The 288,358-nt window shown below is 40.0% G+C and overlaps 2 protein-coding genes and 2 pseudogenes across 10 annotated transcripts; all 4 read right to left on the reverse strand.

Annotated features, from left to right (window-relative positions):
• Positions 1–11,711: 11,711 nt before the first annotated feature.
• LST8-1 (Transducin/WD40 repeat-like superfamily protein) lies at positions 11,712–215,879 on the reverse strand. Of its 9 annotated transcripts, XM_089426436.1 has the most exons (15): positions 215,125–215,878; positions 195,937–196,036; positions 195,372–195,400; positions 195,195–195,281; positions 166,509–166,698; positions 160,851–160,972; positions 131,096–131,197; positions 130,848–130,960; positions 46,594–46,663; positions 45,310–45,387; positions 45,006–45,119; positions 44,651–44,745; positions 12,545–12,624; positions 12,311–12,370; positions 11,712–12,192 (listed from the first exon to the last, which is right to left on the reverse strand). In XM_089426436.1, the coding sequence occupies exons 6-15, from the start codon at positions 160,956–160,958 to the stop codon at positions 12,065–12,067; spliced, it is 948 nt and encodes a 315-aa protein (XP_089282562.1). In that variant the 5' UTR covers positions 160,959–160,972; positions 166,509–166,698; positions 195,195–195,281; positions 195,372–195,400; positions 195,937–196,036; positions 215,125–215,878; the 3' UTR covers positions 11,712–12,064. The 9 variants fall into 9 exon arrangements, with proteins under 9 accessions (XP_089282562.1, XP_089282570.1, XP_089282558.1 ...); XM_089426444.1 differs by lacking the exon at positions 166,509–166,698 and having other exon boundaries at positions 160,851–160,967; positions 215,125–215,879; XM_089426432.1 differs by lacking the exon at positions 195,372–195,400.
• On the reverse strand, positions 88,625–89,308 carry LOC149263514 (glutathione S-transferase TCHQD pseudogene; annotated as a pseudogene).
• On the reverse strand, positions 204,903–206,438 carry LOC149263515 (uncharacterized). The gene is made up of 2 exons (XM_089388747.1): positions 206,300–206,438; positions 204,903–205,660 (listed from the first exon to the last, which is right to left on the reverse strand). The coding sequence occupies exons 1-2, from the start codon at positions 206,436–206,438 to the stop codon at positions 204,903–204,905; spliced, it is 897 nt and encodes a 298-aa protein (XP_089244873.1).
• A 25,411-nt stretch (positions 215,880–241,290) lies between the features above and the next one.
• On the reverse strand, positions 241,291–265,417 carry LOC149263516 (caffeic acid 3-O-methyltransferase-like; annotated as a pseudogene).
• Between the last annotated feature and the right edge of the window lie 22,941 nt (positions 265,418–288,358).

The following is a 288,358-nucleotide window of genomic DNA, read 5'->3' on the forward strand; positions in this document are numbered from 1 at the left end:
ATTCCAGGATATATTAAATGCACCTAACCTCAAAAAGAACCTGGTGTCCATCTTGGCAATGGAAGACAAAGGCTACAAGGTAACCTTTAGCGATTGCAAGGTACGTATATGGAAAAATAATGTTAAAGATGCCTTTACTCTTGGGTTTAGTGTTGATTCATTATATCAGGTCGATGGAAGTCTGCTAGGTGTCATGTCTTATGACACATCTCTTAAGTCTGAACTTTGACATCGGATTGCCCACCTTCATTACAAAGCTCTACCTGATGTAAGACATATGGTAACAGGGATGCCCGAATTCCAAGTAGAGAAAGAAGGTGTATGTCCGGGATGTGCCGAAGGAAAGCTCAAAAGGGGACCATTCCCCTCCAGCCAAAGCAAGACCTCCGATATATTACAGTTGGTTCACTCAGGCATACCTAAGGTTGGCATTAAGAGGGAGACTACTACACCACATACTCCTGAGCAGAATGGTGTGGCAGGAAGGAAGAACTACACGATTGTGGAAGCTGTCCGGGCCATGCTATATGATCAAAGACTTCCGAAGTTTCTATGGGCTGAAACTACAAACACCACCGTATATGTACAAAATCGATGCCCTCATCAAGCATTGGGTTCCGAGACTCCTGAAGAAATGTTCACCGCCAGTCAAAGGGAAGTCGTGATTAGTCATGATGTCACCTTTGACGAAGATATGGCTCTCAGCAAGGTGAAAAAATTTCTGACTTTGAGGAGCTCTCTAGAAGCCGACACCAGGGAACCGAAAGAAAACGATGATGAATCAATTCCTGATGTAGATGAACCCATGGATCTGATTGATCCTCCTCCACATGAGCCTTCATCTTCTAGGAAGAGGCCTTTATGGCTTAGGGGGATACTTGATGATGTTGAAGGACATGCTGCACCTTGAGGAACCTTCCGTCAAAGTAAGAAACCTAACAGGTATCAGGGATACCTGACCATCATGAGCACGATCATACATAATGAGCCTTCATCATTCTCAGATGCCGTCAAGCATTAAGTATGGAAGGATGCTATGACCATAGAATATGAGTCTATTATGGAGAATGATGTCTGGGAAGTAGTTCCCAGACCTCGGACAAGACAATTGTTACTTTAAAATGTCTTTACAAGATAAAGCATGCAGCAGATGGAAGTACGGAAGAGTATAAGGATCGTTTTGTTGCTCGTGGTTTCTCTCAGAAGGAAGGTATAGACTATGATGTGATATTTGCACCTATTGCCAGGTATACGACCATCTGCTCGATCATAGCCTTTGCCGCTTCACAAGGATGGAACCTACATCAGATGGATGTCAAGACTGCGTTCTTACACGGCTCGATCAAAGAAAAGGTCTACGTGGAGCAACCCAAAGGATTTGAGATTTATGATCGAAAATCTCATGTATGTAGGTTGAAGAAGGCTCTCTATGGGCTGAAGCAAGCACCCCGAGCATGGTATGAGAGGATCGACAGCTACTTGATGAAGCTGGGATTCACTAGGAGTGAAGCTGATTCTAACCTTTACTTTAAGGTTGAAGATGACAAGCCTCTCATACTGGTGTTGTATGTGGATGACCTCTTTCTAACAGGTGCAGACCCTCTCATTCACAAATGTAAGAGGGAGGTGGCATCTGAATTTGAAATGAAGGACCAAGGACTTGAAGTGTGGCAGAAGCCAAGGGAAATTTTCTTATCTCAAGAAAAATATGTGGTAAAGATATTGGAAAGATTCGGTATGATGGACTGCAAGCCTGTGACTACCTCGAGGATCTTAACTTTTAGAAGTTATATGGTAGTGATGTCGGATCAGATTTGGGAAATGCCTCTGAGTTTCATAAACTCATTCGCATTGATGTTCTTGGTGAACCTCCATCCAAACATATGTTTTGCAGTTAACATTGTGAGCTCATATTTGGTTGAGCCTCACTGCATTGACGCCAAGAATCTTCTGAGATATCTTCGTGGTACAATGGGTTAAGATACACTGCCGGAGATGTAAGACTACTTGGATATACTGATGCTGATTGGGCAGGCAGTGTGGTGGACCATAAGAGCACTTCCAGGTGCTGTTTCACATTGGGATTTGCTTCGATATCCTGGATGAGAAGGAAGCAGAAGTCAGTGGCTTTGAGCACCGCCGAAGCAGAATATATTGCTGCTAGCATGACCTCGTGTGAGGCAGTCTGGTTGCGAAAGCTCTTCAGTGCGCTGTTTGGATTTACATTGGATACCACTGTGATTCTCTGTAACAACCAGAGGTGGGATTTGATTATTGAGGAATCCCGTATTCTTAGATTGCTCCAGCAGATAAACATCATCTGGGATATGGCAAGTCAATGAGCAAGAAGGTTCCATCGCATTAAGATGATGTACAGGTCGATACACCTTGTCAAAGCCCCGAGGAAAGATCTAATCTGTGATTTTCCCAAACGACTTGGAGTCATCAAGAAATCCTTGTACAAGGGTCCTGCATGTTGCATACATTGAGCTCTAGGAGCTCTGAGGGCTTGCGGTTCCTACTGGAGCAACATATGACCACAGGGTGACTTACCCTCCCCTGGTGGTGCACACTGGGACAAGATGATTCGCTCTCTTGTGGAACAGGATGATTCGCTCTCCTGTGTAGCAGGATGATTAGTTCTCCTATGAGGCCTGGATTGATGTGTTCTCCATGGCAGCCTGGATTGATGTGTTCTCCACGACGATTGTAGCAGGATTGATGTGTTCTCCTGTGAGGACAGGATTGATTAGTTCTCCTGTCGAGGCATCCTACCCATGCAGTTTGGGACTCATGGGAAGTACCTCTCATCTGATCAATGAGCAGGGAAATGAAGTTAGGGACCATAGTAGTACCGATGGACGCATCGTTGTATCTACCATACTCCCTACGCTAGGATGACCTCCATTGATCTTGGATCAATGATACAGGTCTGGGACCAGTGGTAGGAGTTGTACCATACTATGACGCTGACTTCGGGTCGGTTGAGACTGGTCTGGGACCAGTGGTACATACTTCGAGACTGACTTCGTGCCAGTGCAGTAATGGTCTGGGACCAGTGGGAGTGGTACATACTATGACATTGACTTCGGGTCAGTTGAGACTGGTATGGGACCAGTGGTACACTCTCTTAGACTGCCATACTGGTCTGGGACCAGTGGTAGGAGTTGTACCATACTATGACGCTAACTTCGGGTCGGTTGAGACTAGTCTGGGACCAGTGGTACATACTCCGAGACTGACTTCGTGTCAGTGCAGTACTGGTCTGGGACCAGTGAGAGTGGTACATACTATGACGTTGACTTCGGGTCGGTTGAGACTGGTCTGGGACCAGTGGTACACTCTCTGAGACTGCAATACTGGTCTGGGACCAGTGGTAGGAGTGGTACTTACTATGAAGCTGACTTCGGGTCGGCTGACACTGGTCTGGGACTAGTGGTACGCACTCTGAGACTGACTTTGAGTCAGTGGAGGATGTGGAGTTGTACTCACTATGACGCTGACTTCGGGTTGGTTGAGACTAGTCTGGGACCAGTGGTACATACTCTGAGACTGACTTTGAGTCAGTATGATACATCCTCGATCATTTCTTCTTCTTCATAATTCGGACAAAACCAGAGCAGAACAGAACAATGCAAGAGCAGCGCAGAACAGAGCAAAACAGTACAGATCAGTGCAGGGCAGAACAAGACAAAGCAGAACAGGCAGAGTAGAGCAAAGTAGGGCAAGGGTCAGGTTGTACAGGGCAGTGCATTTGATGGATGAATAGTAACGACCGATAGACAGATTGCAAATGAAGTTCTCCATGGTTGAGAGGGAGTGTTAAAATTGGCAACCAGGGCAAAACTTCATGTGGGTCATCTTATTCATGGCTGATAATATTTTTATTAGATTCCTCTTGTCGAGAGGTGTAGGATTGATATAAAAATCATCCGATTCCGATAAGTATTCATGGAGATATGAATTTATTTTGATTATGGAATTATTATCAAGCCGACCTACAACTCATGTAGGCTAAGAAGCCCAACAGTCGCATCTATTCACCCACCAACATTGTGTATAAATATAAGAATTTTCCTCATTTGGACTCACTCATCTCATCACATCTCTCTCTCTCTCTACTACGCAAAAATGAGTCTCTTCTCTACTGCGCTGAAATGGGTCTCTCTCACACATGTGAAGCCGGAAGCTGTTGAATTTGAAGCTGCAACTGCAGAAATAAAGATTGACTTGCATGGCCTAAAAGATCTCCTCTTTGGAACTGCGTTGTAGGTTCATCTGAACCTCCTCTGAAAGACGCAACTTTTGGTGGTGGAATGAAGTCAATCCGATGAACGGTTTGCAAGATATCGACTGCCCTAGTTTGAAGCCGGAAACTGCTGAAACTGACGCTGCAACTGCAGAAGTAAAGATTGACTTGCGTGGCCTAAAATATCTCCTCTTTGGAACTGTGTTGTAGGTTCATCTGAACCTCCTCTGAAAGCCGCAACTTTTGGTGGTGGAATGAAGTCAATCCGACGAACAGTTTGCAAGAAATCGTCTGCCCTAGTTTGATAATGAAGCCTCTAATGCTGATGCTATTGATCTAGGGTTTGCTACTGCTAATATGAATCAGATTTATTGTACTATTTCTCTCTGCTGAATTATTGAAGATAAAAGAAGATTTGATCAAATGGTTTCCCCACACATTGTAGGGTTTGTCCCTAGCTAGCCGCCACATCTTGTGTCTCTTGTCTTGGCTTGTTTTCTGTCAATCGTTTAATGTTCTATCTGCACTTTACTTTATGTACATGTGATTGCTAATCTTTGGAATATAATAAGGAAAAAAGTAAACTGTTATAAGCATAGAACATACCATAACTTAACAGGCATTAACAAACTTGCAACGACCCTTTGAAGTGGAGAAAAATGTGCGTGGGTATGCTATGGGAGATGTCTTGATGCGGGGAGGAAGGCTTGTATGCTATCATTCTGAAGTATTTCATGGGGCAGTGCTTAACAACCTTACCTACGACAAGGAGATCTATGTCATGGTGTAAGCTGTGAAGAAGTGGAAGCACTATCTAATGGAAAAGGAAACAATAATCCACACAGATCACCAGCAATTATAGTTCTTGCAGGCCCAGAGTAAGCTACAATAGACCAGGCATTACAAGTGGATTGGGTTACAACAGTTTCATTTAGTGATCAAGTAAAAGAAGAGAAGCACAAACAAGTTGGCCGACATGCTTTCAAGGTCGCCCACATCAAAGATTACAACTTTGGGGGCTCTCATGCACATGGAAACATTCACCCATGACGAATACATAGAGACATAATCCGAGGATGAGGACTTCAAGGTGTATCAACAGTTGTAGAGTTAGAGTCATGTGCACGATGGCGACAACATTGTTGAATACCATCTCCAGGAAATGCTACTCTACAGTTGGATAGGCTATGTGTTCCTAAAGGTGAACGATTGTCGCTGATTAGAGAGGCTCACACCTCCAAGGTTGCAGGGCACTTCGGTGTAGGGAAGATCCAGGATGCAAGAGCAAGTAGCTAGGTTCATAAGGTGATGCATGCTCTGTTGTACCAACAAGCCTAGCAACAGGAAACATGGTCTATATCATCTTTTACCAGTAGCTACTCGTCCTTGGGAAAGCATTTCCATGGACTTAGTGGGAGGTTTACCAATAACCAAGAAGGGACATGACTATCTTTTCGTGGTAGTAGACAGGTTCAGCAAGATGTGTGTTCTGATGCCCTGTAAAAAGACCATCGGCGGGCAATAAGCAACAAACTTGTTCTTTGGATAGGTCTAGGTGCACTTTGGGATACCAAGGAGCATCATTTCAAACATGGATACAAGATTTCTTAATGCATTCTAGACTACATTATGGGAGAAGATGGACACAAAGTTGAAGAGATCTACAACGTTCCATCCACAGACAAATGGACAGACAAAAGTAGTCAACAAGACTTTGGTGTAGCTTTTGAGTGGATACAACCAAAAGCATCCAAATACCTGGGATGAAATATGGGATTTATACAACATTCTTATAACAGAGCATTGCACACTTCTACAGGAAAGTCCCCATTTAAAGTTTGCTTTGGATATTTGCCACCTTCACCTTTGGATATTACATATGGGCAGCAAGGAGGAGTGACGGAAGATATTATAGGAGATGCTTTAAGGGCTGCAAAATTTATAGAGAAGATTAGGCAGATCCATCTATAGGTACAAGAAACTCTACTGAAGTCACATGATAAGTACAACGCTAGACATGATCAACATAGAATAAAGAAGTCAGTCAATGTGGGAGACAGAGTATGGTTACAATTGAACAAGGAGAGGTTGCAGGGACTTGGTAAGACAATCAAGGCTCTGAGGTATGGTCCCTTTGAGATACTGGAAAAGGTGGGTGATAATGCTTATCGACTCAATTTACCGCCACATATGCGCATTTATTCAGTTGTGAATGTAGAGAATTTGAAACTCTATGAGCCTTCCATGCTAGACCAAGAAGAGGGACATGTCCTACCTTCTGTGGAGGATTTGGCACCAGATGCTCAGGCAGAGTTGACAGAAGATACAATTTTGCAATTGAGGTCCAGAACTACAAGACAGGGTCAACATGACCTTTGGCAAATTGGGTTGAATAGACAACTTCTAGGCAAAGCTAAATGGTACACTAGAGAGAAAGTGGAGGAAAAATTTCCTCACTTCATTCATTAGAAGCTTTTGGGGACCAAAATCCTCCCAAAATGGGGAGGTGTGATCCAGATTAGATCATTATATTGTTTGTCATCCATCTCGATGCATTTGGAATAAGGTGGAGGAATCATCTCATGGGACCATTTTTATCGGCAGGACCCGGTTTGGAAAAACAAGGTCTAAAACCTTCTGGAAACATTTTGACGCATCAAATGATGTTTTTTTGGGGGTAAAACTGTCGCTTTAGTGATGCACCATTTCATGTTATTCTACACAGATATTTCCAACGACGCAAGAAGAGAGTCAATCAAAGTCCGTATGCAAAAGTTATGCCACTCAGAGGTTGACCTACTTGTCTTCACACCTATAGTTTGAGAGGATGTCACGTCAGCCTTCATTATTCATGGAAAAGGGGCTAGCCATGTGATTAAGATGTAAAAGACTCTAGAAGAGTCTATATTATAACTCTAGTTAAGAGGATGTAGTCAAAATTAACTGCTAGTACGCTATTGGGTTGTGTTATAACCAGGCCACTAGGAGGAAGATGCATTCCATTCTTTCAAGAGCATTTTGTTCCATAGTTGAGCGAAGATAAGCAGGAGAGATAGGAGGTAGAAGACACAGAGAGGAATTGTGCACTGTAGAAGCCCACAAGCCACAGGTATTACTTCTTTGTACCTGCAGCGATATTTCCAAACAGAGAGAAAGCGAAGTAACCTCACCTTCTAGCTGGGTTTTCTCTCGAAAGGGTTTTCTAGAGAGCATATCCTGTGTCTTATGTGTGTGTGTGAGCTTATTTTGTCATTCTCTACTTTTCTACATAATTTCCATTCACATGCATCACTAATTACAATTAAATCTACAGATCTAGAATTTTAATAAAGCTGTAATAGTGTAAAATTTCAATATTTTAGTATATTATTATTAGATTTGTTGTGACGAACTGTCCAGTGGAATATCCACAACAGTTTACAAATCATCCAAAATAATAATACATGCTACTTTAATATCTACTTAATAAAAGAAAGACAAAAATTTATAAAGAACCTGACAAAGATGAGACTTTCTTCAATTGTAAAGATCCTTGGGATCTTCTACTTTCGACTTCTTCTCAGGTTCTCCTCTTTCCTCAACTATGTGAGCTTCACTTCTTTCCTTTTCTTGTTTACTTTATTGTTTGGCCAATCCCTTTTAAAGTTTCCATACTAGTTGCATCCAAAGCATTGAATCTTGGACATGTCTATGTTCTTCTTGGACTTTCCAAACTTCCCTTTCCTCAACTTCTTGATTATTGTAATGAAAGCTTGGGATCTTTCATTTGATTTACTTTCATCCTTTGCCCTGATCCTAGATTCTTCTAAGATACATTGAGCCCACAATTCATCAAAAGGTGTAGAGTCTTTCTTTGAGTAGATTCTTGTCGCAAAACTACTCCAATTAGGTCGCAAAAAATTTAATACAAATAGTCATCTCAAACTTTGTTACAATCTCCCCAAGCGCTTGCAAATGATCTCTTATTTGTGATATCTTCATTATATATAGGTGGCCATGTCTTCATCATTTGATTTCCTTATTCTAATTAGTTGATTCCTCAAGGAAATATTTTGACCTTGTGTATTATGGAGTACACCTTTACCAACTTATCATGCATAGCCTTTGATGTCTTTACATCAACAACAAAGGGAACAAGATGATCTTTGATGGACTCAACAATGATCCTTTGTGCCCTTCTCCCGTTTTGTACTTTGCTGACTCTTGAGTCTTTTCTTTGTTTAGTACAACTACTTCTCCATGCACATACTCAATCACATCATTCTCTGTGGGTGCCAAGTCAATCCTTTTCTTCCATGCTAGGAAGTTTGCTGACCCAACTAGCTTGTTGCTTTCATTTAGCCATGTTATCTGTAGATTGAGACAGAATACAATATACTGCTTACTTTGTTAACCAAGAGTCCTCCTTGATGATGTCTCCAACTACCTTGAAGTTTTCAAGACCTCCAAGGAGACATCAAAGATGCCCTAGATTGATATCTTTTAGGATGCCTTCAACAATGCTATCTTTAATAACTTCAAAAAGTGAATGATGATCCCAAAACTCCTTGCCGCTTCTTTCTTTTTCAAGATGAAGTATACTAGAGAACTTTCAATGAGAACTTTATTCTTTCTTCAATGAGAGCTTGATGATGGGGTCTTTTACAAAGTAGCATCCATCCTTTTAGGTCAATAGGCATTCTTCTTCTTTCCTTATGTCCTCCTTGCAAATGATTCCCCTTGACAAGAAACCTTTTCTTTGTATCTTTTCAATTTCCTTCTCTTGTTCACCTTAAACTCTGATACCACGTTGGAGAATGCAATAGGGCAATTATTAATTCAATTTCTCCTTAATATTAATAACTGTTTATGAACTTTATTTATCTTCTTGCGTTTTTTAATTGGATCTTTTTCATCAAACATTTATCAAGTGAAAAAATAGCAAGGACAATGGACACAAAAATTAAGCTCCAAGCTAGGGAAAAACCCCTCCAAGGGGAAAACCTAAAAAAACTTCCTAAAAAAAACTCTCCTTATAGAATCTGCTTCAAATGAGAAAACCAAGACCCAAACCTCAAGACCAAAGCCTCCTCCAAGAAGCTTTGGTTAGCGCTCCAAGAAGCCCTTCCAATTAGGTCAAAGTCCAACCAAGTCAACAACAGTCAAACCCTTCTAGCATTGCACCAAATTCAAAATTTCGCCCCCCAGCTTCAGGACTTCAGACCTACATTAGGTCTGCAACTTCAAACCCTACAACAACTCAATATCTTCACACGTGTGAGAGAGTTAGGGCAAAACCTTGATCAAAAACTTAATTTTCTTTCCTTCTTTCAATTTCTCCTCCTTGTCTTCCTGCTTGGATTTCACACCCTAGATCAAACTTCTTGATTGCAAATCGAACTTGTTGCCGAATGAGGTCGAATAACTTTTATTTATACTCATCTGTGGAGGTCGAATAGCCCTCTTTGGGTTGAATTGTACTAGGAGGCTTATTTTGGTTGTCTCGACTCAAAATAAATTATTTTTCATTGTACAACTTGCCCAAATGAGTCTTATATACATGACATTGTCCCTCTTGACTCATGACAATAAATCTTATAACATAGCAAACCCTAGAAGCATGAAGAACATGCTTTACCAAGAAGACCAATCAAAAGAAGCATGAAACCCATGCTTTAAAATAATAATTTTCTTTCTTCTTTTGCTTATTACATAAGATATACATATTGACACGAGTACAATTACAATTATGAAGACCGGAACTAGTTACATTTTCCAACACATCACAGTATCAAGTAACAACCACTTTTAACTCATCATCAATGTCTTTTATTACCCATCAGTTTTGCCAAAATTTCACCTTTTTATTGGTGTGAGTGATGCCATAAATAAGATACTATGAATCGTTCCGAGCTATACTCAGCGGTTCTATTCTGTGTACTATTTGTGCCCGGGGGCTGCTTCAGATGAAGAGGGCATGGGATTACTATTGGAACATGAAGAATTTTTCCAAATTTGGCACTATCAATGAGAACACCACCACATCTTGAAACAAGAAAAGTTGACTTATCACCAATAATCACTTCCTCACCATTATGCTAACATCAATAATCAAAGAAAATGCTTTGGTGTTTTGTCATATGTCAGAGCTACAAAGTTGTTAATCCATTCCTATGAAGTGGAGGACCAATATGCACGTTGATAGACAAATATGCATTGTACAATGGATATAATAGGTGCCATAAGACCTTTATAATATTCTAAAAAAAAAAAATAGGGTTTTTACTTATAGAACCACTACAAAAAAACCTTAGCCAAGAAAGCCCCATTTTTGCATCATAAGATATGATGCCACTAGCCAATAGTTTTCAAATCAGCCAAGAGAATTGAGACAATGAGGTTCACACCACCACTAATACCATGTTGAGATTCTCAAATGAATGTCACCACTAATACCATGTTGAGATTCTCAAATGAATATATGGTATTATATGGAAGCAAAACAAACCCAAAATTTTTAGTAAATCACTAGTGTGATAGAGGGAGATAACCTCAGTGTGCTAGAGAGAGAGAAATATGCCTAAGTATAAATCTGCTGAACAAGAAATGCCCTAGTACAAAAAAGAAGAAATGACAAGCACAAGAGAAGACCAAAGATATAGGTGCCCTTAAAAATAAAACACTTTATAAGAGCAATCAATAAGATCACAAGAGGAGATTATACAAATGAGAGATTGAAAAAGTGAGGTATCACTTCAAGAAGGAAGGTGTCCATTCCAGTGGGGGTTTTCGGTTGACAATGTAAGGGCATACACCCAAAGATATAGGTGCCCTTAAGCATAAAACACTTTATAAGAGCAATCAATAAGATCACAAGAGAAGATTATACAAATGAGAGATTGAAAAAGTGAGGTATCACTTCAAGAAGGAAGGTGTCCATTCCAGTGGGGGTTTTCGGTTGACAATGTAAGGGCATACACCCTAAGAGGATTATTGAGCCTACATATCAAATTTGACTAGGTTGACCTTCACCATACCTAGTAATACAATAAACTAATAAAGAATACAACTGTAACAATAATCACAAGTAATAATAATGCATGAGTTGTGGCCATATGTACAGAATGCATTAAAAGTTCCAACACAATTGCATAAAGAAGAGCATCAATCTGAGCATACTCAAATCCATTTCAACGAGAAATGATGATCATTTACTTCAAGAACACCAAAAAAAACCTCATTTGTTGCTCATTTATTTGATTTATTCAGTTATTATTTGCTGAAATGAAGCTTCTTGCTTTAGTTTTTTGTTATATGTATCTTCTTGTCTTCACTTGAAATATCATTTCCACCCATTTTAACCAGAATTAATCTCGTGATCATTTATACATATCCTATGACAAGATTGCAGACACTTGCCATTGTAGCTCTTCTTTCTTAAGTTAGCTGCCAATTGTCAACTAACAAACATTAAGCATCAATCTCCCTGAAAACGTTATTTCCTACGCAAATTCACTCAGATATTTACAACGTAGAAAATGCAAGATAGGCAGTGTTGCAACAAATGAGTTAATTTCCACTGGAAAAGTAGCCCCATGGCATAAGATTTCTCTCCTAATGTCCATCATAGCTAGCGTACAATCTTTCATATTAATTTCATATTAATCTAATGACACTTAAATAATAAGTGAAAAACAACTCTATGACCTGAAGTACAACTTGCTCTAACAATTCTGTACAAGGTGCGGGGCATGCTACATTGGACAATTGACATGGGTGTGAAGAATAGTGTCCCAAGTAAATAGGTTATAATCTATTGGACATACAAACAAGGCATCAGCATGAAGCACCATCTGCGCCATCATGCAGAGCACAGCATACAGTCGCCTTATGATGCCCTTGATATGTTCTGATGGCTTCTCCAGTTGATAGGTCCCACAGTCTTGCAGTTGAATCTGAGGAAGCTGCAGATAAACAAAGTTTAGATAACCAAGTTACAGCCCATGATTCAAACAATGAAATTTCAGTACTGTTACAATATAAAGAAAAGAGTAAATTTTCCTAATAGAGGAAATTACAAACCAGTAACAAGGAAAGCTCCATCAACAGAAAATACGCAATCCCAAACCCAACGTTGATGTCCTGCATCACATGACAAGTGCGTAAAGCCTACATATATGTGCCAGAAAATTTTACATTGCAAAAATGAATGCCAGGAGATGACACAGGTATTTCTCTTTCTAAGAAAATAGTGCTGCAAATCCAACTCCAAGATATTGAGTATTGAGAAGCATCAAAGTTTACAGTAATAACAACCTGTTAGTGTACGCTCCAGAGTGAAGCCATCAACATTCCAGATCTTTACAGTTTGGTCAGATGATGTTGTTGCCAAATACCTGTAACACAGCATCTTTATAGACTAACCTGTTGAATCTTAAACATATGCAAATATGTAAAATACCTCCAAATATTGCAGCTAGCATCTTGATTTGGTCAAGACAGCTGGCATTGAGCATATAGCAATTACAATTCTTTCTGTCAGAGTATATACAAGAAAAACAAAAGGATGGCAAATGCTAAACAAAACTGCTGTTTTTCAAGTTGGGACTTGTGACAAATTAGCATTATTAGCTTACCCACGCCAATGTCACAATCAAGATTATCATAAATATTTCCATGATTAGAATGGAGCTTTGTCATACATTATGGAACATGTTCCTATCTCATTAATTAATAAAATTTGATTTTGACTTCATCGAACAAAAGACAAATGGGCACAATTCCTGCAGGAGATATAAATGTGGTATTCATGAAGGGAAAATGGTGCAAATCAAGAATTTTGGTAGTGGGAAAGCAAAGTTGAGTAGATGTGAGATTGGCTGCTTGACTTGACAGTGGATGCCCTTTTACCGAGCTAGGTTAATGATAATGTACATAGAGTCCTGGTAGGTGACCAGCAAAAGGCATAATAGACATGGGAAATTTGATTCTGTGGTCAGACATGTGAAGTTGTGAACTAAGCATGGTGACCAGAGAAATATTCTGCTGGTACCTTAGGATGTTTGTCCTATGTGTAGAAATTTCTGTCTCTGTAGAATTTTGCTCCTAGTCACATCTCTAACAAAAGTTTGATAAGAATAATTGGATGTGAAAGGACTCTCTCCTTACTCTATACAAAGGCCAACAATACATATGTGGGTCTTTACCCTTACAAGCATCCTACAAAGACACGTGTAGGCTCACACCTACGGACTGCTACACTCCAAGGATGCACATGTCAAGATCCAAGGTGAGGTTGTCCACAAGCAAGACTCAAATGAAAGGATGCTCCATTAGATGTGTCCAATGTTCCTCTTGCAAGTCTCCAATGACTCTAATGAACCTTCTAAGCCATGTAACCCACTAGGTCCCTGTAATTTCCCTTTCTAGAATAAAGCAAACCAACTTGCAATACATTTAAAACCTTGTTTGCAGCATTTTACAAAACAGTTTACATAACAGCCTTTTTATAAACACTTAGCATGCGAAATCAATAACAATTTACAGAAGGATATTTCTTTTAAACACTTAGCAGGCAACTTGAACAAAAACCCTTATACAGCAAGGAACTCAAATCAGTGTTGTGAAAATCGCGATCTAATGAAAAAATCGTGATTTTTTCCTTCTGCCGATCAAATCGCGATTTTTATACGAAAAAATCGCCGGTATTTTTTTTTGCCGATTTTTACTGAAAAAATCGCAATTTTATGAAAAAATCGCAATAAAAATGAAAAAATCACGATAAAAACTTTAAAAAATCGTCGGGGGTCGCAACAGCATAGTTTTATAACTTTTTTTTGGGTTTTTTCATGCAATTTCTTTTGAAAGAAACAAATAATTTTTGAGTGGGGCAGCTTAATGATCAAGTCTAGGCCCTAGTATGGATATGCTATTCATGGTAATGTTAAATTTTTAACATTACCATGAAATGACTCAGGATCTTTGAGAGTGGTTCCAGCCTCATTGGATTTCATATGGAGAAAGTAGAATTTTAGATTTCATTTAAAATTCAGCAGACTTATCAGTTTTTCAAGATTTCAGGATTGGGAGATTGTAATGTTTCCAGGTGACACCACCTGCCCGGGCTACCCCTGCCACCAGTAGAGGACGTGGTCTACCTCCTATAGCTCCTACTTCTAGTTCTTCAGCTTCTAGAGCACATCAGATTCCACTGCCATCTCCACCAGCACAGGCACCAGCGTCTACATCTAGAGGGAAAGGGAAAGTTGTGACATTTTCTCGCAAGAGGGGCAGAGGAAATCAATAGGATTAGACTTTCATTTTATTGTATATGACATTATGACATGATGAGATACATTATCATATTTTTTGTTGATATTTTGAGGCTGAGTTGGGACTCAGGAGTCAGGACTTACTATTCAGGACATGATTCAATGTTATGTGCCACATGCTTCCTTGACCCATCAAGAAAATGCTCCAATTTCTCAATTAAGGATATCGATGTTAAGGATGTCTTTGCCCTTTCTTCATGCAAAGGTTTCAACTTAGGCTCATGTTTTGTGGGTAGTTCAACATATTTTTGTACAGAGTTTGTATTCCCCAACCCCAAGGAATGTTGTAACTCTAAAAAAGATAGTCTTCAAAGCTCCCGGAACTTTCCCAAGCTCCCATTGCAGCTCCCTCTGAAAAGGGAACGTTCCCATACAGTTCCAAAGCTCTCGGGAGGGCGGGAACCTTTGGAATGGGTTTTCCAATTCTTGGGAACAGTTCCCGTATAACAGAGATGTCAACAAAAGCATTTAGAATGATGAATTAGATGAATAGAGCATAAAAACATGGATTAAACCATATAACATCAATCATCTAGAAGTTATAATCTTCATCAACCAATGTCCACAAGTTATGAGACCTCATTTGTATAGCATGTATGGGTGCACATAACCAAAATAACATCGATTGGAATCCATCTCTGAACCAAAACTACATCAACAAATAGGCTCTAGATGGCCTATAAAATCCAAAAAAATCATGCTACAACAAATACCTATATATCATCAAAATCATTGCCTATCTTTGGATCAATATCACCCTCTAAGCATTAACATAAGATAGAAAAAACGTAGCATGTCAAGTTAAGTTTTTGTTTGAGTGATGGGTACATTTTTAGTAGGATCATGATAGAGGAGTTCGACAACCAACATCACTAACATCAAGGTACATAGAGGGCTTGGTGCTCTTGATTAAATACGAGTTCCATACCCTAGTACATGGTGAAATCCAATGGAAACATTGCAATCCCTAAAATCCTGAAAAACTGATAAGTCTACTGGATTTTGAGTGAGATCTAAAATTCTACTTTCTCCATATGAAATCCAACGAGGTCAAAACCACTCTCAAACATCTTGAGTCATTTCATGGTAATGTTAAAAATTTAAGTAAAAGGATGAAAATGAAAGATAAAGGGTCATAGGCTTGAATATAGGTTGCACCACTCAAAAACTATTGTTTCTTTGAAAAAATTTGCGTTTGGAACATCTTTGTCAAAAAAGTTTTACGAAAAAACCAACGAGAAATTTTTTTCAGGAGCGCACTCCAGGGTCACTCCTAATTTGCTCCCGCTCGAGGAGTCCTTTGGGAGCAGATTCAAGGGTGGGGGAGTTGCTCCCCCATAGCGCTGGGCTAGAAGCCCTAGACAGATGTTGGGCTTTGTAAGAAATCTAACTCGGAGTTGCCTATGAAGAAATTGAGGCAAAAGACAGAGAGAAAGAAGAGGCAGCTGCAAACAAGGTCGAACGTGTAGGGAGATATTTAGGGCTATCTGCTTCTGAGACTAAGACTAATGTTATTGGGAGGTCATCATTTTTTGTTCCATGAACCAGATGTGGACCACAACCTTCAATAAAGTCAATGATTAACAAAAAAGGAGAAGGAAGAAAAAGACAAACTTATGGGGAGGGGTCTTTACTAGAGTGACTTACCTCTCAACATCAACAAAAAAAATCCATTTTGTCAGACAATGTGTGATGCTATTGTTTTTGTGGACCTACGGTACAAAAGTGCTACATATGAGGAGTTGCAGGGGCCAATCCTTTAAGCAGAAAAGGACATCAACTCTAGATTGGCGGAGTTGAAGCAGTCATGGGAGGTCACTGGATATGCAATGATGCTTGAAGGCTGGATAGATAGGAAGGGTAGAACCCTTCTAAATTTCTTGGTACATTGTTGTTAAAATTGGCAACTAGAGCCAAACTCCATGTGGATCACCTTATTTATGGCTTCTGATATTTTTCTTAGATTCCTCTCATCAAGAGGTGTCGGATTGATCTAAAGATCATCCGATTCCGATAACTATTTATGGAGATATGAATTTATTGTGATTATGGACAAATTGCCAAGGTCGACCAGCAAACTTATGTAGGCTCAGAAGCCCAACAGTCATGTCTATTCAACCTCAACGTTTGCATATAAATACAAGGAGCATTCTCCTCATTTGGACAATTCAATTCACTCATCTTCTCTCTCTCTACCCTACGCATAAAAGGAGCCTCTCTCTCTCACACGTGTGGTTGAAAGGAAGACGTCCTAGGGCAAGGAAGACGCAGAAAGGACGCTAGGGCAGCAAGTCATCTCTTTGACCAATGTTGACCAAGCGTTGACCTTCCAGAGGTGCGGATTGGGTGTGGTTGCCTCTCCTAGGCAAGGCGCAATTTTTGGCACAAAAATCGAGGTGATCTAACCTCTGGTTTGAACGGTATTCACTGCCCTAATTTAGGGCTGCAGTTGACTTCAGAAATCTACATATTCACTGAACTTTTGGGGTTGTTCGAGGACAAGTTGACCAGAAATTGACCAAGCATTTTAGAGGTCAATTTCATCTAGTTTGACCAAGTTTGACTTTGCTGATCTAGGGTTTGCTGCTGCCGATATAAAATTACAGAATTCAGATTTTGTACTATTTCTCTCTGCTGAACTATTGAAGATAAAAGAAGATTTGATCAAAGAGTTTCCCCGCATTGGGCTTTGTCCCTGGCTAGCCACTACATCTTGTGTCTCTTGTCTTGGCTTGTTTCATGTTGATCATTTAATGTTCTATTTGCACTTTACTTGATGTACATGTGATTGCTAATCTATGGCTAATAAGAAGAAAAATAAGTAAACTGCTCTGAGCATAGAACATACTATAATTTAACATGGTATCAGAGCTGAGGTGAAGACAAAGCCCGGGCAAGAACAAGAGCAATCACCAAAGAGAAGGTTGGCAAGGCTATCTGAAATAAATCATGGTGTTCTCAACACACTTCCCTATTGAAGACAAACTCCGTGACAAGTCTGACTATCACGGACTGAAGATGTCTCTCGATCTAACATTAAAAGAACATGAAGTGTTGGACCATGTGAGAGGCAAAATTGTTGAGCCTCCATCAAATGCATCCGCTATTGCTAGGAACAAATGGACCAAGGAAAAGTCAAAGCAAGGAAGATCACCCGAGACTCTATCGACAAGCACTTGTTGGCCTATGTTTCCAAGCTGAACACCTCCAAGGAAATCTGCGATAGACTAGTGAGTTTATTTAAAGTTAATGATGCAAATCAAGTCTTGTTTCTTAGAAATAAGCTGAAGGAAATTAAGAAGGGCAAAGATGAGAGGATTCAAGCATATTTCTTAAGGATCACTGAGATCAAGAACAATCTCCTATCTATTGGGGAAGTAATTCCTAACAGGGAAATCGCACTCGCAACTCTTGGAGGACTACCATCTGAATGGTATATATTCAGGACTACTCTTCTCAACAATAACGTAATTCCTGGATTTGAGGAATTAATGGCCAGATGCATTCAAGAAGAAACAAGGATGGAAGAGCAAGAAATGCTCATACATAAAGGTCATCCCTCTGCTTTTTCTTCTCATACTAAAAGAAGAAACAATTCCGAGGCTAAATTCAAAGGAAAGGCTGGACCTAAGGGTGGAAGAAAAGGACAATGTTACAATTGCAATAAAACAGGTCACTATGCAAGGGAATGCCCTAATAAAAGGGACTCACACCAAGACGATGATCAAAATCCCTCTCAAGGTAATCAAAGGAATGGCAGGTCAAATGGCAGAGGTAAAAGAAGTGTCGGAAATCAAGGAAGAGGACAACCATTCAAGAAGGCAAGAAATACCAGGTATGAATCTAACACTGTTAATGTTAAGTTATGGTATGTTCTATGCTTATAACAGTTTACTTCTTTTTCTTATTATATTCCACCGATTAGCAATCACATGTACATAAAGTAAAGTGCAGATAGAACATTAAACGATCGACAGAAAACAAGCCAAGACAAGAGACACAAGATGTGGCGGCTAGCTAGGGACAAACCCCACAATGTGTGGGGAAACCCTTTGATCAAATCTTCTTTTATCTTCAATAATTCAGCAGAGAGAAATAGTACAATAAATCTGATTCATATCAGCAGTAGCAAACCCTAGATCAGTAGCATCAGCATTAGCGGCTTCATTATCAAACTAGGGCAGACCATATCTCACAAACCGACAGTCGGATTGACTTCATTCCACCACCAAAAGTTTCGGCTTTCAAAGGAGGTTCAGATGAACCTACAGCGCAGTTCCAAAGAGGAGATCTTCTAGGCCACGCAAGTCAATCTTTACTTCTGCAGTTGCAGCTTCAGTTTCAGCAGTTTCCAGCTTCAAACTAGGGCAGTCGATATCTTGCAAACCGTTCGTCGGATTGACTTCATTCCACCACCAAAAGTTGCGGCTTTCAAAGGAGGTTCAGATGAACCTACAGCGCAGTTCCAAAGAGGAGATATTCTAGGCCACGCAAGTCAATCTTTACTTCTGCAGTTGCAGCTTCAGTTTCAGCAGTTTCTGGCTTCAAACTAGGGCAGTCGATATCTTGCAAACCGTTCGTCGGATTGATTTCATTCCACCACCAAAAGTTGCGGCTTTCAAAGGAGGTTCAGATGAACCTACAACGTAGTTCCAAAGAGGAGATCTTCTAGGCCACGTAAGTCAATCTTTACTTTTGCAGTTGCAGCTTCAAATTCAACAGCTTCCGGCTTCACATGTGAGAGAGAGAGAGACCCATTTCAGCGCAGTAGAGAAGAGACTCATATCTACGCAGTAGAGAGAGAGATGTGATGAGATGAGTGAGTCTAAATGAGGAAAAGTCCTCTTATATTTATACACAACGTTGGTGGGTGAATAGATGCGACTGTTGGGCTTCTGAGCCTACATGAGTTGTAGGTCGGCTTGATAATAATTCCATAATCAAAATAAATTCATATCTCCATGAATACTTATCGGAATCGGATGATCTTTATATCAATCCTACACCTCTCGACGAGAGGAATCTAATAAAAATATTATCAGCCATGAATAAGATGACCCACATGAAGTTTTGCCCTGGTTGCCAATTTTAACACTCCCTCTCAACCATGGAGAACTTCATCTGCAATCTGTCTATCGATCGTTACTATTCATCCATCAAATGCACTGCCTTGTACAGCCTGACCCTTGCCCTGCTTTGCTCTATTTTTCCTGTTCTGCTTTGTCTTGTTCTGCCCTGCACTGATCTGTATTGTTTTGTTCTGTTCTGCTCTGCTCTTGCATTGTTCAGTTCTACTCTGCTTTTGTCTGAATTATGAAGAAGAACAAATGATAGAGGATGTATCATACTGACTCAAAGTCAGTCTCAGAGTATGTACTACTGGTCCCAGACCAGTCTCAACCAACCCAAAGTCAGCGTCATAGTGAGTACAACTCCAATGGTCCCAGACCAATATCATCCTCCACTGTCTCAAAGTCAGTCTCAGAGTATGTACCACTGATCCCAGACCAGTCTCAACCGACCCGAAGTCAGCGTCATAGTATGGTACAACTCCTACCACTGGTCCCAGACCAGTATCATTGATCCCAGATCAATGGAGGTCATCCTAGCGTAGGGAGTACGGTAGTTACAACGATGCATCCATCGGTACTACTATGGTCCCTAACTTCATTTCCCTGCTCATTGATCAGATGAGAGGTACTTCCCATGAGTCCCAGACTGCATGGGTAAGATGCCTCGACAGGAGAACTAATCAATCATGTCCTCACAGGAGAACACATCAATCCTGCTACAATTGCCATGGAGAACACATCAATCCAAGCCGCCATGGAGAACACATCAATCCAGGCCTCACAGGAGAACACATCAATCCTGCTACAATCGCCATGGAGAGCACATCAATCCAGGCCTCACAGGAGAACTAATCATCCTGCTACACAGGAGAGCGAATCATCCTGTTCCACAAGAGAGCGAATCATCTTGTCCCACAAGAGAGCGAATCATCTTGTTCCACAAGAGAGCGAATCATCTTGTCCCACAAGAGAGCGAATCATCTTGTTCCACAAGAGGATGAGTCACCCTGTGGTCGTATGTTGCTCCAGTAAGAACCACAAGCCCTCAGAGCTCCCAGAGCTCAATGTATGCAACATGCAGGACCCTTGTACAAGGGTTTCTTGATGACTCCAAGTCGTTTGGGAAAATCACAAATTAGATCTTTCCTCAGGGCTTTGACAAGGTGTATCAACCTGTACATCATCTTAATGCGATGGAGCCTCCTTGCTCATCAACTTACCATATCCCAGATGATGTCTATCTGCTGGAGCAATCGACGAATACGGGATTCCTCAATAATCGAATCCCACCTCTGGTTGTTATAGAGAATCACAGTGGTATCCAATGTAAATCCAAACAGCTTACTGAAGAGCTTTCGCAACCAGACTACCTCACATGAGGTTATGCTAGCAACAATATATCCTGCTTCGGCGGTGCTCAAAGCCACTGACTTCTGCTTCCTGTTTATCCAGGATATCGAAGCAGATCCCAAGGTGAAACAGCACCCGGAAGTGCTCTTACGGTCCACCACACTGCCTGCCCAATCAACATCAGTATATCCAAGTAGTCTCACATCTCCGGCAGTGTATCTTAATCCATGAGAGATTGTGTCCTGAAGACATCTCAGAAGATTCCTGGCATCAATCCAGTGAGGCTCAACCAAATATGAGCTCACAATGTTAACTGCAAAACATATGTTCGGACGGAGGTTCACCAAGAACATCAATGCGAATGAGTTTTTGAAACTCAGAGGCATTTCCCAAGTCTGGTCCGACATCACTACCATATAACTTCTAAAAGTTAAGATCCTTGAGGTAGTCACAAGCTTGCAGTCCATCATACCGAATCTTTCCAATATATTTACCACATATTTTCCTTGAGATAGGAAAATTTCCCTTGGCTTTTGCCACACTTCAAGTCCTTGGTCCTTCATTTCAAATTCAGAGGCCAGCTCCCTCTTACATTTGTGAATGAGAGGGTCTGCACCTGTTAGAAAGAGGTCATCCACATACAATACCGATATGAGAGGCTTGTCATCTTCAACCTTAAAGTAAAGGTTAGGATCGGCTTCACTCCTAGTGAATCCCAGCTTCATCAAGTAGCTAACGATCCTCTCATACCATGCTCGGGGTGCTTGCTTCAGCCCATAGAGAGCTTTCTTCAACCTGCATACATGAGATTTTCGATCATAAATCTCAAATCCTTCGGGTTGCTCCACGTAGACCTCTTCTTTGATCGAGTCATGCAAGAACGCAGTCTTGACATCCATCTGATGTAGGATCCATCCTTGTGAAGCGGCAAGGGCTATGATCGAGCGGATGGTCGTATATCGTTGATACCTATGGGTTTCTTACTTTCACGAAAGGTTCCTCGGGGTGCAGCATGTCCTTCAGCATCATCAAGTAACCCCTTAAGCCATGAAGGCCTCTTCCTAGAAGAGGAAGGCTCATATGGAGGAGGATCAATCGGATCCATGGGTACTTCTACATCAGGCATTGCTTCATCATCCTTTTCTTTCGGTTTCCTGGTGTCGGCTTCTTGAGAGCTCCTCAAAGTCGGAAGATTGATCACCTTGCTGAGAGCCATATCTTCGTCAAAGGTGACATCATGACTAATTATGACTTCCCTTTGACCGGCTACATAGATTCTATAGCCTTTAGTATTTTCACCATAGCCCACGAAAATTCCCTTCTTTCCAGATGCTCCCAATTTATTTCTTTTCTCTTTCGGCACATGAAAGTATACAGGGCTTCCAAAAATTTTAAAATGAGAAACATCAGGTTTCTTACCGGTGAATTTTTCTTCAGGAGTCTTGGAACCCAATGCTTGATGAGGGCATCGATTTTGTACATATACGGCAGTGTTTGTAGCTTCAGCCCATAGAAACTTTGGAAGTCTTTGATCATGTAGCATGGCCCGGACAGCTTCCATCATCGTGTGGTTCTTCCTTCCCACCACACCATTCTGCTCAGGAGTATGTGGTGTAGTAGTCTCCCTCTTAATGCTAGCCTCAGATGTGCCTAAGTGAACCAACTGTAATATATCAGAGGTCTTGCTTTGGCTTGAGGGGAATGGTCCCCTTTTGAGCTTTCCTTCAGCACATCCCGGACATACACCTTCTTTCTCTACTTGGAATTCGGGCATCCCTGTTACCATTTGTCTTACATCGAGTATAGCTTTATAATGAAGGTGGGCAAACCTCTGATGCCAAAGTTCGGACTGAAGAGTTGTGTCACAAGACATGACACCTAGCGGACTTCCATCGACCTATATAATGAATTAACACTAAACCCAAGAGTAAAGGCATCTTTAACATTATTTTTCCATATACATACCTTGCCATCGCTGAAGGTTACCTTGTAGCCTTTGTCTTCCGTTCCTGAGATGGACACTAGGTTCTTTTTGAGGTCAGGTGCATTTAATACATCTTGGAATTTCTGGCCTTCTTGAATGCATGTCCTCTTCCTTGATTCCCAGCTCTCCTCTTACCTTTGCTGTTGAATTTGTCATTCCTATGATTGCCATCAGAGGGATTTTGATCATCGTCCTAGAGTGAGTCCTTTCTATCATGGCACTCCCTTGCATAGTGACTTGCTTTATCGCAAATGTAACATCGTCATTTTCTTCTAGCCTTAGGTCCAGCTTTTCCTTTTGATTTAGTCCCGAAATTATTTCTTTTATGAAAAGAAAAGGCAGCAGGAGGAGCTTTAGGCATGGGCATTTCTTACACTTCTTCCCTTGTTTCTTCTTGAATGCATCTAGCCATTAATTCCTCGAAACCAGGAATTACATTATAGTTCAAAAGAGTAGTCCTGAACACATACCATTCAGATGGTAATCCTTCAAGAGTTGTGAGTGCCATTTCTCTGTCAGTAATAGTTTCCCCAATAGATAGGAGATCGTTCTTGATCTTTGTGATTCTTAAGAAGTATGCTTGCATACTTTCATCTTTACCTTTCTTGATTTCTCTTAAGCTTATTTCTAAGAAACAAAACTTGATTTGCATCATTAACTTTAAATAAACTCACCAGTCTGTCGTAGATTTCCTTGGAGGTGTCTAGATTAGAGATGTAGGCCACCAAGCGCTTGTCGATAGAGTCCCGGATGATCTTCTTTGTTTTGACTTCTCCATTTTTCCATCTGTTCCAGGCAGCAGCAGATGCATTTGATGAAGGCTCAACAATATTGCCTCTTACATGGTCCACCACTCCTTGATCTTCAAGGGTTAGATCGATAGACATCTTCCATCCGTGATAGTCAGCTTTCTCACGGAGCTTGTCTTCGACAGGAAAGAGTGTTGAGGACCCCATAGTTCTTTTAGGATAGCCTTGCCAATCTTCTCTTCAATGATTGCTCTTGCTCTTGCTCGGGCTTTGTCTTCACCTCAGCTCTGATACCATGTAAAGTTATGGTATGTTCTATGCTTATAACAGTTTACTTATTTTTCTTATTATATTCCACTGATTAGCAATCACATGTACATAAAGTAAAGTGCAGATAGAACATTAAACGATCGACAGAAAACAAGCCAAGACAAGAGACACAAGATGTGGCGGCTAGCTAGGGACAAACCCCACAATGTGTGGGGAAACCCTTTGATCAAATCTTCTTTTATCTTCAATAATTTAGCAGAGAGAAATAGTACAATAAATCTGATTCATATCAGCAGTAGCAAACCCTAGATCAGTAGCATCAGCATTAGCGGCTTCATTATCAAACTAGGGCAGACCATATCTCACAAACCGACAGTCGGATTGACTTCATTCCACCACCAAAAGTTTCGACTTTCAAAGGAGGTTCAGATGAACCTACAGCGCAGTTCCAAAGAGGAGATCTTCTAGGCCACGCAAGTCAATCTTTACTTCTGCAGTTGCAGCTTCAGTTTCAGCAGTTTCCAGCTTCAAACTAGGGCAGTCGATATCTTGCAAACCGTTCGTCGGATTGACTTCATTCCACCACCAAAAGTTGCGGCTTTCAAAGGAGGTTCAGATGAACCTACAGCGCAGTTCCAAAGAGGAGATATTCTAGGCCACGCAAGTCAATCTTTACTTCTGCAGTTGCAGCTTCAGTTTCAGCAGTTTCTGGCTTCAAACTAGGGCAGTCGATATCTTGCAAACCGTTCGTCGGATTGATTTCATTCCACCACCAAAAGTTGCGGCTTTCAAAGGAGGTTCAGATGAACCTACAACGTAGTTCCAAAGAGGAGATCTTCTAGGCCACGTAAGTCAATCTTTACTTTTGCAGTTGCAGCTTCAAATTCAACAGCTTCCGGCTTCACATGTGAGAGAGAGAGAGACCCATTTCAGCGCAGTAGAGAAGAGACTCATATCTACGCAGTAGAGAGAGAGATGTGATGAGATGAGTGAGTCTAAATGAGGAAAAGTCCTCTTATATTTATACACAACGTTGGTGGGTGAATAGATGCGACTGTTGGGCTTCTGAGCCTACATGAGTTGTAGGTCGGCTTGATAATAATTCCATAATCAAAATAAATTCATATCTCCATGAATACTTATCGGAATCGGATGATCTTTATATCAATCCTACACCTCTCGACGAGAGGAATCTAATAAAAATATTATCAGCCATGAATAAGATGACCCACATGAAGTTTTGCCCTGGTTGCCAATTTTAACAGTTAACAATAAGCAAGATGAATATTATCTACTAGCTGCTCTATCTACTATTGCCCCCCTGAACTCACTGGGAAATTGACTTATTTATAGTGGTGCCTCAAGGCACTTCATTAGTTACAAAGAAGCTCTCTATAATCTGATAGAAAAGGAAACCAACCTGGAAATTGTTCTTGGAGATAATTCAAAATATCCCGTGAAAGGCGTAGGAAACGTCACTCTTCAATTGAATCAGGGTAATACCATTCACTTACAAGATGTATTATATGTACCTGATCTCAAAAAGAACCTGGTGTCCATTTCGGTAATAGAAGACAAAGGCTACAAGGTGGCTTTCAGTGATGGCAAGGTACGTGTATGGAAAAAGAACTTTAAAGATGTTTTTACTCTTGGGTTTCGAGTTGATTCATTATATCAGGTCGGAGGAAGTCCGTTGGGTGTCATGTCTTGTGACACATCTCTTCAGTCCAAACTATGGCACCAGAGGTTTGCTCACCTTCATTATAAAGCTCTACCCGATGTAAGAAAAATGGTGATTGGGATGCCCGAGTTCAGATTGGAGCAAGAAGGTGTATGTCCAGGATGTGTCGAAGGAAAGCTCAAAAGGGGACCATTCCCCTCAAGCCAAAGCAAGACCTCCGATATATTGCAGTTGGTTCACTTAGACATATCCAGTATGATGCCTGTGAACTCCTTGGGAGGATATTTATATTACCTCACTTTTACAGATGATTATTCTTGCAAGACTTGGATATACTTCTTGAAAAAGAAGGATGAAGTGTTATCCTGGTTTCGACACTTCAAAGCCTTGATCGAGAATACAACCAAAAAGAAGATCAAGACCTTAAATACTGATAATGGGACTGAATATGAATCCAATGAGTTTCATGACTTTTGTAAAGAGGCTAGCATTAAGAGGGAGACTACTACACCATATACTCCTGAGCAGAATGGTGTGGCGAAAAGGAAGAATCGTATAATTGTGGAAGTTGTACGTGCTATGCTCCATGATCAAAGACTTCCAAAGTTTCTATGGGCTGAAGCTGCAAATACCGCCATATATGTACAAAACCGATACCCTCATCAAGCATTAAGTTCCAAGACTTCCGAAAAAATGTTCACTGGTAAGAAACTTGACGTATCTCATTTTAGAATTTTTGGAAGCCTTGTATATTTTCATGTGCTGAAAGAGAAAAGGAATAAATTGGGTGCATCTGGAAAGAAAGGAATCTTCGTGGGCTTTAGCGAAAATACTAAAGGTTATAGAATCTATGTAGTTGGTCAAAGGGAAGTCGAGATAAGTCATGATGTCACCTTTGACAAAGATATGGCTCTTAGCAAAGTAGACAATCGTCCTACCTTAAGGGGATCTAAAGAAGCTAACACCGGGAAATCGAAGGAAAAGGAAGATGAGATGATGCCCGTTGTGGAAGAACCTATGGATCCTATTGATCCTCCTCCGCAAGAGTCTTCCTCTTCTAGGAAGAGGCGTTCATGGCTTTGGGGGACACTTGATGCTGAAGGACACATTGCACCCCGAGGAACCTTCCGTGAAAGTAAGAAGTCGAACATGTATCAGGGATACCTGACCATCATGAGCACGATCATCCAAAATGAGCCTTCGTCATTCACAGATGCCATCAAACATCAAGTATGGAAGGATGCTATGACCGAGGAATATGAGTACATTATGAAAAACGATGTTTGGGATGTGGTCCCCAGACCCTAGGACAAAGCAGTTGTCACTTCAAAATGGCTATACAAGATAAAGCATGCAGTTGATGGAAGTGCGGAAAAGTATAAGGCTCGTTTTGTCGCTCGTGGCTTTTCCCAGAAGGAAGGTATAGACTATGACGAGATATTTGCACCTGTGGCCCAATATACCACCATCTGCTCGATCATAGCCTTGTTGCATCGCAAGGATGGAACCTACATCAGATGGATGTCAAGACTGCGTTCTTACATGGTTCGATCAAAGAGGAGGCCTATGTGGAGCAACCCGAAGGATTTGAGATTTATGATCGAGAATCTCATGTGTGCAGGTTGAAGAAGGCCCTCTATGGGCTAAAGCAAGCACCCTAAGCATGGTATGAGAGGATCGCTAGCTACGTGATTAAGTTGGGATTCACTAGGAGTGAAGCCGACCCTAACCTTTACTTTAAGGTTATAGATGACAAGCCTTTCATACTGGTGCTATATGTTGACGACCTCTTTCTAACAGGTGCAAACCCTCTCATTCATGAATCTAAGAGGGAGTTGGCTTTTGAGTTCGAGATGAAAGACCTAGAACTTATGCACTATTTCCTAGGACCGGAAGTCTAGCAGAAACCAGGGGAGATTTTCCTATCTCAAGGAAAATATGTGGTAAAGATATTGGAGAGATTCGACATGGTGGACTACCCCGTAACTACCTCGATGGAGCTTGACTTCAAGAAGTTAAGCGATAGTGCTGTCGGACATGTTTTACGAAATGCTACCGAGTATCGTCAACTCGTCGAAGCGTTAATGTTCTTGGCGAACTCTCGTCCGAATATATGCTTTGCAGTCAACACATTGAGTCAACATATGGTTGAGCCTCACCACTCACATTGGATTGGTGCCAAGAATTTGTTGAGATATCTCCATGGCACAATCACTCATGGGTTGAGATACACTGCCGGAGATGTGAGACTACTTGGGTATACTGATGTTGATTGGGCAGGCAGTGTGGTGGAACAAAAAGCACTTCTGGGTGTTGTTTCTCTTTGGGATCTGCCTCGATATCCTGGATGAGCAGGAAGCAGAAGTCAGTGGCTTTGAGCACCGTCGAGGCAAAGTACATTGCTACTAGCATGACCTCCTGTGAGGCAGTCTGGTTGCGAAAACTTTTCAATGAGCTGTTTAGATTTGCATTGGATACCACCGTGATCCTGTGTGACAACCAGAGCGGGATCTGTTTATCAGAGAATCCCGTATTTCATGATCGCTCCAAGCATATCAATATCAGGTACCATTATATTCGAGATATGGTGCAGCGAGGAGCAATAAGGCTCCAACATATCAGTACAGATGAACAGGTCGCCGACATCTTGACAAAGCCCCTAGGAAAGGTCAAATTCCTGACTTTCTGAGAATGACTTGGTGTCATTCAGAGACCCTCTTATGAGGGTCATGTATGATGTATTGAGCTCTAGGATCTCCAAGGGGGCGTGGGGTACTTCTTGGAGCGACATGAGACCACAGGGCGACTCACCATCCCCTGGTGGTGCACTATGTACAGGGTAAAGGTTCAACTTTCCCCTGTGACACCCCGTGGCGACTGTGGAACAGGATGATTAGTTCTCCTGTGGGCCAGAATGATTCATTCTCCGTGGCGATTGTGGAACAAGATGATTCTCCTGTAGGCTAGAATGATTAGTTCTCCGTGGTATCCACTGGACAGGATGATTCGTTCTCCTGTGGGCAGGATGATTAGTTCTCCTATCAAGGCATCCTACCCATGCAATCTGGGACTCATGGGAAGTACCCCTCATCTGATCAATGAGCAGGGAAATGAGGATAGGGACCATAGTAGTACTATCAATGGACGCATCATTGTATCTACCATACTCCCTATGCTAGGATAACCTCCATTGGTCTGGGATCAGTGAGAGTGGTTCACACTCTGATACTGACTTCAAGTCAGTGGAGGATGGTATGATACATCCTCGATCATTTCTTCTTCTCCATAGTTTGAGTAGAGCAGAGCAGAGCAGAGTGGGGTCAAGTTGTACAGGACAGTGCATTTGATGGATGGATAGCAACGACGGTCTGGCAGATTGCAGATGAAGTTCTCCCTAGTTGAGAGGGAGCGTTAAATTTGGCAACTAGGTCCAAATTCCATGTGGATCACCTTATTTATGGCTTCTGATTTTTTTCCTAGATTCCTCTCATCGAGAGGTGTAGGATTGATCTAAAGATCATCCGATTCCAATAAGTATTTATGGAGATATGATTTTATTTGGATTATGGACAAATTGTCAAGGTCGGCCAGCAAACTTATGTAGGCTCAGAAGCCCAACAGTCATGTCTATTCAACCTCAACGTTTGCATATTAATACAAGGAGCATTCTCCTCATTTGGACAATTCAATTCACTCATCTTCTCTCTCTCTCCTACGCATAAAAGGAGCCTCTCTCTCTCTCTCTCTCACGTGTGGCTGAAAGGAGGACGTCCTAGGGCAAGCAAGACGCAAAAAGGATGCTAGGGCAGCATGTCATCTCTTTGACCAGCATTGACCTCCCAGAAGTGCGGATTGGGTGTGGTTGCCTCTCCTAGGCAGGGCGCAATTTTTGGCTCGAAAATCGAGGTGATCTGACCTCTAGTTTGACAGGTATTCACTGCCCTAGTTTAGGGCTGCAGTTGACTTCAGAAATCTGCATATTCATTGAAATTTTGGGGCTATTCAAGGGCTATTTCTTCAGGTTGTTCGAGGACAAGTTGACCGAAAATTGACCAAGCATTTTAGAGGTCAATTTCAGCTAGTTTGACCAACTTTGACTTTGCTGATCTAGGGTTTGTTGCTGCTGATATAAAATTACAGAATTCAAATTTTGTACTATTTCTCTCTGCTGAACTATTGAAGATAAAAGAACATTTGATCAAAGGGTTTCCCCGCGTTGGAGTTTGTCCCTGGCTAGCCGCCACATCTTGTGTCTCTTGTCTTGGTTTGTTTCTTGTTGATCATTTAGTGTTTTATCTGCACTTTACTTAATGTATATGTGATTGCTAATCTGTGGCTAATAAGAAGAAAAATAAGTACACTGCTCTGAGCATAGAACATACCATAATTTAACAATTGTGCTAAAGGTAACATGTTTATTAAATCAGTGGATGCATCAACACATATAATGTTTTTTTTCCACGATACTAGAGTCTAGATTACAATCTTACAATAACTGACACTACCAATCTAAGTATCAAAACAAATTACTTTGCATAAGGGAACAATAAATAGAAGTAAATCAACACGTGCACAAATATAAACAACTTTTTACACTTTTTAACTGCCCAAATTCGTTATATTAACAAACTGATAATACAACTGTCTAGGGCTCCCGTACCAGGGATAATGGCCTTCATACATCCACTGATACAAAGATATACAACGAGGGTTTGGTCTCAGTCCTTCGACAACCAATCTACCCTAAAAAAGATACAACCTGACCTACTTGTTGATGGTGGCCACACACAGCCCTTTCAGTCCACATACCCTGAACACATCTACCCGGTGCTTTGGCTCTGATCTGCAACAACTCCAACCTGCCTCTATCAATGAACCAACTCCATTAGGTCATTGAACACGGCTCCAATTGCTCTCTAGTTGATCGTTAGTCCTTCAACGCATCAACACATCAAGACTCCTGTCGAGTTGTTCACAACTCCGTTTGTGAACAACTTAAACTGCCCACTGCTACTCCTCAACTCCTTTGGGACTTCTTGCCGACTAGATGCTCCTTAGTCCTTTAAGGACGCAACTCTTTGAGACTTCTTGCCGACTAGCTGCTCCTTACTCCTTCAAGGACACAACTCTTCGGGACTTCTCCCCACTAGTGCCTTCCTATGCCACTCGATGAGGACACACTTAGGGCATGGAGGGCTACCACCTATCACTGTCAAAAGTCCTTCGATAATGAACTTGGGTTGATGTAATCTACTCCCTTGACCTCCTTCCTTCGTCTTTCAAGGATTAGTCCTGAGCTTACAAGTCTTCACCCTTCTTGTAGCTGCCAAAGTCCTTGTCGATTGACCTAGGGCTACTAAGACCATCCACTTGGTATCATCCTTACAGCCTTAGGATGACCTTCCAATTTTGTCCTCTTTTAGGACCTCATCCACTAAGCAAGGAACAATTGAGATGCAACTCTGCTTTGTGCCTTCCATACACCAAATCTTTGCGTCGTCAAAACTTCAACCAAAATGACTAAGTGCGTGAACAATCGAAAGATGCATAGGTGATCATATGAACACACACTCACATAACTTGACGACGAAATGACCCAAACCATCTTAACACACGTGTTCAACATGACTGACCGACGATGCAAGTGACAAGCGCGACACTCGCAATTGATCGTTCATGATGGAGACGACGCTTGCGCGACAGTGAAAGTGACTTCGTGTGTGAGTGCGACAGATGATTTCATAGCGAACACAACAAGCACATACCAAGCGAAGACTTTGAACATAACAAGGACAAGGTCGCAAGCATGACTTAGACATCAACATGCAGAGACTTGAATGCAATGAACAAGCAAGGCGGATGTAGAGACTCACACGAACTCACGGAGTGAACCCGAGTGTGTCCAATCATCAAGTGAAACTCTTCAAGGGAGGCTATAAAATTGGTGCAGGCTGAAATTTTGGAGGGTGGTTGTAGCCACTACAACACTTGGCGACACACTGGTAGAACTCTAGCTTCTTTGTTTTGGTTCATTTCTAGCACAAGGCCTTGGTCTTTCAGGGAGTATTGAATCCATGTGCGGGTTACTCCAGTCTCCCCATTTACCCCATGGTCATACATTGTTCACCCTCTCCCAACTCAATCAAACACAATAAAAAATTCAGCTTAGATCTCAGTGTTTTGAATCCAGGAAGGGTAGTTTAGCTCGCGAGTTGAAGATTTTCAGAGTATAAGTTTTCATCTCTAGTGTTGTTCTGCTACCAACAGGCCTGGATAGTACCCTGACAGAGTCACACAGGAAAACACACATTGCTCCACAGCCAGCGAGCTTGGTCAATACCCCAGTGGAGTTGCATGCTTCACCTCTCTGCGCAGGAAGCCTTTCTCTTCTTTCGCCTTTGTATTTTTCAAGAGGACTGTGCATAGGCACTTATTTATTTTTGGGGCGGAAGAAGGATCCCGACTTATTGAGAGCAGAAGAGGTTGTTCTTTCAGAGACGTATGTAAGACCTCTGACATGGGTTTGCTCGTTTAGGTTTTCCCCTTCTCTGTTTCTACTAATTGGATGAGCTTAACACACATGGTAAAAGGCTTAGTATAGGCATGGGGTTTCCCAGTGTGGACACAGGTTCATGGTTGGACCAAAATTTCCCTTGCAGTTAGTTCGTATTCTTCGTCAGGACTTCATCGGCCAAAGGTTACAACCAAGCACAGAGAAGGCGAACACAAGACTGGTCAAGTGCTGCAATATCATGAGTATCCTCAAATTTCAGCCACATACTCTATCCAGAAGCCAGAACGTAGTATTTGGCCGCAATTATTTCCGGAAACAAAAATAGTAATATATCAAACAAACCAAAACGAACGTGAACAAAAATAGTAAGCAAAACCAAATAAATCAAAACAAAGATAATAAGCAAAGCAAACATGATGAAAACAACAAGCAACAAACAGATTATGTACACGGCACGAACACGACCCGACCTACTGAAAATCATGTTTCAGATGTCGGCCGCTAGCAGGAATGTTGTCAATCCTCCTGCTTAGTGATGGCAAATGATACGTGTGTGGGCCAAGTTTCGCGTGGACCAGTGCAAGTCTACCGAGTTCCGTTTCCGAAATCTGGTGGCATTCCAAAAGACCTTCTAGTGAAGACAACACCACTATCTCAGGGAATGTGTGCAACATGGGCTTAGATGATGGCACGGGATAGTTGTTTTTATTCCAGGATAGGTTTAGACTTCTGAAGTCAATGCGTAAGCAGATTTTCCCAGATTTCGCTTTGCAAGTAGTCCAATCACTTAACATATTAGTCAATATTTTTTGTAAGAGGAGTGAAACCAACATGCATGTGTTACCTTGTTTTTGCTACCATCGCTTGTCTACTCCTTTACCTAGAAACTCATGTTGGATTGCTTGCATGTAGTGTGTACTCAAGTCATCATCTACCCGTGCAAATCGACCTCGTTATTGTTTAGTCAAGTAGTCGATGATCCGTCGTCGCTGCATAGTGTAGCTTGCACCGAGATTGGCCATCTTCGGGTCATGATAGCTTCCCAATATGCTTTGTTCATTTGTAGTGGTGGTTCTTCGCGCGTTCAACACGATAGCTTCATACTCAGCGTCATTGTTTGTGCATTCGAACTTCAAAAAGCTTGGCATCATGCATTGTCCATTGTTTCAGATAACTGAGATACACTTGGTCCTTCGGCTATCCTCTGTTCCTGATCTATTAAGACTCATGGCCCACAATTCTACTGTACTTGAACCGTTTAGCGTGCTGGTACTACTGCTACTACTCTTGTTGCTACTACTGCTACTATCAGAAAAACAAATTGTACAAGCTTCATTATCATCAGTTGGGCAAGGAAGGAGTCTTGATTCCCAACTGCTTGTCTGATGAGGTTAAAGTTGGTCACGCAGGATAACACTCCAATGTTGTTGTTTCCAAGAGGCAGTTGCCAAACACGAGTTCTGCGAAGGCCATTGGTTCGTTTTTGTCGTTCAGGTGAGTGACATTGTGTTTCATGTACCTCTCGGATAACACCCGGATTTGGTTGCATTTACCCTTGTACGGAAGCCACATGTGAGACGAATCTGTAGCAAAATATCCATTTAGCTTGCTGGACCAGTCTCTGCTGAGTAGCAAGCCATATGCTTCCGGTATGTCCACAACAACTATGTTGATGCATTGGTGGACTCGACTGTTGTGTGATAATCGGATGATCACGTCTCGTAGTTCACCAATGGCTGGTACTGATGTTCTATCAAGTTGGATGATTCTTGTGGATGTTTCACTCCATCGTGCATTGATCTTCTTAGCAATGGAGAGCGGCATGAACCAAGCAGTTGTGAACATTGTGGTTGAAGACTTCAAATGAAAGCAAAAATGGGGGGCAACCTGAGTTTACTTCTTCCATCTGAAGTGTATTGAGCACAGTGGAAAGTGATCCAGAAGGTGTGCCTGCTCCCTTGCTGGTAGAGGTTGCACGTTCTGGTGCTGTTTGTCCCAACGCACGCAGCAGGATGTCTTGTTGGCTCTGGATTTTGGCCAACTCGAACAAACTGATGTTGGCTCAAGTTTTCTTCATGTCATCAAACTATGTTTAGTCCAGAGGTGGTAGACTCACCGAGGTGTCTGGGGTGGGACAGATGTTCATGTTGTTTGACGGAGCGTTTTGCAACTTGCTATTCATGGACGTGCTCTTATTCGCCGCTATCTTCCCAGACTTGTTTTGTGCTTGTTGTTTTGAGGCAACCGGTGGATCGACCTTCTTAATCAACTGCCTCACCTTCTCTTGCATTTCCCCAAGTGTAGGGGGGCCCCTTCACTCCTAAGATTGTAACGATCATTTTGCTTTGGGGGCTGCTTCTCGGTGTTCGTCTTCGAGATTATTTGCGAGCACTGATATGCGTTCACCACATGGCCAGAACTTAGTGCTTCATCAGGTGAAACCTCTTCAGTATCATTAGTCTTCCGGCTGCTCCTGTGTCTCACCTTCAGCATCGAGTGTACGACTGCAGACAGAGGTAACAACTCGCTTCCAATCTGAACAAGAGTTCTCGGGATGAAACTCTTCGTGGAAGGAACAATATTTAGGATCTGCGCGCAATGATCGAGTTGGAACACAGGTTTTTGTGAAAATTTGGAACCGAACCGGTTGTTGCGAGATGACCCAGTTGATGAATTGCTTCCCTGTCTCTGTCTGGGTGGATGACTGCTTGCGAACATGTTCATCTTCCATTGCTTGAGTTCGAACATTTCGATGGTCAAGTTCTTGGCAAGGCGAGTGAGGGTCTCAATATCAGTTGTTTCCTTGCCTCTACCCTTGATCGTCGTTGCCTGGGGCTTTCTACTCGCATCCTTGGAGTCTTTAGTTGATTCGTCATTCTTAACGACTCCGATTGTGTGCAAGTCTTTTTCAACAGCAATATCCTCTTCACAGCTTTCTAAAAGTGTTGGCTTCGCAACTCGCTTGACGAACTGCGCAATGGTGGTCGACAGTACGGACGTGTAATAGTCAACAGTGATGGAATCAGGAGGTTTGGTGTATGTTGGAAACTTGTTCAAAATACGCGTAAACCTCTTATTCAAGTCTTTCACTTCCTGTTTTCCCTCCACCTTGAGGCTTCCCAATTCGTTGAGCAACATGGCTAGGGTCTTGTAATCAACAAACTTTTCAAGAAACATACGCTTGAAAGCACCCCAGTTTTGTATGGAGTTGGGTGGAAGGTTGTGATACCAAGCAGCTGCGTGGCCGTCCAAGGTACATGGGAACAATCTACATGCTACATCATCATGACATACCTGAAGGGTCTGCAGTTGTAGGTAGAAGTTGTCTAAGTGGTCTTCTGCCTTCACCACGCTGTCAGGGTTGAACTTGATGTTCACTCTCTTCGTCTGCTTCAGCATCCTGTGCAGAATGGTTGGGAGGGCCAATGGTCCCTGAGTCATCCATTCAAGATTTGGGTCAGCCATCTCTTCGTCTTCTTCATCCTCTTCCTCTACTTCTGAGTCTGATGGTTCTGGATTTGAGTCTATTGGTTCGTCTCTGCTTCCTCCTCCTCCGCTGCCTTCCCCTCTGCCTCCTCTATTGAAATCTGATCCCAAGACTACAAGAGTGCCTTGTTCATCTTCAGGGAAGATGGGAGGTTCCTCCCCGTCTTCAATAGCTTCCTCTAGACCTTCAAGTGTGGCAAAGACTGCTTCTTCCACCAATGATACAACAACTCTTGTGGGAGTGGTCTTTGGCTTCCTTGATGTGTGTAGAAGATGTTGTATGCCTAGGATCAGTCTGATTGCTTTCACGAACTGGCGAGTGATGGGATGGACGAAGTGAAGGTGTTGATATGAAATCTCGTGTTCATTGATGGAGGTGCGGAGTAACCAACTGTTGAATCGTGTGAAAGGGAGTTTGAGTTGTTGCCTTAACCAGATGATTGATGAGTGAGTGTGAGGGGAATTTCAGCCATGTACAACTGGCTGCCCTCCTTCTAGCACCAGAAATGTTGACGGTCTTGGACCCGCCAACATTCAGGGGATCACCGCAGTATGAAGTCCCAACTAGACCTCACACCGTTTGGTGTGGGAGTCCCATTCGGTATGATGGCTCGGTTGCCATTGTCTTAAGGATTTGCCTCAACTCTTGCTTGCAAGCATAGGAGAGTGGTCTACTTAGTCTTCAAGGAAGTAAGGTTTGCGTGCCTAGTGAGTGTAAGTGTACTTGTGTCAATGGTTCCATCACTGTAAAGGGAGAGGGTGATAGTGAGTTCTAGGTTAGATGGGAACAGTCCCAACGCAGCTAGGAAAACACAACACAACAGGACATGCACAGCTTTCGGCGAAGCAGTCCACTCGGATGTGACAGTCACAACATACAAGGTAAGATAACACATACAGCACTCACAGATCAATCCAAACGAGTGCAACAGTTGTTAGAGCAATCTTCATGTGAAGGGTCTGTCCGATGTCCCGCGGAGCAGTGGACACAGACGGGACAACGTTAACAACATATACAACACATTTCCATTAATAGATTATGCATTACAAAAAATGAAACAGTTCAAATGTAGAACACAGGCTAAAGCAACATGCATCACAAGTGTTAAAGATCAATCTTACAACAAATACAATACATGCGTGAAAATGTGTCGGCCTGTTGACAAGCTTCTGAATTACGTGAAAGTTCCAAGACAAATCGTTACATTATACATCACTAACCCCGAGTGCGGGGTGTTGGAGCCACTGCTTACTCAAAGAAAAGATTACAGGCTCTCTTGGCTATGTGGGAGGAGCTGAGGTGAAAAGTCCATTCTATGTACAAATGAGGGGTTATTTATAGCCAAGGGTGAAACTGACCCTTGTGGTTGTTCAACTACCCTGATGATTATTCGACCTCCATGACTTTTCAACTTACATGACTCTTTGTTCGCAAGTGGGTCTCTTGGACTTCCACGTTACATCACATTGATTTACAACATAGCCCATAGTGGAGATGTGGGCAACATGACTCGACATGACTTGACATGACAGTGTTGGTACATTGCTACTGGAGTGCATGTCGAGCTACAGTGTTGCTAGGTGATGAATGCCTTCATGATGTATCACAACTTCACCTTCGCATGGCGAAGTGTATGGAGTCTTCGATGGTCCTTGGTTCGCTTGATGAAGCTCTAGCATGTTGTTCCTTGCTCGCATGTTGGAAGGCTTGACAGGCTCATCTGTTCGTGAAGGTGCATGTTCGTCGCATTCGTCCACTTTGCATGCTTCATTCATTCATCCATTGGTGAACCTATCCTTCTGCGTGTGATCCCTTCGTTCATCTCGTTCGTCGTCTTGTCATGTTTGTTGGTGTACATGTACCTACAGTCACTCATGACGAGACGACAACGAATCCAAAAACCTCCTAGTCTACCATGACGCATGATCGTTTCGGATGCAGGTGACCAAGAGAGGCAGCAAGGTTGAGAAGCGGGATGATGGCTCCGAGCATTGCTAATGAAAACCGCGCAAGATTCACTGGGAGATGGAGCCGGGCGATCTGAGTCAACAGTGACTGTCTGTGAGGTCTGGCTCGACTGGGAGGCAAAATTGTGCAAATCTTGGGAGGGACAGTCCGAGCTGCAGGAAGGCAAGGCAGGCATGTTTTGCGCACTTTTCGAAAGGAACAGTCAGCGAGGGCTGGACAGCCAGATTTGTGCAATTTTCCAAAGGAACGGGTCACGCTGCATGCTTGGTCACTTCGTAGGGATTGCATAGTTTTCTTGGGGAACTTCCCGAGAAACTGGCAGGCAGAACTGCGCAATTCCTAGAGGGAACTGCTAGTCTGTTGTTAGGTCAGTGGCAGGCAGAACTACGCAATTCCCAGAGTGAACTATCAATATATTGTTGGGGTCACTGGCAGCCAGAACTGCTAGTTGGTTGCTCAGTCATTGGCAGTAGAAACTGCGCAATTCCCAGAGGGAACTGGCAGCCTGCTGCTAGGAGCTGCTGGCAGGGAAATGCACAGAGGCAGGGAGGTCGGCTTGCTGATCATCTTTGCACAATTTCTGAGTTGAGCTGATCGATGGGCAGTGGAAGGCCTTCTCATGAATACTGCGCAATTTCCGAGATGAACAACCGATCGATTGTCTGGATGACTGACTGGGAAAACTGCACAATTTCCTCAAGGAGACAAGGACTGGCACTTGGTGTCTGTTCGGCTTGTCTGTGCAATTTCCTCAGTCAGTTGAGCGAGTGAGGTCAATGGCCTCTACGCAAATTTTGAAGGGAGTCAGTCCAGGGTGACCACTGGATCCGACTATCCAGATGGCCAGCATGAGAGTTGATAGCATTGCTTGCAGACAGCACAGCATGAACAAGCTAACTTGGTGCTCATGTGCTGTTCTGGTTGACAGTCAATCGAATCGATGGCGGGGTGATCGTCCGCGTGACAGAGTGGAGTTTGGTTGTCAAAACTTCAGCAAAAATGACTAAGTGTGTGAACAATCAAAAGATGCATAGGTGATCATACGAACACACACTCACATGACTTGACGACAAAACGACCCAAACCACCTTGACACACATGTTCAACATGACTGACCAACGGTGCAAGCAACAAGTGCAACACTCGTGATTGATTGTTCATGATCGAGACGACGCTTGCGCGACAGTGAAAGTGACTCTGTGTGTGAGCGCGACAGATGATTTCATAGCGAACACAACAAGCACATACGAAGCGACGACTTTGAACATAACCAGAACAAGGTCACAAGCATGACTTAGACATCAACATGTAGAGACTTGAATGCAAGGAACAAGCAAGGCGGATGTAGAGACTCACACTAACTCACGGAGTGAACCCGAGTGTGTGAAATCATCAAGTGAAACTCTTCAAGGGAGGCTCCGAAATTGGTGCAGGCCGAAATTTTGGAGGGTGGTTGTAGCCGCTACAACAGGTCTCCACTTCAGAACGAAATTCCTTCAACTTTTCAAATACTTCATCCTTTGTTTTGAGGAGATAGAGCCAAGTCTTTCTAGAGTGATCATCAATGAAGGTCACATAATAAAGATGACCTCCAAGTGATTTGTCAGACATAGGCCCACACACATCTGAATGAAGGGCTTCCTTGTATTCTTTCCCAAATCACATCCCTTGCATATTCCTTCACGATTTTCTTTGTTATTAGGGATGCCATTTACCATTTGATTAAGAGAGGGGATGACCTTATAATGTATATGTCCATATCTTCTATGTCATAGCTCAATGGGATTAATCTCCATGTGAACTAGGGCTTGAGGAGATGGCGTTAAGACTCTATAAAACTTCCTTCATGTATTCTAATCAGTGCTCTAAAAACTGGCTGGCTTGAACCAGAAACTGGTCAAACCAGGCAATTCATTAGCCGACCAGGTCAAACTGGTAGAAAAATCAGGTTTAAGCCACCTCCTTGCCCAAAAATCACATAACTGGTCCTAATCAACCGGTTTAGGACGGAACCGGCCCGTTTATGGTCAAACCAACTGTTCACTGCCAAGGCCGCGGCGGACCCACATAGTGCAGTTTAGGAAGGTTCCAAGGTGTTTTGGAGGGAAAATAAGGGTTGTTTCCCTCCAAAAACACCCTCTCCAAGCCTTTAAAAGGAGCTTACCCCTCTCATTTGTCTCACACATCTCATTTGGAGTTTTTGTGAGTTTGATTGGGAGCTTGGAGAGTGTTGAGTTTTTGCTGGAGTAGTCATCTTGGAGGCTTGGAGTTGGAGTTGGAGCTATTTTGGAGATAGTTTGGAGCTGTCAGTGGAGTTGGCATCTTCAAGAGGAGGCTAAGGAAGCTAGTTTGCATTTCCAGGTAAGGATTTTCACTTGAAAAATTCCTCATTTCATTGTTGTCCATGTATTAATTTTTTTTATGTGTTCTATGCTATCAAATTTTGTAGGTTACATGTGCATTTTTTTCCTAAATTTAGCTTTGGTTTTCCATTTTCCTTAGCTGCAATTTTTTTTAAATGGCAGATTTCTTTGAAATTTTAGTTATTTCAAGCCAACATGGCTCCAAAAGCCAAGGACAATGCATGGACTCATTGTGATTTAATTGATGGAAAAATGATATGCAAATTTTGCAATAAATCTATTGGAGGTGGGGGTATTTTCAGATTGAAAGAACACTTCGCTAGGATAAGAGGCCAAGTAAAGCTATGTGAAGCACCAAATGAAGTGTTAGGTCCTGTTAGGGCAGAATACCTTTCCAAGTTTGAAAAGTTTAAGGAGAATAAGGCTAGGGATAAGGCCATCCAAGATGAAATTGCAAGGAAGAGGGAATTATTAGAAGCCATGAAAGAGAGTGGCTATGATGATTATGATATTCAAGACTTCTCTTCTATCCCTTCCACCAATGACACCTTTCACTATGTTCCTCCTCCTCTTGGCCAACAATCAAAAGGAACAAATAGAGCAAACATTCAGAGTTATTTCTCATCCTCTACCACCATTGCCTCTTCTAATCCCACTTCCTCCCAGCGAAGTCGTCAACCCACTTTGGATCAACATTGGTAAAAACAATGCAAAAAACTTCTTATCACTACATTGCTAGATGGTGGTATGATGCAGATATCTCATTTAATGTTGCTCGCTCACCTTATTACCAAGCTATGTGGGACTTTGTTATAGCTGCAGGAAAGGGCTTCAAAGGCTCTAGTATGCATGACTTGAGGGGAGCTCTTTTGCAAAAAGAGATTTCTTCCATTGATGAGTATTTGACTTTGTATAGAGATTCATGGCTCAAAATAGGTTGTTCCATCATGTTAGATGGATGGACCGATGGAAATAACTGCACTATCATTAATTTCCTTGTTTCTTGCCCTCAAGGAACCATGTTTTTGAGATCAGTTGATGCATCTAATAAGGTGAAGGATGCAACCCTTCACCTTGAGCTTTTGGATGACATTATTCAGGAAGTGGGGGAGAAGAATGTTGTGCAGGTCATCACAGATAATGCCTCAAACTATGTTCTTGTTGGAAAGTCGCTTAAGTCCAAATATAGGACCATATTTTGGACTCCATGTGTTGCTCACTGCATAGACCTCATGTTCGAGGACAAAGGCAAAGTGGAGTGGGTAAAAAACATTGTAGAGCATGCCAAGTGCATTACAAAATGCATTTACAACCACTAAAGGTATTGAGCCTAATGAGGAAAAACATTGGGGGCAAAGAACTTGTTAGCCTGCAATTACAATATTTGCAACTCACTTCCTCACGTTACAATTTCTCAATGCTCAACAGAAAAACCTGCAGAAAATGTTTTCTTTCGATGATTGGACTGAATCTCGGTGGGATCGTAGACAAGATGGCAAAGACACCAAAAAGAAAGTGTTTGACAATTATTTTTGGAAAAGGTCTGCAAAGCTTGTGAAAATTATTGAGCCCCTTGTTAAGGTGCCAAGGATGGTGGATGGGGAAAAATTGGCCATGGGCTACATTTATGAGATATGGATCAGGCAAAGGAGAAAATACAGCAGCTTACAAGGATAGGTTAGCTAAATATGGTCGTATATGGGAGATCATTGATAACAAATGGAACAATCAACTCCATCGTCCTATACATGCAGCTGAGTATTTTCTGAACCCAAAGTCTCATTATAAAGCTCAGCTAGGAGATCTGCAGGATGGGGAGGTCAGAGCTGGATTAATTGATTGCTTAGAGCACATGGTCCCTATCCATGCAGACCAGTTGGAAATAAATAGACAACTTACTCTTTTCAATATGGCAACTGGTACCTTTTGGCAAAAACTTGGCAAAGATGGCAAGAGATCTGGATCAACCAAGTAAGCAATTCCAATTTCCAATTTATTTTTCTTTTCAAGTTAAATTTTTTACAAATTTACAATTCAAATTATCTATAAATACTTTTAATTTGTAAATAAGTAATGAAATGAACTAAGTTACTAATTAGTGTCTTTTTATTTCCAGCCATTGGTGGGAGTCATTTGGCGGCCAAGGTCCTCAATTGTAAAAGTTTGCAATTAGAGTCCTCAGCCAAACTTCTAGTGCTTCAGGTTGTGAGCGCAATTGGTCTGATTTTGAGCGCATACACACGAAGAAGAGAAATCGTTTGGAACAAAAACAGTTAAATGATCTTATCTTCGTGCAATACAAACTTCAACTAAGGAAAAACCAAATGATGAACAAAACACCTGATCTTAATCCCATTGTGTCGGACGATATTGACCCAACATCAGAATGGGTGGAGACTGAAGATCCTGTGTTTGATGTTGATTTGGATATTGACATGGCAATAATGGGGATGAAGCAGATTTGGTGGTGCCATCAAAACTAGGATTAGTAGTCGCATCAAGGAAAGGCAAACAACCAACTCATGCTTCCATTAGGTCCACTTCTATTGTTATTGGTGGCAGTGCTATTGAGGTTGTAGATGAGGCCGAGGCATCCTCAGACTTTGAACCAAATGATGTCTATGTAGCTCCTAATGATGATCATGTGTCTAGTAGTGGTGATGAATTTGATGATTGATCATGTGTAGAGTCTAGACTTGTAGTGATGTAGTAGGCCAATGGCCTCATAGCTTGTAGCATTGCTTTTGGACTTTATAGGCCATTTAGAGCCTCATTGCTTATGTATTTTGTCGATGAAATGTACTGCACTCGCCATTTTGATGTATCCACATTTACATGGTATATAAATGAGCAAACTTTGCATAATTTGTCTCTATTGGCTTGGAATCATGGTTTTAAATCTTAAAAATAGGTTTTTTTCATTAAAAATTAATTATTTAATGTATTTTTTAAAAAACTGGTTCATTGAGATCTGACTAGTCTTGGTTTGACCAATTCCGGTTTGAAACCTAGTTTATTAGGTGGACCAATCCGGTCGTCGGTTCCAATTTTAAAACTATGATTCCAATAACCCTTCCCTTATTAATGCTTGAACCTTTTCCTCAAACCAGAACTTTACCATCTACAAAAACAATTCTATAACCTTTGTCTTCTAAACAAGAAATTGAAAGTAAATTCTTTTTCAAACTTGGAACATAGAATATATTTTTGACATGTAGCTTTGCTCCATTTTCCAGCTTCAATGAAGTTGATCCCAGGCCCTTGACTACAAAATTGTTGTTGTCTCCCAACTCCACTGCATGAGAAGATGGTTCCTTTGATAGAATGTGAATTTGTTTACTTTCTCCTGTCATGTGTCTTGATGCTCCACTATCAATGATCCATGCATTGTCATCATTAAGTGAACCTGTGAGTACAACCAAGAACCCTTTGCTTTTGTCCTTATTAGATAAGTTGTAGATGATTCTTTTAATCCAGCTTCTTGCAATATTGAATCCCATTTTCAAGTATCTTATCATAGAGGGAGTAACCTTTCTTTTCAAGCGAACAAAGTGATCTCCAATCTTCCTTGACCTTAGCTTTGATACCATGTTGAGAAATCAATGCTAGCAAAATTAGGGTTTGATTCCTCTTTCTTGATAATTACTTGTGAATTATGTTGGCCTCTTTTACTTCTTTATTAGATTATCTTTCATCAAGCAATTACCAAATTATGTGCACAGCCAAGGCAAAACCCCAATGAGACAAGACAAGATAATCCAAGACTCCTTCACCTAGACACAGACTTCCTCCAATCACTAAGTCAACCCTTCCTTCCTCTTCAGATGATAACCTTCCAACAACAACTTCAACCTAGAACTTTGATCCAGTAGCAGCAAAATTTCGACCTCCTGCAACAGAATTTCAACTTGCAATGGATCTCAGATTTTCGACCCCTACAATTGCCTAGTAACTTCACACGTGTGAGAGATAGATGGCCCAAAAACTTTGATCTTTGTCTCACCCTGCAATTATCCTCCTGCAATTTCACACTTTTCTGCTTCTTCTTGTGTATCGAACTTGATCGATTGATGCTCCAAATGAATCGAACTGCACTTTTATATATAGCCTCTTCTATGGGTCGAATTGCCCTAACATAGACTGACTTCATCAAGTAAGGATCGACTTGGTGTGGAGGTGACAAATGACTTATTTGACTCAATAATAATTCTTTTTACATGATACAAAAGCCCAAGAAAGGTCTAATAAAATGGACAATGACTCTAATGACTCTAGATAAAACCTAAAAGTCCTCAATGGGGACTTTGACCTAGAAAATAATGACCCAAGCATGAAACCCATGCTTTAATAAGTCATTTTAATAATAATAAAATTTCTTTTGAAAATTATAAATTTATGAAGACCGAACCTAGTTACATTCTTCAACAATAGTATCATACATAAAAGAATAAATAAAATCATCTCAGCCATAATTACAAGTACACAATGATACATGTGAATGGGTCATAACCATATGTACAAAGTACCCCAATAATTCCAATTTCCAACACCCCCCCTTGAGATGAACAAGGGGCCACGAAGTAGATAAATGCTCTCAAAAGTCTTCCAATAAATGTTCTTAGAAGTGGAAGATAATGCAAAACATTAACTTACCGATGATGTTCACAGAACTCGGGTGAAAGAAGACATTTCAGAATGTATGAATTATGTGCTTGAAGCTTATGCAACGGCTCGAAGTTCGTCATTGTCTGTAGCATATTACAGAAACTGTATCACCTAAGTGTGAATGTTAAAGACAATTACTTGTATAAAATACATTGCCAAAATAAAAAGAGCTAAATATAGTCACTTAGCATAGAACACAAACACACATTCACAGTCTCTTCAAGTTTGTCTAATTTATCTCTCACTATAACTGAATCTATTAACTACTATAATTAACGGTTTTGTAACCATGTTGTTTTCTAGTTATCCCATAAGAAAAAGCAAATGGCAAATGCAATGGGACCTGTGTTCCACGCATCAACCTCCAAACATAGCATGTTCCATGATTATTTGCAGCTACAACCAGACTTCCATCCCACATAACTGTCAATGATCTTACAGCTGTATCCTCTGGAACCTGCATCAGAAAGACAGGATATTCAGCTCAAACACTACAGGATAGTTTGGTCTGTCCTGTGATAGTTTCAAAAGGGATAGAAACTTGATATAGGATTAACTCACCCTACTGACCTAAACAAATTCAACAGAACTTTCATATGGTCACTGTAAGCAGCAAAAAAAATACTTTTGCATGAGTTATGCCTCACCAGTTCACAACTGCAAGAATTTGCATTGAGATCCCACACACGAATATTTCCATTTTGGTCTCCTGATATCAATTCTGTCTGAAAATTTGAAAGCGGGATCCAAACAAAATGGATGAATTCCTATCAGTATTGATATTTTCCCAATTTGAATGTAAATAGTCAAAGATCAAAGATCAAAACAAAAGGATCATATATGTATATGAATGTCTCTTTCAATAATTATACAAAACAAATATCTGCTTCACTCAGACCTATAAATTCTAACTGCAGATAGAATATAGACCTTTTTGGACATTAAATTGCAATAGAAACTTGCAAAATCTTTAAAGCATGTTATCAGGGTCTTTTGAACAATAAAAGAATGTTAGTCAATTTAAGATTATTTTATCTTATGAAAAATGCTTGAGAGCATATTAACATATATCTTAATTCTACAAATGGTGGGAGTGGCAATGATTAAATTTTGTCCATAAACTTTAAACGTTTTCTTTCTTTCTTTTTTCTTCTTTGTTGTTCATTTGACCAATTTGGACCATCACATATTTATCTCTTCTATTCCAGCCACACATGCGAAGTCAAAGGAGAAGATTCTTGGAGGTGTGACTGAGCTAGTTCTTGACTATTTGACCGAGTTTGACCTTCTGTTCGACCGCGATTTCTCGCCAATCTTGACCGCAGAAGAGGACAAGTTGGCCACAGGTTTGACCACAGGAGATAAGTTGACCAGGCCAGAAATTTGACCACATTTGACAATTTGAGTGATTTGACAGCGTTGACTGGCTAGAATTTTGGCCAGGTTTGACTGGTGTTTGAACTTGGATTTTGGCACAGATTTCTGGACAATTTTTGTAATTGTAAACCTTGCTGAAGATTCAAGAATAATTCTCCTAGAAGAAAATTTGTTGGGTTTTCTTCCAAGTTTGGATTTCCCAGGGTAGGTTTGTTCTCTCTATTGTGCATGGCTGTCTCTTTGTGATCTTTTTCCTGTATCTAGAGGAATCAGCGACTGGGCTGGTCTCGTACTCATGTGACACGGGGTCAATTCCAACCACTGCCACTATTATCTTTAGGTGTCTATGTATGCCCCTTCTGCAGGCACAGGTCAATCAGGGTGATTTGAACTTCAAACCTCCTCACACATAACACTTCATTTTCACAGCCATCGCCAATTGAGCTGCTGCCCCGGGGGCTTCATAAATCCTAAACTTTTCTCAAAATTGGTTATTGAATTCTTATAACACTTTCTCGAGGAAGTACTTTTAAGGGGCCAATCCTGCAACACACCTGATTTGGATGCAAGACAACAGTATTAACAGCAGCCCGACTTTCATACTCCCTCTGGAAACCTGGAGCTCTGAAAATGAAAGGAAAACAGATCAGAAAGTGAAGGTAAGAAAAAGAATAAGATCTATAAACAGAACTGTAATACAGACAATTTCACTATCAAAATAGGGGAACCCAGTAGTAGTAAGATACACCAGCAATTATGGACATAAAGCTAAAACATTTACAACCAGTTACAACTTACCACCTAAGAATGCATGGTCCATTTTTCATTTTCGGAGGCACTCTTTTAAGCAGCACAGCACCAGGAAACATGAACTTTGGGAGTTTGGTACAATTCATGAGAGTGTATCGGAAATCTGGTTCAACCATAATCTTTTTTATCATGCATACGAGAGAGTGATGGAGATTGATGTGGTATCTTCGTTTCACATGTTGGAGAATGTTTACATGTTTGGAGATGTGTTTTGTTATTGGGTTTTGCACATCCAGCAGCAGTTCACTGTTTCGGGCACTTATCTTTAGGCATATTTCACCTTCAGGGCACTTTGCTACATATTTTGATGCACATTTCTCCATTAAGGATATCTTTCATATTGTCCAAGGCAAATCTACAATTTTTGGGGGCACAACTCACCACTGAGGGTTGTTGTTGAACTTTGCACTCTTCACAAGGTAAAATGCATACTTACGGGAAAGTGCCTTGCACAGGAAATTGACAACCTGCTTATGTGCATGTTTTGAGGAGGAATCTAAGGCATAGTTTGGACTTTGGAGGAGTGTCCCCACATTCTAAGGCATCCAAGGGTTATTTTATGGATAGAAGGGGTCAAAGTAGTTGAATGAAGAAGTGCCTTAAATTGGAGGGTATCATTTGGCATAAAAAGAGGATTTGAACCACAAGACTGTCAAAGAGGAATGCTCTTCAACGAAAGAACACACTTGGCATGTTGGAGAATAACTGAACCCTAATGAAGCTACTAGAGTAGTGCCGCCATTCCTAGGGTTTCTATATGCCTATAAACAATATATTAATGATTAGGGATAGACATGGAACGATATATCATATAACAGAAGATTGAAGATCATTTGCAAAACATAAAGAACAAGGAAAACCCCTTCCCTAGCTCCCAAGAGGCCAAGAACATTGTTTATTTGCAAGTATATGGGAACTAGGAACAATTAACAAGCTGGATAGCAAGCTGGATAGCAACTTTGATTGCTTGTTAAGTTGTTTCTATGAGTCTCTTTTGTTATGTTAACTGCTAATACATCTTTGCTGCTGTTTCATGGCTGTTTATTCATCTTGAAGGATAGTTTTGAGTTTAAGGAGAAGGTTAGGGTTGTGGTCTTTGACCCTCCTTACCCGGTGATGTAAATCTGAAATTAAATCAAGGAAAATGCTGCATGCTATTCTAATTCCTGAAGTCTGCTTGCTATCCTCTTTGTAATATTCCTAATAGGAAAATACAAGAAATAACAGAGGCTATGAACTAAGTACAAATTGCAATCTCAAAAACATGCAAGCACGTGAACTAAATACCAAAAATATGAACTAAGCTCTGAGCCATTTTAATAATATGAGCAGAATGGGTACAATAGATGGTAATAGTAGAACCCGGGCTTGCTACAAGCAAGCAAGGCAAAACTCAGGTGATAATAATGAATCCCAAGTGTTGTAGAAGCTCCTCCCCAATTTCTGCGCTGACCCAATAAATTTCTGTTGTTGCTGCCAGATAGGAAATGGAAAATCTGCCCTCAGAAGTGCTCAGAAAATTCTGAGAAATTAGCTGGTGCACTTTCTCAACAAGGCCAACAAAACCTAGAAAGGGATTGGCCCCAAACCAACTCTCCAAGAAACCCACAAAGTGGTGCAAATTGTCAGTTGACTAGTAAAACACACTGCTGAAAGAAAGTGGATTTCTGGCCTGAATATTGCCCGGATCACGCTGAAAATGCAGCCACAGACTCCTCTCCAAATACCCACAAAAACCCAGAAAAGGTTTGGGCTGATTCTGAGTGACGAGAGAGCCCACCAAATAGTGAGTGACCCTCTGACTGACAACACGCACTGCTGAGAAATAATGCTCTAGAAACTCCCAAATCCTCCGTTGTAATGCTACTAAAATTCCAGACAAAATCTCCTCTGGAATCTATCTTCTCCTCCAGCCAATCTCCTTCAGAAATTAGTATCCCTCTTCCCCTGTGCAAAGCTTTCTCTAGTGAGCTTTGTGCACTACCAAAATGGAGAAATTTGGCCCACCAAATGGCCAAGACTTCTGCCCTGCAAAACACTACCAAAATTTTGGTCTCAAGGTAGAAAATCTCTCTACAAATTTTCGGATCTCCCGACTCACTCTAGCTAAAGAAATTTTTGCTCCACAAACTGCCTCTACGCCTAGGAAGTGAATAGAACTGGGTGAACACCTGCAATAAAGCTCTGTGGAAATCCTGAATTGGCCTGCCCAAATTTACTCACTAGGGAGACACTTGAAGTTCTTCGAAATGAGGGTGGAATTCCACTTGGAACTCCTATGCTAAATAACACTTATCTTCTTGTGCTAAACAACTCCAAGAGAAGATGAAATGTGAAGTGTAATAGTTAAAAGATGATTAGCAAATGAGTCCACCCTCCTTTTATAATTTCTCCCCGTGCAAGTAAAGTCCTTTTTTAATTATTATTTTATTGGTGGAGGCCATTTTCCACTTAGTGACTTTTGCCTCCATTTTAATAAAATAATAGCCAATCTCCAATAAAATAATACTTGCCACCTTTCTCCAAAATAATATTTACCCCTTTACTTAATATCACCAAAATTTCCAAGCTCACAAAATTGGGATATTACAGTCCTCCCCGCCAAAAATTGCTTGTCCTCAACCAATGTCGGAACAAGCGCCCCCTCTAGTTGTTAATCACCATTATCACCACCAGTAATACCAGGGCCCAAATGTGCCACTAATTTAGCCCTGATCTCTGCACTGTTTGATCATGAAGGAATCTCTCAATACTAGGTTCCCAAGGCATCCTGATCAATGTAAAGCACCCCTTGCTCCACTCACCATCCAACTAGGTATAAGCTCTAGAAGCCCTCTACATACTATCAATAAGTAGAGCATCATGATAACGTAGGACTTTGTCCAACTCTCCATGAAGCCACCCTACCAAGTAGTCCACCTCATGCACACCAAGAGTAAACTACTGAAGATATAACCTAAAACTTGTGGAGACAAAGTCTCTTTCGCATGACCTCCTCCTGATATACTCCTGTTGACTAACTTGCCATGCTGATGAAGTCCCCACGCCATCAGCGAGTCACCGAAGCCCAATGGAAAATCTGAGCGATCACCCCCTATAGCAACTGACTCATCCCTAAAGGTCGTTGAGTTGTCTAGTACTGCGATGCCCGAGTCCCATGCTCGTCTCATAAAAGTGCCACCATGTTATCGCTACGCTACTCTGACTCGAATAGGCTGCCAATCATGTGCACACTGCAACCTCCTCCCCTGAAACCCAAAGGCGAAATATCGATGAAGGCCAAGCTCATCCTGCCCAGGTGTCTCTATGATGTCAATATCTACCCACCCATTATTAATCTCAATCCTGAGATGCAACTGAAGAAGCCTGCCTCGCCAAACAATGGAGGCCTCAGTGATCCCTTATGTGTCAACCCCAAAGTGAGCTAGATCACCCTCTGCTATGGTCCTACTCCTCACGAGATGGAGTGGCTTCTAAACCAACTGAATCCCTAGATCCCCTAGCCAGACCTTTTATAACATAGCTCTAACAACTACTAGAATCCATCTGTGCCTCGTCCCTAGTCCTTGCATGCAACTAACATTTAGGCCCCATATATCATGAATAAATCTGATGCATGCTAAACTGCCCTGTGCCTGCCACTACGTAATACCGATGACTGTTGGAAGCCACATGTGCCAAATAACTACCCCCTGAAGGCAACCAATAGAGGGGTATCTGATACTCGCAATCGACTCAGTGTATGCAAATCCGTCCTGCTCCTGCCAACGATCACCATAGATTCTGCCATCTGCCTTCTCGATAATGTGCCAATACAATGTCTGGAGCTCAGACACATACTAGAAAATTGCCTCAGTCGTACATAGTATCCTTTGTTCATGCATGGTCCTGACATGCAATGTGGAAAGAGTGACACATGTCCCCCTTATGACCAGCTCCCCCCACCTCGGCATATGATCACATCATCCCCCAACTTGTGGTTGTCAACTCACACATCAACCCAATGTGACCGCTGAGAGAGCTCATGTCATCCCCCAACTTGTGGTTGTCATCTCCCTTAGTGCGTTTAGTGTCATCCCAATATCTCGAGAGAGCTCCATGTGCCTCGTTGTTCACGCCCAGAGTGTCAAAGGACAACAGCCAAATCGTTTGTGCCTGTAAGTGATGTAGAAGAGGGACAGGTGTGTGAGTCCTTATGGATACCATAGAGTATCGCTCATCTGCATCCCCATCGATCTTGGGTGAACAACACCCAAAGGTTTGCTGGAAGTCTTCGTTCATAAGTCTCCCTGGAGGCAACCTTCCAAGACCCTGTTGTGCAGTACCATATGCCCCTGCATCCCACTGAGTATCCCTATACTCCTCGACCTCCCACTACACCCTACGGCCTATCCCTGTACACCACTAGATACCTCATGCTATTGTTGTACAATCATGTACTGTCTCATATCCTTCTTGTGTCACTGTACCTGCCACTCTCCATGTGTACTTGATGCAACGTGAGTCACTCATTGCAAACCAACATCCTACATCATACAACAATGCATCTCCATGCTTCTTTGCAGGCCACTACTCATCACTGCATACCTCTATACAACACTGGATGCTAGGCTCTAAAATTGTGTTTGTATGCATCAGGTCGCATCCCTCTACATAACACTGGACTATGTGGCATATCTCTGTGCACCCTTTGGGAAAAATCGATGACCCAATTCCTACTACAGCAAACTGATGATATTTCTCCTAATTGTTAAATTACTTTGAACAAATGACTTGCAGTTTTCTACGGCAAATATCGAAATACATACACTGCAGCCTACACAAAATAAAATACTGCGGAAAATAAATATTGCACTAGAGAGAAATAAACACACACACACAGTTACACAGTTGTTTTTGGACAAACGTCCCCAGAAAAACCCAACATGGGAAAACCGGTGCAGCAACTGAGGGTTATATTATTATGCAATAGTAATCTGAGTACAAATCATTAGAAGCCCGAACTGGCAATCTGATACAGAGAATAAACTAGCGAAGAGGTAGTGACAAAAATCTCACATTATCACTGGTGATCCGAATCTAATCCAGGCTCTGGATAGCTAGTCCCATGTTGCCTCTACGCAAACTCTGCGTCAGCCTACGCAGATCTTCGTCACAACCTCTAAGCTCTGCATCACCCTTCTTGTTGGTCGATTTGCCTCTGGAACTTCAACTCTCCAACTCTTGGTCTCACACACCGGCTTCTAGCACTAGTTCTCAACTCCCTAGCAAATTGACAGACTCCCTCAGAAGCTCTGTGTTGCCTCTCTAAACCTCTTTATGCCTTCTCTGCCTTGCACTCTTCGGATCTGGAAAAACTCTCCTCCGGTCTACTATCCCTGCCCCTCTCTCACTGCTTCGACTTTATTGAATCACTTCCGACAACTCAAAGTTGCTACTCAAGAAATCGACTTCCCAGCAAAATCGAACTGCACAAGTGTGTTCTCTAAGTGCCCCCATTGAACTCCTTATAATCTCTCGTTCGAGCACCAACAACCAAGATTAAAACATAATCAACGGCTAAGATAAACTGGCACTTGATCCTCGTCTTCTTCTAGAAGATTCGCACCAGATTTAATTAATACCCTTTAATTAACCAGATTTCCTAAGTTTAGACTTAGGGAACCATTTTAAAATGTTAATTATTTTAATTAAATCATCTCTAGGTGGAATTTTCCCAAACAATTTATGGGTATTGGAGAATGCATGTGTCTTAGCCTCTCTGCAAAATCTCAAGGCTAGAGCACATCCGATGCTACAGAAATCAACACTCCCTCTTAGCGAGGAATGTGCTCTAGTGCTACAACCCACTAAAGCATCACTCTGTCTCTGCACCATCTCCTGCTGATCTCCTGCTGATGTCTGGCTGTTGCTGCACACCAACCATTGCGTAACTCTGATTTCTGCATCCATGCTATTGTTGGCCCTACTGAACTGCTGCCAACATTGCATCTGCACAGCAACCTTCTCCATCTGTTGTTGCTGCAACTTCAACAACTGCAATGGAAACGCATCCAAAACACTGAACCAACTGTGGTCAGTATGATGCATCCGTCGTCCAAGTTCTGATTGCCACTAGATTCTAGGCTGTCACTTAAGCCTCTACGCTGCTACTGACTCTACACTGTGCCAATTGCACTGCTGCCAACTCTGCTCTGCGTTGCTCAGTCTTTGACCTACTACTCGCTACTGCATCTGTCACTTTGGCACCTGACTGCACCAACTGCCACTGGTCCATCTTCCTACTACTGACTATGGGCTGTCGTACCAAGGTATTGATTCATGAGGTGGACCTCCTCAAGAATCCTACCCATCCTGTAGCTCTCTGGGTCTACAACTACAGATCATCCCACCTCACCCCTGGAGGTAACTCGACGATCATGGCAAACTCTTCTTCCAGTCTCAAGGACAACCTATCGATCTCAGTGGATGTAGCCTATTGATGTTGCTTCTCCTCTTTGTCCTTCTTTCTGAGAGGACACTGAGTGTTATAGTGTCTCAACTCATCACACCTGAAGCACTTGATCTTCAAAATGTCCTTTCTTCTGCATTGCTCCTGTTGCCCCTTTGATGCAAGGGCCATGTCCTCCTCTTCCTTCACTTGCTTCGTCCCATTGTTGTTGCTACCACTGATGGTGGCCTTCACCAGATCATGCCTCATTTCCTCCTGCTGCAGATCAACCCACACACGTTCCCAATCTGGCAGTTTTTCTCTGCCCAAGATACTTTGGATGAAAACTTGCCAATCTTCAAAAACGTTGTTCAGCGCTAATCGTACAAACTCTGTAGGTTGGGGCACTGATCCTACTAAAGCCAACTGATCCCGGACATCCTGAAGTCTAGTAAGGAAGGGGTCTACACGCTCCCCTTTCTACATCCTCGTGCATCTCAGCTTCTCCTCAAGATACATCTTCCGTTGCTCAGAAGATCCTTCATACAGCGTAGCTAATGCCTCCCACATCTGTCGGGCAGTATCTTTGCCAACTATGTGAGATACCACATGATCTCGAACCCCATCAAGAATAAATCTCTTAGCTCTCGCCATCTCCTTCTTGTACTTCTTGCGCGGATCTACATCTGTAGGTACAACAACCACACTATCGACATAAGTTTTGAGATCATGCTCATCTATAAGGCAAGAAATCCTAGCCTTCCAAATCACATAGTTGGAAGCCTCGTCCAACCGATCTTGATCTCTCAACCCAGTTGATGCCATCTCTACTGAAGAAAAAAAAACGAACTACTTCCTCTTCTCCTCTGTGTAGCTGCTGCCCAAGTATTCGCACTCCCTTCTAGAGTGAGAAATCCCGCACACAACTACTGCTGCTCCTCTAGGAAAATTCGAACTTCTTGGCTAGAAGTCCTCTGGGAAAGGAATTCCCTCAATGTGTGCTCTTCTCTCCTAATGCTATTCTGCCAGCAATTGCTGCAAAATCACTGCATCCCAGCTGAAGATCTGCTCTGCAAGGAAAAATGTGTTGCTTCCTTCTGCCTCTGGAAAGCTTTAATATGGAAAATCGAATTTCTTTGTCGACTCACTCAGAGAAATCGATCTTTCCTCAAAACTTGACCTCGTTGGCCCAAGGACTGCACTGCCTCTGGGATTTCGAACTGCTGCCAAGGCAGAAATTCGAACCTTCTTCATTTTCGCTCTGAGCTCTCCGGCTTACGATCTTTACTCTGATACCATGTGAAAAATCAATGACCCGATTGAAACAAATTGATGATATTTCTCCTAATGGTTGAAAAGCTTCAAACAAATTACTTGCAGTTTTCTACAACAAATATCAAATACATACACTACAACCTACACAAAATAAAATATTGCGGAAACTAAATATTGCATTGGAGAGAAATAAACACACACACAATTACACAATTGTTTTTGGACAAACGTCCCCAGAAAAACCCAATGTGAGAAAATTGTTGTAACAGCTGAGGATTTTATTATTATGCAGTAGTAATCTAAGTACAAATCATTAGATGCCCAAACTGGAAATTTGACACAAAGAATAAATTGGCAAAAAGGTAGTAACAAAAATATCACACTATCACTGGCGATCCAAATCTGATCCAGGCTCTGGATGGCTAGCCCCACACTGCCTCTACGTCAACCTATGCAGATTTGTGTCACAACCTCTAGGGTCTGTGTCACTCTTCTTGTTGGTCGATTTGCCTTTGGAACTTCGACTCTCTGGCCCTCTAGTCTCACTCCCCAGCTTCTGGCACTAGATCTCGACTCTCCAACAAATTTACAAACCGAAGCTCTGGGCTGCCTCTCTGAACCTCTCTATGCCTTCTCTGCATTGCACTCTCTAGATCTAGAAAAACTCTCCTCCGATCTACTATCCCTGCCCCTCTCTCACTGCTTCGACTTTACTTAATCACTTCCGGCAACTCACAGCTGCTACTCGGGAAATCAACTTCCCAGCAAAATAGAACTACACAAGTGTGTTCTCCAAGTGCCCATCGAACTCCTTAATCTCTCATTGGAGCACCAACGGCCAAGATTAAAACATAATCAACGGGTAAGATTTGTTGGAAATAATACTGAGAGGGGGGGTGAATCAGTATTATCAGAAAAACCTTTTCATTTTATGCTCAGAAACATATACGCTACTTCAGTTAAGTGAAACAGCGTGTACACGCTACTGTGTCTAAAGAAACCAGCGTATAACAAGAAAACTTATGATTCAGTAGCTTATCTTCAGTAAATGCATCAGGACATTATTAACCATGATAGTAAAACAGGTGCAGTATAACAGAACAGATCATCACACAGAAAACACACACATGAACACCATGATATAAGGTGGAAACCCAATGTGGGTGAAAACCACCTGCTGCAAGTCGTCTCTATCTTTCTTTAATATGAAACTTTAGTTTACAATCTTTTGTACTGGTGCAGCCTTATACCAGTACGCAGGCTACAACCTGCTGAAAGCTTCAACCTTCTCTCGTTCTCCAAACTTCCTTGGAAGGGAGCTCCAACCCCCTTTGCTCTTGTACTAGCTAAGATACTAGTACGTAGGTGCTGGCCTACAATCTTCTTTCCTTCAGGTACCACCTTTCATACATTTTCAGACTGGATATTCCTGAAGCACAACATTACAATCTGAAGACCACAATTCATTCAACTTTCATAACAGATCATTGAAGCACAAAACAACCAATACTAGCATCATCAATCTTTGAATCACTGAACCACTGAAACCCTGTCAACACCAGTCACCAGAACACAGAGCAGACTACAGAACTCTGCAATAGCAGTCAGACTCAACTGCAACCCCAAAAATCAAACTTCAAAAAGATATACGCTACTTCAATGAGAGAAACCCGCGTATACACGCGCTTTTACCAAAGACAACCTGCGTACAGATCTAAAAATAAATTCTCTTAACTTGCAGCTGTACCAGACATCAGTTAGACCCAGAACATAACATTGCGTCAGTATGCAGATCTAGGCATAATCAACCATATCATAATAGTGCATTTCAAACCATTAGATCCCGATCTGTCCTTAGATCTAGTCTTCCATCAACCGGTGTGATCTCTCCTTAGCTTAGATCAAGCAACCCAGAACCTGCATACTAGATCTCTTTCTTTTTTCAGATATTCAAGACTTTTCAATTGTCTTTGCCTAATGATCTTCTTCTCCTTATATAGCCTTAGGCCTTGCTCAATACCAAGGGCCAAAACCATAGAAATCCAATACCATCAACTTCAAAACTAGGGATCAACACGTCCGTCGAGACACCATGGTCCAAAACCATAGGCACAACTTCCAAGGAATAACCGCCACGGACCAAAGATAAGTTTTCCACATACACGCTCTTTTACTGAAGCCAACCTACGTGTACATGCAACTTGGTATATAGCGAACCTGCGTATACGCGACTTGGTATATAGTGAACCTGCTTGTATACGCGACTTGGTATATAGTGAACCAGCGTGTATATATTTTCTCTTCATACTTGTAGTCTGATCATCAATTCCTTGCTGCTATCCTTCTGCACTATGATTTGTCATCAGTGTGATTTGCCATCAAGGCCAACACTTGTCTCATAATGCCAACAAGATTAATTGGGAGTTGACCTTCATATGCTTCTAGAAGACTCGCACCAGATTTAATTAATACCCTTTAATTAACCAGATTTCCTAATTTTAGACTTAGGGAACCATTTTAAAAAGTTAATTATTTTAATTAAATCATCTCTAGGTGGAATTTTCCCAAACGATTTTTGGGTATTGGAGAATGCATGTGTCTTAGCCTCTTTGCAAAATCTCAAGGCTACAGAAAACAACACCCCTAAGTACCACTGCCTACTGTCATACCACCATGTATCATATGCCATCCCGCATGTGCCGACGCATCCACCACTCTACTAGTAAGCCCTCCACAATGTGAGTTATATCTCCTCATCTCCCCAGATAGACCTGAATTGCCTAACTCCTCACATGCTAATGTGAATGACACTACTAATCCTATCCTCAGTAGCTCATGTGTCCAATATACCAGTGCGAGAGCATGGTCTCCATACAATACCCTATCTGGTGGCTTGTCGATGCCACCTCCTCCTACCAACTCTACCCAGAGTAGGCTAATCATCTTACAACCCCATGTATGCCCAACATGCCATGACAACTCATGAACTCTGCCTCTTCCCCTGTCAATCCATCCTGTCACTAGTGCTTTCAGGAACTCTGAAGGGGATATGAAAAGGTGTGTGCACCCAACCACCGAGTACATCATGCAGCGAATACCATCACCTACTGACTCCATGATGTGATGGAGAATCCCACCCAGATCCCAACAACAGTTTGGCCCTCGAGCCACTTTGGTAATCCATAGCCTCTACCGATCTATGGCCCTGGATGCATCTAACCTCATAGCTAGCTCCACCAGATACCAACTCAACATCTCTCGCCATCCAACCCTGAGAGAGAAATCAAATGCACGAACAACCATACACAGAACAAGACGTCCATCCTACGAATGTTGCACCCTACGCAAGTCATGTCACCTCATCTCGCTAGTCTAGCCAATCCATGTAATTTGTCTAGGTAACACGGCCTCTCTCTCACCATCACAAGGAGGCGGCCCAATAATGCTGCAAGCCCCATCGATGTATGCCTGAAAGGGACTGCCCTCCAAAAGCATGACAACTCTACTAGCTACCGATGCACCTAACTTCTCCTCATCAATGGTTGAGTCCAAGGATGGTTGCCCATCCTCCTCCACCATGGGCTCAACATGAGCCACTAACTACCCCTCCACAGATACTTCATCATGCATAACATCCTCAACAATCAGCGATAGGTAGCTACCGTTTGGAAACTCTGTCACAGATCTGGATACCTCTGTACCTATTGTCTCCTCATCAAAGGTGGATATGTCTCCAGGCACTCATCAATCTGATGTGCACTGCTATCACCTAAAACTCGGACAAAACCCCAAACACCTCATCAATGGACACCTCAACAACGGATGGCACCTCCTCCACGGTGGACACCTTTGTTCCTGGTACCTCGTCAATGGATAGACCTATGGGTGTGTGCTCTACTTTCTCCCACAAGGTGTCAGTCGGAGTTATCAAAGGAATCTCCAACAAGAGTGACTCCTACATCACATTGGACACATCGACATGCTCCTCACACTCATGTCTGCCCACAACCTCATGCTCAACCTCCTCATTGGGTTCCTGATATCTAAAGCCAGGTCTCCACTAGCAAAATCACCCCCTGGTCTTACCCTTTAACTATCATTGTCCTGTCTGCTCCTTTTGAGAAAATACGGTGCCCTGATTTTGTTGACTTTCCCCACACAGTGTAGATGGATGCACCCCCACAGCCTACGCAGACACCTTCCTCAACTAGGCCAATCTGTCATCGTTCCAACAGATTCCATCCCAGAATTCTTGCATACTAGATCTTCCTTGAGCCATGGGTTGTCTATGGGTTGTCTATTCATCCCAGAATTCTTGCATACTAGATCTTCCTTGAGCCAAGATCTTTGCTATTGTTTCATTGTTGTTTATTCATCTTGAAGGATAGTTTTGAGTTTAAGGAGAAGGTTAGGGTTGTGGTCTTTGACCCTCCTTACCCGGTGATGTAAATATGAAATTATATCAAGGAAAATGATGCATGCTATTCTAATTCCTGAAGTCTGCTTGCTATCCTCTTTGTAATGTTCATAATAGGAAAATACAAGAAATAGCAAAGGCTATGAACTAACTACAAATTGCAATCTCAAAAACATGCAAGCACATGAATTAAACACTAGAAATATGAACCAAGCTCTGAGTCATTTCATTAATATGAGCAGAATGGGTACAATAGATGGTAATAGTAGAACCTGGGCTTGCTACAAGCAAGCAAGGCAAAACTCAGGTGATAATAATGAAGCTCCAGTGTTGTAGAAGCTCCTCCCCAATTTCTGGGCTGACCCAATAAATTTTTGTTGCTGCTACCAGGTAGGAAATGCAAAATCTGACCTCATAAATGCTTAGAAAATTCTGAGAAATTAGTTGGTGCACTTTCTCAACAAGGCCAACAAAACCCAGAAAGGGATTATCCCCAAACCAAATCTCCAAGAAACCCACAAAGTGGTGTAAAGTGTCAGTTCACTAGTACAACACACTGCTCAAAGAAAGTGGAATTTTGGCCTAAATATCATTGGGATCACGCTGAAAATGCAACCACAGAGTCCTCTCAGAATACCCAAAAAAACCCAGAAAAGGTTTGGGTTGATTCTAAGTCACGATAGAGCCCACCAAATAATGCGAGTGGCCCTCTAACTGGCTACACGCACTGCTGAGAAATAATGCTCAAAAACTCCCAAATCCTTCGTTCTAATACCACTAAAATTCCAAACAAAATCCCCTCCAGAATCTACCTTCTCCTCCAACCAATCTCCTCCGGAAATTAGTTTCCCTCCTCCCCTATGCAAGCTTTCTTTAGTGAGCTTTGCACACTGCCAGAATGGACAAATCTGGCCCACCAAATGGCCAAGACTTCTGCCCTACAAAACACTACCAAAATTCTAGTCTCAAGGTCAGAAATCTCTCTGCAAATCACTGGATCTCCCGACTTGTTCTACCTAAAGAAATTTGTGCTGCACAAACTGCCTCTACGCCTAGGGAGTGCATAGAACTAGGTGAACACCTGCAATAAACCTCTGTTGAAATCCTGAATTGGACTTCCCAAATTTCCTCACTAGGGAGACACCCAAAGTTCTCTAAAATGAGGGTGGAATTCCACTTGGAACTCCTGTGCGAAACAACATTTCTCTTCTTCTGCTAAACAACTCCAAGAGAAGACGAAATGTGAAGTGTAATAGTCAAAAGATAATTAGCAAATGAGTCCATCCTCCTTTTATAATTTCTCCCCATGCTTCTAAACTCTCTTTTTAATTATTATTTTATTGGTGGGGGTCATTTTAATCTAAGTGACTTTTGCCTTCATTTTAATAAAATAATAATTTGATGTCAATCTCCAATAAAATAATACTTGCCACTTTTCTCCAAAATAATATTTGCCCATTTACTTAATATCACCAAAATTGGGAAAAATTCCCATGCTCACAAAATTGGAGATATTACACTCTTTAATTGATGGTTATATTGTGAATTGGTTGAGATCTATTTGATTGTGGAATAATATATTTTAAGAGCATCTCATTTCAGTTGAATATGTTAATGGGATTCATTTGAATTAGTAGAAGTATATCTTTAATAGCCCTGTTGATTTTCTTTTATTCTTTTCAAACCCTCTTGTTTAATGGCAAAACCAAAATTAAATTTCTAAATTCTACCAAAAATTACCAGCTACAATTTAAACAGCGATTTATCAATTCATTTCACATATGCATACATGGTTTCCCTATTTGAAGTCGATCCCGAGCTATTGTAGCACCAAATTTGCTCCTGTTACCAAAATGACCAAAACCTCCTTGCCAAACTAGGCACAATCTCAGTACCCAACTCCAAAGTACTTCAAAATTGAAGTACTCTGGCCTCCATGCCCAAAGCTCCAAGAACAACAACTCCAGTTTCCAAATTGTGGTTCTCTCAATATTCCTCCCTCCGTCTTCTTAGTATTCCTTCCTTCGCCTTCACTTCTCTCTTGCTCATTATTTCCACAATGCCACCCCTCATTATATCCTAAACTTTTACCGCCCTCCCAAATTAAAATATGGTTTTATTCATCTGTAGTCGGTCACCTGGCATCTCGAATAGTTTGGAACAGCGGTCAACTTTTAATTGTGTCGTATGGAATAGTTGTAAGTTTAGTTTATTTATGAGGTAACTAGGTCTTAAGTCTTTCATTATATTTATTATTATTTTTTATTCAATATAAAACAACTTTACTTTAATTCTATTTTATTGACTTGTAATCTTATTAAAGTTTGTTACTCTATTCCTTGTAAATTTATTTTATATATCTCTTTTTTTAAAACAATTAAATTATTAAACATATTTCCATACATCCTATGAACATACTTGTTTAATCCCCTTTTAAGTTGATATAATATATATCATATTTCTTTTTAGTTAATATATAAATATAATAAATATTTCTCCTAGTTAATATATATATATATATATATATATATATATATATATACTCTGTTTTATTTGCATAAGCCATTGTATTTACTTTTCTTTGAACAATACACTAGTTATATTATGATGGCGGTATATATGACAAGTACCTCACACTATATTCATTGTATTTTGGTGAGTTAGGTATTTATTTAGTTCTTCAATAACTAATTCATTACTTTATACTTGGACATTTCATAATTAGTTAGTACGTATACTAGCACAGTACATGTGATACATGCATATGTAGCTATCATATGCATGCTAATAATCATATTCTATGTGTAATTCAAAATGGGTCATTACATCTTGCCATTATTGCTTTGACTCCATATAGCCCAAAGAACAAGGCAGTCGCCTTCAATAATGAACAATAGTTCAATAACTAAAGATACAAATTAAGGACATGGTTTGAAATCCATATAAGATAATGTTGATTTTTGGTAGCTTGGGATGTACTCCAAGCCCTACGGTTCAGGGTATGGAGGTTGGAGCACCACAATAGGGAACTGTGGGCTTGTAACCCAAGGTGTGGGCTTTGCACCCAAGCATGTGGGTGTAAGTCCATGAGGCCTACTAGACATGTGATGGATGGAGATCATAGAGGATGATGAGACGAATCCAACACATTGAGAATCATCGAATTCTGAGTTCTCTATGTGGAGATATGAATTTTTGAATGTAGAGTGTGGGCTTGTAGCATGATATTCATGTAGGCTTGAGTTGGACAAGCCACATGACAGATTGGCAACACACATTAGAGGCATTCGATGGAGCCCTTCTATTGTGTATAAATAGAAGGTGAGGTGAGATCATTCAACACATCGATTTTTTGCAACACAAGGGCAAGCAAAGGAGCGGAGAAAGGGACTAGTTGGAGAGACAAAGCATCTCTAGTTTGGGTCGCAGGTTAGTGCTACTTCAACGAAGGAAGGAGGGACGTTAGCACCTCTCCCAAGATTGTTTTGGTGTGCTAGATAACCAATAACAAGGTCACATAGTAGAGAAACTGTTTTGGGTTGTTTGGTGTCTGGTATATGGCGAATTGTCCCTTGGATTGAGGCCGCAGGTCTGTACAAAGGTTTGAACAGGGGTTGAGCTCTGTTTCAAAGGTTGTGAAGGATCTATAAGGGTGAATAAGGACTGGAGTTTAGCCCTACAACAAGCGTACTACAACAGAAAGTCAAGGGAACAAGCTCGCAAGTGTTTGAAGTCTTTAGCAACTAATTGGTGAGGCTAACAATGAGTTGTTAGATGCCCTAACCAGGCAGCCAAAGTGACAGAAATTTATACCAATCCTAGAGCAGCTAAAGGTATGTCAATTTCTCCATGTTTGCTAGCTGTTGGATCCTAATATTTGGATCATTTTGGATGGGATTTTTTTGCAGCTTGTAGAAGCCAAGTGGAAGGGCTAACTTGGGTGGTTAGAAGCCCTAACTACAAGCAGATTCTACAGTGGGTTGTTAGTGTTTCGTATTGGGCACTTGGTGGTTGGTCGAGGGCAACAAGTGTTGAGGAAAGTGTAACTAGGTTCAGTATTTACCAATGTAATTTTGATCTTTGTACTTGTCAAGAAAAAGAAATATTATTTTGTAAATTATAAGAATGAGTTTCTTGCTCATTTCATAGGTCTAGGAAAGTCAAAGAGTCAAAGAGCTCTTCTTGAGCATATATGTTATCTATATGAGTCTACCTAGTGACTAGATTAGCCCTCCAAGACAAGCACAATCCTGAAGAAGAAGACAGCAGGCAAAACAATGAAGAGAACATGTAATGTTCCAAACTAGGAAAAATAATGTTTATGCAAAGCAAACAATTAAAACAACACCATAAAATTGAAACATTCAGTGTACACCCATAAGAAGTCCAAGAATAACCAAACGCTGAGCCATTTTATTATAATATGGGAGGAAAGTACAATAATGCAGAAGTGGTGCACCTGGGCTTGCCTCAATGGCAAGCTAAAAGCACCACGTGATGAATACCAGAAAGTCCAACGACTACCATAACCAACTCCTCCAAGAAATTGTGTTGTTGCTCCAAAACTGCACTGCTACCTGACTTCACCCCCTTATTTGCCCACTCTAGAATGCCCAGAAAATTCTATAAGATTAGGAGCGTACTCCCTGCCAAAAACCCAGAAAAAACCCAAAAAGGGTTTCCCTTGGTTCCAACCTTCAAAAATTGACCCTTCACAGCGTGGCCCTCTTCCACATACGAATTTTATTGATGTGATTGCTCCTGTCAATCTTTGCACTCCCAACTCCACCAACCCTCCTCAAATGGCCCTCCAAATGATCTCCCAGCTCCCCAGCTCCAAAATTCCAAGGATAATGTTGCCCCAATGAATTTCACTCCAATGATTGTGCAGCCTCTACTCTGTTGTTACTCCCCCTGTTCTACGCTACTGTTACTCTCCCTATTCTGCGTTGCTGTTACTCTCCCTGCTGTTGGAACTCAACCTCATTGTTGTTACTCATTCTCCTATTGTTGTACTCGACCCTCCTGCTTATATTTTCTTGTTGTTGTAACTCGACACTTCTGCTGCTCCCTTCCCTGCGACTGTAACTCGGACTCCTAGTTGTTACTTCCATTTGCTATTGTAACTCAACTTGCTGTTGTTGCAACTCGACTCACTCCGATTGGTACAATTTGGAACAAATTAGAACTCCCTCCTAGGGCTAGCACTCTAAGTCCACCAAAGCAAGGGTTGAGATCTTTGCTCGGAGACACTCTTGTGTTAAACAACACAGTAACCCAGCTAAACAGCTCGAGCAACTAAGATTGGGTTCAATATGTCAAAATCTAAGATATCCAAATGAGGAGAGTTGCCTTCCTTATATAGATTTCATGGAGCACTTGTCCCTGCATCGTGGTTCCCTCACCTAACCATCGATTTCCCCTCCATGCAAATCGAACTAGGGAATGTTTAAACTTTATTCCCCTAGTATGGGTGGCTCCCACGTATACTTAACCACATTGAAATAACTTCTACTAAGTCTAGCCTCCTAATAAAATCGAATGGGCCCCCATCACCTCCAAAATTGGCCCCAAAATGTAGAAATTAATACTGCTCCAAAATAATTTAATAAGGGACATGACAGTCCTCCCCTCTCAAATGTTGCTTGTCCCCAAGCAACTTCAACGCTAGATGCTCAAGTATGTGCTCGCCCTCCCAGTAGCATTCTCAATCGGTAAGCTCCTCCAATGCACCAAAAGTCGCTTGTCCTCAAGCAATGCCTGAATGAGCATCCTCTCTCGCTGTTGCTCCCAACTGTCACTACAACATGTGCCAGGGTCCCACATGTGCCACTAAATCATCCCTCACCTCAGCACTCTCCTGATATGAAAGAATCCTTAATTACTAGAATCCCAGGCCATCCTGTCCAACATAAGCTCCCCTCACTCCACTCACTATCCTGCCTAGTGCAAGTACTAGAAGTCCCCTACTCCATCAGTGACTCGTTAAAGCCCAATAGAAGATCTGTATGATCTCCCCCTGCAGTAGTCGATGCATCCCTAAAGGTTATTGAGTTGTGAAGAGTTGTAATGCCCCAATTCCCTGTACTCCCAGAGTGGTGCCACCATGTTGATGTTGTGCTACTCTAACTATGTCATACCCCCATTGTGTGCATACAGTATCCTCCTCTCCTGGAACTCGATGGTGGAATACTGAAAGGGACAAGACACATCCTGCCTAGACATCTCCATGGCGCCAAGGCCTACCCATCCAAATCTAACTCTGAACCTCTGCAGCAACAAAGAATCTTTTCCACCCCATATGATGAAACCTTTGTGAACCCCCATGTGTCATCCCAAAAGCGAACTATATCACTCTCTACCACGACTCCGGTCAACACGAGTGATCTATTGATCAACTAAATCCCTACATCCCATAGCCAGACCTACTACGACATAGCCCTAACAACAGATGGAATCCCTCTGGCCCTCATCTCTAGTCCTTGCATGCCACCCATATATCGGCTCCATACATCATGAACTAATCTGAGGCATGCTAAATTGTCTTTTTCTTGCCACTGTGCAGTATTGATGACCACTGCAAACCACGTGTGCCAAAAAGATACCCCCTAAATGCAACCAATAGATGGGTATCTGATACGCACAATCAACTCAGTGTATGCAAATCCATCCTACTCCTCCCAACCATCGCCACTAGTTCGGCTACCCGCCCCCTAGAGAATGTGCCAATATAATGTCAAGAACTCGGATACATACTGGACAACTATCTCAACCTTACACGATATCCTCTACCCATGCATGGTCCAAACATGCCCTGTGGAAAGAGTGACACGTCTCCCTTGTGACTAGCTCCCTAGGCATAGGATCAGTGATGAATGATATGCCATCCTTGTTAGTGATCACTTCATCCCTCGACTTGTGGTTGTCAACTCGCGAACAGACTCGATGCCCTCATTAAGAAGTCTCCCCTCTATTGCACCAAGTGTCATCCAAATATCTTGGGTGAGCTCCTCGTCCCTGCTGCTCGTGCCCAAAGTGTCAAAGGACAACAACCAGATCGCCCATTCCTGTAAAGATGTAGAAGAGGGTGAGGCATGTGAGCCCCCGCAAATACCATCAAGTATCGCTCATCTGTGTCCCCATCGATCCTGGGTGAACTACACCCAAAGGTATGCCCAGTATCTTCGTCCATGGGTGTCCTTGGAGGCAACAATCCAAGACCTCGTTGTGCAGCACCATACGCTTCTGCATACCACCGATCATCCCAGTACTCCTGGACATGCCACTCTACACCGCGACCTACCCCAATACACTGTTGAATACCCTCTGCTACAGTTATGCCATCCCGTACTGTCCTGCTTCCCGCCTGTGTCACTACACCTGTCACTCCCCACATGTACTCAATGCGATGTGAGACACTCCCACTCCACAACGCAGTCCAACATACTACAACACACCACCATGCATCTCCATGCCCACCTGTAGACCACTACTCAACGCTAGATGCTCCCACACATCCCTAGATGTGATGGCCTAGAGCTATGTCTTTACATGTCAGTCCACACTCGATCAATATCATCACCTCCACCATCGCATCACTATACCTGCCAATGGATGAATCTTCCCTCCCAATCCCCCTTGAGGGATCCAAGAAGTGACTCTCCTTATGTATCAACAGTGATGCCACCCCTGCTCCACTCCTTTGCGTCCTCTGTGCCCCAAACAAAAGTGAAGAGTTCCCAGCTCCATACAAGGCACCGTCTGGTGGCCTACCAATGCCACCTCCTCCGAAAAAATCCTGCCAAACTATGTTGATCACCCAGTGATCCCGTGTACAAATGCCATACCAAGAAAGCCAAAACAATCTTTTCATAAACTAGTTGGCCACTAGTGCTAACCAAGACTCCCCTAGTGAATGTGCACGCTCATTTGCTATGTCAATTGCACCATTCCAGTTGTAGTCAACCAATATACCTGGGAAATGATAGGTGGTCCCACTCGGGACCCAGTGCCAGTATGCGCTGCTGGTATCCCAAGTGCGTGAAAGCTCCTACTGAGCTACACCCATGTCCACCACCATCTCCATAGCCCACTCCATAGGGTGCCAACTCAAAATCTCTCGCCGTCCAACCCCAAGAGAGGGATTGCATGCACAAACTTCTGCACATAGAACAACCCTTGCATGCAAGTATTGCACCCTATGTAACTCAGGTCATCTCATCTCGCTACCCTGTTCAACACGTGAAATCTGACTAGGTCACTTTGTCTCTCTCTGTCCAATGGGTAATGGTAACCTCACAGTGCTGCCAACCCCATCTATGTATGCTCGAAGAGGGCTACTCTCACGCCCCAACGTGCACTCTAGCTGCACCAATAGGGAATCCAACCGCTCCCCAATGTGAGTCAATTTGGCCTTGGACTCGGCACAAACCGCTCTCATGCCCTCCAGCTCCTCGTTCTGTTGCAGAATAGCCTCTCATACTGATATTGCCTTCCTTTTCAATGCTAGGAGGTCGACCTGAAACTGATGAAACTGTTATGGGCATCTACCACCTGTAAACTCGATCACAACTCCAGATACCCCAGCAACTATCGACATCTCAACCATGGGTGGCACCTCCTCAACAAACGACTCTATGAGTGTAGGGTCTATCCTTTCCACTAAGGTGTCGATTGGCGCTATCAAAGAGGTCTTTAATAAAGGTGGCTCCTGCGCCACACCAGGTATATCAATGTGCTCCTCACCATCCTGTGGGCTCTCAACATCATGCTCGACCTACTTGTCATGTTCCTATTTTGCGATGTTGTTACTCTCCCTATTCTAGGTTGCTACTACTCTCCCTACTGCTGGAACTCAACCTCCTTGTTGTTACTCAGTCTTCTTCTATTGTACTCGGCCCTCTGCTTATACTTTCCTGTTGATGTAACTCGGCCCTTCTATTGCACCTCTTTCATTGCTGTTGTAACTCGGCCTCCTAGTTGTTGCTGCCCCTTGCTGTTGTAACTCGACTTCTTGTTGTTGCAACTCAACTCATTGTGGATGGTATGATTTGGAACAAAGTAGAACTCCCTCCTAGGGCTGGCACTCGAAGTCCACCGAAGCAAGGGTTGAGATCTCCGCTCGGAGACACTCATGTCATAAACAGCGCAGTAACCCAGCTAAACAGCACGAGCAACTATGATTGGGTTCAATTTGTCAAAAGCTAAGATATCCAAATGAGGAGAGTTGTCTTCCTTATAAAGATTTCGTGGAGCACTTTTCCCTCCATCGTGGGTCCCTCGCCTAACCATCGATTTCCCCTCCTTGCAAATCGAACTAGGGAATGTGTATTCCCCTAGTATGGGTGGCCCCCGTGTATACTTAACCACATTGAAATAACTTCTACTAAGTCTAGCCTCCTAATAAAATCGAATGGGCCCCCATCACCTCCAAAATTGGCCCCAAAGTGTAGAAATTAATACTACTTCAAAATAATTTAGGAAGGGACATGACAAAACAATCATGTCGGCCTCAAAATATATATATATATATATATATATATATATATATATATATATATAAATGTCATGTCGGCTCATATAAGAGACACAACGATTCGCTAGGTCAAGTCGGCTCAAAATGGAGACATAACCACTATATATACCCAGCTAGGGTCACCACAAAAGAGCAGAATAGAAACTCGCATTTCATTGAGATAATTCGGTTAGGTACAGGTCTGCAATCCGCATTACAGGAGGGCACAAATTTTGGACATAACTCTGCAACTTTGCATGGCACAGTAAGTGCAGGAATCTCGAACAAGATACAATGGTACAGAATCTCGGGCAAGCACAAGAGTATAGACACTTCGCATTCTCTCGGATGGGTACAGGGATCTAATCCGCATTACAGGTGGACACTGTCTTGTGGAAAACTTCAGTGAGTAGATTACAGTCTTGGTCTAACTATGATGAGAATCTCAATGCAAGAATGTCTCGGCACAACTGTGATACACTCTCAGCATACTAACTACAGTCATGACCTTAATAGAGAAGATCACTCTCTCGGTGAATCTAAGTGCAGCTCTCCTATATATATATATATATATATCAGATCTCTTTGTTGTAAAGATCTCGGTGAGGATACAACAGTGATGAAGATCTCTGTGATAGTGCAGCAATGTGCAATAATGATGTAACAATAAGGGTGGTAGAAATGATCTCAGTATGCAGCAATGATCTAAAGATGGAACAATGATGAAACAGCAGTGATGATGATCTCAGCAGTGACAAAGAAGAGGATTGTTGCCTTGGTCTTGGAGTGGCATGATAAGTCAAGGGTCATGGTCTTGGTATTCGTCAATTGGAATCTCTATAAGAAGAATTTTGTGCGGGTTTTCCTCTCCAAGAGGGAGAGGTTTTTTGCCCTGGCAGAAAGCCAACATCGTGTGTTTGTCTCTTTGATTTTAGTAGCTATTTGATGAACTAAGAAGACACACTCTAATAATAATAGCAGCAGGTGAAGATTGTGCTAAGAAGTAGAGTTAAATAACTCACAAATAGTTATCATCCAAGAAGCATCTCATTGACTCTAACTGCCCTAGATTCTTCAACATGGTATCAGATCTAAGGTGCTCAAGTCAAAGGAAGGGCACCAAAAGAGACATACAAGGATCAGTCTCCCAGAAGGGCATCAAAGCAAAGTTGAAAAGCTTTGTCAAAATTGAAAGATCAGCCTTCAACAAGCAGTAAACAACAGCAAGACAATTCAAGATCAAGTAATCTCAGTTAAAGTGAAGTCCCAATGCTAGTGCTCAGAATTCAGATCACAGTCAAAAGAAGGAAAACACAGTACCTCTCACAGTTTCAATGCTAGCCCCAAATTGGATATCATTACAATCTATACCACAGAAATCTCAATGACTTAAGTCTGAAGCAGTTTTGATGCTTGGTATTGAACAATGCTCGAAGGCCTCAAAGATCTTTGCTCATGCTAGTCAACTCAAGCAAGGTTCTACTCCAAGCAAGGAGCACTACAACAAGGTTACAAGGATATACAATCACATCATACAGTACAGCAATATCACTACAGCAGGAGAACACAATGCCACATCTCGGATGGGCATCATGACAGTACTCTCAAATTCTTGATTTTGATTTCATACCCTCACAAGGAATCAAGTAATCTCAACATATTATAAAAGCAGTAGTGCTTGGTGCTGAACAAGGCAAGGAAGTCTCAAGAAAAGTCTTGGAACTCAATTGTACCAGGCAGCTCAAGCAAGAATCTCATTGAAGGAGATCATTCAAGAAAGCATCAAGGTGAAGATTTCATCTTCACATGACAAGTAAGTATCTTTTCATTCTATATTCAAGTTTGGTTAAATGACTTCATGATTGCAAGGACATCTATGAATTGGATGGGTTATCAAGATTCCTTGCATGAAGAAGGAGGATAGACATAGTCCTCTAAGTAGCTGAAGTCATCAAAAGGTCTCCTCTGAACTTATGAAAAGGGATATTTATGAAAGATCCCCTCACATAGCAATATTGGAGACATCAAAGTGATGTAGATGATAAACTCATTCTCTTAAGGTGCAATAAAGGTCACATGATATCTGATCTACATGAAAGTAAAAGATGGAGAAAGACAAGTTGATGGCAAAAGTATTGAAGGATAAAAGAACTCAACCATGGGCAGAAAGGAAAGGCAAGGTCGGTCCTCAAGCAAGACATAATAAGTATAGCTAAGACTCAATGCTATGGAAATATTTTGAAAGCTCATATCACCAGATAGATGGAGGAAGCTGAAGAAAAGGGCCAAGAAAAGAGGGAGTAACAAATCTCTCCTATGAGTAAGATGATATCCCTCACAAAAGGGTCCTATCATAAGCTTCTGTTATAAGATATGAAAATGATGATAAGATGCATCGTGGCATCATGGAAGCATTAGAAACAAGAGCTTGTGACATCACCATGGGAATCATGAAGGACAAAATCTATGACAAACAAAACATGAAGGATATAGCTCTTGAAAAACTCAGTGGACATTGAAGGAAAGAGTCATCTAGGACAAGGCTCATCATACATCAAGTCAAAAAGGAAACATCTGCCAATTGGGGATATACAAGATCCTCAAAATTCTCTGATGGAATCCTCATCGTAGGGTTCACTAATCTAGAGAGGAAGCAAGTGTTTCAACAAGAACTCCAACTTATGGAATCCATGAGATAATGGTATGATGACATGAAGTAGATCAAGGGATTGAAGATCTCTTCAATCAAGGAAGCTGCTGGAAGAAGCCTCGATGACCTGAAGGTAAAAATGAGGTATGTATGCTTGTGTTTAATATTATAATGACATGTCATATGGTTGCAGGTAACATGGATCATTATTTCTATCTTGAGAAGCATGATCAAGAGAAAAAGGATCTCCTCCTCTGAAAGGATGCAAGAAGACATAAGACACACTAGATGTTATCAACATAATATGTCCTCATATTAAGTATGAGGTGGTCGATCACAACTAAGAAACTCTGATTAAACGCACCTGGGAATGGAATGTGTAAGGAAGGAAGAGATCGTGAGATATGCAACCTTGATGAAGGCAATCAACATACAAAAGATCAAGAAGCTTTGACTAGAAAAATCTCTCAGAAAGATATGAAGACTCTTGACAATGGATACCTTTGAGAGATGTGTCAACACCATGTTGCGGGGGAGCGCCCCCCCCCCCCCCCTTCGAACCCGCTCCCGAAGCGCGCTCCGGGCGGGAGCGGCTCAGGAGCGCGCTCCCAAAATCGCTCCCGGACGGGAGCAATTTTCGGGAGCGCGCTCCCTTAAAAAAATTTGTGCTCCCTGGTCTGTTAGGGAGCGACACAGGGAGCGATCGCTCCCACGCTCCTGGAGCGATTTTTAATGCCCGGGAGCGATCGCTCCCTGATCGCTCCCGGACATTAAAAATCGCTCCGGAAGCGATTCGAGCCGGGCCGGGAGCGGTTCGGCGGAAAAAAAATCTGCCGGACCCGAAAAAATAAAAAAATTTAGAAATTTTTTTTTGTTTTATAAGCTCAATGGGCCAAAAAACATTCATTATAACTTCATTGAGCAAGGTTTGGAGCTGGAGCAAGAGCAAAGGAGCGAAGAGCAAGCGCTGAGGAGCGAGGAGCAAGTGCCAAGGAGCGATGAGCAAGCCTGCAGAGGTAAGTAACTTAGTAATCTAATTAGTTTAGCTGGTTAGGTAGTTAATTTAGTTGATTTAATTTAGTTGTTTGAGTTTAACTGTTTAAAGATCATGTATTTAAATTAAATTAATAAATTAAATTAATTAATCCCAATAAATTAAATTAATTTGCAGATTCAAGAAAAAACCCTACAAACATCAAACACCATGGACCTGGCGATATTTATTGGCATTTTCCTCTTCCTGGTCCCTTTTATGGTTATTATGGTGCTGGAGTGTAGGAAACGGAGGGGGCCCCAAACTGAAGAGGGGGATGAAGAAGCCGGAGAAAGTCAAATGGGTGAAAACCCCAGTGAGGAGGAGGTGGAGGAGGGTGAACATGACCCTCAAAAAACTAAACAAGACCAAACTCCATTGTGGAAATATGTTCACAGGGCTGAAACAGGGAGAGGGGGTGGAACCACTAAATTTCATTGCCCCCATTGCAACACTGATTACACAGGTTCATACACCCGTGCTAGAAGACACCTCTGCGGGAAAAGGCCATGGGATGGAGAGAAACAAATAGGAATCAAAACTTGTGCAGCGGTGTCAATAGCAGATAGAGCCAAATACATAAAGGAAGAGGAGGATGCCCAATACAGAACAAAAAGATCAAGGGGTTTCTTTGAACCAAGCTCACAATCACAAAGAACTCCTTCAGCATCCTCCCAAGGCAGTGGATATGGACATGGAGGCACAGGGTCATCATCTTTAAGGCGTAGAACCATATCAGATTTCCTTGATGAGGGGTGTAGGAATGATGTGGATTCAAAAGTTTACAGGTTTCTCTATGCATGTGGGATACCATTCAATGTTCTACGCTCACCTTATTGGCACGAAATGGCTTCTGCCATAAATGATGCCCCTAAAGGATACAAGAGCCCTGGGTATGACAAGGCAAGAACTGTTGGCCTTGATCATGAAAAAGCAAAAATATCACATTCTTTTAATAAAATGACAAGTTCTTGGACTGACAATGGGGTGTCCATTGTATCTGATGGATGGACAAATGTAAAAGGCAAGCCATTGATAAGTGTTCTTGCTGTGTCTGTTAGTGGTCCCATCTTTCTAGCTGCACATGATTACTCAGACAAGTTCAAGACCGCCATCAACATTGCAGAAGCATTACTTGAAACAATTGAGCGTATTGGCCCATACAATGTCATCCAAGTCATCACTGATAATGCTCCTAATTGTAAGGCAGCGGGAGCAATTATTGAGGATAAATACCCGAACATATTTTGGTCTGGATGTTTGGTTCACACATTGAACCTTCTGTTGCATGATATTGTCAAAAACAAAAATGAACAATACCAATGGATTGGTAATTTGTACAAGGAAAACAAATGATAAAATTTATTACAAATCATAGCAATACCCATGGCCTTTTCCGCAGTCACTCGAGATTGGAGTTGCTGAAGATTGCGAGGACTAGATTTGGTAGCTATTACCTCACCTTCAGGCGCCTTTTGAAGGTAAGAGAGGCATTAGCTAGCATGGTATCAAGTCCACATTGGCAGGTGTTAAAGGAAAGGGCTACAAATGTAGCTGACATGGCAGGTTTTGAAATGGTGGAGGAGGCTGCTCTTGATGGGCAGTTTTGGACAACTGTGAGGCAGGTATTGGATTTCACCAAGCCAATTTATCACATGATTCGGTTTGCAGATACAGACAAACCAGTGATTGGCGAGGTGTATGAGCAAATGGATACCATGTTGGGGGAAATAAAAGACATTGTTCATAATAGAGATCCAACTTGTACAAACTGATTCATGATTGTGTGTGTGAACGGTGGAATAGGCTTAACCTTCCACTACATTGCTTGGCGTATATCCTTACGCCAAAATACTACTCTACATCTTGGTTGGGCCAACCTGCAGCAGGGGTGGGGTTAGGACCAAACCCCATTTAGATCAAGAGGTAACTAAAGGATATCTGGAAGCATTAGAAAAGTGGGTGCCTGACAGGGAGGAATGTGCAGCTGTGCGCCTTGAAATAGGCAGATACTTCAATGGCACTGTTTTGTATGGTAACTTCCATGCAATGGACGACAAAGATAAATTTAATTCTCTCACATGGTGGGAAACATATGGCGGCCACGGACTTTTGCCAAAATTGGCAAAAAAGGTTCTTTCACAGGTTGTAAATTCTTCTTCTGCAGAGAGGTGTTGGAGCACCTACAGTTATATACATAATGTGAAAATAAACAGACTCAATGAAAACCGAGCAGAAAGCTTGGTTTATGTGCACTACAACTTGAGGTTGTTGAGTCATTACTGTGATCGGGCTAATGAGGATCCCACATATAAAATTTGGGACAATCATCCAGAGGATGACAATTTGGAGGATGGCATTGTACATATTGAAGAACTAGAAGAGGAACTTGTAAGGGATGAAAATGAAGCAGCAGCCATGCCACCTCCACCATCCAGTAGCAGTGCTCGAGGTCCGAGTCTTGTTCCTTTGCTGGAGGTTTTGGTTCTGGTCGTCGGTCTGTGCGGGAGACTCCTAGAAGACCACCACGACCTGCTTATACTCCTGGAGACTCTCGTGGCAAGGGCCACATGTAGATTTACAGTTTACTTGTCTTTTTTAGTTTCTATTAGACTTTAGTTTTCATAACTGTTGAGTTTTGAGTCCTTGACTCTTGACTCTTGACTCTTTCATATCATTATGATATTTTTTGTAAACATTATATCACTGTGACAATGAAAATTTGAAGTTTGAAGTTGGGCCTTGGCAATTATAACTCATTGGTAATGATTGTGAATTATGAATATGATGCTTTGTGAAAGACTAAAGTTGTTTCATTTCATCTCATTATTCATGTTTCATTTTATAAATTTTTAACATTTCATATCATGTTAACAGTTAGAAGTTAGGACTTAGAAATATGATAATATCTTCGATATTACTTCTTGTAATGGTTAAACTTGGCTTACAAGTACAACTTTGGTGATCAATGATGATAAATGTTATTGAATTTTCAATTCTGAAAGCTTGAAGTTGAAACTTTAATATTGAATTTGATGAATCATGATTTATAAGACTCAATATGTTGTAGTTGTAATATGTATTTTACTAACTTGTGGACATGGTTGATGACGATTTTTATTTCTAGATGATTGATGTGATATGGTTCAATGATCAATTTATGTTTTTTTATGTTTTTTATGTCTATTCCCCCTGTTTTGCTCTCTTTCCTCCTCTCCAGGGGTCTCTGCACATGGAATAAACTTATAAAATCTTGGTCTCCCCTGGGCCCAGTTTGGAAAAACGAGGCGAAACTTTTTTTACCCTCCCATCTCCGCCCCTTATGGCAAGCTGCGGTCAACAACTTTTCAGGTAAAGGTATCTCCCAATCAGGACTCAAGGACGAATTGATCTGGGCTCTTGAGAAGTCATCTCCATCCTACAGCGTCAAAGATATTTATGCAGCTATAACAAATGGACATCAGCAGGCTTCTCCTTCCTTTCCTCACAAACTTTGGGAAGCAACCTGTCCGCTAAAGATGGTCCTTTTCTCTTGGCTTCTTTTCTCAGATAAAAATCTCACCTGGGAAGTTCTTCAAAGAAAGGGTTGGCAAGGACCGGGTAGATGTCAAATGTGCCACTCCGAAGTCGAAACAAATGCACACATGTTCTTCCAGTGTGCCGCATCTTCATCTATCTGGTACGAACTATCTTTGATTTTTGGTTTTTCTCACCAGACTTTTTCCTCTGTACAGGAAGCCTTCTCTTGGTGGAGCTCCCAATGTTCCTCCAGGCGATCCCTTTTTGTTCTCACTTGCTGGTTCCTTTGGATGTGGAGGAATGACTGCATCTTCAAGAACTCCGGCCGGCCCCTTGCTTCTATTTTGATTTCCATTTCAGGCTACATGCCCTCATCGGAATAATCTCTGGCTTTAATTTTCATATGGGGGGCCGTTTTCTTTTGTAGGCAACATGTGTTTATCATCTGTGTTTCTTTATCCATTTTGGACGATTCTGTAGATTCTGTTCCTCATCCTTTCTGCTAAATAGCTTCCCACAGGCTTTCTCATGAGTCATTTATCTTGGTTTATAAACTATTTTGAGGGCTCTCAAGCTTTTATCCAGGAAAATCTTTCTATTTTTCTGTATGAATGTGGATCATGCTCTCCATATATGGAACAGTATTCTGATGGACTGTGGCTCCATCGAATCCCATGTATCAAGATCTTTATATTTTCTTAATATAATCCATTATGCTTTTCTCTCTGAAAAAAAATATGTATCAAAAATTAAAAAATATATATATTTTTAAAAAATCGCTCCCGGATTCGCTCCCAAACCGGGAGCTTCTGAAAATGGTCGCTCCCGCTCCCGTTTTCGCTCCCACTCCCCGCTCCCGCTCCCGCTCCCAAGTAACATTGAAATGAACACATGATGGAGTCACATTGCTCTCAACACATCCCCTATAAATGTCAATATGATCCTCTGCTGGGCTTGGGCCCCAGTTAAATTGTCCAACCCATTATGAACCCACCTGTGAATTACATATAAGATTCAATGTGCTTCCTCACCATCAGGTACAATAATTCATTAGTGCATCTAAGTGAACCAAGCTTGTTAATCAAGGGCACAAATGAGACTTCATAATGGACTTCCCTTAAAAATTTGGGAATTTAGGCTTGTAATAATGTTACCTCCCTACGTAGGAGTGGCTAATAAAAAACCTTATTAGGTGTTCCCAACCCCTAAGAGAAAAGACAGTTCCAAGGTACATCCTTCAATTCATAGGGGTCATGTGAATAATGATGAGGCAAATAGGGAAATAGGCGTCTCAAAACCAAATGCCATGGGTTCAAGGGTGATAATGGTGAAGGGCGTCCACATATTTAGGTGTATAGATGTAGGAGGAAGAAATCGTGGATGCATTAGTTACCACGGACTTTGGCTTTCCACCCTTCTTCATTTTCCTTTTGCCTTTTCTTGATTTTTTTGTATTACTGCTCGAGGCTCTAGGAGATGAGAGCATGTTGTGTATGATATAAGCAGTTATTACCCCCTTAAGGTGGGGAAGTTCATCACCCACCAGGAGTTGGGACATGCATGGGTTCCTTAATCATGTGGGTGCACTCATGGGGCCCCAAGAACCCAGGCAATGGCCATAATGAATGGGAAGAGTTCATGTTTGGATTTTGCCCAAGTGCTAATATAATGTCTAGGCCATCTTTTGCATTTCATAATATTCTTTTCTTTTGTTTGTTGCTTGTGGCCATGATATGCTTTTAACCCTTTTTTAGCTGCATCAACATCCAGGGCAACATTTTCCGGTGAAACCAAAACATGTGGACAAGGGGAGGGGGAGTACCAGTGCCTCGTGGACCTAGTGGTCATGTGAACCCAGAGAGGGAAAATTATGAGATAGGACTTGTAATGTGCGAAGGCGAGTGAAAAATGTGAAACGGGAAAATGGGACCAAAGGGTTTCCCAACTAGTGCCCTTCCTGAAGCTATAAGCCAATAGGGGAAATTCCGCAGGACTAGGATTGAGGATTAACCCCCCATTTACGGTGAGAGAACAAAACTACAATAAAATTCAATAGGAAGAATCCCACAGGACTAAAATTGAAGATTAACCCCCCATTTAAGCTAAGGGAACAAAACTACAATCAAAATCCTTCCTTCTTCCAAGTCGTCCTAAAAATCATGCCCAAAAGTGCCCAAGGAAAAGAAACATAAGCACCCAATTGCATAATGGAAAACATAACTTTAGGATTGGATAGCCCACCTTCAAACATACACTCGAGGGGACATATGGTTGCCTCAAAGAGCGGAGATCAAATGGCACAATATATCGGCTAGATTTGTGGTTGTCAGGGGTTGTTGGATGTCGTTTGAAGACAAATCTAAGAGACAAATTCTCCTGTGGGATCACCCACTTTTGGTGGGTAACATGCATACTTGTAAGTTTAGGCACACATGATTCCAATATCTCATGGAGGTAGAATGTAATAAAGATCAGCATTTGGCATTTGCCTATAACATAATAATATACTAGACAACCGAAAAAAATCTTCAATTCCTGTTACTGCTCAATTGTATGTTAAAATCGTATGGAGTAGCATGGAACAAGTGCTCTAGTCTCAAATGATGCTAAGAGGCTAAGCAACACTACATCTCCAAAACCCGGAAAATGTTTCATGAGATAAGCTTGGGAATCACCTTAATCAAATTAATTTGCTAATTAAAATATTGCCTAAGTCTAACTTAGGAAAAATGTTAAACTTATGTTAACTAATTATGGATGTTCAAGATTGCTCTAGAGACTTGTATTGATGAAGTCTAATTGATCTTAATCGTCGATGGAGACTAAATTATGGTCGTTGAGACTCCAACGGGAGGTTATAAGAGCAGGTCAGAGGGTGTGGAGATAGCATCAGTGTGATCATTTTGAGTAAGGCAGATCGAGCTACCCCCTTTGCAGTCTTCAGCAGGCACGCAATTCAAGCCAAGACAAGAGCATCGGAGAGAAGGAGCAACAACGATTTGGGAGCAAAAATCCGAAGGAAAAAATCCCAGTATTTTTTCCAGTGTCAAAGTGGCAGGAAAAGGGACGTTGAATACATCTACAAAGGAGGTCATACAAGCAATGTGAATAGCCAAAAACCCTAGTGCGAGTTGGCATAAGAGCCGCAAATTAGCAACTAAAGGTCAGATCTAATTTCGGAAGGCGGAGCGAGTGGTTTCCAGTGACGAAGGGAGATGAGATGACTCAATTAGAATTGATTTGCAAGCAGTGTGAGTGGATCCAGAGGCAACAGTGCATATTATAGGCAGCAATGCGAGTTGCAAGCGTGGGATGCGAGCAAGCCAAAGGAGGTCGAGTTGATTTGTAGAGGGGATCGGGGATCTCCATATTATTTTGTTAGTGTATTGCCGGAGGATTTCCAGTTGGGTATCCGTTGTAATAATTCTCAAATTGTTGCATAATAAAATAAACCCTCATCTGATGCACTGGTTTTCCCTTCAAGGTTTTTCCAGGGTTGTTTAGTCCAAAATATTGGTCTCAATTTTATTGTGTATACATCTATTTCTCAATTTCTATTTTATTCCGCAGCATTTATTTGTGAAGAATGTATTAGCGATTTATTTGTTATTTATCGTAAACAAATAAACTGCTAAAAAGTTAGAAGAATAAACTCTAGTTGATGCATTCGTGAAAATTTCACATGGTACAGCGCATTGTTGATCATATTAGAGGCTCAGAAGCGAAAGAAGCGAAATTGCGGAGATTTAGAGGGAGATTTGAGCACAATATTTCAAAATCTACGCAGGCCAGCCAATCAGTGTGAATTGCTGGGAAGGAAAATCGATTTCTAAAACCAGAGAGGAGGAAATGTTTAATTTGTCCAGAAGCAGTAGCAGTAGGCAGCGGATTTGTTGGATAGAGGGTTCTAGTGAACAGATCAGTAATTTCGTAGAGTAGATCTAGGTGCAACAATTTGCAGCAAGGGTTTACAGTTGCAGATTTGCGTAAGGCTGGAAGAGAAAAGAACACAAGCGAAATTTCTAGTTATTTCTAAGTGGGTTTCCAGTTTTCTAGTGTAGAAAAGGAGGTCATGATTTCTAGCAACAGGAGGTCGTAACAGACTTGTCAATCCAGCCAGTGCGAGTTTCAGGGTTAGCAATGTGCGTGCCAGATTCCGGAGGAGGACTTCCGAGAGGTGGAGTGAGTTGCCCATTAGAAGTAGCAAGCAGTGCAAGTTTCGGGAAGGATGCTGGAGGCAAGTGCAGAAACAGATCTACCCATTCTAGAGGGAGTGTGTGTTGCAAAGAGAAGGTTGAGTTACCCGAAGGAGAAGGAGATTTCTAGCAAATAGTTCTCCAGTTTATTTGAGATTGGCAGAGATGGCCACAATAGGCGATCAGGACAGACCGAAGCCTCAAATTTTGGCGTGTGGAAACCAAGAATGCAATTCCTACAAGATGAGCATGGCTTGAAGGTGTTTGTGACAAATGTCATGGCAGAGCCAACAGATACACAACAGTTGACAACCTTCAAGAAAGAGATGGCCAAAGCGAAGAGGACGGTCTTAGATGGTGTTTGGGACCACAGAGTCTCACATATTGCAGAGAAAACAATAGCAAAGGACATGTGGGATGTCGTCCTAAAGCTATACCCGGACCCGTCTGAGAATCATAAAATGATTCTCAAGGAGAAGCTAAGGGCAACAAAGATGCAAAAGAGAGAGACTGTAACTTTCGATCTCACCAGGATTCAGATAGTCCAAGATGAACTTATAGTTGTTGGAGAGAAACCAGTAGATGATGAGTTGGTGCGCAAGACTCTCAATGAGATTTGTCAAGAGTGACACAAATCCCAACCGTTACTATTTGATGGTAAGGGATGAGCCACTCATCTTAGTGTTGTATGTGGATGACCTCTTTCTGACAAGGACATCATGGCTCATAGAGGACTGCAATAGAAACTGGGCAACAGAGTTTGACATGAAGGAAATTGGGACAGATGCATTACTTCTGAGGCCTGGAGGTATGGCAGTGGGCCATGGAGATTTTCCTTGGTCAAGGGAGATACACTACAGAGATTTTGAAGAGGTTCAGGATGCAGGACTATAGGCCTATGTCTACACCTATGATAACAAACTAGAGGAAGATAGATGCATCAAAGGACAAGGATGTTGACCAAACCTTTTATAGACAGCTCATCGGTTCCCTCATGTATATGGTTAACACCAAAGCAGATATCTGCTTCATGGTTAACACTCTCAGTCAATTTTATGGTGGAACCTAAGAGAATGCACGGGACAATAGTTAGAACTTAGGCGTATGCTGAGGTATTTACACAGCACAGTCGAGTATGGGTTGAGGTATACTCGAGGTGATCGTGTAAGGATATGTGGATATACAGACGTAGATTGGGCAAATAGTTCAGTGGATTGGAAGAGCACATTAGGGTGTTGCTTCAACATTGGAGCAGGGGTTGTGTCTTGGTGCAGCAGGAAGCAAAATTTCGTGGAATTGAGCTCTAAAGAAGCATAGTGCATGGCCTCTAGCATGGCCACATGTAAAGCTATCTAGCTTAAAAAGCTTCAAGTTAGTTTGTTTAGTCACAAGATGGAGGCGACCAGTATCTACTGTGATAATCAGAGTTGCATTAGGCTCTCTGAAAATTAAGTGTTTCATGATACTTCAAAACTCAAAACATATAGACATATAATACCACTTCATCAGAGATTGTGTGCAGTGTGGAGCAATCCAGCTACAGCATGTTCCCACAGAGAACCAAGTTGCGATATACTCACGAAAGCTATTGGGAGAGCCATGTTCATCTATTTCAGAGGACAGATGGGTATAGTAGAGAACACCTTCCTCGCTAAGAGGGAGTGTTGATTTTTGGATATGGAGTAGCATCGGATAGGTGTTCTAGTCTCATATGATACTAAGAGGCTAGGGAACACTAGATCTCCAAAACCTACAAAAGGTTTCACGAGATAAGCTTGGGAAACACCTTAATTAAATTAATTTGCCATAATTAAAATATTTCCCAAGTCTAACTTAGGAAAAGTCGTAAATTAAAGTTAATTAAAAATGGATGTTCGAGATTGCTCTAGAAACTTCTATTTATGAAGTCTAGTTGATCTTAGTCGTTGATGGAGATTAAATGTGATTGTTCAAACTCCAAAAAGAGATTATAAGAGCAGGTCAAAGCGCTTGGAGATAGCATGAGTGTGATCATTGTGAGAAAAGCAGATCGAGCTGCCTAGTTTGCAGTTTTCAACAAGGGCGCAATTTAGAGAGAGGAGAAAAGATTTGTGAGCAGAGATCCAGAGGAGAGATTTCCAGTATTTTTCCAATGTTGGAGCGGCAGGAAAAGACAGTCCGCATACATCTGCAGAGTAGGTTGTACAAGCAGTGCGAATAGCCAAAAACCCCAATGTGAGTTGTCGAAGGAGACAAAAATTAGAAGCTAAAGGCCGAATATAATTCTGGAAGGCAAAGCGAGTGGTTTCTAGTGATAAAGGTGTTGAGAAGTTTAGGGCATTAGGATTAGGTGATTTCTCTTTGATGATAATTGCTTGTGAATGATTTTTTACTTCTTTATAGGTTATTTTCTTTGCTTATATTATTATAGTGTTCTTCTCCATCAAACAGCTACCAAAGCACAAACAACAAGGAGACAAGAGACACAGAATATAGGCGAACAGCCAAGGCCAAGAACTCTCCAACATGAAAGGAAAACCCAAACGAATTTTTCTTCTTATAGAAACTTCAATTGAGGAATACCAAGACCAAGACCCTTGACCTATCAACCTCTCCAAGACCAAGTCACAAGATCCTTCTTCACTGCTTCTTCTTCTTGCCCAAGTCAACACAAGTCAAACTGCCTTCTCGCATTGCTAGTCTCAGCTACCCAGAAATTTTGGTTCCTTTCCATAAACCTGCAATCTGTACCTCTACAATTTCGCACGTAGGAGGTGAGGGAGAGAGTTTAGGGATGCTTTCCTCCTTCGCTTTACTTGAACACTTCTCTTGGTGATCTCGACTAGCAAGGGAGCTGGAATGGAGACCTTCTTGATGACTTTCTCAAGGATTGATATGTCATCACTGCAAAAACCCTAGTTTTTGTCACACGTGCAAGGAAACTAACCCAAAAATAGTGCCAAAAATATTCGCTCTACTTATCTTCCTTCTTGTTGGTTATGATGTTTCTCTCCTTGTGATTTCGCACTTCTTTTTCCATCTTGGATGCTTGACCGAGTTCTTTTCTTGGTGAGGCCGAGTTGCCCTATATAGTGTCCTATCCATGTGATATAGGCTGACATCCCCTTTTGGAATCATCTTTATTCCCTTTTGTAGGCTGACTTCAAGTAATGCTTGTGACAAGGTCTTGGAGGGTTTGTGACACAATTAACTTCACTTTTTACAATGTATAATATGCCCAAATGGGTCTTCAATACATGACATTGACTCAATAGACTTTATGACTGATGACCAAACCTAAAGGCTCACAATGGGAGCCTTAACTATAAAATAAAATTCCTTGAGCATGAAACCCATGATTCCAGCATTACAAAATAAATTTATGTTAGTCTTTACATCAATTACATGATATCATGATTACACATCTCATTATGAAGACGGAACCTAGTTACTTTTCAACACTCCCTCTTACTAGGGAGGTATTCATAATCTATACAAGGTACTTGGGCATTCTCAATTAGAAAAATTCTCATAATAAAAGTCGCATTGGTAACTCATCTACATAGCATCATATCATCCAACATTGTCACATAGCAAGACCTTGACTAACCGCTCTATCTCTCCACAAGATCAGAGCACAATGCTGGCGAGACCAATGATTTATAGACACCCTCAGCATTGTCTCTCTCGGAACATACCCACCCGAGTTCTCAGAGTGTATTCCACCAGGTTTATTCTTACCTTGGATTCCTAGTCCTCAAAGAATACTGGTCCTCTACGACTACTCTTATCTTGGATGCCCTAACTCGCCCTAAAAGAGTATTGGATGCTAGATGGTTACCCAATCCTCCATTTTGTCTTCCCAAGTGAAGACAAGAATGATGTGTCTATCTCTCCCTCTCAACTTAGGTAGTAAATACCCATTCCACTAAAGGAATGTACCAAGCTCCCTCTTAACTAGGGACTTGACCAAGCTCCCTCTTGACCAGGGAATTACTTCCAACAGTTCCTCAGGTAGAGATCATGGGATAACTAGCTGCTTGTAGAACTCCTTCCTTTGATTGCATGAATTTCTTCTTTGTCATAGAGCCTACATCTTTTAGGACTTCTTTGTAGGGCACAGACCATCCATCACTTTCATCCATGAGTCATGCCAGTCATGTAATCCTTTCTTTCTTTGGAAAGTGATCCATTAGTTCATATTTGACCTTTCCTTCATGCCCTGCTACCTTCTTCGTGTCATGTTTCCTTAAGGACCTTTCATCCTACCACATGAGCATCAATTACGAAAAACATCCACAGTTCTTCGCTTGGCAGCCCTACATAAGCCCATCCAGATATTATTCAAAACTAAGAAATGAACATTAAATCAAAATTACCTTTGTGATGGCCTTTCATCATGACATCTCTTGTCTGCATCGACATCCTACACACATATTGACACATCTCCAAAAGATGTGATGTCAAGGGTCTCTTTCTTTTTCAGCTTCATCAAAATCTTCATATATTTCCCATCAAGATATCATAGTCAAAGCTTCTTTAGTTCTTGGATGTTGATTGCCTTCTCCATAGTTGTAAATTTTATGATCTCTTCCTTTCTTTCTTCACACATTTCTTTTCCAGGAACTTCCAATCAGGGTTCCTAATTATTGTCAACCAGCTCATATTTCATATGAGGACATATCATGTTGATTTCATCTAGTCAATGTTTGACCCATGTCTTTCTGCATCCTTTCAAAGGAGGAGATCCTTTCTTTTTTATCATGCTCTCGAGATAGAGCATTTATCTATGTTACCTGCAACCATTTCACATGACCCTATTTTATCAAATACAAACATACATACCTCATTTCTTCCTTTAGGTCATGTGGAATTCCTTCAACAGCTTCCTTGATTGAAAGTACTTCAATCCCTTGACCTGCTTTACTTCTTTCGATATCATACCATCATCCATGGATTCCATACAAGTTGGAATTCTCGTCGAGATGCTTGCTTCTTTTAGAAGGTGAACCTTTCAATGAAGATTCCAACAGAGGATCTTGATCATCCTCATCCTGCAGATGCTCCATTTGAATGATGTATAATTTTCTTTATACTAGATGACTTTCTTTTCCCATAAGTACTACTTATGCTTCTAATGAGGTCACCAAGAGATACATTCTTCTATAGGTGGCTTCGATAGACTTCTATCTCAACTATTTTTCATTTTTCTTCTAAGATAATGTCATGAGTTCTTGCCTTCACTCGTATGCTTCTACGATGCCATATTCTAACTTGATGAATTTTATCATTCTTCTAATGATTCCTACCATGATAGTTATATAATAGAACAACTTGAAAATTTGAAAAGAACTAGATGAGGAAGACTATCTCAATCATAATGATATAGGGCATTAGGATTAGGTGATTTCTCTTTGATGATAACTACTTGTAAATGAGTTTTACTTCTTTAGATTACATTATTTTCTTTGCTTATATTATTATAGTGTTGTTCTTCATCAAACAACTACCAAAGCATAAATAATAAGGAGACGAGACACAAAATATAGGCGATCAACCAGGCCCAAAACCTCCCCAACATGAGAGGCAAACCCAAACGAATTCTTCTTCTTATAGAAACTTCAATTAACAAATACCAAGGCCAAGACCCTTGACCTATCAACCTCTCCAAGACCAAGTCACAAGATCCTTCTTCACTGCTTCTTCTTCTTGCCCAAGATAACATAAGTCAAACTGCCTTCTCACACTACTAGTCTCGGCTACCCTGAAATTTCAGTTCCTTTCCACAAACCTACAATCTATACCTCTGCAATTTCACATGTGGGAGGTGAGGGAGAGAGTTTAGGGATGCTTTCCTCCTTCGCTTTACTTGAAGACTTCTGTTGGAGATCACGGCTAGCAAGGGAGTTGGAATGCAGACCTTATTGATGACTTTCTCAAGGATTGATATGTCATCACTACAGAAACCCTAGTTTCTTTCACACGTGCAAGGAAACTAACCCAAAAACAGTGCCAAAATATTTGCTCTACTTCTCTTCCTTCTCATTAGTTATGATGTTGCTCTCCTTGTGATTTCGCACTTCTTTTTCCGTCTTGCATGCTTGAACGAGTTATTTTCTTTGTGAGGTTGAGTTTCCCTATGTATACTGTTTTTTCTATGTGATATAGGCCGACATGATCTTGTGCCTAGGTCGTCATGCCCTTCTGGAATCATCTCTATTCCCTTTTGTAGGTCGACTTCAACTAGTGTTTGTGATAAGGTCTTCGAGGGTTCGTGACACAATTAACTTCACTTTTCACAATGTATAATATGCCCAAATGGGTCTTCAATACATGACATTGACTCAATAGACTTTATGACTTCATGACCAAACCTAAAGGCTCACAATGGGAGCCTTAACTATAAAATAAAATTCCTTGAGCATGAAACCCATGACTCAAGCATTACAAAATAATTTTATTTTCTTCTTTACATCAATTACATAAAATCATGATTAGACATGTCATTATGAAGACTGAACCTAGATACTTTTCAACAAGAGGGAGGTAGGATAGCTCGGTTAGAGCCAGTTTCCCGGCAATGCGAGTGGATGCAAAGGCAGCAGTGTGAGTTGCCAGTGTGGGATGCAAGCAAGCCAAAGGAGGTAGAGTTGATATACAGAGGAGATCTGGGATCTACAGATTATTTTGCTAGTCTATTGTCGGAGAATTGCCAGTTGGGCATTCAGTTATAATAATTCTAAAATTGTTGCATAGTAAAATAAACCCTTATCTGTTGCACCGTTTTTCCCTTCAGGGTTTTTACAAGGACATTTAGTCCAAAAAATTGGTGTCAATTTTATTGCGTGTGCATCTATTTCTCAATTCTTATTTTATTCCACAATGTTTATTTGTGAAGAATTTATCAGTGATTTATTCGTTATTTTTCGTAAACAAATAAACCTGCTAACAAGTTAGAAGAATAAACTCCACTGGGTGCATTTGTGGAAATTTCACAAAAAGCTCCAAACCACATCGTACAATCCAAGTGGAACCTCAGTAAGTCACCCACTGTCACCTTAGCAACTTACTTTTGCCTCTTTTGGTTGACTCTCCTCCGGCTTTGAAGGGAGCTCCCTTATTAGGATTACTAGGGCTTAACTAAAAGAGTGCAAGGTGATGTCAAAATAGCCTTAGTGAAACAATGTTTGGGCTTTTTATATAGGAAAGAAGATTATGGAGGGAATTGAAGACTAGTGCTAATATCCTTCAAGGGTAATGGAGTGAACCGATTGGTAAAATGAGATCCTCTTAGGTCGATATCATCGGCTAAATTCAAGGGAGTGGGTTTGGTCTAGGACAGAAATCGCCCCCACTGTTCCTTAACCTCCCTAATAACCTTTAGATCTACTTAGGAGCGGCCTTTCTTTTGAGTCGCCTCTCCAGCCTTCAATCTTTATGTCCGGCAAAATACAAAATCCTACACAACTTAGAGATCCCCTATAGAGATGGTCAAGTTGCTTGGATCGACCCACCTACAAGCAAAGAAACTTAAGCAGGGTACTCTCCTAATTAGGTCCTTCCGCATAGCATATTAACTCTTTGATGGTAGAAAACATTAACCTTAGCATAATATTACTGATTACCAGGAATAGTAAGAAAGGTATGTATTGAGAAATATATCAAGAAAAAGAAAAACACTTAAGCCACATTAGGAAAACCCTTAACAAAATATATTCCCAAAATGGCATCATTAATCTTCAAATAGAGAGGAATGTTATCATGATCCAACCATGATTACAAATGAAGAAGGTGCCTCTCTTTATAGGAGGCTTTAAACTCCTTTACAATAAAATACTATTATTTTTTATGGAAGACATAGTCCAAAAAGACCAATTATTTTTCTAACTTAAAAATAATAATAAAAAAGGGAGAGTGGACAAAGCCACATTACAATGATTACAATAAAGAGGCCCCATAGATCGTTCTCCCCAACAAAATAAGAGAAGGCCCATAAATCATTACTCATCACCAATGATCCCTTAATTAACTCACCCTCCTTCAATATAGAACACCTTCCACCCTATTTGACCATATCCATACCAAGGACTTCAACCAAAGAAACTAACATCTAGTTTGACGAGGGGACACACAATATAATAATTTCACATTTTAGGCATGAAACCTTGGGGATGTTATAGGGCATATTACTCGCTCAAACCTCAACCAGCCACCTTTTCTAAAAACATGAATGTCTCCTTCGGGGTATCTGGTATTGAAAGACGTTGTTTATCCTTACACATTGTTTCGAGTGGCAGCTTCTCTCGTCAACCACGTATTTCCATCAACCAATGATTGAAAACCATAGGGTCTAAGCCCTTATCTCTTATGCCTTTCGTCAAAACTCCCTAATTAAATAATGCAATTGCTAACGGATTGGATATAACCATGACAAAGATATGGCCCATACAGCGCCAACCAAACTCGTGGCCCAATCCATGCCTTGATGCAAAACCCCTTTCCCCGTCTGCGCTTCGTGAGCTCCACATTCATGACATGTAAAGAAGCTCATTTCGATGTGACTTCCTAGGTGTCATAAAGCATACAACAAAACAAACTTTGACTCTCAATTTCAGCTTTTGGGCAGTCAGAGTACAAACTCAATCGTGAGCTCTTGAACTTGTCTATGAGTTGATACAAATCATCTTGTCACTTCAAATTGTTGGTCCCATTGAGTGCCACGATTATGCAACAAGTAAACCCCCACGAATACCTGCCTCTAACTAAAAGATATCTTCGCTAATTTTTTTAACATGATTCAAATAATCTAAAATATGTGTTCTTGACCTAATATATTCATCCCCTTTATTCAGCATATCAATACAAGATAAATCCAAACACACACTGCATCTTCCATAGAAAATTCTTCACCAAATAAATAAGTGGACTCTGTAAGTTGATTGTCTGCATCATCAACAAGAATGATAAGTATTTCCTTCCTTTGATTCAAAGCATCTAATTCCTTCAATTATTCCTCTATTGTATAAGCATCTTGAAGCTTTAAAATATACTTGCTAGCAAGATTGGGGCTCTTAACGCATCACTTGAATCTTGTAAAAAATAGATTATATTTCTTAGGAACATGCATGAGGGTGAACAACTTGGGATTCCATTCATCTATTTTCTTCATCCACTCAAGCATTTTCTCACGATCTAGAACATCTCTCCTCTAATGGCATGTTGATGTTATCAATATACTAAATGATGGAAACTATGTCAAAAATAACAAGTTCCACATTCTTAAATACAGTAATTTTTTCACTTAGATTCATGTTGAAAATATCTGAATCTAGGTTCCTAGCCTTCAGAGGATTCAATTGATGTGACAAATAAGCAACGCCTTTCTCCTCCAAAGCAAGACACACCTTCTGACTTTCTAGGGAAAAGGGATGGTGATATAGTTGCATTTCTATATAGCGCTTCACAACATCTTGTATTGTTCCGATTTTCAAATTTCCTTGTGATGCAATGAAAATGGACTTCCAAGGTTGGTGGCAACTAGTTTACAGGAGTGAGATTACATCATCGATGCACCTGGAGGGTTTTGGAGGTGTTTTATAGGGTTTGATGGAGTTTGCTTACTGTATTTCACCATTGGGGGCAATTCTGCACAGTTCGTTCTTGGTTCCATCGCATTCTAATGGCTCTTGTAAAATGGAGCTATTTTCAGTATATTTTAGTTGACTACACTAAAGGTGTCGTTGGGAGCGGAATATTTCAAAAACGCCTTCATGTAATAACTCGTTGGAACATGAATGAAGATATCTATAGGATGGGATGGGTAAAAGTGATCTTCCGGTGGTCGGAGAAATTGTGAAGGAGAATTTACCATTTTCCTGAATTAAAAGCAACTTTAATTAGGCACTTAATTAAATAAAAAGGGGGAAATTGCTTAAATGAAGAAAAAGTCGTAAGGGGAAAAGTGACTTAGATCAAATAAAATAAAAATCACTTAAAATAAAGAAAGAGGTAGACGCTTATAGAGAAGGAAAAAATAATAAAATAAAATGCTTAGCCGAAGAGAATTCCATCCAATCTTTAAAAGGATGGAGAGCTAATCATTCGAGACACCTTAGATTTGTGTATTTTCTTTGTGGTGAGGTTTGGAGAACCAAATTCTCAACTTCAATAGCCCCAAGACAAAAACCCTTGGGTGATTCAATGAGATCAGATGAAAACCCATCTCATCCCCTGGTGCATTCATCTAGAATTCGTTGGTGTGCTATCAGTTCCAATTTCAGTGGAGAAGCCTGATCTAGTTTGCAACAGTTTGGAGAATTTCATCTCAGCGAATTTCCATCTAATATGTACTAGCTGACATTAGTTTCTAGTGTTTCCTGTCTATTTGAGTTGTAATTTATAGCTTGTCATTAATTTCATGATTTGATTTATGTAATTTGATGAATAAATTATATGGCATAATTTCTTAACTTAAAATCCTGAATATTTAATGAAATATCGAACCAGGATATTACACATGTCCAAATAATCTATGGAATAGTTCAACAAGCTTAGCTTCTAATTTAAATGTCACTTATAATACTTGAATTACAAACTCATCCAAGATGGGAAGTAGATTAGGCTAGTCATTCTCCCCATTTAATTTCCTATCTCATTAACAACCAACTATTTAAACTAGTTTGCAATCATGGAATATCTTAGCAGTGTCTTCATTTAAATCAAACCTCTTCAATCATCGTCCTCAGTTTACATCTAGATTGTGTTGTCTATGCAGCTAGGACTTAATACCCTCCACTGTCTTCCCTAATCCAATTTATAAGCCCTAACTAATCATTTCCAAAGTGCTTTGAATTTGGGATTGTGAACATCTCCATCTTCTCTAATCGATGCATCATAGTCATACACCGTACTATCTGGTTCAAAATCAAAGGCAATTTTACATGATGAAATAACGGGGAATGGTGGTGATATATCTGCCATTATGAAGTATTACTTTACTTTTGTAGCTACAAAACACCCTAGAAAATGGGCCTAGGCTATTGATTGATCTATATGCCAAGTTTGGTGTACAATGGTGAATTAACAACTCTAAAATAGTGATAGAAAACGTGATGAATATTAGGCAATCACTGGGGGGGGTGAATCAGTAATTATATCTTTCCAATCTTTTAGTTCAACTTATTTTCCTTTTTTTTTCTCAAATATATTCTTATGCAGCTAATGGCTTATGTATATGTTCTATTATGTTTCTTTTTTAGCTACCAAAGATGTTAAAATCTAAAAGTCCTAGGCAGAAATTTAAAAAATCTTTGCAAAAACTTGAAAGTTCTATGCAGAAAACTAAATGTACTTGCAGAAAATTGAATGTACTTTGCAAAAAACTGAATGGAACTGAATGTAATTTGCGGAAAGTTGAATGTACTTTGCAGAAAACTGAATGTACTTTGCAAAAAGTTGAATGTACTTTGCAGAAAGTTGAATGTACTTTGCATAACACTGAATGTACTATGTTATTACAATTACTTAGAATGCAGATTTCTTCTTCACAACTTTTCAAAACATCAATTGTAGATAGAACATAAACTTAAGGATCATATGTAGACAGCCAAGCACAAATATGAGACACTAAGAATTAGATCCAATGACCAGGGCAAAACCCACAACGAAAAAGCCAAATAATTCTTCTTCTATTAGATTTCTTCAATTGTTCAACAGAGTAATGACAGAGAGAGAGAATGAAAATAAATAAAGTCACCAATGTTTGATCAATTTGCAACTGAAGTGATCTTGCTCTTAGCTAGAAAATCTCCTTCTCTTGATTAGCTCTTGTCCTACACACTTGCTCTAGCTCTTCCCTTGCTCTTACTCTTCACTTTCTCTCACACTTCTCTTGCACACACTCAACTCTAGCTCTCCTTCTTCACAATGAACATGTTACTCTCAACTCTCACTTGCTCTTACTTAAATAGATGAGAAAGGAGAGTTACAAAATGAATTCATTCCTTGAGCCAATAATAGGAGAATTGAATTCCATGAGGGAGGAGTTACTTCAGGAGAAGTGTAACTCATCCCAAGAATAGAGAGAGGTACACCTGTCTTGAGGAGTTACAATTCGAATTAAGGAGAGAGAGTATTTGGTGAGAGTTACAAATCAAATTGAATGAGGGAGTTACAAGTGCATTTAATGAGGAGTTACACTTTTGTCATACATTGCATTAGTGAAGGAGAGTTACATTCTCGTAAGTGTGGAGTTGTTATTTTATTCCAAGAGAGAGGTTCAATTTGTCAAGTAAGAGATTCTCAATTTAATTTACTTATTTCATGAGAGAATTCATTTTTAGTAATCCATTAAAGTTGAATGACTTTAGACTATTTTATAAATAATAATACTAGTAAGGATAAAAATATTAATCCTTGACTTGTATAATCATGATTGATTTGATTTTAAAGTGGATTCCATATGTCAAGATCATCCTTGATCATTTAGACATGACTTTCTATTTTTGGAAAGTCACTTCCAAATTGAGATGTGACTTATTATTTTTGAAAAGTCATATTAGAATTGTTAGAAATAAAGTTTTATTATAGGTGGTTCAAACGAAACTAAAAGATATGATATCTTCTAGGAGAAATTCATCGCTGAACTGTCAAATTTTAACACTCCCTCTTAGCTAGGGAGGAATTTATTTTTGCGTCAAAGATCTCTGCTTCCTTTGATCTCTTTCATTCATCTCAATTCAACTTTGCTCGGTAACATCTATAACAATGAAGTCGCGATTTAAAGAAGAATCATCCACTTGACACAAATTTGTAAAGGAAAGAACTATCACATGTCACATAAACAAGGACTATACTCAACCAATTTTCATCTCAAAAAAATAGGTGATAAAACACAAACATCACATAAACAAAACTCAAACAAGTCACACAAATAAGAATCAAACACAACCAAGAGTCAAGTGGTGGAACACTTACATCCTAGACAAGTCACACAGACAAATCTCACTACACCTATTGGCCAGATATGTGGCTCTTCCCACGTCCCAGACTGTGGGTCGGATGCATACTGAGGCCTACTCTTGCGGCACACACTACACAAGAGGTCTCTCATCCTCAGGGGCTTTCCAGCATCATTCCCTAATCATGTGAGCTCTGATAGGTGGGAAAGGCAGCTTAGTGTTCTCGATCAGTTGTGACCACCTCCCAGAAGGGTCATGCCCATAAGTCCAAGCTTCTCTCTAAAACCAAGAATTTCCCTTTCGGTAAAGGCTTGGTACGAATGTCAGCTATCTGATCATAGGAGATGTGATGGAGCCTTACTGCTCCTCTCTGCACCATATCTCGAATATAATGATACTCGATCTCAATATGCTTGGACTTGTCACGAAACACAAGGTCTTTCGCAAGACAAATCACGCTCTTATTGTCACAATATATAACTATTGTCTCTGGAACTTGCTCAAATAGTTTCCCAAAAAGATTTTTCAGCCAAACTGCCTCACAGTTAGCCATGCTAACAGCAATGTATTCAGCTTCAACTGTACTTAGTGCAATAGACTTCTGCTTTCTACTCATCCAAGAGATCATGGCAAATCCCAAGCTAAAGCAGCACCCAGAAGTGCTCTTTCTATCAGCAGAGTTACCTGTCCAATTGACATCAGTATATCCATGAAGTCTTACATTTTTAGCACTATATTTCAATCCTAGATTTAAAGTTCCATGCAAGTATCTAAGTACATGTTTTGCAGCAATCCAGTGAGCATGAAAGCGATCAATCATATGTTGACTTAAAGCGTTTACAGGAAAGCATATATCAGGCCTAGTGTTTACCAAAAACATCAAAGCATCAATGAGTTGTCTATACTCTGTGGGATTTGCTAGACAGGGTGCTGCAGCGTTGCCACATAATTTCTTAAAGTTTATTTCCATAGGAATATGGATGGACTTACATTCTACCATAGCAAATCTTTCAAGAAGCTTAACAAGATACTTTCCTTGAGAAAGATAAATTTCACCAAGCCTTTGCGAGACCTCTAGTCCCAAAAAGTAATGCATCAAACCAAGGTCTTTCACTTCAAATTCAGAAGCTAACTCCCTCTTACATTGGATGATAAGAAGTGCTCCTCCTGTCAAGAATAAATCATCAACATACAATACCAAAATCAAAGGTATACCTTGGACTGTCTTGAAGTAGAGGTTTGGGTTTGTGATGCTTCTTGTGAAACAAAGTTTTAATAGGTAGCTATCAATGCAAGCATACCAAGCTCTTGGAGCTAACTTCAACCCATACAAGGCTTTCTTCAGTCTGCATACATGAGTTTCTTTGTCATGCTCTTCAAAGCCTTATGATTGTTCCACAAATACCTCTTTCTTGAGGAAGCCATGCAAGAAAGCAGTTTTCACGTCCATTTGCTGAAGAGTCCATCCCTGGCGAGCAGCTAAGGCAACAATAGATCAAATATAGTATATCGAGCTACAGGTGCAAAAATCTCATCATAATCTATTCCCTCTTTCTGAGAAAATCCTCTAGCTACAAATCTAACCTTACATTTTTCAATACTACAAATCTGCACCATGTTCAATCTTAAACAACTATGTGGAAGTGACAACAGATTTACCTTGAGGTATAGGAACCACTTCCCCAACATCATTTTGGACAATAGACTCGTATTCTTCAGTCATGGCATCTTTCTAGACTTGTTCTTTTGCAACTTCCTCAAAGGTGCATGGTTTTGCCTGAATGATGTTGCTCATGGCAGCAACGTACCCTTGAAATCGACTTGGTTTCTTACTTTCTTTGGACGTTCTTCTTGGGGCAGCATGTTGTTCAACATCTTGCAAGGTATCTCGCAGCCATAGTGGTCTCTTTCTGGTAGGAGGAACATGTGGTGGAGGATTTAGAGGATCTATACACATTGGAATATCAGCAAGCTCATTCTCAGGTTCTGGTTTAGACTTAGATGCACGCTTGTTTTCCTTAACAGCTTCTCTTTCAACAATGGCAGGAGGAGGAGAGTCTCTTACTTTTCTAAGAGTTGCACCTTCATCAAATGTTACGTCTCTGCTGAACTCAATATTTCTTTGACCAAGTACATAAATTCTATAAGTTTTTGAATTATCACAATAACCAACAAACTTACCTTTCTTACCTGAAGCTTCTAGTTTGTTCCTTTTCTCTTTCAGCACATGGAAGTACACAGGACAGTGAAAAATTCTCAAGTGACTCACCTTAGGCCTTTTACCAGTGAAGAGTTCTTCATGAGTCATATTGTCTAAGGCTTGATGAGGAGTTCTGTTTTGCACAAAATAGCAGTATTTGCAGCGTCTCCCCATAGAAACTTCGTTAGCTTTTGATCATGCAACATGGCTCTAACTGCTTCCATAATGGCTCTACTTTTCCTCTCAGCCACACCACTTTGTTGTGGATTATATGGCACGGTGATTTCTTTCTTTATTCCAGCGTCTCTGCAAAAATCATTAAACTCATTAGAGGTGAACTCTCCCCCAATATTAGATCGGAAAGCTTTAATCAACTTTCCCGTTTGATTTTCAATCAAAGCCTCGAAATCTCTAGACATGTCAAATGCTTCCCCTTTCTTTTTCAAAAAGAATATCCATGTCTTGCAAGAAAAATCATCAACAAAAATCATGAAATACAAGTAGCCACCCAGAGAAGTAACAGGGATAGGTCCACATAAATCAGAGTGTATGAGCTGAAATACCTAACTAGTTTTTGTTCTGCTTGAAAGGAATGGTTCCTTTATATGCTTTCCACTTGCACATCCTGGGAAAACTCCTTCATGATCCATTATGATCTCAAGCATTCCAAAAACCATCATTCTTACATGAGGTAAGGCTTTTGTAGTGTATGTGAGCAAATCTTTTGTGTTATAGCTCACACTGAAGATCAATATCATGGACCAATGCATGAATGGGTTTACCATTGACTTTGTAAAGCACTTCACATCTTGATCCAAAAATGAAGGCTTCTCTCATATTTGAGTTCAAAGGCCAAGTTAGAACTTTTCCATTAGTAAAAGAAACTTCAATTCCTTTATCTTCTAGAGAAGATATGGATACAAGATTCTTTTTCAAACCAAGTAAATACAAAACTTCTTGCACAAAAATAGATTTGCCATCATCTAATTGAAATGACACTGAACCATAACCTTTATCTTGGTGAGTAGAATTATCTCCAAGGATAACATTTAAATTAGTCTCCTACTCAACTACATTAGAGAGTGCCTATTTGTAACCAGTAAAATGTTTGGAAGCGCCACTATCAACTAACCAGCTATCAAATGAATCTGCAAAAGAAGAACTGGAAGGAGCAGAAACAAGAAAATATTATGATTGAGTTTTTGTTGCATTATTTCTATATCTTGGATTTCTTATTTTCTTAGAATACCATTTTTTTCAGAAGCGTCTTTTCTATAATCAGGTTTTCTTTTGAATCTAAGATCTCTTTTTCTTTCTTTACAGTGATGAGCAAAATGACCATGTTTTGGACAGTTAAACCATCTAACTTTTGACATGTCTAAATTCCCTTTACTTGATATGAAAGCAAATTTGTTTTTATTACCTTTCTTTCTCTTGTCATAGACTGAAAATACAGTAGGTTCTCCTTCTTCATGATGTGAAATTCTCCCTCTGGAGATCATTCTGACCTCCTCTTGGATACACTTTCCGAAGAGCTCGTCAAATGTGGGAATAGTGTTGATGTTGCAAATGGTGATGATAAAAGTCTCCCAAACAGGAGAAAGACCTCCACGCGCAATCAACACCATTTCTTTGTCGGATACAACTTCACCAACTATTGACAATTGATTCCTCATTTTAGTCATTCTTAGGAAGTATGCCTGAACCATCTTTCCTCTATTCATCTTGACATCCTTCAACTAATTTTTCAAGGCAATAATCTGGTTCAAGTTACTAATTGCAAACATTCCAATTAATTTGTCATTTCTTTAGCTTTCTTCAAACTAGAAACATAAGTAATGAGATGATCACTAAGAGAATCAAGGATAATTTTCTAGCTTTAATTTCACCGTTTTTATATTTGGATTTGACAGTAGCACTTGCATTCTCTGGTAGATCAACTATTGGGTCTTCAACCTACTCCAGAACTTCGTGTTCTTCAAGAGTGATATCTACCATCGTTTTCCAAATACCAAAGTTTGAAGCATTATTCAACTTCTCCTCTATCTTGAAGTAGGACAAAGCCATCTCAATCAGAAAGCTTTGGCAGCAAGTGGGGTCTCCTCAGGTGATCACTGATCTCCTTGGACTTGTCTTTACCAAGGCTCCAATACCATGTTAAAATCTGAAAGTTCTATGCAGAAATTTAAAAAATATTTGTAGAAAATTGAAAGTTCTATGCACTGAAAAACTGAATGTACTTTGCAAAAAACTGAATGGAACTGAATATAATTTGCAGAAAGATGAATGTACTTTGTATAAAACTGAATATACTTTGCAGAAAATTGAATGTGCTTTGCAGAAAACTGAATTTACTATGTTGTTACAATTACTTAGAGTGTATATTTCTTCTTCACAACTTTTGCAAACATCAATTGTAGATAGAATATAAAAGGATCATATGAAGACAACCAACACAAATATGAGACACTGAGAGTTAGGTCCAATGATCAGGGAAAAACCCACAAGGGGAAAACCCAAATGATTCTTTTTCTATTAGATTTCTTCAATTGTTCAACATAGTACAGAGAGAGAGAGAGAGAATGAAAATGAATAAAGTCACCAATGTTTGATCAACTTGCAGCGGAAGTGCTCTTGCTCTTTGTTGGAAAATCTCCTCCTTCTCTTGATTAGATCTTGTCCTATACACTTGCTCCAGCGCTTCCCTTGCTATTACTCTTCACTTGCTCTCACACTTCTATTGCACACACTCAACTCTAGCTCTTCTTCTTCATAATGAACATGTTACTCTCAATTCTCACTTGCTCTTGCTTAAATATATGAGAAAGAAGAGTTACAAAATGAATTCATTTCTTAAGCCAATAATAGGAGAATTGAATTCCATGAAGGAGGAGTTACTTGAAAAGAAGTGTAATTCATCCCAAGAATAGAGAGAGAGATACACTTGTCTTGAGGAGTTACAATTCGAATTAGGGAGAGAGAGAGTATTTGGTGAAAGTTACAAATCGAATTGAATGAGGGAGTTACATGTGCATTTAATGAGGAATTACATTTTTTTTATACATTGAATTAGTGAGGGAAAGTTACATTCTCTCAAGTGTGGAGTTACTATTTTATTCTAAAAGAGAGGTTCAATTTTCCAAGTAAGAGATTCTCAATTTAATTTACTTATTTCATGAGAAAATTCGTTTTTATTAATCCATTAAAGTTGAATGACTTTAAACTAAATTATAAATAATAATATCATAATAATAATAATAATACTAGTAAGGATAAAAATATTAACTTTTGACTTGTATAATCACTATTGATTTGATTTTAAATTGGATTCCATAATGTTGAGATTAGCCTTCATCATTTAGGCATGACTTTCTATTTTTGGAAACTCACTTCCAAATTGAAATGTGACTTACTATTTTTGGAAAGTCATATTATAATTGTTAGAAAGGAAGTTTTATTATAGGTGGTTCAAACGAAACTGAAAGATATGAGTTCTTCTAGGAGAAATTCATCCCTAAGCTATCAAATTTTAACAAGAGAGACACATTTGCATATACATATTCAGAATTCAAGAGCATTCACACAAGTGCAACATTCAACAAGAAACACATGAAGACACTAGATATAAGTGGAAACCCATAAAGGGAGAAAACCACGATTTTTTGGCTGAAAGTGATGTGAAGGCAAGTTCCTACTCCCCCATATTACATCAATTTTTTTGTAGGATCCAACCTATAGGAGGCTCCAACTCCAACGAAATTGTATGCAGGCTACAACCCACTAGAGGCTCTTGAGTCCTACCTCAAGAGGCTACAACTTGAAAGGAGACTGCAATCTCTCAATCACAATACAAAATCAAGTTTGTTGGTTACCTGATATTAATTTTTTCCCTCATGTTTGTTGATTGTGCTCTCTACTTCTCTTCTTTAATTCTATTCCTATTTTGCTACTTTTTTCTTTTTCTCCTCACTAGAATGTTCTCATGAACGCACTCATTCAAGCTTCTTAACTCACCAAAAAGAATTAATTCTCATTCAACAATGTATGTTTAATAAGAATAGCTTGATGATTGTTTGTATTTTATGCATGAATACGAAATGAGTTGTCTCTTGGTCTTCTATGGCTATTCACAATATGCCTCTTCATTTTCAACTTTGAAATTCAAATTTTGTAATATAAAATAGAGCTGAAATAATATAGCCAGCATCAATAATTGCAAAATACAAATATTGAAAACCTTTCAGATTTGTATTAGCTACATTTGTCAGATTCGTACCAGCCACATGTTAATGACTTTGAGGATTTATGTTTAATAAAAGCATACATTTTCGATCTTATGTCTTAAGATATCATGTGCCATTTTTCATTTCAATTGTAATTCATACATCAAGATAACTAATCAAAATATTTAACAATGATCAACCTTCACCAATGATTAGCATAGTTAACAATGATCAACCTTTGCACTTCAAGGTATTTGCGACAATAGCAGTCTAGCAATCAACATAAATCAACTTCAAGTAAGCAATCAACACAATCAAATTAATCATACCAAGCATCAACCATCCTTAATGACATGATCATTTGACATCAATGTCAACATTGCCAACATTCTCCCCCCTTTGGCATTAATGGCAACACTGTATTTGTCCTGGAAAAAAAATACCTCTTCCTCCATACCTTTGCTTACCTCCCCCTTTGACATCAATGGCAAGGGGGTTTTAAGACTAAAGACTAAAAAGACTCTATCAATTGAGATGTCTAATGCCCAAACATTCTATTGTTCAAATTAAAAATTTCTACCCTCTTCTAGGTTTCTCAAGGGCTTCCACAATCTTATGCACATGAAATCAACTATGTTGTTATATGCCCTTAATTTTCAATGTTTTCAAGTGAACCAATATGGTGCAGGGAATAAAATTTTCTTACCTAGCAAGTCATCCCATGTTTAAATAAAATCTACAAGTCAACCACTTGGAAGCAATTAGGGCAGCCACACATTTGAAAAATTAGTGCATAAAACCCTAAATTTAATCAATCAAAAATATATACTAAGGCTACACCATTGTCAACACTAGTAATAAAGCATGATATATTAATGTGTGATAGCATTGTCAATGCATTATATTAACGTTGGTACTGAATATGAATCTTAACGCTCTCCAATCTGTGCAACAATTATATATGACCCAAATATATAATATGCTCCCCAACGCTCTCCAACAATTATATGCTCTCCAAGAGTTATGCTCTTCAACTCTTGAAAATTATGTATGCTCTCCAAGAGTTATGCTCTTCAACTCTTGAAAATTATATATGCTCTCCATAATATATTATCATCCAGTGTATTAATACACAATATATTAGCAACATGTGTTGCCAATGTATTACCAATGCATAAAGTACTAACGTTCCTCTCCATAATATAATATCATGCAATGTATTAATACATAATGTATTACCAACACGTATTACCAATGCCAAAAATGCTCCATGCCAAAAGCATTAGTGCTGCTCCATTTTATGGTTGGCAAATTGTATTAACGATTGGAATTACCAATGTATTAACAATGCCAAAAGTATTAGCGTTGCTCCACGCCAAAAGTATTAGCGTTGCTCCAATGCCCAAAGTATCCACACCAAAAGTATTAATGTTGCTCCATGCCAAAAGTATTAATGTTGCACATTTTATTGTTGGCAAATTGTATTACCAATGTGCATGATAGAACTCCTGAAAAAAAGCGTTAAAAGGAAACAATCCAATTATTGCTATGTACACAATTGTCGTGAGAATGGCGTAAACCACATACAAATCAATAATCTTAAGTTTGGTAGGAATTGCAAAATATGTAGATCGAAGCGAGGCAACGAGTGTGAGTACATCCTTGGTTGTTGAACTTCCCATACTTTCTTGGATATCTCTCTCTGACCCTGGTCTTGGCCCTTCACCACGCTATAAAACTACTTAATTGCTAAGCCCAATGTTAACCTACGCTGCCAATGTCAATACCATGGTATTAAATGTAATCTGAAGTTCGTAGGCCAAGCCAATTAATGATGCTAAGATTGTTGTTACATTGCAAATTGGGCTATTATCATAAATTTAGGGCACAAAACCCTAAATTACAATATAACAAATTATATATTAAAAAATAAATCACCATGTAAAGCAATAATGTAAGGTAATGCATTCATTATAACTGACCATCTAAAGCAATATCATTCCATATTATAGCGCATAGAATATATTCCAATTAGTGAACATTGGTGATACTTACAATGCACAACAATTACAACTACGAATGTTGTAAATGTAATTATATAACAAATATCACATCCAACACGTTGTCAATACTATGTATGGGCCTGTCAACACTTATTATCTGTCTTTCCCTTTCCTGCCATCTCTGCTCTTGTCAATTTTGCATAACCATAATTCTACTTTTGTTCTCATGGTGGTTACTCTTCTTTGTTTCCTTAGTATTACAAATAGGTATTCTTTTGAGCACTCAATTTTCTTTGGGTTCCAATGTTCTTGATTTTAGTGTTTGGCCCTATGTTGCACTAAACTTCTAGGAACCCGACATTTCGGGTCGTACCCGTACCCGAAACTTTGAAACTTGGCCCGAAACTCAACCATCATGTAATCATCTATGAGAGTTAACGTAGTCTTGTTTCTCCTTCTAAATTGTCATCTATGCGTCTTATTCCCTTTTTTCTTGCAAAGATACTGTGTTATTCACTTATTTATTTATATATATATATATATATATATATATACATATATGACGTTTCAACTGACGTTTCGACAAACGTTTGTAAACAAACCCGTTTCAAAAACTCCGAAACGTTTCACCGTTTCGTGCAACTAAGGTTTGGCCCAATACTTAGTTGCAGGTATTCAATATATCAGTGTTGGTGATACCCCTTTCAATGGTATGCACTGGTGATTTCTTTTGATAGCTAAAATGTCTTTGAATATTATACTTCTGCATATTATTTATTCCTTTTAATGCAGGGACCATTCCATTTAAAATGATGCATGTTTGTATATTTGTTTGCCTTTTGCACAGCGTTGTTGTATCGTTATCTTCAACACATTGAATATGTCCTACTAGCCAACCCATTTTATCATTACTTGCCAACGAATTTTATGAAGACTTTATACTACATTTTGATAATATTTCCTACCAACGCATTTGATATTGCATTACATGAATTTTAATTCTGAGTATGCCTCTGCCTATGTGCTTGAACTTGGCTAAATTATTTCTTTGTCTTAGTAATTCACATAAGGTCATTTTGAGGTTATGCTTGTTATTTTATGAGGTAGTGGCCTTCCATTTTGATTATGTCCAAGCATATTGTTGAAGAGTTTCAAGGACCTTCTTCATTTGATAGCAAATGCACTTTAACACTTTTTATATTCATCATTTGTATACATGAGCATAGATCAAAAATATAGCATCAAGAGAAAAAGCATTCAATTCTTTGTAATCATAGTAGCAGAGCTGAAGGATTTAGAGGAATCCTAATGATGCACCGAAATGCTTTGAATATATACATATATATAATAAAATGCTTACTCCTTTTTGTTGATTGTCATGTCCCTTCCCAAATATATTTGTAACAGGTTTTGGTCTCCCCACAATTTTGCATAAATTTTGGTGAATGAAGGAACCCATGCATTTTTGACTTAGGAGCTAAGTTGCACGAAACGCCGAAACGTTTCGGAGTTTCCGAAACGGGTACGTTTAGAAATGTCACCTCCTAAAATGGAAACGTCGACCGAAACGTCAGCGAAAACGTCATATATGTATATCTAAAAATATATATATAAAGAAATAAGTGAATAACACATTATCTTGCCAAAAAAAAGGGAATAAGACCCATATATGACAATTTAAAAGGAAAAAGAAGTCTATATTAACTCTAATATATGATTACATGATGGTCGAGTTTCGGCCAAGTTTCAGAGTTTCGGGTCTGGGTACGTCCCGAAACACCGGGTTCTTTGAAGTTTCGTGCAACATAGCTTAGGAGCTTAAGAGAAAAGAGGTTGAATCAGATTGCTAGTGGAAGATGGGGGCCACCCACGTGGGAGAACACACTTGAGCACTTGGGCAATTTGAATTGGCTGAAGGGGAATCGAATGGCTTGGAGAGGGGCCCACATGGGGAAAGGAAGGCTCACGAAGATATGAGGAGGAGCTCCCCAACTCAAGGCATCATTTGACCATCGAAATTATTTGTGTTGCACGAGCTGCTTAACCGAGTTACCCAGTGGTTTAGCATCAAGTTTTCCAGGCAGGAGACTCAACCTTTCTTCGGGAGACTTCTAGTGCCACCCTAGGAAGGCAATTCGTACTACCTTAAAGGAGAACCGGAGGAGTTTTACAGCCACATCACTCCACCTTCAATTCATGGTGCATATTTTTGGGCATGCCTGAAGGGAACACAAAGTAGTGATTTGGGGGTGCTCCCGGGCAACATTTGCCGGGAAAGTTTGGGAGTTGGAGTTTCATCAGAAGATCAGCCCTTGGGGAGAGTTTTGGATCAGGAGATTGTTGCTTTTGGGCAGCTCGACTTACAGTCATTGAGGACTGCGCAGAGGGCCATTCCTGGGCTCACGTGGGAGTTGGGGGAAGGAGCTACAGAGCTGGAGTTAGCCGGGAGGAGAGAGGAAATCCATAGGGGACAACATCTCAGCATTTGGGGGTGATTTGGAGAGCCTTTTCAACCATTCCAGACAGGCCATGATTCCCAACATGAGGAGGAGGACGTGGTACTTGGGGGTCGATTTTCGGGGGTCTGAACTAGGCCAAACCCTTTTTGGGTTTTGGTGGGTTTTTGTTGAGGAGCCGGGAGTTGAAGTTGCAACATTTTCTGAGCACGGGAAGTGGAGTTTCCAGCATATCCTTTCCAGCAGGCAGCGCAGATCATCTTTGGAGCAGCAGTTGTGCAGCACTAGGGCCATCATTTGCTCACCTGGGTGTTGTCACACTTGTCCCTTGAGACAAGCCTAGGTGCACCATTCCATCACTATTGTACTTGCTCCAAAAAGAATTAATAAAATGGCTGAGATGATTTTTATTTGAAGTGCTTTTATGGGTGTTTGTTATTGTGTCGCATTGTTGGATGTTGGTTTGTTTATTTTCTTTGTATATCACTGAATTTCCTAGTTAGGAACATTACAGTGGTATCAGAGCCGGGAGTTGAAGCTGCAACATTTTCTGAGCACGAGAAGTGAAGTTTCCAGCATATCCTTTCCAGCAGGCAGCGCAGATCATCTTTGGAGCATCAGTTGTGCAGCACTAGAGCCATCATTTGCTCACCTGGGTGTTGTCACACTTGTCCCTTGAGACAAGCCTAGGTGCACCATTCCATCACTATTGTACTTGCTCCAAAAAGAATTAATAAAATGGCTTAGATGATCTTTATTTGCAGTGCTTTTATGGGTGTTTGTTGATTGTGTCACATTGTTGGATGTTGGTTTGTTTATTTTCTTTGTATATCACTGAATTTCCTAGTTAGGAACATTACAGTGGTATCAGAGCCCAGATCTTGGCTCAGTCATGGGGAGTTTCTCCTATGAGTGAAGAGGACCGACAGAATATTACATACAAGAGGCAGAGGTACCGGAGCAGAGAAAGAGAGAAGGAAATCACTCCAGACATGGAGGACAGGGGAAAGGCAGTGGTAGCAAAGAACATGGGAGAGCCCAAGAGCAGGGAGGAGATGGCCTTTGACAGCACCTTGAAGGCTCTGAATGTTTTAGTGAAGGGGCAAAAGGAAATGCTAGACAAGATCAAAACGTAGAACCAAGATAGAAGCACTCCTAGGGGGTTTTTATTTGGAGAGACTTCGAGGGCCTCTCAACAATTCGACCATCCTTCACCCATTGCGTGCACTCCATCAGCGATTGGACCAACTCAAGCTACACTGCCCTCTTTCGTGCCCTTGGCGCAAAATGCACCAGCAGGGTCAAAGATCCTTCACAAATGGGAGAGCACTTTAGGGAGTGGCAATCCATGGGAGCAGACTTCACGAAGGCACTCTCCTTCAGAGATTTCTGCAAGCTCAAGTAGAATGAGAAGGGCAAGAGCTATGGAGGATAGGGCACGCAAAGCTATGAGTTGCAGCGTACTATTCGGAGAATGTACTTCCCCACATATGAAGGCAATGCCAAGTGCACAGCTCGGGCCTGGGTAGAGAATATGGACACTTATTTCTAGCTCAACTGGATGACAGAGCTAGAAGCCATCAAGATGGCCACGCTGCACTTGCAAGGGGAAGCCCACGACTGGTGGTTTCATGGATTGACTACCTTAGGGCATGCAAATGTGACTTCATATGAGGATTTCACCAAGAGGGTGGTGAAGCGATTTGATCAGGGGGATCTACAGGCTCACTTCAGGGAGCTAACCCAACTTAGACAAACGGGTAACCCAGAGTAGTACATATCGAAGTTCTTGAGTCTCAATGATGGTGTCGAACCTATCAGATGCTCAAAGGGTGTACACCTTCATATAAGGCCAGCTCGATCCCCTGTGTGGACTGGTGAAGTCACGCAGACACTCCACGTTGTAGAAAGCAGTGACATGTGCTAGAGATTTGCAGAGGGGCATCCCCAAGACACGAGCACCCTTCCATGCATGCACTCCCTACCCCCAGAAGGGGAGTGATAATAGGCCACCACCACAAGGAGCAGCCCAGGGGCGTGGGCAGCTAGATGATGAGACCCAGAGGGACCTTAAGAGGATGAACTGTGTTTTACTTGTTGGGAGCCCTGGGCACCAAGCCATCAGTGCAGCTAGTAAAGCCCACTACATCGAGGTCTTCTCAGATAGCGATCACAAGGACGAGGCGGAGTTGGAGTGTGGTGTGGAAGATGGTAAGAGTCTGGCAGAGAGGGGACCACCACCACCACCTCCCAGGGAGGGGCCTCTTTTGCTCCATCCGAGGGAGTCTTGCTTCTATATGTGGGGTCCCCAAATTTCTGACATTGAGGATTCGAGGTATGATACAGGGGCAACATGTCTCAATCTTAATTGACAATGGGGCTATCCACAACTTCATAGATTCCCAATTGGTTCAAAGGAGGGGCATCACCGCGACAAAATTTGACATCTTTTTAGTTTTAATGTCAAGTGAATGGAGTATGCAGTGCACTCGGTATGTTCCCGCCTTGACTGTGACCATGGGGAACTACTCCATGACAGACCATTTCTTTGTGGTAGATGTGCCAGACACCAACGTAGTGATGGGTGTCTACTAGTTGTACTCCCTTGGACGAGTTATCGTTGATTGGAAGACATTAGTGATGGAGTTCATCAAACCGGATGGCAATTTGGTTGTCCTCATAGACATGCATTCTTACCCACCACAGACAGTCTCAGCGCATAGGAGCCAGAATTGCGACATGGAGGCATAGAGTAGAAACTAGAGCTGAGGGTTTCAAAGGCTGGGGGACAAGCCCAGTCACCACCCCCAGATATACAAGGATTGTTAAACAAATACTCAGTGGTATTTGGGGACATTCCACCAGGGCAGCCCCCAGACAGGGGATTCGAGCACACCATCGAGTTGGAGCTTGGTGTGCAGGCAGTGATTACCACCCCTTATAGGCACCCCAAGGTCTATAAGGACGAGATTGAGTGGGCCATCAAAGAGTTGTTGGCATTGGGCCACATCATGACGAGTTCTAGTCCCTTTGCTTCTTCAGTAGTGTTGTTGAAGAAGAAGAATCGAACCTTGCACATGTACATCGACTACCGGGTGCTCAACAGGAAGACATTGAAGAACCGATACCCCATACCCCGCATCGATGAGTTGATGGATGAGCTTAGAGGAGCCAAGTACTTCTCTAACATAGATTTGCGTTCGAGGTACCATCAAATCAGGGTGAGGGATCAAGACATCCCCAAGACAGCCTTTCAATGCCATTTCAGGCACTTCAAGTTTTTGGTCATGCCCTTTGGTTTGACCAATGCCCCAACCACCTTCCAAGCATCTATGAACCATGTGTTCCGAAGACAATTGAGGAGGTTTGTATTGGTGTTTTTGACAATATATTGGTATACAGCAGGTCTTGGGAGGAGCATCTCGAACATCTGGAGGAGGTGCTGCGTATTTTCGAGGAACAACAGTTCTATGCCAAGCTATCCCCAAGAGTGAGTTTGGGTTGACAGAGATGCTCTACTTGGGACACATTATTGGCACAGATGGAGTGAAGGTACATGAGGAGAAAATATGGGCTATTCGAGATTGGCCAGTACCCAGAGATGTGACAGCGTTGAGAGGCTTCTTGGGCATCTGCATGTATTACCGAAAGTTTTTCAAGGGGTTTACACAGTTAGCAGCTCCTCTCACGGATTTGACTAAGAAAGGGGCTTTCGCATGGACAAATGAGGCACAATCAGCTTTTGATCGCCTCAAGGAGGTGATGAGCAGTTGTCCAACGTTAGCACTTCCGGACTTCTCCCAACCAATGTTGCACGAAGCGCCCCCCCCTCCCCCGATTCCAAGCCCCGAAGTGTGTCCCATACGAAAGCGCCTAGGAAGCTTGGCCGGAAGCACCGCGTCCAAATTTTTTGCCGCTTCCTGGAAATTCGGAAGTGTCGCTTCCAGGCCTCCGAAGCACGCTTCACACGGCGCTTCGAGCCTCGGAAGCGTGGCCCTTCGGAGGAGGAAGCGTACGCTTCAAGATGAGGCCACGCGGCCTCGGAAGCGTGGCCCTTCGGAGGAGGAAGCGTACACTTCAAGATGAGGCCACGCGCAAGGCAAAAAATCATTTTTTTATTTTTTTTTAATTTATGTTAACTTAGAATAAAGGGGGTGGGTTAAGGTGAGGTTAGAGTGAGGTAAAGGTGAGGAATGAAGAGAATAAATCCCCCATTCATTCCTCATTTTCTCACTTTGAGTTTATGAGAGTTAGAGAAGAGAAGAGAGGAGAGGAGAAGAGAAGAGAGGAAACGAGAGGAGAAGAGAGGAGAGCTTGGAGAGTGAAGGAGAAGGAGGAGGAGCTTGGAAGACTTCATCTACAAGAGCTAAAGAGGTAAGTTCAAACCCCAAACTCCCTTATTTTTTTGACAATTTTTTTGTATTTTTCTCCTCCCTCTCATACTCTTTCCCACTGTTTCTACTTGCTCCTTTACTTACAGGTTGTCCACCACCTATATCCATATTCCAAGATGGTGTTCTTTTGGCTTCTATGTATCATTCCACTCTTGGTTTTAATGATGGCAAAGGGGAATAGGAATAGAAGAGAAGAAACACAAGAGGACAGTGGTCCCAATATGAGTGACCCAATGTATGATGAGCAGGAAGGGGATGAACCTGAAGGGGCCACTGAAACACAAGATGGGAAAGCTACATCAACACCCTTGTGGAACTATATGACCAAACTTGATGGGGGAAAGGGTGGTGGATCTTACAAATTTGTGTGCCCTCATGGTTGTCATGGAGGAAAACCATATTGTGGTTCATATACCCGTCTGAGGAGGCATCTTTGTGGGGTGCTGGACAGTGATGAAAAAAAGGGTCCTGTGGGGGTACAAATTTGCCCAAACATTTCAAATGAAGAAAGAAGAAAATACATCCAAATAGAGATGGTTGCACAACGAAAAAACAAGAAACAAAAAACTCATTCTGAATCAAGTGCAACCTCTAAATTTGGTAGCTGCTCATCTCCTCATAGTACTTCTGCAAGCTCTGGAGGTAGGAGAACAATAGGGGATTTCCTTAATGTTGCTGGGAGGGATGATGTGGATGGAAAGATAGTTCGTTTTCTTTGTGCTTGGAGTGTACCATTCAATGTTCTTCGCTCTCCCTATTGGCATGAAATGGTAAAGGCCATCAATGAAGCCCCAAAAGGATACAAAGCCCCCAACTATGAGAAAGCTAGAACAGTGTTAATAGAAAGAGAAAAAGCTAAGGTTCAAAGAGCTTTGACACGTTTTACAAATGAGTGGCTAGATTCTGGGGTATCCATTGTATCAGATGGGTTGACAAATATTAGAAACCAACATTTGATAAATGTTCTTGGTATTTCTTCTAGTGGTGCATTATTTATTACATGTCATGACTCCTCCTCCATCAGTGCATTTGCACAAAACATTGCAAATCTCCTATTGCAATCAATCAAAGATGTTGGTCCGAATAAAGTGGTTCAAGTGATCACAAATAATGCAGCAAATTGTAAGGCAGCAGGAAAAATTATTGAGCGTACTCATCCACACATCTTTTGGTTTGGGTGCCTGGTTCACACATTGAACCTTTTGATGCATGATATTGTGAAGCACAAAGAATGTGGGTGGATTACTGAGCTTTACAGGAGAGGGAAGCAACTCATTAAATTCATCACAGGGCATACAAGGGTAAACTACTTCTATGGCACTTACTCCAAGTTGCAGTTGCTTAAAATTACAAAGACAAGATTTGCTAGTTATTACCTCACCTTTAGGGTGCTAGTGAAGGTGAGACAAGCTTTAACTAATCTGGTGTGTGCTTAATCATGGGATGAAATTAACACTGACATAGATGGTGCTAATGCAGTCAAGGACACTGTTCTTGACAGTTACTTTTGGGCGCAGGTTAAATATGCTTTGCAATTCACCAAACCATTTTATTACATGATCAAGTTTGCAGATTCAAATCGACCAGTAATTGGGGAGGTGAATGAGCAAATGGATAGCATGTTGGGGCAGATTAAAGATATTGTTGAGCCTAGAGATACCACCTTGTACAATTGTATTCGTGTAGAGGTGGAAAACTGATGGGAAATGCTAAATGTTCCATTGCATGCATTAGCATATGTTTTGACACCTAAATACTATCATCCATCATGGCTTTCAACACCAGCAACTGGGGGGAAGCAGGAGAAAACCACACCAAGATCAAGAGGTTCACAGAAAATATATGGCTGCATTGAGTAAATTAATCCTTGATGAGGAGGACGCTGCATTGGTACGAAGACAGGTGAGCAACTATACGCTTAACACTAGTCCATTTGGGAGCATGCATGCAATTAAAGATCGAGAGACTTTTTGTTCTCTTGAGTGGTGGAACATGCATGGAGGGGGTACTCCACTTCTACAGGCTTTGGCATTACGGGTGCTATCACAGGTGGTAAACACTTCTTCTGCAGAGAGGTGTTGGAGCTCTTATTCTTTCATCCACAGTGTTAAAAGGAACATGTTGAGTTTAGACTGGGCAGAGAACTTGGTTTATGTTCATTACAACTTGCGATTGTTGTCCCATTACTGTGAAGATGCAAAGTCTAATAAAGACTTGTTGATTTGGGACAAGAATCTAGAGGAGCCCAATTTGGAGGATGGAGTGTTGCGATTAGAGCAATTAGAGGATGGTCTTATCCAGGTATGTCCATTGTGGTATGAATTTTCCAATTTTTCCTTATAAATCATTTCTCTAATTCATGTTTTTAATTTTTTTGTTAACTAGTGTTTTTTTTTGCAAGAATTTTTTGAGCAATTCCAAGATAATGATGATCGTGTTGATATGCCACCCCCACCCCCACCCCCATCTAGTCCCTTGTTTCCTAGGTTCCATGGTTCAACACCAACAGCAGGGGGTTCTTCTTCATCAATTTCAGTGCCACAACTTCCACAGGCACCATCTTCTTCATTGCCACCACGTTGAGGCCCGCTGCCACGTTCTCTTCGTGGTGGAAGGATAGATTAGTAGATATATTCACAATCTACTACTTTTTGTCATAGATTACTCATTAGACTTGTAGGCTTGTGAATTTGAATTTTGAACCTTTTTTGTCTTGGCGGTGACCAAGTGACATATTTTGTAAACATTATTATTTGAATTTTGGACATGACAAATGTTGACAGTTGGTCACTTGCTAGATAAATCATAATATTCTCTATGTTTTATGTTTTATAATATGCTTAAATGTTTTATGTTTTATAATATGCTTAAAAATTTGATGTATGTTTGTAATAGCTAGAATATAGATGATTGTTGTACATACTAGTAATTACAATGGAATCATGGATGCCATATCTATCTTGATTTATGCAAAAATATGCATGTTTTCATGTCTTCTACAATTAATTTGGTATTTGGGATGTTTGTTTTGAGTATAAATGCAAAAAATATAAAATATATATATATATATAGTAGACACTTCCGCGGACGCTTTGCTTCCTAGATTTTTGGAAAATGACGCTTTCGCGTCCCCGTTTCCAAAAAACGTCCCTGCTTCGTGCAACATTGCTCCCAACCCTTCACCATGGAGTGTGATGCATCGGGAGAGGGAATTGGGGCAGTATTATCTCAAGATGGGCACCACATTGCTTTCGAGAGCCACAAGCTCTTACCCCATGTGAGGTCATATTCTATGTATGACAAGGAGATGTTGGCCATTAGGCATGCCTTGGCCAAATTTCGAGAGTATTTGGTGGGTAACCGATTCAGAGTGAAGACTGATCACAACAATCTTTGCCACTTAATGGGGCAGTAGGGTCTCAATGACAGACAGCAAAGATGGGTCAGCAAGGTGCAAGCCTGTGATTTTGACATAGAGTATGAGTGGGGGAAACACAATGTAGTGCTCGATGCCCTATCCAGAAGGCCCGCAAGCCTCCCACTCATGAGCATTTGCCATGATTGGAAGGCCCAGTGGCTCGTAGAGTATTCCAAAGACAGGAGGGCATGCAAGATTTTGGAGGGGGCCCATGCAGATGAATGCTACCGGGTGATGGGCGAGGCCATCTACTACAAAGGGCACATATTTCTGGTTCCCAACTCGCAGATGAGGGAGAGAGTGCTCCAGGGCATCAAGGGTTCTGAAAAACATACATGGCAGTCAGGGAGCGTTTCACATGGAAGGGCCTCAAGGGAGACGTATTAAGGGACGTACAGGAGTGTGAGGCATGTCAAAGAAGCAAAGGGGAGTTGATCCACCCTGTCAAGTTATTGCAGCCGCTCCCCATCCCCGAGGGGAAATGGGAGAATATCCCCATGGACTTCATCACTAGGCTCCCCATAGTGCAGGTCAAGGATTGCATTTATGTGGTAGTTGATCAATTGACTAAGTATGCCCATTTCGTCGCCATCCTGACCCAGTATTCAGCTTCACAGGTTGCAGAGTTGTTCTTTAGAGAAGTCTTCCGATTGCACGGGCTTCCTAAGAACATAGTGAGTGACCGGGACAGTAGGTTCATGGGAGGATTCTAGCAGGAACTCTTCAGATTGGTTGGTATTGAGCTCACCCCTAGCACGAGCTACCACCCCCAGACAAATGGCCAAACCGAGCAAGTTAATCGATGGTTGGAGGGGTACCTTAGGAACTACGTGATTGGGCAGCAAAGGGCTTGGTGGATTCGATCACTGCACTTGGGCGAGTATTGCTACAACACCACTCATAACATGTCCATCGGTATGACCACTTTCTGTGCCTTGTATGGTTATGATGCATTGTCTTTTGTTGACATTGTTTTTGGAGACAATCGGGCCCCAAAGGCCAAAGATTGGATCCTGAGAGCCCAGAGACATTCTCAAGGCTCTCAAGGAAAACTTAGTGACAGCATAAAATCAACAGAAGATGTACGCTGACAGGCACCGGGCTGAGAAACACTTTGAGGAGGGGGATTTGTTGTATCTCTGATTACAGCCATATAGGCAGTCCACTTTGAAGCAAAACAGGGCAAAGAAGCTACAGTCACGTTTCTATGGGCCATACAGGGTGGTTAGACGAGTTGGAGAGGTGGCCTACTTGCTAGCGCTGTCTCAGGGGAGCAAGATTCAAAACATCTTCCATGTCTCATGCCTCAAAATGGTGTTGGGACAACAGGTGACAGCAGCAATAGAGTTACCCCCACTGGACAATGAGGGACATTTGATTTTGGAGCCTAAGGCCATTTTGGAGAGTCGGGAGAGGAAGCTAAGGAGCATGACAATCAGGGAGTTTTTGGTGCGATGGAAGAACCTGTCGAATGAGGATGCCACATGGGAAGGTGAGGTGAATCAACGTTGCATGAAGTCGGGACGAAGCGGGGACACAGAAACGTCATTTCCCAAAAATCTAGGAAGCGAAGCGTCTACTATATATATATGTAGAGATAGAGAGAGAGAGAGAGAGAGAGAGATATTTATTTATTTATTTATATTTTTTTGCATTTATATTAAAAAAACATCCAAAATACCAAATTAGTTGTAGAAGACATGAAAACATGAATATTTTTACATAAATCAAGATAGATATGGCATCCATTATATATCAACGATTAATTATTCCAACATACACCATCTGGAATCTATATTCCTCTTCTCTTGTCTAGCCTTTGCCTCTACCTCAATTCTATAGGGATATTAGTCAACATTGCCTAATTTTGATCAAACAACTTAATCCAAGCCTTATAATATGGTAGAGAAAGCTTAACATGCCTGATCAATGATTTTGACTTGAGTGAAGGGTACATAATTGCTAAGGCCATGACAAAGGAATTCAACAATCAACAACACCAACACTAGGGTACATATAGGGCTTGGTGCTCTTGATTAAATGCCAATCACATGCCCTCATACATGATATAATCCAATGTAACGCTACAATCCCATTGATCCTGAAAACTGTTAACTCTACTGAATTTTGAATGGGATATGAAATTCTATTTTCTCCACTTGAAGTTTAATGAGGTTGGAACCACTCTCAAACATCCTGAATCATTTAATTGTAATGTTAAAAATTTAAGGATGGAAATGAAAGATAAAGGAGAATGTCACTTTTACTTTAAGAATTTAACATTACCATTAGGGAGCATCTAGGAAGCATCTAGGGAGCATCAAGGGGCGCCTTGGGAGTATTCAAAAAGCATAGTTCCTCACATAACAGTTTGAAATTCCAAAAGAAAACAAAAAAGGCCCCGCGGAACCGTGTGAACCGTCCACCTTCTCTTGGATCCATTCGTGCTCCCCGATGGATACGCCCCTGAACCTCCACAAATCTGCACTCGATCCTTTTCGGAACCGCAGATCGGGCCCCTGCGGATCTAATTTTCTAGGAATCGCCAATTAAATGGCAGAACCGCGGATTCAATTTTTGAATCCGCGATTCCACCGAAGGATCGGTGGTGAATCCATACAGGAGGCAATTCCGCCTCTTGATCCTTGGGGGGCGACGGTTCCTACAACACAGAGGTGAACATATTTTGGAGCACCCAACGCTGAAGTTGCTTGAGGGCAAGCAACATTTGGGAGGGGAGGACTGTCATGTCCCTTCCCAAATATATTTGTAACAGGTTTTGGTCTCCCCACAATTTTGCATAAATTTTGGTGAATGAAGGAACCCATGCATTTTTTACTTAGGGACTTAGGAGAAAAGAGGTTGAATTAGATTGCTAGTGGAAGGTGGGGGCCACCCATGTGGGAAAACGCACTTGGGCACTTGGGCAATTCGAATTGCCTTGGAGGGGAATCAAATGGCTTGGAGAGGGGCCCACATGGGGAAAGGAAGGCTCACAAAGATAAGGACGAGGAGCTCCCCAACTTAAGGCATCATTTGACCATCAAACACATTTGTGTTGCTCGAGCTGCTTAACCGAGTTACCTAGCTGTTTAGCATTGAGCTTTCCAAGCAGGAGACTCAACCTTTCTTCGGGGGACTTCGAGTGCCAACCTAGGAAGGCAATTCGTACTACCTTAGAAGAGAACTAGAGGATTTTTACAGCCACATCACTCAACCTTCAATTCAGCAATGTGTATTTCTGGGCACAAAGGAAGGGAACACACAGTAGTGATTTGGGGGTGCTCTTGGGCAGCAATTGCTGGGAAAGTTTGGGAGTTTTCATCAGAAGATCATCCCTTGGGGAAAATTTTGGATCGAGAGATGGATGCTTTTGGGCAACTCGACTTACAATCATTGTGGACTGCACAAAGGGCCATTCTTGGGCTCACATGGAAGTTAGGGTAAGGAGCTACAGAGTTGGAGTTAGCCGGGAGGAGAGAGGAAAGACATACGGGGTAGCATCTCAGCATTTGGGGGTGATATGGAGAGCCTTTTCATCCATTTCCAGATAGGTCGTGATTCCCATCATGAGGAGGTGGGTGTTGTACTTCGGTGTCGATTTTCGAGGGTCTAAACTAGGCCAAACCCTTTCTGGGTTTTGGTGGGTTTGTTAAGGAGCCAAGCGCTGAAGTTGCAGCATTTTCTAAGCACGGGAAGAGGAGTTTATAGCATATCCTTTCCAGCAGGCAGCGCAGTTTCTGGGCAGTGCAGATCATCCTTGGAGCAGCGGTTGTGCAGCACTAGAGCCATCATTTGCTCACCTGAGTGTTGTCACACTTGCCCCTTGAGACAAGCCCAGGTGCACCGTTCCATGACTATTGTACTTGCTCCAGAAAGAATTAAAAAAATGGCTCAAATGATCTTTATTTGCAGTGCTTTTATGGGTGTTTTTTGATTGTGTCACATTGTTGGATGTTGGTTTGTTTATTTGCTTTGTATATCATTGAATATCCTAGTTAGGAACATTACACTGATGATGGATACATACTTCTTGCGTAGATTTTTGTTTCAAGCAACAATGTAGTTTGATCAAATGTTGGTCTTTTGATCATAGAACCAATTTGATGGTTTTCTTCATGATAGAAGTCGGCTTAGCATTGTGCTTTGACTTTATCTCTAACTTTGATTTCTCTATGATAGTTTAGATGTTGGACAGAAACTAAATGTTTTCATATGTATGCAACTCCTCGTGTATATATGTGTCTTCATTTGGACTTTGCAAATAATATGGTTATGATGTCGATCACATTGCAATTCATGATGGAGGCTTTAAGAAACCATACATAACATTGCTTGATGTACAAAATCTGCTCATCTTGGCTTGGTGTCAGCCCATTTGCTTTCACTGTGCATATTCGAAGAAATCTCTGGATTTGCTTTCTTCATAGATCAAAGAATATCAGCTGAATACATGTTCGAAGAGATCTTTGGATTTGCTTTCTTCATAGATCTAAGAATATCAATAGAATACATGAGTTAACATAATATACTTTGATGCATAGCACATACATGTTCAGATTATTCCGAGGCTGAAGAATTTTTGAGAAATTCTAATGATGCAAATATACATTGAGCTAGGCTCATCTTCAACATGTTTTGACTAGATATGCAAATGTTAAACTAGACTATGTACATTTGAGAATGCTTATTTACATGTTATATATATACATCTTTGCATAAAAAAATTGTATCAAAGAATGAACCTCTAAATGATAAACTTGATTGATGTTGTCATTTCATAATGAAGATGGCTTGATACTGCATTTGCAGGATGGTGGTCCTTCGTTCCTGTTACTTCTTGATTGCTTCACAATCTTGACACGTGATTTTTGTTGCTCATCTTTACTCCTTGCTACTCCTATGGAGTCTCCCCCTCAGATAGTGCATTCCATTTCATATTCTCCCCAGTATTTGAGGCTCTTCTTTTGAAGTCAAACTATTGAGAAGAGTGTAGTTCCTCAGATATTCCAATGATTCTCTAGCAAGTGGCTTAATAAAAATATATGTTATCTATTCTTTTGATGGTATATACTCTAGCTTCACTGTTTGCTCAGCCACTTGTTCACTGAGGAAGTGGCACTTTATAGGGATATGTTTAGTCGTTGAATGAAGCACTAGATTTTTGAAATGCTTATTGCACTTGTATTGTCACACTTAATAGATATAGGTTCACTAAACGTTACCTTATATCTTGTAGAGTCTGTTTCATCCACAACACCTGTGTGCAACAAGCAACAGCTCTAATGTGTTCGACTTCTGTTGTAGATAAAGATATTGATGATTGTTTTTTGCTTAACCATGCAACCAGTGATTCTCCTAAGTAGAATGCCCCACCACTCATACTTTTCCTGTCATCCACACAACTGGTCCAAATTGCATATGTATGCTTCAACGTAAAGTTCTTCCCTTTTGGGTATCCTGGTGCATAGTTTGTAGTCCCTTTGAAGTATCTAAATATCCTTTTTGTTGCTAGTAGATGACTACTTAGGTGTTGATACATATCTTGCCACTAATTTGACTGCCAACAATATATCTAGTCTAGATGTTGTTAGATATAGCAAACTGTCTATAATAGATTTGTAAAGCTTTTGATCAACACCAGGTGATTCATCATCTGCACGTAACTTGTATCCAATTGCCATGGGAGCTGATACAGGTTTATAGTCTTCCATTTGGAACTTTTTCAACATAACTTTTACGTATTTCTCTTGAGAAATAAATATGCCTCTTGACTTTTGTAGAATTTGCAGCCCTAGGTAAAAGGTAAGTTCTCCAATGATTGACATCTCGAACTCAAACTTCATCTCCTCAACAAACCATTTTACTAGATGATATTTACTGCTTCCAAACATAATATCATCCACATACACAACCACAATTAGGAGTTCATCTTCATTAGCCTTTATATACAAATTATTATCAACTCCTCTCTTGAAACCTTGTTTTTAACGGCACTAGTTCATCCTCGAGTACCATGCTTGTAGTGCTTGTTTAAGACCATACATTGTCTTCTTTAACCCGCATACATAATTAGGACTAACTAATAATAAAAATCCCTCAAATTGTTCCATATAGACTTCTTCCTCAAGTTCTTCATTCAGAAAAGCAAACTTCACATCCATTTGGTACACTTTGAAATCTTTACAAGCAAAGGCCAGAAACATTCTGATTGCCTCAAATCTTGCCACTGGTGCAAAATTTTCTTCATAATAAAGACCTACTTGTGAGTGACTCTTGCACACTAGTCTGCCTTTGTTTCTAACAATTTCTCCTTGTTCACTCAACTTGTTTTTGAATACCCATTTTATGCCAATGGCATTCTTTCCTGTAGAAATTTCTGTTTTCCCACCCCGGTTTTCAGTTTCTCCTTATTTCTCCCATATAGTTAAATGCCCTTTCCCATAACCATACATTTAACAAGCTGGAAAAAATAAATTTGCTGAAAACACAAATTCTGGAAATTTTATAGAATGCTGGAAATTGCAGAAATAAAAATCAGCAGTAATAAACAGCCATTAAAACACATTTAAACACTGAGATTTTTGGTCAATGTGACCCTGGAAAAACCCCCTACAACTCTTGGGGAAAACCAGTTTGAGAGCTCTTCTTTATTTCTGGAAAATGCCTTTTTACAGTGAGAGAAATGTTCAGCAAAAAATCAACAAACAGACTTTTACAACTTATCTCAGCCTTGCTGAAACACCGTTGCTGTTACACCGCTCTCAGCTGCTGTTACACCGTTGCTGATACACAGCTGCTGATACACCGCTGCTGTTGCTGATACACCGCTGTTGTTGCTGATACACAGCTGTTGATACACCGCTGTTGTTGCTGATACACCGCTGTTGTTGCTGATACACAGCTGCTGATACACCGCTGCTGTTGTTGATACACCGCTGCTGATACACCGCTTTCGGCTGCTGAAACTCCGCTCTGCTGAAACTCCGCTTTCCGCTGTCCAGAAATCTCCCTTGCTCTCTTGCTCTCCTTCTCTCAATCTGCTCATGAAAGAATGAATGATCTTTTCCTCCTTTTCCTCCCTTAACCCAACCCTAAGTGACTTTTGGGTGATCCCTAAATCCAATGGCTGAGATAGATTTAGATCAATGGCTGAGATTAAATGCTCATTTAAATCTCACTTTCTATTTTTTTAATTCACCCCTTTAATAAAGACCCACTTAGTCATTTATTTCCAAAGTCACTTTTCCTTTCTAATTTTTCATTGACTTTATAAAAGTCACTTTAAAATTAGACTTAGTAACTTTATCACTTAAAGTCACTTTTAAATTAGATTTAACTTTATAAAAATTATAAAGTTACTTTAGGAGAAAAATTAAATTCTTTTGGACACTTTTCCCTAGGCCAAAGATCAAAGCCTAAGGGAACCACCTGTCCTCCGGTACCAAATTTCAACACTCCCTCTTACCGAGGAAGGTGTTCCTCACCACACCCATCTTGTCTCTGAAGTAGACATGCTTGCCCCGTGGTAAGGCTTTGGTAAGAATATCTGCAACCTGCTCATCAGTGGAAATATACTCAAGCTTCACAGCTCCCTTCTGAACATAGTCTCTGATGAAATGATATCTGATCCCGATATGCTTTGACCTGTCATGAAATACTGGACTCTCCGTGAGTTTAATGCAACTCTGATTATCACAGTAAATCACTGAAGGTCTCAACGGCTAACCAAATAAGCCAAACAACATCTTGCGAAGCCAGATGGCCTCACAACTAGCTAGACTAGCTGCCATATACTCTGCTTCCGCTGAACTCAGTGCTACTGACTGCTGCTTCCGGCTGAACCATGACACTACTACTGAACCCAACCCAAAACAGCACCCTGAAGTGCTCTTCCTATCAGAAGCACAACCTGCCCAGTGAACCTTCCTAGGCTCACACATAAACTGACTCATCGTGTTGACTGCAAAACAGATATCTGGTCTAGTGTTGACCAAATACATCAAGGAACCAATCAGTTGCCTGTACAATGTGGGATCCACCAACTCGGAATCCGAAGCATGAAGCTTCTTCCAGTTGGTGATCATCGGTGTCGACATGGGTCTACAATCCTCCATGTGGAATCTGCTAAGGATGTCCACAATATACTTCCCCTGCCCCAGGAAGAAATGCCCCTCCTCCTGCCACACCTCCAAACCCAAAAAGTAATGCATCAAGCCGATGTCCTTCATCTCAAACTCCGCCGCAAGATCTCTCTTGCAGTGCTCTATGAGTCTCTCTGCACCTGTAATGACCAAGTCATCCACATACAGCACCAGAATGAGAGGCTCCTCACCAATCACAATAAAGTAAAGGTTCGGATCTGCCTCACTCTTTGTGAAACCCATCCCCTGCAAATATGTATCTATCCTGAAGTACCAAGCTCTGGGAGCTTGCTTCAGGCCATAAAGGGCCTTCTTCAGTCTGCACACATGGGACTCCTTCCCATGCACCTCAAAGCCCTGTGGCTGCTCAATGTACACCTCCTCCTGTATGAAGCCATTGAGAAATGCGGTCTTCACATCCATCTGGTGGATCTTCCAACCCATCTCTGCTGCTATCGATATAATGGAGCGGATCGAAGTATATCGAGCCACGGGAGCGAAGGTCTCCTCATAATCAACTCCCTCTACCTGGGAGAACCCTCTAGCCACAAACCTTGCTTTGAATTTCTCAATGCTGCCATCTGCAGCATGCTTTACCTTGTAAAGCCATCTGGAAGTAACCACGGATTTGACCTCAGGCCTCGGCACCACCTCCCAAACATCATTCTTCATGATAAAAGAATACTCCTCCTGCATGGCCTCTCTCCAGACCTGCTGGCTAGCTGCCTCCTCATAGCTAGAAGGCTCAGAGTCAAGGATGCTGGTAACCATCGCCATATAACTACAAAACCTCTCAGGTGGTCTACTCTCTCTGACTGGCCTCTTCGGCTCAGCAACAGATGTGGCATCTCTCAAGGTGTCCTGAAGCCACTTGGGCTTCCTCTTCCCTGAGCATGCTTCTCCCATAGGAGAATGAAACTCCTCCTCATCACCATCAGTAGCCTGAACTCCTGACTGTCTGTCTGTTGTCCTCCTGCCTGCACCTGAACCTGTAGAAGCTGAGGTACCGTGTGAACTGTCCATCAGTGGACTCCCTAGTGAACTGCTCTGCATGCTGCCCGGAGCACCACCCCTCTGGCTCGGCGAGCCACTGCTCACTGATGGACCTGACATCCTCATAGATGTACCTCCGGATCCTCCTGATCCCTGCCCACTGGATCCCTGCGACTGACTCAATTGCTGCTGAGGGTCTGGCTGATCCAGATACTCTAGCTCTCGTGACCTCCTAAAGGCCCTGTCCTCCTCGAACTTCACATCCCGTCTGACAACAACTCTCCTCTGTGCAGGAATGTAAATTCGAAAGGCCTTTGAGGTCTCATTGTAGCCCACAAAGATACCCTTCTCTGCGGTGGGCTCTAGTTTGGTCCTCTTCTCCTTGGGTATATAGGAGTATGTAATGCATCCAAAGATATGAAGATGACCAAGATCAGGCTTCTTCCCAGAGAAAGCCTCCTCCGGAGTCATGTGCCCCAAGGCACGATGCGGACTCCTGTTCTGCAAGTAAACAGCTGTGTTGCAGGCCTCTGCCCACAAGAACAATGGCAACCCCTGATCATGTAACATGGCTTTGGCAGCCCCTATGATGGATCTTTTCTTCCTCTCCGCAACCCCGTTCTGCTGGGGGTTGTAAGGAACAGTGAACTCCCTCCTAATGCCTGCCTCCGCACAATAGTCAACAAACTCTCCAAGGGTGTACTCTCCTCCATTGTCCGACCTCAGGGACTTGATCTTCCGACCTGTCTGTGTCTCCACAAGAGCTCTAAACTCCTGAAACCGCTTGAAGACCTCACTCTTGGTCTTCAAGAAATAAATCCAAGTCCTCCTGGAGTGATCATCAATGAATAAAACATAGTACTCATATCCACTCAAGGAAACATGAGACATCCAACCGCTCACATCGGAATGAATCAAATCAAGTATCCCAGTCGCTCTGTTGTCACTGCTGGGAAAAGGGGATTTGGCAAACTTGCCCATCGCACAACCTCTGCAAGTATCAAAGTGATCAGTACTGATATCTGGCACACCTGTAATGATCTCCCGCAATGTCCTCAAGGCTCCATGATACATATGTCCCATCCTGCGGTGCCAAATCTCACACAGCTCAGAACTGCTAGCTCTGCTGTCGGTACTACTGCTCAATGCCAAAAGGGGCTGGAATGCAAACTTGTACACCTTTGCATGGCGTACACCTATCACTCTAGCTGAATCAGCTGGAGTGCCCCTGGGATACATCAACACCTATCCTCCCCTGAACAGTACCTCATATCCTCTGTCCTCCAAAGCTGAGACGGATATGAGGTTCTTCCTCATCCCTGGCACATAAAGAACCTCTGACACCTTCAAGGGAGGTTTGGACTCCCTCTGAAATGTCAATGTCCCCACCCCGACTGCTCTAACAACTCTGTCATCACCGAGTACTACCTCAATATCAGTGCCACTCTCTAAAAGCTCTGAGAAGTACTCCCAGACTCCTGTCATGTGACGTGAAGCCCCACTGTCCACATACCAGATACCTGAAGATGCTCCACTAATCGAGGGAAAAGCATGCTCCCTCTGAACCTGTGTGGCAGGTGATCCTGCACTAGAGGACTCACATGTAGTGAACGCAAACTCCCGGTCAAAACGACCTGCAAAGTCCTCAATCTCTGCTGAAGCTGCCATGTCCTGGTTCTTCCCCTTCTTCTTCTTCTTCTCCGGACACACAACTGCATAGTGTCCCATCTTCTGACAATTCCAACACTTCACTTTGGAATAGTCCTTCTGTGTGTTCCCCTGTTTACCTTTACCTTTGCCTTTGCCCCCACCACCGCTTGTGGAAGCCTGCTTCTTCCCTTTGCCTTTCTTGCCTCCTGCCACCAGTGCTACGTCCTCATCCTGCTCAACTGGCTTGGCTGCCCCAAGCTGTCCTTTCCTGATCTTTGTCTGAATGCAATCATCCCAAAACCTCTCCCATGTGGGAAGGGTCTCACATGCACACACCCCATCAGCAAAGTTCAACCATGAACGGGGGAGGCCATTCACTGGAATCCGCACCAACTCAGTGGGTGGAATGGCCTCTCCAATCGCTGCCAACTCATCTCTCACATTAGTAATCTTTGTGAGATATCCAGCTGCACTATCATTACCCATCTTAATGTTCTTCAGCTTCTCCTTCAGGACCATCTTCCGGTTCTCATTGGTACTCTGGTAGAGATTGGACAACGCTGTCCACATCTCATGGGCATTGCTCTTTCCTCTCACATGAGGAATGCAATGGTCTTTGATTCCGTCTAGAATCAACCTCTTACCCTTGTTGTTCTTTTTATTATAAGCTGTCAACTGAGTAGCATCAGTAGGCACAACAACAGGGTGTTGTGCTGTATGCACCATGATATCCCAGACTTCTGCCTCCTCAAAGATACTCTGCATTCTCTCCTTCCAAACGTTGTAATTTGTATGCCCATCCAACCTATCCTCCACCCTCAATCCCAATGACATCTTGCTGTCCTAAAACTGAAAAATAGCACTGCTATGGTAAAGATAAAACTGTTGTTTATAAAAAAATCAGCTTGCTGGAATTTTCTGAGTGAAAAATCATCAACTGTAATTTTTTTTCTTTTTGTCCCAAACTGCCCTTCAACACTCAAGCTCTGATACCATGTAGAAATTTCTGTTTTCCCACCCCGGTTTTCAATTTCTCCTTATTTCTCCCATATAGTTAAATGCCCTTTCCCATAACCATACATTTAACAAGCTGGAAAAAATAAATTTGCTGAAAACACAAATTCTGGAAATTTTACAGAACGCTGGAAATTGCAGAAATAAAAATCAGCAGTAATAAACAGCCATTAAAACACATTTAAACACTGAGATTTTTGGTCAATGTGACCCTGGAAAAACCCCCTACAACTCTTGGGGAAAACCAGTTTGAGAGCTCTTCTTTATTTCTGGAAAATGCCTTTTTACAGTGAGAGAAATGTTCAGCAAAAAAACAACAAACAGACTTTTACAACTTATCTCAGCCTTGTTGAAACATCGTTGCTGTTACACCGCTCTCAGCTGTTGTTACACCGTTGCTGAACACAGCGGCTGATACACCGTTGTTGTTGCTGATACACCGCTGCTGTTGCTGATACACAGCTGTTGATACACCGTTGTTGTTGCTAATACACCGCTGCTGTTGCTGATACACCGCTGCTATTGCTGATACACAGCTGCTGATACACCGCTGCTGTTGTTGATACACCGCTGCTGATACACCGCTTTCGGCTGCTGAAACTCCGCTTTCAGCTGCTGAAACTCCGCTTTCAGCTGTCCAAAAATCTCCCTTGCTCTCTTGCTCTCCTTCTCTCAATCTGCTCATGAAAGAATGAATGATCTTTTCCTCATTTTCCTCCCTTAACCCAACCCTAAGTGACTTTTGGGTGATCCCTAAATCCAATGGCTGAAATAGATTTAGATCAATGGCTGAGATTAAATGCTCATTTAAATCTCACTTTCTATTTTTTTAATTCACCCCTTTAATAAAGACCCACTTAGTCATTTATTTCCAAAGTCACTTTTCCTTTCTAATTTTTCATTGACTTTATAAAAGTCACTTTAAAATTAGACTTAGTAACTTTATCACTTAAAGTCACTTTTAAATTAGATTTAACTTTATAAAAATTATAAAGTTACTTTAGGAGAAAAATTAAATTCTTTTGGACACTTTTCCCTAGGCCAAAGATCAAAGCCTAAGGGAACCACCTGTCCTCCGGTACCAAATTTCAACATTTCCAACTGGTCTTTGTGTCAATTCCCAAGTCTTATTCTTTTCAATTTGATCTAACTCCTCGTTCATAGCATCTATCCAATGTTTGTCTTTACTTGCTTCATTAAAATTATTTGGTTCAATTTGTGACAACATAGAAATATCAGCCTGGTCTGTTTTCTCTGCAAGTTGCCTCCTTGTTTGAACTCCTTCACTTTTATCTCCAATAATTTGACTGTCAAAGTGATTCTTTTGTACATGCCTTGAGAGACCTTTTGAATGACCCTCTGCCTTTTCTGATTTTCATCCTGTACTTCATTTTCTTCACTATCATGGTGATGATCTAGAGGATTGATAAAACCTGTGTTCTTGTTCTTATCAGGCATCTCTTCATCAAACTTTACATCTATACAATCCACAATCTTATGCAGTCGTTTATTATAACACTTGTATCCCTTACTTTTTGACGAGTATCCCAAAAAGATTCCTTCATACAATCAAGCATCAAACTTTCCCAACTGTTCATCATTGTTTTTTATATAACATTTACTTTCGAACACTTTAAAGTTTAAAATGTTTGATTGAAGTTGGCTTACCGTGCCACAATTCATAGGGTGTCGTGTCACAATTTGGTCTGAAATGTGCCTTATTAAGAACATGAATTGTTGTGTACTACTTCTACCCAATAGGTTTGAGGAATGATTCTCTCTTGCATCATGGCTCTGGCCATTTGTTGAACAGATTTGTTTTGTCTCTCTATAACTCCATTCTACTGGAGAGTGTCTACAACAGTATAATTTTTTTATACCAAATTCATCACAAAAGTTTGAAAACTCATTTGAAGTAAATTCACCTCGTTTCTCTGATCTTATACATTTTATCTTACACCCAGTTTGATTTTCTGCCAATACCTTGAATACTTTAAAGTTTTCAAATGCTTTTGACTTATTTCTAAGGAATGCTACTCATGTCAATCTAGAAAAGGCATCAATTACCACCATGGAATATTTTTCTCTTCCTGGTGCTTCTGTTCTGGAGGGACCACACAAATCTATATGTATTAACTGCAAAGGCTAACTACTTGACAAATTATCCTTGACCTTGAAAGAAGTTTGAGCCTATTTACCTAATTGATATGATTTGCATATAGGATTTTCAAGTTTCTTTATCTTTGGTAGAACTTTGACCAATCTCTTTTTACTAAACCTCACGATGTGATCAAAATTGAGATGCCCCAGTATTTTGTGCCATAACGAAGATTCATCTTGTTTGTTGATATAGCACTCTTCATTTTCTTCCTTCAAGATATATACATTATTCTTTGTTCGAACTCCTTTAGCCAAAACCTTCCCAGTTGTTGTTGACCTACTTTCACAATCTTGAGCTCTGAAGAGAACGTCACAACCCCTATCACACATATGACTTACACTTAGAAATTTATGTTTCAAACCACCTACAAACAATACATCATGAGCCTTTCTTTTTCCATTATTCGGACTGATTGTACCCTTTCCTCTAATTTTTCCTTCTCCATCATTTCCGAATTTGCCATTTCCAATTTTATTTTCATCTAGGGATACAAACTTGCTTTTATCTCTTGTCATAAGTCTAGAGCAGCACTATCCACATACCATTTACTATTTTGATCTTGAGCATACAAAACTAGGCCACAATTATCATCTTTCTTCCCTTTTTTCTTCTCTCTCCACTGCATACATTCGTCTATTCTGCAATTGTTCTAAGATTTTGAGATGGTGATCTATTGTTTTTAAGCTGACATTCATACGACTTATGCCCAAAATTGTGACAACAAAAACACTCAGTGATATCAAAGAGAGGAGCAAATGGGTTTCTGTCCAGATTCATGTTTGTTTTGATGTTTGCAAATCTATTGTTAGCCTCACTTCTTTTAGGATTCCTCAGCTCATTTCTTTTGACATAAGCTCTGCAATTTATAGCTTTATGTCCAAAAATTTTATAACATTAACAATACCCATAGTAAAAATTCCCATACCTGGTAGTGGATGACACTTAAGGATATAACCATCTTGGCATTTGATAATCTTGTTTCCTGAAGAAGTATGGTCTCTGATAGTTTTTTGTTTGTTTGTCCACTCCTTTTGTCTATTGCAATTTGTTGGAAGTGCTTCTTTGTTGTTGCTCCTTTGATGTTGAAGTGTTGCTCAACTTCTTGTTCTCAAATTGATGTGGATTGTTATTGTCTCCCTTGACAGCTTTTACAAAAGTCATTGTCTTTTTGTCCTCGGTTTTAATTGCATGGGATTCTCCTTCATAACCTAACCCAGCCTTCATAAGTGTTGACCTCTGAGCATTTAATATCACATCCAGTTTTTCGGATCCTTTTATGTGTTGAATGTTCATGTTCAAATTCGTTTGTGCCTTCCCTAGCTTTTTCTTCAGGGTTACCACCTCTTCTTCCAATCTTTCACACTCCTGACTTTTCTCCTTTATTTGTTGCAATAGAATATCTTCCACCTTCTTTGCTTCTTCAAGTTCAACCTTCATCTTGATAATTTCCTCTAAATTTGATTTTTCTTTTACATATTTTAACAAAATTTCATTTTGCTTCTTATTCTTTTGTTTAAGTCTATCTATTTTCTCCAGGGCACTGGTCAACTCCCCCTCAAGATTTACATCACCTTCTTCTTCTTCTTCTTCTTCTTCTTCCTTGCATTCTTCCTCTAGATCTTCTAAGGCCATCAACATGAAGTCATTAGTTCCATCTTCACTAGAGGATTCATTAGAGCTTTTAGATACACTGCTATCTTCTTGAGCATAGAAGCTTTTCTTTTTAAACTTTTTCTCTTTCTGCATTTTATTAGACTTATTCTTTTCTTTCCCTCTAGACTGATTTTCTTCTTTCTTGTAAGGACATTTGGAGGCATAATGCCTCACTCTACCACAATTGAGACACTTAAATGGAATTTTCCTTCGTACTTACCTACACCTTTCTTCAATCTTCTGACAAATTTGGCCGCTTCTTCGTCAAAGTCTGAGCATGAACATTCCTTGTCTTCTGTGGACTTGTCTGCTCTAAACGTTGCATCTCTGGCAGTTGACTTTGCTTTTGAAATTCTCATCTCATATGTTGTCAAAGAACCAAGTAATTGATCCTTGTTTAGAGTTCCAAAGTTGGTTGTCTCTTCTACAGCTAAAACCTTAGGATTAAACTTTGAAGGTAGCAACCTCAGTATTTTTTGGACGATTACACTCGCTTTGATTGTTTCTCCTAGACCCATCATGACATTAACAACTTCATCTACTCTTAGAAAGAACTTAGCAATATATTAATCTTCATTCATTTTTAACGCCTCAAACTGCATTCTATATACTTGTAATTTGGCCATCTTTACTTTGTTATCTCCTTCATGGATATTTTACAGTTTATCCCATATTACTTTAGCTATTTTACAATGCATTACCTTAATAAATTTTGATTCACTTAATCCACTAAGAAGTGCATTTGAAGCGTTTGCATTGGCTGTGAATTCCGGTTTATCTTTGTCACTACTCATTGTCTTTGGTTCTTTATATCCCACCAACATAGCAGCCCAGACTTCTACTCCAAGAGACACTAAATATGCCTTCATTTTCACTTTCCAGAATGCATAATTTGTGTTAGTGAACAAAGGGGCTTTATTTGTTGAGCATCCTTACAGACTAGCCATTCTAATGATTTAAGACCTCCTTCCAGAGGTTAAATTGATGTTGAAGGAACTTGCTCTAATACCAATTGATGAATATTTAGCAATTACTGTGAGAGGGATAAACCAGTAATTGTATCTTTCTAATCTTTTCGTTCAACTTATTTCCCTTTTTTTTCTCAAATATCTTCTTATGCAACTAATGGCTTATGTATATGTTCAGTTATTAATTGTTTCTTTTGCAGTTGCGAGAGAGAGACATTTGCATATATACATATTCAGAATTCAAGAACATTCACACAAGTGGAACATTCAACAAGCAATGCATGAAGACACCAAATATAAGTGGAAACACATAAAGGGAGAAAACCATGAATTTTTGCATGAAAGTGATGTGAAGGCAAACTCCTACTCCCTTATTACATCAAATTTTTTGTAGGTTCCAACCTACAGAAGGTTGCTACCTCAAGGAAGCTCCAACTCCCACAATTTTTTTTCCATGCTACAACCCATAGGACGCTCCTACCTCAACAGGCTACAACATGTTCTTTATCACGCTACAACTAGAAAGGAGACTGCAATCTCCCAATCACAATACAAAATCAAGTTTGTTGGTTACCTGATATTAATTTCTGCCCTCAAGTTTGCTGCTCATGTTCTCTACTTCTCTTCTTTAATTTTATTCCTCTTCTGGTACTTTTCTCTTTTTCTCCTCATCAAAATGTTGCTCATGAACGCTCTCATTCAAGCTTTTTAACTCACCAAAAAGAACTAATTCTCATTCAACAATGCATCTTTTATAAGCATAGCTTATTAATTGTTTGTATTCTATGCAGGAATACGAAATGAGGAGTTGTCTCTTGGTCTTCTAAGGCTGTTCACAATCTGCCTCTTCATTTCCAAATCTGAAATTCAGAATTTTGTAATATAAAATAGAGCTGAAATAATATAGGCCAACGACAATGACTGCAAAAGACAAATCTTGAAAACTTTTCAGATTTGTATTAGCTACATTTTTCAGATTTGTACCAGCCACATGTTAATGCCTTTGAGGATTCTTATTTAATAAAAGCATACATTTTCCAGCTTATGTCTCAAGATATCATGTGTCATTTTTCATTTTAATTGTAAGCCATACATCAAGATAATCAATCAACATATTTAATATCAAGTGTCATTTTTCATTTTAACTGTAAGCCATACATCAAGATCATCAATCAACATATTTAATAATGATCAGCATAGTTAACAATGATCAGCATTTGCACTTCACATCACTTAACAGTCTTTGCACTTCAAGCTACTTGCAACAATAGCAGTCTAACAATCAACGTAAAACAGCTTCAAGTAATCAATCAACACAATCAGATTAATCATACCAAGCATCAACCATCCTTAATGACATGATCATTTGACATCGATGCCAACATTGCCAACAAAACGGAGTCCCAAACGTTGTTTAAAACATAAATGCCAAGATCGCCTGAATGTCTGTGAAAGTGAAATTTTTGATATACGTACCCCTGTTGGAAGAGGGGCAACAGTTACCACCTCATATGAACATTGTCTGCAGATATGCTTATCCCTTGGGATATTATGATGTTTCTTTACTCAGTGGATAAAAGCAAGCTCTTCACTTCCCAGGGGGGGACCTCAAACCACCTCACAAAGTCATGAGACAATCGTTGATGCTGAGGAAATGCTCAACCTAGACGCTGTGTTTAGTGCTAAGTGGCATAGGCAGTTCCCTCTAAATAATGTAGACGTGTATTAATACTCTTTGGACCTTTTCATCATGTGGTGGGTATAAAAATAAGCAGATAATTAGTGAGAATCAAAAAGAGGATGGGCAAACAAAATAACGATGAACTGGAAAAGTGGATACCTCAGATACCAGCATCATCTGAAACTCACAAGTGTGAATATTCAAGTCACAAGCTTCTTTCAAAACAAACTTGCAGTCTAAATATATGAAATTTAATCCAAACACTGGATGCATGCTCCAGCAATTCTCTGTACAGGGTAGTCATTGTTGATCAACCAAATTCATATACCATCAGAGTTAGCAATGATAAATTTGTTCGATCTTGATATATTTTTCTACCTATGTAGTATTCAAGACTTACCTAATAGAGCAAGTCTACATGGCTCCTAAAGTCAAAATCAAAGTATCAAAACTCTCTTAAAGAATATCATATAACCATTTCCTTGCGCTTTCCCAACATACTTCTAGATAAAAGTAAAGGTCCCCTATCAATTTCTACCTATCTGATTTTAGATATGACTGATAGAGCAAGCCTGCATGGCTCTGTGGGGCAGAATAAAGCATCCACTATGTCCAGCTACAAGATGTCTTTTGGTCACAGAATAATAAATAGTCCTCTCTTTTCCTTGCACTTTCCAAATATACTCCACACAAATGGAGAAGTTTTTCATCCCTTCTCAGAAGAAGCATGAAAATGTTGGCTAGCTTGAAAAGAAACCATGATACAGCAGGCTACAGCTATTTCAAGATGCCTCATAATGTTTTGAAGGACTCATGTAGTTGGCATCTAATGAGGAAAGCATTTCTGTGATACCAGAATTTGGCATATGATTAGATTGCTTCCTTTCAAACATGTACTCATCAGGTTTCATGTTATATGATTGTTGAACTTATTCTTTTGCTTGGTACTGAATCATGCAATCTTCTAACCTATATTCTCTCTGTTTCCTTTAATATGGAAGGAAAGACTCAACTGTAAAAAATCTAGGATGTGTTTCATAGTAGAAACAGGATAAGTCAAAAATGTACCTCAGATCCCATATCTTCACAGTACCATCTTCCGAACCTGAGTACATCCATTTTCCATCACACTGGAATCCCACTGCCGTAACATTGTTTGTGTGGGAGTCATAACTAATTACCTGACAGCAAACAAAATCATTGCACTTGCCACTAACTGCAAGCATTAAGGAAAGAAGCACAGCAGTTCCTCGTCTTACAAAATATTGTATTGAAACTTTAGAAAGATTAGATTCATTTTCACCAAATGGACATACAGGTTGAGGATTATTGGAATTGACTTCAAATAAACGAATATGTGGATTCCCAGCTGCAGCCAAGTACTGCTTGTCAGGTGTTATCTCTAGATGGTTGACTTGCTGCAAAAAAATAACAGCCTTGTCAAACACTCTGTAATTCTGTAGAAATCAAGCATGATTTCAGCTACACTGCATTGTGGGCATTTTTACAAGTCCAAAACAATTAACCTTCCCTTATATATGCTTCAATTCAAGGCCCATGAAACAGGCATAAAAGCTACATGTGACCAGATTTTCAGGAATTGCTAAAGCTAATAGTAGGAACGAGAACAAAAAAGCAATCATTTAATGAACTTATTTCAGCTATTGCTGGCTCTGTGTGCAAATAAGTTAGTACTTCTCTCATCCCTAATTGCATGCATAGCCTTTGTCTATAAAAGCAAGAGATTTACCAATGTTAAAATAAGATTAATTTCTATCACTTAATATTTGGTCATTTATAACTATTTTGGTCCTGCTCAAACCTGATATCTGCTTGTATGGAAAATAAAAGGCCTTTATTTCCAGTTAGTGTCAAGGGTTGTAGCATCCATATCAAATTTGATATCTTGCTAGGAAACGTGAGTTCGCGAACAGGTGCATCACTTTTTGAAACAGGGTATGTGAGTTCGTCGGGGGTATATTATAATTTATATATATTATATATTTTATCAATTATAATATATATGAATTTTGAAATGTTCCAACTTACATGTTGACAATTGTTTAAATTGAAACTTAACAATATGAATGTTAACAATTGTTTAAGTTGAAACCTAACAATCTGATACTCATCTATGACACTGGCTGGCAGACTAAAATCCTTTTAAAATACATATACATTTTGTTATTAAGTTGAAACACAATGTTGTTAAGGTTTATAATAAAGTTAAGGACAAGGATTGCATATTCATGCTAGAAAATATGATCTTCCTTCTCCAGCAAATCTTCTTCTATTCCTTCTACAATTTCGTATTCTTCTGCATCTCTCTCTTGAATATCAAACTTGATAATTGATCCTCCAAAGAATCGAACTGCACTGTATTTATAGCCTCTTCCGGAATTCGAATTACCCTGATGTAGGCCGACTTGGTGTGGAGGTGCCAAATGACTTATTTTACTCAATAAAAATTATTTTTACATGATTCAAAAGCCCAAGAAGGGTCTCATTAAATGGACAATGATTTAATATAAAACCTAGAAGTCCTCAGTGGGGGCTTTGACCTAAATCATGATAATCCAAGCATGAAACCCATGATTTAATAAGTCATAATAATAATAATAATTTCTTTTTCTTTTTTTGTTAAATACATTTCATTATGACTCAAATACAACTTATGAAGACCGAACATAGTTACATTCTTCAACAGGTCACAGACCTAATTACTAAGATCAAATTAAATTTATGAATTTTTCAAAGGCTAGATCTAACTTGTTCATTGTCGGGATCCTTGGCATATTCTTGAAGTATTCTTTGAAGGTGTTAACCACTGTAGTGGCACCTGATGATTATATGAAGACTCCATGCCCAAAGATGATCCAGAGGACAATTGTACAATCACATATCATCAGTCAACATAGTTTTTTAACTCTACTTCTATCTTCTCATTATCTTTCTTGTACCCAGATTCCACACCCTGTAGGGAATTGTAATAAGTGATACTAGCAACGATGAGTTTTTGAGTTTGTAACAGGCCTAGGATGTTGGGGCTCGATCAACAAACGAGTACACCTTTGAGTTTTTTTGTCTGGTTAATTATTCCTTCTTTTTTAGAGGCGGATAATTTTCTGGGTTTTTTCACTCACTTTTTAAGTTTTTACCCAAAGTCGGGGTGATGGTTTGAAAGTTGGACCCCTAACACATCTTAGAGTCTAGAGTCGATGTTTACCATATTAGATTACACACAAAATTTTGTGGAATTTGGTTAGGTCTAGGTAGTTCTTTTTTAATTTTTTAGATTTTCCGCACTGCGGAAATTGCTAATAAAATTATACTTGTAATATAATAAGTGATGTCTAGAGAAGTTGTATGGGGTATGAGTAATGAAATTTGCACCTCTCACCCTCAACTTTCTACTATGACACACTGTGAGGGGTTAAAAATGTGTTTTTTAATATCAAAACCCACTTTTCCTAAGTCTAGCAATTAAATTAAGCCAGAAATTAAATAAATGGAAAAAAATAAATATCCACACATGCTAAATGCTGTGGAAATGAGGTGGAAAATTATGGAGGAGTTAAAGTGAAGTCCCAAGGTGATGTGGACTCCTAAAATCAAGGAAAGGACATGTGCTCAAATAAAATTGAATTTCTAGCATTAAATGAGAAAGTTGCTTACTTGGAAATTCGAATTTGTGAAGTTAATGCACATTTGGGAGGATTTTGGAGAATACTTGGTGGAGATTTTTGTGAGAAATTGTCCCCCCATGGGTTACCATCCATATACACTTGTCATTCCACCATAAAATTCAAATTTGGCACATAAGGAAAGAATAAAATGACGTCCACTTGCCAGAATTCGATTTTTACACTTAGGCATTGGAGCTCCATTCAACAAATTCAAATTTCTCTTTGGGATTGTCACCTCATGCCACTTGTTTAATCACTTCCCAATGGCTCCAATGCCATTTGTCATTGTCATTCTTCATTAGGATTTGCTCCCAACTCTCTATATAATAGAGCCATGGGCTCTCACATTGTAATCACATATTGTTACTAGCTATTGTGCTTGCGGAAGAGCTGTTGCCTTGTACACTTTCAGAAATACCAATAAATAATTTGGGGTTTCATTCATGAGCTGTTCTTCCTTTTCAAGTGTGATGAATTGTTGAGCATTGGTATAATTCCTTTTACTCATGCTTTGATCTAATTTGCTTCCATATGCTCTTATAGATTTGTTAATGTAGAGCAATCTTGCATTGACATTTGATTTAGAAATATGCTCTAGATATAAAATGCTCTAGTTGGTTTTAAATAAATCTCTATAGTTTCTTATCATTGTTTATTGCTAAATCTATATGGAACTAATTCTTGATCGAAGTTTTATAGAGGGAACATGTTGTTGGGATTACAGAATCAAGCGTGAGGGGAAGTCTTTGGAGAGACCAACCCACTCTTGATACATTCTTAAAGGAGATCTCATTTGTTATTTGAACCTTCATAGTCTTATCTTACAAAGTGGTTTTGCGGGGATTTCGGCACATAGATTGTACACAAGCTGAGAACTTCTAAATTTAAATCTCTTTGAAAAAACATTTTACTTCATTTCTTTCATTTGCTATCTAAGAGCTTGAAGATGGCCAAGCGACAAGAGTTTACTCTCACTCTTTAGCTTAGCCTTTTGTAAATTATAATTGTACATATACATTTTATCTTGCTGACTTTTCCATTAATACTTAACTATTTTGCAATCATTGTTTGGATTTTTTGCTAACTCTTGCATAGCAGATTTTGAAGAGCAACTTCATACAACATCTAACAAGTGTTTGCAAGACCTTTGGCAAGTGTTCGGGGTTCGATTTCCAAGGATGTCATGAGCCCTTTTGAGGCTTATTTTGGCCAAGTCAAGTTCACTAGAGGGCTACCCATTTTCCTCTTTAAGTTGTGGGCATTTGGAGGAAACTCATACCTTGTTTCCCTTGCATAAGTTTTGTGAGATCTTGTCACTACTTTCTCAAGAAAGGAGGTCTAGTGTCCAAGTTTCAAGCAATTATTGTGAGGACTCTCCTTGAAGTTTAGTTGAGGACTGTGAAAGACCCTCTTCTCTTTGTAATATTCATAAAATATCTAATTTTCTTTCGAGAGCTTGGGATTTCTCCCATGGTATCCTACCTCCCCATTTAGAGGGAGGCTTTTCTTGGGTGGATTGACATTTGCATAGTTTAAGCTTTCATACTTCATTCACTTACATGCATGCTTTAATTGGGAGTTAACACCTCACTATCACATTTCATTAAGTTAAAGTTTGTTACAATTTCATTTGAGCTTTGCATTCTCTATCTCATTGTTGCTTGAAGCTACAAACTTACACTTTACTTTGCATGCAAGCATTTTATATTCTTAACAAACTTTGATTCATTTCCATTTACCTTCGTAAATTGTTTCATGAGCACCCCTTGAATACATGCTTCAATTTTATGCTACATTGTTATCTTGAATATTGGAGCAATTTATTGTCATTGTCTATTTGAAACAAATTTTACTTTCAAGCAAATTACTTGTATCATTTTAATTCATTGATGATACACATGCAACACTTGTAAACTAATTTTATTCCTCCAATTGAAGTTATAATTGCAACTTATTCAAGCATTGCAAATCAATCTCTTTGAAGCATTTGCATGTATCATTATTTTAATTTGGGGAAGTAACACAATTTGCATTTCATCTAGGCATTTTAGTGTAGGAAGGCTCCAAGCCTCATTAAAATTTTACCTCCAACATAAGTTGGTTGAAGTAGACATCTTAGGGATCCTCTACTCCTCTATTGACTCCTCACTGTGAGATCCATATCATTGGGCGAGGGTGAGGTCTGAGGATTGAAAAGTTAAATTGTAATCTTGTTGTAAAGCTAATTAATAAAATTAACCAAGAGCACTTTCCATTACATTTACTTTACTTGTCTCTTGATAGTTTGAGTTTTCATATGAGTCTATTCCAAAAGCAAGTATTATAATCATTTCAAACAAGTGTTTTCTTTTCATGTTTCAAGTCTAATTGCATATTGATGTCTTGGTTTGGCAGTTCCTTTCTTTTAAATTTCCAAGTTAATTACTAATTTTTTGGTTTTGGCAAGATATGTTTCACATGTTTTGATTTATAAAGTTGATTATCTCAAAATCATTTTGTATCTTACATATCTTGTGCTAACAATTCTTATTTACATTTCAGGGTTACTTTGTTTTCTCTTTTGAGAGCATTGCATTTTACTTTGAGCAAATATATCTTTAAATTGTTGAGCAAATTCCTTATAAGGCACTGGTTTTATGGTTTGTTTAAACCATATTAATGATTGGCATTGTTATTTCAAGTTGTTCACTTCATATTTGCTCATTAATCCTTAAAAGTAATCCATTTTCACTATAACACTCTCCTAGAAACTCACATCTTTCAACTTAAATTTTCATTAGGGACCACCCTCCTTTGCTAACCTAGGAGATAGCTCAAACGGAGAGAGTTGAGATTGATAGCTCCAACTTCACATTCTCTCTATTCTATGTTGGTCGAGTTGTTGCTTCATGCGATTTCTTGCAATACATAGATTTTCTTTTAACGCTTGAAGGACTTTTCGGTTTTCTTCTAACTGATCCTTAATTGTTGGAACTTTTGTCTCGGTGATGGCTAAGTCCTTCCATTTAGGAGGTTCATATCTATACAAAGCTTGAAATGGGGTCATTTTTGCGGAAGTGTTATAAGTTGGAGGAAGTCCATTGGGAGTCATGACTTGCGACACATCTCTACAATCTTAACTATGGCACTGGAGGTTCGCCCATCTTCATTATAAGGCCCTACCCGATGTGAGACAAATGGTGACAAGTATGCCTGAGTTCAAAGTAGAGCATGAAGGTGTATGTCCGGGATGTGCCGAAGGAAAACTTACAAGGGGACCATTCTCCTCAAGTAATAGCAAGACCATAGATATATTGCAATTGATCCACTCTAACATATCTGATATGATGCTCGTAAACTCTTTGGAAGGATACTTATATTATCTCAGCTTTACGGACGATTATTCTCGCAAGACCTAGATCTACTTCTTAAAGAAGAAGAATGAAGTGTTCACTTGGTTTCGACACTTCAAAGCCTTCATCGAAAACCAATCCGGAAAGAAAATCAAGATATTGAGGACTGATAATGGGACTAAGTACGAATCCAATGAATTCCAAGATTATTGTAGAGAAGTTGGCATTAAAAGGGAGACTACGATGCCATACACTCTCAAGAAAAATGGTGTGGCTGAAAGGAAGAATCGCACTATTGTAGAAATTGTTTGTGTCAAGCTTCATGATCAAGGGCTTCCTAAGTTCCTATGGGCTGAAGCTACAAATACTGTTGTGTATGTTTAAAATCAATGCCCTCATCAAGCATTGGACTCCAAGACTCCCAAAGAAATATTCACTGGAAAGAACCCCGATGTCTCTCATTTTAGAATTTTTGGAAGTCCTGTATATTTTCATGTGCCGAAAGAGAAAAGAAGCAAATTGGGTGCATCTAAGAAGAAAGGATTCTTTGTGGGCTATAGTGAGAATTCTAAGGGATATAGAATTTATGTGGTTGGTCAAAGGGAAGTTGAGATAAGTCATGATGTCACCTTCGACGAAGATATGGCTCTCAGAAAGATCAACAACCTTCCTATCCAAAGAAAGGACAAAGAAGCTGACACTGGAAAATAGGGTGCAAAAGAAGATGAAACGATGCCGGATGTTGCTGAGCCAACGGATCCTATTGATCCTCCTCCTCAAGAGCCCCCCTCCTCCAAGAGGAGAGCCTCATGGCTTAGGAAGACTCTCCAAGATGCCGAGAGACATATTGCACCAAGGCGGACTTTCCGTGAAAGCAAGAAGTCGAACAGGTATCAAGGATACTTGACCGTCATGAGCACTATCATTCAAAATGAACCTTCATCATTTGAAGAAGTCGTGAAGCAACAAGTATGGAAGGATGTTATGAATGAAGAATACGATTCAATTATGAAGAATGATGTCTGGGATGTGGTACCTAGACCCCAGGACAAATCAGTTGTCACCTCTAAGTGGCTCTACAAAATCAAGCATGGAGCTAATGGAAGTGTAGAAAACTTCAAGGCTCGCTTTGTTGCTCGAGGCTTCTCTCAAAAGGAAGGTGTAGATTACGATGAGATATTTGCACCTGTTGCCCGATACAGCACCATCCGCTCGATCATAGCCCTTGCTGCCTCGCAACGATGGAACCTACATCGAATGGATATCAACACTGGTTTCTTGCATGGTTCGATCAAAGAGGAAGTCTATGTGGAACAACCCGAGGGATTTGAGGTTCATGACCAGGAATCTCATGTATGCAAGTTGAAGAAAGCTATCTATGGGTTGAAGCAAGCACCCCGAGCTTGGTATGAGAGGATCGATAGTTATCTGATGAAGTTGGGATTCACTATAAGTGAAGTCGATCCGAACCTTTACTTTAAGGTTGAAAATGATAAACATCTCATTTTGGTACTTTATATGGACGACCTCTTTCTGACAGGTGTAGATGCTCTCATTCACAAATGTAAGAGGGAGTTGGCTTCTGAATTTGAGATGGAGGACCTAGGGCCAATGCACTACTTCTTAGGGTTGGAGGTCTGGCAAAAGCCAGGTGAAATTTTCCTATCTCAAGGAAAATATTTGTGAAGATATTGGAAAGATTTGGGATGGTAGACTGCAAGCCTGTGACTACGCCGATGGAACTTAACTTTAAGAAGTTATGTGGTAGTGTTGTCGAACCTGAATTGGGAAATGTTGAGTATCGTCAACTCATAGGAGCACTAATGTTCTTGGGAAACTCCCGTTCGAACATATGTTTTGCAGTTAACACATTGAGCCAATACGTGGTTGAGCCTCATCATATACATTGGATTGATGCCAAGAATCTTCTAAGATATATTCGGGGCACAATCACTCATGAACTGAGATACATTGTCGGAGATGTGAAACTGCATGGTTATTCTAATGCTGATTGGGTTGGCAGTATGGTGGATCGCAAGAGCACATCTGGATGCAGTTTTTCTTTGGGTTCTGCTTCGATATCCTAGATGAGCAGGAAGCAGAAATCGATTGCCTTGAGCACCGTTGAGGCCGAATACATAGATGCTAGTATGGCCTCCTGTGAAGTTGTCTGGTTGAGGAAGCTCTTCAGTGAGTTGTTTGGACATGTGCTGGACACCCCCGTGATCCTCTGCGACAACCACAATGGAATCCGATTATCAAAGAATCTTGTGTTTCATGATCGTTCCAAGGATATAGATATCAGGTACCACTTTATCCAAGATATGGTACAATGAGGAGCAATAAGACTCCATCAGATTAGGACTAATGAGTAGGTCGTCGATATTCTAACAAAGCCCCTGGGGGGTCAAGTTCTTGGCCTTCCGAGAACGACTTGGAGTCGTGGAGAGACCCTCTTATGAGTGTCTTGTATGAGATGGACATTGAGCTCTAGGAGCTCCGGGAGCTTGGGGTACTTCTTGGAGCGATGAGCAACATAGGATGAGTGGTTCAACCTTCTCCTAGTGGTTTGCCTTATACAGGGTGAGTGGTTCACCCTTCCCTTGCAATACCTCTTGGCGACATGTAGGTAGGATGAGTGGTTCATCCTTCTCCTGCTGAGACATCCTACCCATGCAGTCTAGGACTCATGGGAAGTACCTCTCATCTAGCCAATGAGTAGGGAAATGAGGATAGGGACCATAGTACTACCAATGGACGCATTGTGTACTGTTGTACTCCCTATGCTAGGATGACCGATATTGATCTGGGATCAATTGGAACTGACTTCGGGTCAGTAAGAGTGGTATGAGACACTCTCTTTTGATTGGAACTAAATTCGGGTGAGTAAGAATGGTATGAGACACTCTCTTTTATTTGGGATGGACTTCGGGTCAATAGAGAATGGTATATACATTCTCAATCACTTCTTCTTCTTCATAGTTCAGCAGAGCAGAGCAGTGCATTGATGGCAGAGATAGTACAGACTGGCAGATGGATTAGAAGATGGAGTTCTCCCTAGTTGAGAGGGAGTGTTAACATTGGCAATTAGGGCCAAACTCCACATGGGTCATCTTATTTATGACAGCTGATATGTTTCTAGGATTCCTCTCTCCGAGAGGTGTAGGATTGATCTAAAGATCATCTGATTCCGACATGTACAAATGAAGTTATGAATTTATTTTGATTATGGACAAATTGTCAAGGTTGGCTAGCAAACTTATGTAGGCTCAATAACCCAACAGTCATGTCTATTCATCCTCAATGTTTGCTATAAATACATGATGCCTTAGCCTCATTTGGACACACTCACTCTTCACACATCTCTCTCTCTCCTCATTGATTGGGCACGCATTTTTGGGCATCTTTCTCTCTCACGCGTGTGAAGGAAAGGAGAGCGAAATTTCTGTTTTGGGCGTTGACTGCGTTGACCGAAATTATGGGACAGTTTAACCATATGTTGACCAGCAGCATTGACATGTTTGACTGCGTTTTTGCGTGAGGTACTTCTGTTTTGGCAGGCTGCAGTTTTGGGCACAGAAATCAAGGTCAAACGTTGACTTTGACTAGCGTTAACTGCAGCTAGGGCTGACCTCAGGGTAGGCTATTTGACCAGGTTTGACTCGACTATTTTGGGATGTTTTGAGCGCCAATTCATCTAGTTGTTTAGAGGCCGAAGTTGACAGAAGTTGACCATTTTGTTGAGGGTCAAATATGCCCTGTTGACCAACGTTGACTTTTCTCGTTATGGCACTTTTAGTACTGTTACAAAATATCGGATTTGTAAATTGTACTACCTCTCTCTGCTGAACTATTGAACACTAAAAGAAGAATTGATCAAGGGTTTCCCCACATTGGAGTTTGTCCATGGCTAGTGCCACATGTTGTGTCCTCTTGTCTTGGCTTGTCCTCTGTTGTTTATGTTTATGTTTAAGTTCTATCTGCATTTTACTATCATGTTGATGTGATTGCTAGACTGGATATTGATATTGGGCTAATAAAGGAATTGAAGTAAAATTGCTCTAAGGCATAGAACATATCATTGTTGCCTAAAATTAACAAACAACCATACGATTTCCCTCCAAGGCAATTCGAATTGCCCAATGCATTTTCCCACGTGGGTGATCCCCACCTTCCACTAGCAAATTAATCTGGCCTTTATTTCTCCTAAGTCCTAAGTTAAAACTGCTTGGGTCCTTTTTCTTAACAAATTTTATACAAAATTGCGGAGAGACAAAACCTGTTACGAATTCATTTGAGAAGGGGCATGAAAATTTATTCTGAGTCAATAGAGTCATTGTACTTTTAAAGAGACCCTTCTTGGGCTTTTGAAGCATGTAAAAAGGATTAGTATTGAATCAAATGTAATTTATGTATCCTCCACACAAAGTTGGCCTAGAAGAGGTCAAGTTGGCCTAATGGACATCAATTCGACATCCTTTGAAGCCTATAAATAGAAGCAAGTTGAATTCATTTGGAGTATCTCATCTCAGTTTAGTTTGATATCTCTAAGGAAGTCGGAGAAGTGTGAAGTGGGTCTAAGGAAGCCAAAGGAAGTGCGAGTTGGGTGGAGTCTAAGGAGAAGAAGAAAAACGAAATTTTGGTGCCTCTCTCTCTCTGTTTCGTGCCCTAGTTTGAGAAATTGAAGTCTTCCAAGTTTCGCTAATGCTGGAAGTTTCCTAATGCCGGAAGCTGCTACATAATCTACGTTGTTGGAAAAGAGGTGGAAGATTTGGGAGGCTGACTTGGTGTGGAGGGAAGGCTTAGTATTTGTCTAGGGTGAAGAGTCTCAAAGAATACTATTGAAAGGAAGAGAACTTTGACTAGGTTTTCCCCTCAAGGGGGGTTTTGCCCTAGCATAGTGCCTATATCTGGTGTCCATTGTTTTATGTGCTTTCGCTTTGGTAATTGCTTGATGAACTAAAGAAAGAAAAATTAATATGAAGTCAAGAACATCACAAGTAATTATCAAGTATAAGAAAATTTTTCTACCTTTTTGATTTTCTAACATGGTTTCAGAGATTTGGTGAAGAAAGAAGAAAAAGGCAATCTCAATCACTTGATCAAGGAATCATTCAAAAGGGCTATTCAAGGAAAGAAGTCTAACAACTTTAAAGACAATGTCTAACACAATTAAGGGAGAAAGCAAACTTGAAGGAGCCTCTAACTACAGGTCTTGGAAAAAGAGGATTGACCTCATCCTTGAAAAGAACAAGGTTCTAGACTTGGTCAAAGAAAAAGTAAAAAAGCCTACAGAAGACTCCATTGACGCTGACAAAGTAAAGTTCAGGGAACTAGAATTGGTGGCCATAACTCTAATGGTAGAAGGAATAAAGGACAGCCTTGTCCCATTCATAGCCAACATTAATCATGCTCAGGAAATGTATGAAGCCTTCTCAAAGTTATTCAATATTAAGAACATTGGTCAAGTAGCAAGTTTGAAGAATGAGCTAAGGACCACAAAGATGACTAAAGAAGACACAGTGGCCTCCTCCTTTTTGAAGATAGCAAGAATCAGGGATGATCTTTTGGCCATTAATGAAATTGTTCCAAACAAAGAACTCATGATCACTGTTCCATTAGGTTTGGCACCTTCTTGGGGTGCATTTGTTGCAGGACTTAACAGTTTGAAGGAAGCTCCCACTTTTGAAGAACGATGGATTGCCTGCAGTCAGGAAGAATTGAGGATCTCATTAGTTGCCAATTCTGAAGATGTTTCAAATGCCTACATTGCTCAACATAAAGGAAAGAAATCGGAAGGACCAAGGAAGAAAGTTGACATGTCCAAGGTAGAATGTTATCAATGCCATCAGAAGGGTCACTACAAGAGTAATTGTCCCGACAATCCAAGAAATAAGAAGAGGGAAAGAGATCATGCTAACATTGTCGAAGAAGAATATCCAAAGAAAGCCAAACCCGAAGAATCTGACATAAGGGACTTACACTACTAATTCCTTTGTTTTTAGTCTTATATGTCCTATTTTGTTATAGATTTTAACATGAGTTTTGGAAAAGACATTTTCTTTTGTTTTGATAAGTTTATAGGTATCCCTCAAGCTTTGGAGTGAGCCCCCAACATCTCCCAAAGATAAGTATCTCGCTTCCTTTCAGTGTTTGGTTTCATGTACTTGTTTAAGTTTAGATTATATTAATACCAATAACCATTCTCCCTCTATTATCCTGATTAGGAAAACATCTGCTATATCCTCAAGGAGTTTGAATAGAACCACCCAATATAAGGTTTGTTAAGAAACAAAGGTATGCCTTAAAGCACAAAACATTGATTTCTTTATAATAAATATTTATTCATTTGACAATCTATTACTAACATTGTTATGTCATCGAATCATAATGATTCTTGTTTTGGGTGATTCATCACTTGATAAAATCATAAATCTACCCCATTCATATTCTTAACTGATTTTATAGAACCCTAACAAAAGTTCTCTGGAAAACCCTAACCTAAGAGTATGCTAATGTTAATGTCTGAAACCCTAAACTGCTTATGGTTATTGAGAAATGTTATTAGAAGTTTTTATTGATGATTGGGATTTTGATCAGAAAAACCTAACTTGTAAGGGTTGAATGATAAAGTCTAAAGTATTTGCAATGTTCCATCGAGTTTCCGAGATAGCGAAATGCGGGAGCAGGGATATGCAAAAGGGAGGGCGTATATAAGCAACCCCAAAATTTAGGGAAACGAGGGGACGTCAGAGTCATAAAAATTATAAAAATATTAAAAATTTAATATATAGAAATTAAAAATTAAAAAATGCCAACAATACGTCAATAACTAAATTACTAAATCGTAAATCTTATTAATTATGAATTTTACATCTAAATATGATCATCATTTAGTATTGGACTATTATGAGTCAAAATTATCATTTGACATTTCTCCAATCATCAATGTGAATTTAAAAATAAATTACTAAATTGAATCTATCATTTGACATTATGCAATATTCCATCTAAATTCATCATTTGGCAATGGGCATTAATACTATGTAAGGTACATCTAAATTAAATTCATTATTTGACAATTAAAATTACTCAATGCACATCAAAAAGTAAATTCATCATATGACAATGACATTATGTTGAACTCTAAAACAACCATAGAATATTGAACTAAAAGTAAACATAGAGAGCAGTGAAACACAAAAAACTGTTTTTTTTTAATTGTTATTAGAGAAAAAATTTGGGGGTACACGTCCCTCTTGCATCCCCCCTGCGTCCCCTCATCCTCCCACAAGAGAGACGCATTTTGTCACCAAAATCGCCCCCCTAGAGTTTCCCCAAGTTTTCCAAAAAAGGGGACATGGGGAAAAGTTTCCACAAGAGTTTCCCTATCTCGGGAGCATGGGGGAGCGAGGAAGCACGTCCCCCGTCCCTGTGGAACAATGAGTATTTGTAATTTGGAGTTTGCTATGTTCTTATATTGAAACCATAACTCATTAGGGTTTGGTGGAATGTGCAAGTGAAAATCTTATAATATCTTAGAAATGATTTCCTTGGAATGTGCATTTGTTCGATCAAACCCTAGTCTAATCAAGTTTGTTATATGTCTAACTCTTATTGATATTTGTGAATTTGGGTTTGACTAAAACATGATATGAAATACCTATGCATGATGATGAAGCCCTAGATGTATGAGTTTGACCTATTTATCGGTGATCATGAATCCTAGGGTTAAGCCCTAGTCAATGTTTGTTTCTCTAGTATGATAGTATGTGTGGAATTCTAGGGTTTCGAAGTTAAACCTTTGTAGAAGTAAAAATCTTTGATGATGAGATTAATGTAAAATCGTTGAAATTTGAGCTTTAGTTGTGATTAATGTCTTATTGAAAAATATAGGGTTTGCAACTAATCCTAGTGGAAGTTGGTCATGTTGATGACTAAGTTGTGAATGGCTTTGATTGATTAACTCCCATGTATGAAATCTAGGATTTGTATGAAACCCTAGTCTAACATATGAATTCTGAAAGTTGTTAGATGCTTTGTTGATATATATTTGTTTGAATTGTTTCTAGGGCATGCTATGAGGAAAGGCGTGTCATACCTTTGGAAGAAACATTGAGACCCTAGATGTAATGAAAGTTGTTATGAAGTAGTCTAGGGTTTATGACTAAGTCCCTAGTAAGATGTTGAAAGAGTATGTGTCTCTTGTTTGTTTTTGTATCTAATATATAAGATTGAAATGCTTATGTAATTCTGATATGGATAACTTCATGATTCTATAGATTTCGTTGTACTTGCTATCGAAGTTGTGCAGATACACAATCTTCAATATGGTGAAGATGTTTGTTGATAATCATGATGTGGATGATGACAACTCTGATGAAATGGTCGGAAGCCATAAAATATTCTCCGATGTCGAAGTAAAGAAGTTTATCTCCCTAGATTAGCAGGGAGCCTGGATAAAGGAAAGCTCCCCAGTTCAAAGGGAGTGCATAGTATAGTTTTGATTGGAGAATGAAGGATATGTTGTTGCATGTGAAGTAGGAAAGGAAAGTGTATGATTAAGGAATCTTCTATCAAAGATTCGATTGATAGTCCTACTTTGTTGAGAAGCAACATTTGTTGTCTGAAAGACCCCGAAGGTTTGTATTTGATTATGTACATGTGAAAGTATATTATTGATTGGGGTTGTGTTTGTACAGGTAATATCTTGAAGGTTTTTGATAGCATGCTGGTTACCAATCAGTTTGATCGGGAGAAATTTGTGATGCTTGATCTACTAGATCAAGGGGTGTTGAGGCTTTGTGAGTGAAGCATTGCCTAGGAGGACATTTGGTTGGCACTTTGTGTTGATGTCTAGGTCTCGAAATTGGAAAGTGGTGTTGGTCATTGAGCTCTAACACGCACCTGGATTTCTGGGTTGATCATTAGCAAGCATGATGGTACTTAGAGAGGCTAAAAGCTTGAGTCCATCTTATTCCCAACCAGATAAATTTCCCTAGTCAGGAATCTAGTCCGTGGCATTGCAATGCCTAAATTGTTGAGAGACCAATGGATAGATTGCCCTGGTCAAGAATCCAGTCTGTGGCATTGTGGTGCCTAAATTGATGAGAGACCAATGGATAGATTTCCCTGGACAGGAATCTAGTCCATGGCATTGCGGTGCCTAAAGTTCTTCATTGTTCATATAGTTTGAGACCTTCCATTATATTCGTATATTATGAATAACTCCCTAGTTAAGAGGGAGTGTTGAAAAATGTAATTAGGTTCAGTCTTCATTTAATGTATTTGAGCCATCTTGTAATGTACTTGTCAAAATAATAAATAAAACAAAAATTATTATTATTATTATCACTTATTAAAGCATGGGTTTCATGCTTGGGTCATCATGTTTTAGGTCAAAGTTTGAGGACTTCTAGGATTTCTTCTGAGTCAATAGAGTCATTGTACTTTTAAGGAGACCCTTTTTGGGCTTTTGAACCATGTAAAAAGGTTTAGTATTGAGTCAAATGTAATTTATGTATCCTCCACACTAAGTCAGCCTAATGGACATCCCTTGAAACCTATAAATAGAAGCAAGTCGAATTCATTTGGAGTATCTCATCTCAAGCTAGTTTGATATCTCTAAGGAAGTCAGAGAAGTGCAAAGTGGGTCTAAGGAAGCCAAAGGAAGTGTGAGTTGGCAGGTGTCTAAGGAGAAGAAGAAAAATGAAATTTGCATGCCCCTCTCTCGGTTTCGTGCCCTAGTTTTGGAGATCGAAGTCTTCCAAGTTTCGCTGATGTCGGAAGTTGCCTAATGCCGAAAGTTGCTACATAGTTGAAGTTGTTGGAAAAGAGGTCGAAGATCTGGGAGGCTGACTTGGTGTGCAGGGAAGGTTTGGTCTTTGTCTAGGGTGAAGAGTCTCAAAAAATACTATTGAAAGGAAAAGAATTTTAACTAGGTTTTCCCCTCAAGAGGGGTTTTGCCCTGGCATAGTGCCTATATCTGGTGTCCATTATTTTATGTGCTTTCGCTTTGCTAATTGCTTGATGAACTAAAGAAAGAAGATATAAAGAAAACTTAATAAGAAGTCAAGAACATCACAAGTAATTATCAAGTATAAGAAAATCTTTCTGCCTTTCTGGTTTTCTAACAATCTCAAGGTCACCAAGAAAATGCTTTGACGAAAACCAAATTTCAACCTACAGCAAAAGAGAAGAGTTATAGCAAATTATTCCTTCTTGGTAATTTTGAGGCCAAACAAAGGAAATTGAGTTCAATCCCAAGGTTGCATAAAATCACCATATGGAGGTAACTAAACCAATTGTAGAAAGGAAGAGTGATACCAACATGGAGGTCTCCCTTCTGCAAAACAAAAATTTCAGGTCAAATGGAGGAAGTTAAAAAACCTCCAAAAGAAGAGAATGTTGCATTGTATTCCCAAATCTCATCTTGTAAGTCGTATCAGACGCATACATGCCCTCACCACGATTTCAACAAAGAACCACCTTATGAAGCCACCATTTCCCATTGTGATACTAGTTGGAAGGGCACAACATGCATAGACAGATACGAGTACAACTATGCAAGCAGAATTTTTATTCAATGCCACTTCAACGGGGAAACCTCACAATACAAACAATATTCAACATGTCTACCTCATGCATCCATTGAATTATTTATATATGAGGTAGGAGCGGTAGTTACAACATGCACCCGTGAGATGAGGGAAAGTGGAAGAACAAAAGCAATTCCTAATTATATAGAGAGCTCCTAATTAAAGAAAGATGGTGGAATCCCTAATTAGAGGAGAATATTAGTAATAAGAAGAAGAATTCCTAATTAGAAGAATACAATTTGAGGCATACAATCATTTCCTACTTCCTTGCATTATCTTGGGAAATAGATGCATAAAGAGAAAATCTATTATTTGCAGAACAACATATCATGAGAAAATAGTAAGATCCATGTTTCATCAATCACTGCCACTCATCTATTTTACTAGTTATGCCGATAGGCATGTCTATTATGGAATTGGTCTTCCAGAATTTTAATTTAATTATTAATAATTATTAGGTGTGTTAATCTCTCTTAGGGCTAAATTGTGCTTTGCTTTAGATAATTGCATTCACTTATTTTCACATATTGTATTCACCCCATATCATCATAATGTCATAACAACAGTAGCAATTATATAAAAAGAACAATAACATCAATACTACAGCGGAACATAAAGGAACAACGGAATAAAAGCATGTACAAAGGAGACACCACGATTCGGTCAAAGACCGGGACAAAACCTCACAAGGGGGGAAACCCGGAATTCAATTATTCTTCTTCTATTAGATTTCATCAATAATTCAGTTGAGATACAAAGTACAACCATAGTGAGATATATCATTACATTATGCCTCCAAGGGCCAACATCAGGTCAGTTCACAACTATGTTTGTGAACTGACATTCAATAATCCGAGAATGTTGCTGCCAAATCTCACAACCATTCTCCATCATTACTGTCGTCAAGGGTTTTGATGTGACAGACATTGTTGTTCATGAGCAAGGGTCACCATCAAGGAAGAAACCCTTATTTCTGTCATTACATCAAAGTTATAGTCATTGTTGGCAACCATGAATCATTCAAGCATAGGTTTATTGAAAATTGTTAGGAAGAATATCCCAGTAATAAATTGTTGTAGTGATATCACACTATACCAGAGTAACGTTGCCACTATACACATCAGTGAAAAATACCATAGAAATAATGAGCCACTGTAGCAATACATTTGTTACCTTACTAGAGATTTGATCCCATAGAGTATTAATACCATACATATCGTAGAGGATCACGCCATTCATATCGCAGAGGATAATACCATACAACTGCGTCATGATGCCATTCATAACACAGAGAAAAACATTGTGTCGATCCCATATTGTGTATACATACTGTGAACCAATGTAGCGATCCATATATAGACTGTAGCATGATATCGTAGAGATAGGGATGTCATACATATCAGAGAAGCAATGCCAACTATATCGCAAGCATAATTGTTCATACAAACCGAGTAATTAATGTTAACTATTTCGTATGTCAAACTATGAACTTTGTGTAGATGCCAAGATTCAATGTTATATCTGAGAGATGTCGATTGTACAGGAGAAGAGATACCACCAAGAGATGTTATACCAAACATATGATGATGCTACTAAAGAGCGAGGGGAGATCAAATCATTGAGCCATAAATCGACCGCCATATATAATGTGTACTATGAATCAACGTAAAGTAACGTGCCATGTATGTAGTGTCAATCTAATGCCCTTACTACAATGATCCAATGGCCAAAAATATATGTAATGTGAAATCTTGTGCAAGACTGCAGCCGTTACAAAGGTGTAAGATCAATCCGAGATTGTAGCCATAATAGAGGTGCGTGATACGGATTTTATGAAGGAACGAAATGAAATACAGATATAAACAGAAACACAAAGACACAGTGAAAACAAAACTTCAGTTCATTAATAACCAAGTACTGGAAACTGTTTACATGCAGAATGAAAAGAAACTAGCTCAAGCGATGGTAGCTTATCCCTAAGAAGAGATGTGGTGACTACATGCCTTCTGAACTGTGTTACAATGAGGCTCGAAGGCCAATTTATTATTGAGAAACAATGGAAAACCATAAACATGCAAAAACCTAACCCTAGGAGATGAAGCACCAAAATTTGTGGGCCCCGTTGGGGTAAATTGGTACATCAACTTCCTGAGGTCGTAACTTTGGCATACAATCTTTGTTTGATGTGATACCTCATTAGAAAGATTTATCTGAGGACTACAACTTTCAACTACAAACCCCTACTGTAGGCCACAGGTTTGCCCATTTTCCAAAAAATTGTTGTTTAGGGCCTCAAAACGACGCTAAAAGTTCAAGACCCGGAAAACTGCCAAAAATAGTAAATTGTGCTACAATTAAGGAAAATGAAAGAAACAATGGTGGTGGTCCAAGTGGAATAGGAGGGTCGCCACCAATATACACCTGGATCAGCGCGAGATCAATCCATAATAGAGGTGCGAGAGAAGATAAGAGTAAAGCATTGTAAACCTTGCAAAAAGCCTCAAATCTTAACCTTTGTGAAATACATAGAGGAACCTTCCGAAAAATCTCAATGCCATCTTGAAACATAACAGCAAGAGGCATCCTGTAACATTGAGCCATAACCCTGAAGTAGAGTGAATTCATAACCCTCGCATCCGAAAACTCTTAGAGGCATGTGTGACATCTGCATCATGTTATGTTGGTGTATTTATAGTTATTTCCATAAGTGTAAAGTTGTGACTCTTAGGAGAGTTGACTTATTAGAGGTCAACTTAGATAGAAATTTGAATTTCGACCTAAATAATTTCCCTCCAATAATTAAAGTCGACATAGATAAGAATACTAATAATTTCTTTTGATCCCCAAAAGAATTTTATTTGATATTTCTTTATTTGATCCAAAGGATTAGGGAATTTCTCCCTGGCTGCCAAATTTAACACTCCCTCTCAGCTAGGGAGAAATTTCCATCTGCATCATAAGCCTCATAGTTGCAACATAATAAAGAAAGACAATTGTAACAAGACCCATCTCATATCATCTCATAAAAGAAGAGGAATCCATAACCAATGGTAGGGGAGATTAACCCTCCAAACCCTACCTGTCTTTATGACTTTTATCTCAGCTATATCAACAAAAAATCCATCTCTTCAGATCTCGTCTCAATTTCCTTTAATCATCAGTTGAACAATCTCGATCCAATAGAAGAAGAAGAATCATCATCATAGGGGAGCCCCTACTACCACCCTATATCCAATAATCAGTTCAGTCATCTCATCTCAGCTCATTTTACCCATCTCCAATCGTTGAACAATCTCGAATCTAAAGAGGAAGAATCAAACATCATAGTAGAGCTCAAGCTACCACGCTCTATCCAATGACAATAGGAAAGATCCATATACCAGGCAAGGATCACATCCATCTTGTTGTTAGATCAACAGGCGAGACCAAACTTGCCATAAAAGGTAATGATCACATCCATCCTATCGTACAGTGACAACAGGCGAGATCCATCTATTGGCAAGGATCACATCCATCCTGTTGTTTAGTCAACAGGCGAGACCAAACTTGCCATATAGGGTAGAGATCACAACCATCCCAATATCTATTGATCTTCCCACATTGACCCTCAGGAGTAAAGTGGTAGAACACCTGCATCCTCCATACTTGAGCGAGATACCACTTGCTATGCAAGGATCACACCATCTCAAGTCATCTCAACCCATTGGCTAGATGGGGAGGAAATCCCAACAAGCCCTGCTTGTAGGTAAGATGCATACCATGGTATACTATGTCTACTCATGATAGGGGTAGATACCCAACTCGTCATAGATGACAAGGATCACACACACCGTATGGTGACAATAGGCGAGATACTACTTACAGCGAAGGGTAAGGATCACAACCATCTTATCGTCTAGAGATCCCTCAACCCCAAGAACCCTCAATGCTCCATTCCCTCCTTGGGAGCTCAAACAAGGGGGAAGAGTTATGCTCAATGTTCTCGATCAGTCGGGACTTTTACCTATGAGGGTCACATCCATCAATCCAAGCTCCTTTCTGAAGATCAGAAAATATATCAAAGTGCTCATATCAGGTATCGGTTCAAACAACTTGCTAAAGAGGACCAAGATCAGTGATTCTTTGTTTTCCTGTTCATCTAGGACATCAAATGTTAGAGCAAATATATGACATAAAGAAAAGAATAGCATATTCATCCTTTCTCCCTTTCATATTGGGAGGCATCAACCACAAGCCTAAGCTTGTCTCATACAACAGCATTATTTCAATCCATGGATATGTCTCTGTCCCAGCTATATATATGTGTGTTCGAACTCTACCTAGCTTGTGGTGCATGTTGGCAATGCAAGGATCCATCAATTCTAGCAACAATAATCCATCAATGCAGTCCAACATGACATATTTCTAACAAAACACTTTTATATGAGACATGGATCCTAAAACTACTTGATGTAAACTAGTCTTGTCGGTAATATATTGTTAGCACATAAAATTAATTAACCAAGGCATCATTAACAACATCAGATGATCATCAATTCAAATTCTGAAGACTACAATCATGGGTTTCATGTTCAGCCATCTCAAAACTTGAGGTAGCCCCAAGTTTACAATCATTACGCAAACAATAATAGGTGCTTGTATCTCATCAAGGGTATTTCCCTCTGAATGGGAAGCCTCTTCAATTATCAGCAATGCATCAAGATCCAAATTAGTTCATACAAAATTGACATATATTAGATCACGGTGTCAAACTATATCGAGTTCTCATATATATATCCTTGTCATGACAAATCATCAACTATATGAACATATAGTCAACCATTCATCTAGGGTTATGTCATACAATTAGGGTAGATGACAAGAGTACCTCCATTCAATATCATGTTATATAATCATTTCCATCAGAGTCCTAACATCATCAAATCAGGGCATCCATTTTTGTGACAATGTTAATTTTATCATAGTAGTTACAGTTTATCAAAGCCTTATCAAGATTAACAAGAAGATAGTTAGTAAATCTCGAGTATCAATCTTACAACCACATTATTGCCATTAGGGTTACCATACTCATTACAAGCATTGACAACAGTATCAAGTTATTGTATATCAAAGTCAATGTTTCTAGCTATGCTTTATCTTTAGACAAAATCAGGATATCCAAATATCAATGAGATTTAAACTATAAAGTGCATCAATATATCACATGTACTGAAAATCAAACTTACATATGCATTACTCAAGAGTACTATATGAATCAAGACTTTTCTTAAGTTAATATTCTTGTCATACCTCAAGGCTTAACTTGCCATCCAAAATTGCAGCTAAATCATAACACTGTAACAATTATGTTATATTATACATACTTATAGTATTCAGATACCTTGTAGCATATAGACATTGTCATCTTGCATATGTCTAGAATGCTTTTCACTTGCTCCCAGAATAAATTTGCATCAGGTTCCTTTTCCTACTCTAGCATCCTCTTTCCTATACCAACTTTCTTCTTGTACTAGTTTCTTTTCTTGCACCATTAAGGCTCTCAATAATCCTTAGGAAGGATTTGTTAATCACATCTTCATCAGGAAGTTAGAAATACTTGAATAGTCATGCAAGAAGGATAAGCAATAATCAAAACAATAAAACTGAACAAGAGCAGTGTCATAAAGAAACAACACAAGTCTAGAAGGTACTTATCTTTAACGACGATTGAAGGAAGTGATCAGCTCGCTCTTGATCTAGCTTCCATGAGTCATTGTTGTCCATCATCCATATCTCAAAGTTGTTTCAAAAGAAATACATCAATAGAATCTGTATCCCAGGTCCTTTCCTTCTTCATCATGAGGTACCATAGGTCATCAACCATGTATCACAGTTATCATCAAATGAGGAGATGTCTCATCAGCCAATAGCCAATTTTAATAGCCAAGTCCAATGATCATTATAACATACTATCTCCTGGAATGAATCTAGAGTTACACTGAATCTGCCACAGTTACTGATCATGTAGGGTTTCAAGGCTTGTAGAGCTCAAGCCTTTATCATATTCAGGTCCTTCTTTCAACCATACTTCAGGAGTTTCTTCCAAACCCTAACCTCATATTATCCACCAAACCCTAACTTCTTTTACTAGAACAGGGTTGCCTAAGGTTTCCTTCAAACCCTAGCATTCTTTTAAGTCTCCAACATCTTTCATTCTACCTGATCCATTGGTGTCTTCACAGGGGTGATGTCCATGACTTCTCTTCAGCCCAACTCTGATCCCATGTTAATTTCTCTTAAGGCTAAATTGTTCTTTTCTTTAGATAATTGTGTTCACTTATTTTCACATATTGTATTCACCCCATATCATCATAATGTCATAACAAAACAACAATTATATAAAAAGAACACTAACATCAATATTGTAGCGGAACATAAAGGAACAACAGAAGAAAAGCAGAGACCAAGGAAAAACTCCACAAGGGAAAAACCCGGAATTCAATTCTTCTTCTTCTTCTATTAGATTTCATCAATAGTTCAACTAAGATACAAAGTACATCCCTAGTGAGATATATCATTACATCAGGGCTCCTAGGGCCACAAGTCAGTTCACAACTAGGTTTGTGAACTGACATCCAATAATTTGAGAATGTTGCTACTAAATCACACCACCACTGTCCATCATTATTGCCTTCAAGGGTTTTGATCTAACAAACATTGTTGCTCATGAGCAAGGATCACTATTACATCAAAGATATATTCATTGTTGGCAACCATGAATCATTCAAGCATAGGTTTATAGCACACGGCTAGGAAGAATATAATGTTGTTACAAAGGATCATATAAAGTCACTGTAGAGTTATCCCAATAATAAATTGTTGTAGTGATATCACACTACACCATAGTAACACTGCCACTATATACATTAGTGAAAAATACCATAGAAATAATGAGCCACTGTAGCAGTGCATTTGTTACCTTACTGAAGATTTGATCCCATAGAGTATTGATACCATACATATCACAGAGGATCATGCCATTCATATCACAGAGGATAAAACAATACAACTGTGTCACGATGTCTTTCATAACGCAGAGAAAAACACTGTGTCGATTCCATATTGTGTATACATATTGTGAACCAATGTGGCGATCCATATATATATTGTAGCATAATATCACAGAGATAGGGATGTCATACATAGCAGAGAAGCAATGCCAACTACATCATAAGCATAATTGTGCATACAAACTATGTAATTAATGTTAACTATTTCGTATGTCAAACTATGAACTGTGTGTCGATGCCAAGATTCAATGTTATATCTGAGAGACGTCGATTGTATAGGAGAAGAGATACCACCCAAAGACGTTATACCAAATGATGATGCTACTAAAGAGCGAAGAAGATTGAATCACCAAGCCATAAATCAAACGATATATATAATGTGTATACTTACTACGAATCAACTCAGGGTAACGTGCCATCGATGTAGTGTCAATGTGATGCCCTTACTACAATGATATGATGGCCAAAGATATATGTCAAATATCATGCGAGATTGTGGTCGTTACAGAGGTGTAAAATCAAACTAACACTAAAGCCATAATAGAGGTGCAGATCAATCCATAACAGAGGTGCAAGAGAGGATAAGAGTGAAATCCTGTGACCCTTGCAAAAAGCCTCAGACCTTAACCTTTGTGAAATATAGAGAGGAACCTTCCAAAACATCTCAGTGCCATCCTGACACATAAGAGCGAGAAGCATCTTGTAACATCGAGCCATAACCAAGCAGCAGAGAGATTTCATAACCGTCGCATCCGAAAAATCTCAAAGGCTTGTGTGACATCCGAACTGTGTTATGTTTGGAGATTACCCGAATGGGGTATTTATAGTTGTTTCCATAAGTTAAAAGTCATGACTCTTGGGAGAAACAACTTATCTGAGGCCGACTAAGATAGGAATTTGAATTTCGATCTAAACAATTTCCCTCCAATAATTAAAGCCGACATAGATAAGAATATTAATAATTTCTATTGATCCCAAAAAGAATTTAATTTGATATTTCTTTATTCGATCCAAAGGATTAGGGAATTTCTCCCTAGCTGCCAAATTTAACAAGGTGGACGGTAAAGATTTAACCTCCATAGAATATTCTTAGTAGTATACACAAATCAAATGCTGAGATTTATTTCCAGAGTAGTTATGCCTTTTTTGTCGTTTTATTTAAATTCTTTAATTAAAAAATGTCATATGAAAAAATGTCATATGAACAAGTGTCATATGAAATGAGTTATAGTATTTGGGATATGTGGTATTGATTGTTGGAATTTCTAAGTCTAACCCGTTAGAAATTCTTCCTGTACTACCTAATTTATTTCTTCCTACTTGTTCAATTACTTAACAAGTTATTTACCATGTAAATACTGAAAATAAATACAAGTACAGTATCAACACATACAGATCATCAAATGAAAGTAAACAAGCACACAAGTGACACCGTTGTTTTTGGACTAATGTCCTGGGAAAAACCCAATGTGGGAAAACCGGTGTAGCTTTTCAGAGGGTTTTATTATTACGCAGTTTCATAATACAACCAGGGTGCCAGAAATGGCTCACCCAATAGAGAATGCCCTCGGCAATAGTACCTCTCACTCGGAGACAGATATTCAGGCTAAATCACCGGATGCGCGACCACACAACAACAATACAGCTTCTACTACTCTGTGTCACCCTATCCAACTCTTCAGCTCCAATCTGTCCCACGAAAATCTCCCAGTGCTGCCACTAGTCTCTGCATCAGCGTCTCTAGCCCAACGTCAGCCTCTCGGGGCTCTGCGTCAGCCTCTGGAGCCTCTGCGTCTCACACGCTGACCCTCTCTGGCATTGTGCATCTCCTTGCTACCTCTACGTGGCGTCTAGCTGGCTCTGCGTCAACCTCTTCCTGCTTCTGCACTGATCCTCGTGGTACTAACTCTGCCTCTCTGCTTTGTATTCACTACACCTCAGCTACAACTTAAATCACTTCAGTCAATTTCCTCAGCAAACCCTGCCCCAGAAAATCAAGTTCTTGATCTCTCTCAATGTGTTCTCCAATTGACCCTCAAGCCTCCTCTTATACTTTTCTCGTTGGTCCATCAACGACCAAGATTAAATCTCTAATCAACAGCTAAGATTAGATTTGGCTAGATCCATGACTTTTGGACCATTCTAGCTCAGTTTTATATTAATTCACGTTAATATTTTATTTTTCCTAAGTTTAGACTTAGGAACACCATTAAAAATATTAATTATTTTAATATCTCCCAAACTGGTTAGATTTTGCCCAAACCATTTCTGGGTCTTGGAGATCTCATGTGCTTTAGCCTCTCCACCAATTTTCATGGCTACAGCATATCTGATGGTACCCCAAATCAACACTCCCTCTTAGCGAGGACTGTGCTCTAGTAATACTCCTCACTGAGTATCACCCTGATCATCCAGCATCGGTCCCTGTGTTGATGCTAGGCCTCCCCGCCCAACATCCTTTGTGTTGTTCCTGTATTGCTGCCCATGGCCCTGCCATTACCACTGCCACTGTTGCATCTGTACAGCAGCTCCCTCTGCATCCGTGTTGTTGCCCATGGCCCTGCCACTACCACTGCTGCATCGGCACTACATCCCCTTCTCCTCACGCTGCATCGTGTTGCCCATAGCACTGCCACTGCTAACTACTGCACTGCAACCAAGTTATTGAGAAGGAAGCAACTGATCCACCCAACTCTGACATCCCTATCAGGTTAGAAACACTCTCAATGCTAAATCTCCCTCTACTGACACGTGCTGTCTACTGACCTGTGCGTTGCTGCAACAACTCCCTACATCTCACACCGTTGCACACCTCTTTGTGTTATCCTGCATTGGTGCAACACTCTGATGCCTCTCGCACTGTTGCAGCCTGCTAGCCTCGCGTTGTTGGGGGACTCCTACAGTATAACACTCTCTGACGCTTCATCTGCATCCGTCTCTACCGACATCTGCCAGTCCTGCTACTTCTCTTTGGGGCTCCCGTAGCAAGGTATAATCCACAAGGTGCCTCAAGGATCCTGCCCCTCATCGTCTGTAGTCTGTCTAACTACAACTCCATGCCTCCCCACCTCTTCTCTAGAGGTATGTGAGCACTAATAGCACAGTCGTCATTTGTTTCCACTTCTTTCTCCGCCCTTGCTGGCGTCGCCTTGGTCTCAGAAGCCTCTCCCTTGCTCTTCTTCCTTGGCCACTGGTTCGCATAGTGACCTAGTTCCCCACAGTGGAAGCACTTGACCTTGGAGAGGTCCTTCTTCTTCCATTTCTCCTACTTTCCCGCAGGATGCTAGGGCAGCATCCTCCTCTTCCTCCTTAATTCTGACCCCCTTGTCGTTGCTTCCCACCTTGGTCAGCTGTCTGATCTCTTCTTGACGAAGAGCCACCCATAGTTCCTCCCAATTTGAAAGGTCCGACCTGCCCAGTAAGCTCTGGACAAATACCTCCCAATCCTCTGAGATTGCGTTCAATGCGGTCCTCACCAACATCTCCTCATCTAGCATGGCCCCTATGGAAGTCAGTTGATCTCGGATCTCCGTCAATCGCCCGAAGAATATATCTATCTACTCGCCCTTCTGCATCTAGTATGACGCGACTAATTTTCAAATAACATCTTCCTTTGCAAGGAAGAATGTTGATACAATGATTTCAAGGTATCCCACATCTCCTTTGTCGTTTCCTTCTCGGCAATATGTGGTACCACATGATCCTTGACCCCATCAAGGATGATGCACTTAGTCTTCGCCATTGCCTCTTCGTACTTCTCGTTATCAGCCGGGTCAACTGGGATCGCTATTGTTTTCAAGGATAAGTGCTTGATACAATACCTGTTTAGAATGGACAAGATCCTGGCCTTCTAGACTATGAAGTTGGAAGCTTCGTCCAATCTATCCTAATCTCTCAATCCATTCACTGCCATTTCGTTTCTCCTCTTTGGACTCTTTCGAGTTTCTCTACTTCCCTCCTGGAAGTCCTCTGATCGACTCCTGCTGAGTCTCTCAACTTCCCATCTAGACGTTCTCGTTTGGACTCCCTCTGAGTCTCGATTTCCCTTCTGGAAACCCCTCTTCCAATGGTGAGATGCCCCACTCCGATCGTTTGTGCAATTGCACCACTGGTCTAGATTCCTTGGCTAGAAATCCTCGGCAGTACCCCACGAGCTTCACTCCGCAACTTACCCACAGCCTCCTAAGCCTCAGCAATCTGAAGGTTTGAGCCTCTAGGCTCTACGCAATCCTAGCACCAGCAAAATCTGCAACTCCTAGCGCCAACATCGATCCTTCCTGACTGAGAAATATGATTGGGCACTGCGTAGGTCAGGTCTTCTCCTCTTTGCCTCTGCGCAGATCCTCCTCTTGGTTTGAACTGATGACGCAGGCCCTCTGCATCACCCCTTCCTCATTGCTTTCTGCTAGGAACAGCTTCTGTCACTCGAGACAGTTGTTTCTATCGCTGCTGCTCTGCTCGGCTAATGCCTTTAGTTGTCTTGTGACATGCAACCTGGCTCTGATACCATGTTGGAATTTCTAAGTCTAACCCATTAGAAATTCTTCCTGTATTATCTGATTTATTTCTTCCTACTTGTTCAATTACTTAACAAGTTATTTACCATGTAAATACTGAAAATAAATACAAGTACAGTATCAACACATACAGATCATCAACTGAAAGTAAACAAGCACACAAGTGACACCGTTGTTTTTGGACTAATGTCCCTGGAAAAACCCAATGCGTGAAAACCAGTGCAGCTATTCAGAGGGTTTTATTATTATGCAGTTTCAGAATACAACCAAGGTGCCAGAAATGGCTCACCTAATAGAGAATGCCCTCAACAGTAGTACCTCTCACTCGGAGACAGATATTTCGGCTAAATCACCCGATGCACGATCCCACAGCAACAATATAGCTTTTGCTGCTCTGCATCACCCTGATAGGGACTGTGTCACCCTATCCAGCTCTCCAGCTCCAATTTGTCCCACGAAAATCTCCCAGCACTGCCACTAGTCTCTACGTCAGCCTCTCTGGCCCAGCGTCAACCTCTCGAGGCTCTGCGCCAACCTCTAGAGCCTCTGCGTCTCACACACTGGCCCTCTCGGGGCTCTGCGCCAGCGTCTGGAGCCTCTGTGTCTCACACACTGACCTTCTCTAGCTTTCCGCAACGCCTGGCTGCCTCTGCGTGGCCTCTAGCTGGCTCTACATCAACCTCTCCTGGCTTCTGCGCTGATCCTCCCAGTACTAACTCTAGCTCTCTGCTATGTATTCACTACCCCTCAGCTACAACTCAGATCACTTCACTCAATTTCCTCAACAAACTCCGCCCAGAAAATCAAGTTCTTGATCTCTCTCGGTGTGTTCTCCAACTGGCCCTCAAGCCTCTTATACTTTTCTCGTTGGTCCATTAACGGCCAAGATTAAATCTCTAATCAACAGCTAAGATTAGATTTGGCTTGATCCATGATTTTTGGACCATTCTAACTTAGTTTTATATTAATTCACATTAATATTTTATTTTTCCTAAGTTTAGACTTAGGAACTCCATTAAAAATATTAATTATTTTAATATCTCCCAAAGTGGTTAGATTCTGCGCAAATCATTTCAGGGTCTTAGAGATTTCATTTGCTTTAGACTCTCCACCAATTTTCGTGGCTAGAGCACATCCGATGCTACCCCAAATCCACATTAATAACCCATGGTATTGTAACAATCTATTTACAAATTAAGAATCTCCATAATAAATTAGGGGTGAATCTCCATGGTTAATAATCTTGTAAAATGTTTTTTTAAATGTATATATGTTAACTTATCTATTAATTTTTCTTATCATCAATAATAATTATTATTACTTTAAATAAAGTTATAATTTAGTTAATTCTTAATGTTTTTGTAATTTTAGCAACTTGAGATATATGTTGAAATAAGTGTTTTGATGCTTATTTTGGATTGACGTCTGTCGGCATTTACCAGCCATTTAATTGATACGCTGCACTAGTAAAACATAACTGACAATTGTTTTTCATAGAGTATGTATATGTTTGGTCTGTCTTGCCAACTATATTTTATGGGAATAGACATAGTCCAACCCCAAGAATTTCAGACAACCTACACAAACTAAAAGACAAACAATGTTACTTTGATTCAAATTTTCTCAAAATCAATTTTGGAATGGGAGATGGTCCATTAAGTAAACCAGATCTCCTACTATGGCAAGTCACAGCAATCTTTGGCAACAAGACACATTTAGAGATCTACCCAAGTAAGGAGAACAAATATGCTTGAGAATTAACTCTAAATATCAAACTCATAAACACACCAAGTGCAACTTTTGAAGCGTGAAACGGCATTCCCTTTCCTTACTTTCTGGTAAGAACAATCAAACATAATAAATAAAGCTAAAATGGAAGTAAGACATACTGAATCAGGGTACTGAAGAGTCCGATAGCAGCGGCCACTAGTGGCTTCCCAAAACCTTACTGTGTGATCATAACCTGCTGTTGCAAGGATAACTGACGGTTGTGGCATCTCTTCACCCTGGTCTGCATAAAAGCCCTTTATAATTAGTATGCATGGATGATGAACTGACTGTAAACATCAATACTCTAATCTAGAGGCATTAAAATTGTGCGAATTTTGTCAAATTAAATATCAGATTATAATGGTCCATGAGATATTAGACATAGGCATTAATAAAATCACTTCGACTTTAAGGTATTTAATGCTTTTACGTTTTATTTCACTTTAGTGTGTCTCTTAGTATATCCCACATTCCTAAAGTGGATTGACTTGACTAGCTTGTTTGTAACCCTTTATAAGAAAACTTTTGTTTTCTCATTATTAATGCAATGTTGCTTTCCTTTATGCAGTCGTGTTATCAATATATGGTATTAGGGCCCAGCATTCTCAAAGCAGAATCAAGAGTCTATGGCCTTTGAAAGACAAGGTTTCCACTCTTATGACTTCAAAATTCTATAGGTGCCACAAAGTTTGAATGAGCATGAAGACCTATGGACTGCTGCCAGTAGAGATAGATCAAGGAATTGCGAGCATGACACATCAAAAAGGTTATGGAACATTCAAAAACAAATTGATTGAATTTCTGTTTTAAAAGCCATGTTTGAAATTTTTTCGTTTAAAGCCAGGTTTAAAAGAAAAAAGATTTAAAAAGGGGGAAAGTTTTTTAAAGGCCTACAGACACAACCATACAGCAGAGCCAGCATTCGAGCAGCCACCAAGCGCATGGATTGCTGTACAGATCAATCGTATAGCCACCAAAGGCCATATGATTGTACAGAAGTATGAATCAGCCCAGCCACAAAATTGGACTGTTCAGAACAGACAAATCAGTTGTGCGACTGTAAGGATTCCCAATGCCAGCCGATACAGACATGTTCTTCATTGAAATTTCTGAACTTTTCTTCAATTCAGAGGAATTTAGAGCAGACTGAATCTATTGTTTCCTGTAGTGCTGCCTAGATTTGCAGATCGAGAAGAGTTGGTTGCTGATTTATGTTTTTCAGCAAATCCAAATAGAAATTCATTGATTCTTTGGGAGCAGATCTGTCAAGATCTGTATGTTTTTCAGCTGTTTGAGAGCAGATGTGGCTTACTGGACTATTTTTGAGCAGATTTGGCAAAATCTGTGCTTTTATTGGGCTATTCTGTCAGAAATCTGCAAGATTTTTTCCCTGTATCCATGCTGAAAGGCAGCCAGAGGTTCTCCAGCAAAAACAACAATATGCAGAAGCAACATATGTTGAACAATTTTCATATAGGTGCTTGGCTGCTATCCTCCTTGAATGAGATAACCGAGCAACAGTTGCTAGCTGAGACTATGACAAGTCTAATGAATGAACTAGAGAAACAATAATGCTTCCTAAGTTGTCCATAACTGAGTGAGATGCTTCCTAAGGTCCAAACAGGGAAAACTTCCACAATGATTAGGAAGGATTAGGAAGGATTTGAGATTTGCATGAGACTTTGGATAAGGGCAGTGCCTTCTTCCTAAAGTATATGTTGTTCCCAACCACAATGGATGAGGCTGCATCATTACAAGAGCACTTACTCAAAATCAAGAATATTAGGGAACAGCTAGAGGCCATTGGCCAGAAAATGGAAGAACAGGACATGGTGATAACCACACTAAAAAGCTTACCACGTGCTTATGAGCACTCTATTCAGACCCTAAACATCACCTCTACGAATGTTGACCTGAAGTTTGATGAGCTATACAATAAGCTCTTCCTGCATCATTACAAGAGCACTTACTCAAAATCAAGAATATTAGGGAACAACTAGAGGCCATTGGCAAGAAAATGGAAGAAGAGAACATGGTGATAACCACACTAAAAAGCTTACCATGTGCCTATGAGCACTCTATGAGTCTATTCAGACCCTAAACATCACCTCTACGAATGTTGACCTGAAGTTTGATGAGCTATACAATAAGCTCTTATAGCAGGACAGATGTAAAAAATAGTTCAATATCAACAGTGAGATAGAGGGTTCAGAATGTCTTTGCAACTAATGTCAAAGGCAAAGGCAAATGGGCAAAGAAAGGTCCAAGGAGCAGTGAAGTTGCAACCAAGAGCCTGAAAACCATTGCCTACCAATACTGTGGCAAGGTGGGCCATATGAAGAAGCACTGCAGAAAGCGGTTGCTTAATTAAAAAACCAACAAAGGAGGGACTCCACAAAAGGCATATAGAGGAAAATGAATTAGCCTTTTATACCTTCAAGGCCAAGTGGCCAACAGATCAGCTCAGGTCATCTGCTTGGTACATTGATTTAGGTGCATCATGATACTTACACCAACAAGCAACATTAGTTCATAGAGTATATTTCTTATGCCTCAAAGGATTTAGTGATCTTTAGTGGTGGAAAAGAGTACACAAATGTTAGGAAAGGGAATGTGCATATTTCCTTTCGAGGGAAAATGTAATATCCCAGATGGAATATTCGGGTAAATCTCGAAATGGACTAATTCTCCACATAAGAATTTCCATTCATTTAACAAAACATTGCCATGTAAAATGTAACAAATAGAGTACAGCAAAAATAATAATACGATGGATAGAAATAACATCAGCTTTTATTATAATAGATAAATTGGGGCTTACATGCTGATACAACTAATATAGCTGAGATGGAAAAGTTGGCCTCAAGAATCTACTCCAATGCTGCACTGGCCCTCCAAAACTGAACTGAAATGCAACTGCTAAGCTCTCCTGTGAATTCTGGATGAATTCACCAAGGAGATAGATGGGTACTCACCCACTCTCCCTGAATCACCCGAGGGTTTCCGTCTTGGGGCTAATGCTGAAGCTGGGAACTCTTGGTTCTCCAAACCTCAAAGAAGCTCAACTCCAAGATGTTTTCAAATTGTCTCCTCCTCTTTTACAGATCTGATGGGCCCCTCTAGAAGCCTTTATTTTATTATTATTTTAATCACGTAGTACTTTTTCCCTGCTTTTATTTTAAATTAAAACACTTTTTTTAATTCGGGAAAATGCTAAATCAGCCACCATCCCACCTCATGCCACTGAAAATCACTTCTCACCATCCCATCTTGTAGATCTTCTCGTCCTGGTTCCAACAAGCTATTACACTAAGGTGTTCCATCAACTATTCCTCCCAGAATGCCACCTTAAGCGTAATTAATTGAGTTAGGCTCAATAATAACCCTGCTTTATGGGAATTATCAGAATGCTACAGAACGAAAAGCAAGTTGTGCGAAACTGATCCTGATGATGGAATATGGCAACTTGCAAGTGAACTCCTTAAAACCCCATAAAGCCCCTCCAGAAGCCCCTGGGCCTACTAATGGCATAAACTTGCTCTTGTGAACTAGCTGCTTCCAACCCAGGAAGTCCATCCTGACCACACCATAAGGGAAACAGGAAAAAGGAACATCACAGAAAATGTTGATTTTCCTAAATGCATACTATGTGCCAGAGATGTAGCTTAATCACAAATTATGAGACAAAGCCCCCACCTAGATACCAACATTAGCAATCACAAATGCTACATAGTTGACAAGGAGACCAAGAAGATTATCGCTCTTAGTGTGGAGGTTCATCGACTATTTAGACTGGCTAATATTAGATAGGTCAGGTCGCATGCATTGATGGCTAAAGTGTATGGAATGTCTATACACTTTGGCATCAATGTTATGGGCATCTTAACTTGATCTACCTCTCTTAGTTATCTCGATGGAATTTGGTAGATGACCTTCTTGACATCCAGCAGGAAATTCAAGGTGTATGCAAAGCATGCCAAGCATGCAAGTAGCACAAAGTGCTATTTGATGAAGGATAAGCTTGGAGAGCACAAAGAGACCTTCAACGAGTTCAAGTAGATGTGTGGAGTCACTCTGGACCAATGAACACGACATGAGTCACCAGTGCCAAGTATTTCCAATCACTCAAAGCAGTAAACACTAGAGGGATATTGGTAAACTTGAGCAAAATGTTGTCTACCATGTAATCTACAATCCTCGTAAGTTTGTTCATTTCCATTAGGGCATTGGCTTTTGACTCGTTAAGAAACTTAAATATATGACAAGGTTACTAAATGCAGATCTCTTAATGGCACACTATATCTACCCTTATGGCATCGACTCAAAACAATGCCATTGGCATTATTTATTTCACACTTTCGTATTTCCTGATTCCTAAATACTTTAGGGCTTGGGATCTACATGATCTTGTAAAGGAGAGATCCCTTGCTTCTTTTTGTTGGGGTCATAAATTTCCTTTGTTAGTTTCTTTGAATGTCTATTGACCCTCCATCCTCAATGACCAATCAAGGACACATAGGAGTAGGATTTGATTTATGAATTGTGCCTTTGACCTAGGGAAAGTCTTTGATACGATAAGATCTATCATGATTCATGACATTGAAGTAGGCATTTGAAACATTGTAAGTGTCACAAACTCCAATTTACATTGGATTAGAATATCCTCTTTAGACTATGTCAACAAATTAATTTAATGCACACCCTAACCCATGATCTAGGGCATTATGGGTTAACAACATGAAAGAAAATAAGCCTTTCCAATTTAACAACCAATTATGGTAGAATCCTCCAAAAGCACATGGAAATTTTTGGAAGCTCTAGTCTTTATACATTCAAATGACACTATACAATCTATAAAAAGTTTGATCCCCATTGTTGGCATACTTCTAGTCTACTTCTATAGAATCAAGGCTGACAAGACAGAATGTATTCGACTAATGAAGTAAAAAAATCTTTACACAAATTTTTAGAGATTTAACCTTCCATCCATATACCTCTGAGTTTCTAAAGGTTTTCACCTTCCATCCATATACCTCCAAGTCCTCGTAAACCCATGTCTAAGAGCTATTTCAATTTGGAAACTTATCTTCTCTCCAGTACATGCTCTACCCACTTTTCTTTCCTCCCTTGTCTTCCTATTTAATCTTCCCTCTCTCTTCTCCACATTTGTTTCCCCGCCCCCTCCTATTTACTCTCCCATGGCACATCTCACCTACTATAGGCTATACCCTATCCTATCTATTCACCCCATGTCCTATCCTATCTACCTACTGCTCGACCTACCTCTATCCAATTTTTCCCTACTTCATCCAATCAGGATACACTCATCTCACGTATTCCTCCCTCCACTGAACTTTCTTATGCAATGGTAATGCACCCTCACAAATACTTGTTAGGCATTGTTACCGCTCATTTCAATAGGGGTATTGTTACCCACCAAAAAGTGGGTAACACAAAGGAAAAAAGAAATCTCCTCTTCAACCAGCCAATAGCCCTATGTGACAAGCACATAATGTCCCTTTCTAGATTTACTAAACAACTAGCAATAATTCTTAAAATTCTCTCTCAAGCATTTGGACAAACACTTTGCTTGCAAACATTTATTCTAACATAAAGCATGAAAAAAAGAGAACCTTTCGATCATAATGATATTTCTTCAAACAGTTTTCCTGCGATTTAAATATGAAACCCTTAATCCATTCATTAACTCAAATCAAAATGTGAACAACAAATCATAGACAATATTATTTATTAATATTGATCAAAAATTTATATACCAATACTTAAATATTGTCACTTGTAGCAACCCAACAACAAGGCCTGATTTGGCTGGGTAATAGGCTGCAATCTGGTCTTCAAAAACAGACTTCGACCCCTGCAAGATTCAGCTAGTAGAGAAGGTGGTGGTCCAAGAAATACTCAGCCTGAAGTGAGGAGAACTCTATCCTCAATGATAACTAATTTGGCCTGCCAACAAACAGAGTTTCAGTCCACAATTGATGAGCAATCAGCCTATAGCAAATGAGGACACTCAGCCTCCCACATGGTGAATCTTGACCTGCAAATAGTGTTAGAAAATGTAACTATGTTCGGTCTTCATTAATGTACTTGAGTCATTATGTAATGTACTTGTCAAAAGAATAAAGAAAATATTTTTAATTATTGTAACAATGACTTATTAGAGCATGGGTTTCAGGCATGGGTCATCATTATATTAGTCAAAGCCCCCATTGTGGACTCCTCGGATTAATATTGAGTTTATAGAGTCATTGTACATTAACAGAGACCCTTCTTGGGCTTTTGAATCATGTAAAAAGGTGTAGTATTAAGTCAAATATGAAATATGTACCCTCCACATCACGTCGGCCTAAGAGAGATCAAGTCGGCCTAAGGACCCTAGTTCAACCCACAAGAAGCCTATTTATACAAGGAGGTCGAAGTCATTTGGAGCATCAACTCTCAAGCTAGTTCGATATCTTAAGAAGAGTTGGAGAAGTGCGAAGTCTCTTGCCATGAGGTCGAAAGAAGTGCGAGTTTGGGGAAGTCTATAGAGGAAGAAAATCGAACTTTTGGTGCCTCTCTCACTCTGTTTCATGGTCTGTATTGGGAGATCGGATCGGAGTCTCCTAAGATTTCGTTGTTGTCGGAAGTTGCTGCCTAGTCGAAGTCGCTGGAAAGGGTCGAACATCTGGGAGGCTGACTTGGTGTGGAGAGAAAGTCTGGTCTAGGGTGAACAGTCACAAAAAATACTATATAAAGGAAGAATTATCTTGACTGGGTTTTCCCCTCGAGGGGGGTTTTTCCCTGGCATAGTGCCTATATCTTGTGTCTCTTGTTTTGTGATTTTCCTACACACATAATATGGTAATTTCTTGATGAAAGATAAGATAATAAAGGAGGTAAAAGAAGCCAACACACTCACAATTAATTGATGCAAGAGCATTCAACCCAAGAGAAAATCATCGTAATTAAGTAGACATAGGGGATCATGTATTTTAAGGAAGTTGGATTCCTAAGTGATGAATTAATGTAATATTTAGGCTTTTGAATACATAGAAGAGGAATTAATTAGATAACGTGAGATGTTTTGTAAATGCTCTCAAATAAATGAAAACATGAGTGGTTAATAAAGACAAAAGAGTTAAAAGTCAATTATAACTCTCAAGTAGTTTCATGATTAGAGGAACGAGAGAGAGTTTTTAGGAATTAAATGAAGTTAGAAGTGGACATAGAGGATTTAGGAGTCAATTCAGTAGATTCAGGAGGGGAACCAGAATTAGTTCAACAGAGCTTTCTGGTATAAATGTAAGCCTACGGGCAGAGTAGAAGGAGGAGGCCACTGATAGTTAAAGATCAGGCCTGTGAGAGACAGAGAGTTTCGAATGTAATCATTTGTTTATACTTATGTATACAGAGACTTATTCCTAGCTGTGTAAATGTGTGAAATGAGTATTTTATGAATAAATTACATATGAATTCGTAGGTTCTGTAACAGGGTTGCAGGCATAATTTTGTAGAACACACAGAGGAGAGAATGATTCAGAGGAATCATCACAAGTCTTTGAATCCAATTGATGAAACAGAGTGAAGCGCTAGAGTGATAGCGAAGTGAGAATTCGCAGAAGAGTAAAGCTCAGAGGAAGTTGAGCAATGGAACCCTTTGAAGAAACCTGAAGAAAAACCCGAACCATAGAGAAAACGTTGAAGAGATAGTGTAAAATATAGAGAAAGGGACGAATGGAGAAGTGAAGTGTTAGTACACAGCAACCGTTGGATCTTATAGATCAACGGTCCAAATCATGTCGCATGAGGTAGTGTTGAAATATCGCATCGGCAAACTTTAATGAAGGAAGGCGGGTTTATAACCTTAAGTGGTATTTCGGGCGGCAAAGAGGTGGTAAATGGTATCGAAGGTTAGCCTTCCGATTCCATTCATAACACGACACGTAGCAGAGAAGTGAAGAGTGGAAACCGCTTTATCGGGCAGTTAAAACCCATGCCTATTGTCTATCCGAATTCATGGTAGACCGTTGGATCTACTAAGTGAAGATCAATGGCGGAGGGTTGTCAAGCGACTTTGCATCGGGAAAAGATATCGACCATTGGATCGAGACCCTGATCAACGGTCGCGATCTAATCGCAATCGCATTAGACAGAGGTCAAAGGCTAGTGGACTGTGAAATGTCGATGCGCCGATAGCGATAAAGCGCTGATCGGTGACCGGAGGTGGTCGAAGATCGGCGGAGCGCTGCGGAAAGGTCTGAAGGAGCGGACCCGACGAATTATGGAAGCGGATGTATAAAGTTTGAAGTCCGATATTGGGTTATCGCATATCGGGTGCGATAGAGACTATATTAATGTGACCCGCGGAGGAGCCGATACCCGATTGCGATAAAGGTGAAACCTCGAGAGACGTGCAGAAGCCGTATAAAGCAAAAAGGTATGGTTGGCACATATTTCCTTTGTAAATGGTTATAAAGGGTTAAGCACGCATATGTGAGGTTTTATATATAAATCAACGTTATCAAAGGATGGAAGGCTTTATGTATTAAAATATATGTAACCAATGTTAAGAGGGGAAGGTTATACATATATATGCGGTTAAAGGGTTTTATAAAGGTTGTGAAGAGGTTTTAAGTCCCGATAGGAAGGATTAATGAAAGGCTTTAATAAAGTCTTATATGAAGGCTCGAGGGTTGATTAAAGTCCCGATAAGTATATATGGGCTAGGGGTTAGCCTATGTTGGGTTTTTTATAAATCATTCCACATGGGAATTTGATTAATAGGGCCTTAACCATTAGACGTTGAAGATTTTAACTTGCTTGTGAGTTAAATTCCTGGGACAAATGTGAGGTTTTATATATAAATCAACGTTATCAAAGGATGGAAGGCTTTATGTATTAAAATATATGTAACCAATGTTAAGAGGGGAAGGTTATACATATATATGCGGTTAAAGGGTTTTATAAAGGTTGTGAATAGGTTTTAAGTCCCGATAGGAAGGATTAATGAAAGGCTTTAATAAAGTCTTATATGAAGGCTCGAGGGTTGATTAAAGTCCCGATAAGTATATATGGCTAGGGGTTAGCCTATGTTGGGTTTTTTTAGAAATCATTCCACATGGGAATTTGATTAATAGGGCCTTAACCATTAGAGGTTGAAGATTTTAACTTGCTTGTGAGTTAAATTCCTGGGACAAATGTGTTTATGCATGGTACATGCATACTGTGGGTGTAAGCGGGGGCAACCCTAGCATCATTTTGGTATCAGAGCAAAATTGTAATCAGAGCGGGGAAAGATTTCCTATGAAAAGGAGTTTGCACACAGAAGAAGGTAACGTGCATAAGTCAATTGATGAATGATAGAGGCTACAACAGAAGATTGTAGGCGAACTTTTGGAGTTCTTGGGAGATTGTAGCAGTTCCAGCAGAGGCTTGGAGTAGACAGGAACAGAGGATTCCTTAAAGAAAAGTGAGAGCAAGATTGCTTAGTACAAGTTCTGAAGAAAAGAGGACTTAGAGACCAAACAAAGGACAATCCATTCAAAGTACAGAGGAATGGGAGAATAAGATCACACATAGATCTTGGAGGTAAGATAGTGTGTTTTGTTTCAAATTGAAATTGAAGATTGTGGTTGCAGATGAAACATCTCAGCAAAGGACAGCAAGAGAAGTTGTGAGAGGAGAACCAAATGTGTTCTTGAAGACAGAGTAAGAAAAACACTCTAAAGAAAAAGTAGAAATGAACTTGAAAAATCCAACAAGAGATTGGACAGAGAAGACAACTGAAGTGTTCTCAAGAGAGAATGAGAGGTTGGAGAAGCCTAGAAGGAGCAAAGGTGTCACTCAAGAGGAGGTTCCAAACAGAGAACCCATGCTTACCAAAAGATTGAGTGAGGAGAGCTTAGTGAGGTAAGATTACAGCGAGGAGGACTAGCTATTGCAGAGGCTTATTACAGATGAGTGAGGAGCTCATGAAGGAAGAGGAGAAGAAGATGACAATTGATAATCATAGCAGAGGCTCAGAGAGAAGCCACAATAGAAGATATGAAAAGAAAAATGCCAAAGCAAATGGCAAGAGGATGAGTCAAGAGGAAATTGACAAATAGATTGCAGAGTTAAAAGAAAAACTCGATGCATTAAGGAGGATACTTGAGGAAAGCGAGAGACTGGGTTGGGTCTCAAGGAAGAAGCCAGTGGAGTGGCATGAGATGCGGAGAAGGCTACAGCAAAAGCAAGTAAAGTGGCTGATGGAAAAACTCAAAGAAGCTGAGTTGGAAATGAAAATGGAAGAGTCCATTTGTGAACCAGAACAGGGAGAAATTATGGGAGAGAGTGAAGATGAAGACTTGAAGACTAAAACTTCAAGTGAGGCCAAAGGGTCACATGGTTTTAAATCTGACAATGTGTGTATGTTTGCAGGTGAAACATGTAAAGAAGGACAATTTGCTGATATTGTCATAAAGGAGGAAGAAGACAAGCAGAGTCTAAATTTTGTTCTGGAAAAAGATGAGATAGATAGGTCTCGGATACAGTTGGGGAAAGATATCAAGCAACCAAGTGAAGGGATTGAGGAGATTGAAGAGGAGACCATCGAAGAATTTCTGAGTCATAAAGAGAAGTTGGAACAGCAATGAGATATGATGACTAAAGCATCAAGTAAGACCACAAGATCTTATGTTTTTAAAACCAATAGTTTGTGTATGATGGCAGGTATTGCAAGAGAAAAGCAACCTTTGAAGATACCTTCAGAGGAGATGAAGATCTAGAAGTAAAAGGGGACAAAGAAAACTTCTCAGAAGAAGAAGAATTTCACTGCATACAGAAGAAAAAGTCTATGGATGAGTCTATAGAACCTGTCATGGAGATGAGGAATCAGGATCTTATTCTGATGAAGAATGAAGGAATATTGTCTCAGAAAGGTAATCAAATGAGTTTGATTAATCTTATTGATGAAAAATAAATGCAGGAGAATAGTAATGAAGATGATGAGACAAGGATAACTCTGGGAGAAGAGTTACAGAGGGACAGCAGAGCAAAATGTACTGAAGAAGAAGGGCATCTACTGAAAGATGTTCAGGAAGAAGAAGTCTATGCAAAATACTTAGCAAAGGGAAAAAGGACATCTGATGATTTGTCAATAACAAAGGAAGGTATGGAAAATTGTGTGAAATTTCCAAATTCTACTCCAAAAATTAGACTTTCAAATAAGAGAGTTGGAAAAACAGAGAATAGATGTTTAAGAGAAATTGTTGAAAAAGGAAAACAAAAACATTGTCATGAATGACAATCATAAGAAAAAGGAGATGGATATGAAAGTTCAACAGGTTGACACTACAAAGGAAGAAGTTCACTACGATGGACAAGAGCATGAAGACATCATTAGAGCAGATGATGTGGAAGAGAGACTAGTTGACAGTCTCATGAATTCTTTTGAGAATTCAACACAGCATACTGATGTGCTGACAGAGGAGAAAGAAACAGAACAGCAAACTGAATTGTTGCCAAAGGAAGATAAGACACAGAAGTCTTATGTTTTTTATTTTAACAAGTGTTTTGTGAGTGCAGGTTTTGTTGCAAATGCTAGAGGAAATTTGGCACAGATGAGCAGCCAAATAAAGATGAAAGAATAAGATTTTGTGGAAAAATCCAATACATGGAACAGAGATGCTCAATTGCTGGAGAAAATGCTGGAAAGTCATGATTCAGTGCAGACAGAAATAATCATGAAAGAGGGTAAGGATGATAGGGAGGCAATAAACAAAGCAAAAGTTAGAACAAGAGCAAAAGAAGAAGAAAAAGTAAACCAGCAACTACAAACTGGAAGTACCCAGCAACAGTTTGAAGAATTAGTGGACAACAGCAACAACTTGAAGCTAAGAGAAAGAGGAAGAAGTAAGTGGCAGAGTATGGAATAGCCCAAAGATGTGCTAGAAAAAGAAATTGAAGAATTGTGGCAGCGGATGATGAAACAAGTCAGGGAGGAAAATGATAGCAACACGAAAAATGATCATTAGAGCATGAACCTGATTGACAAAGAGAAGAAGATGGAACAAAAGACAGTAGAAGTACAGTAGCTGCAAAAGGAACAAGACATTTGGATAGTTACAAAACAAAGTATGGGATCCAGGAAGACAAAGATCAGAAGACACATGATCAAGAGATCGTGAATATTTTCTACTTTGGGAGTCTAATGCAGGAACATTCAACCCAAGAGAAAATCATTGTAATTAAGTAGACATAGGGGGTCATGTATTTTAAGGAAGTTGGATTCCTAAGTGATGAATTAATTTAATATTTAGGCTTTTGAATACATAGAATAGGAACTAATTAGATAATGTGAGAAGTTTTGTAAATGCTCTCAAATAAATGAGAACATAAGTGGTTAATAAAGACAAAAGAGTTAAAAGTCAATTATAACCCTCAAGTAGTTTCATGATTCGAGGAACAAGAGAGAGTTTTAGGAATTAAATGAAGTTAGAAGTGGACATAGAGGATTTAGGAATCAATTCAATAGATTTAGGAGGGGAACCAGAATTAGTTCAACAGAGCTTTCTGGTATAAATGTAAGCCTACGGGCAGAGTAGAAGGAGGAGGCCACTGATAGTTGAAGATCAGGCCTGTGAGAGACACAGAGTCTCGAATGTAATCATTTGTTTATACTTATGTATACAGAGGTTTATTCCTAGCTGTGTAAATGTGTGAAATGAGTATTTTATGAATGAATTACATATGAATTCGTAGGTTCTGTAACAGGGTTGCAGGCAGAATTCTGTAGAACACGCAGAGGAGAGAATGATTCAGAAGAATCATCACGGGTCTTTGAATCCAATTGAGGAAACAGAGTGAAGCGCTAGAGTGGTAGCGAAGTGAGAATTCGCATAAGAGTAAAGCTCAAAGGAAGTTGAGCAGTGGAACCCTTTGAAAAAACCTAAAGAAAAACCTGAACCATAGAGAAAACACTAAAGAGAGTGTAAAATATAGAGAAAGGGGTGAGCGGAGAAGTGAAGTGTTAGTACACAACAACCGTTGGATCTTATAGATCAACAGTCCAAATCATGTCGCATGAGGTAGTGTTGAAATATCGCATCGGCTAACTTTAACGAAGTAAGGCAGGTTTATAACCTTAAGTAGTAATTTCAAGCGGCAAAGAGGTGGTAAATGGTATCGAAGGTTAGCCTTCTGATTCCATTCATAAGGCGACACGTAGCAGAGAAGTGAAGAGTGGAAACCACTTTATCGGGCGGTTAAAACCCATGCATGTTGTCTATCTGAATTCATGGTAGACTGTTGGATCTTCTAAGTGAAGAACAACGGCGAAGGGCTACCAAGCGACTTTGCATCAGGAAAATATATCGACCGTTGGATCGAGACCCTGATCAAAAGTCGCGATCTAATCGCAATCGCATTAAACAGAGGTCAAAGGTTGGTGGACTGTGAAATGTCAATGCGTCGATAGCGATAAAGCGTTGATCGGCGACCAGAGGTGGTCGAAGATCGACGGAGCGTTGCGTAAAGGTTTGAAGGAGCGGACCTGACGAATTATGGAAGCGGACGTATAAAGTTTGAAGTCCGATATTGGGTTATCGCATATCGGGTGCGATAGAGACTATATTAATGCTACCCACGGAGGAGCCGATACCTGATTGCGATAAAGGTGAAACCTCGAGAGACGTGCAAAAGCCGTATAAAGAAAAAAGGTATGGTTGGCACATATTTCCTTTGTAAATGGTTATAAAGGGTTAAGCACGCATATGTGAGGTTTTATATATAAATCAACGTTATCAAAGGATGGAAGGCTTTATGTATTAAAATATATGTAACCAATGTTAAGAGGGGAAGGTTATACATATATATGTGGTTAAAGGGTTTTATAAAGGTTGTGAAGAGGTTTTAAGTCCCGACAGGAAGGATTAATGAAAGGCTTTAATAAAATCTTATATGAAGGCTCGAGGGTTGATTAAAGTCCCAATAAGTATATATGGGCTAGGCGTTAGCCTATGTTGGGTTTTTTTTATAAATCATTCCACATGGGAATTTGATTAATAGGGCCTTAACCATTAGAGGTTGAAGATTTTAACTCGCTTGTGAGTTAGATTCCTAGGACAAATGTGTTTATGCATGGTACATGCATACTGTGGGTGTAAGCGGGGGTAACCCTAGCATCACTAATCATCAAGAAAGGAGAATCAAAACCCTAATATAATTACTTTGATTTTCCAACATGGTTTCAGAGCTAAGTTTAGGAAGAGACGAAGACCATTTTGTTGGCATGGATTCTCCCTCTATGGTGAACTACATAAGAATGGGATGCAACACTGGTGGAAGATGGATCAAGAAGGTCATCCACTATTTATTCAACCAGGTCAAGAGTCAAGGATTCTTGGCTACCCTTGCAAGTTACCTTACTGATGACAATGCATGGATCATTGGCAATGGAGAATCGAGGCACATGACAGGTGAAAGTAAGCAACTCCATACACTATCAAAGGAGCCATTCTCTCATGTAGTGGAATTGGGTGACAACAAAAGCTATGTTATTAGAGGCCTGGGATCAACATCGTTGAAGCTGGATAATGGATCGAAGTTGCATCTCAACAACATTCTCTATGTTCCAGGTTTGAAAAAGAATTTTCTTTCTCTTTCTTGTTTAGAAGATAAAGGGGAAAGAGTTGCTTTTGTTGATGGAAAATTATTGGTTTGGGAAAAGACTCCAACATTGGTAAAGCTAGGGTTATTGTAGTTCGTGAAGGAAGTCTTTATCGGGTCATTACACCACCTCCTCAAGCTTTGGTTCATATGGAAATAAGCCCCATTGAGCTATGGCATAGGAGGAATGGTCATCTACATTACAAGGTCATCCCTACTCTTAGTCAATTGGTTCATGGTATTCCTAATATGAAGTTATATCATGAAGGTTTGTGCAAGGGGATGCTCTTTGGGGAAACATACTAGAAATCCATTTCATAATAGTGGAACTAGGTCTAAAGAGATATTAGACCTCATCCATTCCGATGTGTGTGGGCTCATGTCTGACAAATCACCTGGAGGTCATCTTTACTATGTGACATTCATTGATGAACATTCTAGGAAGACATGGCTCTACCTCCTCAAAACTAAAGATGAAGTATTTGATAAGTTCAAGGAGTTTAGGGCTGAAGTGGAAACCCTAACCGAAAGAAAGATAAAAACTCTAAGCTCTGACAACGGTGGGGAATACACTTCTAAAGAGTTGATTGTGTATTGTAAGGAAGAAGGTATTAAGAGGGAGCTCATTGTTCCCTATTATCCCGAACAAAATGGATTGGATGAAAGGAAGAATAGGTCAATAGAAGAAGGCATTCAAACTATGCTCCTTGATCAAGATCTACCGAAGTTCTTATGGGGAGAAGTAGCGATGACTAGCTTATACATTCAAAATAGAAGTCCTCGTAAGAGTCTTGATAATATTACACCCAAAGAAGTATTCATAGGGAAGAAGTCGAGTGTGGATCACCTCCGAATCTTTGGAAGTCCAGCATATATCCATGTTCTGAAAGACAAGCGAAAGAAGTTGGACTCGACAACTATCAAGGGAATATTCATTGGTTATAGTCTTTCCTCAAAAGCATATAGAATCTGTTAGGGTCCAACCCTAACCCCTATATTTATGTAATAAGCCTAATGGGCCGAGTCATAGTCATAATTAGTTAGAGAGTAAATAATGTCTGCATTAATAATTGTAAGCGGTTGACCCACATTAGAGAAAAGAGACCACAGTTAATTGCAAAAGGGCCATAGTTAATAAATAAAGTGGTTAACCCGAGTTATGCAAGGGACCACTAGTAGTTAGGGTTTTGGATGTCATTTAGCTATAAATAGTCTTAGTAGTAAAGGAAAGATCATTGAGTCTTATTGTAATCGAGCTTTTATTTGCTGGAGGTTGCCCCCTCGAAGAAGCAAGTGAACAATGAATCTATTTCTAAATAATAAAATACTTGTTGTTTTTCTCATTTTATTTTGTGTTTTGGATTATATGTATTCGCATTTCAGGTATTTTGGCATTTCTCGCAAGTCAAGAGCATAACAAGTGGTATCAGAGCACTTTCTTGGGCGAAGAGGGGAAGCATTTTTTTTTTTCATTTTTTGAATGACTTTTTGGGCAGCAAGTTTGCAGATCAAATTTGAGACTTTTGGTACAAATTTTGAAAAAACCAACAGCATATATGGATTCTGTGCGAAAAAAATACCCAAATTCAAAAAAAAAATCAGCTGAATCGAAGTCCGGATGAGGGAGATATCATTGATTTAAAATCAGTTATTTTGCAGAAATTTCTCTGGTGCAAATTTGTCCATGGCGGATCTCCAGCGAATTTTTTCCATTTTTTGTGGGGAATTTTGGGAAAATATTTGCAGAATTGAGATCCTCTTGAAAAATCACCCAATTTAAAAAAAAAAATGGGTCAAATCGAGTCCAGATGAGGGAGATCTCGTTGATTTAAAATTAACTCTTGTTTCAGAATTTTTTGTGACAGTTGGATAGTTGCAGTGCGAATCTGAGTTCGAGGGTGACCAGATCGAAATTTCAATCACATGGGAAGATGCAAAATGGTCGTTCCATTTCCAAAAACAGGTTATAATAAGGATTTTGAGCCATATTGACAGAGTTGTGTCCATTTTAAATTTTCACCTAAGTGAGTGATTTTCTTCAAAACCCTTACTCTATTTTCAAGGGTTCTAACAAGATGTTTTTAACGGGAAAAAATAATGGTCCTACTATTAAAGAATTCATAAAAGATCTCAAGTCAATATATCTGAACCTTTGGAAAAGGATGTCATGGCTTCATTTTAAAGATGAGGCAGCCAAATGGTGGAACTCACTTGACAGCTAGAAGTTGCTCAGCCTTCCTAATCAAGAATTTGAAAAATTCCTTTTGGACAAATGGTCTCATGCTAGAAAACAGGCAAATGAGACATATAAGAAGTTATTTTCTGACGGTATCTCTTTGTTACAGGGTTATGGATGTATTCGGAAAGAGAAGATCATTGTGTCTATCAATGCTAATTGCAAGCATAATTTTATTAATGTTCATTTGGCTAAAAGATTGCAAGTCCTAGCTAAACAAATGGAGCACACACAAGTTAATAATGAGGAGATGCAAGTTTATAAAGATTTGAATATTTCTATGGATAAGTATGTATTGCATTTTGATTTTTATGCTTCAGATATGGCTAATGTGGATATTGTTTTGGGATACCCTTGGATGGAATTTGTTGCTACTATCAATATTAATGTGCAGAAGAAATTCACGAAGCTCTGGTATAAAAAGAAGAAAATTACATTACAGGATATTTCCATCAATAAACAAGTAGAATCTAAGGAGGCTGAAGCAAAAAATGTTGCAGGTACTGACACATCAGATGAGAAGTCCATGGTTGAAGTAATACTAGAAGATAAGCAACAACCACAAGCACCACAACAAGTACCAAATACCAATCAAGCTCCATTAGGTGGTGAATTAAAGAAAAATACACCATTGGTTAAAACTTAAGCATATCACCACCCACATCACCCAGTAAGAAAACAACCAACAAGATGGCAATGAATTAGCAACAAGGACAACAACCCCTGCACGACAAATAGAGGTGCGACGATCCACCCACATCACATCAACACAGAGGAACCGCCAGGATCAACTCCCATCTCAAGCGAGCAAGGCACTGACTAGATCGAGTAATCACCTGTCTCTGGAATGGCTAAATGCACGTGCATGGTACCAATGGACTACTCTTTTGGGTAGATCTTATTATTTGTGTTCTTCTTATGTTTCGGGGACAAAACATGTTAAGGGGGGTGGAATGTAATATACCTAGCGGGTATAATATGGGGTATTGAGGGAGGTACCCAAGGTAATAATGAGATGTAAGGATAATAAATAAATGGGTAATAGTTAATAAAGAAAGTGGTTAACCCGCATAATGTAAGGGACTGTTGGGCCTCAAAATAGTCCCTATTCTCACTCCATTATTCACCAATACCTTCAAATTACTTCCATATTACCTTCATGTCACCTCCATTCCACCTCCACATCATTACATTTACCTCATCATTGGGTTATAACTATGCTTTTCCAAATTTTATTAATTCTTAACATTTTTAAGTGGATTTATGGTTAAACTTTAGAAAATAATATGCTTATACTTATACCTAACAATTAGAATGAGTTTGTTGACATGTGTAGGTACAAAGGAAGCTTCCAAGGCATCTTTATGTGGCACTCTGTTCAAATTCGAATTTGAGAAGATCATGGAGGTCATGGAGGATAGGGTTATGTGTCACCATTGGTTGAGAAATATGTGGGTCAAAGGAGGGAATAGTGGATTTACATTTATGAGTTTGTTATCATAGCTTTTGTATGAATAAGAGTGTTATCTCCTTCATTTGTAATCTTCATTTGTAAACTTAACTTTTAGAATTTAAAAACTTAGTCCTTCATTTGTAATTTTATATTTTAGGATCATTGTAATGTAGAGCTTAGGACTTCTTGGAATGTAGAACTTGGAGCTTGTAATTGCAATTTGCAATTGAGGATAAATGAAGTGGATTGGATTTTCTTCTACATTTGACTTCTTTCTAGGTGTGCTTGTGAAGCTATGGAGGGCCCCCGTTGCCTCACTTGCATGCTCGTTTTGTTTTGGTAAACTTTAATTATATGTTTGTTTGTGAATTTAATTAGATTAAATCACTGATTCATATGTTTGAGATATAAATGAACAATCTCTTGTAAGAGAGCTTTAATATTTCATGCAATCAATCAGAATTAGATTTAAGTGTTTTAATTTCATTAGTTTAAATAGTTTGTTGATTAAGATGATTAGAAATATTAATGAACAGTCTCTTGTAAGGGAGCTTTAATATTTCTTACACTTGTCACAATGTCTTTAGATTTCATTTTAATTAAATGACTAAATAGGTGTTGGAAATCCCAATAAAAGACCTCCTGTAAGGGAGCTTTGGCATTTCTTCACCTAGGTTAGTTTAGTTTATCTCTAAGTCCATATATATTGGATGATCCTCGAAGGTTACTTACCCGGATTAATAGTAAATGAAACTATAATATGCATCCGCATTTTAGACCAAATAGCAACCACAAGTAGTTAGGAATAATATGATAAACCCATTGTATTAGATGTATGGTATTGAAAGATCCATGGTAATGCATGTATGAAGCCTATATAGAGGCTAGAGACTCCCCATTGAGAGATGTCAAGGATTATTGTATTGACAAGCATATGAATTATGGCGCGTTCTCCTTCCTTAAGGAGTGATTATATGGTGACACCCTACCTCAAGGGTTTTGATTATTAAAGAGAAGCATTTCTATATTTCGATCTTGTTATTTCTAGGGATATTTTCTATTTTCATATATTTGCAGTTCAGATCTACTACAAGTGGTATCAGAGCACTTTCCAAGGCCAGTTGTACCTCCAATTTTTGCAGAATTTTTTTTATGCTAGAGACGTATTCTGGCATCTTTAAACCAAGGGATATGTCATTGAGAACATAAACCTGCGGATTTGGAGAGGCATGCATGCAGGAACTACAAGAGGTGGTCACGCTTGTTGAACTCCCTTATAACCCCTGTGGGTACCCCTTCGAGTAGTAACACATTAGACAGAACAGCGCACGGACTGCACTTCCACATACCCTTGAGTATACTGGAAGATCTCTAGGCGCATCTAAAACCTAGCCTTAGATCAGTCGTCGGTCATCTTGCTGCTACAATACACTGAGAACAGCACTCGAGGAGATTACTCACACGTATGATAAGGTAGTTGGGTAGTACAGCTAAGGGTACGGTCAATCCTCCTTAGTTAACGCCCTGAAAGATTGGGCCGAGTACTATTGTTGGACTCCTGTGTATATTGCGATTTGTAGCACCAACACTCCTTTGTGACCATAGTTCCCTCTACTATCTAAAGATCCCCCACTACCTTATCTTCCAGATCAGATCCAGCAATTGGGGTTTTGCCAACGCAGTGAAAATCATATCCAGCAATTGGGGTTCTGTCGTCGTCGTACAGAAATCAGATCCAACAGTTGGGGTTCTGTCGCCGCCGTGCAACTCACATTCACCAATTGGGGTTTCACATTGACAATCAGACTCTTTGTGCAATGAGGCTTCTTGCTATTACAGTATGGGCCCTATTTTCGCAGGACATTGGGCAAGATCAAGTTTTCTAGAATTCAGCCACTGCAGTATTGATCAGCGGGGAGTAAAACTCCTTCCCGACTTAGCCCATAAGCTTCAGGACGACGAGTTGATCGCAGTGGTACCATTCACTTGTCAGTCTCAATTTTCCGATGGTCCCAAATTTTTCCGAAGTGACTTCAAGTGATGCCCGCCAATAGATTCTTAAGCTCGCCCTCTTTCCAAGAAGACTGCTCTTAAGTAATTCACTGGGGTTTGTGTATAGTAGGTACCAAATCTCAAGTCATGGCCTATGAGAAGATCGAGAGCCTTGAAAAAAGGTTGGATGAGTTCCAAGGCAATATGGAACAAATTACCTCACAACTTTCACTGCTCACCAATATGATGCAGAGGCCTCATCGGGAGGAGCATAGTGTTGATGAACACCTCGAAGGAGAATCTAGCCATCACATTCACTTCCATGGAAATGACCAACATTCCCACCCTCAGCCACCCAAGCTGGACATGTACAAATTTGATGGATCTAATCTTGCTATATGGGTAGCACAAATGGAACAATATTTCTCCCTTAATGATATCTACAAAGATCAAACTAAACTACGTGTGGGATCCCTTTACTTCGACCAAGAGAGATGGCAATGGTGGTAGTGGCATCAGAAACATTATCCCTGGAACATAACTTGGCACATGTTCTCAAAAGCCCTATGTGACCATTTTGAAAGGGATTCTAATTTTTTGGGCCGTCTCACTAAGCTTTGGCAGACATGTACAGTAAAAGAATCTGAGCCCATGTCCGGATGCACCACCCAGCTACATGGATGGACGCTTGCAAAAAGGCCATCGAGGTGGAACTCACCTTAGTTGCCCAGTCCACACGTCCAAATTTCGTAGCCAAGGGGCGTCCCACCCAGGCTCAGGGCCCTACCCAAACACTTGAGGTTCAGAAGGTGTCTCCAGTAGAAATGGCTGAAAAAAGAAAACAAGGATTGTGCTACTACTGTGATGACAAATACTCCTCGAGGCATAAATGTAAGGAACCAAAATTCTTTCAAATTGATGCTACTGATAACAGCTCATTTGAGGAAGCCCCAACCCTTGGTGGGCCCGAGGACAAAGTTGAGGAAACCCAGCCTGACAATGATCTCACAGCTACACCAGATGAACCAGTTATCTCACTACATGCTTTGGCGAGCATTTCTTCGCCTCAAACTCTCAAAATCTGAGGCTTTCTTAAACATCGACCAGTAGTGGTATTGATTGATAGTGTCAGCACTAATAACATTAAGGAATTTAGACTTCTGTGATCCATAACATTGTTTAGATAATCTTCGGCAAAATCACATAACCAATCTTTTGTCGACGCGTTTCGAACCAACCAGTGTGGTTCATCGTCAGGACAAGTTGAAGAACCAATCCGGCTTAGCATGATTAAATAGATTGTGCAGAGACTCCAACGGCTAAATTTGACCAAAAAATCCTAGTCAAACCACTAGTTATTAACATCCTTAGAAACTGCTAAAACAGGAAATAAAGGAATTCATTTGCTAATTTAAAAACAAATAGATATAATTCATTATTATTAGCTCAAATATTAAGAGAATTCATAATATAATATCCATATTTAATATTTTTTAATTTATAATGGTCATTAATAAATTATATAAAAGAAAAATTATTCAATATTTATTAATTAAAATATTTACCATTCTTAAATACCATTAATATATTGGTCCGATTATTCTCGTCACTCTTATTAATCTTATTCAATAATACTTTGTTAAAATTTTATTTACTTAATAGAAATCATTTTTATTGTTTTATTTTATTTAAAATTGTTTTCATTATCATATATATTTTAAAATTTGGCCTATAATTATTTGTTGAGCCCTTTCTTTTATTTATCGTCAATCTAATATCCATATTTAATATTATTTCAAATATAATGGTTATTAATAAATTACATCTTGTATAATTTCTATTATTATTCCAATATTATACAAATAAATGGTAATAAATTACTATTATTCTTAGAATTTAGTTACATTAGGTAATTGTGTCTTTATTTAAAAATAAATTAATTAATGGTCCATTGGTAAAATGTATCGTTTTTATTTATTAAATATAATGGTCCATTCGGAATTAAAATAATAAGTTATATATAATAATATATGCTTATTAACTAATCTATATTTACTTTAGTATTTTTGTTAAATCATTATTATTCTTAGAATCTAGTTACCTTAGGTAAATATCATAATTGAGGGTAGTTTAAGTCCATGTTTATTAATAATAGCATAACTAATATTCTTGGTATATCATATATTTATTTATAATACTTTCTTATTTATCCTTTAAACCTAATGGTCAAATAATTTATATTCATTAATAATCAATATTAATTTACTATTTGTTTATTCTAGTAAAAAGTTAAAAAACGGGAATTTTAATTCTAAGGTTATAGTAGAATTACATATAATGCATAAATAATCGAAATAATGGAAACATAAACCTGATTATAATATACCCAATAAACGGGATAAGGTCAATACAATAATTAGCCCGAAATTAATTGATAATTTATTAATAACTCAAACACTCTATAATAAGAGGACTAACCCGCCAAAAGCAAACCTAAAGGAAAGGGAAGACAGAAACCCTAAGACCTAGGAGGACAAGGCTAGGACCCAGCAACTGCTAATCTTCCAGCCATCATCCCTATTAAGATTGTTCGGCCTTTATTTTAAATAAAATAAAACAATAAAAATGATTTCTATTAAGTAAATAAAATTTTAACAAAGTATTATTGAATAAGATTAATAAGAGTGGCGAGAATAATCGGACCAATATATTAATGGTATTTAAGAATGGTAAATATTTTAATTAATAAATATTGAATAATTTTTCTTTTATATAATTTATTAATGACCATTATAAATTAAAAAATATTAAATATGGATATTATATTATGAATTCTCTTAATATTTGAGCTAATAATAATGAATTATATCTATTTGTTTTTAAATTAGCAAATGAATTCCTTTATTTCCTGTTTTAGCGGTTTCTAAGGATGTTAATAACTAATTAGTGGTTTGACTAGGATTTTTTGGTCAAATTTAGCCGTTGGCATTATAGCCGTTGGAGTCTCTGCACAATCTATTTAATCATGCTAAGTCGGATTGGTTCTTCAACTTGTCCTGACGATGAACCACACTGGTTGGTTCGAAACACGTCGACAAAAGATTGGTTATGTGATTTTGCCGAAGATTATCTAAACACTAATAACATTATCCATAAGCGAGTCACCAAAGTTGTTCATTGTTTTGTGCGGACAGTCTCTAACTTCCAAGCCCTTATCATTGATGGGGGGACCATGAAATGTGAAGGCCACTGTGAAAATATTAAACTTCAGATAGAAGACTACCACCTAAAGACCCACATGTTTGCTATTGAAATGGGTGGTTGTGACATTGTCTTGGGTGTTGAATGGCTTTAAGCAGAACAACCACATTCATACATTACGTGGACCCCAGGCAGGTGCCCCTACTATCATCAGCTCACATCGAATGGAAAAGCTTTTGAAAACGGGCCATCATGGAGTCATCGCCCAATTTAATGCCATCCAAGCCATTGACTCCACTACTCCTCATATTCATCCTAATATGCAACAGGTCTTAGACCGCCACCAACAAGTATTTGACAAATCTAAAGGGCTTCCACACTCTAGAGGTGAACATGATCATAGCATCCCTTTGGTCCCAGGGGCCCAACTGCCTAATGTGCGCCCATACCGATATCCTTTCGCCCAAAAGAATGAAACTGAACAAACAAACAAAAAAATCATCAAGGAACTCCTTGAAGCCAGTGTTATTCGTCCCAACATCAGTCCTTATTCATCACCAGTGGTTATGGTGCTAAAGAAAGATGGTGAATGGCGCTTGTGCCCGGACTTCCGGGCCCTCAACAAGCTCACTGTCAAAGACAAATTTCCTATTCCGGTTGTTGATGATCTTCTTGATGAACTACATGGTGCTCAATTCTTTACCAAGCTAGATCTTCGCTCTGGCTATCACCAAATACACATGAAGGAAGTAGACATTCCCAAGACTGCCTTCCAAACTCATGAAGGCCATTATGAATTCTTGGTCATGCCATTTGGTCTCTGTAATGTTCCATCTACTTTTCAAAGCCTCATGAACCACCTGCTGAAACCATATCTCCAAAAATTTGTCCTTATCTTCTTTGATGACATTCTGTTACACAACCTAACCAATGACCAACATCTTCAGCATGTAGACATGATCTTGCAACTACTCCGGAATCACAAATTATTTGTCAAATTGTCCAAGTGCTCTTTTGGCGTGGAAGAAGTCAAGTATTTGGGACACATTGTGGGTCGTGAAGGAGTGAGGGTTGATCCAAAAAAGATACAGGCAATGCAAGATTGGCCCCAACCAAAAACCTTGAAGAGTTTGAGGGGATTCTTGGGTCTCACTAGCTACTATCACAAATTTGTCCGCAATTATGGTCGCATTGCTAGACCCCTCACTAATCTTCTCAAGAAAAATTCATTTCTCTGGACTGATGCAACTCAGTAGGCATTTGTGGCTCTCAAACAAGCCATGTGCTCCACTCCCATATTGGCCCTACTAAACTTCACCAAATCTTTTGTGATTGAATGTGATGCTTCCGGTACTGGTATTGGTGTTGTATTAATGCAGGAAGGTCAACCATTGGCCTTCACCAGCCAACAACTGAGTGGAAAACATTTGGGTCAATCTACCTATGAGAAAGAAATGATGGCCATCTTACATGCAATAGACACTTGGCGACCATACTTGTTGGGGCGACGTTTCCAAATCCGCACAGACCATCAAAGCCTAAAATATTTTTTGGAGCAATGTCTATCATCGCCACAGCAAAATAAATGGCTAGCCAAAATGTTGGGATATGATTATGAGATAATTTACAAGAAAGGGTGTGACAATGTAGTAGCTGATGCTTTATCGCGCCAATTTGAGGATGAAAGCACCCTGCTATCAATCTCTCTTCCCATACTAGATTGGATTGAAGAGGCCCACAAGGAATGGTTATCACATTTGTCTCTCTCCCAACTTATTAATAACTTGAGAGAAGATCCTAATTCCTCAGCCGACTACTCTTGGAAGGATGATATTCTTCGCTACAAGGATCGAGTAGTTATATCGCCGACATCCACCCTCAAAACCCGCATTTTGGAAGAGTTGCACTCATCTCCAACTATAGGGCATTCAAGCTTTCAAAAGACTTATGCTCACGCTCATCGTTCTTTCTTTTGGACTAGCATGAAAAATGACATTCTTACTTTTGTAGCTGAATGTGATGTGTGTCAATGCAACAAAGGAGAAACAGTCAAGTTACCAAGAACCTTACAACCATTGCCACTCCCTGCCTCTGTCTGGACAGATGTTTCCATGGATTTCATCACTGGTCTCCCAAAGTCGGGCAACAAATCCGTCATCATGGTGGTTGTGGATAGACTTTCTAAATATGCTCATTTTTGCACTCTACCCCACCCATTTACCCCCACTTTGGTGGCTCAAGCTTTCATGGACCAGATTTTCAAACTGCATGGCATGTCGACTTCCATTGTGTCTAATCGCGACCCCACTTTCACCAACAAATTTTGGCAAGAACTTTTCAAGCTATAAGGCACGCAACTCCAACTAAGTACTGCCTATCATCCCCAAACCGATGGTCAAACAGAAGCAGTCAACAAATGTTTGGAGACATATCTAAGGTGCTTCACTTCTGAAAAGCAACATCAATGGGTATAGTGGCTACCTTTAGCTGAATGGTGGTATAATACTAACTATCATGAAGCCACCAAGATGACTCCATACAAGGCAGTGTATGGCCAACTCCCACCTTCACCTATTTCTTATATCCTTGGATGTTCTAAGGTGCAGGCAGTTGATCAACTCCTACAGAACTATGTTGCCATGATAGCTCATCTCAAAGATACTATACATCAAGCTCCAAACCGAATGAAGCAACAGGCAGACCAACATTGTTCTGAGCGCACATTTCAAGAAGGGGATCATGTATTCCTGCGACTGCAACCATATAAGCAAACATCTCTCAAAGAAAAGGGTTGCCAGAAACTAGCACCAAAATTCTATGGACCTTATCAGATACTTTAGCGCATTGGAGCAGTCGCCTACAAACTAGCCTTGCCACCAACTTCAAAAATCCATCCAGTGTTCCATGTATCATGCCTCAAGAAAGTGGTGGCAAACAATTGCAAAATTCAAACCAGTCTACCCGAATTGGATGAGGAAGGCTCACTCTAGCTCCACCCAGAACAGGTCCTCGATACCCATGAAAGACATCTCCATGGTCACACGATCAAGGAAGTCCTCGTCAAGTGGAAAGACACCTCTCTAGAAGATGTGACCTGGGAACCAGTCACTATTCTTCTGCAGTTTCCATAGCTTCAACCTTGAGGACAAAGTTGCTTTTGATGGGGGAGGGCATGTTAGGGTCCAACCCTAACCCCTTTATTTATGTAATAAGCCCAATGGGCCGAGTCATAGTCATAGTTAGTTAGAGAGTAAATAAAGCCCACATTAATAATTGTAAGTGGTTGACCCGCATTAGAGAAAAGGGACCATAGTTAGTTGTAAATGGGCCATAGTTAATAAATAAAGTGGTTAACCCGAGTTATGCAAGGGACCACTAGTAGTTAGGGTTTTGGATGTCATTTAGCTATAAATAGTCTTAGTTAGTAAAGGAAAGATCATAAGAGTCTTATTGTAATCGAGCTCTGCTCTATTGGAGGTTGCCCCCTCGAAGAGGCAAGTGAACATTGAATCTATTTCTGAATAATAAAATACTTGCTGTTTTTCTCATTTTATTATGTGTTCTGGGCTATATTTCTTCGCATTTCTGGTATTCTGGCATTTCTCGCACGTCAAGAGCATAACAGAATCTACATATAGGAAGGAAGACACATTGAAGTAATCAAGGATGTCATATTCAATGAAAATCAAGCATACAAGAAATCAAAGGATATTCCTATTGATTCTAATGACGAAGAAGTTCCCATATTTGAAGAAGAAGTTCATCATGAAAACTCTACTACAAATATCGAAGAAGAAGGACCAAGTGAGCCTATTCAATCGGTGGTTGTCCCAACCACAAGGAAGAGGCCAAATTGGTTGAAAGCTACATTAGAAGATGTTGAAGGACATGAAGTTGTGAAAGGTTCCTTCAGGGAAAGTAAGAAACCAAAGAGATATTTTGGCTATGCTGCATATATGACAAAGTTAATTGAAGTTGAACCATCTACATTCAAGGAAGTTGAGCATGAAGAGGTTTGGAAGAAAGCTATGCAGGAAGAATATCTATCCATCATGAAGAATGGGGTTTGGGAGATTGTTCCTAGACCTAGTGACAAATCGATTGTCACATCGAAGTGGATCTATAAGATCAAACATGTTATTGATGGAAGTATAGACAAGTACAAAGCAAGATTCGTTGCAAGGGGTTTCTCTCAAAAGGAAGGCATTGATTATGAAGAAACCTTTGCACTTACAACAAGGTACACTACCATTAGATCATTGGTTTCATTGGTTGCTACAATGGGGTGGAATATCCATCAAATAGATGTTAAGACCGCATTTCTGAATGGGACCATTAATGAGGAAGTGTACATCAAACAACCCGAGGGCTTTGAAGTAAATAGCAGGGACTCTCATGTTTGCAGACTTAGAAGGCCCTATATGGCTTGAAGCAAGCACCTAGGACATGGTATGGATGGATGGATGCATATCTTCTTAGAATTGGGTTCGTGAAGAGTTCTACTGATTTGAATCTCTACATCAAGGTCATGAATAATGAGCCTGTCATTATTCTACTATATGTGGATGATCTATTCATCACAAGTGTAGCGCGAAGAATTCAAGAATGCAAGAAGATGTTGTCAGCTGAATTTGAAATAAAGGATCTAGGACTGATGCACTATTATCTAGGTCTAGAAGTATGGCAGAGACCTGGGGAGATATATTTGGGGCAAGGAAAGTACATCATCAAGTTATTGCAAAAATTTGGGATGATGGATTCCAAGTCGATGACTACTCCTATGATCACCAACCTCAAGAAGTTGAGGGGCTCTGACTCTAGTCTCGTGGATCCTACCTCATATCGACAGTTGGTGGGTTCCCTGATGTATCTGGTAAATACTAGGCCAGATATATGTTTTGCAGTGAACATTCTTAGTCAGTTTCAGTTGGAGCCTCGTCATGATTACTAGATGGTTGTCAAACATATATTAAGGGATCTTCGTGGCACTATACATCACTGCCTAAAGTATGATAGTAAGGAAGTCAAGTTAATTGGCTTCACAGACTCTGATTGGGATGGCAGTGAGGCCGATGGAAGGAGCGCTACTGGAGGATGCTTTAGTCTGGGAGTTGTTATGATCTCATGGACGAGTAGGAAGCTTCTGACATGTGAAGTAGGAAAAGAGCTTGTTTGGTTGAGGAAGCTTCTGACAGATTTGTTAGAGAAGTCTTTGGGTCCTACTGTGATTAATTATGACAATCAAAGTTGTATCAAGATGTCTAGAGATCCTGTGTTTCATTCGAGGACGAAACATGTCAATAATAAGTTCCACTTTATTAGGAACTTGGTGCAGGATGGGATTGTGAAGTTGGAGTATGTGTCGACAGATGAACAAGTAGCAAACATACTTACAAAGGCTCTTCCTAATAAGAAGTTTGAATATCTAAGGAACCTACTTGGTTTGGTAGATATTGTTGATTGTATTGATGATAAGAAAGTGGAAGAGATTTGTTGAGGCTTTGCGAGTGAAGCATTGCCTGGGGAGACATTTGGCTAGCACTTCAAGTTGATGTTTGGGTCCCGAAGTTGAAAAAGGTGGTGTTGGTTATCGAGCTTTGTTTTGGATACACACCTATATGTTTGGGTTGGTGGTTAGCAAGTAAGCATGATGGTACCTAGAGGGGTTGAAAGCTTGAGTCCACCTTATTCCCACTTGGATAAATTACCCTGGTCAGGAATCTAGTATGTGGCTTTGAGGTGCCTAAACTGTTGAGTGACTGATTGAATAGATTGCCCTGGTCAGGAATCTAGTTCATGGCATTGCGGTGCATAGATTGATGAATGACTGATTGGATAGATTGCTCTGGTCAAGAATCTAGTCCATGGCATTGTGGTGCCTAAAAGTTCTTCATGGTTCATATAGTTTGAGATCTTCCATTGTATTTGTACATTATGAATACCTCCCTAGTCAAGAAGGAGTGCTAGAAAATGTAACTATGTTCAATCTTCATTAATGTACTTGAGTCATTAGATCATGGGTTTCATGCTTGGGTCATAATTATATTAGTCAAAGTTCCAATTATGGACTCATAGGATTAATATTAAGTTTATAGAGTCATTTTACATTCACAGAGGTCCTTCTTGGGCTTTTGAATCATGTAAAAAGGTGTAGTATTGAGTCAAATATGAATTATGTACACTCCACATCAAGTCGGCCTAAGAGAGATCTTTTTCGACCCACAAGAAGCCTATATATACAAGAAGGTCAAAGTTATTTGGAGCATCAACTCTCAAGCTAGTTCGATATCTTGAGAAGAGCTAGTGAAGTGAGAATTTTGTTGTCGGGAGGTTGAAAGAAGTGCGAGTTTGGGGGAGAGGAAGAAAATTGAATTTTTGTTGCCTCTCTCTCTGTTTTGTGGTCTGGATTGGGAGATTGAAGTCTCCTAAGATTTGGTTGTTGGCGGAAGCTGATGCCTAGTCGAAGTTGTTGGAAAGGGTCAAAGATCTGGGAGGTTAACTTGGTGTGGAGGGAAAGTCTGATCTTGGTCTAGGGTGAAGAGTCTCAAATAACACTATATAAAGGAAGAATTATCTTGACTGGGTTTTCCCCTCAATGGGAGTTTTTCCCTGGCATAGTGCCTATATCTCGTGTCTCTTGTTTTGTGATCTTCATACACACATAATATGGTAATTGCTTGATGAAAGATAACATAATAAAGAAGTAAAAGAAGCCAACACACTCACAAGTAATTATCAAGAAAGGAGAATCAAACCCTAATATAATTACTTTGATTTTCCAACAAATAGAGTATAATCTCAACCCACAAGAGACTGTAACTTGTCCTCCAAAGATGTAACTCGGCCTGCAATTTGACCTCAATAGATGTCCCTTTATTTGGCTCAGCCCATGAGTGAAGAACGTGACCAATAGAAATAGACCATCTGCCTACTTGAATCTCGGCTTTAGTAGACAAATTCAGCCCAGCAAATACTTGTCCTCCAATAATTTGATTTCATGCAATAAACAATTTGGTCTCTTTGAGTTCCTAGACATAGTGAAATAATACGGCCTTGAGGAAAATAAGAGTCATTGTAATGATGATGTGTTACTCCTTCAGCTCCCACAAACTCTTGTAATTAAATTCTCTAATTAGCACCTTTGAGGAATCTAGATGACTCCTTTAGACTAGCTAGGGTGGTTGAATATCCCCACCGAAACTAGTTTTGATCAACTAGGGTGTATGATCTCAACACCGAAATTGATTTATGGCAAAATGCTCAATGAGCTCTCAAATCATAATAGAAAAGAAAATCACCAATCAATACCCATCAGCAAGCTCCAATCTTCCTTGTAATGATATGGGCTACAAGAAATAGAATACCATGGGCGATTACCATGGGTCATAAAAATACCATTGATCTCCCCTTTTACCTTTTCCCCTCTCAATAATATGAAGTGACTTTTCAAAGTTTTATTCCTTAATAAATCAAAAGTCACTTAATAATATCCTTTTAATTTAATTACTCAATATCAACTTAGAGAATTAAATAATTAATTGATTCATGTTTTTTTACTATAGCCTATGGGAATCCAATAGGCTAATGAGTCATTCCCCTTTGATGATCACTTGGGATGGGACATGATTAATCAAAAGTCACTTAATAATCTCTTTTTAATTTAATTACTCAATATCACCTTAGAGATGACCATAAATAATCAATTGACTCCCTTTTTTTACAATAGCCTACGGGAATCCGATAAGGTAATCAGTCATTTCCCTATGATGATCGCTTGGAAAGAGATATGATTGTCCTCCCTTCACAAGATTGTTTGTCCTCAAGCAATTGCAAAGTGAGGTGTTGCAAAATCTGCTCTCGTTCCCAGGTGGCATCCTCCTGGGGCAAGTCTCTCTGCTTGATAGGATATTCCCTTATTACCCTGCTCCCTAACCTCTTCTCTCTGGTGTCCACAATATCCTAAGGAATCAAGACTAGTTGTCCATCTTCGTCTAGTGGAGGCAGCTTGATTGGAGGTATAACTTGCTGCCCCAATACCCCTTTTTAGGAAAAGATACATGAAAGACATTATGGATTTAGCTCCCTTCTAGCAGTTCAAGGTCATAAGCCACCTCTCTGTATCACTTTGTGGGGATCATAGAAACATGGCTTCAATTTCTCTACCCTGTTTTTTTCAATGAGATCTATCTATATGGTTGCAACCTCAGAAAACCAAGTTTCCTACTTCAATGTTGTGCTCAATCATGTGTCTGTCTGCATACATCTTCTGTTGAAATATTGCTTCCTTTCTTGCATGAGTGGTTACTTCGTATTCAACTTTTGTAGTTTAGAGTGCCACTATAGGTTGTCTCTTACTCATTCAAATAATTGCTCCTTCAAATAGGTTAAATACACATGCACTTGTAGATCTTCTGCAATCTAAATCTCTAGCCCAGTTTACATCAACAAAGCCATGTATGTCCAACATTTTGTTCAGTCCTAGTCTCCTTTGGTAGCATGATCCATAACTAACAATGGTACACAAATACTTGAAAACCCTCTTTACTACTGCCCAATGCTCCTTCCCTGGTTTTTGACATATAGCTGCTCAATAATTCTACTATATGTGCAATGTTTGGTCTAGTATATAACATTGCATATATCAAACTACCAATTACACTAGCATAGAGAACATGTGACATGTCCTCTCCCATGATGCCTAGTGTTGGAGATATTGATGATGTGCCCAATGGACCCAAGATGCCCCTAGGATGGCCTTGACACTATTTGATGGGCATCACTAGATGCAAACCTAGATGATGATGGTCTTCCTTGAGATGACAAAGGATGGCTTGTACATCACCTTGGAGCCCAATGCTTGAAATATTTGATGACACGCCACTCCTTTTCCTCTTGTGAGGGTGATGTAGGGAACTTTTTGGGCATGGCATCTTGACATGGACATACCTTTGATGCCTTGCACATGATCCTTGAGCCCAAAAGAGTAGTAGATGGATGTATCTGATAATTCTCTTGTTTTTGTCTCCTCTATTCTGAGAATAGAATTTGAGAGAGATTGAAAAGAAGCAGGGAGAATAGACAAAAAAGAGAAAAAGAAACTTGCAAGCCTAATTTACTTGGGGAGGCAAGCAAGGTTTGTTGTGTCAAGGCTGGGAGGAGCCAAGTAACTAGCCATATAATTCCCGGAATTATTTCAAGTAGGCGATTCTAACTTTGTTTCTCATTATATGTTATAGATAGGAACCTAGTTATATTATCTTCTAGAATTCATAATTACTTAGTGAATGAAAATTATTGTCCTAACTGTAAAATTTTATGCATATGTTATAATATAAACTTATAGGAATATGAACGTGTTATTTTATATAATATGAAAGAAAGAGGATGAATGTTAAAGGCCTTGTTTTTCATTTTTGCAAATACATATAAAAATAGAAATGCATGAAGAGGAATCCACTTATGTTAATAAGTAGTTTTAACCTTTTTCATTATATTTGTGCTTGTAAATATAAAATTGCAAAAGAGAACTCTGAAAATGATATAGCATTAGTCTTTTAGATATTTCAAAAAAAGTGTATAGGTGATTACAGTGTAAATCATATACCTGCCTTCTTGTTAGAAATTTACAACTCTGGATGAGAAACGAAAGAGCAATATTGTAGAAAAATCTGTGGTGTTTTCTTTAGAGATCTAAGAAGGAAATAGTTTAGAAGTGAATATTCTTAACAGAAATGAACATGTGAAACAAATAAATTAAGAATAGTGAAAAAATTTCATGTTGGAGTTGGAAGGAACAATTTCCAATAATTTAATCATCCATAAAAAGAAAATAATATTTATTGATAATAAGAATTATATGTTTACAATAGGCATTTAAGCATGTAAGTCTGATATTTCAATATTTAGAAATCAAAAGATTTCTGATCTTACAAATAGAGAAATCTCATCAAGGGACCGAATAGAATTTGGTAGTAGAATCCATGTAGAATGGACAGTAAGTGTAATATCTTTTGAGGAATAGTTGAACTTTGGTGTTGTTGGAAGTAAGGATAAATTTGAGACTCAACAAACCCAAGGTTTTGGAGACATCAAAGGAAAAATTATCAACCTTTAGTGCCTCAAAATAAACTCCTGAGAAACAGAAAAAAAATATGTTTACTATTATTGACAATTTAATCAATGTTGCAAACATCGGCATCGGGATAAAATCGGCAAGGGTCCAGAAAACCAAAAAATCGTAAAAATCAGGAAAATATCGGTAAAAATCGGCAAACATCGGCAAAATTAAGATACCATAAAAATATCTTTAAAAATCGACAAACCTTGGCTAGGCCAAAAAATCATGATTTTGAGGTAAAATCGGGATGTTATCAAGATGTTCGCAACACTGAATTTAATGATAACTGTGATAGCAAACAAAAAAACATAAAATTATAGAAAGTAGAAATTGCTTGTGTATATATAAACACGAAAAATATAATTATGAGTTTGAGAGGAAATTCTAGTCGTAAACTACATAACAAGTCTATGAAGGGAACAATCATTGAGAAGAAAAAGGGAAATAAGAGAATTGCTTACAGAAATTTCTTATAGGCATACAACAATTAAAGAATAACCTTATAAGTATAAACAACCAAGTTTTCAAATATAGAGTTTTACTCAAGTAATCCATTATAACCAGAAAAATAATTTATATAGAATTTATGATGTAAATTAATCAGTCCAGTCAAAAAAGGACTGAACAAAACTAATTTTCATAAGATAATTAAAAACGACAGTGCCTATCTTTACTTAGGCATTATTGTTGTAAGTCTCTACAATAAACGACATAACAAGAAAACTGAAGCGGAATAACAGTATCGTTCTCCTGCAAAAGAAAATACAACTTGCTTATACAAAATAATAACAAGAGGACAGAGTAGTGTTTCCAACCTGGAAGAAAAGGATTGAACTACAAGTTAAAAAATGAAATTCCAGAGTAACCCCAAATGCTGCTCGGACTCATGAAAGGAGGAACACCTGCAATAAATAGCATAAAAATTTTGGAGGTTATTGTTGGTTATATAAATAATAATAAAGGAAATTCTAAGAATGAGGTCAAGACCATACCTTCTGTGATTGAAGAAGCATTATGGTGTCTTCATTGTTAAAAAAAACCAGAGTCAAAAGGATTTTACGCATTGCTAGAGTAACTACAAGCTCTGTATATAATTTCAATAAAGCGAATTTGAAATGTTGTCCTTAATTGGGATAAGAACCAGAAATAAATTAATGACCTTTAAACACAACATAGCTCCGTTAAAGTATCATGTGAGAAATAAAGAAAAATTAGCCTAGAGAGTTCAGGTTAAAATGTAATATATGTACTGTGAAAAGAAAACGAAGAAGCCCTCTTGTTAAATAAAAACTAGAAACCCTACGTTTTGGTAGAGGTAAAGCAATCATGCATATAAATCTACTGATACCAAATAAAATTGATTGCAGAACAACTAGAAGGAAAATATCTTATAATCGTTCATTAAAAACCTTTCACAAGCATGAAAACCCTAAGGCCAAGTATAGTGAAAAAGGTTTGATGGAAGACACACACAAGTAAATAAATTAGAAGAGACACTATATTCAAAAAACCTTTAAGAAAAATAAGAGGGGAAATCTTTTGCCGAACGGTGCTTACCCTTTCGGTTCAACAATTGCATTATCAGCCCTAATTCGGCCTCTTTCGAGGTGAATGGCATCCACTGGCACAAAACCTCAACAGGGTTTTTCTCGCAAGCCTATAGAACGAAATAATCAACCAATTAGTAATTTGGAATGTCTCTTACACAGAAATGGAAGAGTTAAAGAAATTACAACCGAAGAGAATTATTTTAAAAAAATTACCTCTAAACAGTAGATCCGACAGTGTTAATTTATGGTATGTTTTATGCTTAGAGCAAATTACTTTTCTTTCTTATTATTATTCACAGATTAGCAATCACATGTGCATAAGTAAAGTGCAAATAGAACATTAAACAATCAACAAAAAACAAGCCAAGACAAGAGACACAAGATGTGGCAGCTAGCCAGGGACAAACCCCAATATGGAGAAACCCTTTGATCAGATCTTCTTTTATCTTCAATAATTCAGCAGAGAGAAATAGTACAAAAATCTGATTCATATCAGCAGTAGCAAACCCTAGATCAGCAGCATCAGCAGTAGCAAACCCTAGATCAGCAGCATCAATATTAGCAGCTTCATCATCAAAACTAGGGCAGTCGATATCTCGCAAACCGACCATCAGATTGGCTTGATTCCACCGCCAAAAAATGCGGCCTTCAGAGGAGGTCCAGATGGACCTATAGCACAGTTCTGAGGAGGGAGTCTTCTGGTCAACACTAGTCAAACTTTGGTTCTGCAGTTGCAGCCCTAAATTTTGCGTCCTTCCTTCCACATGTGTGAGAGAGAGTCACCTATTGCACAAGAGAGAAAAGCCTCTTTACTGTGCTAGAGAGAGAGAGAGATGTGATGAGTTGAGTGAGTCCAAATGAGGAAAAGTCCTCCTGTATTTACACACATCTGATGATAATTGAATAGATGCGATTGTTGGGCTTCTGAGCCTACATGAGTTGTTGGTAGGCTTGATAATTATTCCATAATCAAAATAAATTCATATCTCCATAAATACTTATCGGAATCGGCCGATCTTTAGATCAATCCTACACCTCTCGACGAGAGGAGTCTAATAAAAATATTATCAGCCGTGAATAAGATGACCCACATGGAGTTTGGCCCTAGTTGCCAATTTTAACACTCCCTCTCAACTAGGGAGAACTCCATCTGCAATCTGTCTGTTGGTCGCTACTATTCATCCATTAAATGCACTGCCCTGTACAGCTTGACCCTTGCCCTGCTCTGCTCTATTCTGTCTGTTCTGCTTTGTCTTGTTCTGCCCTGTACTGATTTGTACTGTTCTACTCTATTTTGTTCTGCCTTGTACTGATCTGCACTGCTCTGCTCTGTTTTGTTCTGCTCTACTTTTGTCCAAATTATGAAGAAGAAGAAATGATCGAGGATCCATCATACTGACTCAAAGTCAGTCTCAGAGTATGTACCACTGGTCCCAGACCAGTCTCAACCAACCCAAAGTCAGCGTCACAGTGACTACAACTCCTACCACTGGTCCCAGACCGGTATCATCCTCCACTGACTCAAAGTCAGTCTCAAAGTGCGTACCACTGGTCCCAGACCAGTCTCAACCGACCCGAAGTTAGCGTCATAGTAGGTACCACTCCTACCACTGGTCCCAAACCAGTATCATTGATCCCAGATCAATGAAGGTCATCCTAACGTAGGGAGTACGGTAGATACAGCGATGCGTCCATCGGTACTACTATGGTCCCTAACTTTATTTCCCTGCTCATTGATCAGATGAGAGGTACTTCCCATGAGTCCCTGACTACATGGGTAGGATGCCTCGACAGGAGAACTTAATCAATCCCGTCCTCACAGGAGAACTAATCATCCTGCTACAGTTGTCATGGAGAACACATCATCCAGACCTCACAGGAGAACTAATCATCTTGCTACACAAGAGAGCGAATCATCTTGTCCACAGGAGAGCGAATCATCCTATCCACAAGAGAGTGAATCATCTTGTCCCACAAGAGAGCGAATCATCCTGTCCCACAAGAGAGCGAATCATCTTGTCCACAGGAGAGCAAATCATCATGTCCCACAAGAGAGCGAACCATCTTGTCCATAGGAGAGCGAATCATCCTGTCCACAGGAGAGCGAATCATCCTGTCCCACAAGAGAGCCAATCATCTTGTCTCACAAGAAAGCGAATCATCTTGTCCACAGGAGAGCAAATCATCCTATCTCAATGCACACCACCAGGGGAGGGTGAGTCACCCAATGGTTGTATGTTGCTCCAGTAAGAACCGCAAGCCCCTAGAGCTCCCAGAGCTCAATGTATGCAACATGCAGGACCCTTTTACAAGGGTCTCTTGATGACTCCAAGTCGTTCGGGAAAATCACAGATTTGATCTTTCCCCGGGGCTTTGTCAAAATGTCAGCGACCTGTACATCAGTCTCAATGCGATGGAGCCTCCTTACTCATCGACTTACCATATCCCAGATAAGGCAGCATCTGATGTTTATCTGCTGGAGCAATCATCGAATATGAGATTCCTCTATAATCGAATCCCACCTCTGGTTGTCATAGAGAATCACAGTGGTATTCATAATGTGTACAAACAACTCACTGAAGAGCTTCCGCAACCAGACTACCTCACAGGAGGTCATACTAGCAGCAATGTTTTCTGCCTTGGCGGTACTTAGAGCCACCGACTTCTGCTTCATATTCATCCAAGATATCGACGCAGATTCCAAAGAGAACCAGCACTGAGAAGTGCTCTCCACACTGCCTGCTCACTCAGCATTCGAATAATCATGCAGTTTCATATTTCCGACAGTGTATCTCAATCCATGAGAGATTGTGCCCCGAAGACATCTTAGAAGATTCTTGGCATCAATCAAATATAAGCTCACCATGCTCACTGCAAAACATATGTCCAAACAGAGGTTCACTAAGAACATCAATGCAAATGAGTTTATGAAACTCAGAGGCATTTCTCAAATCTAGTCTGACATCACTACCATATAACTTCTGAAAGTTAAGATCTTTGAGGTAGTCACAGGCTTGCAGTCCACCATACCGAATCTTTCCAATATCTTCACCACATATTTTCCTTGAGATAGGAAAATTTCCCTTGGCTTCTGCCAAACTTCAAGTCCTAGGAAATAGTGCATTAGTCCTAGGTCCTTCATTTCAAATTTATAAGCCAACTCCCTCTTACATTTGTGAATGAGAGGGTCTGCACCTGTTAGAAAGAAGTCATCCACATACAGCACCAGTATGAGAGCTTTGTCATCTTCAACCTTAAAGTAAGGGTTAGGATCAGCTTTACTCCTAGTGAATCCCAGCTTCATCAAGTAGCTATCGATCCTCTCATACCATGCTCGGGGTGCCTGCTTCAACCCATAGAGAGCCTTCTTCAACCTGCATACATGAGATTTTCGATCATAAATCTCAAATCCTTCAGGTTGCTCCACGTAGACCTCTTCTTTGTTCGAACCATGCAAGAACGCGGTTTTGACATCCATCTGATGTAGATTCCATCCTTGTGAAGCCGCAAGGGCTATCATCGATCGGATGGTGGTATATCTGGAAATAGGTACAAATGCCTCGTCATACTCTTTTTCTTGTGGTTCCCTGGTGTCAGCTTCTTAAGAGCTCCTTACTGTAGGAAGATTGCTCACCTTACTAAGGGCCATATCTTCGTCAAAGGTGACATCATGACTAATCAAGACTTCCCTTTGATCGGCTACACAGATTCTATAGCCCTTAGTATTTTCACCATAGCCCACAAAGATTCCTTTCTTTCCAGATGCATCCAAATTATTCCTTTTCTCTTTCAGAACATGAAAATATACAGGGCTTCCAAAAATTCTAAAATGAGAAACGTCAGGTTTCTTACCGGTGAACATTTCTTCAGGAGTCTTGGAACCCAATGCTTGATGAGGGCATCGGTTTTGTACATATACGGCGGTGTTTGCACCTTCGGCCCATAGAAACTTCGAAGGTCTTTGATCATGGAGCATGGCACAAACAGCTTCCACAATTGTACGGTTCTACCTTTCCGCCACACCATTCTATTCAGGAGTATATGGTGTAGTAGTCTCCCTCTTAATGCCAACCTCTTTACAAAAGTCATGAAACTTGTTAGTTTCATATTCAGTCCCATTATCAATCCTTAAGATCTTGATCTTCTTTTCGGTTTGATTCTCGATCAGGGCTTTGAAGTGTTGAAACCAAGAGAACACTTTATCCTTCCTTTTCAAGAAGTATATTCAAGTCGTTCGAGAATAGTCATCTATAAAAGTAAGATAATATAAATATCCTCCCAAGGAGTTCACAGGCATCATACCAGATATGTCTAAGTGAACCAGTTGTAATTTATCGAAGGTCTTGCTTTGGCTTGAGGGGAATGGTCCCCTTTTGAGCTTTCCTTCGACACATCCTCGACATACACCTTCTTTCTCTACTTGGAATTCGAGCATCCCTGTTACCATTTGTCTTACATCGGGTAGAGCTTTATAATGAAGGTGGGCAAACCTTCGATGCCAAAGTTCAGACTGAATAGATGTGTCACAAGACATGACACCTAGCGGACTTCCACCGACCTGATATAATGAATAAACTCGAAACCCAAGAGTGAAGGCATCTTTAACATTATTTTTCCATACAAGTACCTTGCAGTTGTTGAAGGTCACCTTGTAGCCTTTTGTCTTCCATTGCTGAGATGGACACCAGGTTCTTCTTGAGGTCAGGTACATATAATACATCCTGTAAGTGGATCATATTTCCTTGATTCAATTTAAGAGAGACATTGCCTACACCTTTCACGGGATATTTCATATTATCTCCAAGGACAATTTCCAGGTTAGTTTCCTTCTCTATTAGATTATGGAGAACTTCTTTGTAACCAATGAAGTGCCTTGATGCACCACTATCAATGAGCCAAATTCCCATTGAGTCTGAAGGAGTAGAGGTAGATAGAGCAGCTAGTAAATAATATTCATCTTGCTTGTTTTCAACAATGTTGGATTCATACCTGGAATTTTTAGCCTTCTTGAATGGTTGTCCTCTTCCTTGATTACCAGCACTCCTTTTACCTTTGCTATTAGATTTCCCATTCCTTTGATTGCCATGAGAGGAATTTTGATCATCGTCCCGGTGTGAGATCTTTCTATCAGGGCACTCCTTTGCATAGTGACCTGGTTTATCGCAAACGTAACATCATCCTTTTCTTCCACCCTTAGGTCTAGCCTTTCTCTTTTATTTAGTCCTGGAATTATTTATTTTCTTAGCATGAGAAGAAAAGGCAGTAGGAGGACCTTTAGGAATGGGCATTCCTTGCTCTTCAACCTTTGCTTCTTCTTGAATGCATCTAGCCATTAATTCCTCGAAACCAGGAATTACATTATTGTTCAGAAGAGTAGTCCTGAACACGTACCATTTGGATGGTAATCCTCGAAAAGTTGTGAGTGCCATTTCCCTATCAGTAATAGTCTCCCCAATAGATAGGAGATCATTCCTGATCTCGATGATCCTTAAGAAGTATGCTTGCATACTCTCATCCTTTCCCTTCTTAATTTCCTTCAACTTATTTCTAAGAAACAGAACTTGATTTGCATCATTAACTTTAAATAAACTCACCAGTCTATCGTAGATTTCCTTGGAGGTGTTCAGATCAGAGATGTAGGCCACCAAGCGCTTGTTGATAGAGTCCCGAATGATCTTCTTTGTTTTGACTTCGTCGGTTTTCCATTTGTTCCTCGCAACAGCGGGTGCATTTGATGGAGGCTCAACAATATTGCCTCTCACATGGTCCAACAGTCCTTGATCTTCTAAGGTTAGATTGATAGACATCTTCCATCCGTGATAGTCAGCTTTCTCACGGAGCTTGTCTTCGACAGGGAAGAGTGTTGAGGACCCCATAGTTCTTTTAGAATAGCTTTGCCAATCTTCTCTCCGATGATTGCTCTTGCTCTTGCTCAGGCTTTGTCTTCACCTCAGCTCTGATACCATGTTAATTTATGGTATGTTCTATGCTTAGAGCAATTTACTTTTCTTTCTTATTATTATTCACAGATTAGCAATCACATGTGCATAAGTAAAGTGCAGATAGAACATTAAACGATCAACAGAAAACAAGCCAAGACAAGAGACACAAGATGTGGCAGCTAGCCAAGGACAAACCCCAATATGGGGAAACCCTTTGATCAAATCTTCTTTTATCTTCAATAATTCAGCAGAGAGAAATAGTACAAAAATCTTATTCATATCAGCGGTAGCAAACCCTAGATCAGCAACATCAGCATTAGCGGCTTCATCATCAAAACTAGGGCAGTCGATATCTCGCAAACCGACCGTCAGATCAGCTTGATTCCACCACCAAAAAATGCAGCCTTCAGAGGAGGTCCAGATGGACCTACAGCGCAGTTCTGAGGGAGTCTTCTGGTCAACGCTGGTCAAACTTTGGTTCTATAGTTGCAGCCCTAAATTCTGCATCCTTCCTTCCACATGTGTGAGAGAGAGTCACCTACTGCGCAGGAGAGAAGAGCCTCTTTACTGCACTGGAGAGAGAGAGAGATGTGATGAGTTGAGTGAATCCAAATGAGGAAAAGTCCTCTTGTATTTATACACATCTGATGATAATTGAATAGATGCAACTATTGGGCTTCTGAGCCTACATGAGTTGTTGGTAGGCTTGATAATTATTCCATAATCAAAATAAATTCATATCTCCATAAATACTTATCGAAATTGAATGATCTTTAGATCAATCCTACACCTCTTGACGAGAGGAGTCTAATAAAAATATTACCAGCCATGAATAAGATGACCCACATGGAGTTTGGCCCTAGTTGCGAATTTTAACAAACAAGTAATCACCTTCCCTTCATAAATTGTGAAGTCATAACCAACTTACGATAGTTAGAGGCAATAGGTTCAAGAAGGAGATTCAGACACACTTGTTACCATTCTGGCAAAAAAATGGCAGGTGCCATTGAAAACAAAACAAAATCATAGCCGCAATAGGCAACACAAGAAAAAACCTTTGAGTAAAACGAATCGACCGGAAACAATCTCCCAAAAGTCATTAAACTACCATTGTAACGCTAAGTGCAAGAGAACTGTCAATTCAACAACGATTGAACTAGATCATTGATGGAGTTGATACGTATTGGGGTTACAAGGGTAACGAAGAAAACTGCCCACACAAGAACAAAACAATCTAGAGAGTGGTTGAAATCATACGTAGACCAAAACTATATCCAATTAATTCCACATTGGAGATAAACCATGAAATCAACAACCCATATATATAATCTCAGAGCAAGAACAAAAGCGAAATATGAATATTGTGGTATTAAACCATTAGATGGTTGTAAATATAGGTAAAGTTGGTATAATGTATGAATTTTTGTTTATTTTTTATTTTATTTTATTTTCAGTACGAAAAAAGCGCTATTTATATTAATATCAGAGAGAAATTTACAAAAATTACAGATAGTCTGGCAAAACATGCCAATCAAAAACAATAATCAAATATACTAAGCTTCATGTAGTAACAACATGAGTCATCTTCCCCTAAAACATTAGAAGGAAGGAACGGTGAAAGCTAATTTAAGGAAGCTGTGTGAAATAGTAACACTAATAGGTAGAATACAGCGCGATACTTGGAGCGAAAAATAAACCCTGTTGAAAAGAAAAAGATAGTCACCATCTGCGAAGGAGAAACCCCACTTCGCAAAGGACACTGTGAAATGCCCAGTGGCCAAGCAGAGGTAGTCCATCAACAGGGAAAAAAAGAGAAAATATGTTCAGAGTTATGTTCCTGGAAGGAGAAAGTCTTCCATGTTATAGGTGATGTTTTCCAAAAGAATATCCATATGCCATTTGCCCGGTTCTTGAGATAGACCTTTCTTTGATAATCTGTCAGCTTGTTCATTTTGGGATCTGTCAACATGCTGAATAGAGAATCCATTTTGTGCTTGCCAGAATATCTCAATTCTCTTCATCCATCCTATTAGAAAAGGGTTATTTATGGAAATCTTCCCTAAGACATGATCAATTATAATTTTGGAGTCTCCATAAATATGTAAAACAGGGATGTTTAGAAATTTGCTGAAACATAAGAGGCCCGAAAGTGCCATTGCCTCTGCTTTGTTGTTGGTACCTTTCCCTCCATTCCAGTAAAGGTTGAATTTTAGATGTTCATTCATGGAAATGCAAACACCACAAGCACATATACCTTTTTGTGTTGCACCATCAAAAAAACCCATTGGGTATTCTAGCAAAAAGTTGTTATGTCCACGGGCTTACTACTTAGTTGTTTGAGTTGTGGCATGAACACGTTGTAATATGAGATAACCTTATGAGTTATTTGTTGAAACTCTTCCTTTTTGTTTTGGAACAAAAAATTGTTCCTCCATTTCCAAATTGTCCATATAACTATTTGGGGGATGGATCTCCAGGAAACCTTCTGCACACTCCACCATTCCAGTGAGTCCTTTATGGAAGAATGCATTATAAAACTAAACCCAAATAAATTTGATAAGTTTTTCCATACCTGAGAGGTGAGATTGCATTGTAGGAAGATATGCTCATTATTTTCAGCTTCAGCTTTGCAGATTGAACAGATGCCCGGCCCTTGCCACTGCCTCTTCTGCAGATTCTCCCATATGAGGTTTTTATTGTGAAAAACTAACCAAGAGAAAATTATGATTTTGCTTGGAACTCCTGTTTTCCATAAGGCAGTGGGAAATTGGCGACCTGTTTGGGGAGGTTGTATATTGGATATGGTTAAATAGGTATCAGCAACGCTTATACTATCTGTCCTCCTTCTCCCCTTCCATGTGAGATAGTCATGTGGCTCTATACGACAGATTCCAATATTTTTTATGATTGTCAATATCTTGTTCCATTGTAAGGCCAACTGTCCTTGTAGACCCATAACTTGTGCTTCTTTCCATATAGGAGAAGGTCCCTACCAGCCCGCAATGACCTGTCCCCAAACAAAGATGCCCGCTCATTGAAAGACGTTTATAATTTCCTGAGGAATAGAGCAATCCTTCCCAGCTCCAAAAATTGGATCCAAATCAATGAAAATTCTGTTCCCGTTTTGGAAGCTCCATGAGAGATTTTGTAAGAAGAAGGATTGTATTTTGCGGAAACTTTGCCAGATAGCAGAGCCTTGAATGGATCCAATAGTGCCTTTTCTATACCAGAAAGCAAAGTCTTTATTGCCCAAATACTTTTTTTTTATGGACATACTCCAGGTGCCTTCCCCGTATAGGCCCCTCCATAAGGATTTACATAATAAGGCTATTCCAAATTTACGAAGATTCATAATCCCCCAACCTCCCAGTTCCTTTGGAAGAGTAATATTAGAAAGTTTGGTTAAATGAAATTTCTTCTTTTCATTGCAGCCTCCCCAAATAAAATTTGTTGTAAGTCGATTTAGCATGTTAATAATGCTAGCTGGTATATAAAAAAGGTGAGCCCAATATACAGTTAGCTGTGCTAAAATTGCTTGGGCAAGTATAGCTCTCCCTCCCATCGACAAGCACTTGCATTCCCATCCAGAGATTCTTTTATAGTAACGATCAATGATCCATTGCCAGTCCGCTTTGGTGTAGCAGGAGGGTTTAAGGTGATATCCAAGATACTTCATTCCCTCTTGAATAGGAGTTGCTTTAATGTTATACAACCCTGCAATGTAATCAATGGTTTCCCTGTCACATTTTCCATGAAAGATAATAGATTTCCTTTCATTGATTTGTAAACCTGTAGCCATTGTGAATTTCTTTAGGATGTTATAAAGACATATCCAGGTGAAACGACAGAGCATTCCCAGAATCAGGATGTCATCAACAAAAAGGTTGTGAGTATGCTGTTGTTTTTGCTAATCATCAAAGGCCGGAAGTGTCCCTCCGTAACAACCCTTTTGATATGCAGGCTTAGGCAATCCATTGCCAGGATGAACAGTAACGGGGATAGGGAGCATCCCTGCCTCAATCCTCTAGCAGCACGGAAGTAGTTAGTAGGGTGTCCATTTATAAGAATGGCAAAATTTACCTTTTCAACACAAGCCATAATCCAGTTTGTACAGTTTGGTCTAAGACCAATTTTGGTAAGAACACATCTTAAAAAACCCCAATCTAGGCAATCATATGCCTTCTTTAAATCAATTTGAAAAATGGTTGCTTCAAGTTTTTTTGTGTGGATGGAGTGCAAACTTTCCTGTGTGTTTGCAACAGCATCATGAATAAGTCTATCTTTTAGGAAACCATGTTGTTCTTGTGAGATATAACGCGAGAGAGTACCTCATTCTGCCAGCAATGATCTTAGATCAAAAAGGGGAGAGATCCTTCTTTACTAGATCAAAACAGTGAAGGAAGAATTCAATCATCCATCCATCCGGACCTGGACATTTATCTTTCTTAAAAGATTTCATTACTTTCAAAAGTTCTTCTTCAGAAACAGGTCTGTATAGTTCTTCATTCTGTTCATCTCTGAACATTGTAGGGTATGGATCAATTCCCCAGATGATATCTTCAGCCATTATGTTCTCATTCCTATTGTAGGATTCCTGGAAGTGTTGTACAGCCGCATTGCAAATATCTTCCTGAGTTTGAAAAGTTTTCCCCTCCTCGTCCCTAATCTCCCAGATTGTGTTAATGTTCCACCGATGGTTTGCATATCGGTGAAAGAATTGGTATTACGATCTCCTTCATTTAGCCATATAGCCCTGCTTTTTAGTCTCCATGTGGCTTCTTCAATAGACAATAATTTGTGTTTCTTAAATTCCAGTTCTTTTATGCGGAGACGAAACTTTAAGGGAAGACATTGAGTTGTCATCCTTGAGGCAATCCTATCCAGTTCCATCTGAATGTCTTCTAGGGCTTTTCTATTCAATTTTTGCTTCCGAATTTGCCAGGGCTTTACTACTTTCCGAAGGGAAACTAAATTGTCAAGGAGATGCTGTGAAGGGGAGGTGCTAGTGAGAGAAGTGCGACATTCCCAGGTTTCCTGAACAAGTTCATTGAACTCTGGGTCATCCAACCAAGTTCTATTGAATTTGAAAGGAAAGCCCTTTCGGATTCTAGTGTTTCTCCATTGCAGTGAGATGGGCCTGTGATCTGAAGTGAAATTGTTAATGATTTCCGTACCTAAAAGACCCAAACGTTCCAACAACTTTTCATGAACTAAGAAACGATCCAGTGGTTTGGCCAGATAAGCAGAACCAGATCTTCCATTATCCCACGTGGGGGCTATTTTTGTAGGACAGACGTCTACAAAATTATAAGTGCAAGGCGTCTTGTAGAAGGCCAGCCAGAGGATCCACCTTCCTACTGCAACCCCAAACTTCATCATTGCTTAAAGTATAGTTTAAATCTCCCACAATCATTAAGGAGTCCAGTTCCATTATCTCAGACGAGAGAAACCGATTCCAGAAAACGAGACGGTCCTTGTAAGGGGCATATACATTAAGAATGTGGATGAAACCAGGAGTGCCGCGAAAATTGGCTTCAAGCAAAATGCCAGCAAAACATCTGAAAGCCTTGATCGAGACCCAGGATGGATCCCATAAAGCAACCAGACCCCCAGAGAGGCCAGTGGAGTCAGTGGCTGTGATATGCCAGCTTGGAAACATTTTCCTAAAATATGAGACAGCTTCAGTACGCTTATGCATCGTTTCCTGTATGAGAATGAGATTAGGATATAAGGAAAGGAACAAGTCTTTGAGAGCTATGAATTTTGGGTCCGCTCCCAGCCCCCTGATATTAATAGACATGATGCGAGTCATGGAGAAGGATCAACGGGCTGCCTTGCTCTAAGAGTCCCATGAGAAGAAAGATCTATAATAGGAATGTCAATAAGGAAACGGTCCATCGATGTGGAGTGAGAGATACTGGATTTCTTTCTGCAGAAATGCCTGCTACCCCTATTCTGCTTCCGCCTGACAGTAATATTACCAGTCGAAGTTGGGCTGATGTGAGGGGAGCCAGGTGAACAAGGTTTGTGAATGGTGAGGGTTTGCAGGTCCAGAGTCTTCTTTTTTAAGAGAAAATCCAGGTCGCTTCCCACCGAGTTAGGAGAAGTTGAAGCGGGAGAGTTTGGAGGGGTAACAGAAAGGCAAGGTTCTTTGCCTTTTATTTTACGAGAGGCCATATGTCACGCCCCTACACCTGTGGTAGTCTTTCAACCGCTTATAGCGAGGTGCGGCACCACCAAACACTTTCTTTTCACCAATACTTATGTTCGTGGACTACGCCTAACATTCCACTTATCCTACTTAATTTGTGTTTCGCAACCAAGTATTATTAATGTGTTCCTTTATACCAATGAATACCCATACACATTCATTATCAACAGCATTAAACAAGAGAAATGCACGACAGTATAAAGGGAGGGGCAACTCCCTCCAATATGAGTCTTCCCAAATATCAATATATTATACAATCTTCACTTCTACAATGTACAAGTTAAACCTTGGGAAACCCCAAATTTACACTTAGTCAATTTTCACAACTTCGGCAAACTCGGTTGCCCAGCTCGTCGGCACCTCTGCACGATCGCCGCACGACTCACCAACCCCTCGTTCACCTCATCGCACGATCGTGTTGTTTGCCCAACTTGGGCGCGCCTCCAAGTCGCCACACACGGGCGCCTCCAACCGAGACACACTTCCGTTCACAACCCAACACACCAACAAGTCTTCGTGCACACTTGCACGATGGGCGGGCGCTCACCTGAGTCGCCAAGTTTTCGCACAAACGGGCGCTCCTTCGTTTCACCTTCGGGCGCCTTCACACAAATTGGGCGCCACACCCGTGCACGCCTCAACCGATCACCGGGCGCACCTTGCCCGCACCTTCACCCAACACCAAGTGCAACCTTCCACCGTGTGACTCACCCAAGAATCGGCGCATGAGATGTGCGCCTTCACCTTCTTGTCTTGCGCACTAGAATCTGCGCACTACTCCTTTGTGCGAAGATGATCAAGTGATTTGCGATGATGGAATGATAGCCAACGCAATACAACTTATACCAAGTGTAGGGCGTGGTGGTGGCTTGCCCAGCCGACCTCCCTACGCCCACGCTTCATCGCATAAGCCCCTACTATCACCAAGTCGGCCTCCATACACCTCCACGCCATATAAACAAGGGAGCTCTCCCTCACTAATGTGCATAAGTCATCGCATCGTTGGAGTAGCTCGCACTTTTTACCATCGCACTTCATGCTGAAGAACGCAGGTCGTTACATCCTCCTCCACCTGAAGTCGTTGTCGTCCTCGACAACATATCATTTTGGTAGCCATCCACCAAGATCATCAATATCTGTCTCATCCATGATGTCAACTCCTCCACATACTGCAAACATCTTTGCATCATATGTAGAACCACCGTCTCCATCATGTCTCGCCTCGGTAACCATCTGTCACCAAGATCAACATACCAAGGTATACACCTCATCGGTATGTCATACATTAGAGATCATCTCAATCCATGATCATCGATCACCCTGTCACAATCTCCACATGCTGCTCCCCATCGTGGAAGGTTGGTCCTTCCATCTAAGCTACATGCCCACTGCAACATCCCGTGTCGACCTCATCATGTGTCATCATGTGAACTGCTGCCATGGTACTCCAACATAATGCTAACACATCTCTGTACATTGTCAACCCCCATGTCTGAACTAGTCGGGTGATCAGTCCAACTATCACGCTCAAGCCATGAGAATGCACATCCTCATGCCACCATCAGTTGTTTCTCATAACATCCTGTCACATCCTCAACTCGATCAAGAATCCATCTCCATATAAGTATAAGCCATGCTCAGGTCCATGAAGTAGTCCTCATCTCATCTGCAACATGCTGTCCATGATGTTTGGTGTCAATGTGCTAAATGAAATTAGCCACATCTATCCCAACATCATCCATGTGTGTATCTCCTCTGTATGAAGAGATCATCTCATCAATCTCCAACTCTCGGTGTGCCACATCCAAGTCCATGAAGCAACCTCCATCATATCTACAATGTGTCATCCCTAAATTCTGTCATAGAAACAAGTATGCACTTGTCTCATCTATCCATGTGCTACCCATGATCATAGATCAATCAGCTCCCATGTCTCAAAAGTGGTTGAGTCTCGGCTCAACCCATGCCCAAGTGTTTCCACCAAGGCATCATCATCGTTGTAACTCCATCACTCCAATATCTGAAGCCCCAAAAGTCACAACAATCTCATGTCATCTTGAGCTCCATGAGTCATCTCCAACCAACACTCTAGCAAGCATGCAAGTCTCGGCCCAAAGGTCTCTGCAAGATGCCTCAGCTCTCCATGTAGTAGGAATGCTCCATAGTCTGCTCACAACTCCATCCAAGTCCATGGCCTTGTTGTACATAAGTGCACAACCTCTCCATCGGCTCATAAGTAAAACATCTCCATGTCACACCAGCAAATCCATCTGCACAACATCCTTGCCTTGGCACTCCTCATTGGATGCCCATAAGTGACACCTCTACAAGTGCTCCCACATAATGTCCCTGCATAAGACTGCCATGCTCCATGTCTCCAACCTGATGTCCATGACTAAGTTGTCCATGTAGTCCAACCAAGTAGACCCATCACAACAATCGGTCATCCTCATCCAAGTCTGCAATCTTCGGTCTAGTGAACTCGGTCACCCAACCATATCATCATCATCACATCACGAGTCCCTTCCATCATGGCTCCTCCACTGAAGGTTCCACCAAGAGTTGCTCTTGGTCTCGGCCATGAGAAGTCCACCCAAGCATCATCATACCTCAAGTGTGTGCCCTCCAATCTATCCATGAGTCATGTCGGGCACTTAGCCAATTCTCCATGTGGCTAAAGCATGACCCAATCCTCCGCAACGATCATGTTCCTCCCTTGTCACGGGCCTTTGCACCTTCTACCATAAGGTCACAAACAACCCCAACAAGTCCTGCAACAATCAACAATCCTTGCTTCTCCATACAAGGTCGCATTATAGTCGTCCATGGTAAGATGCTCCCTAGCATCGGCAAACTGATTTTTCCCTTCCCTGCATACAGTCCATCTACCAAATGCTCAAGTGAAACACAAGTATCAACAATACTTACATCATCATCATGAGGCTCCTCCATGTGAGTATCCTCATCCATCCATGTCTGCAAACTACACGATCCTGGTCCAACTTGATCAATCTCAAGTTCATCCTCCATCGTTGTCATATCTGCAACATCTTCAACTATCACCGCTTCCTCTTCCTTGATAGCACAATCTGCAACTTCACCTTGCTCCATTGTCCAACCAAGTTGAAGAAGTTCGTCTTCAACATTCTTTTCCAAGACTTCAAGCTTATCTCGAATCTGGGGATTCTCTTCTTTCATCTGCTTCAACCTGTATAAGGTCAGCAAGAGCTTCCCTTCGCATTCTTCCAAACTTGCCATGCCTTGTCGTTCGGCTTGGTCCAAGCACTAAGCTTCACCTCTGCTAAACCTGTTTCACCATTCACCAGCTTCACCAAGTTCCCTGCACCCATGAACCGACCCTTGTTCCACTTGTATGTGAAACTAGCTTCCTTCACCTGCAAGTAATTGTTTCCACTGTCATCAACTGTCAAGTGCATCCACACCTGCACTTCGTCACGAGCAACCTTGCTCACCAGCTCCAACCGAGCTCTGATACCAACTATCACAATAGTGCAGTGGGATCAGCACTTCATCGTCAACCCGGTCATCAGCCAGCTCTGATACCAACTGTCACGCCCCTACACCTGCAGTAGTCTTTCAACCGCTTATAGCGAGGTGCGGCACCACGGAACACTTTCTTTTCACCAATACTTATGTTCGTGGACTACGCCTAACATTCCACTTATCCTACTTAGTTTGTGTTTCGCAACCAAGTATTATTAATGTGTTCCTTTATACCAATGAATACCCATACACATTCATTATCAACAGCATTAAACAAGAGAAATGCACAACAGTATAAAGGGAGGGGCAACTCCCTGCAATATGAGTCTGCCCGAATATCAATATATTATACAATCTTCACTTTTACAATGTACAAGTTAAATCTTGGGAAACCCCAAATTTACACTTAGTCAATTTTCACAACTTCGGCAAACTCGGTTGCCCAGCTCGTCGGCACCTTCGCACAGTCGCCGCATGACTCACCAACCCCTCGTTCACCTCGTTGCACGATCGTGTTGTTTGCCCAACTTGGGCGCGCCTCCAAGTCGCCACACACGGGCGCCTCTAACCGAGACACACTTCCGTTCACAACCCAACACACCAACAAGTCTTCGTGCACACTTGCACGATGGGCGGGCGCTCACCCGAGTCGCCAAGACACCCACGCCAAGTCGTCGCACAAATGGGTGCTCCTCCGTTTCACCTTCGGGCGCCTTCGCACAAATGGGTGCTCCTCCGTTTCACCTTCGGGCGCCTTCGCACAAATCGGGTGCCACACCCGTGCACGCCTCAACCGATCACCGGGCACACCTTGCCCGCACCTTCACCCAACACCAAGTGCAACCTTCCACTGTGCAACTCACCCAAGAATCGGCGCATGAGATGTGCGCCTTCACCTTCTTGTCTTGCGCACTAGAATCTGCGCACTACTCCTTTGTGCGAAGATGATCAAGTGATTTGCAATGATGGAATGATAGCCAAAACAATACAACTTATACCAAGTGTAGGGCGTGGTGGTGGCTTGCCCAGCCGACCTCCCTACGCCCACGCTTCATCGCATAAGCCCCTACTATCACCAAGTCGGCCTCCATACACCTCCACGCCATATAAACAAGGGAGCTCTCCCTCACTAATGCGCATAAGTCATCGCATCGTTGGAGTAGCTCGCACTTTTTACCATCGCACTTCATGCCGGAGAACACAGGTCGTTACACCATAGTAGGGGAAGGTGTAGGTGAGGGTACGTAGGTGATGTGCGATGATGACGGGATATTGTTGAAAGGGTGCGAGAAAGGTAAAGGGGCGGGAATTTCCTGGCATGGGATAGGTTCAGGTGGGCAAGGGGGAGCTAGGGTGAGCTAGACAACCCAAGAATGGTGACGCAGACTTTCGAGGGTTGTAAGGCGAAGATGGAACAGGTATAGGAGAGATACCCCTAGAGTCTACAAAAGGAGAAATATGGGAAAAAGTACAGTGAGAATTACCTGGATGTGTCGCTTTCTGATATGACGCCATCCTTTGACCAATATTTCCGGTTTGTTCCTTCGCGGAGTATGCCAGCTTTGATTTGTTTAGGCTTTTCCTTCCCTGTAGGCAGCCGCCCGGACGGAACAGGCACTAGTCTTGTAGATGTCCTGTTCTATGGCAGGTCGAACAGTGAAAAGGCACCCCCCAAAATCCCAGCCTCTGATGGAGATTGATGTCCCCCCAATGGAGATTAATGTGATCAGGAAAACCGCCACGGTATTCCTTCTCAATTAAGATCTAGGCAACTCTCTTGTCCTTTGCACCAAGACATTTCGGGTCCATGTAGACAAATTTGCCAATGGCATTTCCGATATCAGTTAATGCATCCTTTGTCCATAATTCAATCGGCAGACCAGGTAATTTGACCCATATGAGATTATGCAGGGGATTATATCCAATGTACCAGTTATGTAGGGCGAGGAAACTCTTGCCATGAACCCAGGGAATGGACCTGATAGTCTCAAGATCCTCCATACTAAGGAAATGGAAATTGTACCAATTTTTCATGAGCCTAACGATCGTGGGGATGTATCCTAGCAATGATTTCCACTTCGTTCCCAGCCAATTCCTCATTTCGGAATCCTCCATATCCGGGAAATACCAACAGCCAACTAATGCGCGTTTCTCCAGGCTGATAATTCGATCCACAAGGGTGGCACTGTCAAGATTGATAACAGGGGGAGGCGGGATGGTTTTTATGGGACGTTGTCTATGTTTTCGACATTGGAGCGCATGCTCGCCACCGTGAGATGATTGTGTCGAAAGGTCTGGAGGGGATATATTAAATTCACCTAATGTGGATTGCAAGGCATCCGGGTGGCGTGATCCAGCGTGGAGCATTTCCACTTCAATAGTTGCGTGGACCAAAGCAAATGAGGCAGACACGTTGGACTCAATTTCCATGGTGGCCCCAGACATGAGCGTGTCCAGGGAGGGAGTCACGAGGTCTGTCAGAAATTGGATCGGGAAAAAAGACGTCCACTGACCTAGAGGTGAATGATTTAGATCCGAGTGTAAGGTAACATGTGTGGGCAGATTATACTGACAAAGATTAATATTGGAAAGGACGCAGCCCCATTCCACGAGGGGAATGTTTGAATGAACATTTAAATTTCCAATAGATCTTTCCTGACATGATAATAAAATATCACCATCATAGTACAAGACCAAAAGCGGATGCGTAAACAAATGTACTTTCCACACTGCAACCTTCCTGATGAGGAATGTGTGATGTCAGAGAAATGTATGGGGATGTGAAAAGGGTGACGTGGGTCGTAGACTTTTGGCGGTGTCAATGTGGGGAAATGGGACAATGACGAGAGCCTACCATGTGGCCGGTGTCATCCAACACACGCTCATCCACCCGCCTAGAATGTAGAGAAACTGTCATCTGAGAAGTATTTCCGGTCACCGGAAAAACCAGAAAAACCATGTAGAGCGGAAAATGGAACCAGAGATGAATTTCTAGTGCAGCAATGAGATAGTAAAAGGAAAGCATGCTGGAGGCGGAAATAATACAGGATTAATTCAAGACACTCCTTTAAACTTATTATTGGAAATAGTATGGTCTAAGACGACAGAGAAATCACCATGGAAAGGGTTTATAGATTATGTAAAGAGAAACGGAAAACTATGCAGCAGTCATATCGTTCCTGTATATTATTTTTTAAAACACTATGCAACAGCAATAACATCCTTTGCAATTACACCAAAACTTCCCTATCCTGAACCTGAATCCTAGGCATGGATGGGAAATAATACAAATATCTGATAGCCAAAACCAAAAATGGTGGGCTATAGACGGTTCGAGCACAGGAAATTTAAGACAGATGAAATTTTTGATATCTATACAGAAAGGCATGAACCCTAATAATTTTGCAGAATCGAAAAAACTTGTTGATAGAAAGACACTATTGAGGCCAGGAACCGGGAAAAAAAACCAGAATGAGGGCTAATAACAATATGGTTTACATATATATTTGTAACAATATCAAGTGGAGACCAAGCATACCTTACATCGAGTCGCCAAAAACAATATTATTCATCCCGGCCATTTCCTCTGAGGCGCGACAAAGAGTCAGAATCCCCCTCTCTCAGGTCGTGCTCCTTCTGTATCCCGGCTGGTCCTCAGTTTTTTCTCCCCCCGCCTTTTCCGCCTTGAACTGAGAGGGTTATGTCGAGACGAGGTCCTATTCGGACACGCCTCGCCGAGGACACTGATAACTCAAACTTAACACGCGTCAAAGAGTCAAAAACCCCTTTGTTCTGTGCAGCCGTGGTTCAATTATGTCTATCCCTCACAGAACAATCTCTTCCTGTAACCAAGGTGTCTCACGGTGAATTTCACCCAAACATAAAACTTCCCTCCGTGTCCTGATTGTGCCCTTCCCTCCCAGTGAGTTTTTCCCCAACAAACTTTCCTCCGACTCCTCTGAAATTCTACCTCCCTTCCTGTACTCCGTTATGCCGTGAGACAAAAGGGATTCACAGCTGATAATAACTGTAAAATGTGTTCACCGTCAAACGAGGGTTATGAGCATGCACACCTCGCCCAGGACACTGATAAGCTCAGTGGCAAGCTTGCTCTGGTCTGTACAACAGTTATTTGTATAATGATTGCACACACAACTTACTGAATAATAGAAATGGGAGTTGTTCACCAGGCTGCTTCAAACTGGCACAGCTCGACTATCTCGTCACACCTCTCTCTACAGTATCACCATGAACCAAGGTCCAACCTTTTTAATAAACCAAAAAGGGTATTTTTAAATATAATTCCAATGGTGAATTATATATATATATATATATATATATGTGGGGGTTAAAATTTTAAATGAAGGGGTTCCTTATTAAGTAAGGCAGTGATAAGTTTTTAATTATATATGTGGGGGTTAAAATTTTAAATGAAGGGGTTCCTTATTAAGTAAGGCAGTGATAAGTTTTTAATTAAATAAAGATTACATTGGTCAACTTAGCACAATGCGGTATGTGTGTACTTACATAGAGTATGAAACAAGAATCATTGTGAAGATAGGAATTGGGATTAAAAAAATTTATAAGAATCAAAAGGCATAAGTGATCATAAAAGGCACTTGGATTTTAGTCAAGAATTTAAATATAGTATTTAGTACAATTTTTTCAATATTCAATTATAAGTAGTTGGAAAGCTGAGCTATACAATTTAATGTATAAACCTTTATATCTATAGGAAATAGTATTAAAAGAAAGTTAATCATGAATATTTGGATTGACAAATATCTATAATAATAATAAAAATGTTGGAATTGTGAGGGTTTTTACAAGTGGTATCAGAGTCAAAGTTACAACACTCGACCTCTTGTGGGTCTTAAAAATTGAAAATTGTTATATCTATTATGAACATATTATACAAGACAATTTGAAAGCTAAAGGATGGCTTAAGAGTTTAATGGACAAACTTTGGTGGGATCACCAAGGGGTGATGCATAGCATGACACTGAACTGGGAATGGTTGGAGGTGGAACCAGTAATGTAGAAGAGAAAAATATCGAATTGCTACAAGGAATAAGGAATCTGAAAATTGATTTGGATGATATTAAAGCAAATCAAGAAAGGTTGGTCAAATCTAGAGAAGACCAAGTGGATACCTCTTAAGAAAATCAAAGAAGGAAAAAGCCAGTAAAAAGACTCATAGGAACAGACCTAGAAGTAAATCTGTTAGTATTACCAGCAGAAGTAATTTAAAAATTTCTATTCATAATAAAACCAATGAGTTTAGTGATCAAGATGAACATAAATCAAGTAACAATATTTCTTCATCCCGAAAAAGAAAATCATCTTCTCAGTTACAAGGAGAAGTTAAGAAAATTAGAACTTCCAATTTCGATGGTGAAACTGGAGAAGGAGCAAAGGCATGGCTCCTCAACATGTCCAAATACTTTGAAGTATACAAATATCCAAATAATCTTAAGGCAATGCTAACCACCTATCAGTTGACAGGTAAGGCAACCTTATGGTGGAAGGAAAACAAAGAGGTTAAGAGAATTAGAAGCAAAAATTTAATTGGGAAATTGTTCAAGAAGGAATTTAAAAAGAAATATTTGACTGAAAGGTATTTTGATGAAAAAGCTAGGGAGTTTCACGAGTTGAAGTTGGGACAACTCACCATAGATGAATTTGTTAGTAAATTTATGGATATGTTGAGGTATGTTCCATACTTGAAAGAAGAAAAAGAAAAAAAAAATCCAAAGATTTTTCAGTTTTCTACCTTTCTCATATAGAGAAATAATTAAATTCGACCAACCAAAAACAATGGATGAGCGATTCGAAAAGCAAAACTGTGTTTTAACCAAAGTAAGCAAAAAGGGGAAGGTTATAAAGGATGGGTGTCAAAGAAACCTGAAAAATTTAACAATAAAAGAAAAGGATTTAAAAATCCCTCCTTTACAAAAAAGTATGAAGGCGAGGAATTATAACATATTTTTTTGTCAACAGAAAAATACTAGGCATAAGGGAAAGAAAGAGCTTGTTGGGTGTGGAGCCTGATTATCTTTTGTATTCAAAGGTTTCAGCCGGATGTATACCCCAAGAAGATTGTACACCCCTCCACGCGGGGGTCTAGGGGCCAGTGGTCCCTCGACGAGGGTTCGGGGGCAGCGCTCCGGAAGCTAAAAATAGATGTAAAATTACCTTGTAAAAGTTTAGTAATTTCTAGTCAATTTGGACCGTTCATTAGGCGGATGATCTGACGGTATAGAAGTTATGTTTAATTTAGGATTTTTTGCCCTAGAAGGCAACCCCTCACTATATATGAGGGAATTATATTGCATCTATGTATATCTGTATTCTAAGTGAAGAAGAGAGAGGAGATTGAGAGCAAAGAGGGTGTTACAACGGATCTGTTGTAGGTTGTATCTCTTCAGTTTGTTGGATAATATAAAAGGAAGGACTAGTTGTTTCTCCATGGACGTAGCCCAAATTGGGTGAACCACGTATATCTGTGTCTCTCTTGTTTTATGTGTTTTCTGTATTTATATTTCTGCAATATTTTATGTGTTCCATTGCTCCATAATATATAATTTTCTAACAGAGCTGGTATATAAGTTGAAAAATTCCTTGCATGGGTTAAAACAATCATCAAGGATATTGTATCAAAAATTTGATACTTATATATTGAGACTTGGCTTCACAAGGAGCAAAGTGTTGGACTTGGGAGCACTCCTCGTGTGTTTCACGACATGTGCTTAACTACCTCTCAAAGATCCGTCAACTCTGGCGATGTGTTTGTTTGCTAACACCTATGGGTTTTGGTGTAAGAGCAATTGTGATACCAACACGCGATATCAAAGCCAAAGGTCTCAAGTTCAAAACACCCTAGGTCGCACTGGGGGGGAGATTGTTGGAATTGGCAAAACTCCACATGTTTCGTGACATGTTCTTAACTGCCTCTCGAGGATCCGTCAACTCTAGTGATGCATCCATTTACTAACACCTGTGGGTTTTGGTGTAATGACAATCTTTATTCCAACACAAAGAGGATCACTACATGTATTTCAAGTTAATTGGTGATTTTCTTATTTATTTAGTCTTGTATGTGGATGATATGTCGTTGATTGGAAATGACAAGGAAATCATCCATGATGTGATAACTTAGTTGTCTTCTAAATTTGACATGAAAGATCTTGGTGTTGCAAATTTTATTTTGATCATGAAAAGAAAAAGACATGGGCAAATAGGAAACTTTGGTTGAATCAAAGGAAGTATGTCGAGACAATAATACAAAGGTTTAATATGCAAAAGTCCCTATTACAGTAGGTGTAAAATTATCTACAGATTATTGTCCCAAGACACGAGAAGAGAGAGAGGACATGTTTCATGTTCTCTATATTAATCTAGTTTGTAGTTCTATGTATGCAATGGTCTATACTAGACCAAACATTTCACATATAGTAGAAGTATTGCGCAGGTATATGTAAAAAACCAGGGAAGGAGCATCGGGCAATAGTAAAGAGGGCTTCAAGTATTTGTGTAGCATTTCTAGTTATGGATCATGCTACCAAAGGAGATTAGGACTAAACAAAATGTTGGACATACATGGCTGTTACACAGTAATTTGTCACCATTGGTCACCGTCCCTGTTACCCCTTTCCCGCACTTTGGAGGACTCATTCTGGGACCTGTGAGAAGTGACATGGCTTGAAAACACTTGCATTATGTTCCCCTAAGTATGGACTTCATATGCCTTGAAGACATCTCCTGCAGATTATCCTTAAAAAGTCCCCTTTTTCCATTAGCGCGGATCCACAGTGTATCACCCACGCCAATGGGGGAAATTCTCCAAAGAGGGCACGCCCATTGGCGCTCTGTCTCAGAGTCTTACCCACGCCAACCAAGTTTGGAAAAGTTTTTTAACAAACGCACGCCCGAGAGTTTTTTCCTTTCAACTCATGAGGCTTTTCAAGGATAATGCCAATCTCATGGATGTCGAGATTCATCGTATCTCTATCCATAATAGCTTTTCGAGGATAATGCTTATCCCATGGATATCTGGATTCATTGTATCTCTTCCTCCTCCTCCATCTATAGAAGCTTGTTCTGGTGCATTTGACAAGCTAGTTTTGAGCATAGGGAGAATGATACTGTCAGAAGCCTGAGAGATTGTTGTAAGAGTCTTCTTTGCATTCATAATCAAAGAGAGAGAGAGGCTTGTTCCCGATCCTGACAAGCTTTGCAAGATATGTGTAGCTGATCACCCAGCCAAAGGAGGATTTGACGTCAGAACTTCGGTTGTATACTCCTTTGTTCATTATCAATAATAGATGACTATCATTATGGTTCCATTCTTGTTGTTCATTATGATGATGATGTTTGGATTATATCTTTTCTGACCGATATATAATTGCATCTATTGGATTTTATGCTTGTATTCGTGTCGTTCTTTGCATGTGCAGGTGTCCATTCACGGAGATCGTGAGGATCGTGACCGGCCGGAGCAAAGGAACGGGAGTGTCAACTCTTCTACAACACTAGCGTTGGAATCCAAGCAGGTTCTCATAATCTACCTTTAATTTGCAATTAGGAACTTGCGTGATAGCATTGTTTAATTGTTGCTAGACCCATTTTGGGCTAGTGGGATCGCCTCTGTCTGCAGAGGGGATTTACCTCTCCAACAATTTGGCGACTCCACTGGGGAGTTGGTTGTTATTTGATTCGTAAACTTTGGACGGAGCCTGAAGTTCGGCCAGGTAGCCTTCGAAACGCTATTGCTCTGCATTAACGAAGTAGATCAACGCCACTTCAGTCAATCTCCGGTTTGGTTTACGAACCAAACAGCTTGGAGTTTGTCTTGCACTTTGGTTTTCTCTTGTTTGCTTGCGTAGATAAGCTTTCTGGGTTGGATTTTTAAGTTGTTTCTTGCTGCCTGGTCTGTCTGGATACTGTTGATCAAGCCCTGGACTGTTGTTTTTATTTTTAAGCTAGTAAACTTGATTAGCGCGACTTTTTCCCTGACAGTCGCGCCAGTCGGCGCATGTTGCACAAAAGCAACTCGCGCTAATCCTTTAAAAGCGCGAGTTACAGCCTGACAGTTGCGCCAGGCCTGTGAACTTTTCCAGTTTGCTTGTTTGGAAGCCTTCTAAGCTTGGATTCCTGTCTTGTCACATCTTTTTCAACTACTGGAGTGTGTCAGAGCTTTGTTTGACTGGTTTTTGACCTTCATCCTTCGGGTGTTTGCCTCTTTCCATCGATTTTATATTCCAACCCTAGAGCATCTAGTGGCTTTGTACATCGAGCATTCCGTGGGAGTTTTTGGTTCTTTGATTGTCTAGTCAACTTCTTGGCCACTTTTTGCACTTATCTAGTGGTTGTCAAAACTTTTTATTGTGTGCTTCGAGCAATCTACCTCTTTTTAGTTTGGATTTCGCTTGGCTTCGTTTGGGCTTAGATCACATAGCTCATTGAGGTTTTTGTGATTTTTCTTGGTTTGAAAGATTGTCTTGGTGTTTCAGACTCGATTTTATTTTCATTGAGCGAAATTTGTATTTTTACTCTTTGTTATTATCTCTCAAAATTTGTTTAAGTGCATTTTGCCATCGAAAAGAAAACAAACAATCTTTTTTGCATTGCATTAGTTAATGGAAATTAGCGTTCTTCATTGTTATTAGCAATTAGTCACTTTTAAAAAAAGAAAAGCAAAAAAGTTTCGTTTATTGCCATTAGCTGCATTAGAGTCATTGTTGATTGTTTGATGATCATTTTGTTTGATTAAAAGATCTCAACTCTTCTGTAGTTGCGTTCATCGAATGGAATGATATATTTTGGCATATAGCCTACATTTAGGAAATTGTGAGAGATTACATATGGTAGGACCTGGAAACTGAAACCTAATCAAAGATCAACTGTAAAATGAACTAAATGAATCTAAAAACGCATTGGAACTTAACGCATACAACTAGAGGTCTAGGCTAGAGACTTGTTCTGGCGTCGTTAAACCTAGTCACTATTGTTTCACATTATGGTTGGGTGATTCCTCCTTTTGTGACTCAATAGTGGTCTAGCACGGATTTGTGCTCCCACGTACCGTCGAGTATATGTGGAAACCCCACTAGGTTATCATCCTTTATCCACAGGAAGCCGTGTCTGCCGCCTTACAAGCCGTAATGCACTGAACACAGCATTCGGGAAGATTGACTGTCGTACGGGAAGTCCTTGGTTTTCATCTGATTGCCAAGGTGTATATGCAGTTTTACGGATTGTTTGGTAAACCTTTTGCCTAGTTCTCAAGAGTAGTCACTTTTGACCCTTTTCGGACTCCCTAAAAGAAAAGGTTCACCTGAGCATTTGTCACTTCGGGCTCACTAAATATTCGAAGGAGACTAGAGTCATATTTTTGTCCTTTTTCTCGACTCTTAAAACATGAAAAGGTCAAGTTCAGTTCCTTTGTCTTAAAATTTATTCGGCCACGATTCACATTACCCGGTTAAATCTTGTTTGCAATTAGCTTGAGTAGGGTCCTTTCTCGTTAGCTTCCCTAGGATTTTGTGAAGATTTCATCCTGGCGGAATTACCAATCTCGTCTTCATCCTTTGCCGAGATACCAGTTGTGAGCGATACTCTTCCTGTTATTCCGAGTATACAACCGATTAATTCTCGTGCTCTAGGCGACGAGACTTACGAATTTCATTGGAATCCTGTTTGGGAACCTTCTGAAGACGGTATCCCTTTTTGGGAATACACTTCCCCTTGTATTTTGGCACCACTATTTTCTTCCGATATGGAGGAAGTATCCCCTACTTCGACTGAAGAATCCCTTGCGACGAGCGGTGAAATTCCCACCGCAATGGAACCTATACTTGTTAGTAGCACCCCTACTACTGGGAGACTACCTCCAGGCTATAAATCATTACAAGATGCTATGTCTTCTAGGACTCCCTCCACGAGTTCTATTTGGTCACAACTCGCCATTTCCACCACAGAGCCTTTTACTCCAAAAAGTCGCAGTACGTCTGTTACCTCAATCCCAACCATTCCAACGGTATGTGTAGCTTCTTCGACTCCCATTCTCAGTGGTCCTTCGGCCTCTATATTCGGAGTCTTTGATCCTACATCAAATGTCCCAGCAGAGGGGCCATATGACCAGTATTTACCACATCTTGGTAGGCCTTTGTCGTCTCAACCGACAGTTGAGTTTTCAGTCTCGTTGTCAATTGATTGGGGGCCCACCTATTATCATGGTGGCCAAGTATCGTCTGCGCAATCCCAAGGACCACCTAATCAAGACCAACAGTCTCACACAAGGCAACCTGGGAGCCAACAAGGACAACCCTTCCAGGGACAACCTTTGGCCTCTAGTGGTCCGTCTTTCACCCCTTATGCTCAACCTTCTGGTAACTCAGGTCAATCTTCTGTTCAACAAGCCCAACCTGGTATCCAGCAAGGTTATCCTATTGGACAAATTGGTCAATCGTATGTTCACCCAAACCAACCTAATGTCCAATATGGTCCAGCATCTAGACAAGCTGGTCAACCGTATGGTTAACCCACCGTCCAGTATAGCCAAGCACCTGGGCAAGTCAGCTAGCCTCAAATTCAATCAGGCCAACCAACTGCCTAGCCCACTTGGCCATCTGGTCCGTCAGGACAACCCTCAGTTGTGCAACAACTCCAACCCCAGCAAGTACAACCTTCTGGGCAGGTGGGCCAACCTCAATATCAACTAGGTCATCCTTCCGGCCAGATAGCCCAACCTACAATACATCCTTCTGGCGCTGCTCAACCCAGTTTTTTGCCCCAAGCTGGACCCCAGGCCCCATCCGGTCTTCAAATGCAAGTTGGAATTCAATCCCAACCAGTCTATCAAACTCAGCCTGTTTCTCAAACTTAGTTTGGAGTCCAGCCACCTTATGGTTACCAGCAACCCCAAGGGCAACCTTTGTTTGCCCCATATCAAAATTATCAACAACTGCAAGCAAATCCTTATCAGAATTATCCGCAACCGTATGGTGCTCCTGCAGGACAGTTTGGTAATCCATGGAACGCTGGGGGGCAGAACCAAAATCCCTATGGACAGAATCCCTACGGACAAAACCCTATGGGGCCAAATCCATCCTGACAAAGCCCATGGGGGCAACCACCAGTGGGTTGGAACCCTGGTGCTCCATCCTACCAACAGCCCCAGATGTCCTTCAATCCTCAGTTACCTTTCTTAGCGACCTTAGAATTATCGGATGTGTCCAAACTGACCAATGATCCCATTCTCCATAATCCGTATTGGCCTCCGGTTCCGACGAAAATTCCCGATGATTGTCCCAAATTCGATGGTAAAGCTAATGAAGATCCTCAAGCTCATGTCATGACCTATCACTTGTGGTGTTCATCCAATTCGTGGCTTGATGATTCGATTCAGCTTCGCCTTTTTCAAAGGACTCTCACTGGCTCTGCAGCTAAGTGGTATATTGAGCTCACTCGCGGATCCTTTCAGGATTTTAACTCATTGGCTATGGCATTTCTCACTCATTTTCAGTTGCCCATTCGATATGAAACGGGTACACACCTCCTGACATCCTTAAGACAGACAACGGCTACGCATATCTCTGATCATATCCATGAATGGAGACGGCGTAGACGTATGATCAAGTTTTGGATTCCCGACCAACTTCTTACCGACTGGTTTACGACTTCGTTCGTTCCTCCAATAGCACGGGACATTGCCATGGGGGCATGTGTCACTGAAGAGCAAGCTATCGCGCGTGCTCAGTACCTGGACCTGGTTTATTCCCAATCTGGTACATTGTATGATTATTTGCCTGATGCCCCGAGACCAGGAACATCCAAAGCCCCGCCGACACCCACTGTTGACGGTATTATTGGTTCTGTTAACTCATCCTCGAAGAAAAATTCCGCGAACCCTGGGAAGCAAAAATCAAATGCTTCGAATGAACACACTTCTCAGGTTACACCCACTTCGAATATTACTTCCGAGGTCAATGTCGTCCAGTCCACCACGGCAGACAAAGCCTCGAAAGGAAAGAAGAAAGGAAAAGGGAAGAATAAGCCAGATCAACCTAAACAGGACTCCCCTAAACCTCCACCCGAGGAAGGTGCCAAGCGCAAACCCAAGTATCCTTGTCTTATCTGTGATGAAGATCACTATACCAAAGACTGCCCTAGGCGGTCCGAAGTTAGTCGTTTGTTGAAAGGCACCCCTGGGACTCCTGCGGTGCTCAAAGAACCCTTTCCCTCGCAACAAACTCAAATGGTGGCTGACCCCTCTCAACCTCCATCTTCCTTCAATTCTCAAGTATTTATGGCTAGAACCATACCTGTCCACATCAGTACTAGAACAAAAGAATATCCGTCATCGGCCGGGAAAGAGCCTGAGGTCCCCTCTAGTGCTCCTCCGTTCAGTTCAGGCCTGCTCCACATCGAGAGACCTAGCACTGAGACGCCTATTCGACCCCCTCCAAAAGGAGTACTCCGGAAATCTTCTTACAACCCAAATGCTCGTGCTGCACAGCACTACAATATTGTTGAGGACTTAGCTCAGACTCTGTCGGCTATGTCCGCTTTAGAAGTTCTCCAGAGCTGCCCTTCTCAGAGGAAGTCCTTGCTATCGGCTATCGGTGGCATAGACCCGACCGACTCGGATTTGATTACTTTTGACTTGGAACGCCATACGCCGAGACTACCTCACCAAATCGCATTCCTCATACAGGTTATTATTAATTCCAAAACAATTCATCGTACATTCATTGATGAAGGTGCTTCAACTTGCATCATGTCTGTTGCCTGTTGGAAAGCTATTGGTTCTCCGACACTGAGCCAGTCTCCCACAACCTTGGAAGCTTTTGATGGAAGAGCATCTCGTCCTTATGGTATACTCCAACGTTTGCCCATCTCTTTGGAAGGGAAGACGATCGAGATGGAAGTTGAAGTTGTTGATGCTAATCTTACCTACAACCTCCTTCTCGGACGTAGTTGGATATACGCGATGCAAGTTGTAGCTTCATCTTTGTTTCGTATCATCCGTTTCCCTCATCAAAGGAAGATTGTTACCGTAGACCAGCTGTCATTCTTCGCTTCCTCTTCTGAAGGCAACATCCCTTTTGTGGAGCATACCTCCAAATCATCTGAGAGTCTGGGAGTCAGGCTTTTCAAAGATCCCGCCCTCATGGGTGTTTTTCCGCTCCCACCTCCTAACGTCGCTTTCGTCAATATGATTACTACTCGTTCTGATCCGTGGATCCTCCCTCCCACTGATCAAGTAGAATCTTGGGGCGATGAGATGCCGTTGAGTCCTGCCGAGCTCAACTACGTCGAAATCATTGCTGCATCGGCTCCCTCTTCTGAACCTGCTCCTTCGAGCAAGGTTCCCGACTCGTTCGCTCCATCCTCATGGCTTGGAGATGAGACTTCTTCGGACCCTTTAAAAGAAATATTCCCTTCTGACGAAGCCATTATTGAGACTATGTCTCCCGAGGAACCTCCTTGGCATGATTCTCACCATCGTTCCTCGTTTCTCCCTGCCCATCAGGATATGCTTGCTTGTCTCGAGCGGTTTGCTCCTTGTCTCCCATTTATAACCCTTCAAACACCTATCCAAGTTTATCAAGTGTCCTCTGAAGGAAATATGGCGAACATCACGCAAACCCAGCCTATCGACATCTCTGCGAAACCAGGGATTGTCGAACATCTGCACATTGGAGTCACTTGTACTCCGGAGGAGATCCGACTCTATACCAATCTTTTTCGCGAATTTCGTGACGTCTTTGCATGATCCTATGAAGAAATGCCCGGCATTGATCCCAGCATAGTGGTGCATGAGATACTCACGTACCCGGGTGCTAAGCCTGTTCGTCAACGTTTACGCCCTGTACAGCCCCGCAAGGCTGCAGCTATTAAGGCGGAAGTGGAAAAGCTTCTTAAAGATGGTTTTATTTACCCTATCCCACTCACAGATTGGGTCTCCAACATCGTGCCTGTGAATAAAAAACAGGGTACCATCCGTGTTTGTGTAGATTATCGTGATATTAATCGGGCCTGTCCTAAAGATAATTTCCCCACACCATTCATTGATCAGATTATTGACGAGTGTGCCGGAAGCGAAATGTACTCTTTTATGGATGGTTTTTCTGGGTATAACCAGATCAATATTGCTCCCGCTGATCAACACAAGACCGCTTTTATCTGTCCATGGGGCACTTTTGCTTATAAGAAGCTCCCTTTCGGTCTCAAAAATGCCGGTGCTACCTTCCAACGTGCAATGTCTTATGCTTTTCATGACATTCGCCACATTGTACAGCCATACCTGGATGATCTACCAGCTCATTCAACCAAACGTCAGGACCACCCTACTCACCTTCGCGATATCTTTCTTCGCTGCCGACACTACCGTATCAGACTCAATCCCCACAAATGTGTCTTCTGCGTTGAATCCAGTCGACTTCTCGGGTTCATCGTCTCCCGAGAGGGCATCCGTTTGGATCCCCTTAAAGTCGAGGCTATTGTGAATCTTCCTCCCCCTGCTTCTTTACAGCAATTACAAAGCTTGCAGGGTAAAGCAAACTTTCTAAGACGATTCGTTCCAAACTATGCCGAGGTGGCTAAAGGTTTCACACGGTTGCTAAAACGAGATGTCCCTTTTCATTAGGATACCATCGCTCAGGAATCTTTTGAGCGTCTCAAGGGTCTCCTTGTTTCCGCTCCATTGCTCCGTCCTCCGAACTATCATCGCGACTACATTCTGTATTTGGCTGCCGCCGACACCACCATCGGCATGGTTCTCGTTCAAACTGACGATGATGACACTGAGCATGTTGTATATTATCTCAGCTGCAACCTTTTAGACACGGAAACTCATATGCTTATGTTGAGAAGTTGGCTTTGGTCGTCATTTGTGCTGTCCAACGCTTCCGTCACTATATTCTACTGCGCACTACCACCGTGGTTTCTGATTGCAACCCCATGACGTATATTTTGTCACGCCAGTTGCTGGGGGGAAAGTACTCAAAGTGGATAGTCATCCTCCAAGAGTTCGACTTGGAATTTACCACTGCCAAGTCCAAGAAATCCCTTGTATTCGCTGAGTTACTTTGCTCTTTGCCATCTTCTTCCCCGCCCTCTCACTTAGAGGATCGTATTCCGGATGAGACTTTGTTCCTCATTAGCACCCTCTATCCATGGTACGGGGATATCATCATATATCTGCAAACATCCTCCTTTCGCCCTGGCGTGTCCAAAGATGCTCGGCGAAGGATTCGTCATCAGTCTCAACCATACCGTATCATTGGGGACACACTATATCGCCTCGACGCCAACTCTGTTCTCCGCCGATGTCTAACTCTCGAGGAAGCTGAGCGCGTTTTGAATGACTGCCACTCTGGCGCCTGTGGTGTTCACATGTTCGGATATGCCACTACCCAAAAAATCCTCCGTGTTGGCTACTTTTGGCCCTCTATCTTTAAGGATTGCATTCTTGCCATCCGCTCTTGTCATGAGTGCCAGATATACCAGCGGAAGATGCGAGCGCCTCCCGCTCCATTGCACCTTGTTGTCACCGTCGGCCCTTTTGCAAAATGGGGCATTGATTATACGACCTGTAACCCTCGCTCGGCCGGGGGGCATGGGTTTATTATCATTGCCGTCGACTACTTCACTAAATGGGCCGAGGCGATGCCTACATTAACTGAAGACGGTCACACAGCGGCGCAATTCTTGTTCAACCACGTTATCTTGCGCTTCCGCGTCCCTCAAGCCATCATCACTGATCACGGGAAGCATTTTGTAATTATATGATGACGGAACTAACAACCCAGCTGGGCTTACAGCACAATAGTTCGACTCCATACTATCCTCAGGCCGATGGCCAAGTTGAAGCTATCAACAAGATTTTGGTTACAATGCTTCAGCGTACCGTTGGCATGCATAAGTCTAACTGGCATTTGATGTTGTTCCCTGCCTTGTGGGCCTACCGAACCTCCGTAAAGGATGCCATCGATTTCACTCCATTTCAACTAGTTTATGGACTGGAGGCTACCCTTCCAATCGAGTGCGAAATCCCTTCATTAAAATTGGTCGTCGAACTACTTCCCAACGATACTCCGCTAGAAGAATGCCTTCTTTACCTAGAATGGCTAGATGAGACCCGTCGCCTAGCCTCTTTGGCCGTCGAAGCACAAAAGAAGCGAGTCAAGATTCACTTCGATCAGACTGTCCATCCACGTTCTTTTATTGAGGGAGATTTAATCCTGCTATACGATCAGGCAAACGATAAGCTGGGAGTAGGAAAACTCAAGCCTATGTGGCTAGGTCCTTACATTGTCAAGAAAGTTTTGCAAAAAGGGGCCTACGAGCTAATTGACTATGAAGGGAACCCTCTCGGGAAGCCCTGAAACGGGCTGTACTTGAAAAAGTACTATTCGTGATGCTTGTACACTTTATTTTGTACATACATGTACTTTAGCAGGTGTGTTGTGTGTGTGTGTTTTAGTTTTGAAGGCGTGACTGTCGTTTGTTGTGTCTTTCGCTTCTTGTGCAGATGTCTAATGCACATTATGTTGGTTTCGTTGATGGTGCCTGCCGCAGTACTCGCAACTTGTCCTCTGCGGCATGGGTGATCTATGATCCTCATGGCGAGTTGATAGATCTTCAAGGTGTGTGTTTGGGCCATACCACTAACAATGTCGCCGAATATTGTGCTGTAATTGAACTACTTGCTGAAGCAATTAATCTCAGCATTCGTGCATTGGTAGTGAACCTAGACTCTCAACTTGTCGTCCACCAGCTCAACGGGCAATATTCCGTCAGAGACCATCACATTTTAAGGTTGTATTTACGTGTGAGATTGTTAGAAAGGAACTTTGATTTTATCACATATCAGCATATTCCAAGACAATTGAACACATTAACTGATGCATTGGCTAACCATGTATTAGATAGACATTTGTGTAATAGATAAAACATCATGCAAGAAAGCATATAAAGCACAATAATAAAACCATAGAAATAGGCCTATGTATATATATGTGTTTCGCAATGTTTGCACCATGTGCATCATATAGTTCAAAAAATAATACATGTTCCTCTCAAATACATCAGGAGACGACATGTCTCTCAAAAAAATATGCAGGAAAAGGAAACCTAGGAGTCTAGTCCCGATGGTGCTCATGACAGCACAACACCGCGCACACCAAGTGTCTCAACAGACGATGGACACGATTAGGCACCCCCACAGTGTGCCTCTGGTACGCTAGTGGCATATCTCCCAGTCTAGCATAATCAGGAATCCCTCGGGCGAGTCCCTCGAGATTCTGAATCAGTTCATCCCCCTCAGCACCCTCTTCTTGAGGGTCGGCTGTGGGCTGGTTCCTCCGAGCGATAGGAGACATGCCAACTGGTCGCTCTGGGCCAACATCTGCATGTATATACAATTGTTGTTAGGACAAATATGTATTAACAAAAAAAAAAACATATAAAACATAAAAAACAAAAAGAGATCTTACCCAGTTCCTCGTCCCACTCCTCTCCGTTGGGTAGTGGGAGATCTGGGTCTACGGTGAAATTGGTCCCTGCATAGGGCCAATCCTCCACCACAATTAGCTGATGGCGGAGCCATATGAAGAACTCGGGCCTCTAGGACATCTGTTGGCCCCTCCTCCCCTGGGCATCAGTGCTGCCCAACGAGCCATCCTAGGCTCTCGTGGCAAAGGATCAGCCACTATAGCTCCCTGTCCCTGAAAAATTGGTAATCGTTCCAAGAAGAACGATACCACGATCGAACCATTCCCAAACTGCTTTACCTTTCCTCGCTTGCACTTTGTAAGCTGCCTCTTGATGTTAGTAGTCACTGCAGTGGCCCAGTCAAAGAGGGTAGGATTTAGGCATTCTGCGGCCAACAGAAGATGGTTCTTGCTTGCCTCATGGGGCGCCTGCACTCCTGCAGCTCGAGTAATGGTGAATAGTATCACCCTGAGAACCAAGTCCGGAACGGTGGGAATATCCACCTTTGCACTGTTCTTTCCAAATCACGCCCCTGGGCACACTCGGTCTCGAACTTCAGTCATCTTCTCCCCGGAAGGTCTACTCCCGGTCAAAATTGGCCTCGCCCCTCTCCGTGATAACCCCATGATGAAATAGACGTCGGAAACATCGAGCCCCAGCACTTGGTCCCTTAAATGGAACACTTGGTCATCAACATCCCATAGATCAATTAAGAATTGTAGTAGCTCGGGCTGAGTGCGCATGTAAGGCGTAAGAAAGAATTTCTTAAGCCCACAGTCCCTTAGGGCGTTCATGCACCCTTCATCCTCAAGGAACAAAGCATCCTCGGCATCATGTTCTCGTTCCTTCCATTCTACTACCATTTTGCCTGCTTTCCTGCACCCACAAGAACGCATAAACCACAATTAGATTACTGGTAAACTTGGAATCCAGTTAAAATCAAAATGTAATGGGAAATTTCAAGCGGAAAATTAAGTTGCGCAGTTGGCGCGAATGTTTCTAAAACAGTCGCGCCAATGAGCGCGACCCCTTCAGAAAAATCGCCTCATTAGCGCGTCCGTGCCGAATACCCGCGCTAATGGGCGAAGCCCTAAATTTTTTAATTCCCTCTTGCAGAGATCAATCAAGAAGCCAAAATGCATAAAAAAATGTATGGAAATGGAGCTAAGGGAAGCGCCTCTTACCTGGAACCGACGAAATCCCGAATGGTTGCACAGATTGGCTTGTAATCACCGTCTGAAGTTCACTCCCCAAACAGACCACTGCTACTATTCAGAGAGGTAAAAAGTAAAAGTAATTCTATTTTTACCATTTTCACCATATTTATAAACTTTTTGACTTATACTTAGGTTTAAAAAGTTACTTTTTGAATATTTTAATATATTTTTGGTCGAAAATGGATTTTAAGCTTGCTTCTTGTGCAGCGACAGGTCTTTTACACAACTTCGATGGTGAAACGAGTTGTATTTTATAACTTTTCGGACTCGGTAAATACACGAAAAAGTCACTATGGAGTCATCTTTCAACTCTTTTCTGACTCGCTAAACATGAAAAGATCGCCGAGTTATCCCTCTTGACTCGTTAAACGTAAATAAGAGGCGGTCGTCTTTAAACTCTTTTCCGACCGTGTAAAAAACGAAAAGATCGTCGGACCTTTGTCGTTTCAGGTTCATTAACGGTTATGAAGCGACGTGGTTTCGATTGCTTTTTTACTTTTTTCAGGTCGAAATCGCTACTCATGAAAAGTATTCCTCGATCGTAATGGTCGGGCGGTTCTTTCGAGCATTGTTTTATACTTTTTCGGGCTCGAGAGACACAACTTTACAAAAAAGGACACCCTTGGAGTTTTCTTTTCCACTGTCTTTTCAAACTCTCTAAACATGAAAAGGCGCCGAGTTCTTCTTTTGTCAGACTCGTTAAAACTTGATGACATTGGAGTCCATCGAGATGACGTTACAAGCATATGCTCTCCTTGTCAAGCTTGTTAATAAAAATAACTGGGGTACTCGCCAGAAATGTTGGGGGAAAATGGAACCATAATTATTGTCGTGTCGACAGTATGTCGCTCTTGAACATGGCACTTGTCTGCTTTCGTGTCTGGGTGGGGACATCTCATCTCGTTTTTCACTTGCCTCCGTGGATTTGGGTAATCCTGTTTGACCTCTCATCTGCTCATTGCCTCGTCACCATGACCTTTGATCCATTGATGTCAAATACTGCCAATTCCATTGTCGTGCTGCTGATATGTTTAAGAGAAGTTGACCTCTGCAGAATAACAACCTCCTTCTGATAGCTCACATAATTCTGATCCACCACAACATTCTTTCTCTGTTTCGTGTCGATGATGTGGGAAACACTATGGCCCACCTTCGATCAAGTTCACTTCCTGTCGACTTCAGCTCATTATCCAGGAAGCTAATCTAGAGACTCCCTTCCGGTGCCTTGGAGCCTGCATGCCTCAATGGCATGTTCTTCGTGTTCAACGTGAGGTTTTCATCATTGGCCTCTGATCGAATGATTCTACGGGTGTTTGACACCAGCTCACTGATTCACATGCCGTAGATTGTACCTATAGTACCTTGAGGGCCATTGTCATTATTGGTGGTACCTCTCGCGTCTGTTAACAGTTTTCATTATTGACTGGTAATCAGACGATGTTCATGCATGTTCGACTTCAACTCATATATTCACATGCTTGAACTTGTACTTTTGTTCAGGTCGAGATGGAGCGCAAGACCCTAGATTTTGTCTGTTGGAATCCAGGCTGCGATTTTGTGGATTATTGTTACATGACTCATTCACTGGATGGCTGCGACCATGCCTGAATCTATTCATCGATCCTCACCGGATGGCTGCGCCCATACCATGGATCTAGATTATTATGTACTCTATTATGGATGGCTGTGCCCATAGCACGTAGATCATGTACTTGAGCTATCAGTTGTATCTCTCTATGCAGATTCTCCGGCGGCAGCTGCATGTGTTCTTGTAAAGCATTTCACCCCTCTCTCTCTCTCGGGCCTCATGCTTTAGGGGGCATCTGTTACACAGTAATTTGTCACCATTGGTCACCGTCCCTGTTACCCCTTTCCTGCACTTTGGAGGACTCATTCCGGGACTTGTGAGAAGTGACATGGCTTGAAAACACTTGCATTATGTTCCCCTAAGTATGGACTTCATATGCCTTGAAGACATCTCCTGCAGATTATCCTTAAAAAGTCCCCTTTTTCCATTAGCGCGGATCCACAGTGTATCACCCGCGCCAATGGGGGAAATTCTCCAAAGAGGGCGCGCCCATTGGCGCTCTGTCTCAGAGTCTTACCCACGCCAACCAAGTTTGGAAAAGTTTTTTAACAAATGCACGCCCGAGAGTTTTTTCCTTTCGACTCGTGAGGCTTTTCAAGGATAATGCCAATCTCATGGATGTCGAGATTCATCGTATCTCTATCCATAATAGCTTTTCGAGGATAATGCTTATCCCATGGATGTCTGGATTCATTGTATCTCTTCCTCCTCCTCCATCTATAAAAGCTTGTTCTGGTGCATTTGACAAGCTAGTTTTGAGCATAGGGAGAATGATACTGTCAGAAGTCTGAGAGATTGTTATAAGAGTCTTCTTTGCATTCATAATCAAAGAGAGAGAGAGGCTTGTTCTCGATCCTGACAAGCTTTGCAAGACATGTGTAGCTGATCACCCAGCCAAAGGAGGATTTGACTTCAGAACTTCGGTTGTATGCTCCTTTGTTCATTATCAATAATAGATGACTATCATTATGGTTCCATTCTTGCTGTTCATTATGATGATGTTTGGATTATATCTTTTATAATCGATATATAATTGCATCTATTGGATTTTATGCTTGTATTCGTGTCGTTCTTTGCATGTGCAGGTGTCCATTCACGAAGATCATGAGGATCGTGACCAGCCGGAGCAAAGGAACGGGAGTGTCAACTCTTCTACAACACTAGCGTTGGAATCCAAGTAGGTTCTCATAATCCACCTTTAATTTGCAATTAGGAACTTGCGTGATAGCATTGTTTGATTGTTGCTAGACCCATTTTGGTGTAAACTAGGCTAGAGATTTAGATTGCAGAAGATCTACAAGTGCATATGTATTTAACCTATTTGAAGGAACAATGATTTGGATGAGCAAGAGACAACTTATAGTGGCACTCTAAACTACAAAAGTTGAATATGAAGCAACCACTCATGCAAGCAAGGAAGTAGTATTTTTACAAAGATTGTATTCAGTTAATGTGTTGGTATAGCAAGTTGTAAGGATAGATTGTGATAATCAAACTTCAAAGTGCAATCTTCCTAGCGAAGAACCCAACTTATCATTTTAAGACAAAGCATATTGATGTTCAATATCACTTTGTGAGAGACATGGTTGAAGACAAGAAAGTGTTGTTGGTGAAGGTGGACACCTTTAAGAATGTTGAAAATTCACTAAAAAATCTGTGAGAACTAAGAAGTTCTCTTGGCATAGAGAAACAATGAGTATTGTTGCCTTGGATTATTGATTATATACTTTTGTGACCCTTTGTATGCAAAGAAAATAACAAGTGGAAGAATGTTGTGTGTGTGTTATGTTCTTTGCATGATTAGCTCCACACGCAATTTGTATGCATGGGATGTAGTGGGGGCGGGGTGTCATAGGAGTGGCAGCAACACCCCATATATGCAGGGGTCATAAGGGGGAAAGGTAATCTTCCCCCAAAAAAAATTCAGTAGTTTTTTGCATCTATTTTTGGTGGTTTTCAGCACATAGTTTTTGCTTTAAGCAATTTTGTGGCACAAGCTGGTTCAACTCATGGTTTTGTAGTTTTGGTTAAAGAGTTATGATTGTATTATAAACCAAGGTTAATGGATCAGGAGTTTATGGATGCCACAGAATATACATATTGTATTATAACATTGCAAAAATATAATATGTTGAAAAATATTTTTCTGGTTTTTCTAATTTGGGTTTCCAAGGTAAAGTATCTATGTTAAATGCGCATGTGCACCATTGCATCTTTTCTATATTTATTAAGAATTTGTTTGCAGCAGTTAACTGTACAAGGTTCAAACCAATAGGTTTATCACTGGAGAGAACCAGAAGTATGGAATTGGTGCAGAGGCTAATAAGACCAACACAATTGACTCCCAATACAGTTGCCTAAGATAATATGGAACTGTAGGACCAAATTTATGTGCATTATATATAAATGACGAAGAATCAGTTAAAACATGTTCAAGGATTTCCCCTTTTCAAAATATCTTGTATCTAGCTCTTTCCTAAATGCATTTGGCACTCAGATATGAAGCTATTCAGGTGTTGAATGTTGTTTATGATGAAAAAATTATATTCTTCCTTCCCATACTGGAAGATGAGATACCCCAAATCTCTCTGTGATTAAAAAATATATTTAAGTGCGGAGTGGGTACCTCTCAAAAGGTTCATCACATGATAGAGATTTTTTTTTTTTTTTTAACTGAAACGGTTGTTTATTTTATTGATATGTTAGAAACAGCAAGGGACTTTGCCGAGGCAGCCCTGCTTACATGGTTGAAAACCTACTTTTGCTTCCTTTGGAAAGGAGCAGTTCACAAATGATGATAAAGAATTTCCCCGTTTACATTTAAGATTCCTTTGTTGAGAGTGCTGCCCAAGTTCGCCATACGATCTGCTTCCTTGTTGGAATTTTTGAGTATATGATAAAATTTGCATGAGTCAAAACTCTGTAGAACCGTCTTCAGTCTATCCGATATTTTGTTGAGCCCAATATTGTTGAAGTATTCCTCTCTGATTAGTTTTTTGATTAAAATTTCTGAGTCTCCGAAGACTTGAATATCTTTAGCGCTTTTCTCTCTTGCAATGTGGCAGGCCTTTAGCAGCCCCAGAATCTCCGCTTGGTTGTTTGTTTTCTCTCCGAGACCCCATGCAAAAGAAATAGAGGAGAGCCCTTCCGCAAAGTAGATGACCCCGCCAGCACCTGCTGCTCCTGGATTCCCTTTGGACGCTCCATCAAAGAAAATGGTAGTTACATTTTGCGCCCTCCACCAGCTTTGAAAGATGTCATCAGTCTCTCTTTTTCTCCATTCCAGGTTTGCTTTCAGGGGTGAGGTTCTATACTTTCGGGACAACGGATCTATAGCAAGCCACCTTTTTTCTTCTGGCCTGAGCAGGGGGTCTTCTTTGATATATTGCTGCTGAGCCGCTTCCAACAGAAGGGCCTTAGCTTTTGCTGCAACCTGATGCGGGGAATACTGCGTTTCTTTGAAAATCTGCTGATTTCTGGTTAACCACAGTTGCCAGCAAACAAACTTTGGCAACGCTATCCAAATCCTGCGCCAAAAGGACTTGGGGAAGATGCCTTTGGGGTAGCTAGCACACCAAGTCGCAAACAGCTCAGAGACAGAGGTTTGCTGAGGGAGAGAGATCTGGAATTCATCGAGAAGAATTCCCCACACCTTCCTGGCAAAGGCGCAGTCAAGAAACAAGTGCCGCGCAGTTTCTAACTGACATCTACAAAGGGCGCATCTATGAGGCCCTTCAAACTTTCTTTTTGTCAGATTGTCCCCTGTCAATAACTTGTTGTGTACCAAGGTCCAAAAGGAAAAATTTATTTTTGGTAGCGCTAATGGCTCCCAAACCTGCTTCCAAAAGGCTGGAGTATGGTGGCTGATCCTTTTTCCCTGAAGAGACTTATATCCCTCTGCTGAGGTATATATTCCGGACTTTCCCCATCCCCATCGATCCTTTTTGAATCTGCTGTCTGGGGTGGCATCTTCTAACAGGTTCTCAAGCTAGATCTGTTGGTCCTTTAGGCGCTCAGGGACTCCGTGGAAGTCCCATTTTAACCATTCTCCACGTTCGTCCCAGCTTGCCAGATCATATACTCTGTTAACTCCTGCTCTTTCCAGCCAATTTCTGAGCTCTGCGATATCCTCTCTTTCCGCCAGCGGGTCTTTCCCCATAATTCGATCCTTCCATAATTGTGTGGACTTACCATTTCCGGGTATTCTGTACATGTGTTTTTTGAAGAATTCGCTACTCTTGCAACATAGCCTCCATACCTGCGAGCTGGCCGCTGTAGACTATATTTGCATTTTCCTTATCGCTTCTTTGTCTGAGTATTTTGACTGTAAAATTATGCTGATTGGATGTGAGGGGTCGCTTATTATTTTCCACAACAGTTTGCCGCCCAGCGATTTGTTGATAAAGGAGGGGTCCCTAATTTGAAGACCACCCTCATCTATTGGCCTCTTGACCGTATCCCATTTAACTAAGTGCAACTTTTTTTCGTTTCCTTTCCCGCCTTGCCATAGGAAGTTCCTGATCAGGGTTGCTATCTGGTCTGTGACATATTTGGGGGCGAGGAGAAATGCTGATTGATATATGGGAAGAGCTGACAGCTGTGTTTTTATAAGAATGGATTTGCCTCCTTTTGTTAACCAATAACCACCCCAATTTGTGATTTTGGATTTAATTTTGCTGATTATATGAGTCCAAAAACATCTCTTGTTCACCCCAGAGGAAATGGGAAGACTAAGATATCTAAAGCTGTCCCACTTGGCCTGGCCTTTGAACCCGAGTATCCTCGAAATGTTGGTGATCTCTTGCTGTTCCGCATTCCAACTGTAGATTTCGCTTTTGCTCTCATTGATAAGAGCTCCAGTCACCCTACAGTGACTTTTCAGTACATTATCAAATGCTTTTGCTATTCTGGTGGAAACACCTCCGAGGAGCAGAGAATCATCCGCGAAGAGGGCATGATTTAAGGGAGTTGATACCTCAGAAGGTTTAAGACCCGGGAGGGAGCCGGCGGTTTTTTCAACTGCTAACTTCCTGCTGAGAGAGTCTGCCATGAGAATATACAGGAAGGGAGAGAGAGGGCATCCCTGCCTAATGCCCCTTTGAGCTTGGAAGAAGTTGGTGGGACGTCCATTGACGAGAGGGGCAATCCACGGGGATTCTATGCATGCTTTGATAAGCTGGACAAAGTGCTGAGAGAAACCAAAAGAAAGCAGGACTTTGCCTAGAAACAAACGATTTACTCTATCGAATGCATTTGCCATATCGATTTTGATCAACATACCTTTCTCGCCCCTTTGTTTGCTTGAATGGATGGTCTCCTGAACCTGAATGACATTGTCCATAATATATCTGCCTTCCATAAATCCGCCTTGGTTGCTGGAAATCAACTTTTTGAGCAAAGGCTTAAGTCGATTTGCTAGGAGCTTGGCTATGATTTTGTAAGAAGCATTACACAACGATATTGGCCTGAATCTTGCAAAGGTCTCTGGATTGGTTTCCTTTGGGATTAAAGCTAGGAAGGTGGATTTGATACCTCCTCCTATTTTAGCTTTTATCATAAAGCCTTTGATCATTTTGAGGAGGTCAGATTTGATAACTTCCCAACATGATTGATAAAAATGGATAGAGAATCCATCGGGCCCAGGGGCCTTATCGGCTTCCATTGACCAGATCACTTGGATAACCTCCTCAGTTGTGATAGGTCTGCATAGGACTGTATTTTCTTCTTCATTGACAAGCTGGGGAATATTAGAAAGAAAGTCATTGGTTTCCTCTTCTTCAGCTTGAATTCCAATATTGTATAAATTCCTAAAATGTGCTTCAGCAGCGGGTTTCACCTGATCAAACCCTTTGCAGACCTGTCCCTCCATGGTTTTAATTTCCGCTATATGGTTCCGGGATAGTCTTGCTCTGTATTGTTTGTGGAAATAAGAAGTATTTCGGTCCCCTGCCTTTAACCACAAACTTCTAGACTTTAATCTCCAGTACTCTTCTTCAGTTCGGAAGGCTTGATAGGTAGAGCGTTGTGTTTTGACTTCCTCATCCAGAAGCTCAACTGTAATATCTTTATTCTCCATTTCCATTTGCATTGAGTGCATCCTCTGAACTGCCTCTTTCCTTTGGTTGGTTGGATTGGGTGCAGGCTTTTTAATCCACTCCTTCAATGCATGTTTTGTTGCCTTCAACTTCTATTCCCAGATGTAGCTGGGGGAACCTATGATGGGTTTGTCCCATGCCTCTTTCACTGTCTCGATAAAACCCGGTTTCTCAATCCACAGAGGGTTGAATCGGAAGGGAATGGGGCCCAAATCTTCTTCGTCCTCTAATAGCAGTTGTATTGGCTTATGGTCCGAGGTCAATTTGGGCAAAATTTTTGTGCTGGCGATCTTTTTGTTCAACAAGAGGCCGCTTTGGATCATAAATCTGTCCAGCCGGGCAGAGATTTGTTCCGACCCGACCCGGTTATTCGACCATGTATAGAGTCCATGTACTGGAGGGAAGTCTAAGAGATCCCAGTTCTGTACGATCTCCTCCACCGTGGCCAGCATGGGGTCTCTGGAACTGGAGCCTCCCCTCTTCTCCTTTGGCTTCAGAACTATATTTAAGTCTCCCGCAATGATAATATTGTTTGGAGACTGCTGTTCTAGGTAAGTTGATAAAGAATACCAGCATTCTCTTTTTTCTGCATAATTTACCGGAACATACAAATTGAAGAGAGAGACATTCAACTTACTAACTTTGTGCGTCAATTCTGTGTATATCCAGTGCTGAGTTTCATGGTATTTATTGAGCTGGAATGTGCTATCTGACCATAGAGTGGCCAATCCTCGGGAGGTTCCCCTTGCGCTAACTGCCTTGCCTGTATTTTTGTTCCATTTTAGCCTACTGGTATCAAGAAGGGAATGCCCTTCAATTTTGGTCTCTTGGAGCATGAGGATGTCTGTGGGTTCAGCTTTAAGAAGATCCTTAACTGCTTCTAGTTTTGCAGGGCTCCCCAATCCTCTACAATTCCAAGAGACAAATTTCATTATTTACCTGGTGGGGGGGTGGGACCTCCCTTGGAGGGTCTCGGCCTGGTATTCCGCCCAATGGACATTTCTGTGGTTGCTTGGCTCCCTTGGGTTTTAAGTCTCTCGACCTCTTCTTCTCTCTTTTCTTTCCGGGATTTCCTACCAGCTCTTTTGGTAGGACGCTCGTAGGCTTCATCTTCTGATGTTTCTGAACTTTCTATTGCTTTTTTCCTTGTTATTTCTGCATATGAAGGGTTGGGCGAGCTGCCCTGTGTGGCTTCGACCTGCTTTTCTTTCTCACTTTCTTTACTTGGAGGGGTGCTTTCTACATGCACCAAGTTTTCATGCTCCAGATCTGTTGGGTTGATTTGTGTGCTTGATGTCCCTTGTACATTTGCTTCCTCTTCTTGGATGGATTTGGAGCTGCTTGGCATCCCTGTTTCCTCTTCCTGGATGGGTTTTGAGCTGCTTGTCATCCCTGTTATCCTTCCTTTGCTAGGGCCTTTTTTTGGATTTGTTGTTTTCTGGACTAGAGTCCATTGTTCCTCTTTCTGTTTGTCTGTTTGTTCTTCTACCTTCTTTTTACAGTGCTTCACGAAATGTCCGTGTTCGTGGCACTGTCTACATTTGAACGGAAGCTGTTCATAGTCCAGTTCTTGGATATGCTCCCAGCCTGCAACTGCAAGTTTGATTACTTCCGGTAACCCCTCCTCCAGATCGACTTCAACACATATTCGAGCGCATGAATACTGATCTTTTCTTGCAGCTCTGTCAATGTATTTACCCAATGCATTGCCGATGTTTTCAAGGGATTTTTGATTCCAGCAGTGGAGAGGCAAGTGGGGAAGTCTCACCCATACCGGAACTGCTGAGGGGACATCCTGGGTGGGGTCGAAGTCTGGGGACCATTTATTCAGATACAGGCCTTGCGGACCCATAAAATATGGCCCATTTCTGAATATTAAGCTTCTGTCTTCCGGATTATCGAATACAAAGACGAAGTATCCTTTCCCGACGAAGTAGCTTTTCACACCCTCCTTGATCAGGGGGTTCAAATTTCTCTGAGTCCAATCTTCTACTGACTTTGGTGAAGGCCAGAGGCCTGTGAACTGGCCAATAAGACCTCTCTCTGCCAGGTTCAGTGCTGCTTTACACGTCTCTTCTTCTGAAAGGGCGACTGTGGGGATCTTATCCATCCTCTTGATGAACTTTTGCTGAGCCACCGATGGGGCTCTCTTCGTGCAGGCTTCGATCATTGCTTTGAATGCCAGGACCTCCGCAGGGGGGGAAGCCGAGCCCCCATTGGAGTCCATGTTCTCCGAAAAAGAGTTCCTCAGACCTGAACGCAGTGGCGCAGCAGCCACTGAGGCGCAGTAAGAGTCTCTGCGATCAGCAGGAGGGAGCAGGCCCTCTGCGACAGCCAGGGGCCAGACGGCCAACAGCCTTTTGCGCAGCGCCGGCTAGGTCAGGACCGCAGCGAGAGAGATTTCCCTTGTTTTACAAAAGAAGATTTTTTCAGTTTAACTTCAATTCACATGATAGAGAATTTGACTCATAAGGAACTTCCAATATATATTGAAGTAACAACCTTTTTTTAACAGAAACTCCCCATTTCTTGGACTAGAGCGGGGTCAAACTCCTAGGACATGCATGGTCGAGGGATTCTATTTCTCAGGTAGAGCCAAGATGGTGAATCATACTAGAGGCATGATCATTAGAGCTCCTAGGAGCAACTCCCCTCCAAAAGAGGAAAAAATCGTCATTCATTATATTCAGGAATTGAATTACTTGGAGTAGTAGCAACTAGGATCCTTGTTTGAAGATGCTCTTCATCCAATTATGTTTAAACACATGTTAAGAACAGTGCACACAATGTGTATCAAAGTTATAGTTCGTATTTATTCTGCCTCTAGACATGATGATCATGATAAATCCGGTCTTCCATTATGAATTAATGCAAGCCCTTTTTGTTAAATAAAAAGGAAACTCTTCTAAATAAAACCTAAAATTTCTCGAGAAGTAAGATACGAAGTGCATAATGGGTATAACAGAGGTGATCAGGTGCGACATAGTGGAAAACTAGGGAAAATAACTCATTTTCAATAAAGTTGACCAATCAAATAACACTAAAGCTCAAACAATTTATACTCACCGTGTAAATGTGGCAGGTGATGAAGCCCAGACGAATTGAAGATATGGGAAAGAATGATGAGTCTATGCAACTTAGTTCACCTTTCTCCCACGATTGTGATCCTGCTCCACCCGCCCACCACTCACCCAGGTTTCAAAGAGCATAATAATGCCTTTAATTTAATTAATATGACCACTCTGAAGTCAAGTCAATGTCTTTCCTAGTGTTCATGAATCACAAGCATCAAAATTCTAATTTTATAGTTTGAGCTCTTCAACAATGCGTTGAAAAAGCTATAACCTTATATGTTGATTCTGAGTTAAATCTTGAATGGCCCAAAAGATCGCAAAATTCCACTGAGTCCAAAAGCTTATGTTCATATAGTCTCCCTCGCATAGATGGGCTCAACTGGTACATTTTTTAATCATGCAGAGATGGTTTGAAATAAAATGTAAATTAAAAAAAATGGTTTTTAGATGATTTAAAAGATAACATTATTATAACAAGATTAAAGTGGTAGCAATGTCACTGGCTTGCTTTTTTTCACATTGTCACCAAGTGGTTTTTGTTTATTATTAGTGAATATAATGTTTTTAAGAGATTTAAAAAAAAAAATCAAATGTATTTAAATGGATGAATAATGTTTTTTAATTTTCTAGTATAAAATTAATATATAATATGTATATATTAAAAATGAATATTAATTTTGTATTTGTTATAAATTTTTAGAGATTAAAATTTTTAAAGAGATATTTGTATTTAGAAGGGAAAAACTCAATCAAAACTATCAAGTATGAAACAATATCAACAATTTGGAGTCCATAAGAAATCTACAAGACTTAGTTGCATGATTACTTGAATTTGGAGTCCATAAGAATCTACAAGACTTAGTTGCGTGATTACTTGTGTTCAGGGACACGGACAACACTTTTTTGAATAGGGAACTTCGTTCCTTAGGGCCAAGGGGTACATTATATGCATATGAAAAAATTATAAAAAAAAAAAAATTGAGAACAAACACATTGCATAATATCGTTTTGAGCAAATAACAACAAAAGCATGCACATTGTTTCATTGAATTTTTAAACAAACATATAATGATTAGAAAAATACTAAACAATCAGCTCTATCTTTATCATTTGAAAATTAAAATTTGGCATTAAAAAATTTAGACTCTTGATTCTTAAAAAGTTAAGATAAAGTGGCAAGTACATATGTCACACCATATTCAATCCACTTCACTATTAAAAATATGCAACTGTGGTAAAATTCCACTTTGTACTACTCATTTGATAGAAATGATGATGGCATTAGATTCCTCTTTCCGAGAGGACCAAAATCGACCTAAATATCACCTCATTTGGACAAGTGGAAGTTGAGTTATGAATTATTTTATTCGTACATATACTCTGGATCAGGTCAACCCTATGCACATGTACCAATGGACAGGTCAAATGGACCCTCATGGAAGCCTATAAATAGCATATACCTCAAGCTCATTTGGACACACATCAAACTCTCTTCTCCTCTTTTATTTTGTCTTGGCTCGCACAGGTTTGACGGAGGAAGCTCGTTCAAAGGTCTGGAACTTTAAGATGAAGCTCGCACTGAACTAGGGTTTTATGATTCAAAGTCGTTGGCACAGAACTAAGCATTTGGGTCCCTGGTCACTAGCACAGAACTAAGAATTTGGGTACCTGGTCGCTGTTATGTAAAAAATTAGTTAAATTAGGTTATTATTTAATTTTCATTTAAATTAGATGAAAGGGCACGATCATAAGATCATGCGCTTTCCCCAAAGGGTGTCCATGGCGATATATAAGCCAGGCACCCGCAATTGTAATATCATCATCTGTAATTTCATCTTTTTAATAAACTATTTATACATATATTGCTATTGTCCAAGAAGTTCCTGCTTCATCTGGTACCAGAGCCAAGTTCGACATTTCAGGAATTTGGTTCCATTGTTGTTCGCCTTGTCCTCCACGGTCATTTCTCTGCTGTGTTACGCTGTATCGTTCACCATATGCCATTCATCGACCATATGCCAGACCCCCTAGCCGTTGTTCCACTATAATCCGCTATACCCGTCGCCGATTTTTGAGTGCCGTTGAACTGTGTCACGTCCGTCGCGTTGTTCATCGTCCCTTCCCAACCGACCCTACGTATTCTCGTTAAACTTCCGCGTGGGTCGTTCTGACTACTGCGTGGGTCATTTGACTCTTGTTGCCTACCGCCATTCAATCGATCCGCAATTTGATCCGTAGCCAAGGTTAAAAGCTGCGGTGATATTCGCTAAATTGTATTTGTTTTGAAAGGTCAAAGGTTCTATCAGTCAACGTGACTGTTCGGGGTAAAACTATATAATATATATTTATATTGGCAAATTATATATATAACGGTTTTTATACATATATATATAAAGTTAATTTAATTAATTAAAATTATTTTAATTAATTAAAAAGTTTAAAAAGTTATAAAGTTATATATATATATATATATATATATATATATATATATATATATATATATATAAGAATTTAATTAATTAAATTTATTTTTAATTAATTAAAAGTTATATGTATAAAATTTATTTTAGATAATAATAAAAAAAGGGGAGGAAAAATATTTTAGCTGGCAAATAAATACACGCCCCCGCAAACCCGCTCAATGTCGAGAATGACAATGGCAGATTTCCAAAAAAAATTGTTGGATGCAGAGCATAAGATAAATAGCAACCATGATGAGGTCAATAAAAGATTAAATGAATTCCAGATCAAGCTTGGGGAGCAAGTTGATGAAATCAAAAATCTTCACGATACGACAAATCGAATAGAAATAAAGATGGAAAATTACCATGTCCAGACAGAAGCAGGGATCAGAGAGGTCTTAACAATGCTGAAAAGTCTGTGTAAAAGGTCAAATTGTACACCCGAACAACTACTAAAAGAAGGTGAAGAGAATCAAGAACACATCTCGTTGGATTCAACTAAGTCCACAGACTCTCATGACAAAGTTGAATCCCCCAAAAAATCAGTGACACCCCACCAAGAAGCGAGTAACACAGCCTTTACAAACAAGCAACTTTGGGATAACTTTACCAATCAACACCCTTTTTTCGCTCAACCAGTAGCAACATACCAGCGAAGGGCAAAAGTCGAGATGCCTAAATTCGATGGAAACGAAAAAAACAATGTTGCATGGATAAATAAAGCAGAAGAATACTTTGAGATATATGACATCAATGACGATGACGAAAAGCTCAGGCATGCATCCATGAAAATGGAAGGAGAAGCATATAACTGGTATATGTGGTGGAAAAAGACAACACATGTCATTAGCTGGAGAAAATTTAAAGATGCATTCTTCAAAAGATTCTAAGGGGTAAAGGAAGAAGAATTCTTTTCAAAACTCATCAAATTACGACAAAAAGGAAGTGTGGATGAATACACTCAAGAATGGGAGACCTTAGTAACACGAGTACCTGGGTTATCAGAATCTCGTCTAATTCAGTCATACATCTCGGGACTCAAAACCCATTTACAAGCAGAACTTGAGATGCATGACATTACATCTATAGAAGTAGCAAGACGAAAAGCAAAAACAGCCGAAAAGAAATTTGAACCAATATTTTGGTCAACAGCGGAAAAAGCTTATGCAAGACGAAGGATACCCCAGTATGTGGACTCAAATAATACAAGATATGTTCCACCACATCGTCGTGAAGATGAAAAATCTAATGTGGAAATGCAAAGGATAAAAGAGGGTAAATGTAAACGCTGTGGTGAGAAGTGGGACCCCAAACATAGATGTGCTAAAGGAAAAGAACCAAAGAACCTATATAATTGTGAAGCAACCAATGATTCAAACAGTGAAGATTATGACATAGAAGACACAGAAGACGCCCCAAAATTCTCACCAGAACTAGATGATGGAAGTATTCCACAAGTGTCATTATCAGCTATGACAGGTATATCACAACCTCAGACCTTAAAGTTAAAAGGACACATAAAGAAGAACAACGTAGTGGTTCTCATCGACTCTGGAAGCACACACAATTTTTTAGATACAACTGTGGCAAAGAGACTCAATATCTTTTCATTTCCCTTACCAAACATGAAAGTGATGGTAGCTAATGGTAAGAAGATTGAAAAGGTAGGGAAATGCCATAAGGTCAATTTGCAGATTCAAGACTTTAATCTAGAGTCTCCATTCTTCACAGTACCGTTAGGAGGAGTAGATGTAGTCTTAGGTATCCAATGGTTATGAACTTTAGGTACTTATGCCGCCAACCATCAAGTACAATTTATAAAATTCAAATGGGGATGTCAGAAGTACAAGCTACATGGATTCCAAGCACCAGAAAATCAAGTTGTATCATCATCTCAGATGATGAAGCTGAGTCGAAGAAGAGCACCTGCTTATGCAATACAATGTCACCAATTAGAAATGTTATCTGCAAATATGACCAGAGAAGAGTCACCAGAGATACAAGATCTGATTCGGAAGCATGAAAAAGTATTTCAAGACCTACCTATGAAGATGCCACCTAATAGGGAAATTGAGCATACAATAGAAGTCAAGGTAAGATCAGACTCTGTCAACATCAAGCCATACCGATATTCACATCACAAAAAAATGGAAATTGAGAGATTGATCCAAGACCTTTTAAAGTGTGGGACCTTGATCATCTTGGAATATATAATCAAGTGGAAGGACTTACCGAAGAATATGCTTCTTGGGAGAATGAAGCATTTTGTCAACAACATCCGTCGTTGCATATGCTTTGAGGATAAAGCATTCTTTTGGGAGGAAGGCAATATTATGTAAAAAATTAGTTAAATTAGGTTATTATTTAATTTTCAGTTAAATTAGATGAAAGGGCACGATCATAAGATCATGCCCTTTCCCCAAAGGGTGTCCATGGTGATATATAAGCCAGGCACCCGCAATTGTAATATCATCATCTGTAATTTCATCTTTTTAATAAACTATTTATACATATATTGATGTTGTCCAAGAAGTTCCTACTTCAGTCACTGGCACACAATTGTCATGAGAGCGACTTTGGGTCCTTGGACGTTGGAAAAGAGTCTACATGAGATCGACCGAGAATCTGGGTCAGTTTGGTCCCCAATCGCTTGCACATAATGGTATGTGAGCGACTGAGTTTCCATAGTCGCTCTCATGCAGTTCACAAAGAGCGACCCTATCTGTCATGGTCACTCGCACAACTCCTTCTACCTACGACCGAGACTCCTAGATGAAATTTCAGTATTTCGAAGATTTCGCTCGATGTTAGAAGTGTTCGGCAGCAGGCTACATGCAGTGAGAGTACATTACATTTTTCTAAATCAGGGTTATGATGTTTTAGATGCATTTCATGGATATTCTAGTTGTTCTCAAGATATCGATCATTGTACTCTCTTTTGCTGAATTATTTGATGACAATCTATTAGAAAGAGATTTGCAAGGGTTTTCCCCAAATTGGGTTTTTCCCTAGTCTCCAACCAATCCTGGTGTCTCTATGTGTACATGTTTTTCTTCTCTTGTTCCTTTATGTTCCGCTGCATTTATGATGATATTATTGTTCTTTCTACATAATTGCATGTGTTGATGAATAATGAAATAAATATGAATAATGTTGTTGGGAAAAATACTTAGAGGGGGGGGGGGGGGGGGAGGTTGAATAAGTATTTTCAAATCAATAACTTTTTAAATTTCATATTCAGATTTCTATATGCAACTTTACTGAAAGGAACCTACGTGTCTGCGTGATTGTTCTCAAGACAATTAGCGTATATCCAGTGAACTTTTGATTCAGTTAATTCATCATATGTTTGTCTTCATCCAGTGCATAAGTACTTTATTAAACATTAGATAAACAATAACCATGTGTTTTAATTAATAAAGCATCACACATAAGTAACACACATGAACACCAAGATTTAAGTTGGAAACCCAATGCGGGAGAAAACCACTTGCTGATGTCGTCTCTGTCTTCTTTTTAATATAAAGAAAAGGTTGTTTACAATCTTGTATTGGCGCAGACTCATACCAGTATGCAGGCACCCACCTGCAGAAGGCTACAACCTTCACCCATTCTCTAGCTTCTACTGGAAGGGAGCTACAACCCCCTAACTCTTGTATTGGCTTATATGTTTACCAGTACATAAGCGCCAGCCTACAAAAGGTTACAACCTTCGCTCGTTCTCCTGCTGCTATTGAAAGGGGACTACAACCCCCTAGCTCTTGTACTAGCTAATATGTTTACCAGTACATAAGCACCGACCTATAGAAGGCTACAACCTTCACTCGTTCTCCAGCTTCTATTGGAAGGGAGCTATAACCCCTTAGCTCTTATATTGGCTGGTATGTTTACCGGTACGTAGGCGTCAACATACAAAAGGATAAAACCTTCACTCATTCTCCAGCTTGTACTGGAAGGGAGCTACAACCCCTAGCTCTTGTATTGGCTGATATGTTTACCAGTACATAGGCGTCGACCTACAAAAGGGTACCATCTTCATTCTTTCTCCAAGGACCACATTTCATAAATTTTCAGACTGGATACTCCTGGTACACATCAACACAATATGTAGGCCACGTTTCATCAAATTTTCATACTGGATCCATCAATTACATTGAAGCTCAAAATCAATCACCACTGCAATATAAGCATCAAATACAACTGCATCACCCAATCACTAAAACCTATCAAATCTGAAGAAAAACATAATCAGTCAATGTGAATAGTCAGATCATTGTCACCAGAACACAGATTTGAACCCAGAACACTGCATCAATGACCAAAACCAACTGTAACCTAAAAAATCATATGTCAAAATGTATACGCTATTTCAATGTGGACAATCTGTGTGTATACGCAACTTTCTGTAACCCAACCTGCGTATACCTCTAAACATACTAAATCATAAAACTTCTGAACCAAATGTACTACCCAAAAACATTCTGAAGATCTACTGTCATATTACAGAGTTCTACATAGATAGCAGCAAAGATCACCCTTCTTACTCAATAAATCAGTTAACCAGACTCAATTTCCTTATACAATCAGTTTTACTTCAGATATAATGAAGACATCATTGACAAACAATAGTAAAACAACAAAACTGATCAGATAGATCAATCATTTCTAAACAACAAGCCCTTCCTCTGCATACCCTACTTGGAAGTGTCGAATCCACATGTATACATGCCTTCACTGAGGAGGACCTGCGTATAGATATGCAAATAATGACTTACAACTTCACAACTTTTCAAGACTTTAGATATACCCAGATCATATCATTTAAAGGATAAAACATGCGTTAAGACTCAGATCTAGCCTATCCATTATCAGATCATACAATGATAAGACATTTCAGGTCTCATGATCCTAATCCATCATTATATCTCATCCATCATAAAACACTCAGGTGCATACTTAGTTCAGATCAAGCAAAGCATCAAAAACCCATAACATGCATATTTGCTTTTGATCTAACTCTTCATGATATTTTCATCACTTGCACACCTCACACTTTGATCTTGACCTCCTTATATAGTTTTAGCCTTTTTCAATATCTCGGGTCAAAACCATAGTTATACCGATGGTATTCTTTGATGGGATCAATATCCTTTGCCGCGCTCATTACTATGGGCCAATACCATGGTAGGAACCCCTGGTATTCTTTAACCTTAATTTTCCATCCCATACACGCTTTTCCTTCTGTGAAATTGCATGCATATGTATACATGCCTTTTATTCTATGTACCTGCGTGTATACGTTACTTGGACTAGGTTAAACAACATATACAACTTAAAACATTCTCTTTCCTCAATTTCTTGATTCTGATATGAAATCCTTTGTCCCATCATCCTGTTCTTTTGTGCCATTACTCTGTTACCTCTGAATTGACTTATTACAATGTGAGTTGCCATCATACATCACTTATGAACTAATTCCTCTGAACTACCCTGCATTTTGTCACATCTGTAAACACAACTGCCATGCATTCTGTCAAATCTTGTTTATATATTTATCAAGTATTCCATTCATCAAATAGGTTGTTATCAAGGACAACTTCATTAGGTAGGTTGCTATCAAGGACAACACTAATCTCCCTATATCAAACTTCTGATTTTGAGCTGTAAGCCTTTGACCATCATTATGTTCCATCATTTTGTTCTTCTCTAATATCTCTATTTCATCATTTTGTCGCCTCTGATTTGGCCTATAGATTCATTTAGTTACCATATACTTGTTTTGTTAAAAGTGAGTTTCCATCAAGGACAACACATGTATCATAATGCCAACAATCTCCCCCTTTGGACTTGATGGCAACCACTTTGGTGTTTGGTCACTAAAACCTATAAATAACATCGAGACAAGCACCAAGCTTTTCAAAACATCAAGCTACTCTCCAAACACCAAGCTACTCTCCCCCTTTGACATCAAGGGAAAAGCGTTGACCAATGTTAAATGAAGACTTTCATATCTGAACTGTTGAATACGAACACTGATCATGCTCTCCCTAGGCACATGTTGAATTCTCAAATCAAACTCCCCCTTAGTACACGTTGAGATGCACTATACTGTCCATGCTCCCCCTGAGCACATGCAGAGCCTGTAGAAATATTTTTCAAAAGAATAACATGACTCTACAACTCAACTATGTGAGTATGACCTTCCTGTCATCAATGACTGATACATACATCAATCTCCCAACCAAGTGGGGATACAAATTTGACGCATCCACCAAACCAAGTGGGATTACATGTTTGACATGATCTTAAAATCCATATCATAGATCTTTACATGACCTTTACATCCAATGATATACATGACAGTTATAGCAAAGACCAAATACCTAAACAAGATCATGATAATTATCAGCAACTGTCATACACCATATATGATCTGCACCATAAACATCTCTCAGCAGCATCAAGAGTAACAACATGTATATGTCCATCATCAATTCGCAAGATAAGACAATGTAACTTTAATATCATCAACATGTGACAGAGTATGCCGCATATAGATATCAACTCATCCTCTTGATCTTATCAAGATCAACTTGCTCTATTTCCTTAGTAGAAAAATCCTTAACATAGTCTTCCGTGAATCAACTAAGCATATGCCATATCTCCAAGCAGTAATATAAAAACCATTCACATCATATCATGTGTATGTAAAACCACCATAGTCATCATCTATGACCATAACATCATCATCGAAGCAATAACTGCATGATCTTTCCACAAGAACCCTCAATATATCAACCATGTATCATTACTATGGAATTTTCCAACATCCCACATCTGATAAGCTCAACCATGATAAACATATGTGAGAACCAAACCTATCATCATAAAGTAAGAAGTCATCATCATTATGTGACCAAGTAAACCATGTCTCCAAATAGCTATGTCTTCATGAAACATGCAATAACACCATTCTCTTGGCCAACCAACAATATTTACCAATATGCAACTTAGGTAATCATCCATGTATCCAACATAGAGATAGAAATATGTATCTATCTTCTCATTAATGTGAAAGGCAAACAGTGAGCCCACGGTCATTTTGTCAAATTTTCTTGATACCATCAAAAGCAACTATCCTCAACCATGTGAGACCCAAGAACTATAGGAATCCTAATCCATAACTGCACCATATGAAATTTATGCATCTCTGAAGGCATGATGATAGTAGCATAAAAGAAATGAGTGACACTTATCATCATCAAACAATGAAGTTGTGTACTCAAGATTTGTTCTTCTCCTTGAACTTATGAAGATCACCATGTAAGTAACATAACTATATGCATTATCAAAAGAGTCATCCACAAATCTGATCTGAAGCATCAAAATAACTAAGTGGCTCAAGCAAAGTATCATCTGTGATTTCATCCTAGGCAATTCATGACCACAGCATGACACATCATTTAAACACTTCAACAACATAAGCATCCTCATCATTGATCGTAATCATTATGTACCAAAGACTTCTAAACATAATGCCAACAATGCTTTAGTAGAAGCATAGCCTATGCTCCCCTTGAACTTGTGCCAACTGTTCACTGTCGAATCTGACCATTGCATATATCAGTAAGAATCATCAAGGCATCATCATCAATTAGTTATACATCAAGTCATCAACAAGTTATGAGCGTAAAAAGTACTTCCAAATAACATCCATAGACTATAATCATCAACCATCAAAACATAAAAGACAATTGATAATTGTTTGAACCATATCAGACCCTTTTCTTGAGTTTGTCCCACTGCTTCTTCATCAAACCAACATATACGCGACTATGCAATTTTGAACTCACAAATATACACGACTTGTCTTCATAATATCTGCGTATGAAAATTGGAACCTTGAAATTTACTACTTTCAGTTCCTCCTGAGTCCGTTTTGACTGTACTTTCTCCTAGAACTTTTGTTGAAACATCAATTCCAATAATATCATTACCACGATGGTTCTTCATGAGAGACTCCATTTTTCTCTTGTCTCCAGTCATGTGATGAGCACATCCACTATCATCTTTGTCTTTGAATGAGTGGAGAAAAAGATCACACCTTATATGATCTTCTTTTTCTTTATTTTTGGTGGATTCAACTTTTTCAGATTTTTTGATATAAATGTGCTTATTTGATTGCTTACCATATTGTCTACGGTGATCCATAAGCTTGTTCCTGCATTCTTTTGTTGTATGCCCAAACTTGTTACAAGCATAACATCTTATATGTTTCATATTCCTTCTATAGCAATCAATGGCTTTGTGACCAAACATATTGCAAGAAAAACAATATCCCTTAAAGTACTTGAAAACTGATGATCTTTCCGTGAGACGATTATTAGCTTGAAACATTCTACTTCTACACCTAACTGCAACATGTCCAAAGTTATGACAGATAGAACATTCAACATTATTCATCAGAGAAAAGAATCGATTAACACTTCCATAGTTAGGAGTAAATGATTTTCTTTGAAGACTTTCTTTCCTTGGATGTTGATGGGGTTGACCTCTTATCTCCTTGTTGAGAATTTCAGATTTTGCATTAGAATTCCTTGCCTCAGTTTGTGAGCTAGATTCACCTTTAACATTTTCATGAAAACCAAGACCAGATTTGATGACACGAGACCTTTGACTACTAAGAATATTATCCAAAATCTTAGTACTATCTTGAAATCGTAAAAGTTTATCCTTTTCTTCTAATTTACCTTTTAGGATATTTACCTCATCTTGATATTGCTTTTCCTTTTCCAGATACTGCTTCTTCATGATTTCTTCAACTTTTCTTCCTCTTCCACTTGTTGCCTTAATTTGAGAACTTCATTTTCTTGTTCGTCAAATGCTTGAAGTAGTTCTTCATTTTGCTTATTTGAATTTTCAAGATCTTCTTCTAAAGAGATGACCACATCTTCAAGACCTTCACAGTAACTGGTTCTTTCTTTTAATTCCTTGGTTGTTGTATCATTTTCATTCACTTCATTTCTCAATGATGTTACTTCATCCTGCAGCCTTTGACATTGATCTTCCTTTTCCTTAAACTGCTTCCTTATTTTGTTTCCTTCCTCCAACTAATTTTTTATTTTTTAACCTGGTAACCTCTTCTTTGTAGGTACACTCCCTTTTGTTAAATAGATCTTGTTGATCTCTAATTTTATCTATGAGCATTTTAACTTTTGTCTCTATTAGATTTCTTTCGCTTTCACCCATAAGAGCAAATTCAATTGTTTCACTGTCACATTCATTATCTTCAATATTGCATGAATAGAGAAATGTATCACCAGAGGACCAAAATTAGTACCTGATAATTCTTTTGCTTGTTCATCTTCAATCTGAGGTGATTCCAAATCTGAATAATGGCTTCCACCTAATAGCCAATTGTATCTCCTGCTGTCATTGTTCCTTTGAGATGTCTTCTTCTTTTAAGGTGCTTTCTTCTTTTGCTTCTTTCCCATTATTACAATGGATCTCCTTAAAGCGATCAAACTTCTGCCAAAGAACTTGTCTCTGATACCAATTGTTGGGAAAAATACTGAGAAGGGGGGTGAATTAGTATTTTCAAATCAATAACATTTTACATTTCATATTCATATTTATATACGCAACTTTACTGTAAGGAACATGCGTGTGTACGTGACTGTTCTCTAGACAATTAGTGTATATCCAATGAACTTATGATTCAGTTAATTCATCATATGTTTGTCTTCAGCTAGTGCATCAGTACTTTATTAAACATTAGATAAACAGTAACCATGTGTTGTAGTAAATAAACCATCACACATAAGCAACACACATGAACACCAAGATTTAAGGTGGAAACCCAATGCGAGAAAAAACCACCTAATGTTGTCATCTCTGTCTTCTTTTTAATATAAAGGAAAAGTTGTTTACAATCTTGTATTGGTGCAGACTCATACCAGTACGCAGGCACCCACCTATAGAATGCTACAACCTTCACTCATTCTCTAGCTTCTACTGGAAGGGAGCTACAACCCCCAAGCTCTTGTTCTGGATGATATGTTTACTAATATGTAGGCACCATCCTACAGAAGGCTACAACCTTCACTTGTTCTCCAACTGTTACTGAAAGGCAACTACAACCCCCTAGCTCTTGTAATCGCTGATATGTTTACCAGTACGTAGGCGTCGGCTTACAGAAGGCTACAACCTTCACTCGTTCTCCAACTTCTACTGGAAGGGAGCTACAACCCCCTAGCTCTTGTATTGGCTGATATGTTTACTAGTAGTAGGCTCCATCCTACAGAAGGCTATAACCTTCACTCATTCTCAAGCTTCTACAGGAAGGGAGCTACAACCCCTGGCTCTTGTACTCGCTGATATGTTTACCAATACATATGCGTCAACCTATAGAAGGTCACCACCTTCATTCTTTCTCTAGGGACCACGTTTCATAAATTTTCAGACTAGATAATCTTGGTACACATCAACACAATATGTAGGCCACGTTTCATCAAATTTTCATATTGGACCCATCAGTAACATTGAAGCTGAAAGTCAATCACCACTGCAATACAACCATCAAGTACAATTGCATCACCCAATCACTGAAACCTATCAACTCTGAAGCAAAACACAATCAATCAATCTGAACAGTCAGATCACTGTCACCAAAACACAGAGCTGAACCCAAAACACTGCATCAAAGACTAGAACCAACTGCAACCTCAAAAATCATATGTCAAATCTATATGCTATTTCAATGAGGACAATCTGCGTGTATACGCAACTTTCTGTAACCCAACCTGCATATACCTCTAAACATATTGAATCATAAAACTTCTGAACCAAAAGTTGTACTACCCAAAAACATTATGAAGATCTATTGTCATATTACAGAGTTCTACATAGATAGCAGCAAAGATCACCTTTCGTACTCAATCAATCAGTCAACCAGACTCAATCTCCTTATACAATCAGTTTTACTTCAGATCTAATGAATACATAATTGACAAACAATAGTAAAACAACAACACTAATAAGATAGATCAGTCATTTCTAAACAACAAGCCCTTCCGCTGCATACGCTACTTGGAAGTGTCAAATCCGCATGTATATGTGCCTTCATCGAGGCAAACCTGCGTATAGATCTGCAAATAATGACTTATAACTTCACAGCTTTTCAAAACTTCAAATATACCCAGATCATATCATTTAAATGATAAAACATGCATTAGCACTCAGATCTAGCTTATTAATTATCAGATCATACAATGATGAGACATTTCGGTTCTCATGATCTTGATCCATCATTAGATCTCATCCATCATCAAACACTCAGGTGCATAATTAGTTTGAGTCAGGCAAAGCATCAAAAACCCATAACATGCATATTTTATTTTGACCTAACTCTTCATAAGATTTTCATCACTTGCACACCCTCACACTTTGATCTTCACCTCCTTATATAGTTTTAGACTTTTTCAATACCTCGGGTCAAAACCATAGTTATGCCGATGGTATTCTTTGACGGGATCAATATTCTTTGTCACTCTCATTACTATGGGCCAATACCATGGTAGGAACCCCTGGTATTCTTTAACCTTAACTTTTCATCCCATACACGCTTTTCCTTCTGTGAAATTGCATGCATACGTATACGCACCTTTTATTTTGTGTACCTGCGTGTATACGCTACCTAGATTAGGTTAAACAACGTATAAAACTCAAAACATTATCTTTCCTCAATTTCTTGATTCTGATATGAAATCCTTTGTCCCATCATCATGTTCTTTTGTGTCATTACTCTGTTACCTCTTAATTGACCTGTTACAATGTGAGTTGCCATCATACATCACTTTTGAACTGATTCCTCTAAACTGTCCTGCATTTTTTCACATTTGTAAACACAACTACCATGCATTATGTTACATCCTGTTTATACCTTTATCAAGTATTCCATTCATCAAATAGGTTGTTATCAAGGACAACTTCATCAGGTAGGTTGCTATCAAGGACAACATTAACAATCTTCCTTGTATCAAACTTCTAATTATGAGTTGTAAGCCTTTGACCATCATTATGTTCTTCTCTGACATCTTTGTTTCATCATTCTGTCACCTCTGATCTAGCATGTAGATTCATTTAGTTACCATATACTTGTTATGTTACAAGTGAGTTGCCATCAAGGACAAAACATGCATCATAATGCCAACAACTGTTATGATACTATGGGGTGAACTTAATGTGTTAATGGAGAAATGCAATTATCAAAGCAAAGAATAATATAGCCCTATGAAAAATTAACATGGTATAAGAGGTGGGCTGAAGAAAATCCTTGGAGATCACCCCCATGGAGACACTTTGGATGGAAGAAAGAAGAGGATGGTGGAGACCTAAAAGAATCCTAGGGTATGAAAGAAACCCTAAGTAGTTACTGCATAAGGATTTGATGATTAGGGTTTGAGAGAAACCATGGTTTATGGCAAAGACTTGAGATTTGATGTATGAAACTCTAGCATGGTCTATGTGAAGATGCTCAAGCAATTGGGACAGATTTGATGAAGAACTAGATGGTCAGTTGCTGATAAAGATGATTGAAGGCAACATCCTTATGTGGATTGTGATGACTCTTGAAGGTTGGTTCAAGAGGGAGAAGATCACCTCTCATTAAAGATAAGTACTCCTTGACTTATGATGTTTCTTTGTGTCTATACTCTTGTTTAGACTTCTGGATCTGATTACAATGATTATCATCTTGATCATTGCTTATACTTATTGCATGTATATTTGAGTACATAGATGTACCTAACCTCCTCGATGAGATGTGATAAGTAGATCCCTCTTAAGGATAATTTGAGATGCATGAAAGAATAACTAGATCTGAAAAGAGGTAAAGAAGCATTTGATGAAAAGTTGTCAAGCACTACAAGTTGTTTATGAGAAGGTGCACATATATTTGAACACTAAAAGGCATGAAAGGTATATTGTTTCAATGTTGTGTTTCAGTTATAACATTGGATGACTAGGTAAGCCTTATGGTATGTTGAGAATATCTCCTTTGCAAATGGTTCATGCTTGCATATGAAAGAGATTTGGATTCATGTTTCCTATGATGAAATAGTGCACCTAGTATTGAATATTTTGATCATGTTTATCTTCTTGATTCTATGAGGTTACTCATTGTTGATCTTGGATATAGTGGCATGACTTGATTTTTGGCTAACATATGTTGTTCCTAGAGATCCTAATTCTGTGAATAAGGCTAGTACCTTGACTCTAGTAAATGATACTCTTGACACTTGACATGCATAAGATAAGATGGATCTCTTATAGAAGGCCACCTCATTGATATTGATAATGCTTATGATAAGTATGATGAAAGTATGTTGATACTCTTGTTGTTTTGGTAAAGTTTTATGAATGACCTGACTTCGTCCTATGGTAACCTTGATGATAGAACTATGAGTTTGATACTCTAGACCTCTTAATCATGGTCATGTCTTTGATAGCAATTATGGCATATGGTAAAAATGAATGCCCTAAACCTAATGGATTGAATTAATCAAAGTGATATTGTGTTCCTGATATTTGAAGTATGTTGTCACACTTGTCCAGTGTTCCTATCATGTGAATCTAACCTTTGATGAATGATTGATGTCATGATGTAATGATGAAGTATCTGACGTGAGCATGTTATGATCATGATGGGTATATGTTTGATTCTATGATCTAACATATATGTTGTTGCATGACTCTAGTAAAGACAATTTGATGACATGAAAGAAGATGAATGAAGTAGATTCCCAATCAGAGGGAGAATATATTCTCAATATTCTTACTCTTATTACCATTTTCATTTTGCATTGTTGAAATATGATTTATGTGCATCTGACATTATTTGATCTACAACAGAGGTTAAAGCCTCACTTGCATAATGGAAGTCCCATAGGTGCGACTATGCCTGATGGACACAAAATTGAAGTTTTGTGCATGAAATCAAGATGGTCACTTGGAGGATGTTAGTTCCACAGATAAGTAGCAGATATCTGTAAGATTTGAAAGCAGGGAAGTTTGAATGTTTGCAGGTGACCATGACATACATATAGATATGTCATTATGTTTGAAGTTTGTGTTATAAAAGTTTGACATGATTTTGTTGATTGATATATATGAGTTGTATGATGTATGATGATGATCTAGATCTCAGACTCAATGATTGGGATATGTCTTAGAATATAGATCTCTCTATGATATAAAATTTGGATGTTTAATATCTTGACTTGACGACTGATGATTTGCCTTGATGATATATGAGCATAGTGACTTCCTATGACTTGTATTATGGCAATGACTTGATTGATATTGTGTGGTTGATGACAACCTATTGGAATGATAATAGATGATGATGTGATTTAATGGAAGCCCTATCTGTCATCTAGTTCAAATAATTGACACTGAGATATTCATGACTTTTGATATTAATATTTATTTGGTTTCTAAACTTTGATGAATTGATTTAGTTGATTTGATTGCACAATAAGGATTTATGAAAGGCTAATGGTTTGGTAAAGTGTTATGGTTGCAGTGAGCATTGCATGAAGCAAACTCTCTTGATCCAGAGATGTCTGTATTGACAGTTATCTTATGAAGCTGGATGACGTGTTGATTCAAGCCATTATCTTAGAAGTGTTCCAAGGTATGACTTTGATCTTGATTTTGGTTTTTATATACTAACGATATATTATTGTCAGGTAAAGAGCCTCTGATGATATAAGTAAGAGAGATGGCTTATGAAGCTCGTAATCATGTATCATGGCATGATGAATCGATTTCTGAAGTTGGGAAAAGATAATCTATATTGTGAAGCTATTGAAGAAGTATTGGAAATTGGAAATGCAAATCCTTGGACACTCTGATTTGAACTTAAAGATGTTGTTGAACTTGACATGGAATCTGACAGTTGATCGAAGCATTGATGTTATGTTTTGAACATCCATCTGTATGATGTGCATAGAACCTGAATAAGTTCATGATTGAGTCGCTTCATACACATTAATGCCAAGAATCCTTTGAGATGTTTGCATGATATGATCTACTCTTGGTATGGGATATTCTTATATATGATTGTATGGAGATGCTGATGTTTATTATTGATGAGCACATATGAGTGTTGCCTTAGTATGAGATCTGTCATGATGAGATGTTTGTGACTCAACCAAGGTTGAGTATGATGTTGCTAGCATGACTAGCCATGAGCATGTTGAAGAAGCTCCTTAAAGAGTTGTATGGGCATGATCTGGATATGTCATAGATACATAGTGATAATAAAGAGTGGGATCTGATTAGCAGAGAATCCCATATATATATATATATATATATATATATATACATATATGTATATGTATGTATATGTATATGTATATATGTATATATATACATACATGTATATGTATATGTATATGTATATGTACATATATACATATACATATACATATACATATATGTATATGCATGTAACATACATGCATATACATATATGTATATGTATATGTATATGTATATATGTATATACATATATACATATATATACATACATATATGTATATGCATGTATGTATATGTATATATGTATACATATATACATATACATATACATATACATATATGTATATATATATATATATATATATATATATATATATATATATATGGGATTCTCTGCTAATCAGATCCCACTCTTTATTACCACTATGTATCTATGACATATCCAGATCATGCCCATACAACTCTTTAAGGAACTTCTTCAAATGTATATATATATATATATATATACATATATGTATATATGTATATATATGTATATATATTTATATACATATATATACATATATGTATATATGTATATATATATATACATATATGTATATATATACATATAGTTGGGATCGTGATACTCTGATATATTGAGAGAGTTTAGTTGTGCGAGACAAGCTAAGGCTTGTGGTTAGTGCCTCCTTGAGAGGGAGGATGATTATGGTATCCTTTTGTGATTTACATGATTATTTATGCTCCAACATGATTTTATTTGATGTCTTGCATAAATAGGAGACAATTGTTACTAATGGATGATTATTACTTGATACAAGTACATTGATATGAGTATGATGAGAACAATGCTGATTGAGGACACTGAGAAATACTCTTCCCCCTGTTTGAGCTCCCATGGTGAGGAATTGAGATGGAGGGCTCCCAAGATTGAGGGAACTCCGGACAATATGATTGTAGTAGTTCACCCCATCTTGGTCTTTGTAGAGTATACCCCAGTTGGCATCATACCCACAAGTCGGGCTTGTTGGGAGTACCGCTCCTCGTCTGACCAACAAGTTAAGAGTGTACTTGGGGGTGTACAACCCAAGGCAATTATGATGTAAGTGATTGACCACTTAATCATTCAGGTTCATTGATGGGAATATCGATAGGCAATAGGATCGGTTGAGTAGTAGCTCCCCTATATCACCTATTGCTTGATATGGAGTCGTAGTTAGTAACTCCCCCATGAGGTTCCAAGCTGAGTAGTAGCTCCCCGGTGTGTATCAGGGTTTAGATGTGCTCCCTGATGATATGCTCTCTGATGATGATGCGGGTTGTAGATCTAACTCCCTACCGATATTTTTGGGTAGTAGCTTGATGGTGTTTTCGGGTAGTAGCCCGATGACATTTCTAAGTAGTAGCGTGATGGTATTTATGGGTAGTAGCCCAATGACATTTCTGGGTAGTAGCCTGATGGTGTTTCCGGGTAGTAGCCCGATGACATTTCCATGTAGTAGCCTGATGACATTTCTAGGTAGTAGCCTGATGACATTTCCAAGTAGTAGTCTGTTAATAGATATTCTGGGTAGTAGCCTGTTGACTGATATTTCGGGTAGTAGCTCGCTGATAGATATTTCAGGTAGTAGCTCGTTGACTGATATTCCGGGTAGTATCCCGTTGACAAATATTCCGGGTAGTAGTCCACTGATAGATATTTCGGGTTGTAGCATAATGAATAGAGGGTGGTAGCTTAAGCTCCCCTATGGTGGCAAATTATTCTTCTAGATTCGAAAATATTTAGCATATGAGCAAGAACAATTGAGCGATAAGTAGGAATTAACAAGAGATGTACATTCATGATCTGATATGATGAGTCACTTGAGATGAGATGTATGACATGTTGATCGATGGTCTGATATTGGCAGGTGGAATTCTCCCTAGTTGAGAGGGAGTGTTAAAATATGCAACTGACTAAAATTCCACTTTATACTACTCATTTGATAGATATGATGATGACATCAGATTCCTCTTTCGAGAGGTCCAAAATTGACCTAAAGATCACCTCATTTGGACAATTGGAAGTTGAGTTATGAATTATTTTATTCATACATATAATTTCGATCAGGTTCGCCCTATGCACATGTACCAATGGACAGGTCAAGTGAATCCTCATGGAAGCCTATAAATAGAATATACCTCAAGCTATTTTGGACACACATCAATCTCTCTTCTCCTCTTCTATTTTGTCTTGGATCACACAGGTTTGATAGAGGAAGCTTGTTCAAGGGTCTGAAACTTTGGGATGAAGCTCGTAGTGAACTAGGGTTTTCTGATTCAAAGTCGCTAGAAAAGAACTGAGCATTTAGGTCCCTAGTTGCTGGCACATAGTGGTCATGAGAGTGAATTTGGGTCCTTGGACATTGGCATATAGTCTTCATGAGAGCGACTGAGAATATAGGTCAGTTTGGTCCCCGGTCGCTCGCACATAATGGTATGGGAGCAACTTAACTACCATAGTTGCTCTCATGCAGTTCACAAAGAGCAACCTTATCTATCATAGTTGCTCACATAACTCCTTCTCCCTACAACCGAGACTCCTAGATGAGATTTCAATATTCCGAAGATTTTCCTCACTGCCAGAAGTGTTCGGCAGCATGCTACAAGCAATGACAATACATTACAGTTATCTGAACCAGAGTTATGTGTGTTTAGTTGAATAATGATGCAACTAAATACACAAACTTTATGTGTCAATCTGAATAAGATATAACAACTTATGAATAACATCGTAGTTGCACAGACAACTTGTCCCATTGAAAGCTAATAGACCAAGCACAACATTAAAAAGCAAGGCTACGAGCAATGGACTTCTAGTGGGTGGTGACAAATAATTTGTGGATATCAACTCCTTTGAGTGATAATAAGTATTGATGTATTTCAATATAGGTTTGTTGTGTAACTAAAATGAATAATGTTGTTTGACATAAACTTTGGATCAATTTTTAAATATAGAGGATGGTGTACTCTATATAAAAAAGAAAGACATCTAAAAGTCAATAAATATAATTAAAAGGAAATATATAGCAGAAGAAAAAAATATATATGAAAAAATTCACTCGAAAGCTGCATTCCTTCTGTGATGGATAGGATAGTAATAAGTGCAACCATAGGGTTGATCTTCACCTACCCTTCCTTCAACCAGATCTTGCATTCCAATATTGACAATTGTGAATCCAATTGCCTTTGTAGAATTGAGACAAAGAGAATTATTTTCATTCCTCTCCTATGGGTTGAGATTTTTCTTCGTATTTATAGTGCACTCATCAATCGTCCCCAAAAATTCCAAATTGATTAGTTTACCCCACTCATTCAAGAATAATAAAATGAATTGACTTCATTCAAATTTGAGAGTTCGTACACTTATAATTCTAATTATTTGCCAACAAAGTAAATTCCTTGGCAATTTAAAATTACAATAATTGATATTAAACACGATGTCCATTATCATTAGAAGCCAAATTTGTAGTTTCCAAGAATGTATACCATAACATAACCCTGTCCATTGCTATCACAAATACATCATTTGTGGAGGGGTTGATTGGAAGGCATCTCTTCATCATGGGGTCATTTTTAAAGCAATTGTTGTGTGTGCAATATAAACTTTCTTATCATACTCATTAATGGTACGAGGCAATGTAGTTGTTGTTGCATTAAAAAATGAGGACGAGTTTCTTGAACCCCCTCTTTTTGGTACTTGCACGACTTTTCAAATTAGGATACATCTACACATAATAAACTTATGGGTTAGATAAATGTTGCTCATTTACCATATAATTTATGTAAGGCCTTTAGAGGGATAACCTGCACAAATGGATCTTGTTAGACAAGAATTCCATCTTGATATGGTTGGAATTGAACTAGTTGTTGTGGAGGTAGAACAAAACTCATTAGCACAATGACCAATTATATTCGAAGAATATTTGATAAATATTTGAAGAATATTTATAAACCCGGGCAAAGCATTACACTTTGCCTGCATAAAATCTTTTACAAGATATAGTTACGCATAACTCACTTGTAGAAAATCTTCAAAATATCTCTCTTGTTCCATATTCATGTAATATTCTTCAAGGATCGCCTTTACTTCTTTCTCTGTTAATAATTCCTGAAAAACTTTAAGTGTTGTCATCCTCGACACAAAATCTGCAACTGTAACAGTCCCTGAGTTGGTTTTCATACGAATAAACTGCACATTGATAAAGTTAAGATAATTGTTGTCTAAAATATTACATTTCCAATGTAGAATAGGAAATATGGTTCTAGTTTCTCCTTATTTTCAAGTCAACAGATTTTAACCATTCATTTGCGATATGACCATAATGAGCTAGAGCTCATCCACCTTTGGCAATAGAGTTAGCAATTTCAGGTGATGACAAGATGTGTTTCCCTGTTGGTGTTGCCTTGTAGCTTTTTCTCAGCAATTTCACACACTCCTCGTCCTCCAGTCATGAATGATCCACTACAGTAAATGATAATAGAATATTATTAGTGCTCAACATGTAGGAATAATAAGTAGATTTGTTGTGCAAATGGAAGACCATAGATGAATTTATCACCTTCATCATGACTACATCGATAGAGGGTATGTGCTCGATCATATTTCCCTCCATATGCTCCACTCCTACAATATCCCTCATTCCCACTTATAAATTCCTCTAAATCATCATTCACATACAATCGTGGTATATCAAAAAATTTATATTAATGGTGATCAACATTACAACTCTTACCACTTATGAGAGGCGCAATGGTGATGACATGAGGCAGGTTGATATTAATGCCACAAATGTGTGAATGTTCCTTCACAACCATGGACAAGGTAGAGCCCATACCTCCTCCAACGTCTAACAACATATTTATACTCTTAATCCATCTTCATGCATCTTCGCCATGAAAGAGATGATGGTTATACTGTTAGCGGCCATGGCCTCGTTGAAAATCTTGTTGAATTGGGGATTGTGGCCCTAGTATTCCCACAGATCCATACCATGAGCTTTGTTAAATGTGTAGCAGCCCTCCAAGATAGATTCGTGCAAATGTTGAAAGGCTTCCAGGAAGACGTTGTTTGCTATCAGGAGCAGGAAAGGCCCACATGATTGTTGATTTCCCCCTCACACCAACAACTTTGATATCCCTGTCAAACTTAACTTTATTTTCTTGATGTCTGTATTGACTGGCTGATCAGTCTCTTCCTGTTCAATAAAAATGCCATATGAAGCAATGCAAATCATAATTTTGTAGAGGTATCCCACATCCACATGGGAATTTCTATTTAATGATGAATCAACAATGACAATGTGAAAGGCAATCTGCTCGGTAGAAAGGGGACCTCCGTTGCCTCGTGTGGCGATGATGTCAGGAATGTTGAGCAACACGGCTGCTTTCAAAGCCAATGGCTTGATGACAGAGAGTATCATCTCATACAGCTGGAGCTCCTGCATTGTTGTGAATTTAGGTGATGAGTTGATGTGTTGCCCGATTACACGAGCCAAGACATAATCAGTCGAGTCCATATGAGCTTTCATGGTGATTTGAAACCATTAACATCGAATGCTAAATGGAGAAAGCACTTAAATTTGTTTAAAAAACTTACACAAGATTTCAAATCCGTGAGCTGGACTTGTGTGAACTGACTCTGGAGCCATGGATCCGAGACAAAGACGCTTACAAATCCTACCATATTCGATAATTAGGCTACAATCCAGTGCCTCCGAACCTTCAAAGCTCTATTCACTCTGCCTCTGAGACTTCGAAGCTTTATCTGCTCTGCTTTGCATTGGTTGGGAATGAATGACTGAAACAAAGGCAAATAAATCTCATTGTCTTGTAATGAAATGAAAATGAAAATGATATTTTAAGGTCCACGAGACTAAAAATAGTCTTTGAGACCATTAGTTCCATGTTTTTCGCTCTTTGCAATTCAGTCCTTTTTTCGATTCAAATTGATGATGAGCTGACCCAACCTTCCAACAATCCCCTCGCTAAAAAGACAATGCTAAGAAATTGATGCTAACATGTTCTCATAACTTTCTTTGATGTCTTTGAATGCATCACATTCCAAAATGAAATGTTTTTCCGATTCCACAGCCCCAGACATGAAAAATGTACACAGCCTTTCTTCCCAATCTTCTTTAGGCCTTTTCCACCATCCTGTTTCACACCGAAGTTGATGTGAGTTGGTCCTTAATTGAGCAATAAGAATTTTTTCCCTCCACGAAATGTTAGCTCCAATGAACTCTTTTTGTTGTAAATCACACGTAGGGTTGAATTCCTCAATGTAATATTTCTTCTTTCTACCCAACTCTTTTCCCCATACCTTTTTACGAAACTTCTCCATAACAAAATCAGTTAGCTCCTTGCTATTTGTGGGACATGCATTGAGGTAGATATTCCATTTTTGCATCCATGTGTAGTTTTGGTTTCATCCATGTTTTCTTTCTTTCACTGATGCCTTCATTGAAGATAACATTAAGCCATCTACCTACTCTCATTTGTTCAATTCTTTTTAGGTACCTTATGAGCCACACCATAGCAATTGCTTCAATGGATGTTGCTCCTGTTTCACTCAACATTATCTCATAAGGTACCAAACTTTTTATTTTGAACTTGCTCATGATCAAGCATTTTTGGTTTTTCTCAATTTGTTTCCATTTTGAGACGAAAGCGTTGCTAGCCCACAATTCACACCCATATAGCATCACTGGAAAAATTAGGAGTCCAAAAAGCACTTTAATCATTTTCCAATCCCATAACTCTCCCTCTCTACATCTATTTTGAAGAGCATATAATGCTTTCCACCCTCCTAAAATTCTCTTCTTTCTGCAGTCCTCCCAATTGAGTTTGTTGTTGAAATCAATCCCAAGGTACTTATACTCTTTTACTTCTTAAAGAATGTTGTCTTAAAAGAAGAAAGTATGCTAGCTCTACTTCCTTTTATTAGAAAAAATCATTATTTTGGTCTTGCTAGTATTGACTTTCATCCCCACGGCTCTACAAAAATGCTCAAGGGCATACAAGTGCATTTGCAATCCATGGGCTGATTTAGAAATCAATGCAATATCATTAGCATATAAAAGAAGCTTTATCACAAACTCCCCCAACCGAACACCATCTCCACCTTACAGATTTATCCACTCTTCCAATTTATCAATATATAGACCAAAAAGAGTGGGGGATATAGGGCAACCTTGCTTGACTCCAATATCACTTCTAAAGGTTTCTGAAATATCTGCTGAGGTTCTAATTTTGAATTTCACTTCTTCATAAAGTCTATGGACATCGACTCTATAATGCACAGGAATTTCAAGTTCTTCCATTCTATGCCACAACTTATCCCTAGGGACTGTGTCGAATGCTTTTCTGAAGTCAACAAAGTAGCAAAATACAATCTTCTTTGTCCTCCCAAACCTTTTCAACAATGTGTCTCAACGTGATGCCAAGATCAATTGTAGAATGTTTCGGCCTAAAACCTGCTTGTCCTCTTGCCCTCTTTTCTTTTACTTCTGCCCACTTGCTAATTCTATCTTCTACCATGTTGCCGAAAAGCTTTGCAAACAAAGGATTGATCAAAATTATTCTATAGTTGGATGGATTATTAACGTCTCCAGTTTTAAAAAGGGGTATTGCTAGGTTAGTTGTCTAGTCTCTTTGGAATCCTTGCTGAATGATGTTGTTGAATATTTTGATGATGTGCGGTGCAAGAGTGTTCATTTCCCATTTTAGATACTTTTCTTGAAGTTCAACCAAGTCCTTTGCCTTTCTTGTTTTCAGCTTCTTAATTCCATTCTCCACCTCCTGTAATGTGAAGAGCTTTGAATTTGTGTTGATCCTGGGGGGGGACTCTGCCTTAGATTCTTTCTCATAGAGTTGCCTTGCATATTCAAACCATTGATTGGCTATAATATTATTTTCAATTTGCTTCTTCCTTGGTTGCAGTTCCTGCTAGAAAAGCTTTGGATTATTCTTACTTAAAAATATCAACTCTTCTCTCCTTGTTTGCATGAACTCATCTTTTTTCCTTTTTAGTATTTGCTTATATAACTTTACATTCATATTCTCTTTTCCTACCTTTTTCAAGGTTCTCCTTACCATTTTGCATTCCTCATCAAACCAAGAATTTATAGGAAAGCAATTTGATTCTAATTTCCTCTTTTTTTCTCTTTTGCACTTCTCAAGTGCACTTTGGATTATATTTGTTAACTCATGGTTGTTGAAGCATTTGAAACCAGTTTTCTCCTTCTGAATTAATCTCTCTAACATTATCTCGAAGATAGTACCATTTTCTTATTTTAGAATAATTTTGCCCCTTAATAATGATTGTCGAGAGCATTGGGTTTTCCTCTTATGCTGCCTTTCTTCTAACCATGATAGCCTTATAAAAATTGGGTTATGGTATGATTTTAAGTCCCAAATATGCTCTCTAATACTAACTTCATCTATCTTTTCTATTAAGCTTTGTGAACACATCACATAGTCAATGACACTTGCCCCATTGTATGTGTTGCAAGTGAAGTTCCCAGACCTTTTCCATCTGTCTAGACCATTGCAAATAATTAAGTTGAAAGCCCCACATAGTGTAAGCAACTTATCTCCAAAATGATTGCTAACTTTGTTATCTTCTGAACACCTCACCCATTGGGGATTCTCCTCTTCAGTGAGCCAAATAGGATTTTTATCCTCTTTGCAACAAAGGATGCTAGCTTGATTATTTGTTGTTCTAGCATTGGAATTTCCCACTAAAAGAACTTCTTCTTGCTAAGAGTACACAACAATGTCTTGTTTTAAAGCTGCACATGGATCCTTGCTGTCAAGCCCCTTATTTTTGTAAGTTTTTTAGACTTGAGGAGCAAAATAGCATGGTGCAATTCTTACGTGATTCTCATTCTCTGATATTTTCAACCATAGATATTGTTTATTTGCATCTTCTTTAATTAACTGAATGTGACGACCTTCTTTTTCTTTCATTAAAACTAGTATTCCCTCATACCCTTTGTCATTTTCTGCTACCTTGTTCCAAACTACCAACTTCAAATAACCGTCAAACATAGGAGTTTTGCAACCATCATGTTCATGAGTTTCCATGAGACAAATTATGTCTCTACCTTCCGCAATAGGCCTGAACCCAGGTCCCCTCCTCTAAGGGTAACCTCTACAATTCCAACAAACTAAAGTTAGGTAGACCTGGGTAGGATTTGACTGCTACACAATTTGGCACATAAGACTCAAATTTGAGTCTTCACCCCTTTTTGTCCATGCTGCTCTTGTTGTTTTCGTCTCTATTATTGAATTCTCTGTTTTTCTTTACTGACAACTTGCTGCCCTAATTTTCCTGGAGGCCCAAACATTGCAATAACAACTTTCCCATTGTACAACCATGCCCTTTGCCCTTCATTTATTGCTGTTCTAATTTTCTCCACTTCATCCCTTCTCTCCTCTTGTTGTTTTTTGGTTAAATCTTCATTGAGGAAGAAGTATGAGCCTTTCAAGAGTTTCTTTTTTCCCAAAAGCTGCCTTTTTTCTTGTACGCTTGCCATGGTGACTTTTATGGGTTGAGACCTCTCTTCACATATCCTCCCAACCCTTCTTGCTTGACAAATTTTCCCTTTCCAATGTAGTTTCTCTTTCAGAAATTCTCTTGTCAAATTGAGAGTACTTTCATTCTTCCCATAATCTCTTATTCCCCTGATAATAAAGTTTGTTTTTCTATCCTATCTTTCTTTTTTTTCTATTTCCTATGCTTTGCGATCACATCTTCTTCTTCCTATGTCCTTATGTAACCATTAGCGTCTTCAGCTCTAGCTTTGATTTCTTTTCAACTATCTTTCTCACTGTTCATTTTTGCCTTCTCTTTGGAAATGTCTGTTTGCTGAGATACCTGTGTATCTACCTGAGCTTGTTTAGAAATTATCGGATCTCTGTTTGTTGTTATTACTTCTTTCATGTTTTGCCATTCTTGTTTTCCTGTCTCTAGAGCCTCTTGTGACATTGTTACCTGTTCTTTTAAAATTCTATTACCTTCCATTAGACATTAGTTTGCAACTGTGATCTCTGAAATTTTGCGGTCTCTTTCATGTTCTCTGGCTTCCAAAATCTCTAGCCTTGTTCTGACCTTAATCAGTTCTTGGACATATAGATCTGATGACCAAGTAAGAGGTGTAGATGTGGGATTGTAAATGATTGATTCTTCTTTATTTTTGTTTCTCTTATTTATTTATTTTTTTCTTGATCTTGATCGGTTTTCTTCTCATTTGTCCCCATTTAAGGCGAGCAATCCTACGCCTTAAAATGCTCTCATATTCCTTTGCATTTACCCAAATCCACCTTCCTGTCTTGTCCATTGAGGCAATTTTGACTTGACCCAAATGATTTGTTTCCACAAAATCTAAAATCTCCTTGCTCTTTACGCCTTGGCTCTTCTAAGTGTTTTCCATGTTTTGAACATTTACTTATTTAAAATTTAACTACCTCATTGCTCTGTGCTCACGAAACCCTATTCACGCTGCCTGCCCTCTACTTGCCCGCTTGTTTACGTTGCCTGTTACCTGTTTATGCCTACCTGTTCACACCTGCTTATTCACATCTGTGTGAAACAAGCCTAGGTTAAGTTCATTAAGGTCATTAATCTGCTTCCCTCTTTGGATCTGGCATCCCGAGCTGTATGAGAAATAATGTGGCAAAGCAAAGTACAATCATCGAATCTAGTATTTAATGTTATTAAAATCTGTAGCTTCACCTTGCTTCACGTATACCTTGCTAACGTATTGCCTCGATCCGTGTAGCCATGGTGGTGGTGGCGGGCAATAGGTCAGCCACATGTTTTTCGCGTAGTCTAACGAGGTGGAGGAGTTGCCCGGAAAGTTATGGAAATTCTGATCATATTTAGAGAAAATCCGGCAAGGATTTTTGTAAATCCAAGTTATAGTTGTTAAACTTCAAAATTTTAGGTGTCCTAGACATTTTTTATGGTGTTGAATCCATTTCCACCATCAAAAACACAATTCAAACAATGCCTCTACTAGATTTTTTGAATTTTTTTGCCCAGATTTCGGCTACTTTTGGTCGTCCGGGCAATTCCTCTGTCTCGTTAGATGACTCCCATGTTTTTAGTACAAACTCTTTTAAACTAAGGTTAACATTGTAAACTATATAAAAAAATTCTGAAATTTTATTGTACTATACAAACTAATACTTCAGTGTGATTACTAAATGTCACTGCCATTGACATAATAAAAGAAATGAATATAAATTTATTTTCGTTGAAATATATCAAAATAAGTTGCAAATTATTACACTGGTACATATTTTAGTTAATATATTTATTTGTTAAAATTGTTTATCGATAATGTTGATACAAATTAAGTTTTTATTTATTTATAAGTGGTAAAATATATTATAAGTGTATGGTAAAATGTTTTATAGTTTAGGAAAGAGGAGATGTTGTAGTAGTTGTAAATGAGTGTAAACATTTAAATGTAGACTTACTATGGGGAAATGGTGTTGTAGTTGTTAATAAGTGTAAAATGTCAACTCAATATGTGAAAGATGTTGTAGTGTCGGTAAAATGAAAAATCAAATCGTAAAATAATAATAATAAACATATTATCTACTCAAGAAAAAATAATAAAAATAATAAATCCATTCAATTAAGGTAGATTGCAATTTGTTTTTATTAATAAAATGAGAAACATTTTTTACGAAGGAAAAATCATAATATACATATCACATTAAAACAAATTTAAATTGTCAAAAGAACATAGCTGAAGTGGTATGGTTCACAATTTGTGTCTCATGTAACTTGGCTTCAAGACTTCAGAGACATGTCGGTCTTTGTGTCACTTATGAAATATTGGTTCTACAAAGTGGAATAGTAGAGTGAAATTATAATTATAATTATTTATTTTTTAATGTAATTTGACAGGGTGAAAATCTATTAATTAAAAATTATAATTATAATTATATTATTATTATTATTATTATTTGTGTAATTTTTCCGAGTCAAAATGTTTACATAACATAACAAAATAGGACAGGAAAATATCTCTTCCATACTAGGCTGGAGAGTGCCTCCTGGTGCAATAATAACAATTCATATTCATAATCATGATATTTCAAAAAATATAACTAATGAACATATAAAAACTTAATAAATTTAATTAATAAATGTATGATTAAGAGAATGGAGCTTGAAGAGAATGGTAAAATACCCTTTCTTGATGTTCTCATCAGTAGAAAAGAGGACGGAACTTTGGGACACCAGGTCTACAGGAAGAAAACTCATACTGATAGCTATCTTCATGCTGACTCATACCATCATCCTTCCCAAAAATCTGGCGTCTTAAACACTCTAGCTGTTAGGGCTCTTACGAATTCTGATCCTGATCACCTAAATGAGGAGATTGAACATTTAACCTCGGTCTTCAAAAACCTAGGATACAAAGAGTTTAGTATTAAAAAAGCTATAAGAAGGGCACAGGATAAGATCCTTTCTAAGAATCCTCCTGAAAACAAGAGAGAAAAAGAAAATGGCGGGAAAGTATACCTTCCATTCATCCAAGGGATTACCGATAAGATTGCAAATTTTTTAAGAAAGAACAACATAAACACTCAATTTACAACTTGTGGAACAATAAGGCAAATGATGAGATCAGTCAAGGATAACATTGATCATCAAGAGCTCAAGGGTGTGTACAAAATTGATTGCTCTTGTGGTAAGAGTTATATTAGGGAAACAGGTCGTCTCTATATATTACTTAAACATTTAACCTCTTTTAATATATATATATTTTTTATGGGAGATTTTAGTAATCAAATGTTCCTTGGATGTGCGTAAAGGTCAATTAGTATTAAATCATAAAATCACAATATAGTGTTATTTTCATACATGTTTAGATTCAATTAATTTATAAGATGATCATGATATGGCCTAATTCACTAGCAAAACATTTATTGACATATTATGCATTGATACAAATGGACACTAGAAAAATGGTCTCCCATATTGTTGATTTAGGCGTCATTGCATCCAGTCAAGAAATTTCAATAATGCACTTTAGAACTAGTGCAAAGATACTTGGGGATAGTTTTCTAAAAAAATGTTATGATTGAATCCATGGGTATTGTCAACTTCACAGGCTATTCTAACTACATAGTTCCCTTTTAACAATTGAAATCCTTTTTGGGTGCAAGTTCATATTAGCATACCCTAATTCCTGACCAAACATACTTTTAAATTACGAATCACCGATAAGGAGAAGAATTCCTTTACTATCTAAAATTGTATTTCCATTGCAATTTATAGGTGGAAATCATATGTCCAACAACATGAGTTGAGAATGACATGAAATATAAAATTGACATAGAAAAGAAAAAAGAGATACATTTTAAACCAATTTATGTTAATGAAACAATCGTGAAAACAAATGCACAAGCACAGTGGTTAGAATAGTGATAGCCATTGATAAGAAGAGATGTTTTAGCTACATCCATAACGAGCAGATATAAATAAATATTATAATAATGTTAAAACCTTAAGAGGAAAAAATAATAATATGCAATAAATCCAACTTAAAGCAAAGTTAGGGTGGTATGTGAAGTTGATTTAGATGAAATTAAGCTGTATGGAAAAAGGGAGCCTTGTTTTTTTTTTTAACGAAAATGGTTATATTTTGTATTAAAAGAAAGCCAAAGCCTGCTGGCTAGTTACATTCAGGAAGCCCAAGAACTGGTTGTCCTAAACATATACATAAACTAACACCGTATCCCTAATGTTCTGGATCTTCTTAACTTTGTTAGATGAGTCGATTTCCCGAATTTCCCCATGCTTGTGAATACAAACGAACTTCTGAAGTAAAAGACAGTAATATATGAGAAACAGAATTAAGGGATTGGATCCTAATCTTCAACCCCGTCTCTTATTCGAATGCCAGCAGGAAGGAGGATAGCTTTGTTAGCTTCCACATCCACTTCCTTATTATTCTACTGAAGTATGTAGAAAAAATTCACCTGAAGAAAGGAGCCAACTAGCTTCCTTATTCTGGCAACCACTCTTGCTAATCGAAAGTCCCTGGGGGACATGTTATCCATTAGAATTTGAATCAAGGATTGGGAGTCACCAAGAATAATGGATTTCTCAATACCAAGACCCTGTAAATGCTTGAGGCCCTGCAACAGGGCCATGGCCTCTGCTTACATGTTGGTACTATGACACAAACCCTAGGCATACTTGTTCTCTATGTTGCCATCCGCATTCTTGATGACATCTCTAGCCCCAGTAATTCCTAGATTTCCTTTGGTAGCCCCATCAAAGAACAAGGAGGAGCTATCACGCTTATGAAGCCACATGCGAAAATCACTCTCAGCAAGCCTGATCTGCCAGTCTTTCATAATTTTGTACTGTCTCTCATCATCAGAATACTAGAGGCCAAGCTTGCTCCCCCACGCCAGTTCTTGAGGACTTAAATTTTTTTTTCCAGCTTCTTAAATTTCTCACTGAGAAATTCCTTGATCAAGCCATTGGCTTTTGACAAAACAAGGTTACCCTTTTGCGATTTCTCTTGAAAAATTCTGTGGTTGCGCTCAATCCAGATTTGCCAGAAGATGAATTTCGAATAGGCCAGCCAGGCTGCCTTGAACCAATTGTTTTTGGGGAACTTTCTGGGATAGAGGAGAGCCCAATCGGCAAAGAAACTAGTAATCGAGTTGGGCACACTAACAGTAGATCCCCATGGGGAGAACGCATCTGCCCAAATACTCTTGGCGAACCTGCATTCAATCATTAAATGAGAGGCATTTTCCTCATTTTCCAGGCAAAGGGTACATCTGGAAGGGCCCAGGAAACCTTTCTTTTTAAGCCTGTCCTCTGTTAAAATGCTGTTGTGACACAATAGCCAGTTGAAGAAATCGATTTTTGGCACACATTTCTACCTCCAAAGTCCTCTCCAAGTCACAGGGCAACATGGAACATGAGGAATTTTTTTGAGCTGTACATAGCCTTGTGCAACTGTATAAGAACCAGTTTGAGGTCCCCAGCCTCTCTTATCTTGTTTTCTGATGTTAATCGGGCTCATTCCTTTCATCTTAGCCAGTAGAAGTGACCACGCCTGATCTAGAGCATCCAGCATTTGAGGTTTCTTCTAGCCTGCCCACACATTATCCTTCCAACTAGAGATATCCCACAAAGTTTTGATGTCGCTGTTCAAAGTCCAGCTTCGAAGCTCAACGAGCTCTTGGGCATCACCTAAAGGGTCTACATTCATAATTTTATCGGTCCAGATATTAATAAGATTTCCATTACTTGAGATCCAAAAGGAATGCTTTTGTATCAGTGGTAAGGCCTGCATGCAAAGCCTATGAATTTGAGAACCTTTAATGATGGGGGTGAGGTCATCCAAGCTTCGTAACCTCTGACCCCTGAAATATTTCTTCCATAGCACCTTGTGAGCCCAGCCCAGTTTCAGGGCTATTTGCCTCCATAGAATCTTAGCCCCCATAACGATATTATGTGTCTTCAGGTCTTTGAAGTTCAGACCTCCTTCTAGCAGAGGCTTAGCAACTTTGTCCCAACTGACAAGGGGGATATTCCTGTCATTTTTCTTGCCGCCCTTCCAAAAGAACCTTCGAATCCACTTCTCCATCTTCTTGAGCATGCTGGTGGGAGCCAACATGGCCGAGAATTGGAAGATATGTAGGCTGGTCATAACAGACTTAATAAGCACTGTCTTCCCAACAAGGTTCAGCCATAAGAAACCCCAAGACTGAATTTGTTTCTTGAATTTCTCAACCATTGGGAGCCAATATTTACTAGAGTGCCTCCTTTGAAAGATAAGAAGGCCAAATAGATGAAAGAGTTCCAAGAAGTGGAGCCAGAGAAGCCCAAACATCTAGAAATTGAGGAAAGTTCAGTGTTGGAGATATTCCAGCCATAAAAATGGCATTTCCCTTCATTTAGTTTACTGCCCGAAGTACCACAAAAATCATCCAACACTTTATTGAATCTGGAGGAAGAGTATACGGATGCAGCCCCCAGCAGAAGAGAATCATCAGCGAACAATGCGTGATTAATATCCTTGACACCTCTAGCAATCCTAAGACCCATAAACTCTTGCTCCACCTGGCACTTTTCTAAATAAAAGCTCAGAGCTGAAGTTTGAAAAACAGAAAGAGGAGGAGAAATAGGGCAACCCTGGTGCAACCTTTAGAGGCTTTAAAGAACTCCGTTGCTCTTCCATTCACCAGAGGGGAAATCCAAGGCTCGGAGATGCAAGCCTAGACCCATCTAATAAACTCCCGACCAAACCCAAACTTGTGCATCACATCAAAGAGGAAATTTTGACGAACTTGGTCAAATGCATTAGCTAAGTCCAGCGTGACCACCATACCTTTTTCTTTCCGTTGCAAGCTAGAATGAATAGACTCTTGCACGAGGATTATGTTGTCCATGATCTGCCTACCCTGAACGAACCCCCCTTGATTTTCAAATATAATGGAGGGCAAGAGGACCTTCAATCTGTTGGAAATCACCTTTGTTATGAGCTTGTAACCAATGTTACAAAGCGAGATCGGGTGAAACTTGTTAAAAGTGCCAGCCCCCTTCTCCTTTGGGATGAGGGCGAGAAAGGCAGAATTCGTGCTGCCTCCAATTTTCTGGCAATTTTGAGATTTTGAAACCATTCTATGCAGGTCCTTCTTCACTATTTGCCAACAGACTTGGATGAATCTAGCTGTGAAGCCATCCAAACCCTTAGCTTTGTCTGGCTCCATTTCATAGAGCGTAGCCTTTATTTCTTTTCTGGTAACTTGAGCTTCCAGCTGATGATTCATATTTGAAGAGATCTTGGGGGGGATAACATCCAAGAACATAGTGTCCTGACTCATTACCTCGACTTCACTATAGAGTTTTTCAAAGTGGGAGAAGGCAGCCCCTTTGATACTTGTGAAGTCCTTGTGGGTAACAAGGTCTTCTTTTATTTCAGAAATTGTGTTGAAGGACCTTCTAGCTTGGGCTTGCTTGTTGAAGAAAGAGGTATTCCTGTCTCCCGCTTTCAACCACAGACTACAGGATTTCTTTCTCTAGTATCCTTCCTCTTGCAAACAAGCTTTGTGGACTTTTTGCTGCAGATTTCCTTCTATGACTATAGATTCCTCTGTGGGGTCCTCCTCTTCCATCTGTAGTTGGTGCTTCTTGAGGGAGGCATGGGCCATATTCCTTTCTTTAGCTGGATTCAGAAGAGTTTTAGCCCTGCTCTTCAGAACAACCTTTACTCTTCTTAATTTTTCTTCCCATACAAAGAAAGGAGACCCTATGACAGGCTGATTCGAGCTTTCTTTAACCTTATCCATAAAATTTGGGTGCCTAATCCATAAAGGATTGAATCGAAAAGGAATGGGCCCAAAATTTTTGCGTGCTGAGAGCTCCAGTCTTATGAGTTTATGATCCGAAACGCTGCATGGCAGAATGAGCATCCTAGCTTCTAAACCAAGGAGAAGATAGGAACTTTGAACAAGAGATCTATCTAATCGCGCAGCAATATGGTCAGGACTCATTCTTTTATTTGACCAAGTATACTTACCTTTCAAGGGCTTGATGTCGAGAAGATCCCAATCTTGCATTATGTCCTCGACCCATTCCCTCGTTGGATCCCTTACTATGCTACCACCTCTCTTCTCGAAAAAGCTTAAATTTATATTCAGATCCCCTAAGATGATAATATTGCTCAACGTTTCTTCCTCGTCCATGAGTTTGATTGAGTCCCAACACTGCTTCTTTTCCCCTGCATTTACTGGCACATAAACATTAAAGAGACTAAAGGTCTCCCTTGTCTCTCGGCTTATAAGTTGCATAAGCTGCCAGTGAGTATTCTGCTTTCCATTGACCAATTCCAACTTGGCTTCATTCTAGAGAGCTCCCAGCCCTCCCGATGCACCTCGGGCTGAGATAACCTGCCCTCCACTTTTTCTCCAAAGATTCTTGCTTACTTGGAGGAAGCTCTTCTCCTCCAACTTAGTCTCCTGGATCAGTAGGATATCTGGGGTTTCTATCCTAATCAAAATTTGCATTGCTTCCTCTTTTTGCTTGCTCTCCAACCCCCTGCAATTCTAGGAGACAATATTCATTATTTACCTTTCTGAGATTGGGTGGCCCCTTTGGGCCCCTGTCCATGACTTCTTGTAATCTTTGGTGTTTTTGCTAGCAACTTCTCCAAAGTTGGTTGACTGCCTTGGAGTTTGTCTTTATATGTTTCTCACTCTCTTTTTTCCTGGTCAGACTTCCTTCCTCTTGTCAATCTATGGGACAATGTTTGGGAGTCACCTATTTCTCCTTCCTCCTCAAATTCTTCTGAATCTTGGTCTTCCTCTTCCATATCTGTGGCCTTTCCCTTAGGGCTTACTGCTACACTCTCGCCTTGCCTGGAGTTTTCAAGGATCTCTTTCTCATTTGTCTCCTTCTGTTACTATTCTATTTCTTGCACTTCAATTGAGGCTAAGGAAAGGGGGGCGAACACATTCTCTTGTGCCCTTGGATGCTAATCTTGGCCACTTGAAGAAGGCTGCTACCCTTTTCCCTTTGAAGCTCCAAGAGGGTTTGAAGGTTTAGGGTTATCCCTTGATCTTTTGACCTGCTTCCATCCTTCTTCCTTTCCTTGCGCTGCCTCTTCATTTTTGGTATAATTCTTGGCAAAATGTTAGTATTCCTGACACTTGCAGCACTTGATAGGAAGCTGCTCGTAATCAAGTTTTTGCATGAGTCCAGCTTCCTACATTTATCTTTATAGCCTCCGGTAGCCCCACTTCTAGATCCACTTTGACACAGATGCTAGTGCAGTCATATTAATCCTTGGTACTTGCAAAATCTATGAATTTTCCCAGTGCATTACCTATATGTTGGAGGGAATCCCAGTTCCAACAATGTACAAGAAGATTTAGAAGTCTTACCCACATTGGAACTGCCGATGAAACATATTCAGCTGTATCAAAATTGGGAGTCCATATATTCAAATAGAGACCTTAAGGGCCCATAAAATAGGGTCCATTCCTGAAGATTAGATCCTTGTCTTCTTTTGAAATAAACTCAAATAGGAAGTAGCCTCGCCCTAGAAAATACGAGGTGACACTTTGCTTGATTAATGGTCTCCAGTTCCTGTAGATCCAAGCTTCCGTGGCTTTGGGAGAAGGCCAAAGGCTAGTGAACTGTCCTACCAGGGCCCTCTCTACCAGCGACAGAGCTACCTTGATTGGCCCCTCTAGAGGAAGGGAGACCTCTGGTATATTTTCTAGCTTTTTAACAAACTTCGAAGCACTCGGTTTCTTCTTGGCTGGAATCGAAGCCAGAAGAGTCTTGAACGCAACATCTTCAGCCTTATGGGAGGATGGAAGACTGATGGGAGGAGCCTGGGATGAGCCCAACTCATCCATGGTAGAGGGGCGTAGCCCTAGCGCGGCCAACCAACCCGTGAGAGCATGCAACAGTTTGCAGAGCTCGAGGAAAAAAAGGGGTAGCCTTGTTAGGGCCATAATGTTTTCCTTATTTCTCTATTTTAGGAATTCTTTAGTTGATTGGAAAGAGAATTTTCAAAATGATTCAATTGATCTTTAATAAGCATCAAATTTTTGAAATTTTCATGGGTTCGACCCAAAAAATGTTCCAAAAGTTTGGGATCCAAAAAATATGACCACTATCAATAGTAGGGTCACTTCTTAGATGCCTTAGATAATCACCTAGATCAATATTCCCCCCTTGAGTAGTAATTATCTTCATTACATTAATTTTTTCTAACAAATAAGGAAAACTTCAATGAATATAGTTCATGGTAAACCACTTTATTAGGTTAAAAAAATTCCATGATTTGACAGTCCAAAAGATTATATATTTTGTCGACAAGTAATCTCCAAGTTAACATCCATTATCTACTCCATTATAGTTTTCTCAATGCACTCAAATTTGAGCTAGCACAATGATTTTTCACCTTTGAGGTATCCAACAGACGTGGAAATTATGGTGTAAGAAATCCATTAAATAAATGACAAGGCATGAAAGGGTATAAGATTTAATTCAAAAACATTCTCACCCACACTGTTGGTGATGGTGTAAGGCTTCTATTAGATTCTTCCATGAGGGCGTATGATCTATATTTCTTTCCACAAGTGTACCCATCCCTTGTCACCAACCTCAAACTTATATGTGACCAAATGTTGATCATGTCAATTGATAGGATTTCTAATTAATTTTTAAGTGTTTAAAAGATAACTTTGAAAAATTGTTCATTTAATTGCTAATCAGGGAGAATTTTAAGTATGGAAATTTATCTTAAAGTTTAGAATATGTGGTGAATCTTACTAGTCCCTAATATGAAAAATATAAAATGTTTGGCAATATTTCCTTAAAAGTATTCGAATTTCTAGTAATGTTATATAGCCTGTATAAACTTTTGGCAATTTTTAAGGTGAACTTATTTTTTACTATAAAATGTGGGCGAATCATTCTTAGAAAAAATGGAAATTGGAAAATCTTTTTTTGGGAAAAGGCATGGAAAATTAGCCCACCTACAAATATATTTTTTTATAGGAATGAGTATAGATTCTATTAACTCAGTGACTATCATAGAAAATACTCGAGAAACTTTACTTTTTTTTTGTTCTTCATGCCCGATGTCTAATGTCATCTGTTGACAATTTTGAAGCGCTACATAATACCTCAAAATTAATTACATGTCCTGAGCTATACAATTGATAGAAAATTTCTAACAAAAACAAATTTGACAACCATACATACTTCAATTGGGTTATTTGCTTCCTCCATTGATGGCATGTTAAGATCCGAACATTGTCTTCCTTGGCTTCAATTTTCATTGCCATCATCACTTAGTCTAGTAGTCAACATTTAAACATGCTCTTATCATTCCACTATCTATTGGAAAAGCGCCTCTATTTCATCATCTTGTGGGGCTACCTTTTTTGTTAGGTCTTGGAATTTCTCCATCTATTTCACATGTGCCATCATCTGATCCTTGAGCTTTAGGTTTATCATGATCTGATCGAGTTGCATGACATACATTTTCTTCTTTAACTTATTAATCTTGTCTTAATAACTGCATCTAACATATTAGGCGCATCGAATTATTCCCCTAGCATCTGCCTCACATCTCTCTACTATGAAATTAACACTTCCATTGTTCATCCTTTTCTACAAATACCCCCCCCCCCCTCTTAGGTTGGGTTGTCAGTGGTGCAAGTCACCTTTCTCCCAAGCATGTTAGATGCTCTACTTGAATACATAGAGCCCATACAACAATGCAATTTGATTGACCAATAATGCAGTGCCCAGACTAAAGTGCAGTGATGCAACCAATAATCACAAAATCCAAATTTGTTTCAATGTTTTTAAAATTCACCAGACAATACCGCCCATGAATTCCGCTGTCTGTCCAAGGAATTTTTATTTACAGAGACCAATATGGATTGTTGTGTTCCTAACCACGCCTTTAGTAAATTGTCGACTAGAACATTTCTTTTAGAATATAGCCTAGACACTAAGGTGGTGAAGACGTCTTCCTGTTATGAAATGACCGTAGACCAATCATTCCTCAACCACCTTTGTTACACAGTAATTTGTCACCATCCCTGTTACTCCTCTTGTCGTACCTTGGAGGACTCATCCCGGGAGTTATAAGAAGTGACAAAGTCTAAAAACACTTGCATTATGTTCCCCTGAGTAAGTACTCCATGTTCCCTGAAGAAACCTTCTGCAGATCATCCCTAAAAAGTGCTCTTTTTCCATTGGCGCAAGTCCACAGTATCCTACCCACGCCAATGATGGAGATCCTCAAAAGAGGGCGCGACCATTGGCGCTCTGCCTTAGAACAACAGTCGCGCCAACCAAATTTAGTCGTGCTTTTTGCCTTAACGCACGTCCGACGGTTTTTTCCTTCATTACATGGAGCTTTTCTGAGGATAAAAAATCAGTCTTTTGTCGAGCTTTATCCATCTTTATGGCTTTTGAGGATAATGCTAATCCGCAAAAGGTGTCCCGGTTCATCGTATCCTCCTCCCTTCTTCATCTATATAAGCTTGTCATTATGCATTGGACAAGCTAGAGTGTTGGTGTTAGTGTTATGCTAGTGATTTGGTGATTGAGTTATAGTAGTGATGATTATTGGTCATGGAGTGTTAGATGTTGAGTTCTTGGAGGAATGCTAGTGAGTGTTAGAGAGGTTATGCTGCCGGAGAGGAGATGCATGTCAAGACACATATAGTTATTCGCCCAGCCAGGAGAAGGGTCGACGTCAGAACAATGGTTGTAACTTTTCCTGTTTATTAATTGATGAGCGACTGCTATTATAGTTCCAATCTCATTATCTGTCATGGTGATATGCTGATTTATTTCCTTTCTGACTGAAATATAGTTGTGCCTTGGTAGTTTCTATGTTGGTATCTGTCTCTTCCTTTGCATGTGCAGGTGTTCGTTTATGATCTGTTGGAGCAAGGGAGTGAGGATATCAACTCTGCTTCAATCATAGCGTTGGACTCCAGGTTAGTCTTCTTGATTCACCTTTGATGCATAACTAGGAACTTGCGTAGCAGCGTGGTTTGTTTGTGGCTAGTTCTGTGATAGGCTAGTGGGATCGCCTCTGTCCGCAGAGGGGATTTACCTTACCAACAACCTTGCATAACCATCCATTACTAGAATTAAAATTCTTAAGCAGGAACTTTCCCCAGGAAAGTAGTCATAACCTTCACTTGCGACACTTTCTCCATAAGTAGAGATATAAATTAGAATGCCATCCTAGCTAGAATTGGTGGTGCAGTGGTAAATAAGGCTTCTTTCCTTAAATCCCACATGCATCTAGCATTATCTTAGCATGACTCCCCATAATTTCCACTCCCTTGATATCAATCAACATTATGGGTGGAGGTCCGATGCCAAGATTGTAGTTTGGTCATGAAATTGAGCTTTTTCCTTATGTATCCTAAGGGATTATGTCATCTGCATGTTATGAACCTACTTGGGGTGCAATGATCTGTCAGGTTGCCTTCCATTTTTTTATTATTATTTCATTTACCAACATTAGGCTTATAATTATGGGCCTTATAAACACAATTACCAACCAAATGGGAACTGTACTGGGTTCTCACTTTTTTAGAGGTTGCAAAAAATCATCCGATTTTGAAAAATGTTGATTTAGAATACACCTTTTCTTTTTTAGCATATTTTTGATAGTTTAAATTTTCTTATTTATTAACTTAGACAATTTTTTTTAAATGTTAGTGATTTTCATGCCTATTTTGAAAAGTGTTGATGTAACATCAAACCCATTTTTTTGGGCTTATTTTTGACACTTTAAATTTTCTTATGTATTAAGTATGGATAAATTTTTTAAAATGCTTTTGATTTTCATGGTGATTTTAAAAATTGTCGATGCAAAATCAACTTTTTTTTTGGTGGCATATTTTAGAAACTTTAAATTAACTTATGTCTTAAGTCTGTATGTTTTTTTAAATGTTGGTTATTTAACCATTTTCAAGTTGTCTTCTTCTTCTTGAGATGTTTTTTTTTTAAGGGTTTTCAAGTTTGTGTTTTTATTTTTGCTTACAATGTTTTTTTGTAATGAACTTTTCTATTTTTTTTGCAAAGTTAAAAAAATGATAGAAATAATATTTTGAAGTAAGGATTTTTTATATATTTATGTATTATTAATTAATACTTCAATACACATAAAATAATTGTCACTAATAAGATAATAATTTTGAACATTTGAAAAAAATAGCGAGAGCAGCATTGAGACAACCTAACATTGGGGAAACACCTCATGTTGATACTAAGATCTAGAGGCTACCGATACTCAAGAATGCCCCACCTCATGAAACCAACCAGGCGTCATTGTCTCACACTATGGATGATATTTACACCGACACCATTTATTAGGTTAGCACTAGTTTCACATGTAGTATTTTCACCAGTAACTCTCATAGTTCTGAGACATGTCCTATGTTACAAACATTTCGACAACTTAGAATTCAACACCAACCTCACATTAAGGAAGATACATTGGCTCCTTGGATGCTGACGTTATCACAAGAACCCACTCCCACACACCATCAATTCACCATTATAGAAATTCTACCACCACCTAATGCTGATGACACTCGACATCACATACGATTCATTTCCTCTTTCGTAGGAACCATGATTCATGTGGTTTGCTAATAATTTTTTGGTGTTGAGATTTCTAAATGCACCACAATGGTGGCACCATCACTAACTGTGTAGACCCATCCCATTTGAATATTGTTAAATTCACTAGGTTCTATGGAATCAACCATCGAATCATTTACTTGCTCGTCTTTCACCACAGTAAAAACGAAACTTCTCTCTCATGACCTCATGCAACCTAGTTCAACGCTAGATAATATTTTTCACTCAGACAAAGATATTCTTGAGGCCATGATGGAGCTCAAGTGTCCTTGGGATTCCATAAGACATGATGAGCCCCAAATTTGGTAACATTTTGGGCTCATTTGGCCTAACTACCCTTGCTGCATCCTTCATTTTTCATAACTTATGCATCATTTTTTAGTATGTTTATGTCATTTGTACGAATAAGGGTAGTAACTATTCCTAGGTGGCTAACACGTGCTCATTTCAGGGTTTTTTGACACATGTTGGAGCAAAACCGAGCAGACAAGGACTAGGAGACAGCCAAGCTGGGGTTGAGGATTCGTAGGGGGGTTGTCTACGACATTAAATAGCCTTCCTCGGGATCTTCACCCCCAACTCCGAGCTCCAAAAGCCACCAAAACCAGATCTAGAAGGCAGCCAAACAGATTTTGTGGAAGCAGTTGTTCACTCCCAGTTTGGTCAGCCAAGTCCCATAAATTTAGGAGGCCATCTTGGGCCTCGTGATGTATAGATGATAAGGCTTCAGCCTTCGAAGAGGAATTTTGGAAAAAAATTTGCACATTCTGCACTACAAGCTGCCAGCTCTGTTTTGTTCTTTTGTAGCCATTATTGGCATAACTCTTGACTTATGATTATTATTTTTTAATGGGAAGCAGTCAGATTTGATCTCAGCTCTGAGTTTCTAGAGGAGCCATAGCTCTCGGGGTTGGGCCCAACCTGAGAGCCTAGGGCCTCCTTCTTTGTATTGATATCTTTCCTTTCAGCATTATGATTTTCCTTGTATGCATTTGAAACACAGTTTATTGAGTTAGATTTCGTTGTGTGGTTAAGTAGGTCATTGTTGAAAAATAGAGTTGCTTCAGATGTCTAGAATAGATTAATGAGATAAGAATTGATAAAAGCTCCATAAAAGGGTTGCCTGCACTCTCATTTTCACCTCTTCCTAGGGGCTGGAATTGCAGACAGTGCTGCCCAACAAAAACACTAGTTTTCTCACTCATGCAATCTCTGGTGAAATGTTTTCGTTTGTAGGAGTTAGTCATGCGTTCAGATCTTTTGGAATGTTTCTTTACTTAAGTGTTGTACATGGTTCTCTTTAGGAATAAAGCTGTTGTTCATTGGTTTCATTAACAGTTAGGATAGATCAGTTAATGTTTTGATTGTGTGCAGGACGTGGTTGATTTGGTTAAGTATACACTGTGCGGTGCATCTCCATCACTCTCTCGTCCATCTAAGCTTCGTCCAGGCCAACTGCTCCACCTCCAAGTTAGGTCCCTTGTCTCACAACTACTCTTTTGCCCACGTCACCCTACCTTCTTGGCCTTCCATTGCCTCAGCCCTCTTTAAGACAAGCTAGCTTTCCACACCCTCTCATCACTTCATCCCTCTGTCACTAAGTCATTGCAGACCCCTATCCTACCTCCCTATCCATTCATGCATCCTCTTTCACTCACCCATCATCCAAAATCCAATCGTAGAACATCCTGTAGAAATTCTGAAACATCCTGTAGAACCCCTGCAGACTTCCTGTAGAAGCTCACAAATGAGGTTTCTTGACAGCCAAACTTTGTGACACTCTCTGGAAGGGTGTTTGGGACTCCTTAGACCCCCTCTAAACCTTCCCAACCTTTTCCAAGCCTTTCTCCTCCTCGATCCACCCCTGCACAGTTAAAAGCACATACATGATAATTCAAAAACTTATTCAAAAATACAAAAAGATGTGTTCTTCAGATAGAGATAGCATAGGCATGTGCATTTTACCTTTGTAGAAGTAATGGCATCTTTTTCAATAGTTTGCATCCTTTCCTTTGCACCAGTAGGGTTAGTTGGTAGAATTAGGGTTTGCTAGGTTTGCGTTACTTCTTGGCTTTCAGTTTCTTTCCGCAAGTAGATTAGCTTCCTTTGAGTTAGCTTTCATCCATCAGTTAAAAAGATTCTTCTAAAAACTCATAGAAGTTGGCTTAAGGCCCTAGCGGACTTGTGCCAGCTGACCAAGTGACAGCTGCGGCAAGAGCTAGTACTTGTGCATACAGCACCGTCGCTTCCAAGTTTGTTACGAACTACCGGGTTGATAAAATTAAAGAAGGGAGTTCCAGGAGTTGTAGCATTATTGCTACAATACTAGAGCCCACCATCTTTTTGGCGCCGTTACCGGGGAAGCGTCAGAGTATTGGTGATTGCTGCTATTCTTCTATTTTCTACTACAACCTTCTGCTAAGTAGTTTATTTCATTTCCATTCTGCAATTTCATTTTCGCAAAATTAGCGTAGACATTTCCTGCTTTCATAGATTAGCATTTCAATTCCGCAATTTCATTTCTTGCTTTCATAGATTAGAATTTCAATTCCGCAATTTCATTTCCTGCTTTCATAGATTAGCATTTCAATTTCGCAATTACATTTCTGCAAGCGTAGATTAGCATTTCAATTCTGCATTTCCATTTAAGCAAGATAGTTAGTTGCAGTTCAATCTATTTTAGTTTTGCAGGTACCAGAGAAAAAAAACACAAAAGCAATCAAAAGTCTTTCTATTTCATGCCTCGTAGAAATCGAGATAAAACAGGCAAATTCTTACCCAACACCCCCACCACTTCACTGAGTCACCCTTCTCTCTTCTTTGGTGACAGTGATCCAGAAGAACCTATAGGCGAGCCTCCTGAGATATACGAAGATCCTATAATAGAAGAAGAGTTAGAGAACACTCCATCTGAAGCCATGGCTGACAATAGAAGAGAAGATGAGAGAATAGAAGGTGCCTTTCCCATCCGAGAGACCAATGGAGACATGAAAATGAAAAACATAAGCCCCTCCGCTTTACCTCACTTCCATGGACTGACTACTGAAGACCCTGATACCTTCCTGTTTGAGTTTGCTGTCCTTTGTCGAACCTATGACTATACCGAATATGAGCAAAAACTGAAACTCTTCCCCTCTACCCTTAAGGATGCAGCATTACGCTGGTTCATGGGCTTACCTGGGAACAGTATCACCACTTGGGCTCAGATGCAGCAAGCTTTCAATACCAAATACCGGGACTACTGTAGGTCCAAGGAAGCCAAGGGAGAAATCTTTCGGATGACCATGGGAAATGATGAGTCTTTAGAAGATTACGAGGAAAGGTTCCAACTTAGCTATAAACGGGCCAGGTGCACACTTGACCCTGAATCTCTCAAGTTGGTCCTGCTCCGAGGAGTCCCTGAAGACCTTCTAGATACCCTTCACATGCTCGCTGGAGGAGATATTTACCAACTACCTTATGAGGATATAAAGACTGTGTTTAGAAACCACTCTAGGGCAGCCCGGAAAAGAGGTAGAGGAAACCCCCTCTCAGCTAGTATTCCTTTCTCCAAACATGAGTTTGCAAATCAGTTAGAGGACCTCAAGAGTGAGGTGAGACAGAACATTGCCATGCAACTTGATACATTCCGAATCCAGCAGAAGAAAGAGGAAGCTGAGAGGGCTTTGGCTATCTTCTGCCCTAGGTGTACAAGGAAGCACCCTAAGAATGAGTGCCCATTACATTCGGTAGAGGTATGTTTCGTTTGTGAGGAGGACCACCCCACAAACCAATGCCCAACCTTACCTGGGCTTAAAGCCATGTACCAAGGAACGGAGGCACCCACTGAACCTCTCTATTTCCTCAACCAAAGGAGGCCACATGGACCTAGACCTTACCAGCAGGGGATGCAAGGGACATCCCAAGCTTATTATAGCCCCAACCAATCTGCTCCTATGCCTTCCTGGGGTCCCCCTGCTCATCCTTCTTGGTCTGTACCTTCCCCATGGTCTTACCCACCTCAATACCATACTCAGGCCACTACTCATTTGTTTCACTCACATGCCCAGCCACAGCCTCAGTGGAATGCACCTCAACCGGGGTGGAGGCCCCAGTACAATACTCCTCTCGCCATTTTGCCTCCACCACCAGCTCAACCACAACCATTACCTCCTGCTCCTCCAAGATAACCCCAAATTCCTGCTCAACCGAACCCGAATCCCAACAACCGACAGGCCCAGCAGGTATATACTGGGGAAACAACATGCCCTACCTATGCTGTGGAGATCCAGGAGATCAA

Source organism: Pinus tabuliformis, chromosome 6, assembly GCF_031772625.1.
Source record: "Pinus tabuliformis cultivar Carrire ecotype Pingquan chromosome 6, CPIR1, whole genome shotgun sequence".
NCBI classification, from domain to species: Eukaryota; Viridiplantae; Streptophyta; class Pinopsida; order Pinales; family Pinaceae; genus Pinus; species Pinus tabuliformis.

Excerpts from the sequence above, each read along its gene's own strand:
- LST8-1 (XM_089426447.1), bottom strand. The coding sequence starts at position 160,958 with ATGCCACAACCGTCAGTTATCCTTGCAACAGCAGGTTATGATCACACA. Across the intron at positions 131,198-160,850 it reads CTCTTCAGTACCCTGATTCA|CAAGTCAACCATCTAGAGAT; the intron begins GTATGTCTTACT and ends ATTTTTTTGCAG. Across the intron at positions 46,664-130,847 it reads GTGAAGATATGGGATCTGAG|AGCTCCAGGTTTCCAGAGGG; the intron begins GTACATTTTTGA and ends TTTCATTTTCAG.
- LOC149263515 (XM_089388747.1), bottom strand. The coding sequence starts at position 206,438 with ATGGCTGAAGATATCATCTGGGGAATTGATCCATACCCTACAATGTTC. Across the intron at positions 205,661-206,299 it reads TAAGAAAGATAAATGTCCAG|GTTTACAAATCAATGAAAGG; the intron begins GTCCGGATGGAT and ends CAATGGCTACAG.